Consider the following 288358-nt stretch of genomic DNA (forward strand, 5'->3'; position numbering starts at 1 on the left):
CGTCAATGCTCCTGTACCCAATTCCTCTCATTATGAAGGCCAACATTCCATTTTCCTTCTTTATCACACAACACACTCCAAGGGTTTAAAATAACACAGTCAAATGCAATAAAAATCTGTTCTGCGAAGAAATGAGGGGTCGCAAGGATTGAACTGGTTAATTCCGGCTTTGTTTTCAAATGTTGTTGTTTCTTTTTCAAAACTGTGCAGTTACTGATCTGTATTAAGTTACTGGTCTATAATAATTATCTTCAGTGACTGGTGGACAAGAAAATCTATGTCTCTTTGCGCATTCGCCTTTCTGAGTTTATAACCATTCAGATAATAGTTTAACCTTGTACTTTACTCTCCACTTCTTAATCAATCCCTTTGTCTTCCTTTGCTGAATTCTAAAGTGCTCCCAATCCTTGGGTCTGTTGTTTTTCAGGTCAGTTTGTATGCCTGTTCCCTTGTATCTATTACCATCTTGAATTTCCCTTGTAAGCCTTGGTTTGGCCAACTTTCTTGCCTTACTTTTGTGCCAGATAAACAATTGATACGGTTCACCCATGTGTTCTTTAAATGTTTGCCATTGCTTTTTCACTGGCGTCACTTTAAGCAATGTTTCCCAATCCATCATAGCCAACTCGCTCCCCGTAAAGGGAGACTATTAATCGCTCCCCATATCGCGAGACTATTAATCCAGAGACTCAGCTAATGTTCTGGGCACCAGGGTCGAATGCTGCCATGGCAGATGGTGGAATTTAAATTCAATATAAAGAAAGAGTCTACTGATAACTATAAAATCATTGTCAATTATTGGAAAAAAAAACATCCGGTTCATTTATGTCCTTTAGGGAAGGAAATCGGCATCCTTACTTGTTCTGAACTACATGTGACTCCAGAGCCACAGCAATGTGGTGGACTTTCAACTGCCCTCTGAAATGGCCTAGCAAACCTTTCGGTTTAAACGGCCTCTACGGATAGGCAATAAACGCTGGCCAGCTAGTGATGCCTATGTCCCATGAAGGAATAAAAAAACCATCATAGGTTCCCTTATTAACATTCAGGATTCCCGTCTCAGAATCAACTACATTGCCCTCCATCTGGATAAAAGATTCTATCATGTTATGGTTGCTCATCCCCAAGGGGTCTCGTACAATTAGATTACATTTCTCAATTATTCCTTTCTCATTAGTCAATACCCAGTCTCAAATGACTTGTCCTCTTTTTGGGTCTTCAGTGTATTTGTTCAGAAAGCCATCCCTTTTACACTGAAGGAATTCTTCCTCTACACTATTGTGATTAATTTGATTTGCTCAATTTATATCTAGATTAAAGTCACCCATAATTTGGGTGGCATGGTGGCACAGTGATTAGCACTGCAGCCTTATATCTCCAGAAACCTGGTTCAATTCCCTGCTTGGGTCGCTGTCTGTGTGGAGTTTGCACATTCTCCCCCTATCTGCGTGGGTTTCCTCTGGGTGCTCCGGTTTTCTCCCACAGTCCAAAGATGTGCAGGTTAGGCTGACTGGCCATGCTAAATTACCCCTTAGTGTCCCAGGATGTGTATTTTGGAGGGATTAGCAGGGTAAATATGTGGGATTTCAGGGATAAGGCCCAGGTGGGATTGTTATCGGTGCAGTCTCAATGGGACAAAGGGTCTCCTTTTGCACTGTAGTGTTTCTATGATTCCTATGATGATAATTACAGATGTTCCTTTATTATATGCATCTCTAATTTCCTGTTTAATGCTATTCCCAACATCAATCTGCAGTTTGGGGTCTAGATACAACCCCAGTGTTTCTCCAATCTAACCAATCAAATTCCATATCACCCGAGCTAATATCTTTTTTCACTATTGCGTTAATTTCTTTTTTAACCAGCAATGCAACTCCACACCTTTTCCTTTTTGTTTGTCCTTCCTAAATACAATTCCCATCCCTGGTCACCCTGTAGCCATGACTCCATATTCCCAACTATATCAAACCCATTTACACCTATTTGTGCAATTAATTCATCAACTTTATTGTTGATGAAATAATGCTCTGCGCATTAAGACACAAAGTCTTAAGGCTTGCCTTTTTAACAATACAGGGGTGATTTTGAGCCCACACTCTGCATCTGCGGGAATGATGGCACATGCTCCAAGTCTGGAAAGACACGGAAAACGTGAATCATGTCAGTGAGTTTTTGGGTTCTAATCTTGTAGCCCCTCGCTGGTGAAGTGGTGTGAAACATGCTGCGGGACCCCAGAAAGCTCATTTTAGTATATTTGCAAGCACTCCCTCCGAGACTCTCCCCACCAACATAGCAGTCTTTTCCCCTCTCTTCCCAAGGTTGTTTTTTTGGAATGTAATGTACTCTGCAGTGTCCTTTGCCCATCTCTATCAGCCGGAACTGTTCAGTTCTAAATGAGTGAACATGGATAAAGAGATCTTTGTGTCATTGAGGTTAACACTATTAAAATAGAGCTTCATCTGAGCCCTCAGGTTTGAGGGTGTAACACCTCTGACTGTCAACCAAGCCAGAGCTTTGCATCTCACACTTTCACCATTGCACTTGTGCCAAAAATGGACAGATTTTCAATGGTTGGAATTTTCTCGCCCTTCTAGATGGCAGGATTGTCCAGTCTTGCCAATGGCGACCTCCACTGTGGCATGTTCCCTGCTGGTGGAAGGAGTGGGGCACACAAAATCCTATAGACATCGGCAGGACTGGAAGATCCCGCCACCAGCCATGACAGGCCGCTTCCATTGCCAGAAAAAACAGTGCGAAGGTGTTGGAAAATCCCACCAGTATCTGTTCATTGTACCTTTTATACTTAAAGCTGCAATATCAAAAGAGATAAGTCATTGAAATCATTCAGAAAAGGAGCTGAATAATAGCACCGAGCGTAAAGGAAATAGCTTCAAGCTGGCAATTTTATATCACTCAACAAGATAAGACAATGAAATGCAGCAGATGTGAAAGAATTATCAGTAAGGGAATTATTTTGCAATGAGAGCACATCTTACACATGTACAGCGTACTGCAAAACCACTTCAAATGGAGTTTTATAATGTTTCACTCACAACCTTATCTATATTGTGTCTCAAGCCATCCTCTTGTGTTCTATATCTTCAAGACATTTTTATATGATTATTTCAAGTAATTTTGTAGAGAGCTAACATATCAATAAAGCTTTAAAATACAACTTTGAAGATTAATAAAAATGTAGAATAATTGATGGCAAGTCATCCCTGGCTCTGCAGTTGCACACTTGCTTCTCAGTTTCAAGCCTCACTCTGCAGTTTTCAGCATGGGTTCGCTTCCTGCTTCCACACAGTTACCTCTGGAATTCCCCAAAGATCCATCCTTGGCCCCCATCTCTTTCCCATCTACATACATTATCCAAAAATGCAACATTAGGGTTCACATATTCGCTGATGACACACAGCTCTACCTCACCCCCATTTCTTTTCACAACTCCACTGTTGCTAAATTATCCAACTGCTTATCCAACATCCGGTATTGGATATGCAGAAACTTCCTCAAAATAATGTTCCAAAGTCCAAAGGTGTGCGGGTTAGATGCATTGGCCATGCTAAATTGCCCCTTAGTGTCTCCAGATGAGTAGGTTAGAGGGATGAGCGGGGTAAATATGGAGGGTTATGGGAATAGGGCCTAGGTAGGATTGTTGTCAGTCCAAACTAGCTTTGTTCATTTATATTTTCTTTTATTGGAGTAAAATAAACTGGCTAATTAAACCAAGCCAAACAAAATGAGGGACAATGTATCTATTTATTGCTGAGGCAATGGTTACAACAATGTAATTGCTGAACAATGCAACCTCTGATATATTGACACAGTGCTGTTAGGGCAGAGGTTCCAGGAATGGCCTCCTTCTACACTGTGGGGATTCTATAAACATTAGGAAGACATTGGGTGGGGTTCTCCAATCTTGTCCAAGACCACCCGCGACCAGCAGGAATGGGGGATTTGGTGCTCAGCCAAAACCTCATTCATTGCAGTGGGACGGAGAATCCCAGGCACAGACAAGGTCGGATATTTTTGGTGATTGTTTTCAGTCCCTACTCCAAACTCTGTTCCCTAGCTATTGATTCCATCCACCTCTTCCTGGTAACAGTCTGAGTTTAAACCAATCTGTTCATCATCTTGCGGTTGTATTTGATTCTGAGATAGGTTTATGACCTCATATTAATACCATCACTAAAACTGCCTATTTCCACTTCCAGAACATTGTCAAGCTTCCATCCCCATTCCAGCTTAAATGCTGCTGAAACTCTCATTCATGTCTTTGTTCCTTCTAGGCTCAACTACTGCAATGCATTTCTGGCTGATCTCCCATACATTACTCTCTGTAAACCCAAAGCTCTGCTACCAATGTCAAATTCTGTTCCAAAATGCCCCATGTGCTCGCTGACTTACATCAGTTTCTTGTTAAGCAATGCCTTCACTTTAAAATTTTCATCTTTGTTTTCAAATTCCTCCAGGGACTCACCCCTCCCCACCAGAGTAATCTCATCTAGCCCTTCAATCTTCCAAAATATGTATTAATGTAATCTAGCCCTTTTTGAATTTCCAATCATAATTGCTCCACCATTGATGGCTGAACCTTCCTTTGCCTCGGACCCAAACTTGGAACTTCAACTAGATGATTGGCACTTTTATCGGTCTGCAGTAAAAAGGAGTATTATTTTTAAGTAAGTGGAAAATAATCAACAAATGACTGTTTTTTGATTGTTTTTCACATTCTATTATCACCACAATTTGTAGTAGGTGAAAAGTCTTGGAAGCCTACTGACGTGGAATTTGGCATAGAAGGCATAAGGGGCCATGGAGGGGTCATGGCAGGGCAGGGGGGGAGAGGCATGGGGAACATATGTATCACACGATCCAGTTTAGTTTTGCTTTTGTTTGAAGAGAACACATGTAGACAACTCTGCTGATGTGTCTTCAAGCTTTCTGTGCATGTATAAATGGTCGCATGAGCCTAGTCTTAATAAATGAACACACAATGTGTTTACCCAATCCCTTATAAATGATTGGTTCCTTTATATCATTATAAAAACAGAACAGTTTAAAGTCTCAAAATCTTGTATATAAATATTTTATAAGAGTTGTCATGCTAACTTCTCATAGTCTCATAATTTCATAGCCTACTGACATTGTCTTTTGGCATTATAATAAAATAGTCCTGATTTGTCAGAAATGCTGTTGCAATATATGTGAGTAAATGAATTGCAGCAGAATCAATAACCACAATGATGCTGATTTAGCCTTGTCAATATTTTTTGTAGAGAAAGACACCTTTATTTGATGACATAGGCACCATGTTGAGAATGTTAGAATATTTTCAAGGCTCAGGTTTGTTCCTGATATATTTTTCAGCAGAGATTGAAAGGATCAAATTCCTATAAATGCAATACTTTTGTTACATTACTGCTGCTCGGCTATGCAAGTTTTTCAATTTAAGTCTTATAATGGCTGTTTTTGTGCATTTCCCTCCCCAATCACCTCACTCCACAATGCAGTATTCACTCATTTTTTATTTACACCTCAGAATTTCCCCTGCTAATTCCCTCATAATTTTTAAGCATCTACTTAAAATTTATTTTTTGAAAGATACATTCGGTTAACTTTCCATTACTAATATCTCATCCATTTTCCCCTATTAGAATGTTTCTCTACATTAAAGTTGCAATGTTTCTTGCAGAAATTTAAAAAAGAAATAGATAATGGGAGGCTAGGAGGTCAGGTTGTGCTACTGCATGTTTGCTGTACCAGCAAGTACCTGGCAAGTTGCATCCCCAGACAGCTGCATTTATACCTGGATTTGTCTAAGGAACAGTACATCAGAAAGCTTCACTATAGTAGAAGGCTATGACTCCATTTTACTGCATACGACAAGTAGGTCACCAGCCACACTGCACCAAGGTGCACCATTGGTGGCGAAGATCGCATGATACCTTCAATTTTTGTGCATCAAATTCTTTTCAAGTGTTCATTGTGAACATCATACAGATTTGCCAGAATGCCATCCGAAGCCTATGTGTGGGTCTGGAGAATTTTCACAACAGATGTTCCTGCAGTTGCTGCACAATCCAGGAGGGAATGTATTGCACTGAATGCATTTATCATTCTTGTTGAGATACAGCTTGTGGGCTTTTCCATACTGCCCTTCAGCTGTTCCAGGGTCATGATCAAAACGTACCATTGACTTTAGCACGATGCTCCCTCTCTGCTCAGCAGTTCTTTGTTTGTATAGCAGGCCCTGTGAATGCTGTATGTTTTGGCTTCACAGCTGAAAGACAACTCAAGCTGGCCCTTCAAAAAGCAAATTCTCTTCTGCCTTTCCAACTATGTCTGATCACCTGCTGCTTTTTAGATAACCTTATCATCAATAAAGAAAATCTGGCTGATGGATCTATCTGATCTGTTATTGAGAGTGAATGAGCTAAAGACTGAAAATGGGATGCAGCTTTCCAAGAAGATTATAAATGAAGGTAAAGTTGTAGGTCGCTGCTGATGATAGCATAGCTGCTCTGTGGCCATTTGATTACACACGGTAAGTTTATAAATGATAAAAAGTACGAGTAACCTGAAAAAAATGCGCATTAAGAGAGTGCAGTAGTCTTTGTAATTGCAGTCCTTGTGAGGTCCCTAAATAGTCGTGTTCTTTTGGGGATTTTTCTCCAACTTGACACATTACATTTGCCAGGCGTTTTTACTCTAGTTTGAAGAGGTCTGTGACCTTTTGTTCCAAATATTGCAGCAGTCTTAACACAGATGTGAATGCAACACCTCCCTAGGCTTACATGCAAAATTTTGTGGATTCTTCTTGCTCTTGGCTTGGCATCTGTACACAGAAGTCTTTAAATGTAGCAGAGAAAATTGACAAAATTGTTAGTAAATCATTTGGGATCCTTGGCATAATAAATAGGCAAGGAAAGTTATTTTCTTGAAAGGATGTAAATGGGTGCTCAATAGGAGCAGTACTAATAAAGTACACCGATTGGAAAGCCTGGATTGAATTCACAATCCTGGCTCCTAATTGCTGATTACCATTTGAACTTGTCTGGAAGTGTTGAGCCAGCAATCTGAAAGATTAACACTCCAGTGCTGATTAACCACAACTTTTATTGCGTAGTATATGTGGGTTCTGCATCCATCTTCACTGGCAGTTTGGTGTGTGCTGACAGTCATTCAGCAGCATGCTGTTGGATAGCTCAGGGACTGGGCAAGAGGATGTACTGTTCCTTGCAGGTGATACTGAATGTCCTATTGGAGAAGGTCCAGAGGAAATGGAGTGCCCTGGACTGGGGGGGGGGGGGCTAGAGAAAAAAAATCACACTCTGCCGTCCTTCTATATCTCTTCCAGATCAAGGAGCACCTCAAGCAAGTCGATGACCAATGGTCATAGACTATAAATCCAGAAACTCACTTCATGTTCTGGGAACCCAGATTTGAATCCCGCCACAGCAGATGGATCTCTTGTTGGGGGGGATGGAGATTCTCCCAAGTCCATCCTACCCCCACCCTCCACCAGCCGCCCCCCCCCGCAACCAGGGATCCATCTGAGCCTACACCCCCCCCTCCTCCGGCAGATGCCAGCGGAAGGTCAGGAAGGTGCTGCAGGCTGTCCAACGAGTACAATAAGAAGTCTCACAACACCTGGTTAAACTCCAACAGGACTTTAACCTGGTGTTGTGACACTTCTTACTGTTCTTATCCCAGTCTAACACCGGCATCTCCACATCAACAACTGCAGGTCAGAAGGATGGTAGAAGGAGAGCAGCAATCCAGGTGAGTTGGGAGTGTGCTCTGCTGAGTGGGGGTTTGCCTCCCCGGGGTTGGGGGTGGGGGGAGCCGGGGCAGTGGTCTGCCAGGAGGTCTGGCCTCCCGGGGGGGGGGGGTTTGACCATGATGGAGGGTGTGCTCTGCCGAGGGGGCCTGCCCCCCATGAGGGGTCCGATCGTGGGGGTGCGGGGTGGGGGTGTCTGCCTCCCAGGGGGTTCGGATTGTGGGGGGGCAGGTCTGCCAGGGTGGTTATCGGGGGCTCTGCGAAGAATGTTCAAGGAAGATGGGCTTTGGAGGTTCCCCTGCTGAATAGGAGTCTGCTTTGGATTTTGATTCTGCAGGTTGATAGCAGCGCAGATCTGGACGGTAAAGACGGTAAAATAGGATTTGGTGGTAGAGTTGGGCGCATGGTTCATTAAGTCGATTTAATTGCATGCTAATACATTTAAATCATTGGGCCACCGGACTGGGGTGTGGACCGGATCCATGCCCAAATCGGGTGTCGGTAAAGGCGCGATCTGCTTGGTTTCGGGTGCAGATCGCGTAACAGGCCCAATGCCCAAATTCACCGCGATGTCGCGCCTGTTTTGGTAAAATTGGGTCCAAAGTAAACAACAATTATTTTAATCGTAATTTTTATTCTTTTAAATCTCTGCCTAAAATTAAAATCCAAAAAAAACTAAAAATTTACTGTGGCAAGCGTAAAGTAACAGAAGATTGTTTTGTAATAATTAAATTTTATTATGCCATTAAAATTTCCGTTACACTTAATTTTTTTAAATTTATTTTTGGGAGCTGGGTGTTGCAAGCTAGGCCAGCATTTATTACCCATCCCTAAGTGCCAGAAGGAACAGAGGATATTTAAGGGTTAACCACATTGCTGTGGGGCTGGAGTCACACATTGGCCAGACTGGATAAGGATGGCAGATTTCATTCCCTAAAGCAAGTAGTGAAACAAATGGGTCTTTATGGCAATTGACAATGGACTCATGGTCATCATTAGACATTTAATTCCAGACTTTTAAAAATTCAGTTCAATTCCACCATCTGCCACAGTGGGATTCAAACCGGGGTCCCTTCTGTTTCACCCAGGATCTCCTAAATTACCAACGCAGGGACAATACCACCACGCCAACACTTCCCTTTTAATATATAAACCATAACTTTGCCTGAAATATTTAATGGATGTCCAGTGCTCAAGTTCAGGCCCTTCAACTGTTTGAATGATGAATCTTTCAGCAAGGTGCCAGTGTGCAGGAGCTGGACAGCTCACAGTGCAACTTAGCACATTAAACCACACATGTACAGATGCTGGAAGTTACTGCCCACTTTATTTCTTTGTAACGTTAACAACCTCACTATTATTCCCAACTCAAAATTAACATTGTCATTTCATGTGAAGCAATATGGAGAAATAAAATAATGATTATAATAAATTCCAGTTTTTCAAAGGAAACTTATCTCAGGCAAAAGTTTCGTCTAGTGATTATGAATTACCACAGCACTTTAATATTCTACCAATTTAGTCTATGCATAAATCAACTCTGTTCCATTACAGTTTAGTCAATCTTAAGAAACCTTCACATTTCAATATGTGAGATTTGTAATAATACCTGTATAATATTTCTATGGACGGAATAAATCTGCAATTGTAATAAAAGTATTGCTGGGTAAAACATACTTGATCTCATCCTCACCAAACAGCCTGTCATAGACGCATGTGTTCATGACAGTTTTGGCAGGAGTGATCATCGCGCAGTTCTTACGGAGACAAAGTCCCATCTTTACACTAAGGATACCCTCCATCGTGTTATGTGGCATGCTAAATGGTGAGATTTTGAACAGATCTAGCAACTCAAATTGGATATCCATGAGGCCCTGTGGGTCATCAACAGTAGCAGAATTGTATCTCAACTACAATCGATAGCCTCATGGCCTGGCATATCCTCCACTCTAACAAGTCTAAATAGAAAAGAGCTCAAACAGGGAGTTAGGAGGGCAAGAAGGGATCACGAGATGCCCTTGGCAAACAGGACTAAGGAAAATCCCAAGGCGTTTTATACGTATATTAGGAACAAGAGTGTAGCTAGAGAAAGAGTTGGTCCACTTAAGAACAAAGAGGGGAAATTATGTGTAAAACCAAAGGAAGTGGGTGAGATCCTTAATGAGTACTTTGCATCAGTATTCACAAAGAAGAGGGACACTTCAATTAACGGTGTCTTGAAGGGATGTGTAAATCCTTTAGAACAAGTCATCATTATGAGGAAGGAAATGTCAAGTGAATTAAAAAAACATTAAAGTAGACAAATCCCCAGGGCCAAATGGTATTTATCCCAGATTGCTGAGGGAGACAAGAGATGAAATTGTCGGGTCTAACAGAAACCTTTGCTTCCTTGTTGGTGACTGGTGAAGTACCAGAGGTTAACTAATGTTGTCCCATTATTTAAGAAGGGTAGCAAGGATAACCTGGGTAATTATAGACCAATGAGCTTAATGTTAGTGATAGGGAAACTGTTGGAGAAGATTCTTCGAGATAGGATCTATATACATCTGGAACTGAATGGTCTTGTTAGCGACATGGTTTCGTATGTGGGAGGTCATGTCTCACTAATTTAGTTGAGTTTTTTGAGGCGGTGACCAAAATGATTGATGAGGGAACAGCTGTGGATTTTGTTTACATGGACTTTAGTAAAGCATTCGGCAAGGTACCTCATGGCAGGCTGGTACAAAAGTTTAAACCACACGGGATCAGGAGTGAACTTACCAGATGGATTCAGAACTGACCTGGCCATTGAAGTGGTAGAAGTGTGTTTTTCTGAATGGACGTCTGTAATTGATGGTGTTCCACAGGAATCAGTGCTGGGACCTCTGCTGTTTGTAACACATATATAAATGACTTGGAATGAATGTAGCTGGTCTGATTAACAAGCTTGCACATGATGCTAAGATGGGCAGTGATGAAAATGTCAGATAATACAGCAGGATATAGATAGACTGGAAAATTGGGCGGAGAAATAGCAGATGGAATTTAATCTGGACAAATGTGAGGTGATGCATTTTGGTTGATCCAATTCAGGTGGGGACTATAAAATAAGTGGCAGAACAATCAGGAGCATAGACGCACAGAGAAATCTGGGAGTACAGCTCCACAGATCCTTAAAAATGACAGCAGGCGAAAAAGGTGGTGAAGAAAGCATATGGCGTGTTTGCCTTCATTGGACAGGACATCGAATATAAAAGTTGGCAAATTATGCTACAGTTGCACGTAATGCCGGTTAGACCACATTTGGAATACTGTGTCCAATTCTGGTCATCATACTACCAGAAGGATGTGGAGGCTTTGGAGAAAGTGCAGAAAAGGTTTACCAGGATGTTGCCTGGTATGGAGGGTATCAGCTATGAGGAGAGTTAAATAAACTGAGAATTTTTCTCCCTGGAAAGATGGAGTCTGTGGGATGACCTGATAGAAGTTTATAAAAATATGAGGGTTATACACAGGTTGAACAGTTGGAGGCTTTTCCCCAAGGCAGAAATGACAATTACAAGGGGGCACAAGGTCAAGATAAGGGGGGAAAGGTTCAGTGGAGATGTGCGGGGGAAGTTTTTTTATGACGTGGAGATGTCAGCGCTGGACTGGGGTAAACACAGTAAGAAGTCTCACAACATCAGGCTAAAGTCCAACAAGTTTATTGGATAGTAAACCCACCAGCTTTTGGGGTTTGTCCCCGAAAGCTTGTGGGTTTACTATCAAATAAACTACTTGGACTTTAACCTGATGTTGTGAGACTTCTTATGAAGTTTTTTTTTACTCAGAGGGTGGTGGGGACCTGGAGTGCACTGTCAAGTGAACTGGTTGAGGCAATTACATTAGCCACATTTACGACTTATCTTGACAGGCAAATGAACAAATGGACAATAGAGGGGTATAAGCTGTTGGTTAAATAGGTAAACGTGATTGGTGCAGGCTTGGAGGGGCAAAGGGCATGTTCCTGTGCTGTACTGTTCTATGTTCTTTGTTATTACCACAAAGCCAGGGGATCAATCCTGGTTCAATGAAGAAAGCAGAAGGGCATGCCTGTTGTTGCAACACTAGGCATACCTAAAAATGAGGTATCAACCTTGTGAAGGTACAACACAGGACTATTTGTGTGCAACACAACATAAACAAAAAGCAATAGAGCTAAGTGATTCCACTACCAACAGACCAGATCAAAACTATGTAATCCTGCCGCATTCAGTCATGAACAATTAACCAACTCATTGGAGGAGGAGACTCTACAAATATCAGTGCAAAAGGTAAACATTTGCAACAAATTTCAGCCAGAAGTACCAAATGGATGCTTCATCTTACCTTCTTTCAGAAGCTCCCAGCATCACCAATGCCAATCTTCAGCCAATTTAGTTCACTCTGCATGATATCAAGAAATGCTGGACGCACTGGATACTGCAAAGGCTATGGCCCCTGACAATATTCCAGCAATGTACCAAACACTTGTGCTCCAGAACTTGCCACACTTGCCAAACTGTTCCAGTACAATTCCAGTCCAGTCTACCTGACAATGTGGAAAATTTTCCAGATATGTTATGTGCATAAAAGACAGGACAAATCCAATGCAGCCAATTAGTACCTCACCAGTAAGATGATGGAAGGGGTGATCAATAATGCTATCAAGTGGCACTTGCTTAGCAATAACCTGCTCATTGATGCTCTGTTCTGACAGTATCACAGCTTTTGACCTCACTACAGCCTTGTTCCAAATGTGCACAAAAGAGCTAAACTCCAGAGGTGAGGTGAGAGTGACTGCCATTGACATCAAAGCAACATTTGACTAAATGTGGCATCAAGGAGCCCTCACAAAACTGGAGTCAATGGGAATCAGGGTGAAAACTCTCACTCATTGGACTCAAACCCAGCACAAAGAAAGATGGTTGTGGTTCTTTGAGGTTAATCTCAGTTCTAGAACATCACTGCAGGAGTCCCTCAGGGTAGTGTCTAGGCCCAACCATCTTCAGCTGCTTCATCCATCACCTTTTTACCATCATTAGGTCAGAAGTGTGGGTGTTCACTGATGATTGCACAATGTTCAGCAACTCCTCAAATACTGAGTCCATGTCCAAATGCATCAAGACCAGGACAATATCCAGGCTTGAACTGACAAATAACATTCATACCACACAAGTGTTAGGCAATGGTCATCTCTAACAAGATAGAATCTAAACATCACTCTTTGACATCCAATGGCATTATCATCACTGAATCTCCTACTGTCAACATTCTGAGGGTTACTATTGACCAGAAACTGAAATGGACTCGCCTTGTAAATACTGTGGCTACATAACAGGGCATAGGCTAAGAATTCTTCAGAGGGTAACACATCTCCTGACACCCCAAAACTTGTCCACCAACTGCAAGGCACAAGTCAGGAGTGTGATGGAATATTCCTCTCTCACCTTGGATGAGTTCAGCTTCAACAAAACTCAAGAAGTTTGATACCATTGAGGACAGGAAGAACATTGCTAATGTTTGAAAGAGGGAATTGACAAAGCTGTAGTGTTGTAGGCACTGAATTCTTGTTAATTTTGAACTATCTGATGTCTAAACCCCCATGAAGTACACCTGAAACTCACCTCCAATGTATTGGTCTACTTTCCAAGTGCCTGGAAACCCACGCTGAAGACATTAAATCAAATGAAATTAAATTCATGTGAAAAGCCCCATATGATTATGATTGCATATCGTTATGGGATTATTGCCTTCATTGCCCACCTGCCTGTGCTAATGATTGTGCTGACTCTGGGAAGCAGGTTACCCGCAGACAGCCAGATGGGCTTTAGTCAAATATGGGAGTTGACATGTGGGAACCAGCTTGTGGCTCTGTTTCAATTTTCTCTAAGTATGTGCATGGCCTCAATATCACACAATCCTGCTTGTTAAAACTGCAACCAGTGCCTTCAAGAGATGTCAATGCCACTTTCCAAGAAGATTGACCATGTATTTTTGTGGAAGCTTTTTTCTCTCTCTCTAAAGTAGGAAGGAAAATGGCCTTACATGTGCCTGACAACTTGATCCATCCAAAGTACTCTAAATCCAACCAAGAATATTTGCCACTGAGATATTCACAAACAGGGAAATACAACTCCAACATGCAACCTATATGAAGTTGGACTAACTGTGACAGATCATCTTTGACTTAAGTATGTCAGATCTCCTATCGCCAGAGTTAACTAGAATAAATAGCCACGAATAATTCAACCTGGGACTCTTAGGCAAGTTTGTGAGTAGAATGTTTTGCTATCTTCAATTTGTTGGGAAATACCTTTAAGATATGGGGGTGAATTTTCCCGTTCTGACTGCCATAGGAATCATAGTGGTTAAGGGGCGAAACATGGAAAAATTTGTTGACCTCAGGCGGGATTTTCCAGTCTCAAGGTGAGCATGGCCATAAAATCCCACCCATGAATTCACATCCAAGGTTATTCCAATGGTTCAGTCAAAACATAAGTTGGTGATTGCAAGACAATTTTTCTTGACACTGAACTTCTTCATGGAAGCAGTTTTCTGTCGGGAAATGGGTGGAAAGTGTGTCCTGTATTTTAAAAAGGATGACATTTCATCCCTTTTTTCTATCTTTTACGTTCCCATTGCAGTACAGTCCTCCTCAACTGGGGCTTTGGGCCATTCTTGCTTGTCTGTGAATGCAACTTTGAAAAGGCTAACAAGTGAAATACTGTGGAGAGGGGAGCATGAATCCATTCTCAATTTCTCTGTCTCAAAATGGAATGTTTACCATCCCAAACCAATACGGACTAAGAAATAGCAAAAACTGTCCATAACAGGTTGACCGAAATGAATTCAATTTTAGGCTGCCTTTATCCGAGGGCAGCTTTATGATAGTGATTCTGCATCGTACTCTGCTCCATGGCCCTAAATGAAGTGGATTATTAATAGTAGAAATAACAATCATTGTGACAAAGCAACGTCCCAAAGCAATTTCAAATATTTTCACAGGCCTTTTTCTTCAGTTAAGAACATTTTACAAATACTAAACATAAGAATTGTCATGCTCAGTGGTATGGCATGATGAATATTTTCATTTGCCACCTTGTAACGTGAGTTATTCTGTCAGTTCATTTACCATATAACACAGCTGACCATGAGATAGCCTCTATTCACTAAGCTGCAGAGTTTCACGATTATTACTATGACAATATGATAACTTCATGGTTCAAAGAATTCCATAATTTGGAATTATTCTAATAGCAAGGATGCTGCAGTGTAGGCTATTGTCAGCAACCAGATGACAGTGCATGAGAGAGGAATTCAAGTGGAAACTACAAAATTGCTTGGCTAAATACATTTTCAATAGAACAAGAACATTTAAAACCTTTGCAAAGTTTATTTTAATGCAGGCGTTTAATTTTAATGATAACGCTGTCGAAAAAAGTTCATAATCAGAAAAAAAATTCTTGTACAATATCGAACATTTTTTTGTTTCCTTATCGCTAGCCCACCGATCATCAGATGTGTATGTCCTTAAAATGGACAGTATGGAGTCATTTGCTCTCTGCATTGGAATGCCAGGGGTAAAAGTACACAAGCAGTCAAGCTGAAATGAGTTGAAATTACAATACGGCCAATCCATTAGCTGAACAAATTTCTAGGAGGAAAGACAAACAGAAGTGGGGAGGTGGGTTGAGATTGCTATGACAATATACCACTGAATATACTGCTAAGTGTATTCCATAGGCTATCAGCTAACATATTGACAGACAGATTTGCAAGGGAATTACAGAGAGCTGCAGAAACTAATAAGCAATTATAACAGAGGACTTTAATTAATCTAACATAGATCAGGATAATTATCATTTAAAGGATAGATGGGTGGGAGAGTTCTCAAAGTGTGTCCACGTAGATTTTCTAGATCAGTGTGTTGCTGGCCCAACGAGGAAAGAGACATTACTGGAACTGGTTCTGAGGAATGATATGGGTCAAATGAATCAAATATCAATAAGACAGCATTAGGGGAAGTGATCACAGTGTTATAAGAATTAAGTGTGTATGGAAAAAGACAAGGGGCAATCCAGAATAAAAAATAAATAACTGGAGGAGGGCCAATTTCAGTGTAGTGTGAAACAATCTGCCCCAGGTAAAGTGGAATCAAAGGTTGGCAGGCAAAACTGTAATTGAACAATGGGCTGATATTAAAGAGTAGATGGTTCAGGTATGGTTGAAATACATTCCTGCAAGGAGGAAAAGTATGACAAACAAAGCCAGAACTTTCTGGGTACACAGCAAGATGAAGTGTAGGATGAAGTTGAAAAGGGTGACAGATGTCAGATTGATAATACAAATGAAAACAAATACAGAAATTCCAGAGAAGAAATAAGAAACAGATAAGAGAAGCAAGAGAGTGTACGAGAAAAGACTGACAGCAAACATAATATGAATCCAGAAGTCTTCTATAAGCATATAAATAGTAATCAGATAAAGGCAGAGTTTGACAAATTAGGGACCAAAGTGGGGAATTCACAGAGGCAGTGGACGTTGTTAATGTACTAAATAATTAACCAAAAGAGAAAATACTAGCAAATCCCAACAGATCTGGCAGCATCAGTAAGGAGAGAAATAAGTTGATGTTTAGAGTCCAGATTCTAGTATCCGCAATAATTTGCTTTTACCTTTTTCTAAATAATTAATTTGTCTCTGTCTTTACCAAAGAAGACGGTGCTGCCAAATTCTTCATGAAGGAGGGTGTAATTACAACAGCCGTTAGGCTAAAAGTTGATAGAAGAGGTATTAGAAAGGCTGGCTCTATTTAAAGTTTATAAGTCACCATCATCAAATGCTTCAAAGGATACTGAGGGAAGTAAGGGTTACAGTAGCAACAATCTTCCAATTGTCCTTAGATATGGTGATGGTCCCCATATACATCAGTGAATTGCAATTATTACGCCCTTGTTCCAAAAATGAGGTTAAGCCCAGCAACTATGGGCCAGGAATGGCAGATACATGACATGTGAATTTTACTACAGAGAAATGTGAAGTAATACCTACACAACGGCAATAAAAAATAAAGGACACAATTCTGAAAAAGCTGTGGGAGCAGAGGAACCAGGAAACTAAAGTGCACAAATCATTGAAGATGGCAGGGCATGTTGAGAAAGTAGTAAACAGGACACACGAGACCCTGGGCTTTATAAATCCAACAGTCTGGATTTTCTGGCCTCGTTACAGGAGATTTGATGGACAAGCTTAAAGTCCATGGCCAGGAAATCCTGCCCAGAGAGTACAAAAGCAAGGACATTATGGCAATTTTTATAAAGCAATTTCACATCAGTTGCCATTTAATTGGCCAGCCTGCAGGAAATCATGGCTGGAGGTCAATCGCAGCTGGAAGTGTATATTGTGTCTGATGCCGATTGTGCATACTTGATGACTGCAAGCTTCAGATCCTAGTCATTTTGAGCACTTACATCAAATCTTTGTGAAATTACCTATTACATTGCAGTGAGAAAGGCACAGCTCTGCTGGGGAAGCATGGGCACCGAGAGAAGTGAAGGTATGGATGGGCACTCCCTGAAGGCTGCGACTGCTGCGGAGCTACCTGAGGGAGCTGCAGTACTGGTAAAATGAAATGAGCTCAATAAAATGCTACAAGCTGTAAAAATACTGCAAATTCAAGCACCTGACTGCAGACCAGCTCTCACCTCATCCTTCAAGCACCTTTGTTTGGTTTCTTTGAGCTCGGATATTTTATCCCAACTTGGATGAAGTTTGCAGCAAAAACAAGGCGGCCAACTGGCCTGTCCATCAGCCTTAAAATTGGACAGACCAGGTAAAATTGCTGACATTTGATTTCTTGCTGGGTTTAATTATTGACGGATGCACTTCTAATTTTCATGTGCACCCTCCAGCCGTAATGACAAGGGATGTATGCCAATTTCATACAAGTCCAGATTAGGCACTGCATGCAGGTCCAACATAAAATTTTGACCTATGGATTTAGACAGAGTAGATGGATGGAAATTGTTCCCATTTGGAGAAATATCAAGATGCAGCTAGCTCAAAATTTAGGTGAATGGCTAAAGAACCAAAGGTGACAGATGGAAAATCCTTTTGTTGCAGCGAGTTGTTGGGATTTGGCATGTGTTGCGATGTACCTTTCAGGGATTGCAGCATGGCAGCACTAGATGGAAGTGCATCACGCAATCCAGATTTTGTTTCACTTTTGCTTTCAGCTGAGAAGAGCACAAACTGTGCTGCTGGTGTCTTCAAGCTTTATATCTGTATACATGTATGTTCCCATGTGCCTTGTCTGAATAAGTGAACCCATAATCTGTTTACACAATCCCTGATGAGTGATTGTTGCCTTTATATCATTATAAAACCACAACATGATGTGCAGCAATGGTTCCTTCTGAAAAACAGGAAGCAGGGTAAACTACAGGGACAACATGGCATGGCATGAGACGACCCTGGATGTTTTGGTCACACAGCATTGGAGAGTGTTGAAGTTGCAACATTGTGACTGCAGAGAAGCTTTGAAGACACACCATTGGAAGAGTGCGCTAATGAAGAGCTAATAGATGGACAGATCCCCCATGGTGAGTGGACAATGCATTGAGAAGAACAACACCAGCTTAGCTCAGTCAGAAGGGGTTCGTGACCTGTGTGGGAGCTGGATTAATAATGAGAGAGAGACTGTCAAACAAAAAAACCAACAACAGTCGTAAAAAATTGGCCCTTGGAAGGTTGCAATTATAATGGTGGAGTTTTGGAAAAGCGTACAAAAGCTGTTACACATTTCATTCACAATAGAAAATGTAAAGTCAAAGGGACATTGCCAAAATTTCCACAAAATACCACAAAATTCCCCAGCTTGAATTGGGATGCAATAGCAATGCACATATTTATTTCTTGTAATAATCCACAGACATTATTGTAAAATATTTGATTGTAGCTTCTTCAATACAACTGCTGTCAGTGTGTAAATAATTAAACTATTAAATGCCAACTTGTCAATATTGAAAGATGACACTTATTCTAATCAGGCAAAGATTGTGTGCAGGAGTCTACATTCAAAGTTATTTTGCAGGTAATTAGGAAATGGTTCCAGTGATAAAATGCGTATAATAATATGGTTGCCAGGAATGTTTGCAGGCAGTAATATCCACTAAGTTACCCACAACGTATCTCTTTGGTCCTATTTGTATACAATTCACCTTTTCATGTTGGTATAGTACGCATTAAGCTACCCGAATCTCGCCAAACTGACATATTAAAAAACCTTAGCGTACAAAATTGCTCTAAGCAATGATTAGCAATTTAGTAACAATTAATGTAGCCATCTGGGCAACGCTGTGCTACAGGCTCATTCCCAATGGAATTCACATTGAGACAACCCGAACTGTGGATATGGCTGCCAACAGAAAAAGAAAACTCCCATTTCAGTGATCCAATCTAAGCCCATGAGGTGTCCACAGTGGTACCAAAGTGCCCAAATTTACATACTTCCATCAATTGAAATTCTGCAGCAGATTTTGTAAATGTACACTCATTTATCTACAGCTCACATTGGGAATTCAATGATGGAACTCGCACAATCCCAAGATTTTGCATCCATTGAAATTACCACAATTTCATAAGGTCTACTTTTGTGTTTTAAAATTTCATAATGTTATATATACATCTGTAATCTGTTTCAAATCATGCTGTAACTATACTGTTAACACAGTTAACCCCTAGTTATCATTCCAAGTCTGCATTCCTGGTGGATGACAATTATTATGAGATAATACTTTGGCCCATGACCCTTCTTCTAAATCTCAACTGATCTGGATAATAATCAATTGATTTAGCCAATAGTGTTGTTCAGGGGTGCATTGATGTGGCAACAATGCAGTTAAGATCTCTCAATGTGTTGAAGGAGGATATTGCAATAGCCATTATGCAGTACCCAAAGCATTGATAACACAAACAGAATTTGAATTATTCACAGTAAACTATTAGTGTCCTGCCAAAGATTGTTTCCTGCTGCTGCACATGCCAAATTAACGTCTATTGAGAACAACTTACAACATTGACGTTATGATGTTAGATTTGCTGGCAACTGTGTTATAATCACATAAACACAGAGTGCAGGCATTTATCACAATTAAGAAACAATTTCTCACTTCTTTGTTTGGCACTGGGGAGAAGTAGCACCTCTCACAGGTGGCTCAGCACACGATTTGGACTGGCTCTTCCTGCATTGGTCTCTCCTTCAGCTAGGTTTCACCCATGGCTCCATGTAGATATTATCAACATTTACCACACTTCAATGGACAGGCCAAAACAGGTGGGGGTAACTGTCAACTCTCCTACCCTCGGTGACTCAGGGATTGGACTGTAGAGATATGCAAAGACCAATTCTGGTAGGCTGGGCTGATGATGCCCCCAAATATCTTGGGTCAGCATTGTGTTGTGGAACATGTAGAGCTCGACAAGACACAGAAGACTTCTTGGTCACTGACTATATCTGGATACCTTCAGCAGATTAGATTCATCCTGCCACTTAACCAATATAGGTCAGGATGAGAGAGTGAGGCTGACGCTCACTATAAACCAATTCACATGCAAGTCATGTTCTTTATCTTTTGATTATCTGTCATTCATCATCAACTAACCACAAGTCTGGATGGACCAGTGCTGTAGCAGCAGGTATGTATTCACTGCACACTATCACCGTGAACCTGCATAAGGCAACTCAGGCCATAGGGTCAATTTTCACTGGAATGAAGCAGAAGTGGACCCCAGCTGCTCCTGTGCAACGAAGCTGCCCTTTTCAGGACCAAGCTCCCCACCTCACTTGTTTGAGGAAAAGGCCAGAAGCAGTGTCCTAAGGATTGTCTGCCTCACCTCCCTGATTAGCAGGCCACAGCGCCCATCAACATGGTCATAAGTCAATCTCAACAAAGAGAATAATGCCAATTAACATTGGCATATGGAATGTGTACAGCCTCGTAGACAGCATCATGGCCGACAGACCTAGAGAAGAACTCTTGTCAGTATAGAGCTGGGTAGGTGTAATGTCCAGATTGCCACCCTCAGCAAGCCTTGGCTACCTGAGGATGATCAGCTGAAGGAAATCTGTGCAGGTTATACATTCTTTGGTGTGGCCGTAAGAAAGGAGAATGGAGAGAAGCTGACATAGACATTGCTGGCATATACAATATTATTTATAAGCTAACTTGCCTTCCCAAGGATGTTGGTGACTATCTGATAGTGTATAAGCTCCTCCTCCACAGCACCAGGCAGGCAATTCATGTCAGTGTGCAACAAGACACCTTTGTTGAAACTCCAGTCTCTAAATTGATATCCAATTGACCATGTCATCACTGACTGACTGACAGACCGAATGCACGTGTAGCAGAAACGATGCATAATTCTGACTGCTAGGCTGACCGTTTCATAGCTTTCATCAGGTTTTCAAAGCTAATCATTAATCAAAGCTAATCTATCCCCCTAAACACCCCCGAGGGCATGAAGATCCAGAAGCATCTCAAGCTGTGAAGGAATCACAGAGAAACTGCAGAGTCTCTGTGTACAGTGAAAATGGATAATCACTGCACTGAGGGTGACTGGGCAATGTTCAACATAGCAGTGCATAGTGCTTTACAGACCTTTGGCCTACCTCTCATAAATATCAAGATTGGTTTGATGAAAACAATGAGGTAATTAAGAAGCCACTGGAGAAAAAACATCACCGCCACAGTGTTTACCTCAATGACAAGTCATCACTATCCAAACACGATGCCTGCTGAAACATTTACAGGGCTGTCCAATACAAACTTGAACTGATGCCAAATACTTGACTGAATCAGAAAGCAGGCTAATTTCAATCATATGCAAAACACAAATTATTGCAAGTGATTCTTGATGCTCTGAAATTTGTCTACAGGCTCAGTCTATGGGTTTATATCATCATCCCTTGATGGGTGAACAATGCTCAGAAAAAAAACCTGAATTTTGAAAAGATGGGCAGGGTACTTTAAGTAAGAACAAAGAACAAAGAAAATTACAGCACAGGAACAAGCCCTTTGGACCTCCAAGCCTGCACCAACCATGCTGCCCAACTTAACTAAAACCTCCTACCTTTCTGGGGACCATATCCCTCTATTCCCATCTTATTCATGTACTTGTCAAGATGCCCCTTAAAAGTCACTACCGCATCTGCTTCCATTATCTCCCGCAGCAACGAGTTCTAGGCATCCACTACTCTCTGTGTAAAAAATCTGCCTCGTACATCTCCTTTAAACCTTGCCCCTCGCACCTTAAACATATGCCCCCTAGAAATTGACGCTTCCACCCTGGGAAAAAGCTTCTGACTATCCAATTCCATTCATGCCTCTCGTAATCTTGTAGATTTCTATCAGGTCTCCCCTCAACCTCCAGTGAGAACAAACCAAGTTTCTCCATCCTCTCCTCATAGCTAATGCCCTCCATACCAAGCAACATCCTGATAAATCTTTTCTGAACCCTGTCCACAGCCTCCACATCTTTCTGGTAGTGTAGCAACCAGAATTGAACTATATTCCAAGTGCAGCCTAATTAAGGTGCTATAAAGCTGCAACTACATCCTCAATCAGCCTTGTTCATTAATGAAGAAGAAATCAACAGGCTGCCACAGGCTAAATTCTTTTCCAACTCGATTTTCAAGTTTGCTGATGACATCACTGTAATGGGTCAGATCTCAAACAATGATGAGACAAAGTATAGGAAAGAGAAAGAAATCTGGTAAACTGGTTTGACGACAGTAATCTCTCCCTCAATGTCAGTAAAGCAAAGGAGAAAGTCATCGACTTCAGGAAAGGTAATGGAGGGCATGCCCACGTCTACGTCAATGGTGGTGAAGTGGAAATGGTTGAGAGCTTCAAGTTTCTAGGTGTTGAGATCACCAACAACCTGCCCTGGTCCCTCCACACGACACAATGGTTAAGAAAGCCCACCAACACTTCTACTTTCTCAGGAGGCTAAAGAAATTTGCATGATTGCTTTGACTGCCACCAACCTTTACAGATGCATGATAGAAAGTATTTTTTTCTGGTTGGTGTGGCTTCTGCTCTGTCCAAGGCAGCAAGGCACGATGAACTGTCATGAACAAAGCCCAGTCCATCATGCAAACCAGCCTCCCATCCATTGACTCTGTCTACATGACCCGCTGCCTCGGAAAAGCAGCCAGCATAATCAAGGACCCCACACACCTGGACGTATTCTCTTCCACCTTCTTCCATCGGACAAAAAATACGAATATCTGAGGTCATGTACCAAGCGGCTTAAGAGCACCTTCTTCCCTGCTGCCATCAAACCTTTGAATGGACCCACCTCATACTAAAGCAATCTTTCTCCACACCCTAGCTATGACTGTAACACTGCATTATACACTCTCTTTTCCTTCTCTATGTACAGTATGCTTTGTCTGTATTGCGTGCAAGGAACAATGCTTTTCCCTGCATACTACTGCATGTGACATTAATAAATCAAATCAAAATCAGTTTGTCATCAATTGCTCTCTCGTTCAGCCTCCCACACTGTTAGAGATGACAAGCACAATGAAACTCCTGTCAAACGGCAAACCTCCAGGAGCTGGTGCTACCTCAGTTGAGTTTTACAAGGTTGGAGGTCAATGCCTGGTCAGGAAGTTCACTCAACTCTTTCAGTTTGTGTAGGAACAAGGAACCATCCCACAAAAATCCAAAGATGCCTCCATTGTCCTCCCGTACAAGTACAAAGGAACTCACCAATTCACCAATCTTGTAACAATCACAGAGGAATTTCGATAATCTCTATCATCAGGAAGATCTTCACCTGAACCCTCTGAATTGTTTCTTTCAATATCTTGATCAGGATCTGCTGCCAGGAAGTCAGTGCAATTTCAGAAAATGTTGATATATGGTGTTTGTAGCTAGACAGGTTCAAGAGAAATGCCAAGGACAGAATATGGACTTCAATGGCAGGTTTGCTGATCTGAGTGAGGCCTTTGACATAGTCAGCCATGAGGTCCTCTGGAAGGCAGTGGGGAAGTTTGTTTGCCCTGAGTAATTCATCACCATGGTTCAATAGTTCCATGATGATGTGCTCGCGTTTGCCCTGGAAGAAGGTGAGCCTTCTTCCCCACTTCCAGTCACTAATGGACCTGGCTGTTTGCTAGCTAATTCTCTTCAGCATGTTTTTCTCTATCATGATCTCCAATGCCTTCTATGGTGCTGATCGTATCGGAAGGATGGGAAGACATTTTTTTCTGGTTGTATCACAGCTTGGTATGGCTCCTGCTCTGCCCAACACTGCAAGAATCTACAAAATGTCGTGAATGTAGTCCAATCCATCAATGCAAACCAGCCTCCCACCCACTGACACTGTCTACACTTCCTGCTGCCTCGGCAAAGAAGCCAGCATAATTAAGGACCCCACGCACTTCGGACACACTCTCCTCTACCTTCTTCCATCAGGAAAAAGGTACAAAAGTCTGAGTCACGTACCAACTGACTCAAGAACAACTTCTTCCCTGCTGTCATCAGACTTTTGAATGGGTCTACCCTGAACTAAGTTGACCTTTCTCTACACCCTAGTTATGAATGTAACACTATATTCTGCATTCTCTCTTTTCCTTCTCTATGAACGGTATGCATTGTCCATATAGCATGCAAGAAACAATACTTTTCATTGTGTATTAATATATGTGACAATAATAAATCAAATCAAAAATGAATCTGACATGATTTCAGACAAGGACTGAGACCTCCAAGGACATTTCCTGTTTGCAAATATTTGTGTGATGTAGTATGGACTTCTTCTCCAACATGCAACAATTTTGCCCTTATCATCAGTAAAACCAGAAGCTATCAGTGGATAAGTTCACTGAACTTGGTAGCACGCTGTCTCAAGCTGTCTATATTTTCAACAAGATTCAAACAAAAATTGCTCAAAGAAGTGAGTCTTTGGCAGATATTGAATATCTGTCTGGGAATGAAGAGACATCTGCCTACCAAATGGCCACTCTGTTCTATGCATGCAAAATTTGGACTCTGTACCACATGATGTCAAGAAACTTAATCACTTTCCTTTGAGCTGCCTTCAGAGGTTTCTGAAGATTAGATGGCAGAACAAGTTGGCATGCCAAGCATCCGCATCACACCGAGGCAGTCTCAGTGGAATGGCTGACTCTCGCTTACCAAAGTGAATTTTCAATGGAGAGCTTAGGGTTTGCAAGGAACACTACAAGGACCACACTGAAGGCTTCACTGAGGAGTTTTAATATTGAACTGGAATCCTGGGAATCCCTAGAATCGCTGCACCTGACAAAATGAAATAAAAAAATGGTCGGCCTCATTCAAAAGCCAGCACCTATAAGAGATGGAGAGAAAATGCAAGAAGACGAAATCCTGAGCCACCAACTCATCCACAACTCAGAAGTCTATGGTAAACTGTCCTATTTGCAGCAGAACATTGATTTTGATTTATCATTGTCATATGTATTAGCATACAGCAAAAAGTATTGTTTCTTGTGCGTTATGCAAACCGTACTGTTTATAGAGAAGGAAACATCAGAGTATAGAATGTAGTGTTACAGTCATAGCTAGGGTGTAGAGAAAGATCAACTTAATACGAGGTAGGTCCATTCAAAAGTCTGATGTTAGCAGGGAAGAAGCTGTTCTTGTGTTGGTTAGTACATGACCTCAGAATTCAGTATCTTTTCTCTGACGGAAGTTGGAAGAGTATATAAGGGGTATGGGGAGTCCTGAATTATGCTGGCTGCTTTGCCGAGGCAGCAGGAAGTGTAGACAGAGCCAATGGATGGGAGGCTGTTTGTGTGATGGATTGGGCTACATTCATGACCTTTTGTACCTTCTTGCAATCTTAGGCAAAGCAGGAGCCACACCAAGCTGTGATACAACCAGAAAGAATGTTTCTTATGGTACATCTGTAAAAGTTGGTGGGAGTCATAGCTGACATGCCAAATTTCCTTAGTCTTCTGAGAAAGTAGAGGTGTTGGTGTGCTTTCTTAACTATAGTGTTGACATGAGGGGACCAGGACAGGTTGTTGGTGATCTAGATATCTAAAAACTTGAAGCTCTCAACCCTTTCTACTTTGTCCCTGTTTTTGTAGACAAGGGCATGTTCTCCTCCATGCTTTGTGGAATCAATGACAATCTTCTTCATTTTGTTGACATTGGGGGAGAGATTATTGTCGCCACATCAATTCACCATATTATCAATTTCATTCCTGTACACTGTCTCATTATTGTTTTGAAATCTGATCCACTATGATGGTGTCATCAGCAAACTTGGAAAATCGAGTTGGAGGGGAATTTGGCCACACAGTTCTCAGCATATTTAGGAGTATAGTAGTATTATATTGGAGCACAGTAATACTATATATAGAAGTATAGCAGACGCACTTAACTTTACAGTCATCTGCGTACTAGTGAAACCCTACCAAACATTCCAGATAATGAACATGGTCATCTTCATCTTAAAGAATGAACAAGAAGATACAGCTTTTCAATTATTTGCTATATATGGTGTGCTCTTCATCTTGCTGCTTAACAGTGTGTCAAATAAATCTTCCTGAGCAAACTTTAGTTATAAACAAGAGGCCATTGTGAATGCATGTGCATGAGGCTAAAATACACCCAAGGATTTCATACAGTTTTGGAACAGCAGCATAAATTTTGAAATCTCACACTGGCTTATTTTGGCATTAAAAACCTCGATTATAAGGCATATCAATCTCTCTGTATATTAGCCTAAGCCACTGATTGTCAAATTTCACAGGAAAATGATTGTTACCACAGAATGCAATCCCCGAAAGACCAATAATAACAGAATTTGACTTATTCTGTCACTGTAGGCCATTAAAGACCTGCCAATGACTGCTGTGTGTATGTTGACTGGTTCCTGCTGCTGCAACATACTCGCTAACATTTCTTGAGAATGCTATGCAACACTAGAATTACATTTGGTGGGAAGTGTATGATAATCTCAGAAACACAGATCAGAAGCATTTGCCACATAAATAAGGTACAACACTGATCCTGTTTCCAACTCATGGAGGAAAAGTTTATTGCAAAGTTCCAAATTTGAACAGAAATAAACATTATACAGCTGTAACTGTAGAGATTTATTTGGCTTTTGTCAGATTCATGACATTAATTTATGGGCTGGGCTCAAATATCCCCTGCCTGGAATCGAGAAGCTTTTCTTAGAATTATCTCTCTCACATTCAACCAAATTACTTTGGTTACAGTCATATGTCTTTGTTGATGCTGATCAATCTGCTGCACATGTACAACAATTTCTAGTTTTGTTTCATATTCCTGACATCATATGATGTTCTTTTCTCTATTATTTAGGCACAGATTCCGGTTGAAGCATCCTTTAGCAATATAATGTGGGATGTAAGTAAAATTACAAGGTATGTGAATTAAAATACCATTACAGTCTTATAATCACTGTGCATAAACAAAGAATTTAGAACAAAACCAATACTTAGTGGAGCAACATTAGACCAATGTTTGGAAGAATTACTATTGGCAATGGGCATCTCAGCCCTGGTGGAGCTAGAGGCAGAAATAAATTGATTTTTGGAATGATATAGAAATTCTGTGTGGAGTTTTCCTGTCCCACCCACCACAGGAGTCATAGCAGGCAGCACACAGACCATGCCAAGGTCCATTGATCCCATAGAAAGAATCATAGAAACCCTACAGTGCAGAAAGAGGCCATCTGGCCCATTGAATCTGCACCGACCATAATCCCATCCAGGCCCTACCTTATATCCCTACATACTTACCCACTAATCCCTCTAATTTATGCATCTCAGGACACTAAGGGCAATTTTAGCATGGCCAATCAACCTAATCCACACACCTTTGGACTGTGGGAGGAATTCAGAGCATCCAGAGGAAACCCACACAGACACGAGGAGAATGTGCAAACTCCACACAGACAGACCTCAGGTGGGATTTTCTGGTCTTGGGGCAAGTGCAGCTGAAAGCTCCCGTCCTCTGTGTTTTAAGTATTGCCTACTGAAGTGCTTGTGACCAATATGATATCTGACCATGCAGAAAAATATTGCTAACGTAGCTCTGAAGTTTGTACTTTCATATTTGCGAGTCATAATATTCACAAACAGCGATATCAGAACTGTAAATTTACACACTCATTAACTTAACATTAGTTATTTTTAAATTACTAAAAGGAATCTTTGGAGATGCATTGTATGACCAAAGTCTCTCAACATGGTGACTGAAAGAGGGGAACATGTCTCACCAACCTGTTTGTGCTTTTAAGCAAGTTATTAGATTGGTGAATGTAAGTAGCACAATGGCACTGTATACATGGATTTTGGAAAATATTTTCCTAAATTGTCATAAAATAGGTTACTTAATGTCCTGTGGGAATAGTGGACAGATTTTGGCTTGGATAGGGAAGTGGCGATATTCTTGTCAGTAGAAGTTGTTATTAATTGCAGTAATTTCACACAAGCATTTGTCACTATGGATTCCTACTGGTATTCATGTTAGGGTTGTTGTTCTTCACCATCATTATCAATGACCTGGATTAATGTGCAAGGGCAATTGTCTGCAGGTCAATACACCATACAAAGATTAACGTAGGTGTCAGGATCATAGATGAGAAAAATAGTTGACATACAATCGATGTGCAATGTGGGAATGAGCCTGCATCTCACAGGTGCCATCTAATATAGATACATGTAGTGTTATGCATGTGGGGAGGACTAACACAAGGTAACTGTATACCATGCAGAGTTTCAAACTTAAAGCTCTAGGGTAAGAGAAGAACTTGGGTGATATGGTATCCAAACCTCTCAAGGTTAATTCCATAAGGCTACTGCAAAGTCAAATAGAAAGTCAAAATAAAACCATACAGCCCTTCAAGAACTTGGTTATGCTTCAATTTGAAGAACTCGTCCAATTGTGGCCCTCTGGGTGAGAATAGAAACATTGGAAATAGTTCAGAAGAAGGTCACCAAAGTGATATTTAATTTGAGGCTCCCTAGTTTTCACAACAGATTTAGGGAGCTCTCAGTGAAAACAAAAGACTGCATTGATAAAGTGTCTTTCATGACACCAGAACCTGTTTAGTTGTAGTCACTGTTGTAATGTAAGAAATACAATAGCCAAGTTGTGCACATTAAGTTCTCACAAATCACAATGTGATAGATAGTTTAAAATAACCAATGTTCACAGTTTGACCAATAAACCTTTATAAGGGGAGTTACTTGCTTAACTCTTATGAATTTGTAGTAAAAGTTTGACTGAACATAATGCTCCTGCCTATAGAGTTGGGTGAAAGTAGTTCTTCCATAAATAAAATTGGTGACATGACTCACAAGGCTATTACAAAAGAAACAACACAGTTGTACTCTGGTTATTTTAGTTGGGCGGTGAATGCAATAGCAGAGAACACAGCGACAACATTTTTACGATGAGAAGAATTTTTTTCCCTCCTTGGTAATGAACCTGCAGAATTGATTTCCAATAATGCAATGAAACAAAAAGCAACAGGATACATATCTAATTAAGATTAGGATTGAAGGATTATACAGATAAGTACAGATAGAGACAATCTAACATTCAGTGGAACATAATAGTTCCGCTGGGACAATGGGAATTCATAGCAGAGCAAGCAGCTGGTAAAAGCTGAATAATAGATTTTGTAAGATTGGGTAGAGAGCTTCCTGGAGCCATTTCCAAAATATTCTTTGTGAGGATGGAAATATGTTCACTCGTAAATTTTACGGTTTTGGGTATGAAACTCTTTTTAACTAAAATTACACATTTTGAACATTTAATCTGTAGCAACAGGATCTTGAGTTGTGCTCAACCTAACAAGATATGAGTAGTTGGTATTTATAAATAAAGTAGAATGTATTAATCAAGACGTTACATTTACTTAACAAAAGCAGTGAAGACAACATGGACGTTTCTCAACACTCAAGATCGTAGGATTCCTCAAATGTTGCCAGCACCGGCAATGTATTTCTTCTGTTTCCGTAGATATTGAACTATGCTGTACATTGCATTGTGTCTCTGAAGAATTGTCCCTCAGAAGCCATGGTGGAGCCATGCCAACAAATGCTCTGATTTTCCAACTTTTATCCCTTGTTCCTAATATTCTGGAACCCCTCATTTGGAAATAATCCAATTTCACCTCTTCCATTCATCTCACCTGGTGCCATTCCACCTCTTTAACTAGAGTCAGGTGGACTGAAGATGAATGTCCATCTACTATTCTTTGGGCCCCCAAAACTTACATTCCATCGTGAACAAATGATGCACCATTATGCAGTTACAAACATTGTTACATATTCTCCAATATATTTTAACCCAGATCCTACAGATGCTAAAGCCATTAAAAACAAATGGTATTAACACTTGCCTCAATGATGTTAATAAATAACAGTTTCATCTAAGATAGATGTTCTACCCTAAAATTATCATTAATCATTTAAACCAGTACATGCCAATGCATGGTTTTGTTCAAAGATAAGATGCTGGATTTTCCATGTAACCTTCACCACTGGGGAGCTGGCCTGCCATTGGCTGCTGGCAGGTCACCTGCCATTGTCACCTGGGCTTCCCATTGAATGCATCTCTTGCCACCCGAAAAACTGCAGTGAGGCACGCTGTTGGCAGGATTAGGTGATCCTACTGGCGTAAATGGCCAGAAGTTAAAGCTACTTTTTAGCTATCCGTTAAAAGCTTGCAAAGAGGCTCTTAATTGCCCAAGGTATGATTAAGACAACATTCAACGGTTTGAACCCAGTCCGTAAAGCACCTTTTATGTCATAAAATCAACTAACACCAGTTCTGCGCTATCAACTGCCATTCTGTTCCCAATCTTAAATGTAAAGTGTCCCATTCGTAGAAATTCAAATGAATTGTTTAAAAAGTAGTAAAAATAAATTCCATAGATGTACTTGAGATCAACATAGTGCCCTAAAATTTAACAGTATTATCAAAATCATCTTGAGGAAGAAACTGTACAAACACTGATTCCTTGCTTAACCTACATTTGACTCTATTCATTTAAAATTGAATGTTAACTGGAAGTATTTGATCATTGCATTGGAACTCAAAATTAGCCCTTCATGTTAGCCAACCTAGGACAGTACCAGAAACTTTTCAATCAGTTTGTCTTAAAACCTTTGATTCCAAAATATAGTTCCTCATCAGAAACAATAGCCTGTTGACAACCATTTAGCCAATGTGACAATTGTTTCCCAGATATTTTTTACTTGACATACCTGTACCAAACCCCTAATTACAGAAAATTGATATATGAAAAAGCCCTTTAGTACCTGTCTTTCGCCTTGAAGACAATATCCCCTCTATAATTCTTAGTAACCTTTCTAATCTATTCTAAAACTCAATTTCTATTCATGGTGGCACACTGCTGCCTCACAACACCAGGGACTTGGTTCAATTCGGCCTTGGGTGACTGTGTGGAGTTTGCACATTCTCCTGTCCTCAGGGTGCTCTGTTTTCCTCCTACAGTCCAAAAGACGTGCTGGTTAACTGCATTGACAATGCTAAACATTCCCTCAGTATACCCGAACAGGCACCAGGGTGTGGTGACTAGGGGGTTTTCACAGTAACTTTATTGCAGTGTTAATGTAAGCCAACTTGTGGCAGTAATAAATAAGCATTAAACAGTTTTTCAGACCTTCACTTACTTATATTCATCTTGTGGATATTCACTATTATTTTCCTAACCCTTCAATTGCTTTACACAAATTCATTTTAATTAGTTTTGTTCCCTCTACCCAATTGATGTGAAATTAGTTTCTCTAGAAAATATGTGTCAACACTTTCATAATCCATCTAACCTGCACATCTTTGGACAATGGGAGGAAACCAGAGCACCCAGAGGAAACCCATGCAGACGCAGGGAGATGTGCAAACTCCACACAGACAGTGACCCAAGCCTGGAATAGAACCTGGGTCCCTGACGTTGGAGTCAGCAGTGCCAATCACTGTGCCACCTATGTGCCCTATATAGTTCTATTTACTTTTGTCTTGAATGGTGGCCAAACTATCAAATTAAATTCTCTTAAAAAATCTCATAGACAAAGGCACTAACATAACCAAGAGAAAACTGTAGGACTACTAGCTTAATTCATTTTTTCCTGATATTCACTTTATATTCACTGAAACTTATATGGATACCAGATTACTCCCTTCGGGTGGTACTTGCTGATATTTTTCTAAGTGTTGGTCTCAGTGGCGAGAAAACTGGGGAGATTCCCATCAGCGCTATTGGTGGGAAAGGCAGGTGTATATTCAGCCTCTTTAAGAATTCTTCTTCACACGAGTTTCATGCTGTGCCCATGATGGCCTGCTTCTGACTCACTCTGCTACAACATAATGGCTGCAATCAGTGAGACACACCATTTAAACACCTCCCCAGTACTTGTTCCGAGTCCAACTGGGAGAGATGGCTGCCAGAATGACTGCACAAATTTTCTGAGGACTATCATTCAAGGTTTTGAAGCCATGAAGTAAATAGAACTATGTAGGGCAGCATAGGTGGCACAGTGGTTAGCGCTGCTGCCTCACAGTGCCAGGGATCCAGCAGAGTCAAAAGTCTATCTACCATCAGTCAGCCAAATATCTGTCAGTAAGATCAGCAACCACACCGGGAAACTATGGCCACGATTGTTGGTGCCAGCTCGTCAGAGGACAGGGCTGTGGTGCTGGAAGGAGATGAATGTCCTTCTTCCTGCAGCCAGGTTATGTCTGCCTCCTCATGTCTCGCACAGCATCCCTTAACACACAGTATACACCTCCACAGTGATCTCACTCCCAGTCATCTTGTGGGGTCTCAGCATTGGCTACGCTGCCCTCCCCTCCCCATAATCCTCCCAGTATCTACTCTGATCCTCACACCCCTGCTTCTACTCACACACCGCACCCCTCCTCCTCACCATGTATACCTGAATACTTTGCCATCTGATCTGGCATGATTCTTGCCTACATTATCCCCATCTATCTCATTGCAGGACCAACTCAAGTGCAACTGGTGTGAGCAGGCACAACCAGCCAGAGTGATGCCAAATCTCAAGACCCTTACCCCTTTCAAGGGATGAGCCCTTGAGCTTGCTGACGAGGAGTGGGACCACATCTCTGCAGATCACGGTTGGGGCAGTACGGTGCACAGTGGTTAGCACTGCTGTGACATTGTCAGGGATCCAGGTTCAATTTGGCTTTCGGTGACTGTGTGTATTTTGTGCATTCTCCCTCTGTCTGACTGGGTTTCCTCTGGGTAGTCCAGTTTCCTCCCACAGTCTGAAGATGTGCAGGCTAGATGGATTGGCCATGCAAAATGCATGCACCAGCCAGAAGCAGGCAATACATGCACAGTTCCACATACTTATATTCTTCAGTCCTCAGACAAGTCCCATGTGCCTGTGGATAAAGGAAATAAGAAAGGTATAAGAAAAATCACTTGTCAGGTGAGTAGAGGTGGAGTGCCATAGCCAGCAAGTGTCTCAGGTAAGGGACAAGGGACAGGGACAGGAATAGGTCTCAAACAGAAGAAACAGGATGGAAGAGAACCCATAAAGGAAGGGCCAGATAAGGGGCAAAGTCAGGAACAAAAACAGGCCCCAGTTAAATTCAAAGGAGCAGAGAAACAGGCTACAAATTACAGAAAGGGCTGCAGGGAGCATACTTTAAGTAAAGAGAACTCAGGAGAAACTCTGGTGATTGAAGAGGGCAACTGGGCCAAAGGTACCACTTTGGAGCAGAAATGTTCCACTTGTGGCCTAAGATCTGAAATTGTGCCTGTAACTTGATGTTTGGGTGCCTACTCAGGAATCCAAAGGAACAGAATCTGAGGAGATGAGATTGAAACACTAGAGATGGGCCATTGTTGTTGCCAAGGCGGAGTCTGTCAATTGAAGAGGAATAAAGAGAAACCCTGAAGATCCAAGATGGCAACATAAGTTTGGGACTCCATGCTGTGGACCATTGGAACAATGGTCCTTCTTTGGAGCCGAGATGTTCTGTTTGGCACAGCCAGAGAGTTGAAATTGTGTTTGTGAGTTGCCTTTTTGAGTGTACTTGGGAATCCAAAGGAACAGGATCTCAGAAGGCAACTTTGAAATCCTGCAAGATAGACCACCATTGAGGCCATCTGAGTTGGAACAACCTTTGGAGAGAATTCCATTCACAGGTTTTAAGTCGGTCCACCTCATGTCCAATGAGGGGCATACACGCGATGGGACGTGCTGGGGCTGCTCTTGGTTGTTCAAGATTGGCCTAGTGCTTCATGTCGTTAGTGTGTGCCTAAACTGGACAAGATACTGGGCAAGACAACAGCTCAGTGACTATCGCTGATTGCTGTGCAGACACATGGATTTAGGCCGGTGTCTGTGGGAGTTTGCGCATTCTCTCCGTGCTTGCATGGGTTTTCTCTGGGTGCTCCGGTTTCCTCCCACACCCCAAAGATGTGCTGTTAGGCTGATTGGCAGGAATAAATTGTCTCTAAATCAGTTTCCCTCAATCTGGATGGCCATAAAACATTAGACAGGAGTCGTGGGGGGCGAGGGGGACTGGTGGTATTGAGATGGCGGCGCAGGCTCGTTGGGCCGAAGGGCCTGTTTCCCGGGCTGATTTTGTTCTTTGTTCTTTGAAACCCTTGCAAGAAAGACAAAGGTCAGAATTCTCCCATCATTCGTGCCAACGGTATTTTCCAGTCCTGCTGACAGCATTCCCCAGCCACAGGTTTACCAGCGATGAGGGGTGCATTCAGTGGGAAACCCCATTGATAATGACAGAACCAAAGGATCCTGGAGCTGGCCAACTGGGGCTTCCTCTATCACCATGAAACAGCAGCAGGTTGCACAGAAAATGTTGTCCAAATTTTCAATCACGTTGTTTGACTCACAGTATTATGGATGTCTGGATGAGTTGTTCGGAAATCCATGGAATCTGTTTTGGTCTCGTTTGCCATTTATTGTGCAATGTGATGTGTTCAACTGCAGTTTGCCTGTTGGAGGTCTGACCAACGATCATAACACAAATCAAGTCAACAACACCAGCTAAATGAATTTAAGTATTGCCCTTGAGGTTTGGAGCAATTGAACAACAATGATTAGGAATGGAGGAGGAGGGAAAGGGGAAATGTGACATTGAAGACTGAAGGAAACAGCCTCAGAAAGCAGCAGAAGTTGGCTTAATGATGAGAACGGCAGACTGATGGGAGGAGTGCTAGAGCTGGTGCCAGGTCAGCAAACGGATGCAAATACAAGGCTGAACTGTACCTTTTGCAGATCACAAGAACAGCTGGGGGGGACGGAAAGAGAGCACAAGTGTCACCTGTTAGAAATGGTACTTGGGACTGTAATTAGGAAGAAAACATCATCATACATTTATGATCAAAAATAACGTGAGCACATTGTTTTAAAATCATACATTAAAAAAGCATCTGAAAGAGATGAGCCACTCAGTCATATCATTTACTATTTATTTTCCTTAATTCATGAAGCTAGGAAAGCTTTATGGTGGATTCCATATTACCATGCAACCCCAGATCACAGTCTTTAATTAGTTTCTATGTTTAATTGTTATTACTCACAACGTGATACATGAACCTGCTGATTGCCTTTTTGCAAAGCTCAGTCGGAAGACATTTACTAGGGAATTGTTCCAGTTTGTCAAAGATATCGTGATACATCTAGCTGGATGAATGAGTAGATAGAAGAGATTTTGTAATTCCTACCATCTGATTTACATGGATTCTGGTCATTCCTGTGCTCAGGAGTACTCTCAAAGTAATCTCACGGTGATCAAATGATGTTAAGTAATGATTTTATCTTCTCACATTTAAGAATTGACAAACACTACTGTGAAATTCTCTTCACATTAGCTGAACGATACTATTTATTTTAAAAGCTGAACAAAATATTTTGATGCATTGGCAGTTAATATTCATTTGCTGGGCTCTTTTGATTATAACAAATGATTTCAATAAATATTGAAACTGTTCATTCCAGAAGTTTTCAGACATTGAAAAAAGAAAGTCTACCCACGAAACCAAGATATAACACAACAGGAAAGAATTGCTTTGAGATTAGTTTGAGTAGTCTGAGAGGTAAAGAGGATGTTTTGTGAATGCATATAACTCAGGGAGCAATCTTCTTTTACAATCAATGTTAAACTGGCATATTGTGATTAGGAAAGGAAGAATGAATTTACTTTTTACCTAGTAACTATCACATCCCTAGATGAACATGAGGCTATCCTACACCAAAACAGAAGCACAATCACCACAATGATGTGCTCAGCTTTGTATTTATAGCACACAATTATTGAATTATACTTCATAAAAGCAAACTCTTCACTCATTAATTAAAGACTACCACTTAATCTCATTCTTTTATTCTTCGCCACATCTGTAAAATAATACATTTTTCCTATATTTATGCAATTTGCTTTTAAAACTGATTCAGAACTTTTGCTTCCACCATTATAACTGGCCAAGCACTCATCCTCTGTGTAAAAAGGAATTCATTCTAATCTAGTTTTTTGGTAATGAGTTAAAATGAACACCATCCAGCTAATGATTCACTGACCGCAGAAAATTCCCTACTCCCTATATACCAGGGAGAAAGGGCATATGGTGGCAGGACAGCTCAGAGAAACTACATCTAAGAGGTGGAGAAGATATCTGACAGGCATATTCAAAATTTTAAGCTAGGTTTCAGGCTAAGTCGAGAACTTCATGCAGTCACAACACCCTCCGCTGACCAAAGCATGCACAGAGCAACTGAGCAACAGTTGACCTGATAGTAGAGGTCACCGGCTTGGAAGGTACTGTCAACAGAATGTTGGCAAGTTGCTGAATTCAGTGCATCTTGTAAATGGTCCACACAGCAACAGTGGCAGAGTGAACATTTTAAGGTGGTGGATAGGATGATTTAACTAAAAAGTAAAAATGATTTAATTAATGAAATTATGGGAGTAGAATTGTGCAGTTTTGACAAGTGGAATGTTAATGAGTCATTAATATTAAAGATTAGACTTTGTGCCATTTTCTGTTGCCCATTAAGTTCAATCCAAAATACATGATAAGGCAAAGCGTTCACAAGGTGGTCACTTACTCACTATCACCAAATTGTTTGCAAAAGGTGTCTTTACACAAAGTACAGAAAAGGGCCCTATTCAATCTAATTAAAATTAAATCTCCAATCCAGTTGGGAATTTTACGCTGACGTTTTTTTCTTTTCTTATAATTGAATATTTTGTGTAACTTTCAGATCAGAAAAGATTTGCACTTAACCAGCTTGGAAATCTCACACAGTTCAGACAAATACACATCGTAACACCTGGACATCTAGCTTTGTGATGTATCGAAATCCATTCTGTATATGCTGAATCTTACTTCCAGCCTTCAACTGCGCTTTGTTACTGCAGACACTAAAATAAACAGACAGTCATTTTTCTAATGCATATGGAAACCATTTTGACAGTTGGTGTAAATGGGATTGGTAGAGAGTGAAATGTGGCAGCCAGTCGGTAATCCAGTTTCACATTAAATGTTTGCATTATAGTTCCTGTGAAACTTTTGTTTGCTAGTCTAAATCCCTATGTAAATCCAGCCAGTTGTAAAAGAACCTCAAATTACACCATAACAATAATGTCTTCAATTCATACACTGCTCTGGAGTAACTGCGAACAATGTCATGTAAGTGTTCATGTACACTTCCCTCCTGACAGATGAAAGAAATAATAACATTTACATGTGTCTGCGGAAGAGATGTTAACATTTACATTCTTTAACAGAATCTGAATTTTAATGGAACTGAAATGTCATAAGATCAGTAGCTTCCCAAGATCCACAAAACTTAGTCTTATACAAAAGGCCACCGCTGAAGGGTAAGTCATACCTTGCACCCTTGCTTGTTTAATGATTAGTGCTTTGCTCTTCAAATATTGCTGTATTTCAGCTCATTGTGCTTCAGATGTTTTAAAATTATAATTACCCAAGTGCATCACCAGTATTATTTACATACTTTAAAATAAGAAAGATATCAGTTAAATGACATATTTGAAATTGCTTGCACTGAACAATATTTATATTATATATTGGATGGAATTTGTTCCTACATTTTGCTTTTGATCATTTTGAGTTGTGGTACCACTAAATTAATAGTCTTGGCGATATTCTAAATGTGGCACTCCAAATGTTAATAAGTAATGGCAAGTTGCAATTTTTCATTTTAAAACAATATTTCTAATCCCAAGACTCAAAGTCAAGACTGGATTACACTTAATCAACTGTTCACTCAACATTTAGTTTAGTCTCTGTCATCAATGGCCCGCCATTTATCAATCCTACTGACTCATTCCTTAGCTTATCTGATCCCGCTGTTGTCAGTGGAAGCTGGATTCAACATTTGGATCATAACTACTGCTCACACTTTTTCAGAGAGCAGCTACTGGTAATGATTCTGCTACTACCAATTTGCAGCTAGAGCCACCTTTTGTTTTTGTACATTTCACATTACTACCCTTTTTACCACATGCCTTCATCCATTCAGCTGTAAAACATAGGAATGGAAGCAGGAATAGATCATTCAGCCCTTCGGGCCTGCTCTACCATTCAAAAGACTGATCTGGTTGTGGACACAACTCCACATTCCTATCTGCTCCCTGTAAGTGTTGACTCCCTTCTCTACGAAAAATCTATCTAACTCTGCCTTGAAAAGATTCAATGATCCAGTCAACACTGCTTACTAGGCAAGAAAATTCCATATTCTATTGGCCTTCTAAGAGAAAAAAAATTGTCCCATCTCATCTTATTTTTAAATTGTGTCCCTCGTTCTAGTCTCTCCCAGAAGTGAAAACATCCTTCCTGTATCCACCCTTTCAAGCGCCTCAGAATCATAGATGTTTCAATAAGATTACCTCTTCCTCTAAACTCCAATGTGTAAAGATCCAACCTGTTCAAACTTTTTTCATAAAGTATGCCCTTCATCCAGGAACAAGTTGAGTGAACCTTCTCCGAACTGCTTCTGCTGTAAATATATCCTTTTTTGAGTAAGGAGACCAAATTTACATAGTATTCTGGATGCGGTCTCGCCAAGATCCTGTACAACTGTAGTAAAACTTTCTGACGTTTACATTCCATTCCCCTTGCAAAAAATGCCAATTTGGCATTTTCCTTCATAGGTGTATGTGTAAACAAACATCTTGGAGGGAATTTTCCTGTTCTGCCCACCACGGGAATTGTAGCAGCAGGGGGCGGCCAATGCAAAGGTACATCAACCTCAGGCGAGATTTTCTAGTTTTGGGGCAAGTGTGGCCGGAAAATCCCATCCTATGTGATGCATGTATCAGGACACCCAGATCCCTCTACATCATAGAGTTCTGCAATCTCTCTCCATTTAAATAATATACTGCTTTTCTATTCTTCCTGTCACACTTTCCTATATTGTTCTCTAACTGAAAACCCTGTGCCCATACAATACCTATCCACATAACTAGGCAGGCTCTTTACATCCTCTTGATGGCTTACTTTCCTATCTATTTTGATGTCATCAGCAAATTTAGCCATTATACATTCATTCCCTTCATTCAAGTCATTGATATAAATTGTAAATAGTGGAACAACTGGCATTGATCTCTGTGGTACTTCACTTGTTAGTTTCCCAGTCCAAACCCCCAGTCTCTTCTCCCTCTTACTAACCAAATATCGTGCCCTTACAGTTAAATGTGACCCCCAAATCATCTGCTCTTATAATGTGTTGTAACCTTTCACATGACACTGTATCAAGTACACCATAGCCATGATTTTCTGAGGTCACTTGCTCCCAGCGAGAAGCACAATTACCTAGAGAATCAGACGTCAGCTGAAAAATAGGTTTTGCGCTGGTCGCCAAACCCATTCTGATGCTCCTGATCAGCCAGACTGCCCTGATTGGATTCCTGCCAGAGCATGTGGGAACCTGATAGATATTCAAATGCACTTTTATGATTAGTAGGCTTGAAGTCCGATTCAATTCCTTCCCGCTATTCACCCGTCTCCCCAGCGGGATCTGTACCAGATGGGCTTTGGTACAGGACCTCAGATCGTTGACCTGGTGTGTTGGATTCATGAGGGTGAAGGGAACACCACCAACCCCTCAGCAAAGAGAAGCATTCTCCTCTCCAGCTCTCAAATAATGGACAAACACCCACCCACATCAAGTCATTGTGTCCTGACTTCCCCCCTCAGCTACCCTCCTCCTCAGATACCCAATCTGCCCATCTCTCCCCTCAGACTTGCACTCAGCCCTTCTCAGACACCCACTCAGGATCCCCTTCAGACCATGTGCTTTGCCAGTGCCAACGGTGCATTGCTCCCTGACACGCTGCCATTGATACCCTGGCCTGGCACCTTGAGCCCCAAGGCTGTAGTTGGATGATTCCCCCTAAGAGTCCTGGGGATTATCACGTACTGTCCCCCCCTTCAGCTGATGAATTAGTACTCCTTCATGTTGAACACCACTTGAAGGAAGCACTGAAAGTGGCAGGAGTGCAGAATGTACACTGTGTGTGTGTGTGTGTGTGTGTGTGTGTGTGTGTGTGGGGTGAGGGGAGGGGTACTTCAAGAGTGATTGGGTAGCACCTTTACTGACTGATCTGGCCAAGTCCAAAAGGAAATAGATACTAAACTGCATCTGTGGCAGGTGGTGAGACAACCAATAAGAAATTGATGTTTCATGTGCTTGACCTCATCTTCATCAATCTGCCTTTAGCAGATGCACACATGCATCTGTCCATGATACAGACAATTTGATCTGCTATGAAATCGTGGAACAGCTGATGGCACAAGTTTACTGCAAAGGCTGAGTCCAACAATATTCCAGCTATAGTACTGAAGACTTGTGCTCCAGAACTTACAATACCCCCAGCCAAGCTGTTCCACTGGCATCTACCATGAAATATGGAAATTTATCCAGGTATGTCCTATACACAAGAAACAGGACAAATTTAACTTGACTAATTACTGCCCCATCAGTCTACCCTCAATCATTAGTAAAGTGATGGAAGGGGTCATCAACCGTGCTGTCAAGCGGCAGTTTCTCAGAAATAACCTGCTTGTGAACACTCTGTTTGAGTTCCAGCAGACCCCTCAGCTCCTGAGCTCATTACAGCCTTGGTTCAAATGTGGACAAAAGAGCTGAACTTCAGAGGTGAGGGGAGAGTGACTGCCTTTGACATAGAGGCATTTGCCTGAGTGTGGTATTAAGGACCCCTATGAAACCAGAATCAAGAGGGAAGCTCTCCACTGGTTGAAGTCATACTTGATGCAAAGGAAGACGACTGACATTGTTGGAGGTCAATTAGCTCAACTCCAGGGCACCATTGCTGGAGTTCCTCAGGGTAGAATCTTCTACCCAACCATCTTAAACTGCTTCATCAATGACCTTCCTTTCATGATATGATCAGAATTGAGTATGTTTACTGATGATTGCACAGTGTTTAGCAGCATTCGCCAATCCTCAGGTACTGAAGCAGTCCGTGCAATATGCAGCAAGACCTGGACAACAGACTGGCAAGTGACAAGTAACATTCACATCACACAAGTACCAGGCAATGACCATCTCCAACAAAAGAGAATCTAACCATCACCCCTTGACATTCAATTACATTACCATTGCTTAATCTGCCACTATCAACATCCCGGGTGTTATCATTGACTAGACTGAAATGGACCAGCCCTATTAATACTCTGGCTACAAGAGCAGGTCAGAGTCTAAAGGTCCTGCGGCTCATTTCCTGATTCCCAAGCCTATTCACCATCTACAAGGCACAAGTCAGGAATGTGATGGAACACAGTCTACTTGCCCAGATGAGTGCAGTTCCAACAATACCCAAGAAGGCTAACACTATTGAGGACAAAACGGCCCAGCTGATTGGCAACCCATCCACAAATATCCATTTCCTCCATTACCAATGCACAGTGGCTGCAGTATGCACCATCTACTAGATGCACTACACAAACTTACCAAGGCTCTTTCAGCAGCACCTTCCAAACTCAAACCCACTACCATCTATAAGGACAAAGGCAACAGACAAGTAGAAATAATACCATCTGGAAGTTCCCTTCCAAGTCACTTATCATCCTGATTTGGAAATATATCACCATTCCTTCACTGTCACAGGGTTAAGATCATGGAACCCCCTTCCTAATGCACAGTGGGTGTATCTATACCACATGGACGGCAACAGTTCAAGAAGGCAACTCACCACCACCTCTCCAAAAGCAATTAGGAATGGGCAATAAATACTGGCCTAGCCAGTGATGCCCACATCCCAGTGAAGGTTTGGGCCTTGGACATTACCCTGATGAGCTCCTGCAGTTGTGATGATTGGCCTCTACCAATCACAGCCTTTGTGCTAGGTTTGACTCCAATCATAGACAATAACCCCTCGATTCCTATTGAACAAAACTGGAGTCAGTCTTCTTGATACCACACTCAGTCAAATGCTAAAATTGTCAAGGTCAGGTACTCTCACCTCACTTCTGGAATTCAACCGATTTGTTTGGAGCAGGCTGGAACTCAGTGTCTCTGGTGGAACACAAACTGAGCATCAGGGAGGTCATTGCTATGTCAATTTTGCTTCATAGCATTGTTGCTGATACCTTCCATCCATCCATCACGTTGCTGATGATTGAGGGGAGACTGATGGGGTAATAATTAGTCAGGTTTCATTTGCCTTGTTTTTTGTGAACGTACATACATCAGGTTAGGATGCAATTTAATTTTATATCAAAGGTTTTAGTTGCTTTTATTTGGATTGAGTTTGCCAAATTGTACTATAATTGTAAATACCTAGAGAATGAGTTAAAAGTTGTTAATTCCCAGGGCTCTTCCTGGTTTGATGAGTCAGGGTACAGTTTTAGCTGACATTGCGGGTTCAAGTGTTGATTGAAGCACAGGATGTCAGATTAGTGTTTTGTGAAGCAGCTATTCAAGCAGTTTTGAAATAACGAATGAAACAAATGTTCAGCAGGATTAAAACAAGTAGCATCTGTTGATTTATTTGGAAGAAATGCATCCTTTGTAAGAGGATTGATCACCATGCCATATTCAATTATCAATGAGTGTTTTATAAGGAGCACACTATAAGATCTTAAGTTTCAGAGAAGATCAGAACTGGCAAGAACTAGAAGTGTCTACCCAGGAGAAAAAAAATCATGGTAGTATAATTTTCTTTCTCTGTTATCCTACTGTCTAAAGATATTGCGTGCATTTTGTCTTATTAAAATTAGTGGAGAATGTTGTAAACTATAAGCTGCAGCCAGGAATATAAGCTGGTTAAAGTGGCAGAACTCTGATTGGCAAATGTCTCAGATGGATTACATTTAGGTAGGAAACAGTATAAGAAACTGAATGCATCTGTTTCTCCAATAATTTGAGTAACTGTGAGAACTATCAGGAAATCTCTTCAAAAGAAACCTATAGATACAACTGATAAAGTAATTTTGGTCACCATAAAACAAGTGTGCTATAGTGATGACCCATTTGGTGGGTAAGAAAAAGATTAAATTGAAAATAAAAGAGCATTTGTTCAGATTTGTGGCTCACTTTTACACACCGTGACATGAAAATAGAGTAATTAATTTATTAAAAGGGAAACACAGTGAAGTGCCACAACAATGATTAGGGGATGTATTGGTTACACTGGCTTAGTTACAACTGACGGTTACCACTGCTATAGCGCACGGGTGAGGCAATACAAGAACTGGGTATTTTACAGAGGCCAGCCAAGTGAAACAGGGGATAAAAGAAGCTACAGGAACTTTGCATGTGTTTATGACCCAGCCAATGAAATTGGTGGATTGCATGCAATGTGATTAAACATCTTAAGAACTACAGGGCATGCTGAATAGGTAGGAAGCGTGGTCGCTAGTGAGCCTTAAGAGAGAAATGATAGATATGATAATAATAATGTCAATTGGGATCATTTGAACTGAAAAGCTACAAGCTGCCAAAATCCTAGGTGTGATGAATTTGGGCTTGGGAAAACGCGACTCATGAGCAGAGCAGTCACTATAATTACTCTGGCAATGAACTCTTGTGGGTGCAAACCATTGATGCACTGGTACTTTGCTTATTATTCTCTTGTGAAGTATGCACATCATTGGACAGGCCTGCATACATTAACAGAATCGAACCGTAGTGTCAACGTAAAGATAGAAATTTGTCTTTGGCTTCACCATCAATATAACATAGTCATCAATTTAAAAAGTGAATATTTCATGTATACCTACATTGATATATTTGTGCATATATAACATACATCTGTACCATACAAACATAATACCTTGCATTCTGCCATTAAAGCACTTACTGCAATTTAATAAGTAAAATCAGCAGATTGTATTTATTTTGTTATTTAATAAGTTTATGGCGCTTGGAATAAAAGTCCTCTTGAACAGATTTTTCTTGGCAATAGAGATTCTAAAGCATTGACCCAAAGGAAACCTTTCAAACTGATGATTATAAAGAGTGAGTGTGATCACCGATGACGGCCTGAACTTTCCTCTTAACTGCGTTTTTAAATAGGTTATCAAGTTCTGTCTGATTTTACCTGCAGTGTTGATAATTCTGGCCAGCTTACTTATGTAATTCACACTCAGGTTACTATGTCAGTCTGCAATATTACATGTTAGAATGCTCTATACCAGACCTTTATATACCCTTGCTAAAACATATTTACTTACACCAAATCTTTTCAGTTATCTGATTAAAAACAGACACTGACTAGCCTTTTTAAAAATACAGTCATGTTCTCAGTGAAGCTTATCTTCTGCTGTCTATATTTTCCCAAATATTTGAAACACTCTACAACCTCTACCAGTTAGTCATTAATTATAGTGTAGAAGTGCATATCATTGTACCTGGTAGGACAGGTTGAGAGAGTGGTCACTTTCTTCCTTTAAGGCCTTCTTTAAATCCTAGCTCTTTGGCTAAGCTTTTAGTCACCTGACTTTACATCTCCTTAAGAATCCCATTGTCAAAACTTCCCTGATTACATATCTGTAAGCCCTTGAGATGTTTTATTACATGTATCTCACAAGATATTCCTCTTAAAATGCTAGGATGAAGTCCATCACAACCCAAACTCTTATTATCCCACAGTTCCTACAATTTACTCAGTATCACTTCTCTGGTGACTGTAATTTTGCTTCCATTTCTTGGTTTATAACTGCTTCTGGGATGTTACTTGTATTTTCTTTAGTAAAGACTAATGCAAAATACCTGTCCAATTCATCTGCCATCTCTTTGTATTATATTTACATGTATTACCTTTTATTACAAAGGTGCTATAGAAACACAATTTATTGTTATTGTGCTGAATGGCTGTACATTCCACTCCATGTGTTACTACAGGTGTGTCACCGCACCAAGAAGTGACTGGACAACTAATGCTTACTTCCTGAATATCCTTTGCTACCAGCAGCAAAGCCATTACTGCAGGGAGCAACTGGGACCATATGCTCAATATGACCGTGTATGAGTCACTCATCTGTATGTAACCCAAAAGATTAAGAAACCAAAAAATCAAGTTAAGAAGTACTTCAATGGTAAATTTTAACTTTTTGAATATAATGTCTGGGACACCGTCATGACATCAGACTTTAGGAAAAAGGATAGTGTGGTTTGCACCCAAATGATGAGGTATTTCAATTTCTGGTTAAGGCAAGTCCAACTATATAGCTCCCACTACAGTCCATGGAGAAAATGAAACTATAAAGTAGCAGGTGGCATCACATTAATCAATTAAAAAATTGCATGATTTACAAATTTGAAGGTAACATGGTTATAGCACTACAACTGCTAACTACATGTGCAACATTTGGACTGCATTGTGAAAATTATAATGATGACCAAATCTGAACAAGGTTGAAGGAGTTATTAACCAAACTATGATTGTTCAAGATGGCTCACCATTGTTTCTGGAATGCAGAGTACAACCGTCAGACAACTTGATACTGATGGACTATGGTTAAACATAATGGCCACTTCCCATTGAAAGCTTCAATAAACACTATTAATTTAGATATTAAGAAGGATGAAAAAATGATGTACAGGCATGCTTCCCATTATTATCAGGCCAGGTACTGTTGAACCGCTGTGCCAATTACATTCGCCTTCTGTTCACAAGAGATATAAGGGCAAGTATAAGTGTTTTGCAGCAAAGTGTGGAATCAGACTAGGTATACTCATGATGCTTGACACCTAAGCTGGGAAAGCGAGCCAATATCTGTTCAGGTTTGTCAAGCTTCTCAAATATAAGACACCTACTCCCAGGAAATAACTGTGTTGGAGCCTACTTTACAGAGGAACCCAATTATGGACTTATGGCTCAGGTCACATATCAAGTGGTGTACTCGAATGTGCAATATGAGATTTTACTGGTTGTAATTGATTTAATAAGCATAATTTTACCTCAGGGACTCTGTAATAATCATTATGAAGATTGGGCTCAAGTAGTGCTTAAACAAGAATGTGATTAGTTTCATAAATGTACTGCTGCAAGAAATTGGGAGGCAGGGAGAACATGTCCTCAATATCCGGTATAAATTGGATGGCAGGCGGAGCTGCTGCTGAGGCTGGGCGGAACAGGCTAAATATAGAAAAAATATATAATCAAAGCAAATTAATGGATATGTTGAAAGAATGACTCTTTGGACTGAATGATTAAAAAGAATGGAACTGTTGGATTGTAAGTGAGGAATCAGAACAATTTCTTCACCCTAAAGGTCAGTAGTACATGAAACTCTTGTTGTATATGTATGCATAGATATGTGGATTAGGATTTTGTATAATCTCATATGACTAACTTCTTTGGTTTCTCTTACTTAAGGTTAATTTGTAGATTTGTGATGAAGGTAGAAATGCAGAATGATTTAATTAAACGTTGGTCATTGCCAGGATGCTTTCGGGTTTATGATTCAGGGTACAATTTTAGCTGATACTGTGTGTTCGATTATTTATTGAAACACTGGATCTAACTTTGTGTCTCATGAAAAAGCTAGCTAAGGTTATTTTGAGATTAAGAAATTAAACTTAATATTCAGGAGGATAAAACACGTCATTTTTTTTGTCAGAAATACGTTTCTTCTAGAAGCTTTGATCATAATACCATAACCCAGGAAAAGAAAACATGGCTTCATTGGTTTATTTCTCAATATGTCTATTGACTGGAATCTTCCAGCTGTTCCCACCAGTGGGATCTTCCAGTTCCACTGATAGTGAACCCCGCCACGGGTTTCCCATTAGGAAAAGATGATCCCAACAGCCAGTAGTGGGTTAGCCATTGCTATCACAAAACATGCTGTAGGGCAAGGGTTGGGGGGCAGAAAATCCCACACAGAGTGTGTATTTGAATTTGGTCTCATTGTTGGCTGTCTCGCAATACGAGGATGGAATCCACAAAGGGTCGCGACTTCCTGCCATGCGTCTCCATGTAATTAAACAGGCTAATTCGTGACTCATTAGTCTTTGGGCATATTGACCAGGATGTCCTAATAGGTAATTAGAGCTGGAGTAAGGGGCAGCTTCCTTTCCTTTCTTTCTCTACCCGTCACTCTGCTTCACCACTAAGATATGGCACAAAGTGTGATGCAGCTTAATGGATAAATTGTCACCGTTTTGAACAATTGAGAGCGAACTCCCCCCACTCATTACTGACTGTGCTTCAAGAAGAGCTTCATAGTGTTTTTGAAGTATTTTCATTGTCCTCTCCTGGAATGTTAGTTATTTGAGAGTTGAAAAAGCAGGAGCTGGCAGAGGATATGCTTTGCAGCCATCCAGATATAATGCCAGGTTCCATTGTGGTTGCTTATTTTTGCAGGAGTTTTGCTTGAATGCTTCTGGAGTTGGCTTCAAGATGTAGATTAATATTTGCTCAAAGATCCTCCCAATGATTCTGGAAGATACAGCAGAGGCATTGCTAATGGGATTTCTCTAATACTCTTGTGTGCCATTTACAGTCACTGCAGTACAGGAGTATGACAACAACTCCTCTGTACACTTGGACTGTTAAATTGCCCAGATTTTTTTGTTTAATACTTGCTGCAGTCTTTTGTCGAAGGCTGAGCTGGTGCAACTGATCCGGTTTTAGATCTCCACACCAGTGGTGTCCTTTTCAGAGAGATGACTGCCAAAGTATGAAAATGCTTAACATGTTCCAGAGTCCCTCCTTTAAAATACATGGGGGTGAGATGGGGTGGGTGATGAGGGGTGGTATAATATTTGATACATGAGATTAATTTTGGAAAATTCAAGGATAGACTGAGTTTCTTGTAAGCTGAATTGAAAAGATTGAGGGTGAACTGTTGATTATATATGTCTATGGGGGTCAGTTTAATTTTTGTAAGGAGACAAATGAGGTTAAGGAGCTTTCCATTTAGACAGTATTTAATACTAACACTGGGGGTTCATAATGATTAATAGAGAATGTAAATCATAATCTGGTATCAGGGATTACATTTGTTACTTAGTTCCAGTAGGCATTTGCACATTTTCTCTTTAGAGAAGGAAATAGTTCCCATTTGATTTCTTGTCCAGGGTTTAATTTTCTGTTATATTAGGACTTGCCCCCTACCGAAGGAAACTTTGGTGCAACATCTAAAAGATGCACTTGTATGTCCAATACAAAATTACCAAATAATTCAAGATGAAGGCAGCATTTTGATTCAGTCCACCTTAATTTATCCACTATGAATTGCCACTCTGCTTCTCAAATCATTTCAACACTTTGATTGAACTACTCTACCCAAAAGCTCATCACAAGTGTTAATGAGTTAATGACAAATGTTTAAAAACTATGTTCCTCCAATTCTACCCTCTTGTGTATCCCCAGTTTTCATCTCTTCACCTTTGGCAGTCATGCCTTCAGTTGCCTAGGTCCTAAAGTCAGGAATTTTGTTCCAAAATCTCTCCACCTCTATTTGTTTCTGGGAGTCCAGTTCACTGTGAGTGACCAGTGCAGAGGCAGTTCTGAGCACAAGCTGGAAGTTAGATGATAAGACAAAACTTTTATGTTATTAGTGGTGAGCATGATTGCATTGGTTTGGCTTTTCTGGGTGAGTGCTTTACCATATCCTGCTGCTGGTGTATGGTATGTAGAAGGAGCAATTGTTTTTACACCTTGGTTACTTACTACTCTGTGATTGCAGCAATAAGCAGACAGTGTCACCAATACACAGACAGATTCATACTGTCTTTAGATATATTATGCTTATGGGAAGTTGCTGAGAAAACATACAAATTGCTGAACAAGCTGTAAGGGTTGTACAGTCTTCTCCAGCTTCCATTTCTTATGATCTTATGCTCCTCCTTTAAAAAAATCACCTTAAAAACTACCTCTTTCGTGATGCTTCTTGGTTACCTGTCTTAATTTCTCCTCACATTGCCTCATGCTAAATTTTGTTTGATAATTGCTCCTCCGATCTCTGGGATGTTTATCATGTTAAACTGACAATAGATCAGGTTAAAACTCCACAGACCTTCCTCTTCCTGTCATAAATAGCAGTAGACAATTGAACAACGAACAGGAGAAGGACACTCCATGAATATTTCTGTCCTCAACGATGGGAGACCCTGGCATGTCAGTGCAAAAGATAAAGTTGATGTATTTGTAACCAACTTCAGCCAGAAGTGCCAAGTAGGTGATCCATCTCAGTCTCCTCAAGAGGTCCCCAACATCAGAGTCAGAGTCAGTGACATCAAAAAAATGGCTCAGCACATTGCAGATATCAAAGATCCCTGACAGCATCCTAACTGTAGTGTTGAAGACTTGTGCTTTGAAATTACATCCTGTTGTGTTGTATATTAGTAGCCATATTTCTTGCATTATGACAGCAAATACACCTCAGTAATACTTATTAGCTGTACAACTCTTTGGAGCATCCTGAGTTTGTGAAGGTGAGATAAATTTGATCTTTTTCTTTCCAAAGGAGCTAAACAGATGCATACATCATATATAGCAAGTATAAAGGCTTTATATTACACACAACTGGAAATATAGTCCAGAAGCTATTTATATCCTAATAGCCTTGTCATACTTGTCACCTTTTCACATCACCATGCAACCCATCTCTCACTTCCGTTTCAACACCATTAGTGGATATTCCACTATAATATTGTATGTCTGGAGTTTCACAGATCCAAATGTACAATACTGCACTTACCCAGATTGAAAGATGTCTGTCACAGATTGGATCATTCCTTTAACTTTAACTTCTGATACGAAATTCAATGTCAGAATTTTACAGCACTTGTGCTGGCACTTAGTTTTTTTCAGAAAGTATCTACTCAGTCAGAGAAGCAATGATTTAGAGCACAAAAGGGCATCATTTGGTCCATCATGTCTGTGCCAGCTGAAAAACAATCATGCAGCCTGATCTCATCTTCTCATTGTTGGTCCATTGTCCTGTAGGTTACGTATAGTCTTAGAGATTTGCAGCATGGAAACAGGTCCTTTGGTCCAACTTGTCCATGCTGCCCTTTTTGTTAAAACCCCTAAGCTAAATTATAGCACCTCAAATATGTATTAGTTTTTTGAAAAATGCAATGAGGGTTTTTTTGCCTCTAGCACCCTTTGAAACAGTGTGATCCAAATTCTCACCACTCTGAGAAAAACTGCTTTTCAATTCCCCTCTAATCCTACTAGCAATTACTTCAAATCTATGTCCACTGGCTATACTCTTATCCAACATTTCCCTTTCCAATATCTATCAGAATGTTATATTTTCTCTACTTCCCTTTTCAGAATCACTAGAGATTATGGCTGGCTGCTGTAGTGTAACGGATTAATGTAATAGATATGTAGTGGTTTATATCACTCATTACTGTAACAGTTACCCCAGCAGGCATGTGTAACGGGTTAATGTAATAATTACTGTAACTATTACTGTAACGAGTGATGTAAACCACAGTGTAACAGTTACACCAGCAGGCATGTGTTAGAGACTCTGCACAGCAGATTTGCCTACTTAACATTTCATCATGCACATTGTGCAAATAAACAAATTTGAAGAAACTACCGGAGTCAGGCGACAGCCTGTCTAGATGAAATGCATCACTCCATCAGCAAATTAAATAACTGTGTTTCCGAGTGTTTAATAATCTGACAATTTGCACAAGGCAAGGAATTGGTGGATTCAGGTGGCAAGTGTCCGAGGATCCTCCATAGATGAGTTCTCTTCCCCCCCCCACAGTCCCCCCATCGCATCAATCTTCGCCCTAAGACCTCAGTTCCCTCCCACCACCATCTCCAGACACTTATCTTTTTACCACCACAATCAGTCCCCAATCTCCCCATGATCATGTATGAGTAAATGATCTTCTATCATCCCCAAAGGCCTCTGATCTCCTCCTTCCTCCCAATCTACAGTCCCCTCAGTTCCCTATCTCCACACCAATCACCCTGTTGCTGCTGCAGATTTATTGTTGCCATCAGTGACCAGCTCACCACTGACTGGAGGCCTTGCTCTCAATCAAACTGGAACTCTGGGCAGGTAACAAATCACTGACATCACTAACATATTGTGGATTATCAGGGGAATCCAGAATAGTGGAGTTCACCAGATGTTTTGACCAACTCATTCAGGTCATTGTAGGTCATTGTATTAATTACATAGTGAGTAGTCAACAGGCACACAGAATCAAACACCAAACAATTAAACAACTGAACAGAACGAGGGCGATCTGACCAGCTTGTCCTGCTGGTCAATTGGCGTGGTGTGCTGGTAACATTGCAGAAGAGGTGAAATACCAGCTTTGCATCCGATTTCTTGTCTCTTGCACTACTACTGTGAAGCTGGTGTGATAAGTATTAAAATTGGAATTTAAATATTAATGAGCACAGGATGGAATCGTCCGGGCTCACTTACCTTAACAGTGGAGATCTTCACTGACATGGATTACGTATGGTCCCCCATCAACAGGGACCAGATGTAATGGCCTCAACAGTGGGATGGAGGGACACGGAGACTCCTCAAAGTGCTCAGGGGCATGGGGAGCAGTGCCCCTTGGGCCGTGCCAGCCTGGGATCTTTGCACTGCCCACCAGGCACCAGGCAGTGCTAAGGGGTGATGCTGAAGGTGAGGGGTGGAGGCTGAAGTGGATGAAGCCTAAGGGGGTGGGCTCAAGGGGAGGTGGGCTGTGCACTTTGTAATTCGGGATTAGCCAGTGCGGCTATCAGCCTGGAGGGTGGTATCCAGGCAGCAATTGGCTGTAGGTTGCGAGAATTGGGTGGCAGAGGAGGTCAGCAATGATCTGGGGAGGCCAAGAATTTGGGGGGGGGGGGGGGGGGGGGAAGGCTGCTGATACATGGAGGAGTGGGGGAAGTGACAGATCTCTGTTCTGTGAACATAAAGCTCAGAGATAAGTGCATGTACGATTGTGCACTCCAGCTGTCAGTAGCCAGCTTTCTAGCAAGAATAGACTCCGTTCACTCCCCCAACTGATGTGAATGATACTTTGCCTTTTTTATTGCAATAAGTGGCTTAAGGTCGTGTCTGAGAGCCAATAAAAAAAGGGTGCGATTCTTTCCATTTTCATTTGGCATTTTGAATATTTTTGGCAAGATTGCACCCCCCTCCCATATGTTCCCTTGTGAAACCAAAGGGCCCATTCTAAACTAAACCATCCTAAACACAAACACATAAACCAAGTCATCTCTTGAAGTTCAGTTTGTCCATTTTTTCTATGTTTAGAAATGTTCTTTGAGATATGAAGATCAATAGAAAGTCAATCTCAGGTGCTGCGAACGTGCATTTGTTCTTATTAAGTATAAATTATATTGTGGGAGTCAAGTGAGAACCACTGATAGCGTTCTGCTTCTATGGACTATGGCGTCATTAAATAGGTTGACTGCCCCCCTCAACCCCCGAGAAGTCCAATTAAATGATCTTCTGAAATTCACAGTATCACAGATGAGAAGTGATAATAAGATGCCTACAATCTTGACTGAGAGTTCCTTAAAATGATCTGGTGCTTTAACATTCATGATGGGATACACATGCTGTACTTTAATCTCAGGAATAGACTCCTCCACGTCTTATCTGATTACGTCTTTTTCTTCAACCCATATACCTTTATAAAATGATCCCACTTTAAGGACAACTTTTTCTCTCAAGATGGACAATGCTGTGTATCAATGAGCATTAATTTGGGCAGAGTTTTAAGGGTATATGAACATGAGCGATCATGCATTGCTGTGACTGCTGAAGTCTCTTCAAGGGTACTTGTTGCCTTACCAAATCACACGTTTTCTGAGAGCTGTTCAAATATTCACGGGCACTCTGGTCTGAGACAACTTGAGAAGCATTTTGCGAATCACTACTACATCGACACTATCCATCTCTGTGATGAGCAAGTAGATCTTGGACCCATCAATCCCATGGCATGACTGGATGTCCCAGTGAAAAGAGGAAAGGTACCAATTTAAACTTTGCTTCATCTCATCCTCATCGCCAGTTGTTGTATTTTATATCTCAGGGACATATGCCAGCTTCTAACTGTGTAACAAGAGTCTTACTCAATGATTTTTAAAATATCCGTTCTCTCATGCTTACAAATTTTGCACAGTAAAAAGTCTGACAACACCAGGTTGTCAGACTTCTTACTGTGTTTACCCCAGTCCAACGCCAGCATATCCACATCAATACAACTTTTGCCTCAGTTTAGTTTCTTTTTCTACGACAATACCCCGGCTTAACTAATCCTACACAGTGAGCAATCAGCAGACAGACATAATCAAACACTGAACAATTGATCCTTATTGAATTTTAATTGCACTCTGAATTTTTTCTTATGGTGCTTGGACATGAATTCATAGAGGATGTTCCTCCTTTCTTTTACTGTGGAGCATTGTTCCAAATGAACAGTTAAACCAGTATTATAATTATATAAATATTTGGTTGATGAACAATGGTCTATACAAAGAAAACCAGCTTGCAGAGTTTTGAATCAGTCTGTTAACCTTGTGTACCTCCCGAATAGAAGGTCACCTAGCTTACAGATGTAACCTTTAGCTTTATATAGATCAAGTATATTTGGTGGAAGTGAAAACAATTATTGGCTTAGTTGTGTTGGCTTTTCTGCAAAGAGTTAGACAAATGCAAGCATTATTGATCTTAGGCCAGCATATTGACTTCTGTTAGAACAGCTTGAGGTGTTTTAAAAGTCTATGCATTAGATTTGTTCTAAACCAGGCAGAAAATCATTCACTACCTGAAGAAAATTTCATGGGGCTGGTATGAAAAGCTCGACCAAAGGCCAGAATATACAGCTGCTGGCACTGGAGGAAAAATAACATTTCAGAGATGTGTGCAGTATCCCACAGCTCAGAAAAGTAGACATAGCAAGTGCATTATTCATTATGCAAAGGTAATTTGTTCAGCTCTTGTTTGCTATGGTTCATTTGTTGCTCTTTAAATTATATACAGAAATCTGTCTCCTTTGAACACACAACATTGTACATCATATCAGTTGTTAAAATTGCAGAATGTTTTATCTAGTCTAGTACAACTAGTGCAATGAGTTATTTTTGTGGAAGACACAACTAAAGTTAGAACAGTTGAAAGTGTAACTTAAAAGATCTGTTTTTTGGTTTGTACCTTCCATTGGTTGTCTTTATTGTGGCCATTGCACTTGTCATTTGGCTTTGTCGTCAGGTAATGTATTTTCTTCTGGCTTGATCAATTTCACTTGGTATTTCAGTCATCAACCAATAACTTTGCACAAGTCCTTTCCCTCAATTTCATTTTGCTTGAATCACATTCTATCAAAAAGAGTCAACTCATCTATTCGAATAAAAAGATCAGTTTTAAAACTATCACACGACATGCCCCCAAGATTAACACAAACTTAGTTGAGATTTACCTCCAATTCTCCAAAAGTCACATAGGAGACCAACTTGTGGGCTGCAAATTTCCTGTACCACTTGTTGCAGGAATCGTTAACGGGCAAGACAGAATATTCAGCGGACCATTTAAAGCTCCATGGAGCTCAGACGGGATCTTCTGGCCTTGGCCAGGGGTTGGGGGGGGGGGGGGGGAACAATAATTATATTTATTCTCACTTCTACCCATGACAATGATATTATATAGAACTGTCCTGAAACATTTCTGCAAAACGCTCATATTCTTTTTAAAAAGTTGTACTTTGGCACTGCTATACAAGTTTGCTCTAGGCTCCTCAATGTTTTGGCAGTACTAAAATATTGGTGATTAGATGGTAGTAGCAAAATTAGAAAACATTGGTACCCTGAAACTGATTAAAATATTTCACACCACTGGAGGTACAATTATAACACGTGTGCAATAACACTTCACAGAATACAGTGTGCAAAGCAATCCAGGAAAACTATGCCATGAGAATAATCATGCTAGGCCACATGTGTAACAACTGTTTGGTATTTCAAGGACAACAACAACCAGTTGAAAGATATTGGCATTTCAGACCCTTGAAGGACTGTTTATGCCACTAAAAAATTGTATTGAGTACATAGAAAGTCATGCTCTCATGGTGCTAAAGAAATGCTTTTAATTTAGAGAGACACAACTGCAGTATGTTTGAAGTTCATGGTTGCCTGATTGCCTCTTACCTTCTGGCCTTACTAAAAGCAGTAGCTACAGAAATAAAGCATAATCAAAAAAGCTTGAAGGGCACAGTTAGGGAGATGATACTTGGCAACAATTACAGTGCTAGTGCTGTACATCTTGGAAGAAAACTGACACGCCATCTAACTGAATGTGGCAAATTTCAGCTAGTCATTATGATGTTTGAGGTATGATATTGAAGACTAATAAAGACCACGAGGCCAGTGATAGTTAACTAATGGAAAAATTTATTACAACTATTCCCCCGGCACCATCAGCACAAGACTGCCCCTGCAAGCTCCATCTAAGGTGGGCTTGTCTCAGATCACCTGACCCATTCTCTTAAAAGGGGCATGCCCCAACATACATAACTCTTCCCCTCTTGCTTCAAAACCGCCTGTGTGACATGCATACATTTTTAACACACCTATTGCACAATTCAATTATATACAAAACATGAACATCAATTGTGAATGGCAATATCAACGTCCATTACAAGGTCTACATAGACATAATCAGTCTATCTGGAGGACAACGGTTGCTGGATGACTATCTCGTTGCCTTTGAGGTCTTCTTAGGTGTTCTTCCCTGCATTTCTGGAAGCTCTGGAGCTTCCTCTCTTGTCTGGTTATTGTCATCAATAGCTTCTGCTGATGCTTTTTCTCTGGTCAGAACTCCCTCAGTGTCAGGAACACAAGACTCAGTCGGTTATTCAGGCTCTACTAGAAACATTCCTGTGTCAGGGAGGACTTCCCTATTTTGATGTGGAGCAACCACCAGCTGGGTCTCCTCCAGACCCATTCATCCTGGTCTGAACAATGTATGAAATTGACCCTGTCTAGACCACAACTGTTGCAGGAATCCATTTTTCTCCCATCGTGTAGTTCCTCACAAACATGGTTTATCCCTTCCTAAACTTTTATCTTTCCCTCTCTACAGGCCATTTGCCCTTCTTGGTTCTTTGTTACTGCTCCTTGTGTCTCCTCCATCTGCATCAGATCAAAGACGGTCCTCAATCTGCAGCCAAACCTCAATGATGCTGAGGAATCTTGGATCGTTGTATGAGGTGTATCGTGATATGTGCTTAAGAATCTACTCACTTGCCTTCCAAGAGAACCCTCCCCTTGGGAAACCATAAGGGCCTGTTTTAAGGTCTGGCCAAACCTTTTGGCCTGGCCATTTGTTGCAGGATGGTATAGCGCTTACTTCATCTGCCAGACTCCTTGGTGTTGAGGTCATCCACAAATCCTCCACAAACTGTAGCCTAATTGGATCATGGGTTCCAAATCAAGCAAACAACTCACTGAGTTGATCTATAGTCACCTCTGTGGACTTCCAACTTTATAATTGGCTATTTCAAGTGGATGTCAACCTTCACCAATAGCATCTTTCTCTCCACTGGACCTGTGAAGTCTACATGGATTTTTTGTCAAGGAGCTTCAAGCCATTCCCATGGGTGGAGGAGTGACAATAGCAACATTTTCCACACCACAGCACAAGATCTGCAAGCAGCTGCCTTCTGCTTGAGCTGGAACTCAATGCCTGGCCACCTCTGTCACCTTCATCCAAGTGCCCTTAGAGCCCTTGATCTTTAAGATGAACATAAGATGGCCACTATAAATATCAGGTGGACACTTTGAAATGCTTGAATATAAAACATCCAAACAGAGACCTTCCTCTGCTCTTTCTCAGACAAAATTCAAAATAATTGTGCATGCATTGACAGACATTGATAATTTCAGAGCAGACATAACAAATGGAATATATGATATGGATACATTGAAGAGAGTTAAAAAGCAATCTATCCAAAATATGAGTGATGTACCTTTCACTATTAAAGGTCTGTTGTACAATAGTTAGATCATTATTGGGCATAGAAGCTCCCAAATTCTTAAAATATCACTGTCAAGGGCCATTCACCTTCTGACAATTCCTCTGATTATGACAATTATATGCAAAACATTCATTTTAAATGACATTCAGCCACAATAAGGATTATGAACTCCAGACAGCTGGGCACATTTTCCCTTTCTGCTATTCACAAACAAGTTGCTCTATATTCCAGTCTTGTTACGACACGATTAAAGACTCATCTTGAATTGGAATGTGAACCAATTTTCAGAATTTATGGGATGTCTCGTCATTCTATGCAGCTGCTCTGCATGGAGAAAAGCTAAGTTTATTTTCTCAATTCCAAGCAAATGAAGAAGTCACCAATGATTGGAAAATTGTCAGGAAGAAATTATTGTGCATACATTCTATAGAGGTCCTCCCCTACCAAAAACCCACTATCAAACTTTTCTTTCAAATATTTTATTATACAAAGTCCTAAATTAAATTTTATATTTTAATTTCCAAAAAATTATGATAATAGAGCAATAACGTTTTTCTAACGAGAGCAGTAAAATTGCCACACCATTGATGCAAACGCTATATTCACACTGCCGTTTCTTTTTGAGGAGCCAATCACAAGGCAGCCACAAAAGGCTGGCTTGTTATGCAAATTGAGGTTCCATGATGCACATGAAGCCCTGATTGCCATTTAAGGCAGAACTGTGTGCCACACAAACCCTGGCCCGTTTCATGAAATCTAAGTTTTAAAAGGGTCAGAAAACATTGTCCTTTTATTTGAACTGTTACTATCCAAACTTCTCTTCCCCAACAATCATCGCCCCACCTGATATTTCATTGCCACTGGGGTTGCCAGACATTGAAGTATCTTGAATCTGGTGAACTTCAGGACACCTATTTCAATGAGGTCCATAGTCCTCTGACCTTTCTTGCAGTTGGCATGAATGGGCAGTTGCCCAGAAGATAAATTCAGCTCAGTGCTCAGAGTGATGCCAGGGAGTGCATCAATTTGCATTAGGCCTATACTAGCCTCAATTTTTTACCAGATCCCTAAAATGTAGCCAATTAGAAGTTATTGATGATCAACAAATACGGAGAGATTGGGTGGGGGAGGGAATGAAATAAAAGAATGATATAAAATTCAATTAGCACATTAATCTTAGTCATCAGGTAGAGAAGCGGTGTTAACTTAAACACATTGTCCAATTTATTATAGATCTCTTCACTGGTTAATACCGAAGTATTGTCAAGCATCTAATTGCCTGGAATTGTATATTTTACCTATAAGCAGGCTGGCTGCTCAATCATTCAACTTGAGACTCTGGCGCATGGATTGACGTGTTTTATTTCTCTATAACTGGAAGCATCGTAGAGGAAGAATAAAACAAAACATGTTTTGATCGCAATAAGGACATCAAAATAGAGAGATGGAGCAGATGATGTACTGGTTAATGGAAGTTTCCAGTAACCTACTTATCAAAGTCACTGAAATTGAGGAAAAAAATATAATTTTCAGCAATACAGAGGCTGTTTAGTAATAATGAGAAGTATAATTCAGATAGCTCAGAGATAGTATCTGTTTATCTGAGTTCTCACACACAAGGTGATTTCTTGGAAAGTAAGTCCATTTTTTGACTTGTGATGCCCTGGAATGTTGAGCCTAACTTGCTCTGGTTTACACAGAAATGAATGGGAAGTTTATTTGTCTGAATTGCAATCTGTTCAAAGTGTCATGCTATTGCTGGGTCAATCATAAGTATGATGCGGAGATGCCAGCGTTGGACTGGGGTAAACACAACAAGTCTCACAACATCAGGTTAAAGTCCAACAGGTTTATTTGGGAGCAAAATCCACTCGCTTTGACTGTTGATCCCACTTACCTGACAAAGGAGCAGCACTCCGAAAGCTAGTGGATTTTGCTAACAAATAAGCCTGTTGGACTTTAACCTGGTGTTGACAAGGCCTGCATTCTCCACAAACAAAATGTGAATCTTTCTTGATTCCCCTCCTATGTTTGTGTATGCAGCTTAACATTTATACTTTATAGTCAGTGCAGAACTCGAGTATTGGTGAATAAAAGAGACTTTTTTTGGCAAAGCTTTTTGTCTTGCACCATTCAGGACATTCAGAAGAATAGAATGCAAGGGGAATCACCAAATATGTTCTGAATGAGAAGACAGTGCTGACTGATTAGCAAGTGCTCTGATTGGTAGAGTAACACAATGGAGAATGCCAAGCATTGTTTGAAATTTAAACCAGGCAGCTTAACTCTGATTAGTCAGGGCATTGCCCTGAGGAATGAACCAGCAATTGGTCTTCATCTATGGGGATAAGAAAAATATCAGCCATGATTGAATGGTGGAGCAGACTCAATGGGCTGAGGGGCCTAATTCTGCTTCTATGTCTTATGGTGGTCATTTATTTTTAGTTGAAACAGGCTTAATGTGTGTACATGTCTTTTTTCTGTCTATAAAGAAACAGGATTCTGTGTATTGATGTATTTAGCTTCCAGTACACATAACTGTGCTACAATGCCAACTTTAAGGGCATTCAAATGGTCAGCGGATAGGCATATGGATAACATTGGAATAGTTTAGGTAGAGGGTCATTAGATTGGTTCCACTGGTCGGCACAACATCGAGGGCCAAAGGGCCTGTACTGCGCTGTAATGTTCTATGTTCCAATGTGAGCCCAACTGGTGATTTTGATTTTCAGCATAAATTTTAGCACACTTGAGGATTATTTAGCAAATGTCCACTCATGGAATCACATCTAATGTTGGACACTGTATTTTGTACTTTGCAAGCATGGGCTACTTGCATATGTTATGCACCTTGTCCATTGTGAACAGTGGAAGGGACATGCTGCTTGACGCGAACCATCTGCCAATCTTTGGGATGTACAGCCGTGCATCACTGGCACTGAAATTCATTTGCCACATTAGTCATGTGTGAGATAGGCAGGCCTTTTTGGTTGGACGGTAGTATCCTGTTAATGGTGACTATCACTCATGTTGCTACTGCATAGTAGCAGCGTCAAACAGCTAGCTTCATCTATTCCTCATGTTTTTGAGATACTTACCCTTCCACAGTTACGTGAGGTAGACTGTGTACTTTTCTTGGCCGAAAGTAACAGCCTTAGGCCCATACAGGAATTTGCGTATAGTGTCAAATGATCTGCCTGAGGTAGCCATTTTCCTGCAGGACACCATTCATGTGTCTTATTTCAGTACCAAGCTTGCATGGTGAGCAAATGGTTGGGCCCTATTTACAACATTGCCAATCAGATCAATCTTACAACTAATGGAACTGTAAGAATCCCAATGCATAAACTGATCAGTAAAGATAGGCTTCCGACAGACCATGGTAAAGAGACCTCTGGCATATTTCTCAACGAGTACATCACGGAAGGGGAGATAATTTGACTGCTCCATTTCAAAGCTGAATTTGAGCGCAGTAAGACATGTAAGGAAATTATTACATGCAGCTGCAGATTTAAATAAAGGAAATATATTATTCACATATCAGAAATTTAGGTGCAAGTCCATTGAAGATAGTTGCTCATGAACTCCAACAAAGACGATCCCATGGCAACACCAATTATTTGGGTACACATGGTGTTGTTACAACTGAAGTCAATTTTGCAAGTTTCTCGGTTCATAAGTTCAGCAAATATTGGTTCATACAATAGCGATGGATCTAGATCAACATGATATAGTGTGACAGTGCAAATATCTGTCACTTCCTTAAGTGGAATGTTGATAAATAGGCTAGTAATGTCAAATGAGCACATGGGACACAGCACAGCTACTTATATACAAGCCCAGTATGGTCTTCACAAATATGAAGGAATCCTTCACTGTACATATGGAAAACTTGCTCGAGAATGGTTCTAACAATTCGCCTAACCATTTGGCCAATCCATGTGTGCAAAAAGAGACATCACTTGTGTATGTCTTGGGCAGCCCGTAGATATGTGGAAGCAGTGAGCTGAGAGAACGAGCCCGTCATGTATATCACTCGGCAACTCATCGCTCTTACACAAGTCCAGCAAGCATTTTTTAGCTCACCTTCGAGCAGTTCAGTCATGTTGAGCAGCAGATTCAATGGATATGAATTTGGACCTGGACTTATATCTTGGGTTCAATGGCAAATTGCATTCAGCAGTAATTTCTATGGAGTTTAGATATTCTATCAAGTTATACCTCCAACAGTCATTCTGGCAATAGTTGCCAATGTTACAGTTACAATGCAATGCAATAATAACCACAGACCAAAACAGTGAAACAGCATGTTATATTAAAAGAATTATGTTACAGTACAGAGACCACTAGAGACAGACTAATTGAGGTTACATTTCCAGTGTTTAAGGTCTTTGCTTTAATTAAAACAAAGATAACTATTTTCTTGTACACTTATGAATATCCAGTGCAGTCCTGCAGCATTTTACACTTCTGTCCTACTGTCACCTTTTGTAACAACTGTAGTCACATGTGACTAGTTCCTTTTAAATATCCAGTAAACATACAGGAATGGAAATGCATATTTGTCCATCCATTAGTTATAAAACATAACTACAGATTTTAAGAAACTTTTAAATATAACAATTTTTCTAATGAAGAAAAGGGGATTAAAAAGCTAACATGTTGACCACAGGGCACTTTCAGTAGTACATAATGCATGTGTACAAAGAAACTCATTCCTTAATTAGCCATTTTTTTCTTTTTGCTTGCTTCTGTTATAACAGCAATTTGGTAGCTCTATAAATCTTAGCATTATGGTTGAAAACTGGATAGTAAGGGTGAAAAGCTGTATGCCTCGGAACCACCCCATTAACAGGCACATATCATTTATCTTTTTTCTAAACAGTAGTATAAAGACTATAGGCAGATAAGAATTAATATAATAAATGTTTGCAATTATTCTAAGAGATTTAACTACAACATTAAAAACCATAATTATCAATGTCATGGACAACTTCCTGGAAGTCAGTTGATCCACCATAAAGGCCAAGGAGCCCAACACCCAAATCGGATTCTCACATCTTCTGCATCTAATTGAGAAGCATAGCTGGTTTCCTTTTGGGGTGGGTGGAGGTGGGCAGCGGGGCTGAGAGGGGGGTTGGGGGGGATGGGAAGAGGGGAGGCCTTGACGAGTTTAACATGGAAGAGAGGAAATGAGGAAGGAGAAAAGAAAAAGATAGCCAACACTTAGCAATCATTTAAGTGTACAACAATTTTAATTTCTCTTATAAACCTACTCAATCACCTTCCAGTGCTAGATTTGTGTTACCTTATAGAACTAAGGCCATTATTTACGGTCATTAGGACCACAGGTTTGTCTAATTGTGTGCATAAAAATATAGCAGTCACAGGACTATCACTCACAACATAAATGCACTTCACAGAATAGTTCTTAGTATCATTGCAATGAATACCTCAGGGCGGACAGCACATCCAATGTATAGGTTATAAAATGGCCAACATTCTAGAGTGATGCTCAGCACTGCATCTCACATCTTAACTATTAGTCCGCTTTTCACATAGCCTGTGTGTTTTCGTATTTCCCTTTCAAAATAAACAGCACTATTATAATGTCAAAGTTTGATAATCTTGCAAAAAAAAAGTAATGCTTTGAAGGGCACAAACATCATCACTACCACTGCACATTAACAAGTTAGGTTGTCATTCAATAATGCCCTTATCATTTTTCCATTGGCACGCTGCAGGCTGCAGAGTTTAAACATTTAACTGCTGGCCTCAAGCCAAGTAGTTATTAGTCTAGGATCTAAACTTATGTATCATACAATTATGGAAAACTGTTGGTCACTGCAGTGTCCGTGACTCCATAACTATCTACAGTGGTGGCTATTCTTTTTAATGCTTTGTTCAGACAGCATAACAAAACTAAAACAATGCTCAGCCATGGATTTAGATCCAGTGGTAGACCACAGTATACATCAAGCACTAGTCTTAGCAAAGGCATAGTGCCTGGAATGGATTACAGGATTGACTTCCTCCTTGTGTCAAACAAGTTGGATACAATCTAATGTTAAGAATACAGGGTTATAGAAAGTTTAATCTGTTCACTGCCATGAGAAAAGAGCTCTCCAATGTCATAACCAGCAGAGTTGATTTCCCCACTGGTCTTAGGGTGAATACAAGTCCCACCGTAACTGACTTTTCTTCACTGGAACAAAGAGTTTTATTTTGATAGCCAATCACAAGTTCATTTCTGTGTAAGTTGGCATTTGCAACATCTGGACATTTAAAAACCTGACCTCCTGATTCACTGCCTTCAACCCTAATTAAGGGGTAAAAATAGGAAATCCATTGATGATCTATTGGCAAGTTTTTCCTTCTGTACGAAAAAATATTGATTGCTACCCAGTCTAGTTGTAACTATGATTATATTGTTTACACGAAGTGTTACCTCAAAGTTATGAGCAGTTAGGGCGGAATTTTGCCAGAGCCACTTCAGTGTCAAACACCAGCTGTTGGGACAGAGAGAGTAAAATCGGGCTGAGAGGATTGCATGTAAATAATGGTGCCATTCGGACTTTTCTTCCTTTTAACATAATGGAATAAGAATTGGCCAAGCGCTTCCTTTGCGGACTCCCTCTTCTTCTAGTCCAATTTGCCTGTTTGCACTGTCATGAGCTAATAAAGATGAAAATCTGTGCTGTGCTGTAGAATCCAACAAGAATGTCTATATTAGCAGAGGGGAAACACATCCTGCATTGTTTTATCTTTCTACCCCTTTCCAAAGGCATTTGGAACTTTGTATTTAATTGAACAGAATAATTAAATATTAACATTTAATGAAACTTTTCCAAAAACGGAACTATATAAATATGCACATTGGCCAAAATACACAATGGCTCACATTTGAAAATTCTTCAGCTAAACATGACTGGGTGATCACTAAAAAGTGGATTCTTCTCTTTGCTTCCACTCTCATGATCCTTTTCATGATCAACAGCAAGTTCCTATATGCACACGATATCTTCCACATGAACAAGAAGTTTCAGCTTTCCAAGTACGATGATGTTGAACAAGGAATAGGAAGTGATCAAAACACCCCTAAAAAGCTTTAGTAGAAGTCTTTCGTGAAGCATAGAGGTAGAATAGCAAAGAATTTTAAGGAGGGTTTTCCAGAATTCAAGGATTTAATGGTTGAAAATTGTCATTGGTGGTAGAGCAGAGAGAAGGGAGGTGTACAATTCTAGAATCCTTACAGTGCAGGAGGCTATTCAGCCTACTAAGCCTGCACCAACAACAATCCCACCCATGCCCTATCCCCATAACCCCAGGTATTTATCTGCTATTCTCCTTGACACTAAGGAACAATTTAGCATGGCAAATGGCTAACGCACATCTTTGGCCTGTGGGAGGAAACTGGAGCACCCGGAGGAAACCCATGCAGACACGGGAAGAATGTGCAAACACCACAGAGGCAGTGACCTGAGGCTGGAATTGAACCTGGGTTCCTGGCGCCGTGAGGCAGCAGTACTAACCATTGTGCCACAGAATCTGAACAAAAATTGTGGAAGCCTGGAGGTGGAACTGACACAACCCTTCCATAGACAGAATGGAGCCATTGAATGATTTAAAACCTTCACATATTTGATAAGACCAATGTGTTGGGATGGGTAGATGTGCAAGATTTTGGATATAAACCATTGAATTCTGCACAATTTGGAATTTGCATGGAGTGGCACTAGGAGAAATCAGGCCTTGGAATGATCTCTCACAGATGCTGTCAGACCCGCTAAGATTTTCCAGCATTTTCTATTTTTGTTTCAGATTCCAGCAAACACAGTATTTTGCTTTTATCTTGAAATGAACAAATGTTTCAATGAAAGGAGGGGTCAGGTAGGCACAGAGATAGGTGATAATCTGGAGATGGGTTAGACATGAGGTCAGGTCAAGCAGGATACTAGGATTATACATCATCATTTTCAATTGGATTGAACTGAAGGAGGTACATGCAGTACCATAAAGGCTTGGGTCTGATCCTTGTGATGTTGAATTGAGAAAATCTCTGGCCCAACCAAGTAGATTTTGAGTCTAAAATGTCTGTATATTTGCTCAAATTCATAGAATTACAATACTGAGCATAGAGTTTATATGAATAGCAGCATATACACTTGAACATGCATTTTATTTTTCAAATTCTCCATTGCTGAAGAATGTTGTACCTAAAAATGTAAGGTGAATTCAAGACTTAAGTCCAATTTAGGGAAGTCTTGATATGGAGAATTAAAGTACATTCTGCAAAAGAGTTGAAAACGTGGGGTAGAATTTTCCAAAAAAACGGCAAGGCCAGCTCCACAGAGATTGGGAAAGGACGTCCGATCTGCAAAAAATAATCGGCTTCCTTCCACATCCCTCCAGTAAGTTTTGGGGCGACCCATCCTCCAGAAGTATTAGAGGCTGTCAATCTCCCCCACATAAGTTGCAATTTTTGGATTTTTCAGCAACTACAGGAATGGAGAGAAAGCAACTACAGGAAAGGCTGCTCCCTGGGTCTCTCATTCTTATCTGGAGGTCTGTTGCTGGTTCTGACAGACTGAAGTGAGGTGAACTCTCCCGAGGACAAGGAGAAGTGGACAACCTTTCTGCTTCCTCTCCTTGCAGGAAAAGAGACACGCAATCTTGGGGAGAGGCAGAGATTCAGAGTTGGAGACAGGGTGGAAGTGGCCATTATTCAGCGACAGGTACATTATCAACCACTGGTAAAGTGTGCTTTCCTGCACCATGGGGAAAGAGATCTTATTCCAGAAGGCTGAAGATTAACAATCTGCAGTGAGAGTCTGAGCCTCCTGAGGTACTGGTGCCCAGACACGGTGGGAGAGCTGATCCAATGCTGAGGGTCTCTCACCTCCTTTCAGCTGAAACCTGGTTTCCATCAACTCTGTTCTGTGGATGGGTATACAACATACAAGAATGTAGTTGGTGGTCCAGCTGCCACTGGTGTCATTGGTGGTGGTGCTGCATCTTGTCAGACATGCAAGGTCCAGCTGTATAACATGGTCCCACACTCTGGTGAAGGTACTCAGCAAGAAAGCATGACTCTGAGTGAGTGAAGTGCTGGACAGGTGAAGTAGCTTCCAAGTAGTTATCACCTGCTTAGCAATTAAAGCATTCTCTGAGAAGAAGTGCTCTGAGCAGCAGCCTTTCACCCGGCCATGACTGAAGCTCTTCAGTTTCACTGATCAAAACTTTCCCAGCTAGTCACTTTCACTTAAGAAGCTCAACTTCTTGTATGTTCACCTCAGTGACTCTGACAAGTTAGTGATAGTTTGGAAAACAGGCTCCCTGGCTGGAAAATCCAAAACTAAAGGTTAAAACAGTATCCATTAACCTTTCAAATTACCTACACAACAGATTGAAAGTTTCTTGTCTTCATTTCTACTCGGGTGAGAACTGGAAAGGAGTCTGACTGGTATCCCCAAGCCAATATCACTTTTAGGAGGTTTAACTCCCAATGCACACAAAGCTGCCTCACCTTCCTTGGGAAAACAGAGACTGATGAAGAACTCCATGGGTCAATGCTCTGCAGTGATCCTTTCTTTGGACAATCATAGTTCTCATATTGGCTCTCCACAAAATATTTATATTTTATCTTCGATCAAATCAGCTTGCTGATCCAGGCAAAGATTTAAGGAACAATAACTTCCTTATATGTACAGTCTTTAACAGAATCATTCCCAGAACACTTGATAGTGAAGTATGTGTGATGATCAAAACTTTAATCAAGAAGTGGGTTTGAAGGAGGGCCTTTAAAAAGATGGGGGAGCTGGATAGAAGAAGAGGTTTAGGAAGGATTTCCAGAATTTAGACCCTAAATGGTTGACAAAGTGGCCTCTATAGTCAGGTAAACAGAGCAAAGCATGTACAAAACATAGAGGCAGAAGGATACAAAAATCTTCTTGCAGGAGTGATGAGGCGGTTAAATAGATAGGAAAGATCACAGCAGGAAGGGATTTAAAAATGAAGAGAATTTTAAATTAGAGGAAATAGGGGACCAAAGTGTATATTATATTGTACATTGTTCAGAATAGTATACGAGCAACAGAGAGAGAAAGCAGGGCTTGGAGGAAACACTGTTGATCCTACAGTCCACAAACAGTGCCAGAAAGGCATTTACTTCTGCTATATAGGAGTCCTTGCCTCCTTTTCACTGCTGGGTTTTCTCGAGGTCCAGGAAACTCAGTTGGCCAGGGTTAAACCTGGAAGAAAGACAAACGAGACACATTGCTGTCATCAAAACTGGAAGTGAATGCATTTGAGGCAGACGGGATCCAGGTTTGAGAATTTTAATATATTTACATCTCACCTGACCAAAATTCACTCACTTTGGAGATTAAAATTCCTCTCAATAAAACAGATTTTTATCTCATACACGAGATGGGGTCAAGCAAGTTTGAACTGGAGCCTGATTTATATCCTGCCTGACTGAACAGATAAAATGGGAATCTGATGCAAACCCATCCTGCTCCCTTCTGACAGGTTATGATAAAATCACCATTATTATTTTTTGATTGTTTGCTTGTAATAAGAAACAATCATCAAAACAATGGATCTAAAATTATAGAATGACTTGAAGACCAGGTGCAGTCTGGAATACAGAATATTAAAAAAAAGAAAACTTTAAATTATGTTTTCATTTCCCTGGATGTAGCAAAACACTCCACAATCAGAAAATTACTTTTGAAATATGTGCCGAAATCTTGCTGCCGTTCAGACTAGTGAGATTTTACGGGCTCGTCAACGATGCACCCCCGCCACAGGTTTCACGGCAGCGAAGCGTGCATTCAATGGGAAATCTCATTGGCAACAGTGAGACCATAAAATCCAATGAGCAGTGCATCACCTCAAAGCGGAGAGCAACGAAAATTCCACTGATAGTTACTATTTTGCATGCAAACACAACAGCTAATTTGTATAGTCCCATAGTTAAATGAGAAAATTGATTAGTTCATCTGTTTTCTTCTCTTGGTTGAAGAACAAATACTAATTAAAATGCTTGGAAAACTTTCCTGTTCTTTGAATAGTTCAATGGGATTGTTTATAGCCACTTGACAAGGCAGAGATGGCCTTGGTTTCTGCATGACTGCACTCCAGCAATACAGCATCCACTCATGTCTACTAAGAGGGTACATTTAAACTTTGTATTGTGGATCAGAAATAGCAAGTGGTATATTTCAATAATAGAATACTGTGACAAGGGTTCTCTGTGTAATATCACTATAACTTACCTAGATATTGGGTAAGGAAGGAACATTTGAATTAACAGTGTATGTTACATTCATCACAGAGATAATCACTGAAACTGAACTGAAGTAAATCTGTAATGTAGGTCACAAATATGTATTCCAATTTTGGCAGCACTATGGAGGCCTTGAGACACTGATTTTGCACTGTTGACAGTTTCCTGCACACCCATGCTGTAAGAAAGGTGCACACGGTAGCATGAATCGGAAGGCCTTGAATCAATGATATCACTGAGGGAACACAATCCATAGGCTGATGTGATGCCAAGATCTATAATTTGGACAATGCCTTTCCTTACAACAAATCCACAGATCATTCCACAAACTACAAGCATTCTGCTGAAGGACGTGTTCTAAAGAACCAGGCACCCAAAATGCAGAGAAGGTCATTTTTAAGAACTTTTTCTACTGCAAAGCATCTCGAAGAGTTCATGTGTTCTTAATGGTATTACGATAAATTCTTGAATTAACCACAGTGTGTTTCTGCATTCTCTCAGGATTTGGGGGAGACAGAGTGTCAGAGGAGGGGGTGGAGAGGCAGAGGAGTAGGTGACCTAACCACACAAAGGCTATGAAAGGTATTGGACAGCAATGGAAGTGGCTTTGGGCTTGCAGTATGACAGGAAGTTGGAGCAGAGGCTGTGAAAACAAGGTGGGTGACATGCCCTTTGCCAATTAGAGATTCCTCTGTGCTCCTTAACAGTTGAGCCAGCAAATTTACTGGCTACACTACCTGACTCAGGAGGAAAAATGTGGGTCAATATCATAAACGGTGGTTACAGCAGTATGGGCTACTTGAAAACATGTCAGTGATATTGTCAATGAAAGTGAGGAAATGCTGGAGAGGTCGAATAATTACTTTGCAGGAGTATTTATAGTAGTGGAAGAGGTCAATGTGCTAAAAGCCCCAAGAAAGCTAATATTGAATTGGGGAATGGATTAACCAAAATTGATGGTAGCAAAATAACAGTAATGAAGAAAATAATGCCGTTAAAGAGTGAAAATCCCTTCCATTTCAAGGCATTAAAAGCAGGTGAGAATGTTGTAAACTCCCTGGTCACCTGGTCTCATTCTCTCTCACTGGTTTTCCTCAAGAGTCTAGCAGTTTCTATAGAAATGTGGCATCCTTCTCCTGTCCACCTCCTCCATTCATGCTTCCAAACTGCATTTTTCATCCTAGAACTCCCTTTCTGTCTTGGTTTGCATTTTACCAGGAGTTAAATTGCAACAATCTTCTTCAGTGGAGCTTCTATTTATATGGGACAGCCTGCCTTTAAGAGGAGCATTCTGGCTACACCACATGGTTTGTGAGCAATCCATTTGGACTCCCCAACTTAAAAGCACTGTGAAGACTGCAGTGTGGGATCTACTTGGTCAGGCATTGTTCAACATTCAGAGGAGGCAGGTGTACCAAATTTGCATGTGCCCATCCAGACATGAATGGGCACAGGCAATTTGCGAATGATCAACTCAGGCGCATGAAAATTGAGGTAACTCAATTTCTGGTCCGTAAAACCCACAAATGCAAAAGCACTTACTGCTCAAGTGGTGGTCTCCAAAAGTGTTGACTGCGGGATGAGGGGCCAACTTTTCCAATTTTAGATTAATTGCTGTACCCAGTTCATCTCTGGTCTCCACTCCCCAACTCTCCCTCCTTGATTTTTGGCCATTAGTGTTAGATCAGTACTTGGATGATCATCAAGACCATCAAGATTCACAGATCACAACTGGAACAAGGTTAATGGCTGCAGTCACAGCCTGGAAGAGGATTTCCATATCACTAATTAATAGAGAGACTCCCAGAGGTATAAGATTGAAATGGCTGCCGGAGGTAGTGCATCCATTGTGCTGTGGTAGAATCTGTTTATCATGAGTTAGTAGCAACTAACTAACTTGATGAGGAACTGGAAATCAAACCTAATGTTGCATCTTCAGTAGAGGATTACTTCCTGTTAGATTGATCCCTGGAATCCAGTTATCTCTTTCATTTGGTTTTGTGCTTCCAATTTGCAGGAGTTTGTTGAAAATATCTTGCTACTAAAGTACTGCAGTCAACATTTCTTTCCCATGCAAACATTGACAGATGAAAAAGTTCACAGCATTACAATAGAAGCTGGCATAAGAGAGGTCAGAAAATGTCACCTAAAGTTAGCTGGAAGAATTAGACTGGAAACGTAAACTTTCTTCAATGGAAATAAGGTCCATGTGGGTAGCAAAGAACAATATCAATGTTTAAAATAACAGCGATGGGAAGTCTATTGATGTCTGCTTGATTTTTCTGGATGCAATACTTAAATGAAGTGAAACAGGAATAACCGAAATTCTGATGATAATCTGGGCCAAAGATAAATTTTCAGAGGCTATATAAGAAATGGAATAGTGAGAGGCACATTAGTGAATGAGCCATAAACAATACATGCTCCACAGAGGTAATGATATATCCAAGTGTTATAGTGAGGAGGTACTGTAATTTAGAAGCAGCCGTAAGTCCATTGGAAGCAGTACATTAATCTTAGGTTTCATTCAGCAATGTCTGGACAGTTCATGACAGCCCTTGATTGTAACTCACTTTATTCTTCCATTATTGTGCATGTACATATGACGCACTATATTAGTGTTGGTGCACTGGATGTAAATCCAATTGACATTCAAATCTACGTAAAGGCTGATCATGAACATCAGTCACAAACCCACACACAAAGCCTCCAACTACCACAATAGATAAAGCATCTTCATTAGACTTATTAGACAATCAGTTACAGTTGACTTCCTTCCCCCCTTTATCCTTCACCCAACCTCAACTTGAAATCATGTTAGATTGTTTTGCTAACATAAAAGTCTATTTTTCATAAGTCATTAGCTGACTTCCCATAACAATGCTCATAGGACAGAATGTGGCAAGCAGGGTCAGGGAGGGAGAAACAATGAAGCTGTGAAGTGAAACTGGGACCAATAAGGTCAGAAAGTAAGAAGAGTTTACAGGGACCAGGACTAACTTTCAGGGTGGAAGAGGGCTTAAGTAGATTGAGACAGTCATTCATCAGTTAAGGAGAAGGAAGGCAAGTTAGGGAGCATTTCAAGAGCACTTAAGAAATGATCAGAGAGTGCAAAGAATCTAGGATAGGATTGAGAAGGCAAAACCACGGCCTGGGAAGCAGATGCTGGTTGACAGCATTTTGAGGGTGTATTTTAACTGCCTGAAAGTTAAAGAGTGGGAAGGTAAAGGGCAGTAAGGCATGTGCAGAGACCCAAAGCATATCAATCCCAAAGACTAACTGATGGATCTAAACTATGGATAATGGACAAAAGTGAAACAAACACCCTGAAGGAGAGGATGCTATTGTGTGGGAAATAAAATATGGAATGGATAAGTTGAGTAAATATGTTCAGATTTCATTTTTGCATGTTCCAGTACAAAACTAAAATTTTAGGGATATATGGTGTGGTGAGCAGGCGAGCAAATTTAGCTGCTCTAGAGTTTTTGTTTCAAAAAGAACAGGAATTTGATTGGTCAGTTTTGTAGTAGTTACTTTTCAGGGAATATAAAATTATTTTGTGGAGCTTAATAATTTCTGATTGATTGTTTTTCCAGTTTGTGAAACACCTGCGCCAGTCAGCATGTTTCATATCTGCCCTATTTTTCACAATATCTGGAGTATATTGTGAAATGATATCATTTTTGTTATTTTCAAGCCTGTGGCCTTCTGATAGAACAATATGAATAGATTTTAAACCAGTAAATGATCATTCTAGGACCTATCAAATCTGAAGATTTCTGTTGCCTTAGCTTCACATTATCGGCAGGCTTCACTTTTGGCAATTGTGAAGAATATTATTTTTTAACTTGATAGTCCTATTTAAAATATCTCATCAATTTTGTAATACAGTGGAGAAATAATAAGACACATAATACTAATCAATACTGAAACAAAGTACCACCCTCCATCCCCTTTCCCAAATAGTGTAACTAACCTTTATCACCAAGGCTGGGAGCGCTTCGGTGAAATTAATTATAAAAAGTCTTGAAAAACAAAATAAATAGTTGAAACCTTCTGGTCCTTCATTCAATTAATGGCAAAAGAAGCTTGTCCCATCCATTCAGTAGTTGGATTTAGTGGGTTTTGTACATTAGGTGGTTGTGTCCAGAAATTATGATCAAATACAGCACAGAGCTGAGAAATGATGACAGGGACGTTGAAGTCTTTGTTTTGCAAAGTCAGCCATAAAGATCAAATCTAACAAAAGTGCTATAGTGAAAGGTATCTTTGTGTTCAGGCTCCATTCCTAATAAATAACTTCATAGACTGTAGCCTTCTTGTCCCCAGAGCCAGTGACAATGTATTTATCATCCACTGAGATGTCGCAGCTCAGCACTGAAGAGGACTCCTTGGACTGTAAAGATTTGGAAAAAAAAGCACCAAATCAATGAAAGCGAAAGGAAATAAGTTTTTTCCATCTTATTATGGAGCACTTAGCGCCAATTAGCATTTTGTTACAGATTAGACAAGGACAGATTTCATCAGTATATAGAATTTAGCAAAATCACATTTAACTTAATGTTCCATTGCTGGTAAAACCTCAATTTCAATGGCAGTGCTGTTTGGTCAATGAGGCAACGCTACTGGCCCCACCAAGTAGTTTGTGTTTCTTTCTCTTCCACTATTTCCACTGCCACTGTTTTCCTGGCAGGATGGGCCATATGTTCAACCCATCTGTAAAATGAAGTCAAGAATCCCTACTTACAACAAAATTGTTTGTCGCTGATTCCTAGCTTGCAGTATAGACATAGTGGACTTCATAGAACAATTCACTTTGCCTGTTGTACAAACATTGCTTCCGCAAAATTGTCCAACATAAACTATTGGTTGCAGTTATTTAAAGTACCCCAGTGGAAATTGAAGTTCTGGAATCTAGAATCCAATAGACCTGATGCACAATAAAAACTGCAAGCTAATTGAGCAATTTGGGTATACGGAGTTGGACTGCTTGGAAGCCACAGGAAATGCAAGTGGGAATGCTTGCATGTTCGAAAAGGAACTTATCCAATTTTCTCGTCTGTTAATTTACACTAGCAAAACATTGTGCTGGCTTCCTTAGGGTGTATGATATTCATGAGTCGAAAACGTAAAGTGCTCACATCTTTCCTCATACTTGGGATGATACTTGATATTCTTCACTGCACCCTTTCAAATGCATAAATCTTTTTTGTGGCATGGTGTGGTGGTCAACAACATAGTATGACCAATACACTGTAAAGCTTCATCAGAGCAACTGTTATGTGCTATGAACTAAGCCTCAATGGAAAAGGGATTAAGACTCCCTGAACTCATTTCTTAATCTTTGTAGTTGGCATATGGAGTCAACTTCCATCTCAATAGTCCTGGCTTGTTTTCAATCCAAATTCAAGAAAAGACAGTGTTCTGATGTACCGGGACAACCTCAGCTCAGCTTATAATCGCTAGACAACCCTTCCTTAAATGTCTAAATGCACTTTGATAGGCAGAGTAAAGTAGCATCGTCAGGGAAACAGATTAGCACAAATGAACAAGTGAGGAGGAGAAATCTCTGAAGCTGACTGCTTTCTATAATAATTATAAATGAATTATCCTTACCTGAAATATGCTTGCTCCATAAGGTGTTCTCCAGGCATTCAGCAGATTATCCTTCCCAGTGCTTACAAACCACTTACCTAAAAATTAGTTTTGAACACAACAGTTTACAATTTTAAGAAACTGTTTTTTGGGTTATAATCACTAAACTTTATTTTCTTAAAAGTAAATATTTACACCATTAATTACACCATTTCCTGCAAAAACTTGTATCTCTGGATTCAAATTTGTCAAAACAAACTTTCATTTCCTGATGCATCTACTTCTTTATACATTAAGCTTTGAACCTTCCTCTATCACATGTCTACATGGCTCACTATTGCCAATAGATAGGTATATTTAACTGAATTTGAGAAGCTATTTCTTAATTTTGAAAATTTAGTAGTTTAATGGAACAACAGCAACGTGTCTACAATTGAATTATTAGCATTTAAGTCCTTTATCTTTTGTAGATTTATTCCTAAATAATTCAGGGTGAACCTAAATTATGAAAATTGACCCTTTTCGCTGATAGATCAAACCTACCACATAAGATAATCAAAAGGACATTTTTTCTTTGCTTAGACTCACTTTAAAGAAAAATAAAACCCAGAAAATACCAAAGTAAATTAAAAGGAAGTAATGAAGAGTTACCAAAGGGCTTTCATTATCAATTAGCACTTTTATAAGGTTGGGAAAGGGAGAACGTAGATGGGGAATTGTGCACATGATTATTATGCAAGCAGTCTGTTAAAATTGCCATATTTATGCACACACAGATAGACTTTGAATTGCATAGCTAGATTATTGATGATTTAGAGGAGTGCTTAATTCTGAAAAGGAAAATGTTGGCTTGAGGATGTTTAGAACTGTAATACCAATAGTTCAAAATGTGTTTAAAACTTGCTGTTTGTAAGCTGGCCTCTAAAATTTTGCCTGAGGCCAGGTGCATTAAAAATACTGTTCTGAATCACTTCTCTTATTTTCTGCCCCAAATGTGATTCTATAGTCATCTTAAATATTTTTATGAAGAGGAAAAAGTACTGCCAACTGAATTACTACAATATTCTGCACTGTAAAGATTAGCACTAGAATCCAGAGCAACAGGGGGAGGAAGAAAAGGTTAATTCCCCTTTGGCAGCAAACTGATGTAAGTAATCAAAGTCGGTTCCGCTTTTGACAGTTCTTTCCTTTTGACTATCCATACAGAACCAAATAGAGGACCTCCCTTCTCAGGGAAGAACAATTCTTGATAAGGGAGATTATAATCCTGCCCAGTCTGTACAATTGGACAAGCATTTAACAACTCTTGAGGGACTCATGTGCTGACATCCCACATTGATCACATAGGATTAATTTACTCATGTGAGCAGGTGAGAAGGATGCCTGCTGGAAACCAGCGGATACTCGGACTCTGATGATGTTATCGGAGCCCAACTGCTATTTTAATTATGGGCTTGAGTAGTGAAGTAGTTGTGTCTTTCCCATCAGGGCCAACTAGCGAGAAGGGGATTTGGGGTCAGAAACTACTTAACCAAATGCCAGGGATACTTCCTTCATTCTGCCAGTCAGCTGCCACTGCCTGTAAGCTCCATGTGTAAACATAACTGGGGATGGCAGTTGAAGCCTGGGAGTTAAAATCTCCTTGACATCATGTTAACAGAGGTCAAAATGGATTGTCACTGTTCTAGCCACCGCCCACCAAATTCAAATTTAAACTAATAATTCTTGTCCTTCCCCCTTCTCTGTGCTACAAGACAAGAGGGGAGAAGTCCTTCAGATATTGAAAATCATGAGTTTTTTCCACTTTTAAGAGCAGTTGAATATGCAATATCATCAGCACAAATGATAAGACAATAAGCAGTATTATAAAGAATTACCACAATGAGCAAACTTAAGGGATAGCACACAGCTCTCATGGAGGTGCAATTGGTATTTGTCTGGTTTTGTCACATGCAGGACCTCTACATTGCTGTTTTCCATTCCAACTGCGAGCCACTCTCCAGTGGGACAATATCCCAATGAAAATATCTAGGAGTAGAAAAAAAATAACTAAACAGATCATTTTGTAAATAAAGGACCAATTAAAAGTTCTGTGATTGCCCTAGAATAATTCTGCAATAACCTAGAATAATTCTAATAACCTATTAATGGAGTCCTGTAGTCATCCCAAAGGCAATGCAGCAAAGTTTAGCTCTTGCTTTCAGATAAAGCATGCCATTGTGATAAATAACAAATTCAAAAACATGAATTTTTAATTGAATTAATTCCAAATACTATCCTCAAGATGTCGCTAAGTGTTGGAAACAACAGCTTCCAGTTGAGCCTTCAGTCTCATAAGATGATAGCTTGTGCCATGGTGGTCAACTTGTATTCAAGCATCACCTGATATGGCTCAGGAACCCCACTTGAGCATTGCAGTCTTAGACCCATTTACTGTAGAGGAAGATGGTGGGCTGAAAAGGTGCAGGATTCGTTGAGCTCTGTTTTCCCTGAATCCTCTTCTTAGCCAGCTGAGCTTTTTGTTTCTGCGCACCTCTTCCAAAACCCCTCCAGTCAGCCTTCAGGTTTCACCAGATGCCATCAGCATCTGTCTCCCAGTTGTCAATGTTGGTGTCTGCCACCTTCATATCTTGCTTGCAGGTGGTGTTCTTATAGCAGATATTTGGATCATGACCCAAATGGCAATTCACTGTACAGAATGTTTTTGTGTATATGGCGGTCATCCATTTGAAGAACATGGCTGGGCCAGCACAGATGTCATTGGCTTAGCAATGAGTGCATGCTGATGGAATTACCATGTTCCATCCAGGACTTCAGGCTTGCAACCTTGTCCTGCCAGGAAATGCCAAGGATACATCTGAGACAGTGAAGATGGAAGCTGTTCAGCATTTTCTCCTCCAGTCTCACCACTGTAGAAGAAGCCTGAGTATGCAGGCTTGGTAAACTTGCAGTTTGGTGTTCTTAATCAGGTTGCTATTACTCCACACTCCCTTACTCAGTTTGGATATTTTAGCCGTAGCTCTTGCAATCTGTGTGTTATGACAGCAGCAAATGACAGATTGCTGATGACTGTAGAACCTAGATGGTGAAGCGATTAACATCCTATAGTATCAAATCATCAGTGCTGATAGATAGCAGTATGGCAACACTCTGGACAGTTTCCACCAGTATAATGTGTTTGTTTATGCTAAGAGTAACTGCAACACCTTAGTGCCATTGAACTAAATAAAAGAATGCAGAACACAACTTTGAGTCTTTACAAATATACATGAAGCATATCCGATAACTTTTTCGACCATAAAGCTTCTGTTTTATAGCTGTGCCGGCATCACATTGTTTTCCACCAACATTTATGTGGGTGGTGCTAGCTAAACCAGGCATGGTCTGCTATGGTTCCTAATGATGAAACTTTTTAAACAGAAATAACATAAAGGTGAGCCTTGAAGATTTCAAGTGCTGGGGCTATAATTATTTGGCAGCTTGTTCCATTGTAGGATTGCCCTTAGGAACAAAGATTGCTGATACATTGTCTTGGAAACAAATGGTCTTGGTAGTTGGTGTGGAGGTCTCTCTCTTGTTTTATCATTACTGGAGAGAAGTAACTTGTTTCTGTCAATTTTCACCTGTCCTTTCCATTTTATAGAACATGGCCAGTCAATTTCTCTCCTGCCTTTGCTATAGTGATTCCCATTCCAAATGTAACGTTGGTATATTTCCTAAATCAATTGATGCAGAATCGATAGCACATGTCTGGATTGTTTCAATCTTATTTTGCTGCAATAGTTTATATTTATTTGACATTCAGGAACCACTTCAAGTTTGCATTCTTTGTTTAGTTATCTGAAGCTCTTATTTTACTGTCTTACAATTTATTTTCAAATTCTTCTACTCTCTGCATACACACCTGAGATGTGAAGTCATGCTGCTGTAGCTGCCTTCCTTCACGGAGATCCCAAGATCTCACCGTATTGTCTAAACCTCCTGTCCAAAGTTTTGTGCCATCATTTGAAATGTCAATACAGCTGGCTCCATCGGTGTGACCCTGGAATTGCCTGTTCATATCAAGAAAACAATGGATTTGAGTACATTTCCTCATTGACTGACTTGCCGCATAATACACATGTCAATTTTATACATTAGAAGAAATAGCCACCCTTTAAAAGATTGGTAAGGGACATTATTCAAAGCTTTCCTAAAAGCCCAAGTATGTTACACGGAAACATTGTTGAACTTTCATCATAGAGGCAGGAAGTAGGTCAGGAATTCATATCCAGAGGGAAACTGATTGAAGTTTAGAATTTCGGGTAGGGATGGAGATGGGTTCCCTGTCCATTTACTGTCAGTAAAGGTTGAAACAGAAGTGGGTTTGATTAAATGTGGGACTCTTAGACACCCATGTCAGCCAACACTAAGGCTGCTGATTGCCCTATAGAAGAAATCTGTAGTTTGTACTAAAGCTTTCCACTGCATCAGAAGGATGAAAGATATCACAGGAGAATCAGAGGCCTGGCACATGGGCTATGTTAGCCCAGCATTTCATTCTAGTGCTGCAGGTAGTGACAGAGAAAAGGAGGTCCTCTTCCTAGAGGATGGCAGGAAGGGGGTCACCTCATTTGTAGCGGGGGCACCTCTCCATTCAGTGTGAATTCCCTCTGTCTCCACTTTCACCTCCTGCTCGTTCCCTACTGAGCTGTCATCTTCCAGGGCCTCATTGTCCACACCTCTCTGAAGGATCATGTTATGGAGCACACGGCAGACCACCACAATAACTGGGACCTTTCAACAGTATTAGAGGAAAGCACCCAACTGGTCCAGGCACCATAACTGCATCTTCAGAATGCCATTAGTTGTCAAAAAGAACAAGTGGCTTTGGTCATATCACTTTTGTGCCTCTATATGGAGCCCCACAGAGGGGTAAGTAGCTCTCTTTTCAAGGAGTACCCCTTATCTCTGAGGATCTATCTAGCCATGTACGTTGGGATCAGGGTGAAGATCAGAGGCAGCCTGGGCTGGCAGAGGATGAAAGATTCATGGCAACTGCCAGGAAAACAAACACATAGATAGGACTGAAGGGTGTGTGTGTGTGTGTGTGTGTGTGTGTGTGTGTGTGTGTGTGTGTGTGTGTGTGTTGGCGGGGGGGCAGCAGGTAGCCTTTCCAATGCCTATCTGACTACCTCGACCTGTCTGAAATTTTACAGGGTGTGGGAAAAGTGTCAGGCAGCCCACCAATCATTGAGCCTGTGGAGGTTATTAAATGGTCAATTAATATCACAAAGAATGACAAAGAAGTTGATAAAGAAGGGTAGGATAAACTATGAAGCTGGGCTAGCGCTTAATATAAAAAAGGATAGCAAGAGTTTTTATAAATACATAAAAAGGAAGAGGCTGGCTAGGGTGAACGTTGGACCCTTAGAGGATGAGAAGGGGGACTTAGTGGTAGGGGATGGGGAAATGGCTGAGGCTTGAATAACTTTTTTGTTTCGGTCTTCACGGAGGAGGACGTGAATAATTTGCCAGGTGTTAGTGATGGAAAGATGGTAGGAGTGGAGGGCCTGAATGACATTATTGTTACTAGAGAGGCGGTGCTCGACAGACTGGAGGGACTGATTGTAGACAAGTCCCCAGGACCAGATGGAATGCATCCAAGGGTTCTGAAGGAAACGGCAGAGGTGATAGTGGATGCCTTGGTGATTATTTTCCAAACGTCGCTGGATTCCGGGGAAGTGCCGGAAGATTGGAAAACGGCTAATGTTACGCCGTTGTTTAAGACGGGTGGCAGGCAAAAGGCGGGGAATTATAGGCCGGTTAGTTTAATGTCTGTTGTAGGTAAAATGTTAGAATCCGTGATCAAGGAGAAAATAGCGAGGCATCTTGAGGAGAATTGTTTGGTAGAGCAGACGCAGCACGGTTTCGTTAAGGGGAAGTCGTGTCTGATGAACTTATTGGAGTTCTATGAGGATGTGTCTAGGGCGGTGGATAGAGGAGAGCCGGTGGATGTGGTCTTTCTTGATTTTTAGAAGGCGTTTGACAAGGTGCCTCACAAGAGGTTATTGCAAAAGGTCAGGGGGCATGGAGTTGGGGGTAGGCTGTTTGCGTGGATAGAGGATTGGCTGTCAAATAGGAGGCAGAGAGTGGGGGTCAATGGGTGCTATTCGGATTGGCAGTTGGTGACTAGTGGAGTGCCCCAGGGGTCGGTGCTGGGGCCTCAGCTATTCATCATTTATATAGATGATCTGGAGGAGGGAACAGAGTGTATGGTGTCGAAATTTGCTGATGACACCAAGATTGGTGGAACGGCAAATTGTGCGGAGGGTGTGGAGAGTCTGCAGAAGGATCCAGATAGGCTGGGCGAATGGGCCAGGAACTGGCAAATGGAATTTAATGTTGGCAAATGTGAGGTTGTCCACTTTTGTAGGAATAATGGTAGGAAGGACTATTACTTATGTGGCGAAAAACTGCAGCATGCGACGGTGCAGAGGGACCTCGGGGTCCTTGTGCATGAGTCGCAAAAACCCAGCCTGCAGGTGGTCAGGAAGGCAAATGGGATGCTGGCCTTCATAGCGAGGGGGATTGAATATAAAAGTAGGGAGGTCTTGCTGCAGCTGTACAGGGCACTGGTGAGGCCGCAGCTGCAGTACCGTGTGCAGTTTTGGTCGCCGCACTTACGCAAGGATATTTTGGCCTTGGAGGGAGTGCAGAGGAGGTTTACTAGGCTTATTCCGGAGTTGAGGGGGTTGAACTATGAGGAGAGGCTGAATAAACTAGGCTTGTACTCGTTAGAGTTTAGAAGAACGAGGGGAGATCTCATTGAGACGTATAAGATATTGAATGGGATGGATAGGATAGAGGTGGAGAGGCTCTTCCCTCTCAGAAAGGACTACAGGGCACAGCCTCAGGATAAAGGGGGGGCGGTTTAGAACAGAGTTGAGGAGGAACTTCTTCACTCAAAGGGTGGTGAATCTCTGGAATTCTCTGCTCATTGAAGTGGTGGAGGCTGCCTCGCTCAATATTTTTAAGACACAGGTTAATAGGTTTTTGATAGGCAAGGGGATTAAGGGTTATGGGGAAAGGGCGGGAATGTGGAACTGAGCCACGACAGATCAGCCATGATTTTATTGAATGGCGGGGCAGGCTCGAGGGGCTAGATGGCCTACCCCTGCTCCTATTTCTTATGTTCTTAGGGCTTTAATCCTCTCCCATTGGTATTTTACCTATTGCAAGAGCTGGACCAAGCCAGGCCCAGCAGATTTAATTGTGCAGGCTGGTGTCAAATAAGGGGTGATTGGGATTGGGGTTGGGAGTCGATAGGGGGGATTGCCTTTGTGGGTCCCTGGCCCCCAACAAGGGGTTCTCCCCATTAACCCTGCTCACAACTTCTTGAACTCAGCCTCCCACTCCCTTCACTGAGTTTTCTGATGCCAGACTTACCCTGCATTCCTCGGCATGGTTGGTCTGCTTGTAATCTCAGTTGCCTCTGCTGGACCTATAGAGATACCAGCCATCTAACTGGTCAGTAGATCTCCAATGCAAGACTTCTTCCTGCAAAAGTGGCATCTCACCTTAAAGCAATTAACACTGCTCCCAATGTTAAATTGCTGCAGGGCCATCACTGTGGACAGGTGCTGCACTGACTTATTAACTGGGGGGTTATTGGCCACAGAGCCAGCAAAAACCAGGCCGCGGAGGAAACTCTTGCTGTGGTCACAGAGCACTTAGATAATGATGGAATGGTCGCCCTTCCTGATGAAGAATTTCACTGGCCAGTCATTGGCTGCCCAGTTGGCCACATGGGCACATTATGATGTCTTGTATCGGGGGACATTCAGCAATGGAGACAAAACTCAATGCCCCCTATTAAGATCATTAATAGAATATGGTGGAGAAATAATACAATAGTTTGTCTTTTACTTTCAGCAAGTTTACACCATACAACTCAGCAGAGTTACAAATTCCTCATGATTCACCAAACCCCAATTGTTATGGCTCTGTCCATTTATACTCCTCTGCTGGCTGAGCCAATGATCCATTGCCTGTCTTCAACAATGCAATTAGCTAACAGTGTAATTGTGAAAGCACGCAATTGCTGATACATTAATACCCCCTGTCTCTGTAAGATTGTGCCTGTCTTTAAATGAAAGAGGACATCTGTGACCAGTGGAATGCAGTGGTGTACAAATGGTACCAATATCTGCTGCTGATCCTTGAATTTCTTTGCTTCTGGCTTCTTTCAAGTGCACAGAAACTTTGACAGTGATGGACAGGGCACAGCAACCTACAGGGTATAGTGCTGCAAGTCTTCAGTGATGAGGGCACAGATCTTAATGACCATTTGCCTAAAGAGTCATTGTCCCTTAAGGCACTGGGTCACAGTCACCTACAGATAATTCAGTCTTCAGCAGTGGATCTTCCATTGAGGATCTGGATTCTGCACCATTCTGCCCCTTTTTCAATTTTCATATCCTCCTAATGCCCAAGACTCTTCCTTTCCTGCAGAGCATTCTGACATCTGTTAGTCATTTCCCCATTACCGGCAGGAGGTTTCCTTCTGAGCAGCTGGCTGCCTAATGAACTTGGCAATGTGTTCTTTGCACATCTTCCCACTTGTAGCCTGGTTGGGCATTCTGATCATTCAAATCTCAGATACTGACAGGGATTCTCCCTGTCCCTTCAATAATATATAATGAGGCTTGGTTGAGAGAGTCATTAGAATAATGGAACAACTGTTCCCCAGAAGAAACATTGTTTGATTTGACAGCTCAGGCTCTCTAATCTCTGCTTTCAATTTCATGACTTCTTTTTATACAAGTGGCTTCCAGGGTTTGTGGTTTTTGAAACTTCAAAGGACCTGGATAATTGACACTTACATTAGCTTGTACATCTGACATTTTCCAAACATGGGGAAAAGTTCTTAACAAATGACATTTTTCCCCCAAGGACTTTATTCAAATTACACATCCTACTTTACATTATAAAGTTCACTCATTCGACTACGTGTACAATGGATCAATGGGCACGAAGGTAGGGCCATAAGGAGTCCTTGGGGGTGGGTGGAAGGTCAGAGCTTGGGATAGGGGAATGAGGGATTATGGGAGTGGATAGAAGGGCAGTGTTTGGCATGGACGTGGCATAAGGATATGAGGGTGGTTATAAGAGCAGAGCTGGGTAGAGGGATGTCAGATCATGGGGGCATGTAGGCCCATGAGGCATGGGTGGCAGGACAGAGCTTAGCACTGCAGCATGAGGGACATGGAGGTTGGTGGAAGGGCAGAGCTTGGCTTAGGGAGCATGGGGGAGAATGGTACAACTTGGGAAAGAGGGTATGAAAGGTTCTTCGAACTTACCTTTTAAATGGTCCCTTCATATAAACTAAGGTTTGTGACTCCTCTAAGAGCGTGTCTTTCCATGAAGATTGCGAAGGAATAGGAGATACCTATAATGGAGCTAGTCATGTCTTCAGTGCCCAATGCAAGCTTTTGACAGGAAGCAGCCCACATCTTTAAAAGGCACAGCCCAGGTATCCTGGAATCACACCTGCCATTTTTTAAAAGATCTCCTGAGTCAAACCGATTTGGTGAAAACCCAGACCTATGTACCCTGTATTGGAGCTCGAATCCATGACGTACAAACTCAGAATGGTTATACTAACTGAGCCATACTTAAACTTTTAGCTATGGGTGGCACAGCAGTTAGCACTGTTGCCTAACAGTGCCAGGGATCCGGATTCAATTCCCAGCTTGGGGCACTGCCTGTGTGGAGCTTGCATGTTCTCCCCATGTCTGCATGGGTTTCCTCCAGGTGCTCCTGTTTCCTCCCATTGTCTGAAAAACGTGCTGGTTAGGTACATTGACTGGAAGAGGCGCCAGAGTGTGGTGACTAGGGGGACGTCACAGTAACTTCATTGCAGTGCAAATGTAAGCCTTACTTGTGACTAATCTCTGCCCGTTGAAGTGGTGGAGGCTGCCTCGCTAAATATTTTTAAGATGCGGGTTGATGGGTTTTTGATAAGAGAGGGGATTAAGGGTTATGGGGAGAGGGCGGGAATGTGGAACTGAGCCACGACAGATCAGCCATGATCTTATTGAATGGCGGGGCAGGCTCAAAGAGCCAGATGGCCTACTCCTGCTCCTATTTCTTATGTTCTTAATCAAGAAACTTTAAAAAAAGGTTAAAACTGCATTGTGCATCTGAAGTTTTTAATTTTTATTTTAAACAATTAACCTCCTGCCTGTTTGACTCTTCAAACATGCACAACACAAATTACAAGCAGCAGCATTCAGATTTTCTGGAACATTTTCAATTCCTACCTGACTAAAGTCTGATTGTGCAGGTCCCAGACAGCGATATTACCATCACTACAGCAGGAGAAACAGACCTTGGAGTCAGGGCTGATAGCCAAAGCGTAGCAGGCAGGAGCAGAGGAGGTCAACTCTGCTTTTATACGTGGAGTTGGAGCTGCCAGGTCCCAAATAGATAACGTGCTGGCTTCCCCACCAACAATCAGGGTGCGACCATCAGGAAGCAACTTGCATGATCGGATGTAATTGTCTCTGTTCTATTAAGATAGAAGTCATTAAGCAATTGCTTACATGAAAAAGGCAAATAAAATATGGTCTCCAGAATAAATAAGCGATTTAATCTATGTTAACTATTTCTACGTAATATATTTAAAGATAAAATGAAATGCATTGGGATTTTACTATTAAATAATTTTGAAATTAAATTACACACCCAGTGTAATCAAACGTGTCATCAGAATTATCATCCAAAGTTAGGGGTTTCATATTATGAATGTTTACTCCACTCATCAGAAATTTTGAAAAATAGAGCATCTTTCCTGATAGTTGTATCTCTTTTAAGTGAAACTAATGGATAAACATAGATTTAGTTATATTAATGAGAACTATAATAACCAAATAAATAATCAGCAGATAAAACCCAAGACTAGCATACATAACTGTAATCTATGTGCTATAATTTGAGGAAATGCATCAAAGTGAACAGCCAAATCCCAAGATTAAAAACTAATCTTAAACCTGCTCCTGTTAAACATGGTTTAATATTTTCCAGCTTATAAATACACCAGCACCAAATTGTCATATAGGTGGAGAACTAACATTGCGGCTAAACTCCTTCCATTCCTTAATGCTGTCTCCTAATGGTTTTCTTGCTATAAAGCTGTGGGCTGAATTGGCTGGCAGTTGTCTGAGGTGAGGATTCCTGTCCCTGAGGACAGTTGATGGATGATGATTCAAGATGATGGATTCCCCATGCCCTTGATTAAAATGTCAGGGAACACAGTGCCAATGAGTCATTGAAGGACTGGAGATGGGATTTCTGTCCCTCAGGGACTAAGAGGGTAGCATCTCCCACCAGCAGTTAAATCCTGGTGGTATGTAGCCATTACTTAAGGATATCAAGTGCCCCACTGGCAACTAGGCTGCGCACACCACTCCTACCACTATAAAACTACACTGTGGGGGAGGGTGATGGTGGTGCGGGGGGAAGCAAGCAGGTCCTCCACCTTCAAACCCATTGGTGGACAGCCTAAAATCCAGTACTATATCTAGTACTTCCTTATACAAAGCTCAAGTGATAATGACAGCTGTTTCACTAAATAGCTGATGAGATTTCATAAGCAGATAAGAAGTCAAAGGAGAGATGGGACACATTGAGGCATTGGTGGCTCCCATCTTGAACGTGAAAGAGAGGTAATAGAGGAGGTCATAAATTAATAATTTTCCCGATTTGTTACTGAAGACATGAAAATGCAATTGTAGGACTACCTGATGAGCATTTGGAAAAGCACAACAATGAAACTGTATTAGAAAAAATAATGACACTAAGAAAGTTGCCACATCCAATATAGAATCATAGAATCCCTACAGTGTAGGGGGAGGCCATCAAATCCATCTCAGTACACTGATAAAGGAGTCTGGGGAGGAAATGGCCCTAATCAGAATTTCCCCCCAAAATTTTGAAAACAGAATTGTACAAAAATGGGAGTGTTGGGCGTGGAAAAGAGTACTCTTACTTTTTGTTTAACTGTTAATTATACCGTGATACACAAAAAATTGAGAACATTTCAAATGGCTGACTTAGTATGGTCTTAACTGTTGATAAGAACCAAGATTACTGCTGTTAAAATGAACAGTAACAAGTACTGAAATGAAAACTAAAGTTATAAAACATTTTGTCTTAATTGCTGCAAGAATTTGCAGTCTTAACATGCCTAATCTGGAAGCATTATAAAAAAGGGGAGAATGTAAAAGCAAAACTTCCTCTCGGCGTCTGTCAAAGTAGGCGAGGCATACTGTGACACCAAAGTTTGAAGCACAAATGCTGAGAACTACTATGCGTGAGGGATAGAGATTTGAACCCAAAACAGCTTAGTTAAAAGCAAAATACAATGAATGCTGGAATCTGAAACAAAAATCAATTGCTGGAAAATCTCAGCAGATCTGACAGCGTCTGTGGAGAGGGAATGGAGCCAACGTTCTGAGTCTGCTTAACCCCTCATTACAGCTAAGTTTCTGATATCAGGTTGTCAGCTCCAGGAAGGCACTGGCAGGCCACCTGGCAGCAAGTTAACCACCAATTCAGAAGCAGAGATAATTGGGCCAAGTGGGATATTTTGACAAAGGAAGAAAATAGCTTACTTTTATGTAGCATCTTGTAGCTATTATAGCATTATTAAGCACGGACAATTAAATACTTTGAAATATTGTAAATTATATAATGTGGAAATACACAAAAGCCAATTTGACCACAAACATTAAGATAAATGAACAGATAAATCAATTTTTTTCTCTTGTTGGCCGAAGTACAAATGTATTCAGGGAACCAGGGCACTTGTCCTGAAAATGGTATGTGATTTTAGTTTTTGTTTCCCCATCCAAGTGAAGGGAAGTAAGGGGGAACCTCAATTTAATGACATCCAAGGAACTTCCAACACAGTAGAACTCCCACAGTACTACACTGATACGTAAAACTAGATTAGGTGCTGAGACCTCTGGAGCGGTTTTTGAATCCTCAAACTTTCCAACTCTGATTCTAAGGGTGCTCCGACTGGACCAAAGGTGGTTATAGAGAAAAAAAAAATTCAATGTTGCTAAGTTGACTAAATTTACTGTGAGAACTTAATTTGGAATAATAAAGTATACAAATTAGTAGAACATGTTATTCATATTGGTCAGTTCTCATTATGCCAACGGGATCAGAAATGAAAAATATCCTACTTTAGTTTAATTAATAGCAGCTGTCTGAAGGAGGCAGGACTGATTTCTCTAGCAGGAGAGTTCTTGGCCAATGAGGCAGCCAGTTGAAATTTAGGAACATGGAATCAGAGTATCTTGGGTGCATTATGGCACTAAAAGAGCAAGCATATGGAGATCATCCACCTGAAAAGAATTGTTTAACTAAAGGCGGAGGGTTATTCCATTTTGGAATAACTTCCGGATGCCACACACCAGACAAGTCATTTGTTGCAGCAAACAACTGATAATTGTATACAAGCATTTTCATTGCCAACGGGACTCTATGCAAATTATGATGTCAACATCGCGTTCAAACCACGTGAAGCACGTGGAAAAATCTGTGGTGATTGTCAGGGGATGTTTTGTCATGATAGACATGAGTATCTTTTACACTGCTGATGACCACATCTAATTCAAGTTTTGCAAATCAGTGTAAATAAAAATGTTGTTTTTCACTTTTGTTGATTTTTTTATTCCTGTATTGGGATTTTATTCCACCCTAGTTTCCTTGGTCACCATTCATAACGGAAACACAATCAATTCAGTGCAATAAAAAAATGAACAGTTTTTGCATGCCATTCAATGATTAAGAATTTTATATTCCATTTCAACATGCATCATGCAATGAAAGAAGTGTCAACTTTCAACGTGCAAAAAGCTTTCGTCTCCTGAATGACACATATATTTCTACATAAGTGAGGCACACATTCCAAAATTTCTTCCTCACCCAGCTATCTTATTTTACCATCAATCCTCTTACCAGGCAGTCCAGTTGAGAAACTGGGCTTTTGTTCCCAGGGTGACTAATGTCCCAGACCTTCACACATCCCTTCCCACCAGTGTAGACATGTCTTGTAGGATTGCTGATGGTCACTGCACATACAACCTCACCATGGCTCAGAGAGTTCATCTGTCGAGCATGTCTTGGAATTCCAGGTCCAATCAGAGCATCGGGAGGAAAAGGCACAGGTTGCATCTGTCCATCAGCACTCACATGAAATGAATAAGCACTATGAACAAAGAAAGGAAGTGCTGATTAGGAAACTGCTACATTAGTCAGCACATTTTTTCTGCTGCTCTGTTTTATTGCAAAAATGTTCCAATAAAGCTAATATTCTGTAATACATTAGCATGGTCTGGATTTAAATTTTAATGATAACAATCTATTCAAAATATTGAAGTTAGAATTGAAATATTTTAGCTTTATTTAGTTATATTTTTATTGGTCAGTAAGCTGTTTAATTGGCACAGAAGCCAATGCCTCATCCAAATGTTTACAAGTCAAGCTCTCAAGAAAATTACATTCATATCTAGAGTTTCTATTTGCCAAATGGAATACATCCTCTACTCTATAGAAACACATTCCACTAACTGAAAGCCAAGGCTGAGGGGCCACCAAATATGAACAGGGTATTGCTGGAGTTTAACTGGCTATCAGCACATAATTTGTGAATTCCAAAATCTACTTTCTAATCATTGTTGTCAGGGATCACTCTACCCATTGAAGCATTGTCTTGTAAAGTTATCTGGTGCTGTGCATGAAAAACACTGGCCCCACAATGATAGGTTTGTTCCTACAATATGCATTGGTGAGCCAGGCAAACTGGGTGTGTCATTAATAGTATCTTGTAGTATTGCTTTTGTATAAATATTGAAGGTTCATTTTGGAACTACACTAACTCTACTGATACCTCTCTCACCTGTTGATGAGGTCAGTCACTAGTTGTCCATTTGACAAATGACAAATGGAAGTTTACACCATCATTAGATGGGCACCAAGTATAAGGGAACCTCATGAACAACATGAAGAGGTATACAACTCGCCACAAGGCATACACATGCAGTGCTACCACCCACCTGACATGCATTCTCTACTGAAAAGAATCCACCAGTGAACCCAAGGCATGTTAATGCATGTTCTCATACCCAACCTTCTGTTAATACTTTCAAGTAGCTGTATTCCCAAAGAATCACTTATTGTGCAACTGACATTAGCTTTTAAGTGGAAGGACTGATGAAGGGCAGTTTGGATCATGCCAGCAAGCCAGAGTTTTAAAAGGTCCACATGCCCTTAGCAATCTACTAACTGTGCAAAGACACTTCTATCCCAATGTGCACAACATATAAAAACGTCAGCAGTACTTAGAACAATCAAAATGGTAATTTCAAGTACACTGGATGACAACCATGCAAGATGCCTTGAATAAAGGTCATGCATAGAATTCTAAGTATCGATGATTGTTTATGTTTTGACTTTGGTAACACCTTCAATACTTCCCAAATTGGCAAAGAGCAGCAAGATCCCAAACAAGTGATGGTTTCACTGCACTGCCAGGATAGTAGAATGGCATCAGCTGTTGCTTCTTCTCATTTGAATTTCATAGCAGACAACACTTAAAAGATCAATATCACCATGTGACGTGCAGAACTCAGAAAAGCACACAATTCATCATTCTGTGGCTTTATGCTCTCCATTTGCCTCTTTTCCACTAAAACATCATTTTTTTTCCCTCATGCTTCATTGTTGATAAGCAAAATGATCATTATAGACTTACGGCTTTCCACCGGGAATGCCACTTAGATTTGGTGGAATCCCAGGTACGCGTATATGATGTGGATCAAACCCAACCTAAAAAACACCAGAACTAAATCAGAATTGAATTGGCACATTTTAACAAAAACAGTAAACTTAGTTTTATTTTTTTAACGAAGTGTCTCTGGGGGTCGGATTTAATTAGCCTGATGCGAGTCTCATCCACTGGTCAGAAAACAATGGGGCATGTCTAAATGGTATACGGACACGCAACTGGCCACCACTTGGCCTTTCAGTGCCCCCAACCCCTTCCCGATGCCCAGTCCCTTACCAGGTTTTCTGGGCAGCCTTTTGGAGGCACGGGAAATTACAGAAAGCATTCAAAAAGGTGTCACACAAAAGGCTGCTGCATAAGATAAAGGTGCATGAAATTACAGGTAATGTATTAGCATGAACAGAGGATTGGTTAACTAAGAAAAGGAAAGAGTAGGGATAAATGGACATTTTTCTGGTTGGTGATCAGTGACTAGTGGTGTGCCTCAGGGATCAGTGTCAGAACCACAATTGTTTACAATTTACATAAATGGTTTGGAGTTGGGGACCAAGTGTAGTGTGTCAGAGTTCGCAGATTACACGAAGGTGAGTGGTACAGCAAAGTGTGCAGAGGATGATGAAAGTATGCAAAGGGATACAGATAGTCTAACTGAGTGGGCAAGGGTCTGGCAGATGGAATACAATGTTGGTAAATGTGAGGTCATCCATTTTGGCAGCAATAGCAGCAAAATGGGCTATTATTTAAATGGTTAAAAATTGCAGCATGCAGCTGTGCAGAGGGACCTGGGTGTCCTTGTTCACGAATCACAAAAAGTTGGTTTTCAGGTGCAGCAAGTAATTAAGAAGGCAAATGGAATTTTGTTGCTAGAGTGATGGAGTTTAAAACAGGGAGGTTATGTTGCAGCTGGAATACTGTGTACAGTTTTGGTCTCCTTACTTGAGAAAGGATATATTGGCACTGGAGGGGGTGCAGAGGAGATTCACTAGGCTGATTCCAGAGTTGAGAGGGTTGGCTTATGAGGAGCGACTAAGTAGACTGGGATTATACTCATTGGAATTTAGAAGAATGAGTGGGGAATCTTATAGAAACATATAAGATTATGAAGGGAATAGATACGATAGAAGCAGGGAGGTTGTTTCTACTGGCAGGTGAAACTAGAACTAGGGGCACAGCCTCAAAATAAGAGGGAGCAGACCTAGGATTGAGTTGAGGAGGAATTTCTTCAACAAAGGGTTGTGAATCTGTGGAATTCCCAGCCCAGTGAAGCAGTTGAGGCTACCTCATTAAATGGTTTGAAGACAAAGATAGATAGTTTTTGAACAGTAAAGGAAGTAAGGGTTATGGTGAGAGGACGGGTAAGTGGAGCTGAGTCCACAAAAAAGGTCAGTTCTGATTTTATTGAATGGCTGAGCAGACTCGAGGGGCCAGACAAGTTTCAAGTTAATCCCTGAGCCACCACTAAATTGTGGTGGGCTCAGGAATAATGAATTTTAACTAGACTCACTAATGAGCCCGACTGACATGCTAGCAGTGGTCAGGAGTCCAGCGTCAGCCCCTCCTGCTCTCTGAACTATTTGGAGGAGGTTATGCCACAGTGGCACCTCATCCATGATTAAATGGGCCTTGTTCCTATGGTTCCTGCCATGATGGGCTCCATTCATTCAAACTGGTTCAATAGCCAGATATTACCATTTACGATAGCAGTATCTATAGGCACAAGCTGAACTCTTTTCCTGGCTTAAATTCATTCAAATAAGTAGTCTTCTTATTGACAAAATAAAAATAGCTTAGTCAATTCAAAATTAAAAGCCTGCTCAATTCACTCACCACTGGAGATCGGCCGTAAGCAGCTGCTGCTGCTGCAGCAGCGGCTGCTGCACTCATCTGGGGGGAGATATTATGTAAACCTGCATACGCCCCCGGGCTTGTTAGGTCTCCATTCATGCCAGCATGGGGCACAATTCCAAACGGAGCAGGATAAGGACATGGCACTGCCATAGGAGTCCTCAAGCCTGTAAATTACCAAACATCTGTTGTTAGTGACTATAAGTTCCAAATACTTTTACGTCATCTCAGCTATTGTTCAATCTGAGAGAGCAAGAGGAGGGGAACAAAAATCAAAATGCTTACAATGTTATGTTTGCTTCCTGTAAAGGACCTTTCCACGTAAAGATTGTAACAGGATTTTTGTCACTGTGAATATGTGAAATGGAAAATTGATTCTACAACATTAAAACAGCAACTTATGCCTAAGGCAAGGATAAGATTAGAAGGCACACAAAGACAATTGTTTAAAGGGAACTATTTACCTACCTAATGGATCAATTCCTGGTGGTTTACCAGGGACCGGCCTCAATCCAGGGGTGGAATTACTTCCTGGAGTTGGAGCATCTGATCGTGGAGTTGGAGTATTTGACTTTGACACTGGAGTAGTCGATTTCTCGTTCTGCAAACAAACAGAAAACTGCTTTGTCAATACAGCAACTCCAAAGTTGCACTGCAAAGAATCATTTATTATATCTTAACGTTGTGATGACATAAACCAACAACCAATCTAAAATGTTAATAATAACACCAATAGCTATAATTGAGAAAATGTCAAATTATTTTTGCCAAAAATCAATAGTATTGTTCTTAAAACAAAACTGAGTTCATGTGTTTTTCCATCAAAGCACATCACAGATTTTACATGCCATGCTATAAATAGATAAGATGCAGAGAACTGGGCCAGGATTTTGCTTGTGGGTGTCAGGACCTCATGATCAGGCTTAAATGGGGGTCAGAAGCCTGCATGCACTGTAATCACTTCTCTGTGATTTTTCCCAAAATGGTCAATTAACGGAAAAAGAGTGGGTTCACTGTCCAATTGAGGAGGAAAAATGGGCTCTGAAGCTCAAGGGCCAATACGAGTACAAACTGCTTAAAAGCAGCACCAGGATGCCATGGACATTAACAGAGGAAAACAACTTTCCAAAAGGGAGATGCCCGCTCTCCAAACTTTCTGAATTTGAAATTTAAAAATGGCATCATCAGCTGCCAGGTCCCCACTGGGGAGGGGAGGGAATCCTCTCCACAAGCCAATTGTGGTTGAAACTTGGAAGGTGAGGAAGGCCTCTAGACCTGGCTAAAGGGCAGGCCCTGTGGGAAGTTGTCTGTCAGCAGCTGCTTTGTTCCCCACAGTCTCTGGAGACCTGAAGGCTGCCTTGAAGATCCCAGAAAGATCAGGTGGCTGGGATTTTGCCTGATGAAGGAAGAACATGTTCCAAAAGCTTGGGGTGTTTGCTACAAATAAACTTGTTGGACTTTAAGCTGGTGTTGTGAGATTTCTTTCTGTTTTACCCCAGTCCAATGCCGACATCTCCACATCTTGAAGATCCCAGTCAGTCTCTGAGAATAGGCCTTAATTGAACTTTAATTTGTTAAGCTGGTTACTTGTGGATTGCATTTGGGTAGCCCTGCCCCTCCCAGCCCACCTCCAGGAAAATGGTCTGGGGATGTGGAGCTGGGAAACCAGTACATTGGCTGCAGGTATATAATTCAGTGCCTACTCCAACCGCTGGCTTTTAAATTGTTTGTGATTTTCTCAATGAAGCTTTACATCCAAAGCAGTTTTTTATTTTCAAGGGTACTGAGTCACCTAGGAATCCAGCAGTTTTTTTTCCTCTGGTTCAAATTTGCAGTTTTTAAGCCAGAGATATCTATTTGATTTGCTCTTGAAGCTCACTTCTGCAGAAAGCTTTTGATCACCAAGTTTCACCACTTGGTTCCATGTCATACAGCAGAAACAGGGAGCACCACAGGACAGACATTAGAGCAGCAATGGAGTGGAGTGAAAGATGATAAATTTTACTGAGTTAGAATGAGCCTCTGTTAACATTAATGATTTCTAACTGAAGACTTCATATAGAAATGTAGACACGATGCTTACTAGACCCATTTCTTTGGACTTTGAGGAAGGGGTACTACTGGAGGAAGCAATGGAAGCTGGGCTTATAGGTGCATCCTTTTTTAACAGGCGAGATTTATCTAAGCCATTTTCCCTTGGTGAGTGGGGTGGGCTACCTCGTGGTGAGGTGGGATCCTGAAAAAGGAACACAAAATTTTTAAATGAACAGCATTCCAAAACAGAGGGAAAATAAAACAAAATCTATACTTACAATAGTAAGTTATACTATAACCTGGTCATATTACATTCGAAAAATGTATTCTATTATTCTTCAATAAACATAAATTGATTTAATCAAATTGGCTAAAATCTCTGTGTGGAAATCAAAAATAAATACTCTGGATTAATACAGAACTGGCCTTAATTGCCTGCACAGAAAGCTAATATCAGAAGAAAATAATGCACACATATCACTACAAAAATTATAGTACAAATTAAAACTGGGTATGGGCAGTACTGAAAAGGCCACATAAATTTGGTTTGATTTCTGGTCGAATCATAATATTTTTGTGATATTTTGTTCTTAGAACGGTGTTGGTTAAAGAATTCCAGGATATTAACCCAGCAATAACCCAGAAGTGGCACAGAGGTTAGAACTGCTGCCTCACAGCGCCAGGGGCCCGGGTTCAATTCCCGGTTTGGGCCACTGTCTGTGCAGAGTCTGCACGTTCTCCCCGTTTGAGTGGGTTCCCTCCAGCTGCTCTGGTTTCCCCCCCATCAACTGAAAGATGTGCTGATTAGTTGCACTGGCCACACTAAATTCTTCCTCATTGTACCTGAACAAGTGATGGAATGTGGCGACTAGGAGATTTTCACAGTAACTTCACTGCAGTGTTAATGTAAGTCTACTTGCGACACTAAGAAATAAATAAACCTTAAACTTTAAATAATGTAATAATTGTGGAGGATTTTAATCTTCATGTAGATTGGACAATTCAAATTGGCAAATGGAGCCCAAAATTTGAGTTTTTAAGAACACTTTTGTGGGTGTTTCCTAGACCAATATGTTGTCAAACTTGTCACAATGCGCTGTTTGCTGCCACTGTATGTTATATTATGGTTTTTTTAAATGTTTCAATGGGGAGTCTTGAGAGTTGCCTGTTTAAACATGAATCATTGATTCTTTAACTAGTCACAGATCCAATGTATGGTCATGCATGGTACTTTTTTCATGCTGGTAGGATGCTTACTTGGAGTTCTGATTCTTGACTGTTCACTGAATCTATTACTATGTTACTCCATTCATCATAAGTTTTTGGGGTTTCTCCCTTCGTCAGGTGAATGGAGAGTTCTGGCCTCAGACAGAGCATATAACAGCACAGACAGTTTACAGATTACTGATTAGAATGCGAGTCTTTACAACTAACCTGTTATTCAAGTCTTAAAGATGCCGACAATGTGAGTGGAAAGAGCATTAAGCACAGGTTAAAGAGATGCGTATTGTCTCCAGACTGTACAGTGAGGTTTTGCAAACCCAGGCAAGTCATGGAGGTTACACATAGTGCGACATGAACCCAAGATCCCTGTTGAGACTGTCCTCATGTGTGCGGAACTTGGCTATCAGTCTCTGCTCAGCGACTCTGCACTGTTGTGTGTTGTGAAGGCTGCCTTGGATCAAGATCTTTGATCCGGACCTTCAGAGCACCCTCCATGCGGGGAGTCCACATACTCCCCGTGTTGCAGATCTCTACTGCCTCCCAAAGATACACAAGGCAAATACACCCGGCCGTTCCATCCTATCGGGCAACGGGACCCTGTGCGAGAACCTCTCCAGCTATCCTGAAACCCATTGTATAAAGAATGCCCAGCTTTTGTTGTGACACTACAGACTTCCTACGGAAACTCAGCACACATGGAGCAGTTGAACCAGGGACACTCCTCGTTACAATGGATGTCTTGGCGCTCTACACCAACATCCCCCATGACGATGGCATTGCTGCAACTGCCTCAGTACTCAACGCCGACAACTGCCAGTTTCCAGATGCAATTTTACAACTCATCCGCTTTATCCTGGACCACAATGTCTTCACCTTCAACAACCAGTTTTTCATCCAGACACATGGAACAGCCATGGGGACCAATTTTGCACCTCAATATGCCAACATCTTCATGCACAAGTTCGAACAAGACTTCTTCACCGCTCAGGACCTTCAACCGATGCTACACACTAGATACATCGACGACATCTTCTTCCTTTGGCCTCATGGTGAACAATCACTGAAACAACTATATGATGATATCAACAAGTTCCACCCCATCATCAGACTCACCATGGACTATTCTCCAGAATCAGTTGCACTCTTGGACACACGCATCTCCATCAAGGACGGTCACCTCAGCACCTCACTGTACCGCAAGCCCACAAACAACCTCACAATGCTCCACTTTTCCAGCTTCCACCCTAAACACGTTAAAGAAGCCATCCCCTATGGATAAGCCCTCCATATACACAGGATCTGCTCAGATGAGGAGGATCGTGACAGACACCTCCAGATGAGCAACAGCAACCTCTGCAAGACATGCTGGATCATCGATATGGATGACATCATCCCATGTGAGAACACCATCCACCAGGTACACGGTACATACTCTTGCAACTCGGCTAACATCGTCTACCTAATACGCTGTAGGAAAGGATGTCCCGAAGCATGGTACATTGGGGAGACCATGCAGACGCTATGACGACGAATGAATGAACATCGCTCGACAATCATCAGGCAAGACTGTTCCCTTCTTGTTGGCGAACACTTCAGCAGTCACGGGCAATTGGCCTCTGACCTTCGGGTAAGCATTCTCAACAGGGATCTTGGGTTCATGTCACACTATCTGTAACCCCCATGACTTGCCTGGGTTTGCAAAACCTCACTTACTGTACAGTCTGGAGACAATACACATCTCTTTAACCTGTGTTTAATGCTCTTTCCACTCACATTGTCGGCATCTTTAAGACTTGAATAACAGGTTAGTTGTAAAGACTCGCATTCTAATCAGTAATCTGTAAACTGTCTGTGCTGTTATATGCTCTGTCTGAGGCCAGAACTCTCCATTCACCTGACGAAGGGAGAAACCCCAAAAGTTTGTGAGTTTACTATCAAATAAATCGGTTGGACTTAAACCTGGTTTTGTCAGACTTCTTACTGTGTCTACCCCAGTCCAATGCCAGCATCTCCACATGATGACTCTATTCATCATACCATAGGCAATGCTATTCACCAGTCCTATGTTAATCCTTGCTCTGCTGAGCACCTTTACATTACAACGGCATGCAGGTAACGTAACAACATCGCCCTTTCTTCTCGAAAGAAAACTTTCCTCCCTTCCAATAGAGAATTACAATACATTTTTTACTTGCTATCTTTACTCCCCATCTCAATCTCTAACATTATGAATTGAGATGGTCTTGATGTGTGACAGTTCTTCCATATCTCAATCCTTCAGGATTGCAGCAACGGTAATTGTACTGTTTTTGATACTTTGCTCTCTGTCAACTGGTTCATCAGTTTGTACAAAGTGATGTTAAAGTCATTTCACTTTACTTTGTAAATCTTCCAGAGGAATAAACCTTGACCTAAGGAAATTTTGTTGAGTGTTTGAAGGCCTGTTTACAGGTTTTTCTTCTCTTTGCAAAGCTCAATTGTTTTATCTTGAGCCTTCTTGTAATTTAGTAGGATCATCTTGAGTATCTTCTATTGCTTCAATTCTGCCATTTAAGACAGTTATCATTTCTTCATATTGTTGAATGGTTACACATTCCTTTTGCATTTGATCTTGCAGGACAATCAACTGTTCTTGCAACTTTTTTTTTATTGTCTTTCCTCTGGTGTCTCTTGTCATTCTCTCTCTCTCGCCGCCCTCCCCCCAATCCCTGCTGGATTGTTTGCTGCCTTTGGTGGAGTTTTGATGGTTTCTCTGGCATCTCCTGTTGTTCTCAGAGGAGTTGCCCTTGCTCTTTGGGGTATATTGTTGTTTCCTCTCTGGGATCGCTTCTAATTTTCTGTTCATAGCAGTTTAATTTGTAGTTACCGCTTTAAATTTTGTATGGTGGTAAATAAACAGTGAAAACATTTTAAGAAAGGTTTAAAGATGTTCACTGAAATACATTCCATTAAGAATCAAAAACGCGTGAGAAAGAACAATCCATGGCTTCAGGAGGGGGTGGGGGGTTGGGGTGGTTAAGGGAAGTATTAAGGGCTTGTAGTTATAAGACTACGAAATCAGAAACCCAAAAGGTATATTATGATGTCAGACTAGACCCCAACAATTTGTTACATTGGCACAGCGAGGACAAGACATTTCACTCCAGGCACAATTCCACTAACAAAGAAGGGAGCTTTTGTCAAAACAAATTTTATTTAACAACACATTTACCTATAACAAACAAATTAGCTTACTCTTCAACAACTGAACAATACTTAAACATGACAACATATAATTCTTAACTGTTAACCTATCACTGAGTTCCAATGAAGCAAAAATTTCCCTTGTAGACTTCAACTCTTTTATATTTATTCAGCAAAACACGCTTAGATTAACAGTCTTGGAGCTTTCAGAATACCTCTGAAGAAAGAAAGAGAGAGAGAGAGACACTGCTTTCTTCTGGCAACACAGGCACCAACGTTTTTCTTTTAAAATGAATATGAAACTGGCTTTCCAGCATGCTTAGCTCCTCCCATTAAGCACGAGTCTGCCCCATCAACCAAACTACTCAAAAACTGACATGATTCTGCATGCCTAGTCTAAAGTCCCAGGAGAACCTAAATAAAGGTCCATTAACTCTACGAAGTAACACATTCCCTGCTAAAATCAGCCATTAACCTCAGCATCTGCTGCATGTTTACCAGAAAAATCAACTCTTGTAAAACACTGCCTGTTAAAGCAACCCTACCTCAAGTGTAAAACATATCAAAATAGCAGTATTACACCATCCCCCTTAAAAAATGAACCAATATGAAACAATGGCTTCATTTTTCAAAACCTCTATTTTCCACACTATTAGTACTCTACAAAACATATACATAGATCTTATTACATCTAAGCATGCAAATATAACAGTAGTATATTCCAGTTCAGTCTCTTACTACACTGGATGTTTCCAGTCTTTCATCAAAGTTGTGATAAAACATTTGCAAACACCTTCTCCCTTCCTGCCACATGTATAATTTTTAAACTAATGGTTGTAGTAATAAATTTCATCTAAACAGTCCTGCATTCTTATCTTGAAATTTCTCCAGAAAGTTCAATGAATTATGGCCAGAGTAAATAATAGTTTGATGAATTGCTGGCAACATAAATGTTAAAATGACAACATCAAAATTAATATTTCCTTCTCAACGGCCAAACATTTTCATCAATGACTATTTGATTTTCTAGTAATGTAACCAAATGGTCTTTCTATCTTTTCATCATCTTCTTCTAACACTTCAGCATTAACACCCATATCAATGGCCACCTTGAATATTTTTGCATAATTCAGTGTCATGAACTCCGGTTGGGTGGTTAACAGTTCTTAAGGTTGTCAAATGCCTTGTAAGGTTCAGACATCCACTGAAACTTTCTCTACATTTTCAGCAGTTCAATCAGTGGAACAAACACACTGCTCAAATTTGGCACAAATTTCCTGGAGAAGCCACTCATGCCCAGGGATCTCAGTACTTCCTTATTTGTCTTTGGTATCGGGAACTCTCCGATAACCTTTGTTTTCACAATCCGTGGGACCATCTGCCCATGTCCTAAGACCTTGGGGTATGTATGGCCCAAGACCTTGGGCTTTTGCAAATTCGCATTTAGCCGCACGAAGCCCACTTCCTGAAGTCAAACAATTTCTTTAACTGCTCCAAATGCTCATTCCACATCTGACTGAAAACCACCATATCATCTACATACACTGCACAATTAGCTAGTCTGGAAATGATCTTATTGGTTAGTCTTCAGAACATTCTGGTGCATTCTTCTTTCCAAACGGCAAGACTTTAAACTTTAGTGCAGACCATTTGGTGTCACAAAAGCTGAAATCTCCTTTGTTCTTTCAGATAAAGGTATTTGTCAGTATCCTCCTTGCAAATTACGTTTAGAAATGAAATTTGCTTGTCCCACCTTCTCAATATATTCTTCAATTGAGGAATAGATTATGTACCTGACTTTGTGACTGCATTGACTTTTCTACTGTCAATATACAATTGTTTTGTATCATCTGGTTTGGTATCATCACTATGTGTGAGCTCACTTGCTGCAACTCACTTCAATGATATCATTTTAAAACATGCTTCAACCTCCTTTTGAACCTTAGTGAGTTAAGTCTATAGGATGTTATTTAACTGGAACAGCACTCCTTACATCTACACTCATCTGGTGAAGGGGCAACGCTCTGAAAACTCATGCTACCAAATAAACGTGTTGGGCTTTAACCTGGCGTTGCGAGACTACATACTGTACATCTACATTGTGCACAATTATTTTATTTCTTCCTAGTTTGTTTCCATTTATCGCTTTATACTCTAGTTTAAAGGGGTAAGTTTTAAGGAGCATCTTAAATGAGAAAAGAAGAGTTAGAAAGCTGCGGACGTTTAGGGAATGAATTCCAGGATTAGAGCCTAGGCAATCGAAAGCATAGCCAATGTGGTAGAGTGATTAAAATGTGAGCATAGCTTCATGAAAGGGAAATCATGCCTAACAAATTTATTAGAGTTTGTTGAGGCACTAACGGGCAGGATAGATAAAGAGGAATCAGTAGATGTAATATACTTGTTTTTCCAAACAGCATTCAGTAAGGTGCCGCAACAAAGATTATTTAATTAGGTAAGAGCCTAGAATACTGTGAACAGTTTTGGTCCCTTTATCTAAGGAAAGATATACTGGCATTGGAGACAGTCCTTAAAGATTCAGTAGGTTGATCTCGGGTATGGAGGGGTTTTCTTATGAGGAGAAGTTGAGCCTGTATTCATTAGAGTTTAGAAGGCTGAGAGGTGATCTTATTGAGATGTACAGGATTCTCAGGATGCTTCAGAGGGTAGATGCTGAGAGGTTATTTCCCCTTGCGGTTGAGGGCCAGAGAGCATAATCTCTGAGCAAGGTTTCACGCATTTAAAACAGATGAGAAATTTCTTCTCTGACAGTAATGAATCTGTGAAATTATTTACCACAGAAAACTGTATAGGCTGGATTGCTAAGTATCTTTGGGGCTGAGATGGACAGATTTTTAATCAGTAAGGGAATCAAGAGTTACGGGGATGAGGCAGAAAAGTGGAGCAGATTAATCATCATCTCATTTAATGATGGAGCAGATTCGATGGGCAGAGTGACCTACTTCTTCTCCTACATCTTACGGTCTTATTAAAAAATGCAGGCCACAATTGGAAGAATGCAGAAATCTTGGCAAATCGTAGAGGCTGGAGAAGGTTACTGAGGTAGAGAAGTCAAAGCCATTGAAAGTTATGAAATCAAGGATGAGTATTTTAAATTGAAGACATAGGCATTCACTGTAAATCAGCGAGGACAGGGGTGATGGGCAAATGAGATTTGGTGCAAGCTAGGTTGGAGGCAGCAGAGTTTTAAATGAACATATAGAGGTGGAAGATGGAATATATGGCAACCTCAGTCTCAACCTATATCAATTGCATTCTGAACCATATATTTTACCTAGTTATTTTATGCCCAGCATATTTATTGTCTTGTAATCAATCCTTGGTACGCAGTTTTTCTTTATATTTACAGATAAACGCAAACAATACATCGATATTTTTTGGTTCAGCGTTTTCAAGCGTACATTTAAATTTCCTAAAACATTTCAGATGATCATATTTTCATTTAGAGCCTTCTTCATGTCAGATTTTTACTTTGATAATCATTTAATTAAGTAAATTAGCTTCTTGGAGTTTAAACCAGTACTTGATTGAAAAGACAATGAGCCAAGAAAAATTCTGTGGTACAATATTAATGGAAAGCCCATGCTAAACATCAACACCAAGAAAATTATTGCATTCAATATTCTTGAAACCAACCACTACAAACCTCATTGGAGACATCCACCACCAAGTTGTCATCACTCTTCTCTCCATCACTATCCTAAATATATATATAAATAAATAATACATTTTATATGATGATGAATGCACATTAACTGCAACTGAATTTAGACAGCTGTTCAAATATATTACAGTGATTGAGTTAATAAGAATTGATTGCATAACAGATATATCAGAGCAGTTTAATTAGTGATGCAGCAGTCTCTATAATGCCCGTACTTGACTGATATAATACAAAACAGGAAGTTTATAGAGAGCAAGAAACCAAAAGCACAGGTTAAACGCTAGTCTTTCACTTTGATAGGAATTTTACAAGCAGGATCAAAATTACTCAGCCAGTCTCAAACCAATCCCAGGCTCTTGTGGTTCCACATGACGAAACAGCAAAATGGAAAAAAAATGCTACACTATTTGTAGTTAGGAATGTTCCTCAGAGCTTCAAGTTGAGTCATGATACATTGTTGGAGAAGGAGCTTCATTTTACATTTGAATAAACTGGGCCTACGATCCATGTATCCAAAAGGTGCTTGAAATTGAATATATAGGATTGGACAGAAATCCAGCAAGAGGAGTCTTAAAGTTTAAAGGTGGACAGTGCTAAGCACCACTGCCTCACAGCACCAGGGACCTGTGTTCCATTCCTGGTTTGGGTCACTGTGCTGAATCTGCATGTTCTCCCCATGTGTGCGTAGATTTCTTTCAGGTGCTCTGGAATCCTCACACAGTCCAAAAGACATGCTAGTAAAGGTGCATTGGCCATGCTAAATTCTCCCTCAGTATACCTGATCAGGCACCAGGGCTTGGCGACTGGAGATTTTCACAATAACCTCATTGCAATGTTAATGTAAGCCTATTTGTGACACTAATAAATAAACTTAAACTGATAGAAAGGCACAATTTACTATTAGAAAGACTACTGAAGCAACTCTATGACTAGAGCAAAATAACTTAGCCTTGTTTTGTCCTCTTCCCCACTTAAATGTTTTTAAAAAGCTGAAAAGTGCAGTTCATAAAAAATACTAGGTGGGGGGGCGGTGGAGTTGGGGAGTCTTACAGAACATAATCCACAGACAAATAATTGAGAATCAAGGTTGATCACAATTACATAAAAAATATATAAAGGCATGCCCAATTTGATTGTTACTCACATAACGGTTTGCTAAATCCTTATCATCAGTCTTCTGCTTCTTGCTCTCTGTGGAGTAATCATTTGAATTTCTGTGCTTCTCTGCAGCTCTGAAACTGGCTGATGGTGACACAGAGGAACTCTGAAATGACAAGCAACAGGCTATACTATATTCACTTGGAAGCTTCAATAATAATGGATAAGAGGTTAAAAGTCTGTTAGTGGAAATATCGTAGTGCAGGAAAAAGGCTTTTTTTTAGTTATGATTATCCAAAGGGTTTGCAATGATATAAATGTACAATTGTTGCCTCTGCTGAACAATATCATGTCTACCAAGTGATGTAGATTTAATTAATTCATTAATAACAAATGAAGACCTGCCTTCTCAACCTTGCCCCCCGCTGGAGGTGTGGTGATCATTAGGTTAAATCACCGCCAGTCAGCTCTCCCCCTCAATGGGGAGAGCAATCTATGGTCATCTGGGTCTGTGGTGACTTTACATTTATAGCATATTTGCATTAAGATATGTACTGGGATAGTGAAACTGACAAAAATTCAGTAAGTAGTACTATTTCAAATTGACTAAGAATCTATCAAAGCAGTTATATTTTACACTGTGACACATTAATGAAATGGTACAATTGAACCACCACAATTTGTGTAGATTCATATTTGATATATAATTATGTTGCAAGACATTAAGGGTCTTGTCACTTTATGCCCTATAAGATCATCAAAACCTTTTTTTGTCTGCATCAAGCAAGCTCAGCTAACCCATGACTGTGATTCTTTCTGATCTACATTGGCATCCAGACCCCCAGCATCTCACATTTAAAACTCTCATCCTTCTCTTTAAAATCTTTCCATGGTCTTAAGCAATCCCATTTCTGTAACACAAAAGCGGCAATTCTCTCAGCCTGCTGCGTAGTCGAGTAGCGCTGCAGGCCGGGAGACATCAGTGGGGGAACTGCAATAGGAATCATGACCCATGTCCAGTTGATCACGGGTCTCCCAGGCAATGATTTTCAGCGTAATCAGCACCATGCCAGATATCGCTGCATGGCTGATTACCACATTGAAAACATAATTTCAATATCATTAGCGAGCCTGCAACAAAAGTCTCACTAGTACCTCCCCCCACCCAACGCCCTGCTGGGAGAGGTTCCCAGCAGCAGGGATTAAAGCTGGTCCGCATCAAGGGGGGTCACATGTGATCAACTGAGGCTCCCCTCTGGGACATCGGTGGGGGGGGTGGGCAGCCTAGCACTGCGCCCTGATACCTGGGCAGTGCCAAGGGGTGGGGTCAAAGCCTATTTGTGCGTCAGGCCAGTGGTGCAGGTTGGAGGGTTGGGAGAGAGAATTCACTGTGCATCCCGCAATGAAATTGAAGGGAGAGGGAGGGAGGAGGCAATCAGGGTGAACATGGGGAATGGGGGGAATCAAGGCTGCACATGGGGGAGGGCGGAGGGGCTGGGGGATTGGGGTTGAGGCTGGCCTGAGGAATTGGTTGGGGGGGGCAGGAGGGTGCAGTGTCAGGGAGACCAGTGATCAGCAGGGGAGCCTGGAAAAGAAAAATCGGGAGGCTGATGATTGAGAGATTGGCAATGGTGGAGGGGGAGGAGACACAGAGAGAGAGAGAGAGAGAGAGAGAGAGAGAGAGAGAGAGAGAGAGACACACAGAGAGAGAGAGAAAGAGAGAGAGAGAGAGAGAGAGAGAGAGAGAGAGAGAGAGAGAGAGTGTGTGTCGGGTGGGGGACGATGGCAGGAGCCAGTGTGCATGCCCCGATTTCTCCACTGACAGAATGGTGCAAGTGCGGGGGCCCGCTTAGCATGATGGCCTCTCCAGTGGGATGAGGCATCTCTGCCCCCACCCCTTCCTTTCTGGCATGAATCCCCCTGAGGCACTGTGTAGCACAGAGTGCTGGAAATTCATGAACCAAAAAAATCTTCCATTTTCTTGCCCACTAGGCACTTCATTTTTTTGGGAAGAATCACCCTCATTTGCACAAAGGTGGTAGCTGGAGACTAAGTGCAGTGCCTAAATCCAGGAATGAGGTAAGTGAGGGATTTTAAGATTGATCACTTTTTAAAACTCAGCTTAAGTTTGCCTTTAGACTCAAAAGATATAGAGCACAGAAAAAGCCCCTTCAGCTCATTATGCCTGTGCCTGTCAAAGAAAACCACCCAACTATACTAATCCCATTTTTCAGAACTTGGTCCATAGCTTTGAATGCCTTGGCATCACAATTGCACATCTAAATACTTCTTGAATGTTTGACAGTGTCTGCCTCCACCACCTTTTCACGCACTGAGGTCCAGACTCCCACCACCTTTTAGGTGAAAAAGATCTTTCCTCACATCCCCTCTAAACCTTCTGCCCCTTTCCTTAAGTCTATGCCCTCTATCATTTATCCCTCCACCAAGGGAAGAAGTTTCTGTCTAAACTACCTACCCATCTATGCCCCTCAATTTTATACATCTCAATCAGGTGCCTCCTTGATCTACTCTGCTGCAAGGAAAACAACCCCAGGCTATCCAAATCTCTCTTCATAACTAAAACTCTCCAGACCAGGCAACATCCAGGTTAGTCTCCTTGCACCCTTTCCAGAGGTATCACATCCCTCCTGCAGTGCGCCAGAACTGCACACTATAATCTTGCTGTGGCTTAAATCAAGGTTATAAATAGTTCCAGCACAACCTCCTTGCTCTTAAACTCTATGCTTTGGTTAATAAAGGCAAGTATACATCTGCCTTCATTTTATTCCAGCATTAGGCATTTATTGACTATGTTTCTCATTGTTCCCTCTCTCCTGCACTTCCTGCTTCTCTGAAGCTGATTGTTAAAATTCAAGAGTCCTGTTATCATCATTTTCATTGACTTTATTCAGGATCCCTGCTTTCCACTTCAGGACAGTCAGCAGTGTCTGGCAGTTTTCGAAGCTCTTCATACAAGCATCTTCACTCTCTGCAATAGTTCTATCAAATTCATTTCCGGGTGCCATTTGGCATGCAAGACCCTCGTTGACCTTGTCAAGTTTCTCTGTTAAAATGCAGATATTGTTCTGAAGCTTGTTCTTCTCTTCCTCCTCTTGCAAGATTTGTTGATTCAGTTCTTTTTTTGCACATAGATCTTCAATATATTTAACCAGTTCATTGTTGTAGCTCGGCAGTGCGGCTCACTGCTGGGACATTGCAACTCCCCCATTCTGGGTGCCTGCAGGACAGCCGCCACCCTGTTCAATCTTGCTTTTCCCGCCCCAGGCCCCATCTCTCAGCAACGAAGAAGCCACTCACACTCTCCCTACGTCAAATGCCTTCTTAACTATTTTATAAATTAACTATATCAGTAAATTGTAGATACTTTTCAGTCACGTTCAGTGTTGAATAAGCTCACTGCTGGAGGCAGCTGCAGCTCAGCTACTTAGTTAGAATTGGTTCCCCAGGCAGCAGTGGCTGATTCAGCTCTCTGGAATCTGAACTAGTTAATACAAATATGGACACACAAAGTAAGTTGCACAAAGGTGATAACTGGAGACTAAGTACAATGAGACTAAGTGCTTGAACCTGGGGATTCAGGGTAATGAGGGTGGAGGTGATATCTGCCCTCTTACAGAAACGGAGACAGCGAGATCTGAGAGCTGAACCCTGGAATTATAGTGCTTGTTGGCGATTGGTGAATTTTAAGCTTTTTCACCCCCAAAACTGGGCAGTAGCTTAGTGATTCTGGGGGGATATAAATATTAGATTAATTTTATTGCATAATTAGTTAAAATCCATAATTGATCAGAGATAATGGTTAAGTGATTTCCCACAACCTGAAACTTAATTAATTAATAAAAGTAAAATAAAGATGGCAGGCAGGGGATGTGTTGCGGATGCAGCATGTGGGAACTGGTGGATACCTGGGTGATCCATGGCAACACCGTCCACAGTAACAGCCCAATTTTACCATCATGCTGTGCCTGTTTTCAGGCACAAAGCCTTGATAAAAATCGGGTGTGAGGCGAGCAGTGTGATCCACAACCGCCTCTGCAACCGCTCCCCCTTTACCAGTGGCTGAAAATGGCAGTGATCGGGACCGCACGCAAAACAAGTATGACAGCAATTTAAATGCACTTGAATGCATTTAGATTGCATTAATGGGCTGGGCGCCCAACTTTACCAGCACTTCCCCCTTTAGCATCACGTTTGCCTGTCCAGATTCAGCGCTCGAGCTTCTGAGGAGGTACGTTCAGAACTTCCGGCGGTGCTCTGGCTCAGGCCGGTGGTTGGGTTGAGGGGGGATGTCAGGTGACTCTCTGGTGTCGTGGGGGGGGAGGGAGGCGGGTCAGATGGCTCGCTGGTGGGGGGACAGAGAGAGGCTGGTTAGATGACTCTCTGATGGAGGGAATGAGGCGGGTCTGATGGCTCTGTGGTGGAGAGGGAGGGAGGTGAATCAGGTCACTCTGTTTAGGGGGCATGATCGGTCTGTTTAGTGGGGGGTGGGGAATAAGGGGATCAGTTATGTTGTGGGGATGGGGCAATGTCAGTAGGGCTGAGGGTTGGGGGTAGGCATCATCCAGCCTGGGATCAATGTGACAGGGATTTTTTTTTAAACTGCACATACGCAGTTGAAGGCTCCAATCGGAGCTGCAGTGTTTCGCGCACGATAAGCCCCACCCACAGGCTTGTGCAGTGCAATTCAGAATCGCCAATATTTTTTCAGGCAGAGTACGTATGGGAGCACCAGAGAATGGGTCTAAAAGTCGGATCTGATACGTTCCCAGATTCAAGTCCACCCAGCACTTAGGAACCGATTTTACCATTTTGATTCCAAGTGTCTGCAGCTCAAGGAACTTTGCCTTCTTTATTGCCTGGTGTAGCTACGTGCTTACTTTCAGCAACTGATCCACAAGGACATCAAAGTCTTGCTTAAGTGATCACCTCTCTCAATTTACGCCCATTCAACTGACGCCACATAGTCTGCATCGGTTCAAGAAGGCAGCTCACCTTCTAAGGGGCATCAGGGATGGAGAATGGCCTGTGAAAGAATTTTTCAAAAAGCTTGGATAGTGTGTTGGCTGAAAGAATAGGAAACAAAGTAAAGATAACTGAGACATTTTCAGGTTGGTAAACTAAGTAGTGGAGTGCTATGGCAGAGGTGCTCAGGCCTCCACTATTTACAATCAATATTAATGACTTTGAAGAAAGGACTGAATGTACTGTAGTGAACTTTGTTAATGATACAAGGTAGGTAGGAGAGCAAGTTGTGAAGATGATACAATGAATGTGCAAAGATAGGTAGGTTCAGTGAATGGACAAAAATTTGGCAGGAGTATAACATTACAGCGCAGTATAGGCCTTTCGGCCCTCGATGATGTAGGAAATGAGTGTACAGCAGGATCTGGGTGTTCTTATATATGATTCGTAAATATTGACATGCAAGTACAGCAAGCAATTAGGAAAGTATGTTGAATTTTGGCCTTTACTGCCAGGATGATAAAATATAAAAGAAAGTCTTGCAACACCGAGGGATTGGTAAGACCACACCTAGAAAAAAGAGTGGAGTTTTGATCTCCTTATTTAAGGAGGATCCACCTATATTGAAAAAAGTTCAGAGAAGATTCACTGGGCTGATTCCTGGGATGGAAGAGCTTTTCTTATGAGGAAACATTGAGAATATTGGAGTTTAGAAAAATGAGAGGTGCTTTTATCGAAAGATGCAAGATTCTGAGGGGGCTTAACAAGGTAGACACTGAGGATGTTTCCTGATGTAGGGAAATCTTGAAAAAGTGGGAAGTTTAAAATAAGCTCAGGCAGAGAAGAGGCAGAATTTCTTCTCTCAGAGGATCATCCGCAGAGAGCAATGAACACTATATCATTGAATATATGCAAAGCCAAGTTAAGACAGATTTTCGATCAACAAGGGAGTCATAGGTTATGGGAAGACGAGCAAGTGGGGTTAAGGCATAATTCGATCAGCCATGATCTTATTGCATGGCCTACTCTTATTCCAATTTCTTGTGATCTTATTAAGTTCCTCCAATTCTACAACCTTCACCCCCAAACTTGCTCGGAGTCTGGTTTGTTTTGTAAACCATCACCAATGTCCCATTACTGGCAGCCAAGTTTTCTGCTACAAAAAGTGCACACCCTAGAATTTAATCACAAAAACACTTTCCATCCCTATCTTTTACTTTTAAGAATTGAATTGCAACCTGACCCTCTAACTGTGCTGTTTGTTGGCCACCCTATTAACAGGCATTCCCTTTGGTTCGGGAGTTGTTTTCATGTTAAATTAATACTTCTGAAAATACTTTTTTTAAGCAACATATCAAAGGTGCTTTTTATAAACAAGTTGCTATTATGTGAATAGCAGCAAAATGCAATGCAGATATACATTGAAAAGCCATACCATTCATTCTTCTCATTTTGTCATTCAGGACAGTTGATCTTAGTGTTTATTCAGTTCCATTTCTAATTTAGATTTTTTTAATCAAATTAATTTCCAAGGGAAATGGGACCATGAATTTGGCAAAGTTTTCAAGAATATTTTAATCCTGACAGATGAAACAGAGGCAATCGGCAATAGTTGGGCATTAAGAAGTTATTCACAGCTATAAAATGAAGTTATTGTTTAGAATTTGCATGATATATACCTGAATTATCCTCACTGCAGAAATTGTGAGAAGCCTGACATTAGAATCACTTTGGCTTTATTTTCACGGCAAAGAATAAGCATGCAAATCTCCAACTGTTTATTAACCTTCGACAGCTAATTATTGGCAATACACAGTCGTAGGGAAAGGAAGTGATTGCTCGGTAATACATGCCACTAATCTGTGTTCAGACTAACTTTAGTTCTATCAGGGAACTTGAATTATGCCAATGCTTGTGACATTGTTCATTATAATTCACCAAAAACTCAATTTTATTTTTCTTCAGTCAATATCCAAATTCCTGAGTTAACTGCAGAGGAATGAGAGAGAAATAAAATAATTGCTGGAATGCTCAGGTTGCAAGCAGATAGACCAAATGAGCCAACCCTTCCCTATGTTGAGTCACTTTGTATCTGGAACAACTGTTTTCCACCTACACTTTAGCTGCAGCCTTTGCAGAGACAAAGCTAACTATTAAACATAAACACACCTTGAACAGCTCTACAGGCATGCTTAATAGTTACGTGTTTATGCATTCTTGGTAACACAAAAAGTCGAGCTTATTTTATCTCAAGGTTCTCCCTGTTTTCCTAACCTTGTATTTGTTCTCATTTGTACCTCATAACAACTTCACAAAATAAGGTGTAGAACTGTCTTAAACATGGGTTAATGTATAACACTGAATTCCCACAATTATCCGCCCAGCTGTCGATACATGTTCAGAACGTACTCGTTGGGAACAGTGTCAATAGAAAGCAGAAACCCAATAGCTAGGTAGATCAAAACTGTCAGCATAAATCCTTTTCAACAGGAAATGTTGCATTCTGTGTCAATTGCTTCAATAAACATGCAGGACAATTTAGTCATACAGAGTGTTTGTTTAGTGGTTTGCATTCTTTGAACCATGAAGCAATGCCTTCTTGAAATTTTTCCTATGGGTTGACTGCTTAAACTGAATACTGATGGACCACACAGCATTGGTTTCTTGCTATAAACGAAGAGCTACAGTCAGCACAAGAATAGGCCAATGTCACTGGAAAATGAAATCTGTTTTACATTAGCCAATGAATAAAAAAATGCACAATGTATGTCATCGCTCTGAAATTAATTTTAGCATAAATTTTCATCAGTAGAATTGTAAAATTACGTAATAACGAACTGAAGAATGGAACTCTTTTTAAAAAGGCGAAAAAGTTAAAAGAAAAATAATTCATAAAAGTAACTGATGCACACACACATACATACTATTTAAAGTATTTTAGTGAGCTAGATTTTATAGTTAGCGGCCATGCAACAGCACTCACTGATGACCTCAAAGTTGTTCACAAAGATCTAGTGATCTCTGTGTTGTGTACTTCCCCTTTTTTGACAAAAGCTTAAGTCTAGCGCCAGGTCAAGGGAATCTCTAGGCATGCCACAGCAGTGCTGTTAGCGACAGGGCAAGTGTTCAATTATAATGAGTTACTCTCACAAACAGGAAACAAGGGAGTCCTTTAGACTTCATTCCAAACATAAATTTTCAGATAGCAAAATAAATGATCATGGATTTAGATAAAAGCTAAAATACCAGTGTAAAAAAAATTCAAGAAATGCTATTTTATTTATCTGTTATTTATCACAGTTTTTGACATTCCACAAATGTAAAATTAGCTTTTCAGGGCCAGTGAAGGCGTTTAGTGGTAATTAGGAAATTAGTACAACTATTTAAAAATCCAGTTATCTCACTTAACAAGGTGCAAATTTTTCATAGATTTTCATAGTGAAACTAATAATGTAAAGTTTTGTCAATTTACTGATTGCTTAGAGATTGCATTTTTGAGGGAACATCAAAAATGCACCCTCTAGAGGAGTGTAGAATCACCCTCAGCAATTAGTGGGATAGAATTTTACACACCCTCAGTTTCCTCAGCACCCACCCTCCTCCTGCCCTTCCTGGTGCGTACTATGCTGGATGGACGTTAATTGGCCAGTCAGCATTAAATTGATCTCTGGGCTGAGCATGCCTGGGAACACATTTCGCACTCACCTCCAGGACCAACGAGCATGCATACCCAACAGGTGGAAAATTCAGACCATGGATTTTTGTATAATTCTGTATTAGTACAGACTCCTGAAGCTGCTGTCCGTTTCAATGGAACAATCACAGTGAATACAGTTTTGCTGTAATTGCTTCCACAAAATTTGGACTATTATATCTACATTACCTATTATTTGAATCTGAAAAATTCACAGGATAAAAGGAAGATTTAATAAAAGAAGATAATAAGCCTTGCCAGGTTACACCTCAAAATTGGGAATTGGCCTGAAGGAAGCTTAGTGTGAAGTATTCAAGGAATAGGAAAGATTAAGATTAATTATCTTAATCATTAAATAATAGCACAATACACTTAATGTAGAGCACCAGGTTAGGAAACGTGGAAACACTTTCCTTGAACAAACAGACCCAAGGCAATAACATTTGGAAAAAAACATGGAGATAACGCTGGGTAGATGCCTTACAAGTAAATTATACATTGACTATACTGGTCACTTTATGGGCTAACATAAAAGAACAGTTGATTTTTGTTTTGTTGTACATTTTGTTGTAAAGGGTTTCCAGGCATCCCAAATAAAAAAAATCATCATCAGGTAATTGTGTCCACCAATGTCAGGATTTGCTTTGTTTATGGTGATTAACTCGTTTGCTCGAGAGAGATGATGTTCGATGGCACTTCATGTAGAGATTTAGCTTTGAATGCAAGAACAATTCATGAGCAGGCTCGAAGGGCTAGATGGCCTACTCCTGCTCCTATTTCTTATGTTCTTATGTGGCCTAAACAAATACGATGTTATCATTGTCATAGAAATATTACAGTACAGGAAGCCATTCAGCGTGGCAAATCCATGTCAGTTCTTTGTAGAAGAATATACTCAGTTCCATTCCCTGGTTCTATCCCACTGTCTTGCAATTTTATTTCCCTCTCGTGCCATCCAATTTCTTGTTCAAATGATTAACACTCTCCTCTCCCACCATGCTTATAGGTAGTAAATTCCTGGTCATTAATACTTGCAGTGTAAAATAGTTCTTCCTTACATCACCCCATCATCTCTTGCTCAAAGTCTTAAATCTTTGTTCCCTTCAATTCCAGAGTTTGTTTTCAGACTGAAGTGTTGCAACTAAACTGCACTTCACAAGTCGAATGATACGAGATTCACATCCACTCCTACATGGAATCAGGCTCTTGTGAAAGACAGGTCCTGCATACACTGCAGTTTTTTCTCAATTGGCACTGAAGTTATGACATTGCTTGATATCCCACTGTCAATGATTCCAGCAATGATACCTAGGACAGCCAGTTACCAAGATATACATGGAGCATTTAATGCTTCAAACTGATTGATATCATTGTGAGGTGCTTGGAGAAGAAAAGGTGGGTGGTGAAAATAGATGATACACTGGTAATGTTCATCCACAGGTACTTTGTGGGATTCCCTGATGCGTGTATGAAACCACAATTTTCAAGCTGCCAGGCAGTCATCCTGACAAGCCATTAGGGGACATGAGGTGGAATGATTGTCTCATTTTCTTTCAGATGATAATGTTCCGAACCAGATTTTCCATTCACTCACTGTCAATGGGCAAAAACTATAGTCTTCAATATGCCTGGATTCAGGGAAGGTACTAGTTTGCTGGAACAAAAAGGAAAAAGAACCGTGGATCCAGCTGTAGTGAACCCATGGGCAGAATTTTCCTGTCCCACCCACCTCAGGAATCCTAACGGGCTGGACAGGACCATTGAAATTGGGTGGGACTTTCCAGTCTTGAGGTGAGCGCGGCCAGAAAGTGCTGCCGGACATGTCCAATATTTATGAGGAAACGGATAGGGTGCAGGGAAAACCAAGCACGGTCAGTGGTCCTAGCTAAGTTATTTCTGTTTTCTGCCTAGCATCTAATCAAATTCACAGGCTGGCCATCTGCATGGTGGGAAAAGCAGTGACAGGAGATCACAGTCCTTAGGGATGGTCCTTGGAATTTGTGATGGAATTGCAGATTCAGCATGGGTAGTGAGGAAGAAGAGGGAATGAGGTGACAACGGTGAGGGTAGGGAGCTTGGCTCCTGATCAGGGTTTGGTCATAGGGATGAGGAAGAAAATGGCGAATAGGATGAAGAAAGCTACAGATTGGAATTTGTGGTTGGGGGGCGGAATGTAGGAATTAGTCAGAGATTGCAGCAGTGGGGAGAGAGAGACACTACAACTATAGTCGGGAAGCACTCCAGCATCTCCAAGCCCACTGTAAAAAGCAATTTCTTTTGAAGGCTGACCCATATCCATTTGCTGCCAGGTTTCCTTAGATCTTGCCTGCAATAGTTATATGTAAATTAAGATCCTAGTTGTAGGGCGGAATTTAATCCATGGCCATCCCGTTCCCATGCGGTTCATTTGAGAATTTAAAAGGCTGGGGAAGGTATATGCAATCGCACGGTGGGTTGGGTTTCCATTGGAGGGTCTTGCCATCAGGTAACAGTTCAGCAGATCCAGGTGAGAGCTGCTTGGACAAGCAAGGAGGGCCCTGAGTCAAGGCCCGACATCCTGTCCACTTTTCTTTTTGTCAAAAGTCTGAGACATTTGTTCTGCGTGTCCCATCATTCTTCTCCGGCCCACTCAAACTTCCCCCTTCCCACCTCCCATCGCTCCCCTGCTCTTCATTAATTGTTTTCACCCTGGGACCACCACCCTCACCATCCCAAGACACCCAAACCCTTCCCCATGTCAGAACTCTCAGATTCAACGATGCCTCCATGCAGATTTTCCGATAGGCCATCAGCGAATAGTGGGAGATGCTCCACACCTGTCAAGGCGTCAGGTGCACATTTTCAACATGCCAATAGCCTGTTAGATGGCGGCTGTGGTGTAGGTACCAGCTGTATTGTAGAACTCTTCCACCACGCTCTGGAGATGCCTCATCAACCAGGTCCGGAGTGTACTGTTTTTGTTGCTTAGGCTTCTGTTGTCAATTTGAGCAGGTTCCTCAAAAAATTCAGGAAGCTGTGAATTCCACAAGATATGAGTCATGAGTTTCCCTGGGAAACAAGCACAGATCTTCATAATGCTCCACCTGTGGTCCCAGACCAGTTGGATGTTTAGAGATTGGAATCATTTGTAGCTATATACCACTGTACTGAGGGAGCTCTAACGGCAACATGAACACAATTACCCCTTGTACTCTGTGGAAATGGTCGAAAAGCCCATTGCACTGGCCTTCGTCATCTGTGATGAAGCTGATTAATTCACTGGCATGACGGAGTAGAGAACTGATCACCTTTTTGGTGTGCCTGTCAGTGAAATGTCACACATGTTGCCAGTGGAGCTCAGAAAGCACCAAAATCACTTTATGGGTCACTGCCTTTGGGGGTTGCCGCCAAATCCACATGGCTGTGGATCTTGCTACACAATCTGGCAAATTTCAGTGACCACTTCCCAGGACAGTCTCTGACATTGCCTCTTGGACTTCTGGTGGTTCTTTGCGTCCTGAAGATGTGTTGGTGCACCAGTGACTTTCTTCTTCTATCCTTCCCAGGATGATTATCTCTTGACCAGCTTCACCCTCTGGTGCTGCCTGTTGCTGGCCTTGCGATCTCAGTCTCCATAAGAGCCCTCCTTGATCAATCCTCTCCTCCTGCTCCTGAGATTGTCGGAATATTGGGCGTATGAGACCCATTTATATTCTACTAGACAATGACATGGGCACCTATGTTCAGGGTTTTATCTATAAAACTGCTGACGATTTTCTCTCCTTCATTGTCCACATCCAAAACTCCAGTCACCCTCCATTGGCCTCCTCCTACTTGGATCTGCACCCTGGCAACTATATATTTTTGAGGATGTCTAGTAACACTGAGTGACTCTGGAATTGCAATCCAGGATTCTTCCTCTCCCTTCCACCTTTGACACTGGGAGGATCAAGTGTGATGGGGACAAAGATCACTGCACGTCTTCCCTCTATAACCCTTGAATATCCACACCTCCCCCCCACCCCAAAGATTGACATGTTGGGGACGATTCTTCCTTTCCCACCCACTAATTTTTTAGTGGGTTGTGCTGGGACACGTATGCGTGCGCCAACTCATGGGATTCGCACATTTGTCATCTCATTGCCAGAGAGCAGGCGCGATCATGACCACACTGGAAACTGGCTGAATAACCAGGTAAGTGATTTTAATCTATTTGTAAAGTAATTTAGATGTCATTATCAGGCCCAGGACTGAATTCTCTGGCCCGATAGTATCTCCCATCCCACCAAGAGTATTTCACTCTAGCAGGATTTAGAGTAGCTTTCCACTTTCAGGGAACAAGTGGGAGACCCCACTGGAGTGAAGTGGGGGGCAATCAGGCCCCCACTCCCAAGGAGCTGGGCAGCATAGGGGTGGTACCCCGGCAGTACTAGCATGTGCTCCTGATACTGCCCAAGGGGCATCTTGGACTGCCCACTAGGCATTGGGCAGTGTCAAGGGGGGTGGGTCCAATCGTAGGTGTGGCCTAGGGGCGATCTGTAGGGGTAGGGGTTCCCACTGCATGGGGATTGGTCAGGGCTGGAGGGAGGCCAGCAATTGGGGCAGACAGTGTCTGGAGACTGCGGTGCTCTGGGACAAGAGGGGGGAGTGGGAGGGGCTGACCCAGGAATGCTTCTGCGTGCCGCGATCGGGCCCTTGCGAGGGGCTGGATGGACAGCACTGCGAGGGTCCCCCGGGCTGGCCAGCAAACTGCAGGCTGACAGACCAGGGCCACAGCACATAGCAGAGTTCCATAACTATCAGACTCCAGTGTGAATAGGTCCTGCCCCTGAGTTCTAATGATATTCATGACTGTGACCTCTGCAGTGGACAGAGTGAGGGAGATTTGAGTATGAACTCCCATTGAAAATACAATTGTGAACTGCATCATTTTCCCCACCAATTCAGCACTTTGAACTTTTTTGGGAGAATAGCCCCCTTCATTTCTCCCCACTGAGCCTAAACCTGTTGAGATATCATCTCTGACTACAGACTCTCTCTGCATCATCCTTACGATTGCCATTAAATCCTGTGACCCTGCCCTATGAGGTATTTTTATTAATTTTATCTCAGATTAGACCTGGTCCCTGTACTGATCTCCCCCGTGACTGTCTCTGCCGGCCAGCATCCTATGTTTGGCATACGGACCCAATTTGCACAGTATTAGCACTGCTCTTTCAGCCACTCATTTTGTTTATCTTCAATATCTGGCTCTACTCACCCTGGCCACACCCAAGATGTCAGGCCCTTCCCACCGTGTATTTCTACCACAACCCCGCTGCTGTCTTCCCTCAAAGCCCTCTTCAGGTTCTCCATGCCGCACCTCCGCCACCCCACACAACCCGTCCCCCGTAGAATCTCTCCAGCACCTCACCACCCCCACCCTGACTCATCCTTGCAAGTTCCAACCCTCCATCTAAGCTGCCATTCTCCTGCTTAACCCTCATGGTGCTGCAGCGTTCTTCAAAGACAACTACAGTCCATCTCAGACTTAACTGCACACAACTGACTATTACATGCTGAAGCAGGTGCCACGAGTTTCCCATGTGCCGCTGAAGTAACTTTGAAGGTTTTTTTTCACTAAGCTTTAGGATAATGATAATCTCTGGGATGCAAATGTAGCAGGAACCTAGCATGGAACAGTGCGATGCCCAACCCACCACTGCAATATCAATTGCTTCATTTTTGAGTCTGAACCTGCTGCCGTTATTTTGAAATTTCAGCTCACACATAATTAACATACCCTGCCTGTCACGTTTTCCACTCCCAGACTCATAACTGAATTCATCTGTAATCTGGCAGGCTGATTTAAATATGTCAACAAAGTGTTACACTCCTCTAGGTCAAACATTTGTCTGGCATGCTACTTGCAGATATAAAAACAGCAATGGATGCCGACGTTGGCGAGTTGGGAACACATTTTCTATTTTCTACACTTTGCACCACCTCCAGCCTGTCATGGGGAGTGGGGAAGAGTAATAATCTAGGTCTGTGAATCTGCTGATATGGTGCAAGAAAAGAAATTGCCTTCCTAGAAATGGGAAAATTTAAACAAACAATGTCTCAGAACGAATCTGCTATTATGGTCTGAATTTTAACATGCTGGAGAATGTTAATTTGGGTGTAGGTGAGGAGGAATAAAAACAGAGGAAAGTAGCAGCACACAGCTGCAATAGCCAGCATATTTTAAAGTACCTCACTATTATTTAATTTGCAATCTCAGTATTAGGATCAGTAAACTGTGCGAAGCTATCAGAATAGGTTGCAGCAGAAGTATTCACTTTTATTCGCAACTGTTTTGGGGGAAAATTAAACTAACATTTTATACTGAAGTCCGAGGCACATTATTTATCTCTGATAGCAACAATAGCTTAACAATTGTCAATTAAAAGACAAGCTTAAATGAATAGCAATAATTTACTTACAGAAGGCCAATAAACTGCAATTAGGACATTCTGTCTTAAGCTTCTGACCTTATGCTTCATCTTAAATCAACCTGCCAGATCTCCACTATATACCTCACTGTATACGTGCTCAGAAAATCACCACTTAATTCAATCACGCATCATTTGAATACTGAATTTTGTACCACTGGAAAATATTCTCAGTTGTCAATTAACAACAGTTGGGGTTGATTGGAGATAGCTTGAGGAGGTCATAATGCTGCTGTGATATCACACAGTCCACTTTACTTCATCAACCATTATTTAACTAATTACACAAATTTGGAACTTTCTCATGTTTTCTATTTTGCTTTGTGCCACTGATTTGCAATGTGTTTAAAAATGCAGTTTGGAGGATTATAAGGCAGTATGGGCAGTTGAATAAATGGAATTCACTTCTGAATTCTGAGTCATCCAATAAATTTACACTCTGATGGCCACAGCAACAGGCTAAGAAAGTATAATGATTGGTTATCTGCGTGCTTCACCATGCGTAACAGGCAAGCTTGTTACACGTTCTATTACAGTATCTGAATATTTCAGTGTAAATAATTGGCTTGCAGTATTGTATTCATATACGAGCATCAATTCTGAGACTGGACTACCTGTGAAAATGAATAGGAAATGACCAAACTAGAGAGTAGCAGAGCAAATGCAAGTGATTTTAAAAATGTTAAACGTGCTTGAAACAATATAGGCGGTATAATAAGTACACAAAAAATTGTACACATATGAATGGATTACAAAATTCAAGCTTTGGAAAATGACTTGCGCAAAGAAAATAATTTCACACACTTCAGTTTCAATTACAATCTTAATAAATCACATTTTTACCTGACATCAAATGATTGGAATCAAGAGGAACAGGCTGCACCAAAAGCAATTGGGAGGGCAGGGGACAAGAGCTGTTAAACTGGATCAAACTTCTGATAAATCAGGCACAGTTTCTAAACTGTGGAGGTGAAATACAAATCTGTAATGTATAACTGAATATAAGCAGTACGTACGTACTGTGATGAGAAACTTTTGTGAGAGAGGAATTATTTTTCCGTCCAAATTTTTCCCTTCTTTTGAAGGTATCAACTCTTCCTGGGTTCACGGTGGCGAGAGTAAGAGTAAATCACTAAAGTGTTCATTCTTTCAGTGGACAGTGATGACCAAAGGATTATTTGAGAGTGAAGGGTTAACAGAGACATTCCAACAGTGATCACTGGCAAGTATTCACAGGCAGAAACCCTGCCTCATTGCCCCTCCCCAGCCTAAACATGTTGAAATCAATTGTACATTACACACACACATGGACACACAACACTGAGCGCTGCATCAAATTTGCAATTTAAAAAAAATTCAGATTATAAAAATAAATATCCTATGAAGTTTAAGCTATAGGAACAAAATAAAAATCTGGAAATAAACTAGAAAGCTGTGATTTACTCTAACTACAATACATATATTTTCAAATTGGCTTCAATCCTCATAACGAGGACAATGCAAAACAACTGTCAGAAGTGCTAACATTAAAGACAACAGAACAATAGAAATGATTCTACATGTATTTATGCTTAGAGATTACCATTGGTCAACACAAGCTCCAAAATGTTTAGTTTACCATTTCACTGTTTTTTTGAAAATGGGTATTTGGGTTCCATGGATATACAAGAACACAAGAGACAAAAGCAGGAGTAGGCAACCAGACTCTTCAAGCCTGTCCTGTCATTCAACATGATCATGGCTCTCCATGCCGACCTCAACTCTTTTTCTGTGCCATTTCGTTGAATTGAATTGAATCCCTACTGTGCAGAAGGAGACCATTTGGCCCATCAAGCCTCTTATCCAGCATTATCCCTGTACTGCCACATTTTTATCCTGCTAATCTCCCTAACCTATATATCTTGGGACACAAAGGGACAATTTACCATGACCAATCAAACTCATTTTTATAGCCCTCTATTCCTCAAGCTATCAAATATTTATCCACCTCCACTTTGAATACTTCTAAATGATCTAGCTGTCGTCATCCTTTGGGGCATAGAATTCCAAGAATTCACCACCCTCTATGAGGAGAAATTTCTAAGCACCTAAGTTTTAAATGACCATCTCTTTATCTTACAGTTACGTCCCCTTGTTCGAGATTCTCCCACTAGTGAAAACATCTGACCGAATTTGGACAAATCAAAACAAAGAATCCATTTGAAATTTACTGGTCATTTTGCCTCAATTATATTGTTTAAGTATCACATTGTTAGCCTGATTTTGGATGCAAAGTATTCTTTCTTGTGCATTTACATATTTTGTACAGCTTTGTTTCAACAGAAAATATTTTACTATAAGAACTATCTAATTAAGGATGCTGTTTTAATAATACTCTAAACATACTTCCCAGACAGCCATTTATACTTCATTCATTTTAAACCATAGACACAATAGATATGAATTTCTTCCATAGCATTAGATAAATTTATTCAATATTGCAGTATCTGGACAGAATCCAGAGGGAATGCAGGTGGCACAAAGAAATTTATAATATAAAAACAGTGATTGCTTCAGTTCTCCTGCTTATATTTCTAGACAGACCAATAAACCCTACTAATGCCTAGATTTACTAGAAAATTTCTATTCATTTCCCTGCGTAGCAGAAACTAAGCTAATAAAGTCCCACCGAGAGCACCGTCAGGCTAAATCCCTCAACCACTGAAAATGCTGCCTGGCTAAATCTCACTTCACTTTTCCATTCTGCCAACCACTTAGGGCAGAGCCCAAGGGAACTCTGCAGCTTATCCCTCCTCACGCAATGTCACAGGCAGAAGTCTGAGTGGTCCAATCAGTGCCGAGAAAAGAATAAACTAAAAAGATTAAAACACAGATGTTCATGCATTTTACATACAGCATGCCCTGTGGTCTGTTACTAGGGTAACTGGAGACCACCAATGTGCATTTTATTGGCCGTATAAAATGGATCACATGGTCGGAAAAGTATTGTATGATAATAGTGGAGCTTTTGTTGAATTTGTTTGCTCATCAATATCATAAGTACATTCTATTTCCAACCAAAAAAAAATCAACATCCCAAATACAAATTGTGCATCTTCGTTTTTCTTCATAATTCTAATTCTATCATTGAAACCAAAATGTCCTTTTAAATGCACACACTATGTTGCATTAATTGTAGTCTGAATAGTAAATACTATTTATTTTGTTGAATGTGTGCCCACAATAGTAAACCTGCAAGTACAAATAAATTATTATTCCTGTTCTACTCAATACTTAGTGCCAAGTGAAATATAGCACCAGGAAAGCTGGCTGCAGGACAGAATACAAACACACACATCCTCAACAATATCAATAAACCTTTAATCATCTGGGCAGATATAAAAGCTTCACCTTTCCCGCACCTACAACCTCGGCTTTCTCCTCTAATCCAAACAGGATCTGGCAGGCCCAGGCCAGTCAGGGGAAACATCACAAATCTCAAAGGACTACTGTGGTTCAAGTGTTGATTTACAGAGGGCAGGCAGAACAGATCAATAGGAGAACAGACTACATTCAAATTCACAGGAGAAAGCGAACATGCTGAGACAATAATTTCCTGGGAAAGCTAAAACCTAATGAGAATCAACTCTGTCCGTTTCATTCAGACAACCAACCCCTTTGTAGGCAACGGCTTCCTGACAGACAAGGCCTTTTAATAGGATTTCCATATGATTTCCAACACCTGCCTAAAAAGTTATTTGTTTATATTCAGAGAGAGAGCTTCTTGATTCAGACATCTGAGATATCTTAGGAAGCAATCTAGAAAGCAGTTTTGTTACCATAGTAACGTGGATTTTCATCCTTTTAATGCATAGTAAAGTACAGCATTTCCACCCTTAGCTCTAAAAAGGCAAAATTATACTCATCTCGAGGATTTTGATCAATCTCTTCTTGTTTCCTCTACAAGATTTAATGTGCAAAACAAAACACTGGCTAATTGTTATTGTAATACTTAAAATTATATTACATTAGACTAATACATCTCTGTATGTTGTAACCTGACGTAAGTCAGTAATGTATTCGAATATTCTATCTAAAGATTTAGTCATTCAATTGTCCCATAACAATTAAAGTGGCTGCAGGTTCTGTAGGATGTGCACAGCTAGAGGTGAAATAAATCTATGTGGCATTAGAAGATAATTTAAAATGAACAAAAAAGTCATGTCACCATTATATACTTCATTATGTCAATGAACTAAACATGCCAATATTGACTGGTTGAAGGGCCATTAAAACAATAAAAAAAATTTTCTAGTGACCCATTCACTGAGGATGTAATTCAGGGACTTACAGGTAAAGACCACTAATTGCACAAACCTTAGGACAGAGACTTTGCATAATGTGTGAAAAGCCAGCAGGGACACAACAGGTCAAAACAGCCTCCTTTGTGCTGGAACCATTTTACGATTTTTGGCTGTTGTATAATTAAATAAGATGGTAGGTGCCCAACATATATAATAATCTAAAGAGACAATGTCCAAAACACTTATTAGCTAGCCTATCCATTTAAATTGCAGACTTAAAAGCTGCATTGGACAGCATAACATGACTGAGGGAAAAGCTATTTATAAAAAATACTGAAAGGACAGTTTTTGACGTTGTGGTTTTCGACATTGATGGGAACAAGAAGGGTCAACCTCAAGCTTCCGACATGTCTTTGCAAATATCAACACCAAAATGCCATATTAATTGTAAAGTGTCATAATCCTAATTAATTAATCCTAAATGTTCTTGTCTATCTCAGCAACCCGTGAACCTATTTAATTCCTCAGAGGTGCTGGCAAGCAATAACCCCTGCAAGCTGAACTCCCTCTCCTGAGAGCACTTCTCCATTCACAATGTCACTGGAGTAGCAGCATTTAAATTCAGGATTACTATTGAATTTTAAGACAATTATTGCCATCGTTACAGCTTAGATTACCCTATTATGATAATTGCTCAGTTTGCTTCTTCAACAGCAGGGTGAAAATATCTCTTTAAAAGGATTAAACAAGAGTGTGGGTGGGGTTAAATATATAAATCTTTAATTTTAAAGTAACAGTGTTTTGAAACTATTTTGAGCTGAGCTTTTATGCATTTTTCCTTTTGTCTGATGTATTGTGACATATACTTATATACTCTTATATACTAACCTTAAATATATATTTATAATGATTATCTTTAATAAGTGCTGGCATGGTGGTACGATGGTTAGCACTGCTGCCTCACACCACCAGGGACCCGGGTCTGACTCCCGGCTTGGGTCACTGTCTGTGCAGACTCCGCACAATCTCGCCATGTCTGCACGGGTTTCTTCCAAGTGTGTTCCAGTTTTCTCCCACAGTCCGAAAGACCGAAAAACGTGCTGGTTAGGTGCACTGGCCATGCTAAATTCTCCCTCAGTGTACCTGGGCAGGTGCCAGAGTGTGGCGACTGAGGGATTTTCACAGTAACTTTGTTGCATTGTTAATGTAAGCTACTTGTGACACTAATAAATAAACTTAAAAAAACTAATAGCAAGCCTAAACTATGGCTAATGCAATTGTCTTATTTTTATTCATTCATTTATAAAGCATATGTGAATTCAAAGCCTGAAAACTGTGCAAGCCTTTTTAAGAGTTAAATATCAACACTTTTTAGTTACTGAAAATTTTTGTAAAAATGGTGAAAGGATAATAGGCCAATGCCCTGAAAATATGAACTTTTGACTTTAGTAAAGAGTCTTTTGTGGGCACTGTAAGTCATGTATTGTGTGGGAGGAAGAGAAAAATTATTATGGTCAAATCACCATGATATTTTTTATTTAGGAATTTAATAACATTACATCAAATGTATAATTAGAAAAGATCCATTTTAAATCACATCTAAAGTCATGAATAAAATAACCTAATAATTGGTCAACTTGAACTTTTTGTTTGGAACCCCCCTATCCTCTAGGTGTTGTTCTGATTTGTGTTGTAAGAAAACTTTTTATTATGCAAGGATTTTTTTTTAAACAGTTCATCAGAACATCAATACAACAGAAAACTTTACTTGTTCATATTATATCCTACGCTAATTATTGCCAACATATCCTTTACTTTGCACATTAATGGTTTCAAAAGTGCTATAAAAATTTTCAGGCATCATTAATTTAAATTTGCACTGAAATTTCCCCTTGACAAAAAGCCAAAAATTGATGATTATTTAGAGCACGAGTAATGCCTGTTTGCACATTAGTAGAGGAGAAAAGGGAAAAATTAAATGCAAGAGGAAATTTATGTCATGTTTATTACCTGTTAAATGTTAAAGAGCATTATTCTGCACGAATAAATTATCTTATACAAGGATACAAAGTGCAGCTGTTGGGAATTGTCACATTCTGGCAGTTAGACATCAGTATTAGTCACATGGTGTAAAATCATAAAAAGCCTCTCCTACACAGAACCACTTAAGAGACGACAGATCAATAAAACAAGAGACTAACTGCTACTTTGTGCATAGCTGAAAACATTTAAGGAAATTAGCAAGCTATTGTATCTCAAAATGCTGGCAGCAAGCTTTTCATCCTTAAATAAATCATTCTGATGGGTCTCTGAAGTTCCGATATCAAAAATATTTTCTTTTTAACCACAAAATGAGCTTTGTTTTCTACTTGGAGCTAAATTAATCTGAGCTTTTAGGGTTTTTTTCCCCTCATGGAACTGTAACTGGTGTGATTCAGCTCTTCTGATAGAGGAAGGAAAACAGGCATAAAATTCAGAAGTGCAGCAACACTGGAGGCAGCAATAAGGAATCTGGTCACCATCCTGCGAGTTTGTATTGCATCATCATCAGTTGCTTTCAGTGCACCCTCCATTGCTTAACATGTTGAGAAGAGTACTTGTACAGGCGTCCCCTGTGAGCTCCAAAAGCAGTGGAAATGATCTGATAATATCACACAGCCCCACCAGCTGATTTAAGACTGTTGCCCAATTTTGGACCACACAGATCCATTCAAACAAATTTGCTTGCCAATCAACAAAGAGAGGCCCAGCACTACTGCTACTTAAAACAATCAGGTTATTCTTCTTGTCAAAATAGACAATTTCACATTTTCCCATAGCATATCCTTTTACCACATATTTTCTCACTTACTTAACCTATCCATATCCCTTTGTAGCCTCCTTATGCCCTTTTTCACAACCTATTTTCCAATCTATTTTTGTGCCATCAGCAAATTTAACAACCATACCTTTGGTCCCTTCATTTAAGTAATTTAAATAAATTGTAAAAAGTTGACACCCCAGCACTGATCTCTGTGGCACCCCTCATTACGTCTTGCCAACCAGATAATGATCCATTTATGCCTACTCACTGTTTCCTGTTCAATAGCCAAACTTCTTTCCATGCCAATAAATTGCTCTCACTGCCATGAAATTTATTTTCTGCAATAAACTTTAATGTGGCACCTTAACAAATGCCTCTGGAAATCTAAGTATTTCTGGTTCCCCTTTACCAACAGTATATGTTATCTCTTCAAAGAACTCCAATAAATTGGTTAAACATGATTTCTCCTTTCAAAACTATGTTGATTCTGCCTGGTTACCTTGAATTTATCCAAATGTCCTCACATAATTTCATAATAGCTGCTGACATTTTCCCTTTATGAATAAAAAGTGTTACATTTGCTATTTTCCAATCTAGTGGAATCTTCCTCGAATCTATGAAATTTTGGAAAATTAAAACCAACGTATCAATCTTATTAGCCACTTCTTTTAAGACTCTGGGATGAAGCCCATCAGGCTCCAGAGACTGGTTAGCACACAACCCCCACAATTTGCTAAGTACCAATTTCCAGCGATTAAAATTTTCTTGAGTTCCTCTGTCCTCTTCATTGATAGCTATTCCTGGATCTGGGATGTTATTTGTATCTTCCATAGTGAATACTGATGCAAAATATCTACTCAATTCATTTGCCATCCCTTTAATTCCCATTATTAATTCCCCAGATTCAGTTTCTGTAGTACCAACACTCACTCACTTTGTTATTTTTTGTGTTTTATATTACTAGCTAGTTTTCTTTCCTTCCTTCCATTTTAAGTCTTTGTTGTTTACTGTTTTTCACATTCTGTCCAATCTTCTGACCTGCCACCCATATAAGCTTTGTCTTTAAGTTTAATAAGAACATAAGAAATAGGAGCAGGAGTAGGCCATCTAGCCCTTCGAGCCTGCCCCGCCATTCAATAAGATCATGGCTGATCTATCGTGGCTCAGTTCCACTTTCCCGCCTATAATAATTAAATATTATATTTAACTTTTATAGTTAGCCATGGATGATGGGTCCTCCCCTTGTAATTTTCCTTTCTCATTGGAACATATCTGTTCTGTATATTCTGAAATACCCCTTTAAATGTCTCTTTTTTTTCAGTGGAAGTTCAGAGAAGAATCTCCCACACTGTGCACTGCAGAGGTCATTAGCATGTATATCATATACAATAGTGGGCAGGGCCTGCTCCTCCTGCAGAGGCCAACAGAGCAGTGCTGAGCAGGCCACTGTGCATGCATCAAACTGTCTGTGCCAAGATTGGCGCATGTGCTGTGGCCCATCTGCCAGTCTCCCGATTGCTGGCCAGCCCCGTGATTCCCCGCATTGCTGGCCCTCTGCCCTCCCAACACCACACCCCCCGCCTTTCACTTCAGTGGGGTCGGGCCACTAGTGGGCCTGGAGACTTCTGCCCCACCGGGCTCACTAATGAAACTTTAAGTTATATTTAAATGACCATTTCCAGTGTGGAGCTGATGCCGCCAGAAATCCGGTGCTGGGTGACACTATTGACACAGGAATGCATGAATGAACCCTATGAATCAGCCAATGCAAGAATCTCCCGACCTGCTGCGCTAAAAAATTAGCACCGAGGGATTGGAGAATCACGGCCTTGCTCTTTGCGGCAGAGAATAGGGTCAATTGCACACGCTATTCTGTCTCCTACTTCCATATATTCCTTTCTGCTCCTCCCACTTGAATGGCTTCCTGTATCATGGCCAAAGGGTTCATCCCTGCAGCCACCACTCTCATTCAAACAAACTGAAAGAACCTCAAACCTGTTGTAAGACTACAAAAACTGAGACACCAGCACTCTGGGTCCCCTTATCTGCCTCATCTGCAGTCACACCCTTAGATCCCTGATCACTGGCCAAATGAAAAGACCTTATTCTAAGTGGTGTGACTGCTTTCTGGCAGAAAACGTCCAGGGAACTTTCACCCATCCTGATGCATCACAATATCTGCAAATCAATGATTCTGAACCAAGACTCCTCAAGCAATTGCTGCAGGTGTGCTTGCCCTGGATTGCAATGGCATCCAGATGCTCCCACATATTGCAGCCTTGGCACATCACCTGTCAGCCCATCCTTAATGCTTTTGAAGCACTTGGAGAAGTTCAGTGGTCGTGAAAATGATAGACAAATGCAAGTACCTACTTTCCTTTCAATTTACTATGACAGTGATTGGAGAATGTCCAGCAGACTAGCCTATAGGTCTACAGGCCCATCAGTATTTTCCTTTATTCAATCCCATTGAGGACTTATCCAAATCATCTGTAGTAGAATTTGTGTGCGACTACGCTGGCCAGAGAATTGACAAATGAGTTATTCTTTACTCCTGGCCTGGCTGCAGCTGATAAACCATGTGTTGATCCCAACTCTATACTAAGCTCCACTGTACTTCAATGCCAGTATCTAAATTGATAACTTTGACTATCAGATCAAGTGATGTGCTCATTCATCAGTCCTGTGTTTTTTTTTTCTCTCCCTCTTCTTTCTGGGTGACTGAGCACACAGCAGTTCAAGGGTGACTGAATGCAGAAAGTCAAAAAGGGAAGGTTGGGGTGGATATCAAGACACCTATGGTCACATCACCTGCAACTTGCTCACTGTGCCAAATAACAGTTTGAGTGTGAGCTGGGAATTCAGAAGAGGCATAAGGCAGTCACATGCCATCATCCCAATTCTACAGGTTTCCCATGAAGACCTATCTACTCCATAGATTTCAGGAGATGAATAGATCCTTGACCTGCTCCCAAGTGGCTTGGGACCACTACCTGCAAGTTCCATTCCATCATTATGAATTAGAACAATATCACTGTTCTTTCACTTGTCACTGCATCAAAATTCTGGAACTTCCTTCTTAACAATACTGTGGGTGCACATGTATCAGATGGATGCAATGGTCCAAGAAAGTGGCACACCACCACCACTGCTGAAAAAAATTAATTAATTGGTTTTAAAGCACTTTAAATGCTTCAAAGACAGCGATAGGTTGCTCTATTAATTCAAGTTCTTCCTTTAAATATATTCACACTTTCATTAAGTCACATCTTAATGAAGCAGTCACATTTAGCTACTTTTGATCAAACACCAGCACTTTCCAGCCTCCCATCATGTGTTCCCAGGCAACAGAAAGCCATTTGCTAGCAACGGGATCTTCTCATCCTGCCGTTGTCAATGGGATTTTATATTGTAGCCATCCCATGCCACTGAGAAACCTGTGGCAGGGGTGCATTGCCAGTGGACCAGAGATCAGCCACCAGTGAACAGCCAAGAATTCCAGCCTTAATCTTATGGCAAAATACTTAATTTAAGTACAATTTTAACTAATTGCTGTTCAGTTTGGACATCAATTTTGTCAATTAAAAAGCCACTTTTTGCCAGTTAACCCACACCAGAAACAGAATAAAGCAGTTTTAGTTGTTCTTCTGTGCATCATTGGCAGCAGCTGCTCAATACACTCCCACCACTGGCACATTAAAATCTAACAAAGGTTAAGTATACACCTTCCATAATGTCAAGCTTGCCCAACTCCCAGGATCTAATCACAAAGGCAAGAAGAACAAACATTTATTTCCTACTCACCCACCAACATGGGCCAACAGTGTGGTGGTATACTAAAAAGGAAAGAACTGATTCTATGCGGTCATGGATTTCCCACTAAGGAACCATTGGTTTCTTGATATGAGGCCTCATATATAAAAATGCCTATAGGCGCTGGTCTAAAATTAACGTTTGCAATGCTGCTGACCAAAGCATTCGAGAGGTATGATACTATGGCAATATTAGAAGTTGTAGAAAGATATAACTGAAAAACCAAAATGCAGAAGCAGGAAGTCATCAACAGACCTTATTTTTAATTCCTTTTGGAGAATAAAATACAGTTGAAACAACTTACCTTTACTGAGTCTCTGTCTGTTCCCATCGAAGCCACATCGTTAAAAAATGACACGGTTGCAAGAAGGCACAAATTGAGGAAAAATCGTAGGTTGGGAGGGAGGGGGAGAGGTTGGAAGAGAAAACAAGCCACTGTTATCATCATCATCATTGTCATTTTATGTCAATCACCAGCTACGCTGTTTCATTATGTAAGATAATGATCAGTTTTCACTAATGTGAGCTCAAAACCAACTTCCAGACAGTGCAGTGTAAATAAATATTTGGTCATTTTCTACTGCTAAGTACCTCAGTTAACCCAGCATAGTTCAACACAGAAAGAGAGCTGGGGGTTAAGGAGGGATGATGAAATCTGTAGTCTCTCCCATCCTCTCAGATGCACAGGATAAGATTCAACTCACTCAAAAACTACCAGCTTATTAAAATTGGTCCCACAATGTTTATTTGCAAATACCGTAAGAAGTATAAGTAATGAAATGCTGTAAAACTCATGATAGAGTAGACAGGGCTACTGCAGTATGGCAGCACTGTTTCCTCTAGCTTCATGGATGTGCAATTATGCAGCAATCCTATTCCAACAAAACAAGATACAAACAGGTCATGCATGACACTGGCCCCTTTAAGTCAAATGCATGATAAAGCATGACCTGGTAATCTTAAAGGGATGTGGAGTTCAACAAATGGATGCGCACAGCAAAGCGAAAGTAAAGGGAACAATAGTGAATTTATTTTTTTTTACAACTGCACTAAGTGCCATGGCTCTTGGATTTTTTGCCTATGAATTTACAAAACCTACAAGTGGATATTGTTTTGCTTTTTGTGATTCCACTATATTTGTGGTTTTGAAAGTCAAACAACATAGTAACCACATTTTTAAAAATCATTTGGATCCTACTTACAAGCTTGAACTGGGCATTACATTGCTGACCATGACGAAGCAAGGGAAGCACTTAGTGTAGTGATATGAACTTGCGGTTATTCATTTATCTTATGACTAATTCTCTCAACATAAACTCGTCGCTTAAGTGAAATATACTGCCACTAGAATTACTTAAAAGTCAATCTAAGTACAGTGGTAGTACATTTCACTTAAAGCATTTATTTTCTATGAATCAACAGAATCATTTGATATGCAAGAAATCATACCTTCAATTTAAAATATTGCAGACTGGTACTTTTTTTTCAATTTTACTGAACATTTGTTACTTTTTAAAACCAATCCTTGTATCTCTATCTATTGATTAGCAAAGAAATCAGGTAACTCCACAACCTTACACTCAAGGTTGTTTCCAATAAAATCATTTTTGGTGAGTGAATCAGCTTTCCTTGCTGGTGAATCATTCCCATTACTAATGAGCAGACATAACAATAATGAATCAAACTAAGCAGATGCTTCCAGCACCTCATACTGGCCAGTAATGGCAAATGTGAAAAGCTGCCATACAAGGGGTAAGGTAAGGAGGTGCAACACGTCACCCACTATTAGTAGACTAGATGCAAGTGCCACTTTTGGGATATCACGTAGTTTCATTATTGGCTCTATCAAAGTCCGCTAAAAGTTCTCTCCCAAGAGGATCTTGATGTCTTCCGAAAGCACTAATACAAGGGTATTTACACTATCTTCATCAGAGGCAACCATATGGGGTAAAGGAGTTATGAAATTGCTTTAGCATGGCAAATTTGATGCTTCATTGCTGTAATGGGCAACAAAAGTGCTCTGACTATGAAAAAAACCTATTTTGCACAATAATAAAGAAATATAAATAAAATAGCAAGATAAAGAGATTGATTGGAAAACTGTTCTCAGCATGTATCTCCAAATATTCATCAGAAAAAATAAATATGCTGTAGCTTAGTTAGAATTATAGAACACATACAGTGTAGAAGGAGCCCAGTCGGACCATTGAGCCTGCATTCCACCCAGGCCCGTAACCCCGTGTATTTACTCTGCTAGCCCCCTGACACTAGGAGGAAATTTAGCATGGCCAATCAACCTAACCCACATGCCTTTGGACCATGGGAGGAAATGGAGGACTCGGGGTAAACACACAGACACGTGGAGAATATGCAAACTCCATACGGACAGTGATCCAAGCTGGCATTGAAACTGGGTGCCTGGCGCCGTGAGGCAGCAATGCTAATGACTGTGCCACCATGCCACCCATTTTATAGAATTCTCTCTCAATTTATCCAGAGGAATTGTAGATTGACTAATCTAATTAGTTTGTAGTGTTTTCTTCATGACTAATCCAAACTGCATGAATATACATCAATCCTCCTCTCTGGCATCAAGTAGCTACTGCATTCCCGCTCTTTTGAGATAAGGCTAGCTATGATGTGTGACACTGAATGTAATGCAAATGCTCTCTAGTTGGAATAACATGCAATACAGATACTAAAACTGCATGACTGAAAATAAATTATCCAGTCTCTCCTAGTCCAGAAGCCCACAGTTTGTGTTTTTACCATAGAATTACACAAAACAATAAAGCACACAACAGGCTACTGACCCCAACTGGACCATGCCAAACCTGTATACTTCATTCAAGCTTTTTCCCATCCTACCAACTATCAGCATAACCTTCCATTCTCTTCTCACTGAAATGATTATCTAGCTTCCCCTTAAACACATCTATACTATTCACTTTAAGTACTCCCTGTGGTAGAGTTCCATATTCTCATTACTGTCTGGGTGAAGAAGTTTCTTAGATTATTTGATGACTATTTTATATTGATAATCTCTAGTTTTGCTTTATTTCATAATTACTCAAATGCTTTTTTCAAGGCAACGTTTTATATGTTGGACGCCTTCAATAAACTAACACATTACAACTTCAGAAAGCTAGTTCTTAATCTGAAAAACTGCACTGAAGAAATGTGAGGTGTTGCAAAAATCTGGTTCATAATTCATGTTCTGGAATATAATTTCAGTTTTAGAAATTAAAGTTTCAAATTTAAGGTAAGAAATGGACAAACTGGTTGTGAAACTGACAAACAACCCTCATGCAAAGGCATATCAAAGGTTCAGAATTAATAGTGAAAAAGAACAATGGATGACCTCTGGGTATCTATCATTATGTCCATAAAAAAGCTAAAAGCAAGCAATTCTGGAAAATGGTTCATAAAACTCCATTCTAGATAAGAAAAAACTGTTCAGATGGATATTCAGATGAACCAAAGAGTTGTGTTGAAAATGAAATAATTTGTTTAGATTTCAGTTGGAGACCATCCCAGAGCAAGCCACATTATCACAGATACAGGCTATGAGGGTACAAGATATTTTAAACAAAATAACTTGAGTGTGTTTTTTGACAGAAACAAGGAGTTCAGTTTGGATTTTGCAAGGGAAGAGCAGTTGAAATATTTGCTCTTGCTCACAGCTAATGGAAGAAATCTATAATGATCATCATGGAACCTTGTGGCAGAAAGCTGGGTATCTGCCGGCAACAAGGAGCTGAAGCATCCACGGTCATGAGGTCTAAGGAAAAGGTGAAGGGGTCATGTAGCCAAAAAACTACAGGGAGGATCCCATAGAATCTTACCTCGAAGGACAGCTGAAACACTGAGAAAAGTTAAAGTAAACTCCAGAGGACTATGGCACACATTTTGGGTTAGTCCCTAAGGAAGTGAATGAATTTGTTGCAATATATAAGGGATTTCTTGGGGAAAGAAGTAAAACTGAATTCATTGCATAAGTAATTATAAGCTATCATGTTAAGTTTACAGTGTTTGCTTTGTCAAATTCTTATATACAATAAAGTTTGTTTTTGTTTTTTAAAATGTGTAATTTTGTGGTATAGGTCTGTTGGTTGATTGTGGGGTGTTCAAATTTCTCTTTAAATGTTAACAGTCTCTAACAGGATTATAACAGAAGGGAAAGAATTACACTTTCAACTGAAATATTTTTAAACAAAGTTGATAGATTTTTGTTAGGCAAGGAACTAAGGGAACAGAACCCTATGGCAAATAGACAGATTTACAATCCAGATTGGCCATGATCTAATTCAATGTCAGAGCAGGTCTGAGAGGCTGAATGGTCTACTCCTGATGTTACATTCCTAAAGACAGAAAATATGAACAACCAAGTTCCCATTTCTAAATTACAGATCTTAAATCAATTGCAATTTCAAGCATTGGTTACCTCTTTGGTGGTCTGTGTCATGGTGTTTTTTCTCATCTTTCATAGCACTTGATAACGCCAATAGTCCTGCACTACTTCCAACTGATGGGATTCCTGGGGGTTGGAGTCCAGACGGATGCGGTGTGAGGGGTACTGGAAGTGCATGACCATGGGAGAGATGTTGGGCTTGTAGCTGTTGCTGCTGCTGTGGACAAATGAACTTGTATGAACATAATGCATGAAGAAATTAGGTCAAATACAAGAAACTAGAAAAAGCACATGAAATCACCTGCATAATTATTAAAAATGCATTTGTGCAATTAAAGTAGCAATATTTGTACTGCTGGCTTTTCCACTTTCTTACAGACTTCCGCCTTGATACTTATAGGGTAAGTGTGAGAAAAACTTTGACAAGTTCATGGAATGTGGAAGTTGCACCAAATTTAACAGAAGGACATTTCTTTTTCCCTTTTTCCATCCAGTTGCCAGCAAAATCAATAGACTGGTGTGCTACCATGCAGGAAAAGCAATAGCAAGAGACGTAAGCCAGGAACCCTTGGGAATGTTCCTCAGCAATTGGGAAGGCGGGAGCAGGGCGCAATTGTGGGCACACAGGGGAAGTCAGTCAATAGGGAGTGAGACAGGGATGCAGCAGGAGTAGGAAGGAGGAGGAACAAACGAGGACATTCGGATGGGAGCGAGAAGTTTTGTTGGAAAGCAGGATGGGAGGTGCTGATGGCAGTGGGGTTGGCAAGGATAGGGATAAGCCAAGATCAGCAAAGGCAAGGCCAGAGACTATCTTGGTAAGCCAGGGAAGCTCTCCTGCTTCACAAGATCCAAAAAGAGAGCTGTAAAAGACACTGAAACTCCTAAGCCAACAGCTCCCACCTCTCTTTTACTGCCAAGTTTCCTGAGCCCTGGGAACCCACATTGCAACAATTAAATTTAAATCAGGTTGCCAATTGCATGTTGGAAGCTTTGATTTAAATATGTTAATTAAGTATTCCACAAAAATGGCAAGGCAGGTTAGGAATTTTTTTCCCAGACTTTAAATAATCACCCACATCTTCTCTGCCTGTTATGGGACAGTTTAATAATTAGACCCAAATACCCATTTATAAATATTCATTACATACAGGTATTACATTTTGTTTATGGCAATATAAAAACCTTTACACTGCATTTGCAATTTTGAATCACTTTTTTTCTTTTAAATAATATACAATGAAGCTATACTGCTGTTTCCCTACAGTGATCAACTGAAAGTTGGGGTGTGACAAGTGTCTTTTTATTGGTCCAATACCCATATCCACCAATACATAGTCAACCAACAAATCCAACAGGGACAAACACAAATGTTCAGTAAAGTAAATGAAATGCCAGTTTTGCCAAGAACTTGGAGTTATATTTGTAACTGGTTAAATAAACCTAAAACTTCAAATCTATTGAACATGGTGGCTCTGGATATTCTTTTGTCTCAGCCCTATAAACATTTATAATGATTTCAATTTCCATTTGCTCCAAACTCATGGCTAAACTAGAAGAGAATCACAGGTTGTGGGGGACTGATTTGGATTGTAATTCATGTAAGTAGTTTAAAATTGTCAGACTGTAAGAAACATTGCAGTTTTAAAAGCACCAAAAGACCCAGACTAAAAATGAAAAGACTTGGTACTCGATTTAAAAGATGCCAGCAGCTAGTCATGCAAAGAGTAGCAGATAAACCAAAAATAATGGAAGATTCCTGAATATTATTGAAATGCTATGAAATTCAAAGCACTCCAACTGAAGCAAAAATCACATTACTGGAGGAAGTCTCAAGATACTGACAAAAATAGGCCTCAAACCCCCATCTCCAAAAGCATATGTGTTAAAGAAGTGGGCAGTTATTACAAAAACCTCCATCTCAGCATCCACTGCACAAGAGTTAACGTGTGAGAAAAGTGAATTAAATAACCCAGAAAGGAACCTGACTGCAGCTACTATTTAAAGCCCTCGGAGTGTCCTTAGCAGTACTTCAGCAAATTACTAAAGAAAATCTGATGTAGCAGAGGTTCAGGTCCTTAGGCTTGCTCAATAATGCTGAAATAATTGCGTACTCTGTGCACGTTTAGTGCTGTTCGAATAAAAGCTAGAGGCCTGCCCTTGTACTCTTTGCTACCCGGTGAGTCTATGTTGTGACAGGTTTATTTGAGTGGGACTATGATGCATGCACCAGTAACTGCACTGACAAGAGTTTAAAGTCTGTTTTACCAGTACACTGGCAACACACAGAAAAGCCCTCAAGAGGTTAGTATTTGAGCGCTTGACCTCAGCCAGAACAGCATCAAGCACTGTGGTGTACTAACAATTGGTGGGTAGATAGTTGGCTGATGTTGCTGGGTGAGGAGGAGGGGTAAATCAAATATAATAGAAATTAGTTTTTGCATTACACAATATATAGAAAGGCCTGAATACCAAATATATTAGGATTCCTTTAGTCAACATTAGGATTATAATACACTTGTGCATTTAAGTGAATCTGACTGCATATTAAAAACCAATCTTCAATATTAGCTTTACTACATTAGCTTCAATGAGCTATAGCATAATTTAATTTAGTTGAAAATGCAACTATTTATTTCACTGGAACAAACAGCTATAATTATTTCTTTATTGAAATATTCAAGTTATAAAGGATGTTTATATCTAGAAATATAATTGAAGAGAGTATTGGTCCAGATTTTGGATCAATGATGAAGCAGTGTCCTTAGCAGTGCTTCAGCATTTGTCACTGATTTCAAAGAAAGCTGCCGACAAAGACCCAGCGATCCCTGTGATGTAGACTTTCCCTTTCCCAATAGCAGCTTAAATCTGGCGCTAAGGCAAGAGGATCTCCAAGTGGGCAGTAACAGCAATATGGGTGAGCAGCAGAAGAAACCAATCATAATGAAATGTTCTCACAGGCAACATGGCATTGCCTAGGCATTGGAGACATTATCTGCACACATGGCTATTGGGTCATATCGGCTGTTAAATCATACTTTGGGCAGATTGCTCTGAGTAATTGTGGCTTGTTACAATAGAGACCCTTGTGCACAGGAATATTGAAGTGATATACTTGATACAGCACAAACAATTCCTGACCTAAAATGATCAACAGAACATTTTAGCATAAAATAATGATGAAAAGCTATGGCAATAAGATGAAAATTAGCTCTATATTTGTATTGAAAAGTCAAAGGAGAAACATGTGTCAAGTTGGCACAGCCATAGCAATTTCTCTGCAAATGAAGCCAAATTCAGCATCAGGTTTCACCCGAATGGAAAAAAGCTGTAAACACAAATGGACATTCCCATGGTAGATAGGAGGAAGTTTATCAGCACCAAATCAAATTAGCAAGCAGGCGGGTCCTAGGAGGGAGGGGGGAACAAAACCAAGGGTAACAAGAAGACCACAGTTTTCTCTGGAACCATTACTATTCACTCTAGCTCCACAAAAATATGACATTAAAACAGTGTTGTGGTTTTTTTCTGGAACCCATTTTGTAGCTGTCCTTTTAAGACTAAAAGGCCTGGTGCAACTAGGTGAGTTTTGTGTACTACAAACACCACCCATGTGCTCCTGAATTTTGTAGCAGAATCCTATAACTAACCAGATTTGCACAATGAAGGTCTGTTAATTCAGTTACAGGGCAATTGCTTTCTCACTTGGATATATCAAAGTCCACCTTAATTGATATTTAAAGTTTAATTATTAGTGTCATAAGTAGGCTTACATTAACCCTGCAATGAAGTTACTATGAAAATCCCCCAGTCACCACACTCCTGCACCTGTTATGCCATACAGAAGGAGAATTTAGCATGGCCAATGCACCCTAAGTAGCATGTCTTTCAGACAGCGGGAGGAAACGGAGCATCTGGAGGAAATCCACGCAGATCAAAGAACAAAGAAAATTACAGCACAAGAACAGGCCTTTTGGCCCTCTAAGCCTGCACTGACTATGCTGTCCGACTGAACTAAAACCGCCTACCCTCCTGGGGACCGTATCCCTCCATTCCCATCTTATTCATGTATTTGTCAAGATGCCCCTTAAAAGTCACTATCATATCCACTTGCACTACCTCCCCTGGTGGCGAGTTCCAGGCACCCACCATCCTCTGTGTAAAAAACCTGCCTCGTAACATCTCCTTTAAACTTTGCCCCTTGCCCTTTAACCTATGTCCCCTAGTAATTGACTCTTCTACCCTGAGAAAAAGCTTCTGACTATCCACCCTGTCTCTATTGTAACAAGCCACAATTACTCAGGGCAATCTGTCCAAAGTATGATTTAACAGCCGATGTGACCCAGTAGCCTTGTGTGCAGATAATGTCTCCAATGCCTAGGCAATGCCATGCCTCTCATAATCTTGTAGAATTGTGTCAGGTCACCATTCAACCTCCATTGTTCCAGTGAGAACAAACTAAGTTTCTTCAACCTCCCCTCATAGCTAATGCCCTCCATACCAGACAACATCCTGGTAAATCTTTTCTGTACCCTCTCCAAAGCCTCCACGTCCTTCTAGTAGTGTGGCGACCAGAATTGAACATTATATTCCAACTGCGGCCTAACTAAGGTTCTATAAAGCTGCAACATGACTTGCCAATTTTTAAACTCAATGCCCTGGGCAATGAAGGCAATCATGCCATATACCTTCTTGACTACCTTCTCTACCTGAGTTGCCACTTTCAGTGACCTGTGTACCTGTACACCCAAATCTCTCTGCCTATCAATAAGGGTTCATTGATGTGACTATGGTGTCACATGTAGGCCAGACCAGGTAAGGACAGCAGGTCTCATTTCCTAAAGGACATTAGTGAGCTAGATAGGTTTTACAACAATGACACTATCTTAACATGTCAAATTCTGCTCAACTTCATGCATTGCACGAATTCCTGGCTGATGAAGGGTGGTCCATTTTCAGAAACCAACACCTGCAGGATCCACACAGGGAGAACATGCAGTCAGTGGTTAGCACTGTTGCCTCACAGTGCCAGGGACCCAGGTTCAATTTCCAGCTTAGGTCACTGTCTGTGTGGAGTCTGCACGTTTTCCCCATGTAAGCATGGGTTTCCTCCCAAAAGATGTGTTGGTTAGGTATATTGCATGCTAAATTCTCTTTTAGTGTATCCAAACAGGTGCCAGAGTGTGGTACCTAGGGGATTTTCACAGTAACTTCATTGCATGTTAACGTAAGCCTACTTATGACACTAATAAATGAATTTTCAACTTAAAACAGACTCTGCACAGACAGTGGCCCAAGCCAGGAATCGAACCCAGGTCCCTGGAGCTATGCCACCGTGCTGTGCCTCCTTTCCCCCTGTCCCAATGAAAATGAGGATAAGTCACTCCAGATGTGATTCATTCAACATGAACAGGAAACCTTCCACTTCTAGCACAGTCACTCATCTCTCTCTCCCTATTTCTCTCTGTATCTCTGATTAGCTCACATTTTTCAGCCAAAATAGACCCCTGAGCAGAAGATCTTGCCTAGTCATTTCTTCTCTGCCCCAGAGAGTGGTGAATGCTCAGTTTTTGAATATATTCAAGACAATACCCAAATATCCATCCAACTTTAAGGGAATTAAAAGATATGAGGATAGCGCAGAAAGGAGCAGCTGAGGTCGAACATCAGTCATGATCTTGTGAATATCAGAGTAGTTCAAGGGACCAAATTTCTGCACTTAATTTTTATGTTCACTCAAACATTTGGGCATAGTGACACAAATACAACAGAAACAACAATTAATTAGCCATTTAAAATTTGTTCATCTGAATTCAACAAATTTTGCTGCTGAATATATAGACAGTAACACTGCCAATTGATTGCTGTGATAATACAATTCTGAAATAATATTTATTTACATATTTACATGGCAACTTCACAAAATGTGATGATGGGTTTTAGGAATCAGTGGTAAAGCCAGGGCCAGGCTGGATGTAGAGATACATTAAAAAGGTACTTTGTCAAGTTCAATCAGAATCAGTTGGCATACAGTTATCTATGTTCACAGATTTATTACTCCAATTATTAGATGGTCCGTCAGTCAGCTCCTAGCTTAATCCTTTGAGAACCACAATGCCATTTTTGCAAGACAGAGCATTATACATTATTCTTATCCATTGATAAGTTAATTTTATGTATATATGCAGCGTTTAAGTCTATTCATAAGATGTTACCACCTAAAATATTAGAGTTTTCAAAGAACATTGGAAGCTCAACCAATACAGCAGTGGCTACATTCACCATGTTAACACACACATTCAAAGTGTATGATTAAAAAAATCATGTAGATACTTTTGAGAGGTCTAAAAGAGATTTATATGGCAAAGTCAAGGCAGTGTGTTAAAAGCACTTCCCATTGTTATTTGTCCCTCTGAACCCCTCCTTAAAACCTGTGAAGAAAGACTCCCAACCTTAATATCAAGCACAGTCCATAATAAGTTAACTGCACAATAGCCATATATAGTATACAATATATTTGGTTTATATATTGAATGTATACACCCTCACATTATGTATACATGCATATATATGTATTATATATGTTTAGATATAAGCTGCATTCATGCAGAGGATGGGACAGAGTGGGAGGGTGATGTGCAGAGGAATAATCATTTGAATTTACAAAAAAACTTTAACAAAGAAAAGTACCCTTAATGAAGCAAAAAGACACTCAAGTCAAATAATGGAAATAGCAGCAGGGTTGAATTCACACTCATTGAAAAAGATGAGTTTTAAGCGAGGTGGTAGAAGGGGATAACAACATGGAAAGTCATGGAGGAGTTTAATAGAAGGATGCGGATTTTAAATATGATGTACTTGTCGGACGGGGAAACCAATACAAAAAGCTACCAGCATTGTTTATAACAAATCACCCTTCAAAACGTATGACACTCATCCAAGGGGTGACACTACTATCCAGCTATCTAATGACTTCTCGAATTAGTGCTTAAAAAAATTGACGATTTTCTTTTCTGCAAATTGGGACTATCTGAATTCACATAAGAAAAATCAATCACTTGGGAGTACAGAACTTGAACAATTGTGAGAACAGAGATGTTGTCGAAGCTTTTCATCTTGCATGCATCAGGACAATTGTTTGAAATTTGGCATTCGCGCAATCACAATAATCTACACTACTGGAGATAAAAGCATTGATTGATTGGTAAGTCGATTCTGATTGGCTGAGATGTTGCCATGGAAAGAGCAATGGAGGAATTATAAGCTCCCAAGCTCCCATGTAAGATGGAAAGCTTTAGCAACATGTCTTTCATTTTAGCAATATTCAAGTGAGAAAACATTCTCTTGGCTGCAACCATGTGGCCATAGGGTAATTTAAGCTTTCAGAAATTGAAAGGAATTACAGGGTGCTGCCAAATGTTGCACAATACCATTTCCATTATAAATTCTGGATCATCCCCACAAGGCAGAATATCGAGTGTGTGTTCATATTAATTGTGAGACATGGAGGACTTTTATTAATTGTCTCATTGACACCACCTTCAGTGAACACTACCTAAGTAGTGCTGTAGAATACAGACTTGACATATCAACCACTATGAAACTAAACTACTATGCAATCACTACAGATATTCTTCGAGCCTAATTGGTTCTTTGGATATCAGTGTAGCTCTGATTCCTTTACTCTGACTTGCTCAAAATGGCTCTATCATCTGAAATGCCCAGACCCAATCTAAAGATGATTTTGTTATTCACTGTACCCTTCCCCCAGATTGCATTCAATGTTACTGGAAACATCTCACATCTTGGGATATGGACATCACTGGCAAGACTGGCAATCATCGACAATTTCCAGTGGAAGAGGTGGTACAGTTTGATACAACTGAGTGGCTTGTTTGACCGTTTCAGAGGGCAGTTAAGAATCAATCATGTTGATGAGGGATTGGTGTCACAGACCAGGTAAAAATTTAGGTTTCCTTTCCTAAAGGATATTTTTTATTCTATTTGCTCACTGTCTGACAGCCTCCTTGGCAAGGCCAGCAATTAGTGTCCATCCTTAATTGCTCTTTAGAAGGTCGTAGCATACCACCTTCTTGAAACACTGTTTATGGACTGCTGTTATGAGAATTTGACATCTGTGCAGTCATGATGTGGAGATGCTGGCGTTGAACTGGGGTAAACACAGTAAGAAGTCTCACAACACCAGGTTGAAATCCAACAGGTTAATTTTGTGGAGTCACTCATACTAATGCAATCTTTTCATTCCAGATTTTAAAAAGAACCAAATTCAAATTCTCAGACTGCCATGGTGAGATTTGAATTCATGTTGTCTGGATTATTAGTCCAAGACTCAGGATTACTGGCCCCGTAATGTAACTGTAGCTATGTTACCCCTCTCATGACTTTGTGATGTGATTCCACATTAGATGTTGTGATCAGGAGATGAACATTCACACAGAAGTGCAAGTATAGACAGAAAAAGAAACGCATTGAGTCTGAGTATGTTGCCACGTACTCAACATGGGAGAGGCAGGCTTTCATGATCAAAGTTGGTGCATTGTTTGTACTGAGGATAGATGATTTTCAGAATTTATGAGGCAGAGATAGCGATGCATCACACTAACTCAACTCCAAGAGAGATAACTCTAATATAAAGCCATATTTACAAGGGAGAGTTCTACAGCAATAAAGGAAAATTAATATTTAGACTATGAAATTAATGCACAAATACACTGCTCTTTGGAAATATATGCTCACTGAAATTGTGAAAAGTAATGTTTGCACAACTAAACCTTTTGAAAACACATCCAATAGGTTTTGTCCCATAGATCAACCGTCTGTCATATTTTTTAGCTGGCAATTCCTTTTCATTACTTATTGTCACTCTCCTATAGGATCTAATGACTGTCCATGCTTAACTATCGCTGAAAAAGGAGAGTGATATGGGCTGGAATCTTCCAGCCGTTCATGCCCCACTGCTGCTGCAAGCAAGGAAGGACAATTTGGCGTTTAGCCAAGTCTTCGTTCACTGCAAAGGAACCAGAAAACCCCATCGGCAAAAATTACCAAAAAAATCCCCCTGCGCTGACTAATCTATTCATCTTGCATTCCTCATGACAGATCAAATGAATACATATTGTAAAAGGAACAACAATTCACACTGCATGAGAAGGAAGTGCTGATCAGTTGGCAGGTGGACTTTGATTGGTTGAGGCAATGCCATGGAGAATGCTTGGAACAGTTAACTGCCAAGCTACTGTTCAAATTCAGATCAGATAGGACAACTCTGATTGGTTGTCAAGCAAGACTTGATCGATCAGCACTGCCTTCTAATGCAGTGGAAATTATTATTCCTTTTACTGTTGGTAATCTCACAATCTGGTCTGATGAGAGCAAGATGAAATGATTAGACAGCATGAGTGAATTTTATGAGTTTTTTTTCGAAGTGTCCAGCTAATCTGAAAATGTAGGAATTCCGGATCCATTTCTCGGGTGAGTTTTCACACCCAACCTTAAATGCACTCTCTCTGAAAGGATGGGCTAGTCAGTTTCGAGCCAAAGGGGCTGTGGGTGGGGCTTAACTCACCAGACAGTCTGTTGAGGGGGGTATTGTGCCTGTGTGCACCTCTGATGCAGCACATGGCCATTAACAATAGCTGGGGTCTGGCAGATAGAGAGAGAGCGCTGTCAGGATCTTGTTATTGCAGGCATCTCAACTAACTTTGCTCCCCCCCTCCCTTCCTCAATCATGGGGGCCTGCGGTCCGAGTTGCAGCCAACTCTGCTCTTCCCCACCACACAAACCAATCGCAGCACCCCCTGCCCTCCCCCACCAATCACAGGCAGAGTGGCAATGGGCCTCCCTACCCCATTGACCCCACCTCTGTCACACCCCCCATTGGTCCCACCATGCTGGCATTGCCAAGGTGCCAGGGCCACCCCCACCTTCCACTTCTCCAAGGGGCCTCAATGGCCTCCGGTTCATCCGGTGAGGACAACACGACTGCTCCTTGCCAGTGAGACCATAAAGGCAAGAAAGCCCAGACAATTCAGCACCAAGCTCGCTAAACACATTCAAAACACCATTTTAACAGAACTAAATAAATTAATCAGCCGCTTGCCCATTTCTGGTGAGAGGCTGACTGCGCCAGAAATCCAGGTGTCATAAAATCGTGACAGGCATGAAAACAGGCGCCATTCCCACTAGCCACATTATACCCGATTTTACAACATTTTCCCACCACAAAACGGGCACAAAGAGGTCATAAAATCCCGCCCCATACCTCTTTTTACAACAAAAAGCAAATTCTATGCAACCAAACAATTAACTGCCCATTCCGTAGGAAATCACGATATTTGTTCTGTCTGTCCTCTCACTCTGGATGCAGCTCCTTGGCTGCTTTGCGTTCTCCAGATGAAACTGCAGACATTGGGGCAGATTTTTAGTCCCGTTACACTTAGCATAAATCCCGCCATGCCAGAACTCAACAATAGGTTGGAAATGGGCACAGAACACTCTGCAATCTTCCCTCCTAGCAGACACAATTAGTTTCATGCCCCGCAAAGGTGTAAACTTGATTACCATGGATTTAAACTTATTTAAATATGCAAAATCAGCTTAATACCGAATTGTCGGAGAACGTCACATGCCCGTCACATAAAGGTGGTAGGAATCACTACTGCTTTGGAAACCAGACGTGATGACCATGGCAGGAGGCTCAGAGGCCATTGCAGCCCCCAAGTGGTTGGGAACATGGCACTGCCTGTTGGCACTGCCAAGGAGTGGACCTCAATGCCAGCAATCTATGTAGGGAAGGGCGAGAGGGAGTTCATGCTGTTGATTTATGTCTGGGGTTGGGGGGGCCTTTGAATTCAATTTGAGTTTGGGCACCCTTTAAAAATGGCACCCTGATCTCAGTAAAGCCAGGCTTGTGGCATATTTAGGCCTCTCTCACAATGAAACCGCAAAACGCACCCTCCTTCAAAATAATGGCAAAGTGTGAGAAGGTCTCATCAGGAAACCTGCCCAACACACCAGTTTTCTGACTGAACCTGACATTTGGAATATTTTTGGGAAAATGCTGCCTGCCGTCTGTGCTGCTCATGCAGCTGCAAGTTTTTTTTTAACCATGGCATTACCACTTTCTGTAGTCTTGGACAGCTCCAGTACAACCTGACCCTCCTCCCTCTCCAACAACTACAGTGCTTTCATGGCTTGGTAGTCATACTCCCACCTCAGAGTTTGGAGTTTGTGAGTTGGAATTCACTCCAGCACTTGCATACAGCTGAAAAGTGTTTTGGAAAGTATAAGATATATCATCGGGGAGAGTTTTACCAGGAAGCAGGGTAACAATGACAGCCAGTAGAGTTATACGGGGAGATGCGTCAGATCAGTTAGTCCTAATGTCAGTCTTTCCTGTAAAAGGAAGCAGACAACTTTAAATATTCAAAGGCTGCATTAGGGGCCATTTTACCAAGCTGTCCACATCTTGACAACAATGGATCAACCCCTCTAGCAGCTGAAAGCAAACAGCGTCCCAGAAGTAGCTCAGGCTGGGGGAGGTTTTTTTGTGTGGTGAGAAGGGATCGCGGGTAGAAAGGACAACATCTGTGGTCCCAGTGAATTAGTTAGAGACTTGTTTCTTCTATCAGGGCGCTGTTAAATGTATTTTTTAGAAATGTCTTCAGCCTATCCTCTGTAGGCTCCAGGGTCCCTGCACATGTTAACAGTGGCCACCACTCCTCGCAATTCTGCTGAGGTGCCAGCCATGCTGTAACAGATGGCAAAGCCAGCAGCAGCTCATTCAGTGCTGCCATTGGGAAAACTGAGGGAGCAGTCCCACTGGTCGGCCATGCATGCTCCCAACACCTATTTCCGGCTGCTGTCTGGACCAATTCAATGGTAAAATTTTGCCCAGTCTCTATATAAGTGTAACTCCTCCTTTTCTGAACCCCAGCCCTCACCCCTCCTCTGAAATACCAAACAAATACCAAACCCCACACTTCCGTGGAGTCACCTTCTAATACGGCAGTGCCAGGAAACTCAATGATCCCACTCTCTCTGGAGTTCTCTTAGACCCTAGCTTATCCAAAGTCTTCCGTACACTCTTGCTTCTTTCATAATGTTGCCAGACTATATCACTTCACCTCCCTGCAATATTCCCAAGTTCCAGTTATAATGAGCATTCCCAAATCCCCAATCTCCCAGATCCATCTCTCATGAACACACAAACAGTAAATGACTCCATTTTTCCCAGGGCTAATCATGTCCTGTTTTCAAGCTCTCCAAATTTGTCACATTGGTGTGTGTTCCACTGCTGCTTTTACAACCTGTTCTCCCCTGATCAGCAGCATCACCAACCCATTATCTTGTGTTGTTCTGCTTCCAACAAAAGACAAGTGAGAAGTGAGAAGTGAGAGAAATTAACAACGAGGTAAAGGATCACATTCGTTTCAATATGAAATTGGGTATACACATAAAAAAGGAAAGATTTGCGGAACTGCGAGGAAGAACAGGGGAATGGAATTAATTAGACAGCTTTATCGAAGAGTTGGCATTTCTCTGCATTTCTACCCCTCACCTTCTTATCCTTTCTCACCCCAATGTGGATCTGACACTTTTGTGTGAAACTCTTCTTCAGTATATCTTCTGTTTATTAAGCATTTCCCCTATACTGCTTTTTTTTAAAAGAAGAAAGGGAAAGGAAAGAGAAGATTTCACCACCTTTTCCTTCATTCAACGAAATCATTATTGTTGACCTAAGCCACAAATTTCTGAGAACTCACTCCCATTCTACCAACATAGCTTTGCCCAAAGCACTGAAAAACTCAATTTCTGATACAATTCCAAAAAGAAATGCAACTTCTCTGGGAAAATTATTGGCCACATATCCTCTCTCAATCACTAACCCTGAAAAAAAAATGCTTCTTTATTTAAAAAAATAGAGATGAGTGCAAAAAGTTGGGTTGGGGGGTGGGGGGTGGGATGGTAGGGGAGAAGAGAAAAAGATGGAGAGGAGACAGCGTGCATGCGCAAGAGAAAGGTGGGCAAAAAGAGAGAGACAAAGCATGAAAAGAGAAATCAGGGGAAAGAAATAAAGAGAAAATGTTGACAGCATTGCTTACAGCAATTTTCTCTGCTCAAGCATAAATGATACACCACAGTATGCTAAGTTGAAGAGATCATGGTCAGTTAGTAGATCTTCATGTGGACACTTCTCAGACTCACCAATAGCCAGCATTGAAACCTTCTCTTCTCTGTGTGCTATGGTAGAGATTAAAAAGTTAATGCCAAGCATGATAATATTTTCTTCATACTTGTCTTAAATTCTTGAAAACCATTTAAGAATAAATTTTGGTTTATTTCAACATTTCCTGCACAACTCAAATAAGATGTGTCACTAATGAGTCTTGATAACAACTTGCACTCAAATAGCACCTTTAACATAGTAAATCATCCCAAGGCACTTCACAGGAGTGAGAAAAATTGGATAAAACCTGACACTTAGCCACATAAGGAGATATTAGGATATGTGACCAAACAAAGCCTTGGTCAAAGAGTTATAATCTTAACTAGGGAAACAGGAAGATTTAGGGAAAGAATGGCAGGGTTTAGGTCCTAAATACCTGAAAACATAGCATCACAGAATCTCAGAACTGTTATGGCACAGGAGGAGGACATTTGGCCCATTGTTTCATGTATTGGCTCTCCAAACGAGCATCATGACTTAGCTCCATTCCCCCGTCTTTTCCCATACCCCTGCACATTACTTGAACAGAAACAATCACCTAATGACCTCTTGAAAGCTTCGATTGAACTTCCCTCCACCACAATTCCAAGTCAGTGCATTCCAGACCCAAGCCACCGATTGTGTTAAAGTTTTTTAATAATATCACATTAGCTTCTTCTGCAAATCACCTTAAATCTATGCCCTCTCGATCTTGATTCTTTTACGATGGGTTAAAAGTTTCTCCCCATTTACTCTGTCCAGCCCCCCTCATGATTTTAAACTTCTCTATCAAGTCCTCGCTTTGCCTTTTTCTTTCCTTGAAGTACTGTCCAAACCGCTCCAATCTACCCTCATAACAGAAGTTTCTCATCCCTGGAACCATTCTTGAAAAACTCTTCTGCAGTGAAGGAAATAGGGGAGTGCACAAGAGGCCTGAATTGGAGGAAAACCAAGTTCTAAGAGGATGGAGAGCTAATAAGATTCAAAATAGGGAGACATGAAGCCAAGGAGGGATTTGAACAGGAGGATGAGAATTTTAACTTCAAGGTATTGCTGGACCAGGAGTCAATAGAACACAGGGATGTTGGATAAATGAGATTTGGTGCAAGTTAATGTATAAAAATTTTGTATGAACTTAAGCTTATGCAGTGTGGAAAAGGGGAGACCAGTCAGGTAGGTATTGGAACAGCCTGCTCTACAAAAGCAAGGATGAAAATTTAACTTAAGGCAAAGTAGATGGATGGTATTACAGAGAGGGAAGTAAATGACCTTGCTGATGAAAAGGAAGCTTAACTCAGGGTGAAATAAATGCAAAAGGTTATGTGAAGTCTGGTTCAGTCAGATATACTAATTAATTAGGCAAGAGACACCTGAGATCTTCCAAATCCTTAATGATTTCTAGTATTTCCAGAACAAAACCATGCGTGTTTGTCCTCTATTGGTTCCCTACTGCTTTGCTCTTTTCCCATAACCCTGCTTTTTGTCAGTTTTTAAGAATATATCCAATTCCCTTTTGAAATTGAGTATTGAATCTCCTTCCACTAATCTTTCAGGCAGTGCCATCATAACTCGATGCATGAAAGAAATTCTCCTCATTTTGTCCCCTGCTTCTTTTTGCCAATTAGCATTGAGAATTTTATTGGTAAATTCAATAATTTTTATGTGAATTACTAAACTTTCTATGTTTTCTTGTTTAAATTCTTAAAATTCTAAGCTAAAGAAGTTGCTTCTATTCCACAGTTTTTCAGTAGATGGCTTGACCCTGATTATTAGCATCCAATCCTTCCACACGTGATGTCAAGAACACTACAAACTGAGATTTATAGCAGCTCCAAATTTTTTTCTTTCTATTTCCCGTTTTTGTACTATTCTGTATAATTCTCTGGTCGATGATTGCAGTGTAACTGAGCTGCTTAACAACTGAATTCAGTCACTGGTGGGAGAGATTTCCGTTCCCATACCAACAATTGACAATTGTTTTCATATTGAAGAATAAACATCACACTGATAATGTGCATTCACATTTATGTGTACTGATGACTGGATAGATGTCAGACCATTCTGATCTGGGCATACAAACCAATCTATATAATTGATGAGAATCAATGGTAGAGGACTTGTTTTTTTCTTATTGTCTCCCTACTTGCTTCACATCTTGGAAAGTAAACACATTCTAATGTAGATATGATTCCTGCATTACAGCCTCTAATAGAGAAAAATCCACATCACCACTTTTCAAGTGTAATGCATATGAGAGACCGATGAGAAAGACCTGAGGATCAATTTTGTTCTTGACCACAAATGAAAGTCAAAGCTTTAAGTATTGTGCATTAGACCAGTTCTAACCTATTGGAGCCTCTTTGAAAGTTTGGAAGACGTCGCAGAATGAAAAGTGATAATATGTGGAAAGGCGCCTATAATGTTCACCAATTATGATGGAACATCTTTCCTAAGGTCAAAAACAAATCTCACTACTAAAAGAAAACTGAAGACTGGGGATCAAAAATGGACTTTGTGTTCCATCGGGAACAAGCTTTTCTTGCTTGTGAGTTTACTACAAACATGTCTAGCAATAGCCAAAAAAATCCATATGGGGGTTCTATATTAAATAACATGCTAAAAACAACTCAGAAGCAAAAATAAGCACTCCCCTATATTTCGTCAACTGGACTGTCTGACAGCTATGGTTTATAGCTATAAAGAAGAAAAAAAATAACTATAATTGCAAACCACAGTAAATACTTCTCAACAGGTTATTAACAGGAGTTGTCAATGAATCCAACTTGATCAACAAATTTAAATTTACCAATATGATGAAACAGTTACATTTTGTACATGTTAGTTTGATCATCTTGGCTCAGCTGACAAGGCTTTCACTACAGCATTGGAAAGCCATGGGTTTAAACCCCAGTCCAGGACTTGAATATAAAATTTAATATAACACAGCACTCTTGAGAATGTTGCATTGTCAGGTGTACAGATTATCTTTCAAATGAGACATTGGGTGGAATTTAATGCTTCTGCCTGGAGGCAGGCTGGAAGGTGGAGGCTGGTAGGGGTGATATGCTGAAGGATAATGGAGCTGGATGGAGGTCCTGTCACCCTCGCGTCTTCCCCCATTTGCAAGAAGGGCTGAGATTGTCCTTCCCGTACAGCGGCCAACTGATGCCCATTAGTGGTATTTGCATTTTTATAGCACTTTTCATGACTACTCGATGGCTTAAAGAGCTTTGCAGTCAATGAAGGAATTTTTGAAGTGTAGTCACTGGTGTAATGCAGGAAAACACAGTAAGAAGTCTCACAACATCAGGTTAAAGTCCAACAGGTTTATTTGGTAGCACAAGCTTTTGGAGCACTGCCTCTTCATCAAGTGAGTGGGAGTTCTGTTGAAGGGGCAGTGCTCCAAAAGCTAGTGACTTGTGCTGTTGTGAGACTTCTTACTGTGTTTACCCCCATCCAACGCTGGCATCGCCACGTAACGCAGGAAACACAGAAGCATTGCAAATTCCCAAAAATTACAACGTGTTAGTGGCCAGATAATCTGTTCTTTGTGATGTAGATTGAAGAATAAATATTGGCCAGGACACAGAAACTACTAAAGTAAAAGCAAAACACTATGGATATTGGAAACCTGAAATAAAAACAGAACACGCTCGAGATACTCAGCAGGTCTGGCAGTATCAAAGCTAACATTTTAAGACAACTATCACTCTTCCTCATTTCACTGGGATAACTCGCCTGCGTTTCTTTGGAATAGTATCATGGGAACTTTCACATTCCACCTGTGGAGGCAGATAGGGCTCTGAATTAATGTCTCATTCAAAAGATGGAAGCTCTGAGTGCAGCACTCCCTCAGAGCTGCACTAGCGTGTCAATCTTAATTTTTGTACTCAGACCTTAGCTTGCAGCCTTGTGGAGCAGTCTATCTTTTTCGGGCATCATGTGCTTAACAGAGTGGCAAGGGAGGAATCTGGAGGAAGACAACCTCCTGGCCTTTGCAGCAACCTTTCTCTGTCCCCCTGCCTGCATTTACTATGGCCTCATCACTGTCCCAGCGATCCTTTTCCACTAACCACCAATCCAGAAGGGTGTACTGCAGTACCAGCATGGCTATCGCTCCAATGGCACTGCCAGTACTGGAGAAAACAGGCCTTTGACTGGTCAGCAGCTCAAGTAAGTGGGACATCTGTAAGTGTGGCACGGAATTGCCTCAGCAGAGCCAGTATAATAATTCAGCCAAACGCCAGTTTCCTGTCATCCTTTACTGTGTAGCAAGGAAGAAACCACACCTGCGACTCATACCTACTTTTCAGGACCAACACTGGTCCAGGTGAAGTAACAGATTTAAAAGCCCTTGCTGAATGCTTCCAACTGGGCAGGTCTCTGCCTGCTCAATACTGGAACTCGTACGCAACAAAACCAATGGGTAGATCTATCGATGACCCACGTGGCCTTCATGGCCATCATAATTTCCCTTCTCCATGAGGTGCTAGTCTCTTCCAGCACCCCCATCGCAAGGAAGTCCTTTACATTGTTTAATGAGCGGATATCCCTCGAAATTGGGAGTGGGCTAGGCAGGGTAATCAACAGGGACCTTCACTTCTAGAAGGAGCATGAAAGGGTCATCAAAGTGGGTTCCTCCTTAACCCTGGGGGCTGACTTCTTCAGCCTCCATCTCCAAGACTGTCACTTCACTATCTCCAGCGACTAACAGAGTCAGATTTGAGCTGAAGGATGGCACTGGCAGTAGTGGAGCCTGCTCAGACATGGACTATCTTGGAGCTAGGGAGTCTAAGTGCTTCCTCAAAGACTTTGCCTTTACACAATACTGGTCCTGTTTTGTCCACAATGATTCCAGAGACCCAACTGGGACCATCCCTCATGTTTCTCACATGAACCAGATCATCCATTCAGAAAGTTCTTTATGCTCTTACAGAAACATAATTCCATTTTGGTTTTCTTGTTGGGAATCCACCATCCCCACCAGGTTTGGGAATAGCGGGCTTAATCTGGTATGAGGTCACCTTTCCATTAACAGCTCCGCTGGGGCAACACCTATTGTGTGGTCTGATCCTGTAATCAAATAAACCCTGCCAGTTTGGATTACATGGAAGCTGCCGGTTGCTTCTTCATGCTGTTGTTGAAGGTTTGTACTGCTCACTCCATTTGATGACAGATGAGAAGGAACAGTTCAGATGTGTTGGATACTATTGGAGAGCACTAAGATTTATAAATCATCGCTAGTGAAGGCCGCGCCATTTTTCAAAATCAAGGCTTCCCAGTATCCCGTGTATACTGAAGCTTTGCTGCAAATTTTCAATCGTAGCCTGTGAAGTCATGGAGTCCATGCGCTGTACCTCCCATCACTTAGAGTGCGCATCCAGCACAATTAAAAACATGGAATCCATAAAGAGCCCTGCAAAGTCCATGTGTACATGTACCCAAGGCCTTCCAGGCCACTTCCATGGGTGTATAGAGGCTGAGGGCGGGGATTTTGATTCTCCTGGAATAGGTCACACCACCAAGACTCTACCAAGTCTGTGATGTCTGAGTCAAGGCCACCAGACATAACTCCTAACTAGCATCTTCGTTTTTGATATTTCCGGGTGGCCATTTTGTAGTCCTGTTAATATAGGACGTATCCTGGAAGCAGAACAATTACTCGGGATAACCAAAGAAAAAAACCCATCTTCAACTCTAAGTTTGTCTTTCTTACAGGGTAGGGTTTCATTTTTTTCGAAGGGCTGTCTTTGGAACTCCCTGTGCAGGATCCTATGTGTTATTTTAGATAGGATTTGATCTTTTTGGGTCCAGGTTTTGATCTGCCTTGCTGACACTAGCAAAGTCTCCAAGAAATTCAGGGTCATTACGACCTCTCCAAATGCAGGTAAAGAAGCCAGGCTTGTGGGTAATAGGAGGTGACTCAGTGTATCAGCATTGGCTAATCAAGGTTCCAGGGTGGTGTTCTAGAAGATATTCTTAGGCTACCAATAACAAGGTCCAGAACTGGATCTGAGTGGAGATGATAGGAGGGATTGCTTTGTCCACTTCGAAGAGAGCTAACAAGGATTTGTGGTCAGTATTTTAAAGCAAAGCATCTACTGTAGACGTATTGATGGAAATTTTTTAATACTAAATGCGACAGCCAGCCCTTCTTTTTCAATTTGAGAATACCGCTGTTCCATTTCTGAAAGGATCTTGGAAGCACACACAAAGGACTTTTCTGTACCGTCTTTCCAGCAGTGTGACAGCACTGCTCAACCCCATATGAGGAAGCATCGCAAATTATACAAGATCTTTCTTAGGATTAAAATGGGTCAGTTGATAATAGCTGATGTTCAACTTCAATTTAACATCCAATTGCTTGCAAAGCTTCCCAGGTCCATCTCTGGTATTTTCACACTTGAGCATGCAAGGGGGCCAGAAAATGCCAAGTTCGGAACAAATTTTCTATAATAGTTTACGACTCACAAGGAGGATTTCAACTCTGTGTGTTTCTTATCCTTTCCTAGATGTTAACCCCTTGCCATCTACTCTGTAGCCTAAATATATTACTTGAGCTACTTGAAAAACACATTTCTCTCTTTGCAAGTGAACTCCTGCTCTGGAAAAATCTCTGCAAGATTTCTTCAAAGTTGGCCAGGTGTTCCTGTTCTGAAGCCCCTGTGATCAAGACATCATCTAAATATACTTCAATCTTGAGTAGCCCTTGGAGAATGTTCTCCATAATTCTTTGAAAAATGGCACACACTGACGAGATCCTAAAAGGCAAGTGGGTATACTCATCACATATTTCCAGAAAGACTCATCCAATTCACGCTGAAGATAGGTGTGGCTCATGTCCAACTCAGATAATGTCATGCTGTCTTCTAACTTAGTGTACAAATCTTCAATCCGGGGCATGAGGTACCTATTGAGTTTGGAGACCCGACAGACCATTAGTTTATAATCCTCACAGAGACAAACTGATTTGCCTGGCTTATGAGCACAGAATACAGGGCCAGCTTATTCCACAAATTGCAAGAGCTTTATTATAGTCAGACTTTTAAGCCACTCTAGTTCAGTTTCCACCTTCTCCAGCATGGAGTAAGGAACTGGTCTTGCTCTAAAATACGTAGGAGTAGCGTTGGGGTCAATGTAGACCTTGGCTCCTTTTACTTTTCCAAAGCCTTCTAGGGAAACTCCAGTATATCTATTAATAATTTTGTATAGTTCTCCCACTCCCCCATGCCCAGCTGAAGATTTCCAATCAGTTCAGCCAGATTCAATCACTCCTCACAAGGCTTGGCCCTTAGACTTGTACAACGAGTGGGAGATGAGCTAATCGCTGTCTATAAATCATTGGGAACATTGTGGTGTCTTTTACCTGTAATGGTTCTCCCATGTAGGTGGCTAGTCTGGCCTTCATATCATCCAATCTCAGGCACCGGATGCCAGATTGCAGATGCTTACACATTTGTTCTCCAATAATGGAGACTGCAGCTCCTTTGTCCACGTCCATCTTCAAGCGATAGCCATTCAATAGTAATTTTATTATCAGGGCAACTTTTGTTGTAATGATACGATTCAGTTGTAGTGTCCCTGTCTCTGGAAAAGAGGTTATCTGCATAATATGGGCAGGTACTGGTCTTGACGTTTTCCCTAGGCAGCACATGTTTGCCTATTTCTGAAACTTTGTCTTGGCTCTGTCCATCATCTGGCAATTGCACCTTTCTGGAATATGTTCTCTAATATTCTTAGAGTCATCACTGTCTTTCCTTGACTGACAGCTAGTGATTATGGCTCCTATGTTGAGAAGGGCCCTTTAACATCTGGTTTACACAAGCACTCTCCACTGTTTCCCTCTAATTAGAAGACTTGCTCCTTGTAGTTCCTGAGCCCCTTTTTCTGCATTCTTAAGAGCTAAGACTTTTTTAATGGCTTTCTTTAAATCTAAAATCGGGTTCTGCCAACAGCTTCCTTTTGGGTGCTTAGGTCATTTATGCCAAATTGCAAACTGTCTCAAAATATTTCATTAAGAGGCGGTCCAAATTTGCAATATTCAGCCAGTATCCACAACCTAGCTAAGAACTCAATGACAGGTTCCGCAGGAATTCTCCCAGCCACGTTGAAGCAGTATCTCTGGAGGGTTGTAGAGGTTTGTTACCAGGGTTACCAGCTCATTAGACATTTTTGAGTCAAGGACATCCAGATAGGTCAGACTTTTTAATCACACTGAAAGTCGGGGCCCCTGCATTCATCAACAATATCACCTTTTGTTTATAGCTCCTTCAATGTTGTTACTTGCCCACTGTGTCACAGGGTTCAAGTTTCCTGAAAAGAGACACAATAGCTTTTTCTTAATGGAGAAGATTTTTGACTTACGGAGGTTGTCTGGAGAAGGAAGATGGGTGGAAAAAAAATTTGTCATCACCAATGCTATTTTTCAGCCAAACATCAGTTTCCTATCACAAAGCACACTTTATCATATACCATGAAAGACAGCACTCCCGCAGATCACAGCTAGGTAATGCAACACCTCAGGATCAACAACAGTGGTCAGGTTGAAGTAATAGGTTTAAAAGCCCTCAGTGGATGCTTCCTATTGGGCAAGCCTCAGTTTACTCAATAAGGGAGCTCATATTCCACAAAGCCAATGGAGAGATCTAGCAATGATCTCCCATGGCCTTTGTGGCCATTCTAACAGCCAGAAACCCCAACGGCAGCTAAGGGTCGTCTGATTGATACTTAATCCAAATAGAACTTCCAGAAATGGTTATAGTGGCCACTGTAATCCCCACCCTAGCTGCCCAATAAATGAATTGGTCCACCACCGTAAACATTAAGTTCTGCCCATTAGAACTGGCTAGACATTGATAATGCTGGGGCCCTTCCCAAAACCAAAGAAAATAAGTTAACTAGTCATTCATTTCACAACTATCTGCAAGTCTGCACTACATGTAAAATGTTTACACTGGAGACCAAAATAGCAACAGTTTTTCAAGTGTATATGAAACACGTTGAAAGATACGATAATGTGTTTTTCTTCCCTTTTCAAAGGTTTATAATTGGGGATCCTCAATTAAAGAACATAGGAGTTACCCATCCTATGCTCACCAACCCATTACTCTGGGCCCTATTTAACTGAATAGGAATTTCAGGGAAAGCCTGCAGTCATCATTTAATCTGTAGATCAGAATGTATTACGTACAGGTCACTATGCATTTACAGATTATAATAGCCTTCTCATGCAGTCACCTAATCAATACACATAACTAATCAAATAGCCAAACAGTCTGGTCACTGGGGAGATTAAAACAAGATGCTGTTGATAGAGATGATAGAATAATCAATTTGTGGCCATACTTTTCAGATTTGATTTAGCGGGGAGGGGGACAAGGGGTTGAATGCAAAGTAAACACAGTTTCTACTGGAAGATAGGTAAGGAAGCAACTCATTGATTTTCTAAGTAACACCAAAAGACAAATTGAAAAAAAAATCACTGTAGATTCAGTGGACTCCAGTGTTGCAGTTGCAAGTGCAGCAACAAAATCTGCTCACAGTCCCATTTTGAGATGGGACTTTTTCATTTCTAAATCATTTTTTGGATAACTGTCACTTTTCAGAATTTCTAACTACTCTGCCATGGAAGAGTGTTGGAATAATTTATGTTAAAATTAGAACATTACTATTTTTACCTCTCAGGAGGTTAGATTCTGTAAAAAGAAATGTTGAAGGGTATGCAGCAAAAGCCAGATGAAATAATTTGTGGAATGGTATTTCCTGTGTATCACTCCACCTGAAGACAATGAAAGACATGCTGCTGTTCCTGGACTCACCAGGCTGAATATTTACCTCTGAACTCACTCAGAACTGAGGAGACAACGAGTTGAGAACCCAATTTTGCCATGGAACTTGCCCACGGCATTAGTATTCCTTCTGTGTGTGTGTGTGTGTGTGTGTGTGTGTGTGTGTGTGTGTGTGTGTGTGTGTGTGTGTGTGTGTGTAGAATCTTATACTCTCCTTCCTGGCGATTATGAAAGCACAGTAGCATTCAGATAGCAGGGCCCCACATTTTGCCTCCACTCTGATTTGGTCCATGATAGGCACCTTCCTATGCTGGCATCAGTAGAAGTTCTTATGGGCCTCACCCCACCACCCTGGCAATGACACAGGTGGGGGTCCACCATGCAAGGTGCACACAAGCAAACCTTAATGTGATGTTTTGTCAACTCCCAGAGAGAAGGAGGTAACTTGTTCATACCTACTCACTATATTATAGAGGGACTAGGTATTCGAATCATAGAATCCCTACAATGCAGAAGGAGGCCATTCAACCCATCAGGTCAACGAAGGGGCAAACCCCAAAAGCTTGTACGTTTACTATCAAATAAATTGGTTGGACTTAAACCTGGTGTTGTCAGACTTCTTACTGTGTTTACCCCAGTCCAATGCCTGCATCTCCACACCTTGTCCCATTGGCAGGGTTTGCCCCTGCAGGTGCAGGTGAAAGTCTTTGTTGGGGCTCTCACTGGCCCAAAACCCAGAGAGTGTCGACCACAATAATCTCTGCTATCAGCCTGCTTCTAGCTCTGAAGTTGTGGGAATTGCACCAGGTAAAGTAATAAGCATTTGCAGTTTTACAATGAATTCAGCATTCTTGCGCTATATCATTGGGTTAGCTGAACCATGCCTGCATGAGTCAGTCATGGACACCTTTGGCAGTTAACTGAGCACCTACAGGATCCTAACGATGTCAGTATCCTCCTCCCTAAGGATGCAGACTCGTTATCACCTTCCTCCGCCTGCAGCTCCAGTCCTCTCTATAGCACTATGCCGTATAAGACACAGCAGACCACTAACATTTTGGACACACTACCTACTGCATACAGGTGCCTCCATATCTGTCCAGACATTTGTTCGCGTAATCAGCAATCAATGGCTTGGTCAATAATTGCTTTAGTGCTCATGTGGTTTCAGTTTTACTTTTCCTGTTATAGGGTTTTTCACAGATGTTAATTGCAGCCAGGTCTTTACACAGTAACTTTATTTACAGGGAGTCATCTATTAACTTTGTGGAAGCCGTGACTAGTACAGAATGAAGGTATCATGGCAGCTTCTAGATATTCTTCACATACATGCATAAATGATTTCTGTAATTCATACCAGATGAGCGTTAATGGAGTTGAATCCTTTTCCATTGAATTACGCTTCCAGATGACCTGAGGACACCCTGATTGTCATATGGATACAATGTACAACTCCCTGAACCTATGGAAATCCATTGCAGCAAAGCAGAGAGCCACCCTATTCCAACCAGCCTTGTCAGCAGCACAATGAGTATAAATAGCAGCTCTGGTAAGCATGGCATCAGTTACTTGACAGATGCACATCTGCACAGTAGATTGTGAAATCCTGTAGAAGGAGCTGAAGGCAAGTAAAACCAGAGTAGCTGGAGGAAACTCAAGGCTGGCACTGAACCCAGATCCTCAGCGTTGTGAGGAATGGGGGAGTTGCTGAGATTCTAACCGCCATTGGCAATTTGTGCTCACCTTTCCCGGTGGAAGGATATCTTGTTCCAACATGGGGCAGATATGACTACTGAGATAGCTTGAATCTTTGCTTTTACTTAACCTTGGGACACAAATGTCACTGCTAGGCCAGTATTTATTCCCCTTCTCGAGAAGGTGACAGTGAATCACAGCACTTAGGGAAGGAGTTCCAGGATTTTGAATCAGCGACAGTGAAGGAACAGTGGTATAACTCCAAGTGTTCGGTTTGGCAGCAACTTCAAGTGGCGGTATTCACATCCAACAGCTGCCTTCATTCTTTAGGGCAGTAGAGGTCATGGGTTTGGAAGATGCTGCCAAAAGAAACTTGAGGAGTTCCTGATGTACATCGTGCAGATGGTCCACAATGCTGCCACCGTGCTAGTAGTAAAGTAAATGTAGTAGTAGAGTAAATGTTCAAATTGGTAGGAATATCAATCAACTAGGCTGCTTTTGACTTGGATAGTGATGATTTTGAATGTTGTTACAGCTGCACTCACCCAAACAAATATAGAGTATTCCATAAAATGTTAACTTATACCCTGTAGATGGTGGACAATCAGCGAGTTATTTGCTGCAAAATTCTCAGTCTCTGACCTCTCTTTTAGTCACAGTAGTTATAGAATCATGGCATTTTACAGCATAAAAAGAGGCCCTTGATCCATACTACCTGCACCAGCCATCAGGGACCTATCTATTCTAATCCCATTTTTCAGCATTTGGTCCACAGCCTATGTACTATGGCATTTCTAGAGCTAATCTAAATGCTTCTTAAATATTTGAGGGTTCCTGCCTCTACCACTCTTTCAGGCAGCATATTCCAGATTCCTACCATTCTCTGGGAGAAAATGTATTTCCCTAAGTTTATATGGCTTGTCCTGCTAAGTTTCATGTCAATGATTATCCCAAGATGTTGATAATAGGAGACTCATTGAATGGCATGAGGCAATAGTTAGATTCTCTCTTGTTGAAGACGGTCATTGCTTGGCACTTGTTTGGCACAACTGTTACTTGCCACTTATCAGCCCAAGAATAAATATCATTCCGGTTTTGCTGTAAGCTGGCATGGACTGCTTCAATATCTTAGAATTGCAACTGGCACTGAACAATATGTAATCATCAGCAAGCATCCCAATTTCTAACCTTATGTTGCAGCAAAGGTCATTGATGAAGCAGCTAAAGATGGTTGGACCTACAAATTCCTACCCTGAGGAATCCCTGTAGCATTATCTTGATGATGTGGGTATGCTGGCGTTGGACTGGCGTAAACACAGTAAAAAGTCTGACAACACCAGGTTTTAGTCCAACCGATTTATTTGATAATAGACTCACAAGCTTTCGAGGTTTCCCTCTTCGTCAGGTGAATGGAGAGTTCTGGCCTCTGCCAGTTTCCAGATGCAATTTTACAACTCATCCGCTTTATCCTGGACCACAATGTCTTCACCTTCAACAACCAGTTTTTCATCCAGACACATGGAACAGCCATGGGGACCAAATTTGCACCTCAATATGCCAACATCTTCATGCACAGGTTCGAACAAGACTTCTTCACTGCACAGAATCTTCAACCGATGCTGTACACTAGATACATCGATGACATTTTCTTCCTTTGGCCTCATGGTGAACAATCACTGAAACAACTATATGATGATATCAACAAATTCCACCCCACCATCAGACTCACCATGGACTATTCCCCAGAATCAGTTGCATTCTTGGACACACGCATCTCCATTAAGGACGGTCACCTCAGCACCTCACTGTACTGCAAGCCCACAGACAATCTCATAATGCTCCACTTCTCCAGTTTCCACCCTAAACATGTTAAAGAAGCTATTCCCTATGGACAAGCCCTCCGTATACACAGGATTTGCTCAGATGAGGAGGATCGTGACAGACACCTCCAGACCCTGAAAGATGCCCTCATAAGAACAGGATATGGTGCTCGACTCATAGATCGGCAGTTCCAATGCGCCACAGCGAAAAACCGCACCGATCTCCTCAGAAGGCAAACACGAGACACAGTGGACAGAGTACCCTTCGTCGTCCAGTACTTCCCTGGAGCGGAGAAGCTACGACATCTTCTCCGGAGTCTTCAACATATCATTGATGAAGACGAACATCTCGCCAGGGCTATCCCCACACCCCCTCTTCTTGCCTTCAGACAACCACACAACCTCAAACAGACCATTGTTTGCAGCAAACTACCCAGTCTTCAGGAGAACAGTGACCACAATTCCACACAACCCTGCCACAGCAATCTCTGCAAGACATGCCGGATCATCGACATGGATACCATCATCACACGTGAGAATACCGTCCACCAGGTACATGGTAAATACTCTTGCAACTCGGCCAACATTGTCTACCTGATACGTTGCAAGAAAGGATGTCCCGAAGCATGGTACATTGGGGAGACCATGCAGACGCTACGACAACGGATGAATGAACATCGCTCGACAATCACCAGGCAAGACTGTTCCCTGCCTGTTGGCGAACACTTCAGTGGTCACGGGCATTCAGCCTCTGACCTTCGGGTAAGCATTCTCCAAGGCAGCCTTCACGACATACGACAGCGCAGAGTCGCTGAACAGAGACTGACAGCCAAGTTCCGCACACATGAGGACGGTCTCAACAGGGATCTTGGGTTCATGTCGCACTATCTGTAACCCCCGTGACTTGCCTGGGTTTGCAAAACCTCACTTACTGTACTGTCTGGAGACAATACACATCTCTGTAACCTGTGATCAGTGCTCCTTCCACTCACATTGTCAGCCACTTCAGGTCTTGAACAGCAGGTTAGGTGTAAGGATTCGCATTCTAATCAGTAATCTCTAAACTGTCTGTGCTTTATATGCTCTGTCTGAGGCCAGAACTCTCCATTCACCTGACGAAGAGGGAAACCTCGAAAGCTTGTGAGTCTATTATCAAATAAATCGGTTGGACTAAAACCTGGTGTTGTCAGGCTTTTTACTGCATTATCTTGATGCCATGATGATGAGCTTCAACAATCACAACCATCTTCTTTGTGCTAGGTATGACTCCAACCAGTAGAGAGTTTTACTCCTTATTCCCATAGAGTTCAAATTTGCTCGGATGTGTGGGTTAGGTTGATTGGCCATGCTAAAATTGCCCCTTAGTGTCCTGGGATGTGTAGGTTAGAGGATTAGTGGGTAAATGCTTAGGGGTATGGGGATAGGGCCTGGGTGGTATTGTGGTTGGTGCAGACTCGATGGGCCGAAGGGCCTGTTTCTGCACTGTAGGGTTCTATGTTCTATGATACTACACTTGGTCAAATGCTGTCTTGACGTCAAGGGCAGTCAACCTCACCGCATCTCTGGAATTCAGTTCAAAAATCTACATTTGGGCCAGAGTTGTAATGAGGTCTGGAGCTGAATGGCTCTGATGGAAACCAAAATGAGTATCAGAGAGTAGGTTATTGCTGAGTAAAGCAACTACACAACACTATCAACAATGTCTTCCATCACGTTGTTGTTGAAAAAGAGTAAACCAATAGGGCTATTACTGGCCGGACTGGATCTGTTTGTTTGTGAGCAGGATGTACCTGAATAATTTTTCACATTATCAGTAGATACCAAGTGCTGTAGCTTCTTTGGAACAGCTTGGTTAAAGACACTGTTGCACATTTGTGTAAAGAAAACTGATCTGTTTTATACCCTATGCTGGAGCTTTGTGAACATCCCCTCTGCCCTACGTGGTGGCATGTGGCTAGGGAGAAGGCTGTTGTTCTTGTTACTGCTCTTTTAGTTCCTCATCACAGATCCCAGAGAACTGCATAAGCTGTTTCTATGCTGAAGTGAAGGCTGACACAGGGGAATGCAGATCAAAGTGAAAATAATCCAAGATAGCCAAAATGATTTTTTGGATGAATTTTGGAAAGTACCTCTAAAGCAGTGAAAGCATGCCCTCAGAACAAGTCTTGGGAGCAACAGCCTTTCACTTTGCAAGGAAGCAGCTATCTTGGTTCCATATTTAATGACTTGTCAGTCTGTCAACTTCACAACTTTATCAATCTAGCCTTGCCGATCCTGGCGGCTTTCTGTAAGCAAAGGAAACCCATACACTGGCAGTTAAAGCCAGAATACAGGATTAAATCTTGTTTCAATTAACAGTTGCCATTTTTTAAAATTTCAAATCCAACATCCTGCCCCTCAGTAAAATCCAGAAGTAAGTGACATGATGTTTCATGTGGGTGACTTTAACTTTCCAAATATTGATTGGAACCTTTATAGGTCGAATAGTTCAGATGGGACACTTTTTTTACAGTGTGTGCAGGAGAGTTTCCTGACACAATACGCGGATAAGCCGACAAGAGATGGAGCCACATTGTACTTGGTACTGGGTAATGAACCAGATCAAGTGTTAGATTTGTTAGTGGGACAGCACCTTGGAGATAGTGACCACAATTCAGAGTCCTTCATTATTGCAATGGAGAGGGATGGGGTCACACGACAGGGCACAGTTTATAATTGGGGCAGGGGTAATTATGATGCGATTAGGCAAGAATTAGGGAGCATAAGATGGGAGCAGAAACTGTCAGGTATGGGCACAAACGAAAAGTGGAGCTTTTTCCAGGAACAAATCCTGCGTGTCCTTGATAGGTATGTCCCTGGCAGGCAGGGAGGACATGGCCGAGTGAGGGAACCATGGTTCACAAAGGAGGTTGAATGTCTTAAACGTAGAACATAGAACACTACAGCACAAACAGGCCCTTCGGCCCACAGGTTGCGCCGATCACATCTATATTACCAAGCCATAGAACTATCTGTAACTTCCAATGCCATTAGATCCCATGTATTCATCCAGAAGTCTTTTAAAAGACCCCAGTGAGTTCGCCCCTACCACCACCAACGGCAGCCGATTCTGCTCGCTCACCACCCTCAGTGAAAAACTTTCCCCTAACATCGCCTCTGTACTTGCTTCCCAGCACCTTAAACCTGTGTCCTCTCGTAGCGACCATTTCAGCCCTGGGAAATAGCCTCCGAGAATCCACCCCATCTATTCCTCTCAACATTTTATAAACCTCTATCAGGTCACCTCTCAACCTTCATCTCTCCAGGGAGAAGAGGCCTATCTCCATAAGGCATGCCTCCCAATCCAGGCAACATCCTTGTAAATCTCCTCTGCACCCTCTCAACAGCTTCCACATCCTTCCTGTAGTGAGGCGACCAGGACTGCGCACAGTACTCCAAATGGGGTCTGACAAGGGTCCTATAAAGTTGCAGCATTACCTCCCGACTCCTAAACTCAATCCCTCGATTAATGAAGGCCAGTACACCATACGCCTTCTTGACCACATCCTCCACTTGCGAGGCCGATTTAAGGGTCCTATGGACCCGGACCCCAAGATCCTTCTGCTCTTCAACCCAGCTAAGACTCCTACCCTTGATATTGTACTCCTGCATCCCGTTGGTCCTGCCAAAATGGACCACTACACATTTATCCACGTTGAAGTCCATCTGCCACTTCTCCACCCAGTCTTGCATCCTATCTATGTCATGCTGCAACTTTTGACATCCCTCCAGGCTATCCACAACACCACCAACCTTCGTATCGTCGGCGAACTTACTAACCCATCCCTCCACTTCCTCATCCAGGTCATTTATGAAAATGACAAACAGCAAGGGTCCTAGAACAGATCCCTGGGGCACTCCACTGGTGACCGACATCCATGCAGAAAAAGGCCCATCCACAACCACTCTCTGCCTTCTGCAGGCAAGCCAGTTCTGGATCCACAAGGCCAAAGCCCCTTGGATCCCATGCCCTCTCACCTTCTCAAGAAGTCTTGCATGGGGGACCTTATCAAACGCCTTGCTGAAGTCCATGTAAACCACGTCCACCGCTCTTCCTTCGTCAATGTGTTCAGTCACATTTTCAAAGAACTCAACTAGGCTCGTAAGGCATGACCTGCCCTTGACAAAGCCGTGCTGACTATTCCTGATCATTCTAAACTTCTCTAAATGCTCATAAATTTTGTCCCTCAGAATCTTCTCCATCAACTTACCAACCACTGAGGTCAGACTCACCGGTCGGTAATTTCCCGGGCTATCCCTGTTCCCTTTCTTGAAAATAGGAACGACATCGGCAAGCCTCCAATCCTCCGGAACCTCTCCCGTTTCCATTGTTGATGCAAAGATCATCACCAGGGGCTCTGCAATCACTTCCCTCACCTCCCACAGTAGCCTGGGGTACATCCCATCCGGTCCCAACAACTTACCTATCTTGATAGAATTTTAAAGTTCCAACACATCCTCTTTCTTAATATCCACATACTCAAACTTTTCAGTCTGCCGCAAACCTGTAGTACAACCTCCCAGATCACTTTCCACTGTGAATACCAAGGCAAAGTATTCATTATGCACCTCTGCCATTTCTTCCGGTTCCACATAGACTTTTCCCCCTTCACCTTTTATAGGTCCTATCCCTTCTTTCCTCATCCTTTTACTCTTCACGTATATGTAGAACGGTTTGGGATTCTCCTTAATTTTACCCGCCAAGGCCTTCTCATGTCCCCTTCTGGCTCTCCTAACTTCCTTTTTAAGCTCCTTTCTACAAGCCTTATACTCCTCTAGACCCTTAACATCTCTTAGCTCTCTGAACCTTTTATACGCCTTTCTTTTCTTCCTGACCAGGTTTTTCCACAACCTTCATGCACCACAGCTACCGTGACCTACCAAAACCTCGTCTCATCGGAATGTTGTCGTGCAGAGCTCCAGTCAAACATTCCTTGAAAATCCGCCACCTTCCTTCAGTACTTTTCCCCAAGAACACCTCCTTCCAGTTTACTCGTTCAATTGTCTGCCTGATGTCATCATATTTCCCCTTACTCCAGACAAACACCTTCCTAGCCTGCCTGATCCTATCACTTTCCAATGCTATCGTGAAGGAGATAGAATTATGATCTCCAGCCCCGAGATGCTCTCCCACCAAGAGATCCGTCACCTGTCCTGGTTCATTAGCCAGCACCAGGTCAAGTACAGCCTCTCCTCTCGTAGGCTTATCCACGTGCTATGTCAGGAAACCCTCCTGAACGCACCTAACAAACTCCTCCCCATCCAAACCCCTTACCCTAGGGATATTCCAGTCGATGTTTGGGAAATTAAAGTCTCCCATCTGTTATTACTACATCTCTCTAGGATCTGTTTCCCTATCTGCACCTCAGCTTCCCTGTCACTATTGGGCGGCCTATAGAAAACACCCAGCAAAGTTATTGACCCTTTGCTGTTCCTAACTTCCACCCACAGAGACTCCGTAGACGGTCCCTCCATGGCATCCACCTTCTCTGCAGCCATGACACTGTCCCTGATCAACAGTGCCACTCCGCCACCTCTTTTGCCCCCTCCCTGTTCTTCCTGAAGTCTTGTTAAGAGGAGAAAGGAAGCGTATGTAAGGATGAAAAAACAAGGTCCAGTTGGGTCACTTGAGTGTGACAAGGTAGCTAGGAATGAGTTAAAGAAAGGTTTAGGAGAGCTAGGAGGAGGCATGAGAAGTCCTTGGCGGGTCGGATAAAAGAAAACCCCAAGGCTTTTTACTCTTATGTGAGAAATAAAAGAATGACCAGGTAAGGTTAGGGCCAGTCAAGGATAGTAGTGGGAACTTGTGCATGGAGTCAGAAGAGATAAATGAGGCGTTGAATCAATAATTTCCTTCAGGTGTTCACTAAGGAGGGGCCATGTTTTTGAGGAGAAGTGCATGATACAGGCTGATAAGATGGAGGAGGTAGATGTTCTGAGGGAAGATGTATTAGCAATTTTGAAAAACCTGAGGGTCGATAAGTCCCCTGGGCCAGATGGGATACATCCTAGGATACTTTGGGAGGCAAGGGATGAGACTGCGGAGCACTTAGCTTTTATCTTTGGGTCCTCACTGTCCACAGTGCCACAGGACTGGAGAGTGGCAAATGTTGTTCCTCTTTTCAAGAAAGGAAATAGGAATGACCCTGGTAATTATAGGTCAGTTAGTCTTACTTCAGTGGTCAGTAAGTTAATGGAAAGGGTCCTGAGAGATAGGATTTATGACCATTTGGAAAGATTCAGTTTAATCCAGGATAGTCAGCACAGTTTCGTAAGGGGTAAGTCCTGCCTCACAAATTTGACTGAATTCTTTGAGGAGGTAACTAAGTGTGTGGACAAAGGTAGAGCAGTTGATGTTGTATACATGGATTTTAGTAAGGTGTTTGATAAGGTTCCCCATGGTAGGATCATGAAGAAGACAAGGAGATGTGGGATAGAATGAAATTTAGCCAATTGGATAAGTAACTGGCTATATCATAGAAGACAGAGGGTGGTGGTGGTGGTGGAGGGAAAATTTTCAGACTGGAGGCCAGTTACCAGCAGTGTACCACAGGGGTCAGTGCAGGGTCCTCTGCTTTTTGTGATTTTTATCAATGACTTGGAAGAAGGGGCTGAAGGGTGAGTTAGTAAATTTGCTGACGACACCAAGGTTGGTGGAGTAGTGGATGAGGTGGAGGGTTCTTGCAGGCTGCAAAGAGACATTGATAGGATGCAGAGCTGGGCCGAAAAGTGGCAGATGGAGTTTAACCCTGATAAGTGTGAGGTGATTCATTTTGATAGGACAAACTTGAATGCACATTACAGGGTCAACGGCAGGGTTCTAAGGAATGTGGAGGAAGAGAGAGATCTTGGGGTTCATATCCACAGATCTCTGAAGGTTGCCACTCAAGTGGATAGAGTTGTGAAGAAGGCTTATAGTGTGTTAGCATTTATTAGCAGGGGGTTTGAGTTTAAGAGCCGTGGGGTTATGCTGAAACTATACCGAATGTTGGTGAGACCACATTTGGAATATTGTGTTCAGTTCTGGTCACCTCATTATAAGAAGGATGTGGAAGCATTGGAGGGTGTGCAGAGGAGATTTACCAGGATGCTGGCTGGTTTGGAGGGTAGATCTTATGAGGAAAGGTCGAGGGAGCTGAGGCTTTTCTCTTTGGAGCGGAGGAGGCGACTTAATAGAGGTTTACAAGATGATGAGAGGGATTGATAGAGTGGAAGTGCAGAGACTATTTCCTCGGGTGGATGTAGCTGTTACTAGGGGGCATAACTATAAGGTTCATGGTGGGAGATAATAAGACGGATGTCTAAGGTAGATTCTTTACTTAGAGTGGTTGCGGTGTGGAACAGACTGCCTGCTATGATAGTGGAGTCGGACACTTTAGGAACTTTCAAGCAGTTATTGGATAGGCACATGGAGCAGTCCAGAATTATAGGGAGGGGATAGCTTGATCTTGGGATTGGACATAGCTCGGCACAACATTGAGGGCCAAAGGGCCTGTACTGTGCTGTAATGTTCTATGTTCCTATGTTCCTATGTTGGCTTTCTGACACAATTGGCATTTTAATGATGTTTTACGCTCTGCTCATTCTGGCACCTACCCCCACCCCAGCTCCCCCAACCCCAACCATCACTCAATTGCAGGAGAGAACTCCCTCATCATCAGGAAAGTGATGTTCATTTAGGTAGGAAAAATGCTCCAGCGTCCTCCATCTAGTTAGGGAGTTAAGTCTCAGTTTCATTGGCCAATCTCCATAAGAAAACCTGGGAAAGGGTTAGCTGCTGGCTTCTGGCCCAGCTATAAAACAAAGGCCACTAACACAAGAGCTACAGTTTAGCAGGATCTGTGAAGGAAAGCAAAACTAGTGAGATCAGGTTCTCTCATCTGACTTTGAATGGGAGATAATAACTAACGATAAAAACGATGATTAACCTGTTAAAAGGGACAGTGTGTGTTTTGCTGTTTTCTATATTACAAGAAAGTTGAATCAAGTTGAAGTGTTAGGTATTATGAAAAATAGGTGAGTCTCATTCATGACAACTCTCAGATATGGAATATGTCCAAATAGACTAAATAGGAACATAAGAAATAGGAACAGAAGTAGGCCATATGATCCACTGAACCTCCTTTACCATTCAATAAGGTCACAGCTGATCAAATCTTAGACTTGAATCCACTTTCTTGCCTTTTCCTCCTAACCTTTAATTCCTCTATAGTTCAAAATCTATCTATCTCAGCCTGTATATACTCAATGAAAGCTGCCATACCTCAGTAGGGTATAAAATTCCAAAGATCTCTGGGACAAAATTGCTCCTCATCTCCATTTTCAATGGGTTAGCCCTTATTTTAAAATTGTCCTCCCTGATTCTAGATAGCCCCATCAGGAAGTACCCAGTCAACTCCCTTCAGAAGCTGGAAATTTCAATAAGATCAGATCAATAAGATCACTTGATTTTATGCTGTTTGTGATGATAATACATTATAGCTGTTGTGTTTGCCCAGAAGCATACCAATAGCTAATCTGATCCTGAAAAGAACTGAGGTACTCATCACTAAGTTCAAATCATTTATCAAGCTAGTGAATGTATTTTTCCCAGTAAAGCATCTCATCCTGTGGTGGAAGCATCCAGCAGCATCATGAGAAATTAACACCGATAGGACCTCTAACACAAACCTGCAGGATACATGTCTCTGAAGATAAACAGGTCAAGGCAACCACCCTGAACAAAGCTAACAAATCACAAACGCATGAAAAAAAGTACACTGATCTTAAAGTGGATAATATTTCTACTCTATAGTCACTGAAATTCTGGAGGTTAATATTAAGGTAGATGATTTCCAGCTGAATTATATAAAAATTATGTATTAGAAAGGTAGTTTTGTTTTAGCTGGAATTTCTGTTCACTGATTAGAAACCGTAATCTCCCTGAACTCTTCACCTATTGACTACATCATGTTATGTATTAAATTATAGAGATCAAGAAGGGCCCAGCTGATTCCTTAGGCAGAAATGGAGCACTAGAATTGACATCAAAATCCTTTGGCTGGAGGAGAGTTCTGTTCCAGATCTATAAATCATTGCCAGTTAGGCTTCAAGTGAAGTTAGAATTAGGCTCAGCTGTGATATCTCCCCCTTGGAACAGCATGTTTTATGTAAAGAGACTCAGTTAATGCCATATTTTAGAATTTTCCTTTCATTCAACACTTTCCCCACCTGTTTTTTTCAGCAAATACTTAGATAAAAAATAAAACAAGCCTATAAGGTGAACCACATGAAATATTAATAATTTCTCTTAAGTCAAAAAAAGGTACTCCAAATGTTAATAACTAAGTTACACAACCTTAATATGAAGCTATTTCAACATCCCTCCATGTAGAAATACCTCCTTTGCCAACCACAATACATGGGCACAAATCAAATTAAAGCTTAGCCTCAACCAAACCTCCAGAACCTAATGTGAAATGAATGCATCGTGGAATGCACGTTTCATCTCAGTAAATTCATTTTACAGCATTCTGGAAGCTAAAGCCTTGTGAATTCTGCAGCAGAAAACAGTTCATTACTCACAACAATGTTTACAGAATTAAATCACTTCATTGCATGCTACCTCTAATCAATAGACAGGGAGGTTCAAAGACATTCTAGTTTAATTTTGTACCTTACTTAAGCCACAGGAGAGACACGGTCCAATTGCACTGCTCCATCAGCACCATTGAAGCGTCAATATTTTAATCAGTTTCCTTCCTTAGCTTTCACTAACAGTTCAAGCTGTCAAATGTGTTTGACATTCCCAATCACAAAGCAATCAGACTCATTGCTGTTTCTCTAAAAACCACAATTACTTTCTGTGGGAAATAATTCTCTAAAATGGTGAAATTAAAACTTAAATTTATGAAACTAACAACAAATTCAAAACAGATATTTAGCATTTTAAAATCTTCCTTTGGCAATCAGATCATGGCCAAACTAAAATACAGTTAAGCACTCTGTTAAAAATGATACCATAAAACTGATTGGAAAACATATGTTAATAATGGCTACTAACAATGAAAAATCACAAATGGCAGCATTAAACGAGAGGAGAAGGATAGTTGGCTCACCCCCACAGAAGCAAAGTCGGCATGGAGACAACCCACTCCACAGCCATATTGCACTGCAGCCAGGCTTAAGATGGGAAATGTGGGATGTTGGCCCCTCACTGAGTCCAATTTGCCAGCAGTCCTCTCAATCCTGGCAGAGCCAAGGATGCATTAGTGGCCACTGCTAGGACAGCAAGGAGAGTAACAAGGCTCATAGATGCCTGGAGCCAGTAAGTCCAGGACTTAGACAGGGATGTGGTCAGGAGGTGGGGGCAGGGGAGAGAGAGAGAGACAGAGAAGAGGTTCCACCTTAGAGGGGCTGCTATCTGATTCACAAAGGGTAGCCCCTGAAGATTGAACTTTGCCTTGTGTCCTTTGCAGCTTGGAGTTTATAGAAACAAATCGGGTTGTTCCCTTCCAACCAGCTATACATGGCAAATGTTTTATGGCATGGGCAGTGTATTACTGGCAACAAACCTAATTGACCCTTCATTGTCTACTTAAATATGGCAGGTGGGCTACTGATTTTGGCACCCACCCATTTAATGGGAGTAAGCTCAGGTGTGGGTGGATACCTTCCACAGTTTATATGTTCCCTCACCTCTACCAGAACAAGCCTGGGGCACACATAAAATGCAGCCAATTATTTGGCCATTGTTTCAATGCTGTTCATGGAGGAAATGGTGTGCAAATTGTCTGCTGCATTTTCTATATTATAATGGTGACTTTGGGGTGGGATGCTCTGATTTCATTCACTCTGCCCCCACTGCAAGCGAGAATGGAGAATCTGGCTCTCAGCCAAAACTCTATTAACTGAAACAGCGCCAGTGAATCCCAGCCATGGATGTGGTCAGAAGATTCCAGCGTATTTTTTAAACTCTATTTCCAAATGTAGCAAGATCTGGACAGTATCCAGACTTGGGCTGAAAAGTGGCAAGTAACATTCATGCCACACAAGTATCAGGCAATGACCATCTCCACAAGAGAAAATCTAAGCATCACTGCATGACATTCAACAGTATTACCATCACTGAAACCCCCACTACCATTGACCAGAAACTGAACTGAAATACTATAGCTACAAGGGCAGGTTAGGGACCGAGAATCCTGTAGCGTGTAACTCAGCTCCTGACTCCAAAGCCTGTCCTCAATGCACAAGTCAGGAATATGATGGGATATTCTCTCCTTACCTGTCCAACAACTCTCAAGAAGCTTGACACTATCCAGGACAAAGCAGCCCACTTGATTGACACCTCATTCACAAGCATTCATTCCCTCCGCCACCAATTCATAGTAGCGGCAGTGTGTACTATTACAAGATGCTCTTACCAAGCCTCCTGAGACAGCATCTTCCAAATCCACGACCACTACTATCTAGAAGTACAACTGCAGTGGATACATGGGAACACCACCAACTGGAAGCTCCACTCTAAGTCACTGATCATCCTGACTTGGAACTATATCACTATTCCTTCACAGTCGCTGGGTCAAAATCTTGGAAATCCCTCCCTAACAGCAGTGTGTGTGTGTACCTACACCACATGGACTGCAGCGGTTCAAGAAGGTAGCTACCACCACCTTCAAGAGCAATTCGGGATAAGCAATAAATGCTGAGCTAGCCAGTGATGCCCTCATCTCATGAATTAATAAAAAACAGTTTTGATTATAGTACTGCCCATTATTGAATTTGTTGTCACAGTCGGGCAAGTTTTATTTTGGTGGTGCTTGTAACGACAAGATAGAATGTTGAATAGTGACTGCATTGGTTCTAGAAGACAACATTGGCTTTGACCTATTTATCAATTACATGGTGATTTTTTTCCCATGATCTGTCATGGCAGCAACATAACCATTTATTTAGATATATGCTAATAGTCACTTTTCTGTTTGAAGAAATATGAATCTTGCACTTACCTATGGGAAATTCAGTAATCATAATCACAGTCACATTGAATATAGTGTGATATTTGATCTTTTCCACATGCAATGGCTACTCCACTCCTGGCTCTACTCGAAATCCTATATATTCAGTAATTAGATACAAGTAACTTTTAAAAACTATAAAAAGACAGAAACATGTAATGAATATTTGGAAAAAATCCTACAGACATTATAATGCAAAGTAAAAAACAAATAGTAAGTTATTTGAGAAAAAAATGCAGGCATAAGTTATTGAGGTTCCTCGGGTATGAGGTCCTCAGTAAATGCCAACAAGACGACAGAAAATAGGAAGTTGACCCAAAGATGCAGGGCCTGAGATACAAAATCATGAATAAACAAGACAAGAACAAATCAAGAATAAATGAAACAGGAACAAATTAGTACTAGTCCAATGGCTACAACTTTGGAATTATAAAGGCCCAACGTACAACCAAAACAGAAAGAAAGGCAGGAAAAGGCAAAAGACAGTTCAAACTGAATTGAAACTTGGGGTATCAAAGTCTGGGATAGGGGTAGGAGAACATCTCAAGGGACATTAAACCACCAAGCCGTGAAACCTAACCAATCCCACATTTAGAGAGTTCCTGTTTCTTCCATACCGCACCTGCCCCCAACAAACGAACCCTCCCCCACCTCCAACCTCCTACAGTCTCCCCTCAGTTTCCTACCAACTTGCAGCTATGTTTGGAAGACAATAAGCAACAGACAAGAGCTGCAACACACTTTATTTTTTAGTGTCACAAGTACTCTTACATGAGCAGTGCAATGAAGTTACTATGAAAGTCCCTTAGTCTCCACACTCTGGTGCCTGTTCAGCTATATTGAGGAGAATTTAGCATGGCCAATACACCTAACCAGCACGTATTTTGAACTGCAGGAGTAAACCAGAACATCCAGAGAAAACCCATGCAGACATTGGGAGAATGTGTAGAGTCTGCACAGACAGTCATACAAGCCAGGAATCGAATCTGGATCCCTGGTTTATGAGACTGCAGTGCTAACCATTGTGCCAGCTGCTGCCCAAATTAACAAAGAACATACACCAGGAAGGCACAGGGTATACAGATCCAATATTTCTACCTGACATCGATTGTGAAATTGTCTCTTTGAAATTTTACAAAGTAACAATCTCAAGAGCATTTCATTGAAAGACCTCCATGTCATTCCATGCTGGATTGGGAGCTATAACTGTAAGTTTGACTAGAGAAAAGGGAAATAAGTTAATTTGCTTTTTCTCTGGTCTATCTCTCCCAAAAATCCTTGGCTAATACAACCTTGCCTGATGCCAAAGAATTGTGATGCAGTGATTCTGAACCAATTCAGTTGGATGGCTAGTATTAAAGCCTTGGAAGACTTCTATCAGGAACCTTAGAGCATGTAGGAAAATGTTGGCATCTGTTGTGATAAGCTGCTATACTATTATATTAGAGAATATGTCAACAAAATGAATGACTATGCGCTAGTCTCAAAAGTATTTCCAGCACTTAGCAGGAATCTCAATATGTTAGCCATGGATGCGTGTTGTCATTGTATAGATTTGCTGCAGTATCTCTGATGGTCCCAAGCAATTATAGTTTGAAATTTTTGGCACCATTAACTACGTAGTGCCTGCACTTCGAGCTGAAGTTGTAAAATGAAAGCTGTCTCCTTCCACAGTTGTGAAGTTAAGATAAACTAGCTGGAACAATAGAAACAATGAAACTTAGCTTCTTAACATATGGAAAATATAGTCTCACCCAACTATGTTCGATATTGTAGGGCTTAAACGCTATTGTATGAATAGTAAGTGCCCTATGAATTGTTACTTTCAAGGTTACAAAGCAACGTGAATAAGCGACTTTCTAAGAGGAAGATGAACCTAACAGTCCTTCTTGCAACTTTAACAGACTTCCTGTACGACGAATAGAAGATTGGTTCAGAAGAAACAAGTTTGGTCATGAATGACTGTGGCATCTTCGACTATACATCAGAAATCTAGGTTAATTGTGACATTTGACTGAGTATCATTGATCTTTAGACTGTGTCATCATGTACAGTTTATGGAGAGGGTATGTATTATAAGTCCCTGATTTCAAGCAGAGGAGCATTACCCATGAACAGCCATAAGAACCAAAGAGCAAGTCTGCAAAAATACATTGGACAGAAGTATTCCACGATCCCCTAATATCTAAGACAACTCAACTTATTGAGAATCTTTGCAACACTGAGTAAGCACAATAGTTGGATTAAATTCACAACATGTCTGGTAATTAAGGAACTGTTCCTCTCTCAGATAAAATCCCAGCTGACAGGGATGTACCAGTTTATGGATTGAGTTCTTCTGAGAAGTCTCTCATGATTGAGACACAATGCTATTGGTGATCTTCCTAAATTCAAAGGAAGCTTATAAGCTCAAGTAACTGGGTTGACGATGATAAAGTCTCATCTAAGCTTATACAAAACATATTTCAACTTGTGCCAATAAGTATAAATGTATTGGATAGGCAAACGAAGACAGGATTATATCACAAATGAGTCTTTAGAAATAGTGCATGCTATCAGATGAACCATGTTGATTGGATGGGACAGCAACAGGATATCATCATTTTAATTTTGGGAACTGGAGTTGAATATAATCTTTCTTTGCTGCTTGAAAGATCCATACTTAACATATAGCTAGAATAGATTTAACCAAAATCCAAATGAACAATGAAGCACAGATATGTCCACAGACTGTCCGAAAATGAATGCAAAAATACTTGATTTGGAAAAATTCATTGTAAGGGGATGGAATTTGTTGATTGGGAGCTGAATTAAGGAAGTGTTACTCTGCATCTTGTTTGCATCATAACTTAAGGGAATGTTCAATCATGAAAACACCACTGAAAGAGATGAATAATCTTTTCTTAGGATTGTGTCAATTATTTTTGAACTGACTTCCTGGTCGCATTAAATAACTCGATGCGCTAATATATACCAGTAAGTACATTTTATGTCATTATAACATCTAGGTTCTTGTTCTTATTTCATACCTAAAGATAAAAACTTAAGAAAATATAGAGTTTTAGATATAAAATATTGCAGTTAAACACCAACCAGGATTCTTCAACTTCATCAGCGGCTCTGATTCTCTGGGTCGCACTACCATGAATGGAGATTTGGCTGAGCACCAAATTTTCCTTTCTTGCTGGCAGCTGTAGTGGGGTGTGCAAGACCACAGAATTCCAGCCGTCATAACTGAGACTCATTGTAATAATCGGCTTACATTAAAAACAATGCATATCTCCTGATTTACAAAGATCTTGCTTACAAAACAATACATTCTGTGGATAGAGTTCCATGTATAGTGTGATTCACAACCCTTGAGGTTCCAAGTGCTTTACAGCCACTGAAAATCTTTCAAAAGAAAATTCTAATTTTTTTTTTAAAACAGTCTTTCAAGGGATATATTTCCACATCAAGATGGTGTGTAGCTTGGAGGGGAACATCCAGCTGATGGGTGTTACTATGCATCTGCTGCCCTTGTATTTAGTTGTCATGGGTTTTGACAGTACTGTGCAAGGAGCCTTGGTATCTTCCTACAGTGCATTTTGTAGATGGCAAACACGGCTGCCACTGCGCATTGCAGTGGAAGGAGTGATTGTTGTGGAAAGTGGGTTGCTTTGTCCTGGATAGTGCTTTCCATATTTCTATGTGTCAAGCTTGAGTGTTGTTGGAGCTGTATTCATCATACAATCCATTACAATATGGGCTTGTGCTTTGTAGATGGTGGACAGGGTTTGGGAAGGCCAGAGGTGAATTAGTCGTTGCAGGATTCTGGACCTCAGACCCCCTGCTCTAGTAGCCACAGTACTTATATGGCTAGTCCAGCTCAGTTTTTGTCATAGTTAATCCCATGATATTGATAGCAGGGGATTCAGCGACGGTAATGTCATTGAATTCATTGGACGATGGTTCAATTCTCTCTTGGATGGAGGTGGTCATGGCCTAGCACTTGTGTGGCATAAATATTACTTGCCACTTGTCAGCCCACACCCACATATTGTCCAGGTTTTGCTGCATTTGGACATGGATTGCTTCAGTATCTGAGGATTGTGAATGATTCTGAATATTGTGAAATTAGCAAATATTCCCACTCCCTTATGATGGAAGGAAGGACATTGATAAAGCAGCTGAAAATGACTGGGCCTAGAACAGTACTTTGGGAAACTCCTTCAGTGATGTTCTGGAACTGAGATGTTTAACCTCCAACAACCACAACCATCTTCCTTTGTGTTAGGTATGACTCTAAACAGTGGAGAATTTTCCCCCTTGATTCCAGCTTTGTTAGAGCTCCCTGACTGGGAAAATGGGGCTCTAACTGGGAATAAGTATTCAATTTCTAAGATCACCAGCAGTTAGATGTTTTGTGATAGCTACAATGTTCTCTATATTTAATATAAAGGTTGCTACAACATTACAAACTAAATTATAAAGCCTTATTTTGTTTTCCTGCAATGATTAATTTCAAATTTGCATGCACAAGTCTATAACGTTGACTTATAAAGTCATGTTTGCTATGTAAAATGCCCAATTTCTAAGGGATCATAAAACATAACTGCACAGTTTATTAATCTCCAATGCTAAGAACTGAAGCGTGAAAGACACAGAGCAAACATAATTCACAATTCTTCATGATTGACTTAGATTCATCCCACTTTGTGAAAGGCCATTAGCAGGAAATGAAGGTCACTCTTCTTTTTTATTTGATCTAGTTAACTGCCAATATCTTACATGTGGTCATCCAAGTTCCAAATAGCGCTTAAAGTAGGCCATTAAAAACAACTAACAATCAAGCCACGTCTGAAGCCATTATCAACCCCAGAGGGTTCCAGTTTCCTATTTTATAAAGGCAAAGAAAATGAAGTACTGTCTGCTCTTCAGATTGGTTATTCAGTGACCCTTACCTACGTCTTCACTCAGCAATTTGAATTTTAATCAAACCAAATCAAATAATTAGCATTTCAACGTGTTTTTGATATTCTCAAAAAACAGAAAAAACGAATTCACAGACAACACAAAAGAAAAAAATTGCTATATAGCAAGTTAATTCAAATCAAATTTTATGAAACATAATTGCTAGAACCAGCTGCACAGTTATATGTGAAGGAGATACTGTTGAGATAAAACTATCTCTCAATTTTAATTTTAGCATAGGCTGAATTGCTAGCTCTTTGGTATGACTAGCTTTAATCAATGAGAACACCATACATGTATGGATTAAGAGATGTAGAATTCACAATACAGTTGTGTTGTAGTTGTAGCCATATAATGAATGGGTTTTAGGAGGGGGTAGAAGGAAGGAAGAAAAACAGGCTTATTCATTGCATGTTCTCACTTAAGTGAATCTATGCTTCAGTGGTTAAAACATAACCTGGTCCATGTATTACGTACATCTTTATACCAATATTTATCTTTCAAATATCACTGATATCCCCTTTAAAATAATAATCTTTAGAGATTACCACTCAATAAATTGGACAAAAATTATAATACAATATCAAAAGAAGTGACTGTAACCAAAGCATCAAATCAAAATAAAGACACAGGCTCCTTTGTGTTCTCTCAATTTTGGGGCATAACTATTTTGAGAGACAAGTAAAATCCCAAGTTAAATGGTGTAAAGAATTTCTTAAGTGATTCTGCTGGTCTCCTGTCAAATTGTAGTTGGAGACAGAGAATTTCAGGCCAAAATCCCTTACTTAAAATCCCAAAGGGTTTATTGAGCACGTGCTCAAAAGTGAATATGTAATCAAATGTCAGATTGTGTACACTGAGCTTTAGAACACCACTGAAAGATTAAAACTCAACATCAAAAGCTTCCACTGAATGGTAATCATTTCCTCTCTCCATGCATTATATCATGAAAAAAGAAGAGTTATTTATCAGTCATTTTAGGAACCTTTTCCAAGGAAACGCTAAATTTTAACATATTCTCATCAATCGCTTTAAGAAATCACTACTATCCCGGAACATTTAGTTCCTCTGGAGATTGAAAGATCTTGTAATATTACTGTAAGATATGCAAGTCTGATATAATGATTATGCACTAAGCATTAAAAGGTTAAAAAATGATAAGACATGGACACTTATAGAAATGATACATTTAAGATAGGTTATGCTTTACTATTGAAAGTAATGGTAGACGTTCAAATGCACATTTTACCCGCGGAGAATGACTATTTATGTCACTTGTAGCAACAAGAATGTCTATCAGCATTCCAAAATGAAATTAAATGGTTATGTAAAATAGTTCAATATTTCCAAATACAATTAACACTTTTGATGATTAGATGGACTTCAAAAATCTAATGAGAACATATACATGCTGTATGCATATATGGCTATGATTAAAACCTTACCAGACTTGCACATGTTATACTAGCAGTAGCTACAGATAAGCACTTATTATTCTGTACTTCCATTTTATTCTATTATATTAAAAATTTATGCCAATAAGAATCCAAAGTATTATTTGGCTTTTCGGGAAAAACTAAACTGTCATGAAGCCTCTAACTTGCTTAATTGCTGAAGAATATCATGACGCTTCTAGAGTACCAAACATCTGCTACAACTAAAATAATGGTATTCTAAATATTCAAATGAATTACAGTCAATTTGTTTTTAAAAATATAACTGCACATCTAATCATTCATATTTATTTATTTTTCTCTTCTTAACACGGGTTGGAACTTGAATTTATAACACAACTTTCAAAAATAACTAGATTGAATTGAGCAATAATTTATGCCTGTACCTTTAAATTAAGATTAGAATTATAGATAACGGATCCCTTTACATGTGATCTCCCTCAACTTAAGTGTTAAACTGGCTCCAGCAGTGGTAAGGAGAGTAATAAAATGGGTATACACACTGTAAGGGGCAGACTTTGAAGACCACGTACCCCGATGATGGCGTTTAGCTCAGCCATGGTCACTTGCTTGGCCCGCTCCACTGCCTGCACCACTTGCTGTTGGTGCTGAAAGTGAATTTCAGAAAGCAAATAATGTCAGTTTCATTTGCATTCTGTAGAATTACGTCCTTCTTAAACCTAAGAGTGAAAAACCTCATTGGTCAGTGCGGTATGTAATGTTCACAGAGCATACTCAACTGCTCAATCCAATCCCTTCCCTAAGAGTTTTTTTATATAACAATGTAAAGCCTTAATCAGTTAGACCTTTTCAACTCTAAAGAAGAGAAACTATAAATCAGTCGGTGACATAATTACAAAATTGTAATTGTATGTTTAGGTAAAGAATGGACCCATTAAGAGAAAAACAAACTGTTTACAACTATCTATAAAACTCAGTGAATTAAGCAATGCAATGGAGCTTTATGAAATGACGTTATAAGTAAATGTTTCTATAATTTTGTAAATGTTGTCTCATACCTAACTACATCCTGGAGCCATCATTTTTGAATATAGTAATTATTTTTCACAGAATCTTAATGGATACCTTCTTAATAATGTGTTTTTTGTAAAAGCCACAAAGACTTATACATGGAGGATCCACAAAGACTTACCCTCAAAAGATTTTCAGTAGCGTTTACTATTTTAAAAAAAAACGTAGTATAGCATATGCAGGTATATGAATGTGGAGCTTAAAATATAAACTTCAAGATTTACGTCACTCTGGATGGCAAGTACAGCACAGAAAGGTTTTAAAAAATTAATTCAAAAGATGTGGCTTTGCTGGCTACACTAACATTTACTGTCCATCCCTAATTGCCCTTGAGTAAGTGATGGTGAGCTACTTTTTTAAACCGCTGAAGTCCAATGTGGTGTAGATACACCAAACTGCCGGAGGTACCCACTGAATGTACCTCATCCTCTGCATGTTAATTAAGCTCTAACGGCATCATAAAGAGAAAGAATCAAACCATGAGACGGATGAAGAACCTTTCAAAATGAAAGGACAACTGTCATAATAAGAATATTGATTTACCGTTCAGATTTTATACTTAATTCATTTAGCAACCAATGACCCAATTTTAACTCTGTAACAAATGGGTTTTGATCAAGTTAAAATTGAGCCCCATTTTTCATCATATTCTACATAATAAATCACAACATATAATGTTTTTGTAATTATCTTTGGTACCAGGTGGCCGCTCATTAAGCATCTTCACCCATAGGCTTCCTCACCTAATGCAACAAGCTAACTCAACCCAATTCCTGTTGGAAATTTTTCTACGAATAAAGGCAAGTATTTTAATCTCCAAGTAGTATTTTATAAATGGCCTCCCCATTAGTAGCAAGGGCAAGGTGTGTTCAACTATAATACTATGCAAATAACCTACTGCACCTTTTTGTCCATGTTTACATAATACGGACGGTTCTCAATATCCATAACAGTAAGAGTCACCATCTTCAGGAAAGGAAGGATGAAGAATAGTACGTGCCAGATTACATATCTGCAAGTTGTACACACTTGACATGTTTCATAATAAACGGATCAAACAGTCTCATTTTACTCAAATTATAACAAAAACAACAAACGGTCTAATCCAAAATTATATTTCATATCTATTTAGCTCTAAAAATGACTTAGCATGCATGAGTCTTGGGTCTGGAACATTCAAAGCAGCAGTCTGATATTTTTAAGCTTTATGGTGAAGTAGAAGGAACTGACCTTCATTTGTAACTCTGTTCCTTAAGATTTTATTTTGTGCCCCAGAGCTAAACAATGAAAATGCCTCAAGAAAACAAAATATTCGCAAAGAAAAAGCCAAGTACCATCCACACTACCAGGATCATTAACGTGTAACATTAAGGAGAGCTTACCTCCTGAGACAGGAAAGGAATGACTTGGGCACAAATAGCATTTAGTCTCTTGACAATTTCAGCCTGAAAGACAAAAGAATAACCAGGTCTTAGGTCATTAGTGCAATACTGCTGAAATACATACAGTGGTAACTAGATTTTCTTTTTCAAGCAGACTAACCTACAGTAAGGCAGCTGATTTAACGGCCTACATGACATGTCTGGCAACAACTAACAACGGAAAAGTTTTTCTGAATATAATACGTGGATTAACAAGAAATAAAGAATGATGACCAGTGGGACCAATAAAAATATTTTCAGTGAGTTCATACCTCTTTACATGTAAAATACACAGACACACATGCATATGGTATGCAGAAAATAAGAACTCTTTAATCCTGAATTTATAATTGCTATTAGTTGTTTGGATCTAGACTGCACAATCTATGGGCAGGTACAGTAGGGGTTTTCAAGAAGTAACTGGATAAACATTGAAGGAAAAGAAAATGCAGGGGCTACAGGAAAGGCCAGTGCTGGTGGATTAGCTGAGTTGCTCTTGCAGAGAGTCAGCATGGATACAAAGGCCTCAAATGACCACCTCCTGCACTATAACCATTCTATGATTCTATAAATAAATAAATGTGCACATGTTGGATACATATTAATGAGTGCATTTCACCTGCAAGAATCTGGAAAGATAGGTCAGATCTATTAACTGTGGTATATCATGATGTGTGGTTTGACTGTCAGAAGAAAAACAATGGGAGCAATTTTAACCCTCCCTTCCCAGCCAGGCAGGCAGCTAAAATCACATGTAGGACTCACTTGTCAACAGTCCTACTGATCCTTCAGACTATTTTTTTTTAAACTGTTCTTACAAGAAGGCAAGGGGGCACCTGCTGAAAACCATGGGTGGATCAGCTTAGATAACATCAACAAAGAACAAAAGAACAAAGAAAATTAAAGCACAGGAACAGGCCCTTCTGCCGTTCAAGCCTGTGCTGACCATTGGAACTCTACTGTTACTTTAGCTACTTTAACTAGTTGTGGCTTTCTCATCAAGTTAACCCTATGAAAAGACTCAGGACCAGAAGAGCCTGCTGTCCGCCTAACTCACCCATGGATTAAAGTTCTGGTCATTTATTTTCTAAACTTGGTACCTTCGCACTTATGCAGAGTGAAACAGAAATTCAAAAGTTGCACGGTACATCATTCCCATCACTGGATTAGTGAAGTGCAGGCAATTTTGATAATTTCAGGAGCATGCGATAAGATTCAGGGCGGGGGATGAGGGTGAAGTTACAAAAAGAGCAAAGGAACATTCTACTCATTTGGATGAGCCTGAAATAGTCCATCTAAATTTTGTTTTAAACTACAACAGATGAGAAACATTACCTAAGTATCAGAATGAACTGTTTCAAGTTTCTGGAGAAAACATGTGGAGAAATCCACACTGATAACTGCAAGTGTTCACAGTATGACACCAACACAACTATTAATTCTTCAAAAAGACACCTCAAAGTAGCTCTAAAAAGTGATTAATTGTCAAAGACAAGTGCAAAAGACAGCACAAATGGTACGGCAAGTGGAAAAAAATCAAGTTAACAAATCAGCGATTCAGCATGGTATGGATAAAGTGCAATAACATCACCTCAATTTTCAAATGTCCACCACAAACTAAGGCAGAGGGTACTCTGGAGTGACTGTAAGGCTGTAAATTAATATTAGAGTTCAGGTGCTGTTGTTAACCTAACTCGGAAAGCAAAGTTCAAAGGCTATCAGAATCCCTTGATTATATCACTGCTTTGTAATCACCAAATCATAAATTACAACCTGTGCTGATTCTCCCACAGGAGCTATTTACTCTAATCACATTTTCTCAGCCTTTCCCTGTAATTTCTTTTTATATTCTGTCATTTCAAATAATTATCCAATTTCCTTTTAAATGACATAGTAACATTTGTCTCACATAGCTACTTATGCTTAAAGTATCCCATGTACCAAAAACCTGTCAAATAAAAATATTCTTCTAACTTTGCCATTTCAAGTTAATGGGCTCCAGTTATTTATTTGTCAACACTATTTCACTCTTATCAAATCATTCAAATCTCTTGGGTCCCTTAACCTTCCCTACTTTAAGGGTGACACAGTGGTTAGTACTGCTGCTTTGCAGCGCCAGGGACACAGGTTCAATTCCAGCCTTGGGTCACTGTCTGTGTGGAGTTTGTATGTTCTCCCTGTGTCTGCATGGGTTTCCTTTCAGTGCCTCCAGCAGTCCAAAGATGTGCAGGTTAGGTTGATTAGCTATGCTAAATTGACCTTAGTGTCAGTGGGATTAGCAAGGTAAATATGTGGGGTTATGGAGAAAAGGGCCTGGGTGGGATTGTGGTAGGTGCAGACTCGAATGGCTTCCTTTTGCACTGTAGGAATTCTATGATTTTATTTTAAAAGCCTCAAATTTTTCAAACTTTTCATAATCTCCATAATCCATAACTACTCTGCTACAGACAGCCAACATGGTCACAATGGTCAGAAAAGTAATAGAAGCCATGGTGGGCATTGCTGCCAAGTGGCACTTATCAATGTTCAGTTTGAATTCCTGCAGTGCTACGTAACTTTAAACTTTATTACAACCTTGGTTCAAAAATGGACAAAAGAACCGGATTTCCAAAGATGAGGTGAGAGTAATTATCCTTGCATCAGAACAATATTTGACCAATATTTGGCATAAAGGAACCCGAGTAAATGTAGATCAATGGAAATTGAGGAAATTCTTTTCACAAACTCAAATTATACCTAGCACAAAAGAAAGATAGTTATGGTTCATTAGAGGCCAATCATCTCAGCCCCAGGTCATCACTTACAAGGGTTCCTCAGGGAATAACCTAGACCCAATCATCTTCAAGTGCTTCATCAATGACTAATGCCATCACAAAGTCACAAATGGGAATAAATATTGATGATTGCAGAGTATACAGTGCCAATCACAGCTCCTAGGATAACAAAGTAGTCCATGTTCCCTCTCTATGTCCATGCATCATCCTAGACAACATTCAGGTACGGGTTGATAAGTCGCAAGTAATATTTGCGCTACATAATTGCCAGACAATGACCATCTCCAACAAAAGATGGGTCAACCATCTCCTCTCGACATTCAAAGATATCATCATTGCTAAATTCCTTATTAAGTTCCTGGAGGTCACTATTGAACAGAAACTTAAGTGGGTCTGGCACATAAATACTGTGGCTACAACAGAATGTCACAGACTCCACATTCTGTAGCGAGTAGCTCATGCCCTGACTTCCCAAAGACTCTCCACGATTTTTAGGCCACAAGTGAAAGGTGTAATTAATTCATAGTTTATATAGTTAAACTTGTTCTTTCGTATGACTTTAAGGGTAGAAGCTGTCACCACTGTCTCACTATCGAGTTTCATAGCCAGTCCAATGCCCTCCTGAAGAGCAAGTGTAACTCTAGGATGTCATCATCAAACTTGAGTCAGAGGCAAAATGTTATTATGTGCTCCATGGTTTGGTCAGGGTTTCCGCAATCACAACCAGGCAAGGTTTTGAAGTACCATTTGTACATCAGATGGTCATGACCAGTCTGTCTTTTATTGAGAGTTTCCTACATGCTCTAGGGGAGACTGAAGGTTGGTTGTTAGGATGTTAGGTTGGAAACAATAGGTGGAATTCTCCATTCCAAACAGCAGTGAGAATCTTGCTGAGTGGGAGCACTTAATTTAGTGGGAGACAAAAAAAATCTGTTCCCTGACGGCAGGATAAACTGTTGGAATTTTTGTTAAAGACAGGTTGAGCTTCATAACATCATTTGCGTACATTAGCATCTAATACACATTCATCAAAAAGACCACTTAGCCAGAATTAAGATGCCCCTCCAAATTAAAGTGCACACAGTGACAATTTAGTATATTCAGTTTTATGACTGTATATAAATGGTGTGTGCTTGGCAGGCTTCATTTTTTCCACTGCTTTGAGGTCTGAGGATGTTGCTTTCTCCTTCTTGGGGACCCTGTATAAGTTCACTTGTAGTGAGTGTTGTTAGCGAACTCAACAAAGCTGGACCCTAGAGGCAGGTGAAGGCTGGAAGGAAGGTTTAGCTGGAAGGCCAAAGTGAAGGTTGGGGAGGCTGATGGGGAAAGGGTGACGAGAGCGCCCCAGGGAGGGGCAATGTCAGGGGAAGGTGTAATGGGGAGAATGTCTGAGCAAGGAAGTGGAAGAGGGTGAGAATATCTGGAAAGGGGGGAGTGGTTCTTAGATAGCAGGTAGGGGAGTGGAAGGTGAGAGTCTAGTAGGTGAAGGTCTCATGGTGTTGGTCACAGGGAGACAAGACAGATGGCTAGAATAATCAGAGGGGCCAGGGTCAGGAGCATACAGATAGTAATAAATGTCACCTTCGGAGGGGAGGAAAGGCATGTGGAGGTGGATTGTAGTAGGATACAGGGTAATGAGGGGGTTCAAACATGACAGACAAGAGAGGAATGTTAATATTTGGTGGATCTATGTAATGCGAGGGAAATTGTTAGTTCTCAGAGGGAGTATAAAAGGTAGTGGAATGAGTTTGAATGGTAATGCATACTATTTTTCTAAACTGACCATGACCATGATAGGCAGTCAGCAAGACCCCAGCAAGATGTGGGGCTGCCATTCATCCAGTACCATTTGCCATCAGCTGCAGTCAGGGGCAGGGATGACAGGAGGGAGAGGTGAATGCCTTCAAGTGGCTCGACTGGTGGAGGGCAGCCAACTTGTGACTCGAAACCTCCATCCCCCCAGGTGAATGGTTATGGCTGATCATGTGGTTAGTCTTTAAATGCTACCATGACAATGGTATCTCTATAGAATTTCAAGGATTTTGTAAACAAGCAGAAAAGTGTCCAATAGAGGCTTCTTGCACATAGCTCTCAATACCCTGGTCAAAGAGCGATGTCTCAATACATATTCATGTGTGAATGTGAGGAGTACCTATCTCTAGTCCTCCAGGATGTTGTTTACTTGTAAGGGGGTGGGGATTTCATGTCCAGATGGAGAACAGGTGCTTAGCACTTATCTGCTAGCTTTGAGGTGGGTGGTAATATGCAAAGAGTATTCTCATTTAATGTATCACTTCAATTTGTTCACACATACAATGAAGCATTGATAATGTAGACTGCAGGCAATCCTGCTTGATAATAGCTTTCATCCTAATGAAGAAAGGAGATTCCATATCAGGTTGGCACAGGGCCAGGAGGAGCAAGGGCCTGTGCATCAAGATGCAGCAGGGCCTCTAGAAGGTCAAGAAGCTGACAAACATGGAACATTGCTACAGCAAGACTGGCCCTATATATATGAATTGGTACTCCTGCCTAGAGATGAGTGAAAGGCCATGCCAGAGGTGCCCTTGTATGTTCCAGGATGAGGTTGCTCACATCAGCCAGCTTCTCCAGTACAAGCTGTGGCTACACAGACTCTGTCGTAGTAGTGTGGAGCTCTTGGTCTATAATGAGTGAATGTCCATCCATTTAAATATGGTGCCAGAACCTTCAACCCCATGAGGTAAAGTGGGATAGCCAACTACCTGCCTGTCCTGCCATGAGATTCACCATGCTCCTCACTGATGTAGGATTAATGAGCTAAAAAAAAATGGAAGTTCACATGTGTTCATCCACAACCACCTAATCAAAATTATGCCAATTTTCCCTCCCACCACTCAACTTAGATAACAGAATGGAAAACCCAACCAAATTATTTGTCTTTGGGTGTTTTCTACCCAAGCTTTTCTCCAGGTTTCATCAGTGTTATGGAGTTGAAAATGTTCAATGTGTGTCCAGATGAGTTTCGTAAAGCTATGTGGTGAGTAGGGGAGTGCCGAAGGTCTTTATGGGTGGGGAGGTCCAAGCTGCTACAGATATGAGTTATTTCTCTCTCTGCATGTTGCTGCATCCCATCAAATGCAGGAAGGGACAATATGAGAGGACTGGTAACCACTGGCATAGAGCTGATCTCAGAGTTCCAGAGATCATCATCATTAATGAGTGAAGTTGTGTGTCAATGAGTTTGGTGTGACAACTTGAGGCCCATTCAGGCACAAAGTATGAGGCTGTCAAGGCCAAAGCTGTGGAAGAAGCAAGACGACCAATAATTCTTGCATCCTATGTGTTGCTGGTGAGCTCGTGGATGATGTTCACTCACGTCTCAGTCTTTTAGGCAGTCTTTCAGGGGTGGTAATGATAAGTCAGGGGGCGATCAAGAGTTGGTCCAACATCATGGCACACTTTTTCTCCATTGACAGTGACATTTAGGGTGAAGTGTGCCTTGTAATTTTCAAAATGAAATGCAGAGATGATGGGCTACTTTTAAATAAATCTTAATTATAAACGTGAATAAATAATGAGGTTGGTTTTCATTGCAAGCTCAAGACAGGAGCTACTTCCATAAATCACTCCTCTGCCTACGATACTACGTGGCAACATGTATCGATACCTAAACTGTCTCTACTGCTGCCATGTCTTACTGCTTCCAGTTGCTTTCTGAGCAACAGGGGGTGAAAGTCTACCTACGTGACAAGGTCAACACTCCAACAATAGTCTTCCAAAGAACAGTGTTCTGGCACTGACATTTTAAAATCTACGTAACCCGGGCTCAATTCCAGCCTTGGGTGACTGCGTGTGTGGAGGTTGCATGTACTTCCTGTGTCTGTGTGGGTTCCCTCCGGGTGCTCCAGCTTCCTCCCGCAGTCCAAAGATATGCAGATTAGGTGGATTGGCCATGCTAAATTGCCCCTTAGTGTCCCAAGATATGTGGTTTAGAGGGATTAGTCGGGTAAATACATGGGGTTATAGGAATAGGACCTGGTTAGGATGCTGCCGCTGAAGAGTTGGTGCAGACCCAATGGCCTGCTTCTGCAATATGAGAGCTTTATAATAAGCAATATTCCACTACATCTTCACAAAAATCTATTTACGCTAATGATATTCCCTTGACAAATGCTTCAAAAAAACACAGATAAACATTTGCATTGTTGCAATCCAGACATGCTAGGTGCTATTGTTCTTGGCTAGTCAAGTTTAGCTAAAAGATAATGAGTCACAGTTTGACAGCTTAGGTACAGCTTAGCCATTTGCCAGCAAAGCAAGTCCATTCAAGATGCTTTTATAACCACAATGACAGTTTTTTAATAATTTCAGCTTCAACCACATTTAGTACACTTTTTCTTAAAACTGCTCTCACTACCTCAACGGAGGCTCAATTAAACATTTTGTGTACAGCAAGTATAAAGAACAAAAAAAAAGGCTGGAGCAGGGAAGATGTTGGAAATGCTTAGAAACGCAAGACTGCATCTGTAAATGAAGCAGATTTTCACCCTTGTCAGATGCGCAGAAATAAGGGAATTCTTGCCTCTGCAAACCTGACCTCTAAAAATGGCTGCTTGGACATTGAATGATCAATCTGGGTGGATTAGAAGTTCAGAAGAATTGAGAAGACTATCACGAAAAGACACAGGCAAAGCAGAAGGCCTGCCTCAGAAATCTGGTCCAAAATTTAAAAATAAAGAATAAAACATGAAACTTTCCTCCAGCCCTCAGCAACCAGATCCTGCCACCCCACCCACCCTCCCATGTGCCCCATCCATGCCACTCATCCCACCTCATGATCCCCACAACCCCAAGGTTCCTCATGACCTCATGCCAACCTATACCATTTCATTTATTCCCCTTAACTTTTAGCCCTTTATAGCCCCTATGCCATATATTAAAGTCAACTCATGCCAGGACATCTGATACCCAACACAAAGATCCAAGGATCCATGCAGAGATGAGATAAAGTTCTATAAAATAAAGTTTTACGTGCCTATGGCAAGCTTCACTATATTGATAAAGCACTCCCATTCAAAAAAAATCTAGTTAGAGAATTGTAAATTAAGCCTAACAATAAACACAATCCCTCATAATAGCAAGCATTGGAATTCATAGTCGCTCAAAGTATTTATGACAATTTGTAGTTGTCAGTCAAACTGGCTATTGTGAAATGAGTCATGCAGCAGTAATTTGATTTATTATTACATATTGAGATAAAGTAAAAAATATTGTTTCTTGAGCACTATATTGACAAAACATACCTTTCATAGACTACATAGGGGAGAAGGAAAGAAAAGGGTACAGAATATAGTGTTACAGTCATAGTTGAGATGTAAACAAAGACCAGCATAATATAAGGTAGACCCATTCAAAAGTCTGATGGCAGCGGGACAGAAGCTGTTCTTGAGTCAGTTAGAACATGGTCTCAGATGTTTTTTCTTTTTCCCCCACAGAAGATAGAAGAAAGCATGTGGGGTCCTTGATTATGCTGACTGCTTTTCTGAGGCAGTGAGAGTGTAGATGAAGTCAATGAATGAGAGGCTAGTTTGCACGATGGACTGGGCTACATTCACAAGCCTTTGTAGTTTCTTGCTGTCTTGGTCAGAGCAGGATTCATACAAAGCTCTGCTTATCAAGGATGCTTTCAATGGTGCATCTGTAAAGATTGCAGAGTGTTGCAGCAGACATGCTGAATTTTCTTTAGCCTCCTGAGAAAAGAGATTTTGGTAGACTTTCTTAATTATAGCTTCAGCATGGAGGGACCAGAATAGTTGATGGCTATTTGGATACCCAGAAACTTAAAACTCAATCCAATAATGGAAGTCTTCAGGCTCAAGTCAAAAGAGTGAAATGGCAAACAGGCATTTTATTTTTGAACATTCAAGGCATTCATTTCAAAGATATAAAAGGCAGGATTTTTAAATGTCTTGACAGCCCCCTTATGTAGGTGTCTTTGACAGGTTCCTTTAACAAGTTGCTTTTGTCAATTCTGTTGATAGTTCCAAGAGCTTGACATTAATATGTATCTATGCCTACTTTTAACAATTCCAAAGGGCATCTGACCTTCCCCAATGGGCATCTGATCTCCCTCAAAGGTGCCCTCAGACCAGTGCACCCTAGGTATCCAAACGAATCTACAAAATTCAGATCTGTTCTTACCAGGTCTAATCTGCACATGTCAGATTTCACACTCCAAGGCTACCAAAATTCCACTTCAGGAGGCAGCTGATGATTTAAAAGCCAGTTGCCTCTGTTAAATATGCATGCAGAAAACATGCTTGGGTCCCTTCTCTCACCTGTAAAAATGAGAAATGTGTGTTCAAGAGCAGGGCTTGTGGTTTTCCAACAATTCAGCTATTTAACCATGGCAGTGAAATTCTCGGCCTATATTGATTTGGTTGTGCATGTGTGTGACAGGACAGCAAATAAAACTGACAGGGCATTCAGGATCGCAGGTCATTATTTCACTTGAAATGTAAAAAAAATTAAATTTACTCCCATTTTCACATCCATACATGGAAAACCTAAACAGAGGATGCCTGACATCTACTCTACTCAACTAGTCAAATTTCTTTGAGCAATCCTAAAACAGGTCTCTCAGGAGAATATCAATATGGAAAGAGTTGATCCATTGGTGGTCACTTTCCAAAATTCTTTGGACTAATTCCTACAGATTGGAGGACAGCTAATATGTGAGCCCACTATTCAAAAATGGAAGCAGAGAGAAAACTGGGAACTATGGATCAGTGAGGCTAACATCAGAACTGGGGAAGTTGCTGGAGTCCATTATCAAGGATTTCATAACGCTGCATTTGGAAAGAAGCGGTAAATCAGACAAAGTCAGCATGGATATACAAAGGGGGAATCATGTTTGATGAATCTATTAGAATTCTTGAGGACATAACTAGTAGAGTTGACTGAGGAAAACCAGTGGATGTGGTTTATTTAGACTTTCAGAAGGCAAATGGTATGTTGGCCTTTATAGCAAGAGGGTGTGAATATAGGAATAGGGATAGGGATATTTTACTGCAATTGTGGAGGAGTTGATGAGGCCATACCTGGAGTGTATTGTGTGCAGTTTTGATGTTCTTTTCTGAGGAAAGGTGCCCTTGCTATAGAGGGAATATAGTGAAGATTTACCAGGCTTATTCCAGGGATGGCAACTGTGTCATATGAGGAGAGACTAAGTAGGTTAGGATTATATTCACTGGAGTTTAGAAGAGTGACAGGGAATCTCAGAAACTTGTAAGAGGGTTAGACAGGGTAGATTCAGAAAGAATGTTCCCAATGGTGAGGGAATCCAGACCTAGGGGTCACAGTTTATGGATAAGGGGTAAACCTTTTAAAAAATGTGAGGAGAAATTTCTCCACCCAGAGGGTGGTGAATGTGTGGAATTCATTATCACAGGAAGTAGTTGACGCCAAATCATTGTCTGATTTGAAGAAATTAGCTCTTGAGGCTAAAGAGATCAAGGGATATGGCAGGAAGGATGGATCAGGGTATTGAATTTGATGATCAGCCATGATCAAAATGAATGGTGGAGCAGGCTTGGAGGGCTGAATGGCTTACTCCTGTTTCAAGTTTATATAAAAAGGCCAAGCGCTTATTTGAGGTTGCTACTTAAGCCACCTGAAAAAGATATTAACTCAATTTTGGGCAGCCATTTTTTGAATTGTGCTTGGGGATGCAACACAGTGGTCCTTGAATTCGGGCCTGCCATTCTCAATTATGATGACAGAGTATACACAAAGGTCGAATTTCTAGCAGTGTTTGAAAGATAAAAGTTGTTGAGTGTTACAATTGCACCACTTCCAATTTCAGGTTTCCCAACCCCGGACGCGGCCAATTTCCAGCTCAGACCCAAACCCTTGCAATTTCCAACTCACCCCAACATCCTGAATGCAACACAACGCCCCCCCAATCATTCCCAATCTGATTCCCCTCCTCAAAATCTCTAACCCAACACAACTCCCCAATTATTCCTAATCCAACACACTCCTCTGATCATTCCCAATCTCCGATTCCCCCCAAACATTCCTAATCCAACACAATCACCCCAATCAATCATTCACAATCTGAGACTACTCTGATCATTCCCCATCTCCAACTCCACCCCCATCATACCCAAATTCCGACTCCACCCCCCAAACTCAGTATCCAAGTCCCCCGATCATTCCCTATTTCCAACTCCTCCCAATCATCTACCATCTGACTTAGCCAATCATTCCCAATCTCTGCCTCTCCCTGTTCATTCCCCATCCCCCACCCTCCCTCCCACTAAGTATTCCAGATTTCCAACTCCCCATCCACCCCTGAATAATATCCCTGATATCCTACTTGCCCACACTTCTATGAAAACTCCTGTGCCCTCACTCCAATAACCTCCTGACCCCACTCACCCCCGATCCCCAATAGATCCTCCTGCTCCAGTTGCCCACAGTAGATCGTCCTGTCCCTATGCACCCCCCATCCCCTCCTGCCTCCATTTACCCCATCCCAAAATGCCCCCACTTATTCATCATTCCATCCTGCTCTACCCTCCCCGATCTCTTCCTGTCCCAACTCCATACCCTATCCTCCAACTGCCCTCAGCCTCTGTGTTCTTCTACTGCCCCACCCCCATCCCTGATTTCTTGCAAAGTTCCACTACTCCACCCCTGCCTCGATCTCCTACTTGTTTTGGATCAACTCCTCTGCTGCTTTGCCACCTGACAAACGGCCAGTCTGCCAATCAGCGCAAGAAACTTGCTAAAAGAATTGAAACAGCAGGCATCTGGAAGTGTATAATTCTGGTCTCCAGTCTGAAAATTCTCTACCCTTTCCACAATCATCCACCACTTCCTGAACCTGTCTCTGCAGCCCCGAGTAAATATTTGTGCTCCCACTTCACTTTTGAGCTTTTTTAAATAAATTACTTTTAACTAACAAATCATAAGTTCATACTTCGCAGAAGCAAGTCTCATTAGTCCCACTCATTTGATTTATTTTTGAACATTTAAGTGCTGATAACAAATGGGATAAAGCAGCTTAGAATTACTGAGCCTAACAGTGTGGGTGATCGAAATTAATGCACAATATTAAAACTGCAAAATCATTGAACCAATCTATGTAAATTAACATACTTACTGATGTTAATTCAGCTCTCACAATCTTCTGCTCAGTAAGTCCTACCTTCACCTCAATCAGATGCACATTTTTTTGGTTTAGTTTCTCTCAACCTGATATTTTTTGAACAGAAATTCAATGGTACGACCTCTATTTTAATCAATGAATGATAACATGAGATATACAACCTACAAAGCTAAAAGAGCTTTCATTTTCTGTTTTAATAATGTATAACGTACTGTTGCTGAAGATATTAAAACATAATAGGAAGAGGGCTGTTTCATGTCTTTTATGCTACAGTACACACCGTCTGTGCCTTACACAACCAACAGTAAGACGATCCAAGTTTTCTCAGGCGTCGTAGCGTCCTGTGGGAGCAATGCTATGGCAGCGCCAGTCATCTATATCTATACAACAAAACAGCCAGTGTTTCAACAGTAATGAGTATTTATCTGACTAATTAGCACAATGGAAATGTAAAACAGTGCCATCAAATCAATAGCCACAGCTGAATGTGCAATATAGTCAGAGATATGATATACATATTCAAACAATAGTAAATGTCTCACTCAAAACTGGGCAAAGGAAAACCTTCCTGGTTGCTATCATGATAAACTACCAGCTATTTGATGAAGAATATATGCTACGAGGAAAGCCAATATTTGTGTATTTTGTGCTGTGCCTCTCAATTTTTCATGTTACTTGTGTCACAGCTCACTCTTGTGCTAATTTTACAAGTCTTTAATTGATGAGTTGGAACACATTATCCCCTGGTCAATCCATGTCTTTTACAATTTATAGAATTAAAACAGGATTGATAGTATACTTCCATTTTGACACATCAGATCATAATACATCACGTTTTCCATTCACAAATATACTTGTGTAAACTCAAAGAAAAAGGGCAAATGAAGTGTCGTGATCCCACTTCAATTGGAAACATCTGACAGGTTAGACAAACATATGGATTAGGAGCAGGAGTAGGCCACTCGGCCCCTTGAGCCTGCTCCACCATTTAACAAGATCATAGCTGATTTAATTGTAACCTCAACATCACATTCCCACCTACCCCCCCAAGAACCTTTCACCCCCTTGCTTATCGGTTAAAAATTTTCCTCATCTTGATCTTAAATGTGTGACCCCTTATTTTTAAACAATGACCCCCAGTTCTAAATTCTCACAAGAGGAAACATCCTCTCCACAATCACCCTGCCAAGATCCTTCAGAATCTTCTGTTTTAATCAAGTCGCTTCTTACATTTCTAAACTCCAGTGGATACAAGCTTAGCCTGTTCAACCTTTCCTCATAAGACAACCCTTCCTTTCCAGGTACCAATCTTCTCTGAACTGCTTCCAATGCATTTACATCATTCTTTAATTAAGGAGACCAATGCTCTGTATAGAAATATAAGTAGAGATTCGGTCTTCATAACTTAAAATGAGTCAAACTAAAAAAATCCAATAATTCACCTGTTATCTGAAGTTAGAAGGATGCGAAAGATCCAAGTTTTGTACCTTACTTTCTACTGTATTTACTGAACTCAGTGGGCACACTAAAGCCGGACTCTCTGTGCTATGAACAAAAATGAAAGAACATTGCTGTCCAATAAAAGCACGTGATGACCTCTGGGAAAAACAATTTGGGCTCTACTGTACTATTCTCTGATTGCCCCAGGATGGTAAAATGGTCTACAGTCCGCTGGGGCGTCTCCTGATCTTCTGGGCCTACAAGTAGCAATGCTGTAAATGAACTTACCTCATGGATCTGGCTCTGCTTGTCTCCTTTTACCTACCAGGATTCCTTAGCTCCAGGAAACGCGACCTCTCCAATCTAAAAATTAAAATTCTGTTAGCATGGAGGCATAGAGCCTTAAAAGGTTTTACTGACCAATCCCACCCAGGCAGCCAATTAATCATTCTTCCTCATTAAAGCTGGAAGAGGGTGAATTGGGGCTGGAAGAAAACTGGAGCACCAGGAGGAATCCACGCAGACACGAAGAGAATGTACAAATTCTACACAGTTACCCAAGGCAGGTATTGAATCCAGGTCCTTGGCACTGTGAGGCAGCAGTGCCACTGAGCCACCTGTCATTGGTGATTAAAATCCCCCCTCTATATCGTATAATTTGCTGTCTTGTTTTGAACAAAGCATGGTTCCTTGCTTGGCATAAATCGCAAGATTGATCGTATTCATGAACCATATTCCCAACGAGAATCAGTTCCTTCCAGAAAAGACTGAAAATAAGACAAATACAACTATAATTCAGGAGTGAGTAAGGAAGTTCTGGAAAGGAGACAGTCTCTCATATGTGTCCACTGCAGAAATTGAATCACTAGGAAGATGGAAGCTTAACTTTCATTTTAAAAAGAGAGCAAAAATTAAGCTTTTGTCACAGCACTAATTGTCAAAAGACAAAGACTAGAAAGTTAAGAAAATTAGACAACGCATTCCCTGTTTAAAGAGAAAGTTACCACAGCAACACCAGCACTTCCACGGTCACTGTATAATGTGCCCTCCTTTGTCCTCAGGGAAAGGCAGATAGTGAAGCATCATTTATTTACAGACCCTTTCACAGAGCTTGGGTTATCAGACAATAATACTGTCAAATACACACTCCTAATGGTCTACTTTTGAAATGGAGTCTAACATAATGGCAGAGAGCCCAAAATCCTTTCCAACCCAGCTATTAAAGGATGTAGGTTATTGCTGTTGTCACCATTGATATTTGTCATTGTAATGTAATTAGAGGCCTAAAATGATGCATTACAGCCTGTGGCACGGCTTTTATTAAAACCTTTTCTTCTGTTCACTGAACTGCAACCTGGTGTCTGATGAGTAACAGACAGCTTAAGGGAGAACAGCAGATTCATCAAAGATTTATTTTTCACTTTGAAGTGTAGGCCACATAGGAAAAATGGGAAAGCAAGAGAAAATGCTCCACCACCTGAATTTCATTTGGTCACTTGAAATTCTGACTGCATCCGATGAATGTTGCTTTGGCAACAGATTCCAAGCCTGCAAATCACATGGTTAATCACAGCCCTTAATCTGCCATCCATCAGTGAATCCAACCATGTTACCAGAGCTGTAGCTTCCAATCAGATTTATAGGTCACGTGGGTCACACATCCCTGAACAACAACTACATTCATTGATAGCTTGGGTCATTTGAAAAGCACTGATTTCTTATATGCCGTCTATCATAGGCGGGGGTGGAGGGGGAAGAGAAAAGAGGAAACAAAGGTTATTGAATGCAATAAAGGCACTTGAACTCTTCCAAAAACGTTCCTCCCATGGATGCTTCTTTATCATCTATTCTGTTTCCAAGCAAAACAGAAAAGCCTCATTGACGCATTTTTTCAGCTGAAAAAACACATTCCTTATATTTAAAAATGCATTTCCTGCATCTAATATTGAATTCTAATGCCCTTTTTAATTCATTGAAAGACTCAATTGAAAGTTTTATTACGTTCCAGAAGGATAAACATTGAGTTAAAAGTACATCGAAAGTTTAGAATTACATTCTTTAAACCAACAGAAACCACACACATCAACATATCTGTTTCTTCATCCATTCAGTTTGCTCTCAGAAACTACATGCACTTCTGTAGTCATGTAAAAGTCACTATAGTAACCTTTTCAATAAAAAAACTTTATTGCCAATAAGATGGTGTGAACCTAGATTAGCGCGCATGTACATATTGGTAAGAAATGTTCATGCTGATTTGTTCTAGAAATTAAATCGGTATTAATAAAATGTAAATTCTGCTTAAGAGCTGGCAAGCAACCGTTTGCCAAGTTTAAATTAACATAAGAGAATATTGCACATTACAGATTGAAATGTATGAATCATTTGTGACATTGAAAGCTATTGTATATCATTAAGCAACATTTTTAGGTCATGTCCTGGGCATTTTGATAAGTGAATGGCCTTAAACAAATACCTGACTAGAACAGAAATTAAAATATTTCTACCACTAAATTGGCAAGAATTCAAATCGTATAAAGTACAATCTTAGCAACATTCACAAAATAAAATTCTCTGCTGAACAAACATTTCTGTTTAAACATCAAAAATAATTTGATCTATCCTTCCTTAGGTTTGCCCGCAAAAACAATAGTTTTTGGTGAACTATTTACTGGTTTAGTTGGTCGGATTGTGTGCAACATTCCAGCTTGACATAACAATAAGAAAACAAAATGAAAAGAATAAAGCAGAATACTCTGGATGTTGAAAAAAATAGTAATTTCTAGAAATACTCAGCAAGTGGTTATATCAACTCCAAGATAGGTGATGATGTATGAAACTAGATACTAATATTTTTCTTATAATGACTGTACTTACAGATTGTATTACACACACCTGCTTCCCATCTACCTATCTGAGCCCCAAATTTTCACTGAACAGTTTCACATCTTAGCTGAGGTGGAATTGAAGCCCCGACTCCAGAAGTCTCATATCATGAGGTCTCCATTTACTTGGGGAATTATGGGGGTGGGACACAGATGCGGTTCACGGACTCGGGGGCACATTTAAAAATGCAGCTGCCAGTCAGAAATAACTTCCCTTATGTGGAACACAAATTGTGGGCTCTATGAATTTGAGGAAAAGGTCCAAACTTACAAGAGTTCTTTGGAGAACTCAGCTACCTTTTCAGAAACTTTTAAAGATTTTCACAAAATGTAACAGAACTTCAACAAATTCAAAATACAGGTGTGTGGGGTTGATACCCAGGAGAGTTGGAAGGTAGAGGTTGAGGCCTTGGAAGACCAGGTATTTTTGCCTCTTGTGACTTAGGCAACTAGGTGGGAGAAAGGACAGTGTGCCAGAGAAGGGGACGAATGCACGTCATGGCAAAGAATGTGCAAAATGCAGACGGCACCTTTGCATATTTGCACCACAAATGCATGAGAACAGGAGCAACATGTGACTAGAGGGAGGGGTTAAGAGCTAGGGTTGGAGGCAGCACAGTGCTTACCAAGCAGATATAGAACAATCCAGTTTTACCCTGGAGGTAAGAGACTACCAACTGCAAAAGGTCATTCTGGATATTGCAGAGATCCAATGCAGAAGGTGGCTTTGGTGGAAATTGGCCACTGAGTTGTGCACCATGGTGCAACAAGATCTGGCACCACAGTCTGCAGATTTACGTGCTCTGCCAGTAATACATAAGGTCACAGTGGCTCAAAATCTTTATGCTGCTGGCTCTTTTCAGAGCTCAGTCACAGACCTCTGCAGTATCTCCGAATCAGCTGCACAAGACAGTCACAGATGCCATCTTTGCTCTGGATGTAGCATCGCAGATACTAAAAGCCAGGGGTTTTCCAAATTAGCAGGCTTCCCGCAAATGCAGGGGGCTGTTGTCTGCACCAACATCACAGTAAGGGCACCAAGTCATCAACCTGATACTTTCATGAACAGGAAATCCTTCTACTCCCCTTTTGGCAATGTGAGGCCAGCCGAAGAGTAGGCTCATGTAGCTTTGGCTGATTCTTTGCAGGAGCACCTCATTGCCAGAAACCTGCTAATCCAGGAGTAGATTCTTCTAGACTGTTGAAAGATCCAGTTTCTAATGTGCAGTTTCTACAGAATAAACCATTAACCTCCTCAGAGAAGTATACACTCCCAACAAGAGAGAAAGCCAACAGTAAACAGTCAGGCCCTGCAACATGGCTGAAAATCATAACTATCATAATAACATCTGGCCTCAATATAATGCACAAATGCACCTCGAGAAGTCCAATGCAACCTGGACCATTCACATTTACTTTAGAGGTTGATAATGGGCTCGTGAAAATACCATGTTGTGCCTAATCAAATCATGCCCACTATTGCCAAGAGTGCCAGTAAGAAACAGGACTTTACACCCATGATCTTTAGATATGACTGTATGTGGTAATGGTACTGCAGCTACTGTACATTATGCAGGTTGTGTGTTAGAACAACTCTTTCAGCTACCTTTCCCATTATCCATCCACCACTGCTGCCCAGTGTCAGAAGTGTCCGACATCTGCAACGTGCAATGTTGCCAAACATCTGGGTTCCCGATTAAACCACCTAGAAGACACGCGCTTCAAAGTTTGCGAAGAAACCACAAAATCATGCTTCCCTGAAGCATACATGACATCCTCATATGAGTAAAATCCACTTAAGTGAATATGTAACCTTGATAACCACCATGAGGTCCATGGGGAATCACTGATTGATCTTACTGTGGGGCTCATTGAGTAGGAGTTCCCCTGGAAACAGGCAATGGCCTGCCCAGCTTGAACTCATTACTGGGAGCCTTTTATAAGGCAGATCCAAGACTGGGCCTGCTGAACTGTAATCCCAAACAAGGACATGTGTTCGTACATCACGGTTGTGGCTTTATGTTCAGCAATAATGTTTTTTTCTAGGCAGGTTTCCTGAGTTATTACAGTAACATTCACATATGCATGTGACTTTGACAGTACTCATGTTTGACGCGTACTTGGAACACTGGATTTGATCATTGAGTCTGATCATTGATCCCTCCCTTAAAGGCAATCACTGATGGACAAGAAATGCCATGAGGAGCATCTCAAATCCCAAACTTTGGTGTAGTATCACATTATCAGAAGGTCAAAAGGAGGAAACAGCCTTCCATTGCTAGATATAGATGAGCATCCTCTTTCTCCTGATGGTGTCAAAGAAGGACTTCAGCGTGCAGTTTAATGCCAATGGGAAGAACAATCTTCATTCTGTAAACATTTGCATTGAAGGCACTTGTGTATAAGAACAGAATAAAACATTTTTGGTAATAGTGATTTGTACTTGCAATATGTTTAAATTATGATGTGTATACATGGAACAGGAATTGATATTACAATGAACAAACAGTGATCAGGATGATATGGCACCCAGCATTCGCTAATGCTCCTATAAACTCCGCTGTTTTGCTTGGAGGGGGTGGAGGCAGGGCTGTTCAACTCTCATTTTACATGACACTGATAAGCATGATGGCCAGCCTCATCATACAGGGATCCGCTGGGGAACTACCTCAGACTCCAGCCTCAGTGTTTCTGAAAGAGCAGCCATTGTAATTGGGCAAAGCAGAGCAGAGTTGGTTAAAAAGAAAAAGGAGGCTTATGTTCGGATGAGACGTGAGCACTCGGATAGTGCACTAGAGAGCTTTAGATTGGCTAGGAGGGAGTTGAAGAGCGAGCTAAGAAGGGCTAAAAGAGGACATGAGAAGACTTTGGCTGATAGGGTTAAGGAGAATCCTAAGGCATTCTATAGGTATGTCAAGAACAGAAGGTTGGTTAGGGCAAGGTTAGGGCCAGTTATAGACGGCAGAGGGAAGTTATGTGTGGAACCGGAGGAGATTGGTGAAGCATTGAACCAATATTTCTCTTCAGTGTTCACGCAGGGGGACATGGATATTGCTGAGGAGGACACTGGGTTGCAGGGGAGTAGAATTGACAGTGTTACAGTTGATAAGGAGGATGTGCTGGATATTCTGGAGGGTCTGAAAATAGATAAGTCCCCTGGTCCGGATGGGATTTACCCCAGGATTCTCTGGGAGGCGAGAGAAGTGATTGCAGAGCCTCTGGCTCTGATCTTCAGGTCATCGTTGGCCTCTGGTATAGTACCAGATGATTGGAGGTTAGCGAATGTTGTCCCATTGTTTAAGAAGGGGAACAGAGACTTCCCCGGGAATTATAGACCGGTGAGTCTCACTTCTGTTGTGGGCAAGGTTTTGGAAAAAATTATTAGGGATAGGATTTATAGTTATTTGGAGAGTAATGAGTTGATTGGAGATAGTCAGCATGGTTTTGTGGCGGGTAGGTCGTGCCTTACTAACCTTATTGAGTTTTTTGAGAAAGTGACCAAAGAGGTGGATGGGGGTGAGGCAGTGGACGTGGTGTATATGGATTTTAGTAAGGCGTTTGATAAGGTTCACCATGGTAGGCTTCTGCACAAAATGCAGATGTATGGGATTGGGGGTGATCTAGGGAACTGGATTAGGAATTGGCTAGCGGATAGGAGACAGAGGGTAGTGGTTGACAGTAAATATTCATCATGGAGTTCGGTTACAAGTGGTGTGCCTCAGGGATCTGTGTTGGGGCCACTGCTGTTTGTGATTTTTATTAATGATCTGGATGAGGGTATAGTTGGGTGGATCAGTAAATTTGCTGATGACACCAAAGTCGGAGGTGTGGTAGATAGTGAGGAAGGGTGTCATAGTTTGCAGGAAGACTTAGACAGGTTGCAGAGCTGGGCCGAGAGGTGGCGGATGGAGTTCAATGCAGAGAAATGTGAGGTAATTCACTTTGGTAGGAATAACAGATGTGTGGAGTATAGGGCTAACGGGAAGACTTTGAATAGTGTGGAGGAGCAGAGGGATCTAGGTGTATGTGTACATAGATCCCTGAAAGTTGGGAATCAAGTAGATAAGGTTGTTAAGAAGGCATACAGTGTCTTGGCGTTTATTGGTAGGGGGATTGAATTTAGGAGTCGCAGCGTTATGTTGCAACTGTACACAACTCTGGTGCGGCCGCACTTGGAGTATTGTGTGCAGTTCTGGTCCCCACATTACAGGAAGGATGTGGAGGCTTTGGAGAGGGTGCAGAGGAGGTTTACCAGGATGTTGCCTGGTATGGAGGGGAGATCCTATGAGGAGAGGCTGAGGGATTTGGGGTTGTTTTCGCTGGAAAGAAGGCGGCTAAGAGGGGATCTTATTGAAACATATAAGATGATTAGAGGTTTAGATAGGGTGGATAGTGATAGCCTTTTTCCTCTGATGGAAAAATCTAGCACGAGGGGGCATGGCTTTAAACTAAGGGGGGGTAGTTATAGGACAGATGTCAGGGGTAGGTTCTTTACCCAGAGGGTGGTGAGGGATTGGAATGCCCTGCCTGCTGCGGTTGTAAATGCGCCTAGTTTGGGGGCGTTTAAGAGTTCTGTGGACAGGTTTATGGACGAAAAGGGATTGGTTTAGGTTAGTGGGTCATTGTTGTTTTTGTTTTAAACTGGTCGGCGCAACATCGTGGGCCGAAGGGCCTGTTCTGCACTGTAATGTTCTATGTTCTATGTTCAAGTGAGGGCTCTGGCAGAAGGACCCGGGAATTAGATGTTGTCAAGATGCTTTCAGAACCTTCACCATTCTCATTACCTTCCTCAGCCCTACGTTGACGTTCAGATGTATATTCCATGGATGTCAGCGCCCACAGTCTGAGCAGACTGCTCCGATCTACTTAGTGAGTCTTGTACTTTTTGCATGGATCATACTGCTCTTGCATCCACTCAGTAACATTGCATGTAGAAAGAACAAAGAACAATACAGCACAGGAAACAGGCCCTTCGGCCCTCCAAGCCTGCACCGCTCATTGGTCCAACTAGACCATTCTTTCGTTTCCTTCCATTCCCAGTCTGGTCATGTGACTATCCAGGTAAGTCTTAAAAGATCCCAGCGTGTCCGCCTCCGCCACCCTGCTTGGCAGCGCATTCCAGGCCCCCACCACCCTCTGTGTAAAATACGTCCCTCTGATATCTGAGTTAAACCTCACCCCCCTCACCTTGAGCCTGTGACTCCATGTGTTTGTCACCTCCAACCTGGGAAAAAGCTTCCCACTGTTCACCCTATCTATACCCTTCACAATCTTATACACCTCTATCAGGTCTCCCCTCATTCTCCATCTTTCCAGGGAGAACAACCCCAGTTTACCCAACCTCTCCTCATAGCCAGGACCCTCCATACCAGGCAACATCCTGGTAAACCTTCTCTGCACTCTCTCCAAAGCCTCCACATCCTTCTGGTGGTGCGGCGGCCGGAACTGGACGCAGATCTCCAAATGTGGCCTAACCAATGTTCTATACAGCTGTAACATCAGACGCCTATTTTTATACTCTATATCCCATCCTATAAAGGCAAGCATGCCATATGCCTTCTTCACCACCTTCCCCACCTGTGCTGCCACCTTCAAGGATCTGTGCACGCCCAGGTCCCTCTGATTATTTATACTTTTGATGGTTCTGCCATTTATTGTATAGCTCCCCCCTGCATTAGTTCTACCAAAATACATCACCGCATTTATTTGGATTAAATTCCATCTGCCATTTCTCCACCCAATTTTCCAGCCTATCTACATCCTGCTGTATTCTCCGACAATGTTCATCACTATCTGCAACTCCAGCCATCTTTGTGTTATCTGCAAACTTACTGATCACACCAGTTACACCTTCTTCCAAATCATTTATATATGTCACAAATAGCAGAGGTCCCAGTAAGGAGCCCTGCGGAACACCACTGATCACAGACCTCCAGCCGGAAAGAGACCCTTCCACTGCTACCCTCTGTCTCCTGTGGCCAGGCCAGTTCTCTACCCATCTAGCCACCTCTCCTTTTACCCCATGAGATTGTTAAAAGTCTATTTAGTGTTACAAGTAGGCTTACATTAACACTACAATGAATTTACTGTTAAAATCCCCTGGTTGTCACACTCCAGCATCTGTTCGGGCACACTGAGGGAGAATTTAGCATGGCCAATGCATCAATGCACTTCTTTCAGACTCTGGGAGGAAACTGCAGCACCCAGAGGAAACCCACACAGACAAGGAAAACATGCATACTCCACACAGACAGGCTGGGCATCGAACGCAGGTCCCTGGCGCTGAGACAGCAGTGCAAACCACTGTGCCACTGGCCATTTTCTCATAGTTAGAACTCACTTAGGGAGCAAGCCAAGTTTCTGTATATTTCTGAATTAACCCAAAAGAGAGGTTAATGCAAGTCACAAACAAATGGTTTAGGAAAACAGGCTATTTCAAAAGTTCAAATGTCTCTGCTCACAGACAGATGGAGAGAAAAATAAAAGGAGCTCAGTTTGCCCCTCTCCACTGCCCATAAGACCGGTGTCCCAGCAGTCTCTCTTTATAATATGTTTTGAGACAGAACAATAAATAAATAACAAATAAGTTAAAATGACAGCCCCTTGAAGAGGCACCTTAACAAAATACAATAATATTAGAAGGAAACTTTTACATCAAATTAAGATGTCATCTGGAGAGTCTCTCAAGTGCTCAGAGCATAATTGAACAATGCCCTTCACCTGTGTATCCTAATAATATAATTATAATATATTAACAGAGGTCAGTTTTGATGAAGATTTGAAACATTGGGCTAGATTTTTGTGGAGGTAGAGAGATTCGGTGGACGGGTGTAAATGGTGGCCGGGGCCTCAATTCCAAGATTCCCAACACCAGGTTTCTGATTTGCAGGAGTACTGTTTAAAGGTGCAGACTGGATCAGGTCAGGGGCTCGTGCCCTGGCATTAAGACAGGGTTAGCTGAATCATGGGTATAAGCATGTCGTAGCCCACCATAATTTTCATGGAGCCAGGCCAGCTTTTCAAAGAACTGTGATCCAAGCCACATCAGAGGTGTCGTAAACGATAGTCTGAATGAGGGAATCTTTTGACATGCAATTTGTAAATATCCTATCCATGTTCCCCATGCTAAACAATGCCCACACACTCCTGCATGGTTTCCCCCATACTCTCCATGCCAAGCCACAGCACTTCAATGCCAATTTGACATAAGATAGGAACAAGGAGTAGGAGTCAGCAATTCAGCCACTCAAGCCTCTTCCATCATTTAGTAAGATCATGGCTGATCAGATAGTAGCTTCTAATCTGCATTGTGCCTACCCTCGATAACACATCCCATCACTTACCAAGAATTCACTCAGATCTGCTTTAAAAATATTCAAAACTCTACTTTCACCACCTTTTCAGGAAGAAAGTTCCAAAGACTTAGGACCCACTGAGTGAAAGAAATTTCACTTCATCTCCATTTTAAGTGAGCGGTTCCTTATTATTAAAACTTTTTTTATTTATTCATTTACAGGACGTGAGTGTCACGAGGCATTTATTGCTCATTCCTAGTTGCCCTTGAAAAGGTAGTGCTGAGCTGCCTTCTTGAGCCACTGCAATTCTTGAGGTGTAGGTATACCCAAAATGCTGTTAGAAGGGATTTCCAAGATTCTGGGCCAACAACAGTGAAGGAACGATGATATATATCTGAAGGAGCCCTTCATAGATCATCCACTCAGCACTTCTAGCTCAAGACTTTTGTGAATGCTTCAGCCTTGTCTTTTGCACAGATGTGCTGGGCTCCTCCATCATCGAGGATGGGATATTTGAGGAGCTTCCTCCTCCACTGAGTTGTTTAGTTGTCCATCATCATTCACATCTGGATGTAGCAGTACTGCATGGCTTAGATCTGATTTGTTTGTTGTGGAATTGCTTAACTCTGTCTCTTACTAGCTGCTTAGACTGTTTGGCACTGTGTTGTCAGTTCACCAGCTTGGAGCTTCATTTTTAGTTATGCCTGGTGTAACTCCTGGCACGCCTGCCTACAAGCTTCATTGAACTAGGATTGATCCCCTGGCTTGGTGGTAATGGTAGAGTGGTAGATAAGCCAGGCCATGAGGTTAAAGATTGCTATTGCGTACAGTTTTGCTCTTAATGGCCTACAGCGCCTCATGGATGCCCAGCTTTGAGTCGCTGGATCTGTTTGAACACTATTCAATTTAGCAAGGTAGTAGTGATGGAGCGTTTCCTCAATGTGAAGACAGGACTTCAGCTCCACAAGGGCTGTGCAATGGTCACTGTCACTGATACTATCATGGACAATTGCATCTGTGGCAGGCAGGTTGGTGAGAAGTCAAGCATGTTTCTCCCTCACCACCTGCTGCAGTCCCAGTCTAGAAATTACATCTTTAGGGCCCAGTCAGCTTGCCATGTGGTGGTGCTACGATCCACATATTCATGTCCCTCATCCAGAGTATATTTTGCATCCTTGACATCCTCAGAGCTTCCTCCAGGTGGTGTTCAACATGAATAAGTACTGATTCATCAGCTTTTGGGGGCGGGGGGGGGTGGTGGTGGTGGTGGTGTGGTAGGTAAATGCGTGGTAATCAGCTGGGTATCTCCTTGTCCATGTGTTTTACCTGATGGCATGAGATTTTATGGAGTCCAGAATCAATGTTGATGATTTCTATGCAACTCCCTCCAGACCATACATCACTGATCCGTCCCCTTCACTGGGTCCATTATTGCTTTTACTACAGGCCAATAAAAGTGTCAATCATCCAAGCCCTTTTAAGTGGCAATAGCTGAAATGGCAAGCACTTGAAACATCTATCTTGTGTAAATAAACAGTGTGAAATTGACAGAGGAGATGAGAGCGAGAGCTGAGAATCTAATAATGTTTTCCCACTGTTTCAACAGTCTAATGAATGTATGGAATCTCAGCCATGCCTTATGTGTTTGGACTCCATTGTGTACACGCACTCCCAAAATGAAAATCCTGCCTTTTCAGGCATTTTCATACGATCTGGACATGCCAAGCTAGGAAATTTCCTGACTCTTGCTACTTGTCTTGAAGATGAAAATGCAGCCTGTTAACTCTGTTTCCTTTTCCATAGGTGCTGTCTGACCTGCTGAATATTTCTGCATTTTCTGCTTCTATTTTGGAAATAAAGTACATGTCTTGGTGCCACAAAGAATCAACTTGGCTCAATCATGGCACTCTCATCGAGTCAAGAAGTTGTATATAGTCCCAAGTACTAGGCTAAACTTCAGTACACAAAAATAATCTAGGCAGTCATTTCTGAGTAGTATTCCATGAGTGCTACCTCATTGCTGGGACACTTTTGAATGATATCTGCCTGCCCAGATGGATATAAAGAAATTTCATGGCACTATTTTACATAGAGTAGGTGAATTGTCCCGTAACATGACAAATATATACAATTCCACTAAAAACTACGAAAATACAAAGCCGACTGGTCATCTAGTTCACAGTCGTGTATTACACCATGTTGTTTATATTATTTGTTGCCACTTTTGTCTGAGATTGTACTTCAAAATATTTAATTGAGTAGACGGTAGATGAATGGAATATATGGATATATGAAACACCATAAAATGAACAGGTCTGAATTTCTTAGTTCTGTCCATTTTTTAAATTGCTAGCTAAATTGTACAAAAGGCCATTTGTTAGGTAGAAAGTAGTATTTACATAGCATCTTCCATGACCTTAACATGTCCTGAAGTACTTTATAACCAATTATGTTTTTGTTTGAAATATAATCATGGTTATAGAAAAACAAGACAGACAATTTTCGCACAAGATCCCACAAATACCAATGAGATAAATGAGCAAAAACATGGTTTTGATATTTTACAGAAATCTTTTCTTCAGGTCTTGCCTGGGGATATTTTACATTCACCTGAGAAAAGCAAATGGGACATCACTTTAAGCTCTCATTAAACGCGGCACTTCTTCAGTACTGTACTGAAGAGTCAGCCAATTTATTGTTAAGAAAAGCCTTATCCTTAAATAGTTTAATAATCCCAGTTTTTAGGGGATGTCTCCTCTAATCCGTCACCCTGACTACCAGCAAAGTATTCCAAAGACAAGTGCATTCCTTCGCCAAAACTTGCGTTGCTACAAAGGTTTCGTTGTTATATTAAAGTAGATTTTATTTTGATATCCACTCAGATTCAGTGTTCAAAATTTAATTACCTAGAGGAATGGTGTAGGTATTGCACAATTATCTTTCTCTCCAAGGAAAGTGGTGATAGAAAAAGGGAGTTTCACACTTAGCAACATTTACGTTACAGTACTGAATCCCAAAGCAGAGGTACTGTCCCATGGTAAATGGCTTGATGCTAGTGCCTACAGAGCTATTTAAACACACCTCTTTGCAATATGTCTTTGGATATAAAAGCACTAATCACAAAAGCAACTGCTTATCTGCACTGGTAGAAAATGCTTCTTCTTTCACTTGGAACTTGGCCTGAGAGGCCTTAAAGCAAAAGAACTCAGTGGTGGGGTAGGATGTGGTTCATTGTACTATAGACATAATTTCCTTTCATGACGTCATTGAATTGAAACTGAGGTCGGACAGACCCCGAAGCAGATGTAGGGTCCGTTCATGGGCGAGATCGCGTTTTCAATGCCCTGGAGAGTACAGGGTGTCAGCAGTCGGGGGACTGCTGCACACCAGGACCATGCTGGGTCTGAGACAGATGATGAGCCTCTGGAATCGTCCACTAGCCAGCAGACGCTGGATGTTCAGTTTGATATGTGGGATGATCCAACAGAGGTTCCTGAGGATTTGCATGCTATTGTCTTTATCATGGAGGAGTCAATGTGGCGCATTGACCCTGAGCACCAAATGCATTGCCTCAAAGCGGCAGCTCCAGAAACAGAATCAGAGTTTTTGGGGTTGCACTTGGATCTGCTATCCCTCAAACAGGCCATGGCCTCAGGAGATGGATGAGGCACCTGGTCTCTCTGCTAGGTGCCTGTCCATCAATGGGGAGGACGGAGGTCCGGGCCAACTTCACGCTGTTGGAAGAGTCTCAGCAGGCTTATCTCAGGGTGCTCTGGACAATCGCAACAGCTCTTCCATTCCTCTGCCAGTAACTGTGTCATCTGATGAGGACACGATGACTGAGTGCGCAGCCACGGCTTGACATACCACCACAGGCAGTGGCTAAACAGACTCTGCCAGCCACAGGAAGATTACCAAGATCATCAGGGCTGACCACAATAGCCATGCCTTCAATGCCATTGGCATGGGTGAGGTGGGGTGCAAGATGTAGTACTTGTAACCATAAGTTTAAATCACCACGAACATGAGATTTTTCACAGGTGGTTTTCCATTCTGTTATTATTCATTAAGTTGTTTATCTTGGGTGCCAGAGAGCTGTCATGAGTCACTTTTTCAATGGATAGCCCTCGTCACCTATCAATATCTATCCAACTGAGCTGGAGAGATGAGCAGCCCTGGGAGTGTTGCAGATTATGGGCAGAATATGAGCTGTCACATTCAGACTTGCATGCAGATCTGCATTTTGTAGTTTCAAACTATTTGCACGTTTATAGGGTTGAAGTCCTTCTTGTTCATAAAGGCACCTGGCTCACCCACTGGTGCTTGGATGGCCACATGACTGCTGTTGATGACACGCGGATGCAGGGAAACCTACAATCACACCAAAAAGTCTTTGATTTCCTCAGCCTAGCAGACTTCATCCATATATAGTGTTAACAAAACGTCATGATCAAGAAGCTACCTCAGACATGTTGAGATAGCTAGATCAATGCCTGCACACTCCAGTAGCAGGTCCCTTCTGAACCTCCCTTCCTCCTCAGAGGAGCTCCAAACAATGGAGTAGACAATCCCCATTACCACAGAAACAGAAAGTTATCTTGTAATTGGAAGGGTCCACATAATATAAATGCACTAGGAGCCTTGGAGACACCAATGTGTCTTGAAACGAAGGTTACCAATGCAAAGACTGAAGCTAAAACAGGGATAAAGCTGTCAAGTTTCGCTAAGCAACTAGCCGCAAAATACCCAACCTCTTCACTATTTACAATGGCAATGCTCCAGATCCATTTTATTCTGCCCTTGGATGAAATCATGAAAAAATGGATTACCCGCCTGCCCATTTTGCCCGTGCACCAAGTGCAAAATTGCACAGGTACCCTAAAATTTCACTTAGTTGATGCCTTAATTATCTTAATTGCCTGTTCAACAGTTGGCAGATATGTTGCCAACTCCTGCAAATGTCCATCGACAGTAATATTGAACAAGTACAACACGATGTCATCGTGTACCCGATGTCTGCTCACCCGATTTCACATGAGGTGAGACCGAGGACATGCCAGCATAAAATTCTGGCCATAATTTCAAAAAGAGTTCAACATGATTGTAAAGAATAAGGAGCACAATAATAATATTGATATCTGTCTTTTAAATATTTCAGAATAGATGACAACACAGTTCCCATTCATTTCATTTGGCTAGCACCAACATTAACAGCACTGGATGTAGTCCTAAAAAGAAAATACAGTAACATGCCAATATTGACACCAAAATTTCTCAAGAGATGGATTTCCACTAAGTGTCTCCTTTACTGACTGACAGTAACAGCAGCACCAATATTTACCATTTTTAGCATGACTACCAGCAGGCAGATTATCTACCCAACTGGTATTTTCAGCATAAAAACAGAGAAAGCTGGATAAACTCAGCAGATCCAGCAGCATCTGTGGAGAGAGAAACATAGTTAACATTTCGAATCCACGTGACCCTTCTACGGACTGTTTCTTATTTCAGATTTCCAGCATCCACTGTATTTTGCTTGTTTTCAGCATTGCTGACTTCAACAACCCTCAAACTCAAGGAACGACTTACATCAATTGCTCATGTGTGAAATTCATGTATTGCATAGTTTGCTAAATGTCATAACCATGACTTCAGTACAACTAACCACGAACCGGTGCCAATGTTGTTGACTCCATGCAGCGATAAATAAATGGAAAAATTGTGCAGTAATTGAACATTTTTCCACTGTGGCCATACAAACTTAATAGCCATTCCCTTCTTCCTTTGAATTGTCTTGGGACTTCTTCTTTTACTTTAATGACATTATTTAAATAAAACTAGTAATAAATAATCATTTCAGTTAAAATGAAAAAACTAGGAACAAAATATTTAATACAAGATACTTCTAAATGTCAAATTCCAAGAAATAAAAACAATGGCACTGGACAATGGCAGAGGAGGGGCTGATAAAGGGAGGACTGTCAGGGCAGGCTGATGGTTGGATGGACAGGTTGTATTGCAGAGGTGAGAGGCTGCAGAAGGGCTTGGACAGGTAAGAGAGTGGGCAAAGAAGTGGTAGATGGGAAAGTGCAAGATTATGCACTTTGCCAGGAAGAAGAGAGGTGTAAACTATTTTCTAAATGGGGAGAGAATTTAGAAATTGGGAGTGCAAAGGGACTTGGGAATCTTAGTTCAGGATTCTCTTACAGGGTGAGTTGGTAGTTAGGAAGGCAAATGCATTTTGAGAAAACTAAAATACAAAAGCAGGGATGAACCGCTCTGGAACTAAGGCTCTGGTGAGACCACATTTGGAATACTGTGAGCAGTTTTGGGTCCAGTATTGAAGGAGGGATGTGCTGGCCTTGGAGAGGATCCAGAGGAGGTTCACGAGAATGAACCTGGGAATGAAAAGCTTGACGTACGAGCAGCGTTTGAGGTCACTGGTTCTGTACTCAATAGTGTTTAGAAGGATGAGAGGAGATTTCATTGAAACTTACGGAATACTGAAAGGCCTGGATAGAGTAGACGTGGAGAAGATGTTTCCATCAGTCAGAGAAATTAGGACCTGAGGGCACAGTCTCAGAGTAAAGGCATAACCCTTTAGAACTGAGGTGATGAGTAATTTCTTCAGCCAGTTGGTGGTGAATATATGGAATTCAATGCCACAGGTGGCTGTGGAGGCCAGGTCATTGAGTGTATATAAAACAGTTATAGATAGGTTCTTGATTACTAAGGGGATCAAAGGTTACAGGGAAAAGGCAGGAGAACAGGGTTGAGAAACATATCAGCCATGGTTGAATGGGGAGCAGACTTGATGGGCTGAATGGCCTAAATCTGCTCCAATATCTTATGGCCATATGAAGTTTTCGCTCCAAAGCATGAATTTTTTTTTAAACAAGTGACAATATTTCTTGCAGTCAGATTGTAAGGACTCCAAAGCAGACAGCAATCACAGGTAAGGACCTGCAGCTGTTAGTGAGAGTAGGGAATGAGGTCATCTTTGGTTGCAGTTTGGAGAACTAGGTAAGGGGATATGTTTAAGAGACCGAGAGGATTTCTGCTCTTCTTCAAGTAGTGCTGAAACATTTTCCCAAAGCTGTCCTAATCTTCCTTGAGCTGCTGGGGTTCCCCGAGGCCTGTGAAAACCAGCCAGCCAGGATTAAACCTGTAAAGTAGATTAAATGCCAGTCTCATTATAATATCTAAATAGTCAAATGGCTCCTGGAAGTCGATGCCTGCTTCTTGTCCTGCATTTATTAAACTCAGAAGTGGACCTGTTGGATGTAGGTTTGAGATTTTTAAAGTTTGAGGGTTAAAATTAGCTATTTTGTCTCCTTATCATTAGTACGTTTATAACCTGATGAAAGTATGAATGCTTCAATGGCATAGATATCTGGTGCCTTTGAAAACTGCTCCAAAGTTATTACTGGGCTAACCATATGTGACCACAAGCCAAAAAAGGAAGTGCCTATGAAAGTAGCTTAATTGCTGAATTATGAAAGAAATAGATGGAGTGGGTCATTTTAAAATCACAAAGATTCTCCCAAGCCTTTCATTCTCCTTCCCCACTGATTAAGAAAAACCCCACAAGATAGTTTTTCAACAAAGCTTACATTTGAATGGTGTCTTTAGGCATTTTGCAACAGCACAGTTAGATTAAAAAAAAAACACTGAAACCTAGCCAAAGTAGGCAATATTAGGACAAGCTACTAAAAAACTTGGACAAAGAAGCAGGTTTAGTTCTCAGACGATTGTTGAAGGTTACAGTGATTAGAAGTGAGGCCATGGAGAGATTTGAACAGGATAGTGCAAATTTTGAAATTGTGGTAAATGTAGATGAAAGAGCACAGGAATGGTGATTGGATGGGTTGGAATGTAGCAGAGTTTTGGATGAGCTCAAGTTTATGAAGGGTTGAAAATGAGAGGCTGATCATGGGAACATTGGAAAAGTATGGAAATAAGGAAATGTTTAACAGCACATGAACTGAAGTAAGAGTGAAGAGTACAGTTATGAAGGAGGAAGTGTGCAATCTTGGTGATGGGAGAAAACGTGGTCCAAAACGCTGCTGGGATCGAAATAAGTTGCCAAGATTGTGGACTGTTTAATTCAGCCTCAGATAGCAGTCAGAAAGGGAAATTGTGGTACGGGAACAAAATCTGTTCCCTTCTTCCAAACTGGAGGAGGCTAAGATCAAATGTCAGATCAAGCCCAAGACCAGAAGCAATGCCTTTTCTTGTCAGGTTGTATCTTGTTTGTCTCTCTTGTCAGGACCATAAATCCAATTCAATTTGAATTAGCTTTTGGAGCAAACAAGGAGAGGGATTAAGAGCTCTCCTGGTCTGCACCATACATAGGCTTTGTAACTTTAAGAATGATGTGGAGATGCCAGTGTTGGACTGGGGTAGGCACAGTAAGCAGTTCACAACACCAGGTTAAAGTCCAACAGATTTATTCGGTAGCACGAGCTTGCGGAGCTTATTTAGGTCACTCGCCTGATAAGGGAGCAGCACTCTGAAAGCTCATGCTAACATGTTGGACTTTAACCTGGTGTTGTGAGACTACTTACTATAAGAATGGAGGAACCTGCAGTTCATCCAGGAATGATTGTCAAACTAGCCACCCCACAACACAAAGCCAGTGAAAGTGTCGAGACAGATATGGTAAGGTAGAACTTGGTGTTGTTAGCATGCGAGTGGTACATTAAAGCCAACAGTTAACATTACCAAGGGGCAGCCTACAGCTGAGCAAATCCAGAAATAATGGTATGGGAGTGGTGAACAGAAGCCATTCCAGAAGATTCTCTATCTGCCACTGGATGCAGATGACAATCTAACTCCGCTGGACAATGGTGAAGAGGCATTGGATAAAGCTGGTCTGGTAAACCATGTCAAAGTTACAATTTTTTTTTAAATGAGAAAAGCTTTTTAAAAAAGTTAATTAACTTTTTTTTCCTAAGACAATGGGCAGAATTTTACTGTCCCATCCACCACAGGAAGTTTAGCAGGTGGGACACAGGCCATACAAAGGTCTGTTGATCTTCAGCAAGATTTTCCAGACTTGGGGGGTGGGCGAGCGCAGCTAGAAAATCACTCCCAATGATTCTCAATTCAGAGTTGTTGACTTCACACAATCCTCTGATCTAGATGATCCATATCATCCTTAAATCAGAGAGGTTGAAGATCCCTGACCTTTTCCTTCTAATTTTCAAATAGGAAATTTGTGTGTGTCCTACCATGCAGGAGTAAATTGATATTTTTGATGCAAATCAAAAACACCAGATCACACTTTGCACAATTTTATCAGTGAAATACATTGATTTTTCTGGAAAGAAAAAACAAAAACATGCAATGAGCTCAATTCAGACACATGGGAATCACCAGAGTTCTTTTTTTCCCACATATCTACGTAGAACATGGAACAGTACAGCCCAGTACAGACCCATTTGGCCCTCAATGTTGTGCCGAGCTATGTCCAAACCCAAGATCAAGCTATTCCACTATCTACATCATTGTTTCCGTTTCCTCATGTGAAATGCCACTTTGTTCAGGCTGGAAAAGTATCCTTCATGCCCACGGGTCACATAAGAGATACAACAAGCAACAAACTTTTAGAGTTTCACACAATATGTACAATTGTGTCATATCTCTCTATCTCCCAGAAAGCTAATAGTCTGTACCAGCAACTGCAAGAACAGTCTTTTTACAAAGAATCAGATACATTGTACAATTTTTGTATTAAAAAAATGAAACTAAATTAAAATACGTAACACCGCACCAGAAACTGAGTAGAGGAGTAGTGACAGAGTTCCTGTTCTCAACTATGTCCAAAGAGGAGGCTGAACACTGCTCCATAAAGAGGCATTCTCTCATCCCAAATAACTGGATCCACAGAACACATGACTGAGAACTGAAGGTTAATCATTTGCACAGCTTCCATATCAAGGCAAGTGCACTAGGCATAAGGGAATCCTATATATCAAAGAGAATGTATATATGCAAAACACATAGCTATACAACATCTCAAGCAAAAAGGTTTTCAGGCGCACATATTTTAGTTAATTCAAAAAAGAAAAAAATCACAAATTGCTTTTTTTTAAAAATTCATTCACAAGATGTGGGCGTCAATGGCTAGGCCAGCATTTATTGCCCATCCCTAATTGTCTTCTTGAACCACTACAGGCCATGTCAAGTTGGTACACCCGCAGTGCTGTTAGGAAAGAAGTTTCAGAATTTTGACTCAACAACAGTGAAGGAACGGTGATATAGTTCTAATTGATGATGGAGAGAGACTTGGAGGAGAACTAGCAAGTTGTGGTGCTCCTTTTAGGTAGTAAATATCAAAGATTTGCTGTCAAAACAAAACTTGGCAACTTGCTGCAGTACATCCTGTAAATGGCACACGCAGCTGCCACTATTCATCAGTGTTGGAGAGAGTAATTGTTGAAGGTGGTAGATGAAGTGCCAATCAAGCAGTCTCCTGGATGGTGTTGAGCTTCTTAAGCAAATGGACAGTATTCCATCATACTCCTTACTTGTGATCTTTTGTAGATGGTGGACAGGCTTTGGAGAGTCAGGAGGCGAGTTACTCTTTGCAAAATTCCGAGCCTTTGACCTACCCTTGTTGCTACTGTATTTATGTGGCTGATCCAGTTCAGTTTCTGGTCAATGGCAAACCCCTCAGATATTGATTCAGCAATGGTAATGGCACTGAATGTCAAGAGGAAATGGTTAGCTTCTCTCTTATTGGAGATTGTCCTTGCCTATCACTTGTGCAGTGCGAATATTGCATGCCACTTATCAGCCTAAGCCTGAACATTGTCCAGGTCTTTCTACATATGGACATAGGCTGCTTCACTACCTGCGTAGCCTCAAATTGTGCAATCATCCACAAACAATTCCACTTTGGACCTTTTGACATTGGGAAGGTCATTGATGAAGCATCTGATGATAATCAGGCCTAGGACACAACCATGAGCAACTCCTGCAGTGGATGGCCCAGGATTGAGATAATTAACTTCCGACAATCCTTCATTTTGCTAGGTATGGCTTCAACCAGTGGAAAGTTTTCCTTCTGATTGCTATCAACTTCGGTTTTGCTTGGGCTCCTTGATGACACATTTAATTAAATGCTGCCCTGAAGGCAGTCACTTTTACCTTGGAGTTCAACTCTTTGTTCATGTTTGGATCAAGGCTGTAATGAGGTCAGGAATCGAGTGACAGAACACAAACTGAGCACTGGGAAGCTTGTTATTGCTTAGCAGGTCCCACTCGATAGCGCTGTTGATGACTCCTTCCGTCTCTTTACTGATGATCAAGAGTAGATCGATGGGGCACCAGTTTGGATTTATCCTGCATACGGATATGCCTGGACATACCTGGGCAATTTTCCATATTGCTGGGTAGATACCAGTACTTTAGATGTATTGGGACAACTTGGCAAGGGACACAGGTAGTTCTGGAACATATGTCTTCAGTACTGTTGCCAAAATATTATCACGGCCCATAACCTTTGCAGTACCCAGTGTCTTCAGCCATTTCTTGATATCGTGTGGAATGAATCAAATTGGCTGAAGACTGGCATCTGTGATGCTGGGGACCTCAGGAGATCATGATGAATCATCCACCTGGCACTCCCGGCTGAAGATAGTCGCAAATGTTTCAGCCTCGTCTTTTTTACGTTGATTTTACTCTAACTTGAAATAAATTTTATAAGTCCTGCCAAAATCTACCAGCTGAGAAGTTAAACCCAAATCATCTATTTCCAAAGAAAGGAAGGAAAAATACCAGTGAAAGTAATTGCTCTCTTACCTTAGATTGCTCCTTTAACCCGCCATCCTTCCAACACTACTGCCCCAATGCCACACAAAATATATCCACTTCCCCAGTGAAGGTAGGTCATAGCTCCAACTAGTCTCAGCTAACTATGTGTGATGTGACCAAACTGAAAAATCAATACAACATCAACAGAAATACAACGAGCTACGACAGCACTCTGATACCTGTTGGTGTAAAATATTGTATATGCAAAAACAAAAGTATGTAATGACATGAAAACTTGCTATTAGTGAAGTTGGTTACTGTAAATTAAAAAGCATGCTTTTAAATCTCAGCTCATATCAAAAGCAAACTTGAAATAATTTTTGGAAACTACCATATCTCACCAAGACGATGAAAACAATGAGTCAGAGAAATTAACTTTCAGCTCTCAGTACACATACGATCACCAAATGAAGTGAGCAACCACAAATATCCATACATAAACTCGGGTATCCGTACACAATCCAATTCAGGCTGTGCAGTTCATGAAGGACCCATGTTGTATTTGCGTTTGTATTACTTACTATCTGCTCAAGCTTCATGGGTGTGGATGTTTTCAAATTCTGCTCTGAGCCTTGTTACCCTATTGGTGAATGAATCTTAAACAAAACACCAGCACTATAAAATTGAATAACCACCTAATATGTGTGTGGGGATAGCAATGTGCAATTAACCCACATTCATTGTTTCTAATATAGGCAGCAGGCATGCTTCATTCTATTTATTTAAAGGATTGCTGCACACAGCCAGCTCCGAGTGTGCTGTTGCATGCCTGCCCTCCTGAGCAGGGGGCGTAAAAACACGAGAAAGTAGTAAAAATGTATACTACCATACACAAAAGCAGTCTGGTGGGAGCAGACGCTGGAAGTCATTCTAAAAATGATCTTGACACAGAGAACACTCACTAACAACGCAAGATGGCAGATGGCAAGCTCCAAAATTTTCTAGTGCTATACTCTGAGGGTATTGGTGCAGGTGGTGGGCAACATTAGAGATATCACCTATACACAGGGGGCAAGGAGACCCTTCAGACAAACTCTTAAAAAGCAGTGAAACCAGATAATCTTGGCAGACAACAATGGAGTTAAGCTCCAACAATCTGAATGCAAAAAAGATCAGTGACCTCACACAATTGGCCAAGGTCAGTGAATGCAACTTCAAATGTCATACCCCTCCAACTGCACCACTAACCTCACACACTGCTCAATGCATATCAAGCCCCTATCACTCACTTACAAACAATCTCCATCAGCAATGAATTAAACCTCTCAATTATAGCTTCATAGCACTCTCATTGCTGCATACACTCTCTGCTCACATACACATCTCACAGCTTCCACAAACTACCAACCATGTAACTACGATAGCCATCAAAATGCATTGCACTACACTCATTAACACACTTTCCTCTTTCAGGACTATGTAGCACAACTGCACATCCTTGCCACAGTGGAGGGGTTGGGGCTCGCTATCATTAAATTGGCCATGACAATAAGTAAAACCATTGAAGAAGCCAAAATGTTAAGGCCTATTCCTCCTCTAACTTTGCATCATCATGCCATGACCACAACCCTTTCTCCTTTCAGGTGCCAAAGAACAGCAATTTTATGACTGTTTAATCTCCAAAGAAAGACAGTATGTTTCAGCTTTTGTATTTTGGCAGATTTACAAGTTTAATATGTACATTGTATTATGTGGAACACTGATAAAATGGGCAGTGTTTTCAAGCTGCACAAGATGCAGTATGGAGAAAGATGCATCAAATGAAATGAAGAGTTTTCAGCTGAATGTAAAATGTCCCATGGCAGTATTAAAAGAAATGCAGAATTGCACAAGAACATTTATTCCTCAACCAACAGCACCAAAACAAACCCCAAAATCAATGGTTAATTGTCTTATTTGTAGAACTTTGCTACCAACAAACTACCTGTCACTTTCACCTAAATTACAACAGTAACTTTGCTGTTAAAAACTAATTAATTTGTTTGAACGTGTCTTGGGGCACAGGCTGAAGTCAATGATACAAAAGTCAAATATGTCTTGGCACTATATTTATCTTATTTTTTGGAACTGTTTTTGTGGGACTGATATTTTCTGAACTGTTGAGGTACAGATGTGTTTCTATAGGTGGTAATAATTAGAATATTATTTTGAAATGCATTTGTAAAAAGATGAAATCATCAAGAGGATGGGAGAGGAGGAAACAAATTTTCAAATATTCAATTGCAGAAGACTCAAAACAGAGAATGCAGAAGAGTCAGAGAGGACAATAAAGAATCCATCAGTCACAAAAAAGATGATCATGGGTGCAGCAAAATGCAAGACATAAAGCATTAAAGAGTATCATGCTGCTAAGGAAAGCAATAAAGGGATACTGCCTAGGTTAGGTATTGTGACAGTGAGTGATACAGAGCTAATAAGGTAGAGGGCAGGATATGGGAATGATAACATGCACAAAGGAAATGATGAAGCACTGCATACTGGGAAAGGGGAAGTATAGTGACAAGAGTAACATGTAGGGAATTCAAAGAAATAAAGGTAGAAACAGACAAGAACAAAAGGTAATGAAACAGCATATATAGTGGAGGGAGCATGATGCAGGAACCGTGAAGTAACAGCTGGAAACTTAGGCTCCAGAACACAAAATAGCTACAAGGTAAAGTTACTACCTCTTGTTTGCACCATGACAGTCAGCTCTATATTAATCATTGCCTTGTGTGGGTCAGGAGGCCCACTCTCACATGGCAATATTTGCTACAGACAAAGACAAAGACAACAGGATGTGAAGATGCAGGATTCAGCAGGTTCTGTTTTCTTCTCAGCCAGTTGAGCGTTTTGCTTCTCTTCATCTCTTCCATTACCCTTCCAAGCACTCGGCCTCCAGAAGTCATGGCTGTCAGTGACCTTCTCTCAGTTATCAATGTCAATTTTGCCATTTCCATAGTTCACTTGCAGGTGCCTTTGTAGCAGAGGTATGGATTCTCACGAGCCAGTGACTATATAGATGTGTGTTGCTGGCCATCATCCATCCAGTGAATGTGGTCAAGCCAGCGCAGATGCCGTTTGCTTAGTGATGAATGTATGTTGATGGAATTAGACACTCCAATACCTGTGTTGGTGACCTTGTCCTTTCAAGAAATAGCAAGGGTATATCTGAGGCAATGAAATTGAAAACTGCTCAGCCTTGCATCTATTGCCCAGGTCTCACCAATGCAGGAGTGCACTGAGTTTGTAGATTTAGTAGACTCGCATTTTGTTATTCTGAGCTGGCCATTGCTAATGCCATCTTAGACAATTTTTGACACTACAGCATCAGCTTTTGCAACATGTGTTAATTTTAGCATCAAGTGGCAGATTGCTGGTGACTGTAGAGTCTAGATATATGAAACTATCAACAATCTTCAGTGTCACATTGTCAATGCTGATAGATGGTGATAAAAACAACATTCTGGACCATGAATTTGCCTTCTTGACACTTATGGTCAAATCAAATTCTTTACAATCAAGACAGTTTGTCCATTTGCCGCTGTATGTGTTCCTCAGTATGGAATCTTTGCGCGGCATCATCAAATTGGAACAACTCTGATGAATACTCGATGGACCTTTGCCTTGGATCTTAGATGAGCAGGGCTGAACAGCTTTCCAACAGTTCTGTCATGTTAGTAGACCCCCTTTGTAGATCACCTGAAAGCATAGGACAGCAACAAAGAATAGAATATGCCAAAGAATGTCAATGAAAGAGCACAAACTTGTTTGACCCCTATGACAATCTCAAAGGATTATGCTGCCTTGTCCTTACCCATCTTGCTGTCAAGAAAAGAGGTCATGTTGGGCTGTTTCAGCAAGCAGCCAATTTTCTTCAGCAGCTTAAATAGAGCACTCCTGCTCACATGGTCTTAGTGAAATCATGTTAGGCAATATATAGTAGTCACCTTTGTTCACAGCATTTCTCTTGCAGCTGCCAGATTGAGAAAATAATATCTTAAAAAAGGTGATAAAAGAAATCTTTGAATATTTTTGAGGCAAAGGTAGATACATTCTTGATAAGCAAGGGGGTGAAACGTTATCAGGGATGGGCAGGAATGTGGAGTTGAGGTTACGACAGGTTACCAGGCGGTTTGGTGGCACAGTGGGTAGCATTGCTGCCTCACAGCACCAGGGACCCAACTTCGATTCCCAGCTTGGGTCACTGTCTGTGGAGTCTGCACGTTTTCTCTGTGTCTGTGTGGATTTCCACTGGGTGTTCCAGTTTCCTCCCACCATCTGAAAGACATGCTGGGTAGCTGCATTCGCCATACTAATTTCTCCTTCAGCGTATCCAAATAGGCACCAGAGTATGTTAAAAGGAATTTTCACAGTAACATCATTGCAGTGTTAATGTAAGCCTACTTATGACATGAATAAATAAACTTTAAACAATCGGATCAAATCATGATCTCATTGGAGTAGCAGGCTTGAGGGGCCAAGTGGCCTACTTCTGCCCCTAGTTTGTATTTCAATTGTAGCTATTCCAGCTCCAAAGCCACACATGGAGTTAGGATAGATTTAGCAAGATCTGCAGTGTGACAAGGTCAACATGAGCAAATACTTATTCCATGAAACTCGGGAGGGAGATGCCTCTATAGTTGTTGCAATTGACGTGGTCAATTCTTACCTAGAACACTTATTCTTTCCTAGAACACTGTCCCCTCCCTTTGGCAAAGACAGAGAAGTTCATGAAAATACTACAAGAGTGTCAGTTTCCTATGCTAGCTGAAATCAGGTGATACAGTATCAGCACCAGGAGCTTTGCCCATGGCAAACGTATCAATAGCTTTGTTAAGCTCCTGGACTGGGGCTTGATATCCAGCACTACCATGACAGGCCAGCTTTCTAATGTTGTCAGGTGGTTCCTCCCTGATAGTGTTCTCCCTTCAGTACAACTCAAAGTAGCAATTGGTGATGACTTTCCCTGATTTTGTTTCAAAGGAGGGAGCTGTGTTCTTTGCTGATGGATCTGTTGCCTGTGTGATCCCTTCATTTATGCTCCAACAATTTGTGCCGAAGGACATCTGGATATTCTGGCAAAGCTGTGACAAGTAATCATTGGCGCATAGCCTAGCAGTCTGTTGGACTTTACTTTAAACGGCTCTTTGTGTATTCAGAATATTCTCACTTGGATCTCTCTTGTAATCAATGAGAGCGAACCACTTGGTTCTATTACAATGCTGTAAGCCTTGAGACAGTCAGCATTTTTCCATGCCTGATTCCCACATTGAGTGCAGCACCATAGGTGGTGTCTTGAAGTACATTCCATTTGACTTCTACAGAGAGAGTGTGGGAATGCCTGCTCAATCAAGTTATGGAACTGTTGCCTTTTATCTGGGTAGGAAGGCAATTTGATCCAATGACTGTGAAGGAACGGTGATATAATTTCAAGTCAGGATGGTGTGTGACTTGGAGGAAAACTTGCACATGGTGGTGTTTCCACACATCTACTGTTCTTGTCCTTCTAGATAGTACAGTTGTGTTTGGAAGGTTCTGTCATGGGATTCCTGGTGAGTTAATGCAATGCGTCTTGTGCATAGGTGGTAAAGGAAGTGAACGTTGAAGGTAGTTGATGGAGTGCCAGACAAGTGGGCTGCTTTATCTTGGATGATGTCTAGTCTCTGGAGTGTTATTAGAGCTGCACCCATCCAGGCAAATGGAGAGTAGTCTATCACATTCGTGATAGAAGGTGCTAATGCAAGGAGGGGAATTCTGTTTTCAATGCGAAAGCTTTGGGCATTGGATCCTCAACCTAGTACATATCAGGTGAAATGATGTGTGACATAAAAAAGTACAAGTGGAGAAGTAGAAGGGGTTTGCAAGGGAATTCCACAGCCTTAGCCATTAAAAGCACAAGTGTCTAAGGGAGGCACAAAAGGCCAGAGTGATAGGAATGGAAACTTCAGGCAGGGGCGTAATTGTACAGCTGGAGGTGGTTGCATAGTTAGGACAACATGACTGAGAAATTTAACCACAAGAATACGAATATTAAATTACTGTTGGGGAATCATAATCAACGTAGATCAGCAAGAGGAAGACTAATGGTGAACCAGATTTGTTGTTGCATCAAGTAGAGAATTTTGGTGTGTTAAAGTTTATAGAGGGTAGAAGATGAGAAGACAAGAAGAATATTGGATGAGTGAAGTTTGGATCTGAAAAGTCCATAGATGGGCTGATGTAAAAGATGAAGGTGGAAAATATTAAGATGAAAAATATCGCAAAGTTGGTGAGGTGAGAGAGTGACTGCCCTTAGCATCAAAACAGCATTTGACTGAGTGCGACATCAACTAGGCTACACAAAACTGAATTGCGGGGAAATTCTCCAGTGATTAGTGTCATATCTGGCACAACCAAAAATGGTTGTGGTTGTTGGAGGTCAATCATCTCAGTACTGGGACTTCACTGCAGGAGTTCTTCAGGATAGCATCCTAGGCCCAAAGATCTTCAGCCGCCTCAATGACCTTTTCTGCATCATGAGGTCAGAAGTGGGGATGTTCGCAAATGATTGCAGTCCATAAGCAGATATCCATATGCAGCAACACCTGAACAATGCTCAGGCTTGGGCTGATAAGCAGCAAGTAACAATGAAATCACACCAGGATGACCATCTCCAACATGAGAGATTCTAACCATTGCCTCTTTACATGACCATTGATGAATCCCCCACTAACAACATTCTGGTAGTTACCATTGACCAAAAATTGAACTGAACCAGCCATATAAATACTGTGGCTACAAGAGCAGGTCAGTCTGCAGAGAATAACTCGCCTCCTGACTCCACAAAGCCTGTTTGCCATCTATGAGGCACAAGTCACAAGTGTGATAGAATACTCTCCATTTGTCTGGATGAGTGCAGCTCTAATAACACTCCAGAAGCTAGACATCATCTAAGATAAAGCAGCCCACTTGTTTGGCACTCCATCAACCACCTATGCACAAGACACACTGCATTAACTCACCAAGAATCCTATGACAGGACCTTCCAAACACAAGAACTCTACTACCTACAAGGACAAGAACAGCAGATGCATGAAACACCACAATGCGCAAGTTTTCCTCCAAGTCACACACCACCCCGACTTGAAATTATAATCACCATTCCTTCAAGGTCACTGGATCAAATTGCCTTCCTAATAGCACTGTGGGTGTTCTTACAAAACATCGATGGCAGTGGGTCAAAGAGGCAGCTCACCACCACATTCTCCAAAGCAATTAAGAATGAGCAATAAATGCTGACCTCGCCAATGGCACCAACATCCCATGCACAAACAATACATAAAATAAAATCAGTGCCATTAGTTGAATGCAACTGTAAATAACCACAGTATCCAAACCTCTTTAATGTAACTAATACTAATCAACCATTCTCTTAAAATAAATATATATTCAGATAATACAATTCAAAAAGTTGGTAAGAAATAAGCCCAACGTTAAATAAAAACACCCAGATCTCTACTTCTGTGGGTTGCCGTATATAATTTTATGCCCTAAAATTACAGATACATGATTAGTACATGATGTTTATGGAAATTAGAAACCACAAGTCAGATTAAACTACCACAGCATATAGGACTGAGTAGATTTATTTTCACAACATGTCATCATGGGTCTCAATTCACCCCGAAAAAATGACTACTAGCCCTACAAGTGCTTGTTTGTTTTTTTAAATACACTCCCTCTCTCATTAGGCTTTATGGTTAAACAACATCCTTTTACACAGTTAAAGAAGTTATACCAATACGTCAAGCACCTGATTAGCACCTCCAAACCCTTTCTGTTTCAACATCTAGTCACAGCTGTTCATCAACCATAAATCAGCCTTTTATGCAAACATTCCAGCCTAGTCCATTTTAATATGTTGTCTCTGATATGCTTTCACGAGCTTTCCCTCACAGCAAAGTCAGTAATGAAAATTTATTGGTCCTGACATGCCTTTAAAAAGTTTAGAGGTTTAGAAGTGCATTTGACACATACATTTACTGTACAGTAATGATGGACACATATCAGACATTATTTTCCACTGTTATCTGGTTATGGATTTTTTTTTCCACAACCCTGGAGTCGTAACTATTTTTTAAACTTGCATAATAATAAATTGCACCACAAATTATGTGAAATTATTCTCACTCAGGCAAATAACTGTCATTAACTGTCTTAGGCTTGTGGCACCCATGATTAACGAGTCCTTTGCATTTGCATAAGAATTCCTTTAGAACATATTTCCCCATTCCCAAGCAACACAAAAGTCTTGCTTGCTGCTATCCGAAATGTAAAACACAAAACTGAAAAACACTGAAGTAACAAAGTGCTGAGCCAATAAATCTTATTATAAAATTAAATTTGATACCATGAAATTAACGAATATTTGAAAGTCACACAAAAGGTTGACTGAAATAATGATAGAGGACACTGTGGGGAAAAAAGCATGAGTAAGTGAAAATGAGTCAGAAAAAAAAGTCAGTGCACCAAATACCATCAATTCTAACAATCAAGCAAGACAGATAAACACAGTTTTGTTAGCACTGTTCAGCAAGATTGCTGTTTTGTCTTACTGGGGCAACAGACAGTGGATTTTCAGAACCATAGGTTATCAAAAGAAAAAAGCAAAATATTTATCCTCTAGTCAGCATTTCCACCCATAGTCCTTCAAGCTGTTCCTACAGCCTAAAGGAAGTATTTAACTGACCTATCACTTAGGTACTTGTTTCCAGGGGAGGTGTAATTATTGTCATAATTAGTCAATGAACAATGTAAAATCCATAGCATGCATGTCTGCAGAAGACCAGAATATCTCAATCATAACTAGTTGGATTTATGGAAGCCAGATTATCTAAGCAGATTCTTTACATCTCTACTGTAAAAGCTTCTCAGTTCATCAAATGACTAAAACAAAAATAGAAGACACATGATTAGCAGGGTGTGGTTTGGAGGATTTATCCATCATGTGATGTGACCTGACCCAATAATGTACCAGGATTTCTAGTATATTGTTCCAAGTTGTAACAGACCTTTATATTACAGAAATAAAAACAGAAAATGCAAGGGGGAGAAAACATTAGGTTAGGTAGCATTTGTGTAAAGAGCAAAACAGATCTTTGACCTTTCATCAGTTTTCTTTTCCAGCATTTTCAACTTTTCTTTCGCTTCTCGGCCTTTTGGCTAAGATCAAGTGTAGTATCGACATGCTGTATTTGGTTGAAGTCATTAGGTTACATTTTAGCTTCATTTGAAGCAGTTTTTTTTAAAAAGCGGCATCTCGGTCTTTTGGCTAAGATGCAAATGAGATCAAGCCTTGGGGGAGGAGATAATACCTACTCCAATCAGCTTGGATCATGTAGATCAAGCCCAAGACAGGAGGTAAGAGCCCTGTCTGTCTTGTCAGCTTGGATCAGGAATGTCCCAACTTGTTGGGACTCTGAACTGGATTCGATTGGATTGAATTGGAATAAAGTATTCTGCTTCTTTGATGATTATATTACAGAACTTGGTTCCACTGTAGTTGTGCAGTATCAATACTGAAGATTCATAATGTTGAAATTTGAAGAAATATTGTACTGAAGTGTGCTGAAAAATTAGATGACAGTACTTCACTACAATACCCACAGTTAAAAGAGAAATCTCTGTTCATTTTACATTTGATTCAAGTGAGAATTTACAAAAGTAAATGTATCAACCGCAGCTCACTTTTTAGCAGTCTAGGCTCTGTGTCACAAGATTGTGGATTCAAGTCCCACAGGCCTGAGTGCAGCAATCTAGGCTGATGATTCAAATGCAGAATGGAGTGATCGCTACTCTGTCAGAGGTGCCAGCTTTCAGGGAAGATATTAAACCAAGGCCCTGGGCTCAATTTTCCCTTCCTATTGTTAGGCCAAATGATGTTGGTTGGGCTTTAGAAATGATGAGAGATCTGATTCCAGATTCCCAACACTGGGAAGTTTCATCATCATGGGAAAGGAGATGGGTTGCAAACCTGCATACAACTGTCCCAACATTGTCAGTTCCATTGCAGAAGAGGCCATTTCAGACCAATTTTCAAGCCTGTTTTGGAAGTTAACCAATGGGATTTACTGCCCAACCTGCCACAGGAGGCAGACCATCATTGGCCAGTGATGGGATGTTCTAGAGTTTCCTATTGAATGCACTCCTCACTGCCATGAAACCCATGGTGGGGGTACACCATCAGTGGGACCAGAAGAGCCTGCTAGCGTGAATGGCTGGAAAATTCCAGCCAACATGCTTCACACCAACTCAAGAGTTGTGAACCATGGGGAAATCACAGTTTGGAGTTGGGAATCACAAAAGGAAAATTCAAAAGCTGTTACCAAGTTCACATGACATAAATTTTGTGATTCAGCATTTCATTATGTTTTTAATGCAGTGATTGATAAGGCTTTGTTTTGAAAAAGTATTTGACTGCTACATTGAAGAACATTGTGAAGGTGTAAAGGCGTCTTCAGACGCATTAGAGTACATTGTTCTGCATTGCACGTTAGTGAATTTCAGATTTGATTGTGTGGCAATTCCCTCTTGTTTCCAAGTTTACTGGAGGTTCAGCTCAGCAATCTATCTAGCTGTTTCAAATCTCAAAGAAATGGCTGAGCTTCTGACTATCTTTAACATATTTTGTTAGTGTAATTGCTAATGGAATCTCATTATGAATACTTGGCTAAGTTTCAAACTCACTAATGGGGGCAACTCAGCAGAAGCTGTTTATACAGCTAGTGAAATCTCATTGTGAATGCTTGGCTGATAACCAAACCAAAAAATGAATTCCACTCAACAGGGATTGTTGACATAGATATCGAGGAGAACGTGAGTTTAGTTTTTTCAGAGGTTTACGAACTGTTAAGAGGAATAGGATTTTAATTGGATTTCAAGTACTACTTCATCATACTCTCAGACATGCGAGTTTCTCAATCGCTTCCCAATGCTCGTAAGTTAAGTTTACTGAAGTTACTATTTTAAAGTTTACTTATTAGTGTCACAAGGAGGCTTACATTAACACTACAATGAAGTTACCGTGAAAATCCCACAAATCGCCACACTCCAGTGCCTATTCGGGTACGCCGAGAGAGAATTTAGCATGGCCAATGCACTTAACCAACAAATATTTCAGATTGTGAAACGAAATTGGAGCACCCAGAGGAAACCCACACAGACACAGGAAGAACATGCAGACCCCACACAAACAGCGACCCAAACTGGAAATCGAACCCAAGCTCCTGACACTGTGCTAACCTCTGTGCCACCACGCTGTCCTTGGATGAGTGGGTTGAGGAATATGGGGAAAAGTAGGCGGTTGTGTAAGAGAGAGGTGTGAGGAGGATGTGAGGTTGAGAGATCTCTGGGTAATAGGGAGTCAAGGATGGGAGACCTCACACTCATCTTCAGAACTGGACTAATGACACTGCAAAAGGAGATGGGCCTTTCAACCTGGCCGATCCATCATCTCTGATTCCATCTCCTCCTCAGGCCTGCTGCTAGAGGAGGCAGGCCAAATTCCAGGTAGGCACTGCCTCCCTATGATGAAAGCAAGGGCAGGCACTGCCAGTCAAGAGACAGAGTCGCAACATTAAAAAAAACTCCCAACGCCCAACTTCCACTTACAAAAGTGAAAACCCAATTACCCATTTACTCTCTCAGGTGAACCTAAAATATCCCAGGATGCGATTTTAAAAGACCAGAGAAGATATCCCAGTGTCCTGGACAATATTTTAATCACACAATCAACATTAGAAAAACAGATATTTGGTCATTAGGATATTGCTGTTTGTGGGACATGCTGCAGTCACTAATTCCAAAGAACCTAATTGACTAAAAAAAACTCTGGGATGTCCAGTAGATGTAAAAGGATCTTTAGAAATGCAAGTCTTTATTTTTCTTTTCAAAGCCTGAATTTTACCTTCTTAGCCTATTAATTAACCTCACCACCATTTATCTGCCAAAAAATATACTTCAGCTCAATTCATAGCACATTTTTACTTTTTGAAATATCTATAATGTAAATTAATCAAAGAAATTTGAGTAAATACATTTTTACCAGGCCTTTTGTTTCAATCTTTTTTTAAAGACAAATGATGGGAATGATCTGTCATTATCTAAAATTTTTAAAAAATGTAACATCTCAGGTATAAAAAAGTGAATTCAGAATTTATTGTGTTACTGCTCTAACCTCCCAATGTGCTAGTGTTTTACAGCTACTGATTACACCAAAGACAAACTTATCAGATTTGTTAAACCCAGGAATCGAAAGAGTCAATTTTAAAAATCAGGAGGGGCGATTCTCCCAGCCTGCTGTGCAGTGGGCCGGGAGACATCAGCAGCAGCTGTTTCACGGGATTCACGCAGGGGGCCAAGGCCTCTGCACTTCTCCCAAAGTAAGTTTTTCAGCGTTATCAGCTCCATGCCAGAAATCAGCACAGAGCTAATCATCATCTGGAAACATCATGAAATCTGACATATGATCAGCAGGCCTAGGACAAATTGGCACTGCCCACCAGGTAGCGCCAAGGGGTAGGACGGGGAAAGAGTTAACATAGGGACTTGCCTGGGGAGATCCAGGAGAAGTCTCAGAACACCAAGTTAAGGTCCAACAAGTTTATTTGATAATAAACCCACAAGCTTTTGGAACTCTGTTCGTTCGACAGGTGAGTGGAAAGCTCACCACTTTCCACTCAGAAACTTTCCACTCACCTGACAAAGGAGCAGCATTCCAAAAGCTAGTGGCATTTGCTATCAAATAAACCTGTTGGACTTTAACCTGGTGTTGAGACTTGATACTGACAGATTAGCACACGCGCACTGACTCATTCAGCGTTACGTCGCCAGCATCTCGGGCGCGAATAGGCCCTGCCCCACTTTCCAAAGTGAATTCTGCTATGGCACTCTGCAGTGCTCAGAGTGTCGGAGATTCATTCTGGTAATGACACTAAAACAAAACAATTGGCAGGAATTACTCCCTTTTTTTGCACATTGAAAACTTAGAATATTTTTCCTGGTGCAGGCGTTTCCAGTCATCAACCTTAGAAAATCTGCCAAATGTATCTCACCACTGCCAGCAGCTGCTGAAGAGCCATAGGTTCAACTGGCTACATTAACATGATATTGAATCAGAACTAGTGAAACATTACCCCATTCTTCCTTTACAAATACTAAAAGACCTGCACTGTACTGCTAAACATTTTCTGGTTATATTTGTTTTATATTTTACCTCTCCATGATTCATACAAAATCACACATTCTACCCAGTATTTTTTAGTTAGATCCCTTCTTCATAGAAACTCCCACCCAGAGTTTCAGCATCCTAGAATTTTGCCTCATAGTAAATATTTACTTTCTCTGCAGCTGTGAATTCTCCATCATTACACTTCTGAGAGAATATGCCCCCTGCTAAGAACTGTGTAGTCAAATTCAGTTTACACTCTGGCAGAGTAGATTCAAGGGGCTGAATGGCCTAATCCTGCTTGTGCTATATGCTGATTGGAAGCTGACTTACTCATTAAACCAATGTACAATTTTTCCTCATCATTATTTGAGATAACCACAAAATTTATGTGATGCTAATTTTGTCGGCAAATCAACTTCCAAACACAAAGGTGGAAATTATGTTCAGTTCATTGTTAGGTGAGCAGCTAAGTAGTAGCTAAGTTTCCTTTCCTTTCACATTAAAAGGTCACTTTCAAATCAGAGTTCGAGAATAAATTAAATGGAAGAAATAAATGCTGGTCAATCATAAAAAGAAAGGCAAATGACCAATAACTTTGCTGACACGTTTACTAACACTTTTCCTGTTCGCCATTAAGACGTTAAAGTATGGAACTAATTTCAATTTCTGATCTTACAGTTTAGTTGGTATTTTCTGGTATTTTCTGAGTCGACCCATCTTCAGTGAAAAATATCCTGTTTTCCTACTGCCGATCAAGACTGACTAGACAGGGACTGTGAACCACTCCACCAATATGTGCTGGAGGCCTGAAATTATTTTGGTATATTCCATCTGAAAAGACATCTACAACCTCTACTGGGAAGATTGAAGCTATTTGTTTTGGTCCATTCCCTAGCTGTAGATTCCAACCCTCGTTCTGGCAATAAACTAAGATCAACCATGATGTCATATTCCATCTCAGGTTAAGCTTCTGACCATATATTCATGCCATCATTAAAACCACCTATTTATTCCTCTGTAACTCTGCCCAGCTTTGCTCCGGTCAGCTCACTGAAGATTTCCGCAGCCATTCATATATTGATCTAACGCGATTATTCTCACACATTATCCTGGCTGCTCTCCCACAGTCCACCCTCTGTAAACTTGAAACTATATGTGTAATTCTACTGCCCATATCTAAACTCATAGTAACCTCCATTTCTCATCAGCCCTGCACTCAATGATCTACAATGGCTCCCAAGCAAGGGTTTTAAAATTCTCATCCTGGTTTCAAAGTCCCTCCATAGCTTCTCCCTTGCTAAGTCTGTAATATATTTTAATCCCACAAACCTTCAATATATCTATGCTCTCTCTACCTTTATGGCCACGCCTTCAATTGCCTAGACCCTATGTTCTGGACTGGACTTCCCTCCCTGCACTGTGCTCCCCTCTACCTCACTTTCTCTATTTAAGACACACAGAAAAACCAATCTCTTTTGACCAAGATTTTAGTTATCCGACCTAGCGTAACTCAGTCAGACTGCATTTTATAACGGTCCTCTAAAGCATGGAGATTTTTTAAAGGTTAAAGGTGCCAGTATAAAATTTGTTGTTGTCTTCTGTAAGTTTAACAACCAGAACAATAACAAATGTCTAGAACTTCAATGCTTTAATTACTTCATTTAGTGTGGAGGGTAAAGATTAATTCTAATATTTCATTTCTGTCCTATTCTCCTTCCTGGTGCAACCCAACCATCCCACGTCAAATTACAGAATTCCAGTTAAATATTTCAGCTTCCAGATGACAGAGCACTACTGTAAAGTTTGATCTTTGAAGGCAAAACAAAACCCTTTCACAGAGTCACTACATACACTGGGAGCTTGGATGTCTTGCAATGTTTACAACATAGTAATCTCATCAAAGGCTTCAAATGGCAGCAAACAGTGTGCTTCATAATTACTATCATGTTCTAAAGTAATACTTTACATGGTGGCACATATTAGCTTTTTTATTAAAACCAGAGACATATTTAAAAGTAGGAACCAGAGGCCACTATGCTGAAATCTATGACAAAAATGTTACTTTTTATAAGAATTGTGTTTTGAAGTTGTTCAAACAATGGCAACTCCATAGTAAGTCAACAAGAATACATTTTTAGGGTTGAAAAATGGCTTGCTACTGTGTCATGGACATAGGACAGATTGATTTTGCAGACACAAAGGAAGACATTTAAGGATATCACATTCTGCCTGAAGCTCTACTGATTTGAGAGGAAAGAATAACAATGACTCATGCCCCTAAGATCAATTTGTATCAAATAAGGCAAGATTTGAGCCAGAAACTTACACTCCTCCCATCAATGGTAACCCAGAATTAGTTTCAGGGTGGGGTGAGCAGAGCCACAGACAGAAAGCCCATCCATGCCCCTATTAAAGCCCATACATTACCACTTAATGACCCTTTTCCCACCCAGCTTCAATTTCTAGAATTAGGGATTAGGCTGCCAATCAGAAAAGGTCTTCATCCTCGGGCAGGAAGAGGGCAGGGTGCCTCAATTTGAATACTCTTCAGATTTGGGGCACCCTCCCCTCAGGGACCTGGGAGCTCTGGACCTCTCCTCCTCCCTACCACCAGCCTAGAGTTCACCTGCCACCCTCCCTCATCCCCTATCCTCCCACCCTCTTGGGACCTGGTACTTAATGTGAAGTAGAGTCCAGAGACCTACAATCAGACACAATGCTGTTGTACCTTTTCCATCCACTGCAGTACTTGGAGGGGTTAGAGAGCTATCAGCCAACCAGATTGCCTAGCAGCTCTTCAAGGTGGGACTTCCATCCAAGGACAGATGGAAATATCACTTGCTGCCAAACACTCAGCCGAGCATACAGTGGCAGCAAGGCCAGTCAGTGCAACACCAGGATGCGTTCACTACTTACTATTCTGAAATTCAGGCCTTGCACTTATATAATGCCTTTCACAATCTTAGGACCTCCACAAACCATTAGAACCAATGAATTATGCGCTGTCACTTCTATCATGTAGAAACATCAAGGAGCCTTGAAGAAAATGCACTGTGTCATACACCTCTCCTTTTTGGTTAAATAGCCGACCAGTACATGGTCAGCAGACTTAGGGAAGTATTAAGAAGGATCCCAACTCAGTCAGAATTTATAAATAGGTTGAGGGGACAGAGGTCAAAAACTTATAGATATAACTGAATTTGCTGATATTATTTAAAAATGCAAAAGAACCCAATGCAATATGGTGGGGAACATATAGTTATGATGATCCAGAATATACTGCTAGAAAGAGTTGTGGAAGAAGGTTAAATAATAAATTTTAAACAGAAAATGAGAAAAATTGCTAGCCTTTGGAAAAAGACCAGGGTGATGGGCCAGATGGCCCCTTGCTGGATTGTATCATTTTTCTACCTTCCCTGATGCTTAAATCCCACCATCCTGAACACAAAAATCAGGAAAATATTACGTATTTAAATTTTAATATCCAACACCGACAGAATGGTTACCATGTCTATTTGTCAGAAAACATGCTGGAATACGGGACTGAGAGCCAATTAAAACGTTAAACACAGCCGAGTGCTTTAAATTAGCACAAGTCCCCAATTTGACTATAGAAAAGGCTTCAACATTCATTACAACCATTAGCAGACAGAACACAGTAGTGCAAAGGGTCATTAAAAAATCTCTAGCTACTGATCCTTTAGATTCAGTAGGCTAATTTTAGGATAGTGTTTTTACCATCTAATATCCACTCTTTTAGACAACTGGTTTGTTTGATTCATATTAAATATATTTATAGCAATACTACTATGTTGCCCATTTAGAATTATTTCTACATGGTCAATCTCACAAAAATGCCAATTAATTGTTTAAAAAGCTAATCTAAAACAAACTGTTTATTTGCAAACCATTGTACATTTCAATGCCTGTCTACATTCTCTAAAGCAAATTTAAAGAAAACGTAATGACAATTAGACTAAAATATAGTCTAGCAAAACATTTTCACCCAATTCTGTATAAGATTGATCAGAAATAAAACTGAACCCACTTAGTACTTGGTGCAAGTCAATAAATGCCTTTTTGAGTCCTTAAAAATACATTCCATTAAAAAGTTACTCACTTAAAAGGTGCTCTGAAGCCTTGAATTCACTTATTTGCACATTAACTTCATCCTCTATCCAGCAAATAGTCTATTCTTGCTGCCACATATAGCTTTTTATCTGCTCTGGACAGCATATTCTCGAATAGATGAAGTAGACGCCAATTGATTTGCTGTCGACCATGGCAAATTAATAGCAACAAATTGCTGAGGGCCCCTGTCTCGCTGCTCCACCATGCTTCAGCAGTTTTGCTTTATTTGCTTCATGATGGGCAGCAGTCAAGCCTCTTCAAGTCAATTTCTTCTTAACAACCTGCAATACTTCTCAGTAGTGAAAATAGAGCCGTCGCTTGTAAGCCAGAAATCAATACTCCTATTGCCCTTAGAAAATGCTAAACAAGCAGTATTGACAATCCACTTGGTACTGGAGGGTATCGGATATAATGCAAATCTATACTGCTCTCCTCCTTGTAGTCACTGTACTTCACTAAAAGGTTTCTAATGCTATTTATCATCATTTCCGATCGACTGCTGCAGTTATGATTTTGAGATTCAATCAATGGGCCAAGCCCTTAAATTTGTATTTAATTGTTTTGAACAACAATCACATTTTTATTGCACATTTCTCACACTAGAGATTTACTCTGGCAAAAATCCTTGCAACAGAAAGCTCCTGATTGATATCAAGTGGAAACAATAAAGTGCTACGAAGAAAACAAGCTGGCAGCATCCACGCAATGAGTCTCCTCTATGTCCTCAGCTTTTTGGGAAGTAGTCCACATAAATAGACCCTTCCAAAAAAATTGACCAGTTTATCCAGAAACCACATTCAAAAACAGGGCAATCTTTAATCTCACAGAGTGAACATAATTATCCACAAACATGAAGTAGATGCTCACATCAGCATTTACATCTGCTAGTGATGCAAATTTTCAACATAAATCAGTTATTAGATACATTAAATGAGCAATTGCAAGGTTGAAATCTAATATTGGGGCTCAGGTAACTGTTACAAACCACTTAATCAGCACTCTTGCTGCTTATGATGTCATCTGAACCCTTAGATTAGATTAACCTTAATCATTTTCAGTGTTATTCTCCATGTGCTCTCTCGAACATAAAATATCAAGATGCAAACGGATTAAAAGCTCTAATCTTAACAAAAACTAAAGATTGTTAAAATTCGCTTTATATAATTGATTGATAAAAGTCGTAATTCTAGATGCTTTGAAGTGCAACTGTAAGCAATTCTATTTCAATTCCTGCTGTATAAAGAAAAGTACAGAAATTTATCAGAGAACCAGAGACTAAGAAACTCAGGCTGCTGACAGGTTCAGTGAAATAATTCCCTAGATCAGTTGCATTTTTAATTTTCAGCTCATGTGCTGCAATACTTAACATTAATAATGAAGGTATAATTCATCACAAAGCAACTGAAGTGCAAAAACAAAAATGTGTTGGAAATACATCAACAAATGATTATTTAGAATATCAATGTTAACATATAATTTAAGCACAAGTAAATCTATACTGAAGTGCTAACTCTCTCTGCAAGTTGTCTAAGCAATTACTGTTCAGTTTGAAACCCTAATAATAGCAACAGTATGTCTACATCATCTTTAAAAAAATGAAACTGCATCTCTACTTAAACAATAAATTTAACATCTTGATTACTTAGATTTTACACAAGTTGAGCATATGCAAAAGGTTTAACACAACTTTGATCTCTCACCTCTTTAAATGAGACATAATACAAAGACATTTTAATGACCGTAGCAATTTTTAAAAACTATTTTAACTATGATATACCATTATCAAGAATACTGTTCTCAACTTTGACAATCAACTAAAATACTTAAATTAGGTTCCAGAATTATGTTAATTTAATCAGTATGTTATACCATTGGCCTGGACACGTACAGGACTTTACATCACCACCACAGTCCAACATCTAGATACAATAGTATAATTGGTAGGGAGATTGGTGTTGTCAGTTTACAATAAATGTAATACTTTAAATACAAAACTATATTGCTTTGTAATATACTTGCTATTTTAAAACGTGACTCCAGCTTCCAAATTTGACACTGTATGAATGAAAATTATTTAAAAACATTTTCACAATGTGTTTCCCACAAAGCATTCATTAAATGAACTGCAAAAGCAAATCCTTGAAAAATGTGCGTTAACAACAGGGCAAAATTCAAATAATATTGCACTACTCGCCAGAAGGAATAACAAGTTCTCTTAAATATCTCCCTTCAGTTGTTTCTACAGTAATTGGTGCAATAAGAATGAGAAACAGAATAAAATCAGCATTCGAGTGTGACTGATGCTATAGTACAACCCTTCTGGTATTTGCGAATTCAGTCACAACACCACCATGCTTGGTACCAACAAAATAATTCTTTAAAATTCAGTTCTGACTATAAACAGTCATGAGAAACTGAACCTTTAAAGAGAATGGTGGGGAACAATAGGACTCTGAAGTCACCCTGGAATTCCAGAGATACAAATCTAATAAGTGAATTGGTACTATGCTGATTGCATGAACTAGACACAATAGCACCACAGATCAATGCCGCTGAATAATTGCTCATTTCCCAATTCAGGAGAAGTCATTGAAAATATCTCAAAGATAATACATAATAGTGAGCTGCAAGGCCAAAGCAAAATCAGAAGGGAAGCAATGGATTGTAGGATTTCCACTGTATGTACGTACGTGAAACAATTTTCTGACAGGCTGCTTGTTACAAATGAATACATCTGGTTGGAAGAACCTTTTTAAAAATGTGTTTTGTTCCATTCCCAAAGATCAGTCTTGAAAAAAGACAGCTTTTAAAATAATCAAAGTTGCAGTATTTTGAGGGACTGGAAGCCACCTGTGTTTCTGATCATTATACAATATATAAATGAAAGGACAGTCAAGTATAAATAAATATAAATGAAATATTAACATAATTAGAACTGAACTACAGAACCCACAAATTTTTTTTTTAATAAAGACAAATGCTTTGGAATAGTAAATGTGTGACAGTCCTGCCCTAACCTGTTACTGCATATTTCAGTTAGTTCCCATAATTTGCGATGGACAGGATCACATGAACCACTGAAGGCATTTATTTTAACTTAGATAAGTGGACAATACTGCACTAATTCAGTGACATCATTGTTGTTCAACTGCCTGCAATTCATGTTCAAAGCCATGGCTGTTTGGAAATAGAATGTACACTTTCTAATTTATGTTACTGTGCAAGTATATCTAGGTAATTTGCAAAATCTGGTTCTCTGGATTTACAAGCTTTGTTATAATCTCACCATGCACATTTTTTTAAACTGCAATTGTTTCTTCTTCAACGACAGTTCAAATCCTATCTCAATTAAAACAAAACTGTGCTTCCAGTTACTTAAGACCTGAAACCTCAGTATTATTCCTCCTTCCCCACCCCCAGGTGAAAGGGTACACAATGAAATAAAGATTAAGCCTATGTACTTGACACAGACGTATGAAAAACCAGTAAAAATTTATTTTCTAAAATAACTATTTGAAGTTATTTGTAAAATTAAAATGTGCGCTTATCTCCAAACATGCTTCATTCATCACCATTTTTCTGATAAACTCAGTATACTTATATTTTGCGGAAAAATGAAAGAGCATGTAATCTAATGCATCAGCGTCACAACAACATTTAAATTGGACAGGGAACAGCATGCCCTTGCCACTATGCATCGCAACTATACTTCAAATCAACCTCAAAAGCAATTGTAAAACAAGGCAGCTACGTTCTAATTTAATCATGTACATATGAATAGCAAAAACTGCTTTCAAATATAAATTTCAAAGTTGAAAGTGTTTAAAAATTTTATGTTTTTGAAAAATCAATACGTTACATTTTTTAAAGATACCACTTAGTTCACAACCCCCTCATCCCCACCATGCTTCCATATGAATAAAAGCCCTGTTACCTTCTCCTCCAAGCAATCAAAGCAGATGTTATTTCAGAAATTATACTCCCGGGACTGCAAGGTGGACTTCCCAAAACTCATTTACTTCCCCACATGGGGATTCATAAGCTGTAAACTGCTCAATTTCACCTAAGCTAAAAAGGTGTCTTTTAACCTGAACTAATGACCAGTATGCAAGAAGCACCAATTTGATCCTCATTACTGTCCCTTATCAAGGCTCATTTGCTGTGCGATTTTCAAAACTAAGCGCCAGTGTTTCCTGATTAGACCATATCCAAGTGGTGTCAAGGGACCAGTAGAGGGGGTCTTATTCTAATGATGGCTTCTTCTAGTTGACAGTGCATTGCGAAAAGCTATCAAATTACACTGCTCCTTCGTTGATCTATATTTTCCATTTCCTGCTCACGGTATCTAAAAGAATAAATGCGTGGTCACTCACTAATCTTTCATTTTAAATGAAGTATTAGTTATTAGTTTATGTGATCATCCTCCATAAACCATGTTTAAAAATTGCAAACAGCATATGCCACACAATATTCCAAATTCATTATCACTCAGTTTTGCAGGAAATTATGCTGAAAATTCTGCAAACACATCTCAGAAACATTTATTATTCAGCAAGTTTTGAAGAGAGCAAAAAAAAGCTACTGCAACCATGGAATAGCACATTATTATCCACTTCACTAATTACAAATCAAGGAAAGCGACAATCCTGCAAAACAGATACCACCTTCTTACCACAAAACATATGCATCATTCGAGGGATTCTGAGGCCTTTCCAAAGAGCACAAGCTAATATTTGGTTTCATCTGTAAATGTGTGGTAAGGATGCAGTCACAGAAAAGCATATCTACACCAAGCAGTCTATTTTAAACAATAATCCACAACAACGCTCACAGATGATGGGGAATCATTTTACAAATGGAAAAGATCTGCATATCGTAAGGACGATATCTCGTTAATGTACGAAAACATCTCTAATGGAGTTACTCAACAGGAGCATCACTGCAGCCATACCTTTCTATTTTGCTTGATTTACACACCTGTTCCTGTGACTCAGTGCGAAATTATCAATCATGGTGACAAAGGCAGTACATCAGGGCACTGTCATCATCTTTCACAAGAGTGAAAGATTTACTGCTCAAAATACAGGCAGACAATCAATGAGAGTTTTTAAAATCATGTCAAAGGACATGATCCAGTGACCACCACTTAGATTTTTGTGGGAAAGTTGCGGGGGGGGGGGGGGGGGGGGGGGGGGTGAGGTGGTGGAGTCAATTTCATCTAAGACATTCTATGGCATGGCTGTTCTACTTTGAGTCTTGGATAGTAAATTATCATTGTTGAAATATGGGGAAAATCTCAGCGTTGACAAATTCCATCTATCATGAACAAGAAAGTTTCGATACCAACACAATAACAGAAATTTCTGCTTTAATATTTGTATTTTAAATCCTTTGAATCTCAATGGCAGAGAGGAAATGTTAGTTTATTAATTTTTTAACATTCAAAGTTATCTTCATGTTAAAGGCATGTTTCAAAAGTAATTTTTGTGGCTATTTCAAGCACTCAGCATACAATGTGATAAACTTTTGTTACAAGATCTGTCTGGGCATCTCAATTTTGTTGCAACACTACATGGCTCTATATAATCTGCATCATCCTTAAGGAGTTCAGTAACCCTATAAAATGTCTGCTAGTGTCAGCACAGAATTCCTCCTGTTTCAGATCTCATTATAAAATTCACGTAAATCTACTTCACTGATACATTTTCAAGTAACAAACATTTCTATTAAACATTTATTGAAAATGTAAGACTCTTACCTGTTTGTGCATTTCTATATTCAGACCATAAGACATTTCATAATACTGTGAAGGTAAAGTGATAAAAAGGGATTTAATTACTGGTAAATCTTGTTTTTATTTTAGTATTCAAAACAATCACAGAAACCGATAAAAGATGCAGTGAATTGTCAATATCAGCCATTATAACAAAAACAGTCATTTGAAAAAAAAAACTTACCATGACATAATGGCGTTGCATTTCTGTCTTTTCGCTGGCTAATTTTTCACATTCCAATTTCAAACTGTTTAAAGAAAGAAACATTGTTGAAGGCGCTATATGAACATTATAAGAGCGCGCTGCAGGCAATGCTTTCCTCTGCGTAAATGATCTTACCCGGATCATTACAAGTGTTGTCTTACCAAGGCTAGGTGCACTTAATTAGTACAATACCGCATTTTGTTCCTCTAGAAATGATTTATGACGCCAACTCTGTATATGCCAAAATATGACAGTACGTATTCAAAGATTGATTTTAATAAGTACAAGTAGAATACCAAATCTGACACATGCGAACATGACAAGTGCGTCAACGTTATTTCTTTCAATAGATTGCATTCATTAGAACAGAAAAGGAAACCATTATTTAGTGATTAAAAATGCTAACTCAACTGGCACAAATCTAGACAAAAAACAGGACTCTGAAGAGAGATGATCTTGTTCCATGATGCCAATTTATATATTTTTAAAAGTTTACACTTTTTGTAAAAACAGAACCGAAACAGGACCACTACCTTTAAATATTAGAAAAGGAGAAATTACACTATCGCAAAAAGGATGGAAAGCAAATATACCCATTACGTCAATCTCGACATGCTATTATATAAAGTGTTTTTTTTAAATGAAGCGAAGTTGTTGATCTCCTAAACCGTATATATCAGTGTATTTTAATCCAGTTTTGTGTGGCTTTACGGTAACAAAAGGCATGATTGTTTCACACACTTTGTAGCCGCGATATGTCAGCCGAATGAAGGGCAGGCTCGCAGAGGATATTGCTCCTTCATCGTCACATCACATGAAAGGAGAAATGTAAACGCCAAATGAAAGGAAACAGCGGAAAACGGAGTGCTAAAAATATCAAAGATTGGAGCTTTGAGCGCGTTAAGAGGACATGGATTACCCCGCGACTGGACTCGCTCGGAACTGCTAGAATCACTTTTTAAACCCGGGAGAATGAAGAACACAAAGAAATTCAACATAGAATTGGACAGCTTGCGTTTTTTTTAAAAAGAAACCTCCATAAGGCCAAGGCACTGATGTTAAAAAACCTGTCTTCACTACATCTCCAACACTACAAAGAGTGCGAGCTTTGCACTCGGACACCATCTTCCAGCAAACTGGAGTAACGGAGAGATCATTTTCCATCAGACAATTAAAAGGGAGGAGGTGGGAAAGAGAAGCTCACACGCGATACACCAAGCGTGGACAGCACAGACTATAATAACCCTGTCCCTGCGGAGGGAAGGCGAGGAGAAATAAAGATGCTTTAAATACCACTCCCCATCCGGACAGCTGGACTTGGTTTGTACTTCCAGACACATTCACGGTGCGAGCTTTTGTTTGCATGAGAAGCTAATCTGTCTACCTGTGATACTGCGCCTGTAAAAACTGAAATTCTTCCTTGATGCGATCACACGATTCAGAGATGGTGAATTTAAAGGGCTGTGCGGGTTGGTGAGGCGCCTAGAAATACAAAAAAACAAACCAGCATCAGTACCGAGACAACCCGTCCGCCAATCTCCCCAAATTCTTCACGTTATTGACAAAGCGAAGGGAAACACTGCACCTTGCACGCCTACAAATATTTACTGTAAGACTGTATTTAAAGGCGTGTTGAGAGAAAGCTAAAGCTGGCATGCAGTTGTCCGTGTGTGTAATGTTTAAGAGGGAGGGAGAGAGAAAAATGTACACACACAAAACACACAAACACACTTACGGGATGCCTGGCTTGAGGATACATCTCGCTGGGATTTCTGCTTGCAAAAAAAAAGCCTCCTCGATCGCCTAGCTGAGTATCAGTGTCATTTAAGTTCCTCAATTTAAAAAGTCACCAAGTTGTAGGCGACCCGGAGGAAAGCGGCGAGTCTCTCTCTCTCTCTCTCCCCGACCTTCCAGGAAGCAAATGGTAAAAGAAACCAAGTGGAGAAGCATTGGGGACGAGGATGGCAGATTGTCCGGGAGATTTTCCTCCGATCCGGGATCCCTGCTGTGCTGGGCAGCGGGCTTGGGGAGCGACCTCACAGCATCACTGAGTCCGGGAGAGGAGGGCTGGGCTGCAGTCAGAGTGCCGCCGCCGCCGCAGCTTCTTCCCTGCCCTTCGTCCGACAACACACCAAAGTAATGACTTGTGTTTACCAAATTTAGAAGCGCCGTGTCATTAACATTCTTACATATTCACACCCCGGTCAACTTCACTTGAGCGAGGGAAAGAGGGAGGTGCGGGGGATGCGATACTTCACCCTAGCGGAGGCAGGGACGGGGGACGGACAGCGACCTCCCTCCCCTTAGCCCGTGGCCTCCTGGCTCTTGTAGTCCGCTCACCTCCCCGCCTTCCTCCGCCCCGCCGCCTGTCCTCCAGGCCCCCGACTACAACCCCCACAATGCCGTGCGACACAAAGCCCGGCCGCTGTTGATTGGCAGGGGCCCTTCGACCAATGGGTGAGCGGCGCCTCTCCTTGGTCGGCGCTCCGCCTAAGGACGTCCCGCTTTCGACGCGTCGACCAATTACCGCGCGGCAAGGGGCCGAGCCCCGGCGCAAGTTGCCGCCCACTCTGCCAGATCAGCCAATGGCGAGCGGCCGCGGCCGGCGATCCCACGTGGGGCGGTGACGCTGCGCAAACGAAGGAACCAATCAGCGTTGGCTAAAGAGTGGCAAGCTGACGCCTCGCGGCGCTGGGGCTGCAGGTTTACTTCTCCCTCCTCCAGCACAAGCGAAAAGTTGGGAAAAAAAAGGAGAGGAAACATTTGTTCATCTGTCAATCAAAGTAACGTGGGGCTCTGCCGGCGTTTGGTGAAATGAGAATGTTTTCATCCCATGCTCTATTCCATGCGAACGCTGTCTGCAATGTTGGCTAATTAGGGTCGAATGTCTCTTTGCAAAATACTCGAGCAATCTGTCATTACAGAGAGGGTTGGGGACCCACAGAACTCCAGAAAGGTGAGCAAGGGCTGGATAGTGGGGGGAAACTTCCAGTATTTGACATGTTTTAACTTTAGGCAACAGAACCTAATTCCAAAACAAGCACATCGTACATTATATTTAATCACATTAACACTTTCACTTCTCCCTTCCTACAGCAGTGCCTTCTTCATTGATTTTTATTTTACTCCAGAGTGAATCTGGAAAGAAAATGATTGGCTTTAAACAGATTATTTCAGAGATCTTTCGTTAGCTGATTTCTGTCCAGAACTGCCGCGCGACTGGCAGTGCAAAGTGGAGGGGGAAGCGGAGCCTTTATTTCTACCGATTCGATCTATAATTGCAGCCCAGAAGTCAAAACACACTTAATGAGAACAAATAAGGAATGTTTGACCCATATAACACGACGCCAGCCAAATCGTTGCCCGATATCTAAGTTTTAACTAGAAAGGCGAAAAGATACCGTCAGCGAAACAATATCCTTTAACAGATATTTGAGACTTCCTGCAGTTAGGACTCTGTGGCCCGTCCAAAAATTAATTTTGGTCGGAAGATAGGGAATCGGGGAGTGGGGTCGGTCAGATACTATCTTTTTGTATTGATGTTCTCGTCATTTGCACAATTTTTATTTTAACGCTTTATGTTTTCCTTTCGGCAGAAGATTCCGAAACATGATTGTCTTCCCTTGACAACAAAGTGCTCCTGTATTATGTTGTAAGATATTGCTTCTTTTGTTCTTGCCGTTTTCTGTTTACATTCTTATCATCCGTCTTTTGATTGAATGTTTCTGGGAGGAAGCTGAGTTTTAAAACAAAGTGCCATTGTTGGTGTCAATTTTCGCTTATTTGATTTACACGTTTTCTTGACTTCCTGCCAACATCATAGATGAAATAGATGTCCCCTGTTGCCCGCAAAACATATCTTGCCCATGTTCCATACAAGAAACATGACATACATGGTTGAAGGTCCCTTCTGAATGAATGACATAGAAGCTATACCATCAACAGTTGGCAATTACATTGGTAGCAATAGATACTTAGAACTGACCAAAGCACAATTATCGCATCACATTCAAGATTTTCACTGGTTGAACTGCTTTGGATCTTAAGTCAGCTATAAAAGACGTGAAAATAAATTCTTAGTACTATAATTGTATTCGTCAAAAATATTGAGTATTTCAGTCCCGTGTTTCACTATGTAACTACCAAGGCATTAATGATGTAAGATATTAAGGTTTATAATAAGTTTCATGATAAAATAAATCGCAACTGAAATCCCAATGCCTTCCCTGCCCTTGTCTAATTTAATAATTGCCAAAAGGTGCATATCTCAACAGCAACTTCTATCTATCTCATCTAAACTTGTAATTCCTCATCATAAACTGTGACAAGACTGAAGAGATTTATCACCATCATCTGAAACCCTAATTAAAAATATAGCTTTAAAATAGCTCCGGGCGTTATGCATAATGTGTTCAGAGTTATGTACTGGGGTCTTTTTTTTTCGGAATGTACATCTCTTAATTGTAAACACAAACATCTGAGCTCGTTAGAAATCTATCGTTGGTGCCCGTTTTCCAGGCGGAAAATGGGTCAAAAGTAAACATTTTGCCAGGACTGTGCCAACTGCTTAAGGGTGGTCGAGTACCTCCTCGGATGCGATTGACTAAAACAGGCGTGAAGATCCTTGCATACGAGAAGGCAGGTGCCTGTTTTAATTGACGTCCAACATTCTACCCTGAGACATCGGTAAGGCTATGTTCAGATTTTCCAGGCGCGGCTGAGGCAGCGGACCCGGCCGCGACCAAGAGGTAAGGTCTTGGTCTTTTAATTCACATGGACCCAGAAGGAGCAGGACTGTCCCTTTTTGCGGTGCCTGCTCCAATTCTGGAGTAGAAAACGGGCCCAGGCGTATTTCTACCCAATTGAATATCCTCACTGCATAACCAAGAACAATTTAGGTTGTAAGGTATGGTCCAATTGTGCAGTAAAGCATAGCAAATAAAGATACAATTATCCTTGATATTATGGTATGAGCTAGTTTACAGCACACTCTATCTAATTCTGAATAGCAAGATTGGGAGTAAATACATTTCAAATTCTTCAAATTGGGATAACTGCGGGAGATTGTAGGGGTGAAATTAGTCAATACCAGAAGTGCAAAATGGATTTGTGGTGAATTCGCAGCCAGTTTGACATCCTTGAAATCAATGAGGAAGAGAGTCAGCCATAGGGTGAAAAGGGCAGCCCATCCGTTATCGGACCATTCCGCGCTGCTGTCTCTATAAACAACCGCCTATTTAATGTCTTGCTTCTGGCGGGTGACATCATTATATGGTTTAGCTGGTGAAGCATCTCAACCAGCAACACAACCAACACCATCGCAAAAAAAGAGCCGACCAGTAATACATGTCATCCACAATATCACAAAGGCTCACCTTTCAAATCACTCAGTATGTAGTCTCCATCACGGAGCAGATCATTTACAGCAGTAATATTTCTCGATATGTATTATAGTGTAGCCGCAAACCTCGCCTCTTGAACACTTTCTGAGGCAAGCAAAACCCAACATTTCGCACAAGGTATAATAATTAACCAACTTTCGCACATTCTTCAAAAGAATGTTACTGGGTTGTGCTCCTTCTCATGAAGTATCTGGATTTGCATATAGTCTGGAGAGGTGGGGAAGACATTTCTTTGCTGGTTTTAAGGGTCCTAAAATAAATGTCTTCAGTTTTAACCCTGAGCGCCGGCGCAATGAAGAGTGCAGGCGAGCATGAATGATACCGAAAACCGAGGTGTCGATCCTGCTGAAGTTGCAACACAGTTTTACTTGTGTGCCAAAAAGTACAAGCAGCATGTAATAAAGCTGAGTGATCCCACATCAACCGTCTAGATAAACGCTCTTGAGTCCTGCCACATCCAATCTTGAATGGTGGTGGACAATTAAACAAACTGGAGGAAGAGGCTCCATAAATCCCCGCTCTGGAAAGATGCTGAGCCTAACACATCAATGAAAAAGACAAAGCTGAAGCATTTGTAACAATCTTCAACCTGAAGTGCTGGATAATCTATCTCCGTCTCCTCCTGCAGTCCCCAACATCACAAGTGCCAGTTTTCAGCCAATTTGATTCACTTCATGTGATGTCAAGAAATGGTTGAATGCACTGGATACTGCAAAGGATATGGGCCCTGACAATATTCTGAAAACTTGTGCTCCAGAGCTATCCATGTCCTGAGCAAAGCTGTTCCAATACTACTACAACAGCGGTATCTATCTGGCAATATGGAAAATTGCCCAGGAATGCCCTATCCACGAAAAGCAGGACAATTCTAATCCAACCAATTGCCACCCTGTTTGTCTACTCTCGATCATCAGCATAGAAAGTTCCATCAAGAATGCTATCAAGTGGCACTGATTCAGCACTAACCGACTCATTGACTCTCACTTTGGGTTCCGCCAAGACCCAAGGTGAAAGTGACTGTCCTTTATATCAAGGGAGCATTTGACTAAGTGTGGCATCACAGAGCCCTAGCAAAACTGGAGCCAATGGGAATCAGCAGGAAAATTCTCCACTGGTTAGAATCATACCTAGCACAAATGATGATTGTTGTGATTGTTGAAGGTCAATCATCTCAGTTCTAGGACATCACTGCAGGAGTTCCTCAGAGTGGTGTCCTGATTTAAACATCTTCAGCTGCATCACCAATGACCTTCCTTCCATCCTAAGCTCAGAAATAGGGATATTTGCTGATGTTTGCACAATGTTCAGCACCATGAATGATTCCTCAGATGCTGCAGCAGACCCTGTCCATATGCAGTAAGATCTGGACAATATTTAGTCTTGAGCTGATAAGTTGTAATTGCTCTTTGCACCACACAAATGCCAGAAAATGGCCATCTTCGACAAGCAAAGATCTAAACATATCCCCATGACATTGAATGGCATTACCATTACTGAAACCCCAATCAATATTCTTGGGAGGGCAGGGGGTGCAGAAGTGCCATTAACCAGGAACTTAATTGGGCAAGCCATTTAAAAACATTGGTGACAGGAGTAAGTCAGAAGCTGGGAATTCAAATACTTCACCTCCTGACTTCTCAACCCTGTTCATCATCTGCAAGGCAAAACGCAGGAGAGCAATGGAATGCTCTTCATTTGCCTGAATGAGTACAGCTCCAACAACACTCAAGAAGACTGACATAATCCAGGATAAAGCATTCCCTTTGATTGACACTCCATCCACCACCTTCAAAATTTACTCCCCCCACCATTAATCTGCAGTGACAGTGGTGTTTACTATCTTTAAGATGCACCGTAACTACACACCAAGTTCCTTAGACAGCAATGTCCAATTCCTCTACTACGTGGAAGGATAAAGATAGCAGGTGCATGGGAACACCGCAAGCTGAGAGATCCTTTCCAAACCACACACCATCTTCACTTTGAACAAGATCGCATATCCTTTGCTGGCTTAATTTCCCTTCTATAAAACACTGTGAATGTACTTACACCAAATGACCTGCAGCTGTTCATCACCTTTTCAGGGCAATTAAAGGTGGGCAATAAATGCTGAGCTCACCAGCAATGTCATATCTCATGAATGAATGAATAAATTAAACCCTGCATCTCTGTCCTACAAATCAAAATGTGGAGATGCTGGCGTTGGACTGGGGTAAGCATGGTAAGAAGTCTCACAACACCAGGACTTTAACCTGGTGTTATGAGTCTTCTTACTCAGTAAAAAACCACAGCCAAAGCAAAATATTTATCATATATTGCCATATTGTACCCTTTGATTCAAATCTTGGATCTGGGTTACCAAAACATTGAGTTTAGTATTCCTTTTTATTATTGCTCACTAACTGATGAATAATCTTTCAGAGAATGACAACAGCAGAACAAGAACCTTGGCTTGCCCATCAACATTGCATAGCCAAGACCATGTTCTATCAGGAAATTCATCAACATAAACATTCTTCTTCTTGTGCTAATAAATAAACTTAGTTGAACAGCACAATAACAAAACATTGACAGTAATATTAGAGCTATCAGAAGTAAACTATTGCTTGAGTGTGCAATAATGTAATCAGCCTTCAATTCTGGCTATTGTAAAGCAATCTCAGTTACTTTGGCAACCCTCAACCTATTAGTTTTCTAATTATAGATTATACATATCTCAGATTTGATTAATACTTCAATAAAAGGTTTGTTTTGTACCTATCCATCCACCAATTGTTTATCCAAACAGGTACTTGGAATTAATTCTAAATATCATAAAAACCTTACTAAAACGAGACATCCCATTGACATCACTGTATTTGTTAACAATGCAGAACACCTAGAAAGAAGTTTTCACCAAGAACAATGTTGTGTGACTAATCCTGTGTTTAAAAAAAAGATACAGAAGCATTTTTTTTAATTAATATCTCAGATTTCTGTATAAGAATCATATATAAGACTCTCCTGTGACATAACCTAAAGGGCAAAGACGCTGCCTGATGCAGTACTGAGAAGTATAGATCAGAAAATCCCAGGTTGATTTCCTATTTTGTGAAGAGCTAGTCAGTATTAACAGGGAAGAAGGCACATTTGGGGTAGTATAATTGAAGTCAGTATATCTGTCACAGTTCCAGAAGGCAACACACCACCACCTTCTTAAGGGGGATTAGGGATGAACAATAAATGCTGGTTTAGGCACTGGAGCCCAGCGACATCCCCATGGATGAATTTTAAAAAAACTTTTAGGAGATGAGGAGAAAATTGGTCTACAACAACATCCTACATACTACAAAACCAAAATCTATTCAATCCAAAATTGGGGATGAAAGCACCTGCTGTTTTCATTCAATAACAGTACAGAAGCAGGCCATTCAGCCCAACCAGTCTATGCTGGCATTTATGATCCATTCAAAATTGGAATAATTGGCAATCTAGTGCTACTTGTGATACTAATAAAATAAACTTCAATTTAAATGAGGCCCCTTGGAGATGAAAAATCATAACATGATGGAATTCTTCATCAAGATGGAGTGATGGGGTGGAATTTTATGAGATCTTTTCTAAATATCCGTCTAGTCTGAAAGTGGGAGAGTTCCAGATCTGTTTTTTGAGTGAACTTTCACGCCCAGTCTTATACACTCTGCCTCTAAAAGATGAGCTAGTCAGTTTCTAGCCAGAGGAGCTGTGGGCAGGGCTTAACTCGTCAGACAGCCTGTAGAGGGAGGTATTGTGCATGTGCAGACCCCTGATACTGTACACGTGTATTAACAGTAGCAGGACCTGACAAACAGACAAACAGCTGTCAGGCCCCTGCTACTGCAGGAAGCCTTAAAGAGCAACCACCTCCCCTGAAATAGTGGGGGCCTGCAGCCTGAGATGCAGGCCCCATAACCACCACCCCCACCCCCACCCCCACCCCCCCTCCGCTTCTCAGACCAATCACAGCCCTGCTGCCCAGACCGATCATGAACTTCCTCCCTCCCCATTGATTACGGACCTCCTCCCTCCTCTGCTGATCGCAGCTTTTCCACCCCCCGGATTGCATGCAAAATGGCAGCAGCCCCCCCCCCTCCTTAAGGGGCAACCCTGCCTTGAACTCGGCCTCCCCAGGGGGGCCTTAGGGGCCTCAAGTTCCATTGGCAAGGCCAACAGGATTATTCCCTGTTCATGGGGAGCAAGTATTTCCTCACCTGACAGAACCTCTCCCAGTGAGGCTCACTGAACACATGCAAAACATGATTTTAATACATTTAAATACATTAAATTTAAATACATTAATCAGCCCCTCTCCTATTTCTGGGGAGAGGCTCACTGTGCCAGAATTCCGGGTGTCATAAAATCACGCCAGTCGTGAAAACTGGCACTAATGGTGCTAGTCACTTTAGGCCCAATTTTATGACATTTTCCTCCTGCAAAACAGGTGTAAAGAGGCTGTAAAACTCCACCTATGGTTCCTGAACCTTTATAAAGGAAACTATGATGGTATGAGGCGTGAGCTGGCTTTCATGGATTGGCGAAAGTTATGGAAGAGGATGGTGATGATAGGCAATGACAAACATTCGAAGAGTGTTGCAACAATTGTTTATTTCTACCTGGCACTAAAACAAAATGGGAAAGGCGGCCATACCACAGCTCTTAAAGGAAATGAGAGATAGTATTAGATCCAAGGAAGAGGCATACAAATTTGCCGGAAAAAAATAACATTCCTGAGGATTAGGAGCAGTTTAGAATTTGGCAAAGGAGGACAAAGGAGTTGAACAAGAGGGAAATAAAGTACAAGAATAAGCTTGTAAGAAACATAACAATTGACTGTTAAAGCTTTTGTCTGAATGTGAAGAGAAAAAGTTTGGTAAAGACAGATGTCAGTCCTTTACAGTCCGAAATAGGGGAATTTATAATGGGGAACAAAGACATGGCTGGTCATCTAAATACACATTTAGGGTCTGTCTTCATAAAGGAGGACACAAATAATATACCAGGAATGCCGGGGAACAAAGGGTTTAATGAGAGGGAGGAAATGAAGGAAATCAGTATTAATAGGGAAATGGGATGGGAAATTGATGGGATAAATCCCCAGGGCCTGATAATCTACATCCCAGAGTACTTAACTAATTGACCTCAAAATAATAGGTGCATTAGTGGTCATCTTCCAAGATTCCATAAACTCTGGAATAGTTCCTATGAATTGAAGGGTAGCTAATGTAACCCTACTATGTAAAAAGGGAGGATGAGAGTAAACAGGAATTATAGACTAGTACTGGGGGAAATGCTAGGGTTCATTATAAAAGATTTCATAACCGTGCATTTGGAAAACTGTGACTGGATTGGACAGAGTCAGCATGAATTTATGAAAGGGAAATCATGCTTGAAAAATCTATTGGAATTCGTTGTGGATGTAACTAATTGAGTTGATAAGAAGAAACTTGTAGATGTGGTTTATTTGGACTTTCAGAAGGTTTTCAACAAAGTCCCACATAAGAGACTAATATGTAAAATTAAAGCATGTGGGATTAGGGGTAGTGAATTGAAATTGATAGAAGACTAGTTGGCAGACACAGGAAACAAAGAGTGGAAATAAGTAAGTCTTTTCCCAAGTGGCAGGCAGGGATTAGTGGAATACTACAGAAGACCCCAGTTTTTTGCAATTTATATTAATGATTTAGATGAGAGCACTAAATTTAACATCTCAAAATTTGCAGATGACACGAAGCTGGGTGGGAGGGTGAGCTGTGAGGAGAATGCAGATATACTTCAGTGTGATTTGGACAAACCGAGTAAGTGGACAAATGCATAGCAGATGCAGTATAATGTGGATAAATATGAGGTTATCCACTTTTGTCACAAAAACAGGAAGGCAGATTGGCTACAAATTGAGAGAGGGGAATGTTCACTGAGACCTGGGTGTCCTTGTACACCAATCGTTGAAAGTAAGCATGCAGGTGCAACAGACAATGAAGAAGGCAAATTGAATGTTGGCCTACGTAATGAGAGGATTTGAGTACAGGAGAAGATTTTTTTTTGCTGTTGTATTGGGCCTCAGTGAGACCGCACCTGAAATATTGTGTTCAGTTTTGATTTCCTTATCTGAGGAAGGATGTTCTTGCTATGGAGAGAGTACAGCAAAGGTTTACCAAACTGATTCCTGGGATGGCAGGACTGACGTGTGAGGAGAGATTGAATTAGTCTGAATTCTATTCATTGGTGTCTAAAAGAACAAGGTCGATCTCATAGAAGCTTATAAAATTCTAACAGGACTAGACAGGATAGATGCAGGAAGGATGTTCCTGATGAGTGGGAGTCCAGAACCAGGGGTCACAGTCTAAGGATATGGGATAAACCATTTAGGACTGAGATGAGGAGAAATTTCTTCATCCGCAGAGTGGTGAGCCTATGAAATTCTCTACCACAGAAAGCAGGGAAGACCAAAACATTGTGGGGGGATTTTATGGCCTCAGTCATCCCGCTACGAGAGGACACAGATTTAAGGTGCGGGGAGGAAAGTACAGAAGTGATGTTAGGGGTAAGTTTTTCACTCAGAGGGTGGTGAGTGAATGGAATCGGCTGCCGTCAGTGGTGGTGGAGGCGAACTCGCTGGGGTCTTTTAAAAGACTTCTGGATGAGTATATGGGGTTTAATGGGATTGGGGGTTATAGATAGGTCTATAGATTGGTAGGTGTTGATGTGATCAGCGCAACTCGTGGGCCGAAGGGCCTGTTTGTGCTGTAGTGTTCTATGTTCTATGTTCTTAAACTTCTGAGGCTGTATAAGACTCTGGTCAAACCCCACCTGGAGTATCGTGAGAAGTTTTGTGAGAAGAGCTTGTTGTATGAAGAATAGTTGAGGAATCTGGATCTGTACTCATTGGAGGTAGACGGATGAGAGGGGATCTTATTGAAATTTACAGGACATGGAGGGGATGCTTCCACTAGCAGGAAAAACAAGAACCAGAGGGCACAACCTCAGGCTAAAGAGATGATCCTTTAAAACAGAGATGAAGAGGAATTTCTTCAGCCAGAGAGTGGTGAATCTGTGGAATTCTTTTTCGCAGAAGGTTGTGAAGGCCAGGTCATTGAGTGCCTTTAAGACAGAGATAGACAGGTTCTTGATTAATGAGGGGATCGGGGTTATGGGGAAAAGGCTGGAGAATGGAAAGAGAAAAATATCAGCCAGGATTGAATGACAGAGCAGAGTGATGGGCCAAGTGGCCTAATTCTGCTCCTATGTTTTATGGTCTTATGGTCTAAAACCGTAAAATCCCGCTGAGGTCAACGGACGTTTCCATTGTCCACTCCTTGCCTGCTCTGATTCCTCTGGTGGGCAAAGTGGTAAAATTCCAGTCTGTATGTTTTAAAGAAGCTCTTGGGGCTAAAGGGATTAAAGGAATATGGAGAGAACACCGGAGTAGGTTGCTGATTTGGATGATTAACCATGCTGATAATAAATGGAAAAGCAGCCCCAAATTGTCTACTGCTCCTAATTCCAAAATTTCTATTAAACCCTTCCCATCCTTTCTCTTCTGAATCTACTATTCTAACTATCTACTCCCTTTTACCTCATAAGCTTGTTTAGCTTCCCCTTAAACATACCTATACTATTCACATCAGCCACTCCCTGGGGTAGCCAGTTTCACAATCTTACCACTTTTTGGGTAAAGAAGTTTTGTCTGAATTTCCTATTGGATTTTTTGATGACTATCTTATATTGATGTTCCCTGATTATACTTCTCTGGATTCACTCTATCAAGATCTTTCAGAATGTTAAAGACCACATCCTTTAATATTGCGGCAGCTGGATCGGCATGCACCACTCTAAACATGATCTAACGAATGTTCAATGGCATAATTTTGCTACTTTTCAGTTCTACCCCTCTAGAAATAAATCTTGTTTTTTTTATGGTGTTACATAAGAACATAAGAACATAAGAAATAGGAGCAGGAGTAGGCCATCCAGCCCCTCGAGCCCGCCCCGCCATTCAATAAGATCATGGCTGATCTGTCACTGCACAGTTCCACTTTCCCGCTTTCTCCCCATAACCCTTAATCCCCTCTCTTATCAAAAACCCATCAACCCGCGTCTTAAAAATATTTAGCGAGGCAGCCTCCACCACTTCAACGGGCAGAGAATTCCAGAGATTCACCACCCTTTGAGTGAAGAAGTTCCTCCTCAACTCCATTCTAAACCGCCCCCCTTTTATCTTGAGGCTGTGCCCCCTAGTCCTACTGTCTTTTTTGAGCGGGAAGAGTCTCTCCACCTCTGTCCTATCCATCCCATTCATCATCTTATACGTCTCAATGAGATCTCCCCTCATTCTTCTAAACTCTAACGAGTACAAGCCCAGTTTATTCAGCCTCTCCTCATAGCTCAACCCCCTCAACTCCGGTATCAGCCTAGTAAACCTCCTCTGCACTCCCTCCAAGGCCAAAATATCTTTGCGCAGGTGCGGCGCCCAAAACTGCACACAGTACTCCAGCTGCGGCCTCACCAATGCCCTATACAGCTGCAGCAAGACCTCCCTACTTTTATATTCAATCCCCCTCGCTATGAAGGCCAGCATCCCATTTGCCTTCCTGACCACCTGCTGCACCTGCAAGCTGGGTTTTTGCGACTCATGCACAAGGACCCCGAGGTCCCTCTGCACTGTCGCCTGCTGCAGTTTTTCGCCCCGTAAGTAATAGTCCTTCCTACCATTCTTCCTACCAAAGTGGACCACCTCGCACTTGCCAACATTAAATTCCATTTGCCATTTCCTGGCCCATTCGCCCAGCCTATCTAGATCCTTCTGCAGACTCTCCACACCCTCCGCACAATTTGCCGCTCCCCCAATCTTGGTGTCATCAGCACTCTACACTCGGTTCCCTCCTCCAGATCATCTATATAAATGGTAAAAAGCTGAGGCCCCAGCACCGACCCCTGGGGCACTCCACTAGTCACCATCCGCCAATCCGAATAGCACCCGTTGACCCCCACTCTCTGCCTCCTATTTGACAACCAATCCTCTATCCACGCTAACACCCTACCCCCAACTCCATGTCCCTCGACCTTCTGCAATAACCTCTTGTGAGGTACTTTGTCAAACGCTGTGGCACAAAATTTGATAATGTGTTTATACTCTGGGTTCCCTTCATTCCTCTATCCCAGCTGGATTAGCATGTTCCATGTAATAGGTGACTTTTCTACCTATAAAAATGTACTAACTCACATTTATTTGTGCTGAACTTCATCTGCCAGTTATTGGCCCATTTTGCAACTTCATTAATGTCCTCCTGTAATTTGTTGTAATCCTCCTCAATATTCACTACTCCCCAGTTTGGTGGCATCCACAAATTTAAAATTTGATGTAGTTTTGATTCCAAAGTCCAAATTGTCAATGTAATTTGTGAACAGTAGTCATTCTGGCACTGATCCTTGTGGAACACCACTTTACACCATCTGCCACTCCAATTAATTACCTTTTATTCCGTCTCTCTGTTTTTTGTCTTGAAGCTAACTAGCAATCCATTCTGCCACTTGTCCCTGAATCCACATTCTATGATCTTATTCACCGATCTATTGCGGGGCATCTTTTTTGAAAACTGTTTGAAAATTCAGATAAATTATATTTATAGTATTGTCTACTCTTTGTTACCTCCTCAAAAAAAAATCACTAATATTGGCCAAGAAACATTTTCCTTTTTGAAATCCATGCTGAATTTTCATTATTTTATTTTGCATTTCTGGATGTAGATTCTGTCCTTTTTAGTAAGGATTCCATTATTTTCCTATTGCTGATGTTAATCTTCCAAATCTATAATTCCCTGGACATATTCTGTTCCCGTTTTCAATATTGCAATTATATTAGCCAGTTGTCAGTCCTCTGGCAATCAATCTTTTTTTAAGAGTTATTAAGTATCAGCAGTAATGCATCTGTTATCTCTTTCTTAGATTCTTTTAAAATACCTGGACACAATCCATCTGGATCAGTGGTTTTATCCTCTTTGAGTTTATTTAGTTTATTCAATATCCTTTCTTTAATTTGAAAGCACTTATCTCTTTACTCATAGCATCATTTAATGACATAGGTGGGATTTTCTGTGCAACCTGCCATGTGTTTCATGACAGCGGAGGCAGTCTGCTTTTGACCGGCAACAGGGTCCTCTAGCCCTGCCATTGTCAATTTTGTTTCCCATTGAATGCAGCCCATCCTGTCAGGGGTGCTGCCAGTGTGAATAACTGGAAATTTCTGGCCCATATCTACCTATTCCTAGTAAATACCAATGTAACAGACTGTTTAATATTTCTGCCATCTTTCTACCATTACCTGTGTAATATCCTATTTATGTTCTCATGGTTCTCTTCCCAGCAGTCTTCCATGTTACATTGATCTGTTCCTAAAATATTTTACAATTTTCCTTTGTGTTCCTTGTACATTTAATTTTACAATTCCTCTTTGCCTTTTTGATTGTTTCTTTGACTTCATTCTTAACCTCTTCATACTTTCTCTTGTCATTCCTTTGCACTCATTGTACTTAATGTATGCCTCTTTCTGAGCACTGAATACACACACACGCACACACATGCACACACACACACTTTTGGTGCAAATTGTGCAGATGATATGTTTATGAGAGTGTTATCATATGTGTAGTGAATGTCCACAGGAAGTATACAGAGGAAGCAAAGCATGACATCAATTAATGTGAAACACTGATCCAACACCAGTGGTGCCATTTTGGAGTCTAATTCTTCATTTAATATACTCTCTTAACTTCACACAACCCTACATGTGTTAAACACCAGGAATCACTTGTCTCCACTATTGCTAATGAAATGGATCATCAAATACTTAAATGTTAGTTGCTAGCTAATTTCTGTTGGCTGTTGCTTGAACTCTACTAGTGTTTCATGCTCTGTACAGTTGTTTAAAGTTGTCAAGGTCTGGAGGGAGTGGTGAAGCAGGTGCTGAAGGAGGTTTTTACTGACTTCTGTCTGAGCTTGTATGAAGCAAGCTGACTTTGCATGACTTCAATTTAAGCTTCCACTGCTGCAGTCAGACTCTTAGTGAAAGCTATTCATGCTGAAATGGAAGCTGAGACATCTGCTATCAGATGCTGCAGCATGGTTTGGTCCACAACTGTGCTGGTGGAGTTGGCCACCACTTCCTTGTTGGAAAGTTTTGCTGCAAGTTCTGCCATGAAGCCTTTGCCAAGTTAGCTCATCCATGTTTCTTGATATAGGCCATAGACTTCTGGCAGCAGTGCATTATGCATACCCAACATTCTCCTTCTGTAGGCTGCCCTATTGAAGTGCTCTTATGAATCCTCTGCAGTTGAACTCATGCACATTTTAAGCCATTGGCAGGCTATCATTTCCTGGCTGTGGCCTGCTCATGCCCAGCATCTCATCACACGCTGATACTGTGCTCTAAATTAAGCACAGCAGCAATTTCTGAGTTGTTGGCTGCATGAGTAAAACTAAATTAGAGTACATCTTCATTGTCATTGTCATTTTGTTGTTCCTCCAAAACCTGGAGATGTTGCATCTTTTGAGCATCTGAAAGAAGAAATGCACAAGGGTAAATTTATCATGTGGGGAGAGGATAAAGAAAGGCTTGCATGATCTTCATAAAGTCTGAGATGAAAGATAGATGAGATGTAAGAAGGATTAGGAAGGAGCATACATCAAGTTAGATGGTTTCAGGCCATTAACTGGCCACAATCTCAGTAATGGATGTTCCAGTAATGGCTCACATCATCTCCTTGTGCCATGACATGCAGTTGTGCCTCTTCCCCCCCCCAGTTAGCTCCTGCTGCCTTCAGTTGTGTGGCACTTTGTCCAATATTGTATGTCGATGGATGTTGTATTTTTTTGATGATATAACTATAGTTGGCAGAGTGTCCAACATGGTAGCTGTAGGTCTGAGCTTTGTAGCAGTGCTTAGTATGTTGGGACACAGTGGAGAATATGAATGTCAGGTATGAAACCAGATAGAAAGAAACTATTGGTAGTTGGGTGAATTGAACAATGTATGAGGCTAGTGGTATAGTTGGAGGGATATGGCATTTGAAGATGCCACATTCATTGACTTTAACAATATGTGAGCTTCTTGCAGCATTGCATCTGGGTCCTAGAGCTTGACCTCTGACATTGACTTCCATGGCTATCTGCCTTCTGTGTCTCTGTCTGGAGGACCTCCCAACCTACTGTAAATACAGGACATCTCTCCACTTTCCTAGCTTTTCTACCAAGCCCTTCAGTACAGCTTCCATAGACCTTGGAACTCAATCTCTCCTATCTTGTGCCATTCGTCAATGTTTCTATGGTCACTTCCTGCATAACAGCCAGCATTCGCTGCAGCCACAATAGACCTCCCTTTTAAAAGGTGCAGGCGAGCTTTAATTGGTGCTAGCCAATTCACAGTCTTGGTTCCCTACACAAGCTCTCAGATAATGAGTAACACACTTAGCATGCTGAAATCATTTAAAACAGCAGGTAGCAGAAAGTTGCCTATTATACAGTGAACAGGTATGGCTTAATTGTGAATCACAATCTCAGCATTCATTTCCAGGACTGTTGAAGTAGCCCCAATTACCTTCCTATGTAATACATATATTCTATTTGGCAACTTGTGTAATAGTGAACTATTTGAAAAATCTATTGTAATATCAATTTTTACCTCACGTGATTTCAGGTGTCTGACAACTGTCACAAATTGTTGGTAGGGCAAGGGAAGGATTTTGTGGCCACCTGAAAATATCAACCTTTCCTCAATGGCTTCTTTACCAATGTGGCTCTCATAAAGAAAAGTTTAATATTAATTGATTTCCTGTTCATGATTCTAAATCATGACTCAAGATAGAATCTGCCACCCTATTCCCTGCTCCAGTGTGGTTCACATTCCTGCAACCAGTGAAACTGAAACACTGTTTTCATCTCATTATGTCAGCCAACAATCTGCCAGGTCACATATCCCAAATTTAGGATGAGGGATCTCTCATCTTTGAGAATTCCTAAACATGCCCTCACCCCATTCAGATCAATAGCAACAATTGAATAATTAAACAGCTGAAATGAAATGAAAATGCTTTTGTAGCCTTTAAGGAGATCAATTAGAACCTTAATTCCAAAATCCTCTGTCTCCCTCATGTCACTTTTGTGTTGCTAGATAGCACATCTTATATATTTCCACAATAACAAACATTTTACTGTTTAAACTCCAGAAACATTGATCATACACTACAAAACTTTAGAAGCCCCTGCAACCATACTGCTAAAGCCAACACTCATTGTCTACCTCTGTTTTTGTTTTGAACTCCACGGTCTACCTCAATGTTTCATAAGATTAGGATACCAACCACTGTTTTATTAAACAAGACCACCTGCCATGTGTCACTCTGGACCAGGACCCTCCATGCTATGCTTTTAAATACAAGGAACCTAACTGCAATCTGGTACTTCTTGCCTACGATTTGCTGTGTATTCCCATCATTTATAAATTGTTAAGAATTGGCCAGAATTCTCCTGTGGAACTCGCCCACAGCTGGGATTCTCCGGTCCCGCTGCAGTGAACAGAAATTTCGCTGAGCACCAAATTCTCTATTCAGGCTAGCAATAATAGCAGGGCATACAACACCAGAGAATTCCAGCCATAACGTTTCAAAAGTAACAAATAGTAACCAAGGTAATTTTCACCTTTAGCACTGAGGCAGTAAACTGGCAGAATCAATCATTAACCTGTGATAGAACCTGCCTGATTTGCATTTCACTTAATTATCGCACATCTTCCAAATGTACATGCCTAAGATAACCCCTTTCCCAATGGGGACACAAATTTGGTAAACACAGTAAGAAGTCTCACAACACCGGGTTAAAATCCAACAGGTTTATTTGGTAGCAAACGCCACTAGCTTTCAGAGCGCTGGTCCTTCATCAGGTGAGTGGGAGTTTTGTTCGTAAACAGGACATATAAAGACACAGACTCAATTTACAGAATAATGATTGGAATGCAAGTCTTTACAACTAATCAATTCTTAAAGGTACAGACAATGTGAGTGGAGCAAGTCTGTACAAACAATACTTCTTCACCATACAGGACCTTCAACTAATGCTATACATCAATGACATTTTCTTCCTTTGGACTCATGGTGAACAGTCACTGAAACAACTATATGACGGTATCAACAAGTTCCATCCCACCATCAGGCTTGCCATGGACTACACTCTGGAATCAGTTGCATTCTTGGACACACGCATCTCCATTAAGGACGGTCACATCAGCACCTTACTGTACTGCAAGCCCATGGATAACCTCACAATGCTCCACTTCTCCAGCTTCCACCCTAAACACGTTAAAGAAGCCATCCCCTATGGATGAGCACTCCATATACACAGAATCTGCTCAGATGAGGAGGATTGCAACAGATACCTCTAGACACTGAAGGATGCCCTTATAAGAACAGGATATGGCGCTCAACTCATCGATCGACAGTTCCGACATGCCGCAGCGAAAAACCGCACCAACCTCCTCAGAAGACAAACACGAGACACGATGGACAGGGTACCCTCTGTCGTCCAGTATTTCCCCGGAACTGAGAAGCTATGGCATTTTCTCCGGAGCCTTCAACATATCATTAATGAAGACGAACTTCTCGCCAAGGCCATCCCCACACCCCCACTTCTGCCTTCAAACAACGACACAACCTTAAACAGACCATTGTCCGCAGCAAACTACCCAGCCTTCAGGAGAACAGTGACCACGACACCACACAACTGCCACAGCAACCTCTGCAAGACTTGCCAGATCATCGATACGGACGCCATCTTCTCATGTGAGAACACCATCCACCAGGTACACGGTACATTTTCTTGCAACTCGGCCAACGTTGTCTACTTGATACACTGCAGGAAAGGATGTTCCGAGGAATGGTACATTGGGGAGACCATGCGGACGGTACGACAACAGATGAATGAACACTGCTCGACAATCATCAGGCAAGAATATTCTCTTCCAGTTGGGGAAAACTTCTGTGGTCACGGGCATTTGGCTTCTGATCTTTGGGTAAGCATTTTCCTAGGCGGCCTTCATGACACACAACAGCGCAGAGTCACTGAGCAGAACTGGAGCCATTCCGCACAAATGAGGATGGCCTCAACCAGGATTTTGGGTTCATGTCACACGATCTGTAACCCCCACGATTTACCTGGACTTGCAAAATCTCACTAACTGTCCTGTCTGGAGACAATACACATCTCTTTAACCTGTGTTTTCCATTCACATTGTCTGTACCTTTAAGACTTGATTAGCTGTAAAGACTTGCATTCCAATCATTATTCTGTAAATTGAGTTTGTGTCTTTACATGCCCTATTTGTGAACAGAAGTCCCACTCACCTGATGAAGGAGCAGGTCTCCGAAAGCTAGTGGCGTCTGCTACCAAATAAGCCTGTTGGCCTTTAACCTGGTGTTGTGAGACTTATTACTGTGTTTACCTCAGTCCAACACCGGCATCTCCACATCAGCACAAATTTGGAAATTGTAAACATCTCCCAACACAGAAAGCATGCTGTGATTTCCCTATTTGATGAGGCTGCATCGGTGAGCATTAAATATTTCAGCTGGCATTATCTTCTCCTGATATCTTGACAAATATTCTTCTCACAAAAGCAGCAAAGGTAGATGATCTGATCATTTTGTTTGTAGGATCTTGAGGTGTGTAAATTGGCTGCTATATTTACCCAATAAAACAACAAAGACTGCACTTCAAGCTAATTAATTGCGTGTGAAGTACTTCCTGATTTTTCTGAAACTCATGATTAGGCATTTAAAATATGCTGATTCTTGTGTTATGTGGCCACTCAATCAGTTTTGACGTACTGGGAGCTAAATTTATGCAGTGACTTTAGCATCATGAACAATTCAAAGTTGCTTCTCAAGAATATGATAAACCAAATGTAACCCCGAGCCACACAATGACACTAGGTTAACTTACTAAAAACTTGATCATAGAGGTAGATTTTAAGGTGTGTAGTAAAAGAGGAATGCAAGGTAGAGAGACACAGAAGTGTAGGGTGTGAATTTAAAAGCATATGGATATACACAACTGAAAAGCTTACTACTGGTGGTGGAACAATTAAAATTAGAGATGCAAAAGAGGTCAGAATTAGGTGAGCACAGATATTTCAAAGAATTGTGGGAACTGAAGAAGATTACAAAGATAAGGAGGAGTCAGGCAATTGAGAGATTGAAAATTTTAAAATCAAAGCCTTGCTCAAGTTGGAGATATTGTTGACCAGTGAGTGTATGGGTGGTGCAAGTTAAGACACAGGTAACAAAGTTTTGGATGATCTTAAGTTTGTGGCGAATAGAATGTGGGAGACTAGCCAGGAGTGTTTTGGAATAGCAGTCAAGTCCAGAGGTAACATAAGTATGGATGATAGTTGAATATTGCACCAAATTCAGTTGCAGATGTTTCAGCCTTTAGCAATCTGTCCTCCAAAGGATTACTAAAATTGCTGTGGTGACACCCATGGGGGTAGCAGTGACTTCCTGGAACACAAACCTGCTAAGATCTCACCATTGATGGGGTTATTTGATGACTTCTTTCAAAACCATGGGTGAGCAGTACCTTTCTGTTGCTGAATGTGTATTCAGCTATGTAAAGTTAAAAAAAACTACCTGGGCTGGAGCGTTGAGCTCCAAAATGTTAGGAAATCAACTTTTCATGCTTACTGACATTATAATCTGCCTATTCTTTATACTTCTGTTGGCTGCTTAGAGCACACACATTAACATCCTCACCAATATGTCATGCATCAATCACAACAGATGCTATTTTAGGGCTCTAAAGGCATTGGTAGCATTCAAAAAATGGATACAAACAATCCCAATGCCTCACCCTTTTCTATTTGCATAGAAATATGTAATCTCCAGTCTACTGTGAGCCACAAAACAGAAGATCCACTACTATTTCATATATATCACAACTGAATTAAATAGTTAATTTTAAAATATTTTTTATTATTGCAACATTTTTCTTATCAATGAGAAAGTGTCACATATGTCTAATATGGGTTGCTTTATGTCATGTTTTGTCAATCAGCGCAGGAGGCTTTATGCATTAGTTACTGGTATATTGGCACCCTTGAAGGGTGTTTCAAAGGGAGCTGGAAATAAATAAAGTTCCATCTGACAGTTTCTCATTTATGGGAAAGGAATCAAAACTGTTTGAAACTTCATTTTCAGTCTCATACCCTGAAGATTGTGGTGTGATAATTCTGGATGGAACAGCTTATCTGAGAGGATTAGGTAAAACACGCTCTTTCTATTACTCATGGCTTCAGCTTGTTCAACTGGGTAGACTGTGTCACACAGTATCTCTGCCCCTACATATGTCACTAATCTTATCTATATCATTTCTGTTGCTTCTCTCAGAGCTCCAGCCTCTGCATCTTCACCTTTAATTTTGTGATGATACCTAGTATCGTTCTTCAAGGCATTTGTGTAATGTGCTACTAAATATACCAATGTTATTCCTTATATTTTAAATTTTAATGGAAATCAGCGTAAAACCAAAAAAAAAGTTCTAAAGATTTCTATCCTCTCACATTGATTGTGATTGAATAATTTAATATGGGCCAAATAGTAGTTATACTATCGGAAAAAATGCTCAAAATCCGGACTGAAAAGAATTTAATTGAACATTCAGAGATTTCACAACATAATCAATCTTGGTATTAAATGGAAGTATTAGAAGGCAGAAAAAAATTAGAAACAACCTGTTTTGTCAATCTCCACAATTTGCATTTAAAAGTTGTCATCGATAGATGATCTTCATCAGAAATTTCTCAAACATCAATATATCATATTAAGCAAAAGGAAAATTAATGGAATGATTCAACTGCAATGCTTTAAGTTACTTGCTCTACTTTGTTTCAAAGAACTAAGAACAAAGAAAATTACAACACAGAATAGGCCCTTCGGCCCTCCAAGCCTACACTGACTATGCTGCCTAACTGAACCAAAATCCCCTACCCTTCTGGTAACCATATCCCTATGTTCCTACCCTATTCATGTATTTAGTATTCATTCATAATTCATTAAGGTGAAGAGTAGAAAATTGTGTTTCTGCTGTGAGCTCCTGTAATTTTAGCAACTCCATATGACTGTTCATAGAGTCATAGAGTCATACGGTACAGAAGAGGGCCTTAGGCCCGATGAGTCTGTACTGACAAAATTATTATAAATCTAAACCAATTCCACTTTCAAGCACTTGGCCCATAGCCTTGAATGCTATGACATTTCAAGTACTCATTCACACACTTTTTAAAGGTTATGAAGTTTTCCGCCTCGACTACTCTCCCCGGCAGTGTATTCCAGATTCCCACAACCCTCTGGGTGAAAATATTTTCCCCAAGTTCCCTTTAAACCTCCTGCCCCTCACCTTAAATTATGTCCTTCTTATTGATCCTTCAGCTAAAGGGCACAACTGTTTCCTATCCACTTTGTCCACACCCCTTATAATCTTATACGTCTCAATCAGGTCTGCCGTCAGCCTTCTCTACTCGAAAGAAACCAACCTGAGCCTATGCAAACTCTCTTCATAGCCCAAATCCTCCATCCCTAGCAACATCCTGGGGAATTTCCTCTGCGTCCTCTCCAATGCAATAACATGCTTCTTATAGTGAGAATTGCACACAGCTGTGGCCTAACCAAAGTTTTGTACAGCTCCAGCATAACTTGGGATTCAACATGGCTGAACACACTCAGTCTTGGTTCCTCTATTATAGAATGTTGTGTCCCTTTTGTATGAATGCTCCATTTCCTCTCCCCTTGCTGGACAACTTTAAACGCCTTCCAAAGCATTCCCAAACCCACCTGGTTCTGTTCTGGTTCAGGTTCATACCGTTCCATTTGTGCATATCCCACGTTTCCCAGAAACAGTCCTAGTGATCCAGAAATCTAAAAGCCTTCCTCCTGCACCAACTCCTGAACCACACATTAATCTGCCCTATTCTTCTATTTCTGTATTCACTCTCATGCGGCACCGGAGATAATACAGAGATTACAACCTTTGAGGTCAAGTTTTTAAATCTGCTGCCTATCTCCCTGAGTTATTATGCAAGACCTCATCCTCCATTCTACCTATATCATTGGTACCAACATGTACCACGACTTCTGACTTATCGCCCTCCCCCTCTAGGATGTCCTACAGCCATTTAGTGACGTCCTTGTCCCTGGCCACATGGAGGCAACACACCATCAATGTCATGTCTGCAGCTGCCAGCTAGTTGAATCCCCCATCACTCTTTCTTCCTTCCACCTGCCGTCCTGTAAAATGAGGCCACTTGTGATGCCAGAAGCTTGGCTCTGACTGCACTCCCTTGAGGAAACATCAGCTTCCAAAATGGAAAATCAATCTGAGACTGACCCCAAGGGACTCCTGTATACCTTCTTGCTTCTCCTGGACTACTAAGCAGTCATCCTTCCTCCCTCTAATCCCTTGAGCTGTGTTGTAACCACCTCTTTAAATGTGCTATTCATACATCTCTCAGCCTTGCTGAGGCACCTGTGTTTCCAGCCGCAGCTCGAGCTCCAGAACTCAGAGCTCAAGTTTCTTTAAAAAAATGTTAAAAAAATAGTAGTTTACTGTTCTTTGAGCCAGCATTGGGGCGGCATGGTAGCCCAGAGGTTAGCTCTGCTGCTTCACAGCTCCAGGGTCCTGTGTTCAATTCCTGGCTCGAGTCACTGTCTATGTGGAGTTTGCACATTCTCCTCGTGTCTGCGTGGGTTTCCTCTGGGTACTCTGGTTTCCTCCCACAGTCCAAAGATTGTGCAGGTTAGGTTGATTGGCTATGCTAAGAAATTGCCCCTTAGTGTCCAGGGATGTGTAGTTTAGAGGGGATTAGTGGGTATAATATGCAGGGATATGGGGGTAGGGCCTGGGTGGGATTGTGTTCGGTGCAGGCTCGATGGGCCGAAGGGCCTCTTTCTGCACGGTAGGGTTCTATGATCTATGATCTATTTAATACCTCAGTTAAATTGGAGGTGAAAGTCATAGAATCACAGGGATTTCAGAAATCATTAAATCAGAACAATTGTGCCTGTGGCAGTATTAGCTCTGCATCAGAGAAACCTGTTTGCCTGCTCATTCACCAAACCCTTTAATATTTTTGTTTTCACACATTTACTTAACTCTCTCTCATATGTCATGATAAAATTGACTCAGTAGCTATTCCAGGTTATATAATTCAATTTTCTGATTTCTTTTTGCAAAAAAAGAGTTACTAGCAGCTCCCATTTTATTCTTTTAAAGTGATAATCTTCTGATTTCTGGAGCCTCATTGCACAGGAAAAATTATGTACAGCGCACATCTGAAATTTTGACATGTATTCCTAAGGGACAAGACCCCCACTGGGGACACAGTTCGAAATCACCTTTTTAGTGCTAATGCTAAGTTTAAGTAGCCACTGGTGTGATCATAGCTTGATCCCTTGCATAGCTGATGCTTGCTTCAATACATGACATGATGTGGAATAATGCTTGAAGGTATTTCATTGCGCTCCTTAAGGTAGTGTTGGGAGAAGAAAATCTTTCAGTGAGATAGAATACAGGAATCACAGAAGTGTGGTGGATTACCACACTGTTCTTTTTCATCTAAGATCCAGACTTAAATCCAACCCAGAAGATTTTCTATGTTCGTTAAAGTAGAGGAACATTGTGGCTGCTGAAAATCTGACCATGGAAACGCTGATGAATGGCATAAAAGCAGAGGCAGCACTTTTTCAGAAGCTGCACTGGACATTTTAGTGGAGGAGATGGAAACAAGAAAAGATGTCCTTATCTGCTAGACGGAAGGTAGCCCTTGAGATGAAACAAATGGGAGCAGATAGTCATGGAGTTCAATCCCAGGACACAAGCCATCATTTCAGCAGCCTTGCAATTTGCCCTCCGACAGATTACTAGGATTTCTGAGGCACCACTCAGAGGGAGAATCATTAATGTGCTATTCTTTCTCAGGAAAACTGCATTTCTCCTCCCTCAACTAAATGTCTACCAGTGCCCTCATTATTGCCTGTCAGCCAAACAACCCAGTCTGCTTCTGCCTATGCTGAGATGGTACAGTCCACAGCCAGGCCTTCTCTGTAGCCGGGCAGTATGGTGACACAATGATTAGCACTGCTGCCTCACAGTACCAGGGTCCAGGTTCAATTCTAGCTTCAGGTCACTATGTGTGGAATTTGCACATTCTCCGCATGTCTGCATGGATTTCTCCTAGGTGCTTAGCTCTATCCATACATAAGAACATAAGAAATAGGAGCAGGAGTAGGCCATCTAGCCCCTCGAGCCTGCCCCGCCATTCAATAAGATCATGGCTGATCTGTCGTGTCACAGTTCCGCATTCCCGCCCTCTCCCTATAACCCTTAATCCCCTTACATAAGAAACATAAGAAATAGGAGCAGGAGTAGGCCATCTAGCCCTTCGAGCCTGCCCCGCCATTCAATAAGATCATGGCTGATCTGTCGTGGCTCAGTTCCACATTCCCGCCCTCTCCCATAACCCTTAATCCCCTCTCTTATCCAAAAACCCATCAACCCGCGTCTTAAAAATATTTAGCAAGGTAGCATCCACCACTTCAACGGGCAGAGAATTCCAGAGATTCACCACCCTTTGAGTGAAGAAGTTCCTCCTCAACTCCGTTCTAAACCACCCCCCTTTATCTTGAGTCTGTGCCCCCAGTCCTATTATCCTTTCTGAGCGGGAAGAGTGTCTCCACCTCTATCCTATCCATCCCATTCATCATCTTATACGTCTCAATGAGATCTCCCCTCATTCTTCTAAACTCTAATGAGTACAAGCTTAGTTTATTCAGCCTCTCCTCATAGCTCAACCCCCTCAACTCCGGCATCAGCCTAGTAAACCTCCTCTGCACTCCCTCCAAGGCCAAAATATCCTTGCGTAAGTACGGCACCCAAAACCGCACACAGTACTCCAGCTGCGGCCTCACCAATGCTCTATACAGCCGCAGCAAGACCTCCCTACTTTTATATTCAATCCCCCTCGCTATGAAGGCCAGCATCCCATTCGCCTTCCTGATCACCTGCTGCACCTGCAAGCTGGGTTTTTGCGACTCATGCACAAGGACCCCGAGGTCCCTCTGCACCGTCGCCTGCTGCAGTTTTTCGCCACGTAAGTGATAATCCTTCCTACCATTATTCATACCAAAGTGGACCACCTCGCACTTGCCAACATTAAATTCCATTTGCCATTTCCTGGCCCATTCGCCCAGCCTATCTAGATCCTTCTGCAGACTCTCCACACCCTCCGCACAATTTGCCTTTCCTCCAATCTTGGTGTCATCAGCAAATTTCGACACCCTACACTCGGTTCCCTCCTCCAGATCATCTATATAAATGGTAAATAGCTGAGGCCCCAGCACCGACCCCTGAGGCACTCCACTAGTCACCACCCGCCAATCCGAATAGCACCCATTGACTCCCACTCTCTGCCTCCTATTTGACAACCAATCCTCTATCCACGCTAACACCCTACCCCCAACTCCCTGTCCCCTGACCTTCTGCAATAACCTCCTGTGAGGTACCTTGTCAAACGCCTTCTGAAAATCCAGAAAGACCACATCCACCGGCTCTCCTCTATCCACCGCCCTAGACACATCCTCATAGAACTCCAGTAAATTTGTCAGACACGACTTCCCTTTAACGAAACCGTGCTGCGTCTGCTCTATCAAGCAATTCCTCTCAAGATGCCTCGCTATTTCCTCCTTGATGACGGATTCTAACATTTTACCTACAACAGACGTTAAACTAACCGGCCTATAATTCCCTGCCTTTTGCCTGGCACCCTTCTTAAACAACGGCGTAACATTAGCCGCTTTCCAATCTTCCGGCACTTCCCCGGAATCCAGCGACGTCTGGAAAATAACCACCAAGGCATCCACTATCACCTCCGCCATTTCTTTCAGAACCCTCGGATGCATTCCATCCGGTCCTGGCGACTTGTCCACAATCAGTCCCTCCAGTCTGTCGAGCACCTCCTCTCTAGTAACAGTAATGTCATTAAGACCCTCCAGTCCTACCACCTTTCCATCTCTAACACCCGGCAAATTATTCACGTCCTCCTCCGTGAAGACAGAAACAAAAAAGTTATTCAGGACCTCAGCCATATCCCCATCCCCTACCACTAAGTCCCCCTTCTCATCCTCTAAGGGACCAACGTTCACCCTAGCCAGCCTCTTCCTTTTTATATATTTATAAAAACTCTTGCTATCCTTTTTTACATTAAGCGCAAGCCCAGCTTCATAGATTCTCCTACCCTTCTTTATCATCTTCTTTGTCAATCTTTGTTGACATTTAAACCTCTCCCAATCCTCTTCTTGCCCACTACTCTTTGCTACTCTAAACGCCTCCGCTTTTAATTTAACACTTTCCTTCACCTCCTTCGTTATCCACGGCTTATTACCTCTCCTCCTACTGTCCTTTTTGACCATCGGAATAAATTTCTGCTGAGCACCAAGAAAGATCTCCTTAAAGATCCTCCACTGCTCCTCAGCAGACCTACCTTCCAATGCGCTCCCCCAGTCCACATTCGCCAATTCTTCTCTCATCCTACCGTACTCCCCTCTGTTCAAACAAAGGACGCGCGTCCGGGAACCCACTTTCTCCTCCTCCATCTGCATCAGAAACTCCACCATACAATGATCACTCTTCCCAAGAGGATCCTTTACCACAAGGTCCCTAATTCTACCTGCCTCATTACATAACACCAGATCCAAGATATCTTGCTCCCTCGTCGGCTCCAACACACACTGTTCAAGGAAACTATCCCGGCAGCATTCCAAGAACTCTTCCTCAAGCCCACCGCGTCCAACATGGGTCGACCAATCAATACGTAGATTGAAATCCCCCATAATTATCGCCGTTCCATTCCTGCACGCCACATTTATTTGTGCATTAACAGCCCGCCCCACCTCCAGATCATTATTTGGGGGTCTATAGACGACACCCACCAGCGTCTTCCTCCCTTTAACACCCACCAGCGTCGTCCTCCCTTTGCTGTTCCTAATCTCCACCCACAATGATTCCACTTTCTGCTCTTTGGCTCCTATATCATCCCTTACTACCACCCTGATGCTATCCTTAATCAGCAGAGCTACCCCCTTTTTCCTCCCACCTATCCTTCCTAAACACTTGATACCCCTGTACATTCAGCTCCCAGTCCCTGTCACCTTGCAGCCATGTCTCTGTAATGGCCACCAGATCATACCCATTTGTGCTGATCTGCGCCACCAGCTCATTCACTTTATTTCGAATGCTTCGTGCATTCAGATAAAGTGCCTTCATCCCAGCCTTCACCTGTACCCTATTTGCCAGAACACCACCAACCTTACTCACGCGCCCTACTCCTTTTATTATTGGGACATCCTTGGCACTCCAAAGATGTGCAGGTTAGGGGGATTGGCCATGGTAAATTGACACATTAGTAACAGGGGGATTAGTGGGATAAAGATGTGAAGTTACAGGAATAGGGCCTGGGTGGGATTGTGGCTCAGTGGACCAAATGACTTCTTTCTGTACTGTCAGGATTCTATGATTTTTATGATTCTCAGCCAGGAGTTATTTGAGCTTGACCTGCAAGGCCATCTATGCTTTCCTTCACTGGAAGTTAGCAGCCTTCCAACAAGTATGCAGCCTCTGAGATAAAACTATGCAGGAGCACGAGATCAGGCAAAGGCACTTGGAGAGATGAACTAAGGGAAAGCCCAGGAGAGATTAGTTGATGTTTGCATGGAATATGGTATGATTTAATCTATAAATTCAGTTTGAAATGTTAATTTTCTGTTGGCTTTTATTTAGCATCATGGCCTAGTGGACAATTCCCTAGATTCTGGAATGGTCCCATCAGATTGACGTCCATATTCAATAAGGAAGGAAGACGGAAAGCAAGAAACTACAGACCCCAAACTGCCAGTTTTCAGATGCAATTTTACAACTCATCCGCTTTATCCTGGACCACAATGCCTTCACCTTCAACAACCAGTTTTTCATCCAGACACATGGAACAGCCATGGGGACCAAATTTGCACCTCAATATGCCAACATCTTCATGCACAGGTTCGAACAAGACTTCTTCACTGCACAGAATCTTCAACCGATGCTATACACTAGATACATTGATGAAATCTTCTTCCTTTGGCCTCATGGTGAACAATCACTGAAACAACTATATGATGATATCAACAAATTCCACCCCACCATTAGACTCACTATGGACTATTCCCCAGAATCAGTTGCATTCTTGGACACACGCATCTCCATTAAGGACGGTCACCTCAGCACCTCACTGTACCGCAAGCCCACAGACAATCTCACAATGCTCCACTTCTCCAGTTTCCACCCTAATCATGTTAAAGAAGCCATTCCCTATGGACAAGCCCTCCGTATACACAGGATTTGCTCAGATGAGGAGGATCATGATAGACACCTCCAGACGCTGAAAGATGCCCTCATAAGAACAGGATATGGTGCTCGACTCATAGATCAACAGTTCCGATGCGCCACAGTGGAAAACCGCACCGATCTCCTCAGAAGGCAAACACGGGACACAGTGGACAGAGTACCCTTCATCGTCCAGTACTTCCCCGGAGCGGAGAAGCTACGACATCTTCTCCAGAGTCTTCAACATATCATTGATGAAGACGAACATCTCGCCAGGGCCATCCCCACACCCCCTCTTCTTGCCTTCAGACAACCACGCAACCTCAAACAGACCATTGTTTGCAGCAAACTACCCAGTCTTCAGGAGAACAGTGACCACAATACCACACAACCCTGCCACAGCAATCTCTGCAAGACATGCCGGATCATCGACATGGATACCATCATCACGTGAGAATACCATCCACCAGGTACACGGTAAATACTCTTGCAACTCGGCCAACATTGTCTACCTGATACGTTGCAAGAAAGGATGTCCCGAAGCATGATACATTGGGGAGACCATGCAGACGTTACAACAACAGATGAATGAACATCGCACGACAATCACCAGGCAAGACTGTTCCCTTCTTGTTGGCGAACACTTCAGTGGTCATGGGCATCCAGCCTCTGACCTTCGGGTAAGCATTCTCCAAGGCGGCCTTCACGACACACGACAGCACAGAGTCGCTGAGCAGAGACTGATAGCCAAGTTCCACACACATGAGGACTGTCTCAACTGGGATCTTGGGTTCATGTCGCACTATCTGTAACCCCCGTGACTTGCCTGGGTTTGCAAAACCTCACTTACTGTACTGTCTGGAGACAATACACATCTCTTTAACCTGTGATCAGTGCTCCTTCCACTCACATTGTTAGCCACTTTAAGACTTCAATAGCAGGTTAGGTGTAAGGATTCGCATTCTAATCAGTAATCTGTAAACTGTCTGTGCTTTATACACTCTGTCTGAGGCCAGAACTCTCCATTCACCTGACGGAGGGGCTAACCCGAAAGCTAGTGAGTTTACTATCAAATAAATCGGTTAGACTGAAACCCAGTGTTGTCAGACTTTTTCCTGGGAAACCTATGGCAGAGGTTCACCGTCAATAGGACAAGAAGATCTTGTTGATGGGAACGGTCAGAAAATTCCAGCCTATGTTTTTAAAAAAATTACATTTGTTGTTATTTCTTATTTTTAAACTGGACTCTTTCTTCTGGACAAAGACATTGAAAATGGTTGACCTTCTGCCTGTGAGTTATCGTCAGCAGTCTCCAGTACAAAACAATCCTCTCAGCATCAAGAACTTCAAACACCATTACACCTCAAGGATTACTGACATATAATCTGGTACTGGTCAAACATAGTTCAAAGGGAGCTACAGGAAGATTTTGTGCCATCAACTATCGAACTCATGGAAATAAGAGCCCCCTGGAAAAGCACAGGAAGCAAGCATAGACCATCATTATTCATCTCCTGTGATGCCCACCAGTTCATGGCTGGCTGTTCCCAGTGAATCTTTATGTTCACATGAAAGCAGTCGATGATACCTTGCACTCACCTGGTATGGCATAGAACTTGACTGACCTTGCCACTTGGCTGATTTCATCAATGATGAAGTGATTAAATGCAAACTAGGTTAGATTTCAGAAAAAGTTTAACCCTTAAGTTTAACCATTAATATTCCCTTACTCACAAATTCCCAATTTCACACTCTATGATGAGCTTCTATCTTCGTATTGGCTAACTTGAGGGCTGTTGGCACGGGGTTCCCACCAAATCCACTTGGCTGTATGTTTTAACCATCAATCCAAAATATCTCAGTGACTAGTGTGTGGGACAGCCTTTGGGGCCTGTGGCATCGCCTCGCTGACATCTGGAGATAGTAGGTTCCTGTGCTCTGAATTCATTGACACACCAGTGTCCACCTTAATCAATGCCAATCTTGGATGTCTGCACCAGAACTGGCCTTCTAATTTGTTGCTGCCTAAATTTGGCCTTGAAATCACTGGTGTTGGACAGCAAGAGAACTCGTTCTTCCGAGGCTGCAGGATAATTGGATAATGAATCCCCTGCTCATTGCAGTGATTGCACTTTATGAAAAGAGCAGACTTTCATGCGAGAGCATGTTTGTCCATGGTTCTCATCCATTCAACTGATTGTTAGGGAGTCAGTTTAATTGGTCAGTTGAGTGCATCATGAATTCCTTCTATCCAAAATGATCCTCCTTCTTTTTCAATCCAGATTCCATTCAAAGAAGCTATATTTGACACTAGACCATCAATTGACGGTGTATGTGATTTTTGTGACCTGTTTGTGTATCTTCGATCCTCTTTCTGCCATTCTCACACATGCCCCAATCACCCTTGACTCACTCAACATAATATTTCCACTCCCCTCAGTTACCCTTGAACCTCCCCTGCTGTTACTTTGAACCCAATAGCATTATCCTGGGTATTCCATTTTGTTTTTCTCTGGGCTTACCCTCTATGCCAACCCTGTTGTCTTTTGTCCACTCCAATGCACCACCCACTTGAGTCCTTTCACAGCCCAACTCTGACTTTGGACTTGCTCCCCCCTTCCCCCCCCACCCTGCCAACCAAATACAACTTCCTTCCGACACACTCCCTTGCACATGTACACCAACGTCTGTCTGCCCTGCATTCCCTCTACCGCATCTCCCTGAACTTGAACACTAGCCTTTCACAACCCACTACCTTGTGCCATGGAGTCCAACATGGAAACCTGTATTTATTTTTCATTCATTATATGGGATGTGGGCATTGGTGGCTAGTCCAACATCTTTACTGTCCATCCCTAGTTTTCCTTGAGAAGATGGTGGTGAACTGCCTTCTTGAACTTTTGTCATTATCTTAGTCACAATTGCACAAAGCCATCTTTAAATGATTGTGAATTGAGTATCACAAGATCTGCGTGTGCTGCTAACTTCATCCTGAGGGTAGGATTTTGTTGAAAACTGTTTCACATTACTGAGTATTCATGGCATGCAAATATATTACAAGTATGAACCTATCACAGGCCGGCAGAATGTTTGGCATGCTGCAAATACATTGCTGATTTTATCTCTGCATGTAGATCCACCATCGGGAAATTTAAATTTTGTATCCCACTTAATTAAGTGACCCTGCTAACCATGTTTCCCACTCTTGTGGGCTTCAGAAAATCCCCCATGGAGATCCAGAGTGAGAGGCAGAGAAACAGCTTAGCATCAATCTGGAATGAATCCAGAGTGAGCACCAAAAGCCAGGAACTAATTCCCAGATGGATCCAAGATCTCTGAAACATGCCACAGGCTTACAGTATTGATTACCATCTGCTTCCTGCTTCATGGGAATCCACATTGTCAATCACCATTAATATGGTACAATTCACCCATAATTGAGAATGACACCATTTTGGAACTCTGAGGACAACCTTTGCACCCAAAAAACAGACACCAGCAAACCCAACTTCTCATCCTTTAATCAGTTCAGGCAGTTTCAATTTAGTTCCTAGTTAGAATGGGGGCATAACATAAAATTTTTCAATTAGACAATAATTGATTGACACTAAATTATCTTTCCATAATTTTCTTTTCCCTTCCTCCAATAAAGCTCCTAAAATTGATTTTCCCAACTTAATGCCTATATTCACCAGTTTCCAACATATTAGACAAAAGAAATGTCAGATGTTGCTTGTCATGGATTAACTACATGTGTTGAGATCAATGACGGACAAGAGAAAAGGGAATTGGGAGTTTGAAACTGAATTTAGAATGAGGGAGAGCTTTTTCCACAGCCAGTGGTAATCTAAATAGTGGGGTTAGTGAAAGGTAAAGGATGTAGGCAATGAAGGAAACAAGGCATTGATCACATGTAAACATCTTGGAAGTGGAGAAACCATGAGAGATGGTAAGATCCGGGAAGTGGTTTGCGTGTATGAGTGGGTAGGATTAGGTCTAGGTGTGGAATTGACACACAAACTGAAATTGAGTGATGATAAGAAGGCAAGAAATCAAATAAGAGACAGATGAGGAAGTTTAGATGAGTATTGAAATCACTGAGGATGAATTTGGAGAAGAAAGGAAAAGTATTTTGGTTATTGGAGTTAACATGGAGTTGAAAATGTGATTCATGACAAGAATTTTAATTATTATTTATTTGCTCATGTGATGTGAGCATGGACAGGCTTAGCCAGCATTTACTGCCTATACCTAATTGCCCTTAAGAAGTTGGTGGTAAGCCATGTTCTTGAATTGCTGCAATGCATCTGGTGCAGATACTATCAAAATACAGGTTCTTCATGCTGCAATGGTTGTGTCTCATTGATGAGAGCTTGAGGTTTGTTTGTTTACACATAAACACCTATATTGGTAGTCTTTTAGCTATTTACAGTTCCAAGTATAGTCTTGGATGATGTTGTTCCCACCATGCAGGCTAACTGTTTATGGGGTGTTTTTCTCTACTGTGCGTGTTGCCATTCTCCAGTTACACATTAACCCTTGTTCTGCTGAGCATCTTATATTACAATGTATGCAGCTATATATCATCACATCCCCCTTCCTTTCTCAAAAACTTTCCTCCCTTCTAACGGAGTATACAACACAAATGTTTACTTCCTATCAAAATACAACAAGGTCTTATGTCTTGATAGTTCTTTCACATCTTGGTCTGCCATGTGTAAAGGAATGGTAGTAGTACTTAGTATTTCTGGTACTTAGATTGTGTGATAAAGTTACTTTCTCTGAACAGAATATTATAATCTGCAGTTTCTTTTAACTCATCTTTTAAAGATTTGACTGTATTCTTCATTGCTTTAGTTTGGCAGCAGCCCTTTCTTTTCCTCAGTTAATGGCTTAAGTTCTTGTTTCATAACTGAGATCTCATCCCTGACAGACAACAGTTCAATTTCCAAAAGGCTCTTTTAGATAAGTTGATATTTGGTTCTTTTCCTTTCTGGCATTTCAATTCAACATCTTTTTCATCATATTGCTGCTTGTGCTTTTCCATTAGTGTGGCCGTTTCAGCAATCTTGTTCTGGCATATTATCTGTTTCTTTCTGTGTCTGAATCTCTGTCAATTTCAATATTTTTACCTCTTCAGTTAACTTTTCATTGTCAGCCTTCCTTCTGAAGGCTCTGAATAGTTTCTTAAGATCCCTTGTTGAGAGTTGACTGTTCCAAATTCAATTGTTCTAATTTCAGTTTTATAAAAATTGCACTGCTTAGTTTCTCCTTCAGACTTCTTCTTCAAGCTCTTATTCTCTTAATCCAATTTTTCACTGGACTTATTTTATTTTCTAGTTGCTTTTTCATGGAATTCAGTTTATTCTCTGTTGTCTCATTAATTTCTCCTTAACTTCATTTTGTAAACTTCTGCAACTTTCTCCTTTTTTCTGCAAGTTTGCTGTCAGCCATTCTACTTTGTTGTTGTAATGTTTTCTCTAGAGCTTTGATTTTTTTTGCTGATTCCTCTAGTTTCTTTTGGAGATCTTTTGATGCCTCCTAGGGTCTTCAGTTGCCCATTTGGTGTTAATTGCCCTCCTCCTGGCGGGTTTCATTGCCTTCTCATTTTAGGGTAAAATGTTTTCCTCCTTTTGTCGTCTTTTTCATTCTCTCCTTCTGATGTCTTTCATTGCCTCCTATCTGAGCTATGTCATTGCCCTCCCTCTGGGGTCTCTCATAACCTTTCTCTTAAAGTCTTCATTGCCTCCAGTTTGAGATCTTTGCCGCCTATGGACCATTTTTGGGGGTTGCCCTCTATCTCTAATATTCCTGTCCATAGTTACTTGTTCCTTCTTATTGTTGACATTTTAAGTCTGTTGCCAGTTTAAAGGTATAATTGCTTAAAGGGTATTTCCACTTAATGTTGAATTTATTTATTAGTCATAAGTAGGTTTACATTCACCCTGTAATGTGTGAAAATCCCCTTTAAAACTTTAAAACTGTCATTTTTTTTCAGGAGACTTGACGGGTGCTATTATTTTGCAAGCCACGAGGTTTAAATTCTGCAGATTGTTCCCTTCTTTCTTTGGCCTTTTTTAACAATAATCTCACTGTCTGCATTTTGAACTTTGCAGCATTTTTTAACTTATGATCATTTTATTTAATGTCAAATGTATTGCACTTCATGCTGTTAACTCCACTGTAAGTTAAATATAAGCATTTGACTGCCAACCGATTTTGCGTTTTCTTTTCCTTCTGTCCCAGCTTTTTTAAAAGAAGTTTTCTCCTACTGCCTTTCAGTTTCTTCAGTCTACTGAGCTCTTAGAATTACCACCTATTCAAAAATATAAAGATGGCTACTTTTCTGTATTTTGCTCACCCTTTTTGTGGATTCTGACCCAGGAATCTTGCAATGTTCTTTATGTTGCTCACCCATCTTACCCACGTTCTCTGACTCTAAATTACTCAGGGTCTGGCAATATCTCTTCTTAGGCTTCAATGTTCCATATCTTGGGATACGGTTCTGCATGCCTGCATTTAGTTGCCACCTTTCATATTGTCTTTGATCACCACCGTCAATCAGCGTGGTACTATCACCAAATCCTGTTCCGACACCATGTTAATGCTGCTTTGGTGGTGTCTCATTGATGAGATAACTTCCACGATTGTCCACCCTAATATTTTAGAGTGTTTATGGTGAATTTTCTGCTCTCTGATGAAATGCTATGATATGAAAAAACAAATAGATTCCAAAAACTAATAAAACATTCAAAACCTAAAGAATAAAAAATCCATCAAAGAAAATGCGAAAGCAAAGGCCAAAACACAACAATGTAATTTTCGGATAAACGACCTAGAAACCAGCATAATCCATTTTAAACAAAGAGAATGTCAAAAGTCAGGATGAGCCTTACACCACAGTATCCTCATAGCTACCAGGGCATTAATTCCCAGACAAGTCTCAGGATACCCTGGTGCATCACTTGGAGACTTAAGCGATGGCAATAAAAAAACAGGCTGTGAGCAACCCCCCTCTACCCCCCAACACCCAGAAAATTTACAGTTCTCTTAGTGGCTATTCTGACTCAGATTTTCAACTTGTATTGGATTGCAGGCATATCTCATAAACTCATATTCATGGGGACTGAATCCAGATCAACCCCACACATTTCTTGTATAACTTGTAGTTGTTAGAGAGAAATAGATAATCCCATCAGCCTAGGATAGATTTGAGCCTGTCACCAAGGTAACCAAACAGGGTTCAAATGCAGCATGCCATCCTATCATTTCTCCACTTTTGGCAACATGGCTGCATTTCTCCATCAATTACTTATCATGGATTCAGTTTCCTTTTCTTTTTCAGATATTGGGTTTTGACAGACACTTCAATTACCCTTTGCGAAAATTAAAATATACATTAACATGTGGGTGTGATCTTACAAAAAAAATTCTAAGTGCCAAACAACGAGCAAACAGGCGAGAGTCGCGATGGTTTTTTCAGCGAGTAGCGAGTCACAATCTTATGGCACTTAGTGCAAAAATAGTCTGGACGTGACTCTCACCAGTAGCGTGGGAGGTTCACAGCCTAAGCCCTGGTGTAGCCGGCTGCAGACCGCTTCTTGTGCCATTGTGCAAGCACCCCGATCTCACAATGCACTGGGAGATCTCCTGCCAACCTCCCCATGAACATCGGAATGCCCCCTCAGCCACCGCCACCAACCCCCCCCCCCACCCCCACCACCACCCCACAGACATCAGGATAGCCCCACCAATCATTCTTTGGCTGCAGAGTTTCCCTCCCAATCCCGATCACCGCCCCTGCAGAATCCCCTCCTTCCACACTGATAACTAACTCCCCTTGCAGAGTTCCTCTGTCCCCGATCACCACCCCTGTGCAGCTCCGTACCTGCCTTCCCCTCATAGACCCAACCCCACTCAGGCTCCACCCCCATAGGCCCCTCCCCCTTGGCCCAGTGGGTATTGCCAGTGTTCCTGATGGGCACTGCCAGGGTGCCAGGTGGGCACGCCAGGCTGGCACTGCTCCATTGGCACTGCCCGTCTCTGTTTCTGACCACCCGGGATTCTTCAATGGCTCTGATTGTCCTGGCAAGGCGAAACGTCTGGTCTCTGCTGGTGGAGACCAGCTGTGATTCTCACCAATGGAAAGCTCAACCAGCGAGGCGATTAACACAATAGAGTACAGAACTGACTAATGACATGCAAAGAATATAAGAAATATTTAAATTGGGTGCAAAGCTGAACAGGACTGGTAAGATCAGAGGAGCCAAGAAAACAGGCAAGAACTCAATTTTTCTCCTCTTACCCAATCTTACCTCCGCACCCCACTGAACAACAGGAGGAACGACGTTGGAAAGCCAAGCCCACGGTCTTTCTAATTGTTTCCGATGTTTTATCTCCAGATTTGGGGATTTACTTCAGAGTGGTCGCATTCCTTTAAGAATGTAGCCATCAGTCTTGTAAGTAGATTTTAAAATTTTTCAGGAATTTTCTACTCCCCACTTCACCCCAAGCAACCCATGCCAACCTCACCCCAAGCAACCCATACCAACCTCACCCCAAGCAACCCATACCAACCTCACCCCAAGCAACCCATACCAACCTCACCCCAAGCAACCCATACCAACCTCACCCCAAGCAACCCATACCAACCTCACCCCAAGCAACCCATACCAACCTTACCCCAAGCAACCCATACCAGCCTTACCCTAAGCAACCCATACCAACCTCCACCAGCGAGCTACTAACATAGGAATCAATATTGGGTATTTGACACAGAATTTAAATGAAACTGCAAGTCACGCAGCATTGAGACCCCGCCGTAAATATTTCTCAATCATAATTAGATTGGAAAATTTACACATGCAATGTTTGGATGAAGTTTTAGCTCATTCAAAACCCATCCACTCATACAAAGTCAAAATCTCCCCACAAAATTGTTCCTCCCCTTAAAAAGCATTCCCACCTCACCTCACATACCCCCACAGCCTCCCCACCAATAAAAAGCAACTGACAGTGCAAAACCACCTATAGCCAACTTTTCCAGGTCAGTACCTATCATTGCGATTGAAATGGATCTGAAGGCTCACTAATAGCTCAGTGGGTAAATATACCAGTTGCTTTAGAACTGATCAAAGTGACGAGCTAGATAACTTCAGCTGCAGCAAAGCTGAAATATCCCAGACTACGGAGACAATGGGAATAAATTTAACATGGAGTCTTGTTCTCTAGTGCTCTCCAAGGACTCTTACTAAAAGGTGCACACGTGTGGATATCAGATAAAGACAGGTTTGGGTTTGGTGATACTCCTGCAATAAAATAGGCTGCCAACATTTACCATCTGGATTCACAAATTACAACACCAGGATACAGCACCAGAGGGCAAATTACAAATGGCACCAGTATCATAAATTCTTCACAGTAGGAGAAAATTGGGAAAGAAACGATGGATTTATTTTAGAATATTCGATCTGAATTTTAAAAATATGATTTTGGATTAACCTATTCTTAAACAGTTACTGAGTATTATATAATGCTCTGTATGTCCTTAATAAGGCAGCAGGACCAGATGAACATCCGAGGATACTGAGGAAAGTGAGAGTGGAAATTGTGGAAGCACTGAACATAATTTTCCAGCCTTTCTTAGATTCTTGGATGGTGCCAGAGGATTGGAGAATTGCTAAACTTATACCCTTGTTCCAAAAAACAGGATAATAATAAACCCAGCAACTATAACTACAGATGAATCTTTTAGAAACAATAATTTGGCACAAAATGAAGAGTCACAGCGACAAATGTGAGTTAATTAAGGGAATCCAGCACAGACTTGTTGAGGGAAAATCGTGTTTAACTAACTTGCTTGAATTTTTTGAACAGGTAACAGAGGTTGATGAGAGCAATGTTATTAATGAGCTGCACATGGAAATCAAAAAGAAATTTTATACATGCTGCACAACAGATGTGTGAGCAAAGTTATAGCTCATGGAATAAAAGGGGCAGTAGCAACATAGATGCAAAGTTGGCCGAATGATAGGTAAGAGAGAGTAGTAGTTAATGAAGGTTTTTCAGACAGAGGAAGGCCAATAGTGGAGCTCCATATGGGTTGCTGATGGGACCCTAACTCTTCCTGATGTGATTAAAGAACTATGAGGATAATGTAGAACTTCAAAAGCACACTGACAAGTTGATGGATTGGATGGAAAAAGACAACAAAGTTCAGTTTGGTGAAATGTGAAGTTATTCATTTTCAGGAAAAACATGGCAAAACAATATAAATTGAAGGGTACAACCCTAAAGAGGGTGTAGAAGCAGAGGGATCTGGTTGCATATGTACATAAGTTATTGAAGGACAGATTGAGAGAGCGGTTAATGAAACATTAGGTATCCTAGATTTTATTAATGGGAGCATAGAGCACAAAAGCCTGAAGTTATGTTGAAATTGTATAAGACAATCATTTGACCTCAGCTGGAGTACTGTGTCCAGTTCTGGGGCTCGCATTTTAGGAAAGATGTGAAGGCATTGGAGAGAATGCAGAAAAGATTCAGGAGTATAGCTCCCGGGATGAGGAACTTCAGTTACAAAGATGAATTGGAGAAGTTGCGACAATGTTTCCTGGAGAAAAAAAGACTGAGAGGATTTCATTGAGGTGTTCAAAATTATGAGAGGTCTGCATAGAGTAGATAGGGAGAAACTGTTCCTACTTACTAAAGGATCAAGAATGAAAGAGCACAGATTTTATGTAATTGGCAAAAGTAACAAAGGCAAAATGAGAAAAAAACGTTTTCACCTAGCGAGTGGTTAAAGTCCAAACGGCATTACGTGAGAGTGTGGTGAAGGCAGGCTCAACTGAAGAAAGGAAAGAAACACTGGGCCCTGTTTTACTATTTTGACTCTAAGTGCTGGGCGGATTTGAATCTGGGAGTGTTTCAGATCCGACTTTTAGACCTGTTAGCAAGTGTGAGGTTATCCACTTTGGCAGAAATAATAGTAGGAGGGATTATTATTTAAAAGGCGAAAAGCTGCAACATGCTACGGTGCAGAGGGACCTGGGGGTCCTTGTGCATGAATTGCAAAAACCCAGTCTGCAGGTGCAGCAGGTGATCAAGAAGGTGAATGGAATGTTGGCCTTTATAGCGAGGGGGATAGAATATAAAAGTAGGGAGGTCTTGCTGCAACTGTACAGGGTACTGGTAAGGCCGCAGCTGGAGTACTGTGTGCAGTTTTGGTCGCCGCACTTGCAGAAGGATATATTGGCCTTGGACGGAGTGCAGAGAAGGTTCACTAGGCTGATACCGGAGATGAGGAGGTTGGCCTATGAAGAGAGACTAAATAGACTGGGTCTGTACTCGTTGGAGTTTAGAAGGATGAGGGGGGATCTTATAGAGACATATAAGAAAATGAAGGGGATGGATAGGGTAGAGGTAGAGAGATTCTTCCCGCTTAGAAAGGATAGCAGGACCAGAGGGTACAGCCTCAAGATAAGGGGGGGGGGGGGTGCAGTTTAGATCAGAGTTGAGGAGGAACTTCTTCACTCAAAGGGTGGTGAATCTCTGGAATTCTCTGCCCGTTGAAGTGGTGGAGGCTACCTCACTAAGTATATTTAAGTCACGGGTAGATAGCTTTCTGATAGACAGGGGAATTAAGGGTTATGGGGAGAAAGTGGGAAAGCAGAACTGATCCACTTCAGCTCAGCCATGATCTTATTGAATGGCGGGGCAGGCTCGAAGGGCTAGATGGCCTACTCCTGCTCCTATTTCTTATGTTCTTATTTTCTTAAGTTCTGTTCTCCAGTGCACCCATATCATTCTGCCTGCAAAAATATCAGCAATTCTGAATCAGGCTTAACGTGCCCAAAATCCTGCAGCTCCAATCAACGCTTCCAATGGCACATGAGCTGAAAAAAAAATGATAACATGTTACTCCCCTGCCATATCACTCCCAGGCCAGATAATGCTTCCTCCTGGCTCCCACAGACATTGCCCCACCTCCACAACATTACTGATCCCCTTATCCCCCCCACCCCCTTGTCACCCAGACCAATTGCAAGCTCATCCCTCCACTTCACCCCCACCGATCTCAGGCAAAGTAGCAGCAGACCCTCCCCTTTACCCCCTCACTGATCACAGGCAGAGCAGAGGCAGTCCTCCCTCCCCTTCCTCCCCCCTCACCAATCTCAACAAGGGAACTGTCAGACCCACCTTCCCCCTCCACACCAATCTCAAATAGGGAGCCATTGGATTCTCAGCACTTACCTCTTCACTAATTGGAGCGCTCGAATCGGAGTTTTGTAGAGCATATCTGTTTCACTCCAAATCTGGACAGGTAAACGCAGTGGTAAAGGGGGAAGTGTCGGTAAGGTTGGGCTTGCAGCCCATTAAGTCAATGTAAATGCATGCAAATAAATTTAAATTGTCATTGCACCTGTTTCCTGCATGGTCCCGATCATGGCCATTTTCAGGTCTTGGTAAAGGGGGAACTGGCACAGAGCGGGTGCAGATCTTGCTACTTACCTCATGCCTGACTTTATCAAGTTTTCACACCCGAAAACGGGTGCACCTTGATGGCAAAATCGAGCTCAATGTGCAGGGTTATTGGGAGAAGACAGAGGAATGGCACTAGGCACATTACTCATTCAGAGAACCAGTATGGACATGTTGGGCCAAATGGCCTCCTTTTGCACAGTAACAATTCTGTGATTGCGATAAATTTAATATAACACTACAACTGATTTAATCTACTGCCTCATTTTAATGGAGAAGAGAAAGAATCTGACCAATCACTTAACTATGGTTCTAAGCTTCAGCTCTGGGGTCTTGCAGGCTTCAGCCTCCTCTCTTGGACTACTTCTTTCTGTGAAGGCCAGGATGACTCCTCCCTCACTGCAAGAAATTCCCTCACGCATCTAATTCCTGGATGCAGGCACTTGGTCACACTGCACTCAACCTCCACTCCCAACTTCCTGCAAATTCAGTGATCCTTTCCAGGACTGGAAGATCCTACTGGCATTAAGGACTGGAAAATTCCTTCATTGTCTTTACAAATGAAGGAAAAGATCCAAATCACAGCTATTTACAGATAATAATGGCATGAGAAAAGACCTTCCTTTCAGAAGCTTACATACATTTTGTGAGAATTATTTTGAACTTAATGGAAGTTTGAAGTAAGAAACATGGAAGAGACTATTGCATCTCCTTAAGGCATAATGCTAGCAAACTGGCACACGGCAATAAAAAATATGCTTTAATGTAATTCATAATGCCTAAGGCAATGGGTATCCATGCACAATTAAAACAATTCCTCAAACACAAGCAGAAATACAGATGAATGAACACAAAAAGCACTCTTCTAGTTTTTGTTTTTTCTGATTAGTTTCTGGATTGAGCGATGCTGACAGGCTTTGCTTTAAGCAAATATAAGGAATGTTTTTTACACCAAAGGGATATATTTGAATACTTTTGCCAACAGCTATTTATGTTGCCTGACCATCTATTTCAGTTAAGACCCAGTATTCAATAATGTAGCTGAACACTTATTAGAACTAAAGGTATTTCCTTCTTTCTATCTTCATTAAAGCGAGACAAAAATATTTGCTGAGCAGAATTATGGTATTGTTACTCTTCATTATATTATAAATAGACTGGGATTATAGAGTCCCCACAGTGCTGAGGAAGTCATTTGGCCCATCAAACCTGCACTGACAACAATCCCAACCAGGCCCTATCCCTGTAACCCCACATGTTTACTCTGCTAATCTCCCAACACTAAGGAGCAATTTCTCATGTCCAATCCACCTAACCTGCACATGTTTGGACTGTGGGTAGAAACTGGAGCACCCAGAGGAAACCCATGCAGACACGAGGAGAACATGCAAACTCCACACAGGTGGTCACCCAAGGCCAGAATTGAACCTGGGTCCCTGGCACAGTGAAGCAGCAATGCTAACCACTGTGCCACCGTGTCATCCATGATCTCAGGATGTGGACATTGCGGGCAAGGCTGATAGTTATTGCCCAACCCTCATTGCCCTGATGATGCTGGTAATTTTCTTCTTCACATATTACAATAAAGACGTGATGCAGCTTAATTGCTTACTGAAAGGGAGTTACAAAGCAATCAGGAGTCAGACTGAAATCACACAAAAGCAGAACAAGTGAAGATGGTGGGTTTCCGTCCCTAAAATGGATCATTTGTATTAAGAGTAAAGACTTGTTTTAATATAACCTCATTCACAACCAGCAGACACTTCAAAGCATTTTAAAGGAGTCTCCAGGTGACAAAGATCATAATATGATTGAATTTCATGTTCAGTTTGAAGATGAGAAGTGAGGGTCTAAGACTAGTGTTTTATGCATAATTTAAAGTAATTATTAGGATATGACGGTAGAGTTGCCTAAACTGAACTGGGATTTTAGGTTAAAATACACATCAGGCGAGACACAGTGACATTTTCCTGGCTGTTGTCTTCACCTCCCCCTCGTTATGCCACCTTTATGTGCTTTCATGCAACCATCAGTCAGTGTTGCCTTCTACTGTTCCTTGTGCCCTGAGGTTCTCTTGCCTCCCATTTCTCCTGCAGAACTCCCTATCTTAACTAAAATAGATGGTCAGGCAACATAAATAGCTGTTGGCAAGAGTATTCAAATATATCCCCTTGGTGTCAGAAAACATCCCAGCAAAGATTTATCCCAGTGAGAAAAAGAGACTCTTTGAGAAGAATGTATCATCCGTGGTTAAATAAGGAAGATAATGATAGTATCAAAGTAAAAGGACTATTGCACAAAAGCATGAAGATTAGTCATAGGTCAGAAGATCAGATTTATTTTAAGAACCATAAGAAATGATTAAAAAGAGACATATTGAAGTATGATAGAAAGATGGTTAGAAATATAAAAGCGGAAGAGCTTCCACAGATATTCATCGGGGAAAATACTAACTAAATAAAATGCTGGTATGATATGACTCTGATCATTGAGAGCAAGTGAGCTACCATCAGCCAGACAGAAATCAAATATTCACTGATGCACTGTGCTGATCTATGGAGTGTCCTCATTGCCAGTCATCATCATCCTCCATGAATCTAGCAGCTACGATCAGGTCCCTAACATGTTTGCCACATCTGAACATCACACTGGCTTCATGTTCACCAAGCGTGCCTTTGGGGGGTCTCCTCACCTTTATCCTAGTGATGTCCTCCTCATCAGAGGAGACATGCAGCTCCCTCATCTCCTCCTCCTGCACTGTATTATGGTTGGCCAAAACTCCCCTCACACCACATGTGTGAGTGATGTCAGCTTTGGTTACACAACTGAATCCTGAGCTTTCACCTCAGGCACAGACATTGTCCTAACCTGCACTCCATGTCCTTGTGCTGTGCTTGGACCATAAGGGGCACTTGACAGTGTGAACTTTAACATAAAGCAAGGGATATGGGGCGAGCCCCTCACTCATCGTTCCATGGCCACCTTTCTCATGGGATCATCAAGCTCACCTAATCACCACTGATTCTGCTGTACCACAGCACTCACTGGATTTGGAAGTGTACATGTGAGGGGTTAAATTGCATGCTCAGACATGAATGCTGCTGAGTGAACACAATTACTTGGCAAGCCTGACTCCAAGCATGTCAATTCAGCTCAAGCTAAATGATCTCAGCTCCAATAGAGTGCCCACCTTTGACATGCTTTTTGTATTTTCCTGTTGTCTTCACCTCCCCCTCGTTATGCCACCTTCATGTGCTTGCATGCAAGCTTCGGTCAGTGCTGCCTTGACCCCATCTCCCTCTGCTGTTCCTTGTGCCCTGAGGTTCCCTTGCCTCCCATTTCCCCTGCAGAGCTCCCCATGCCAGGACACCAGAAGGTAACTATGAAGAAGCTGCTGTAGAGAATTGCCTGTGACCTCCTGAATATGCAGAGCTGCTTCCTTGAATTGGGTTGTGTGCACTCACGTCCAGCTTCCCCTCAGAGTTCAGCTCATCATGTGCACACCTTTTGAAGACAGTCATACATCATGCCATTCTGACATGTGATCATCAAGGGGCTTGTGGCCTCTATCACTAGATGCAGTTTTACAACAATGATGTCCCTGATGTTTGACAGAAGAAACATGACCCAACATTGGCAGAGGGAGGGGATGATGGCGTACTGCATGTATGGAAAATGCATCCAGGGCCTTCTGGCAATATTTTCTAGTTGCACTACTGAACATGCCCACTCTGATTAGGCTCAGAAAATCCCAGCCTTAGAAAAATATAAACGTGAAAGGGAAATCATGTTTAACTAATTCATCACAGTTCTTTGAGGCAATAAGAACCAAGGTGAATAAAGGGGAACCTGTAAATATGGTGTACTTGGGTTTCTAAAAGGCATTTGATATGGTGCCACGTCAAAAGTGACTACAGGAAATAAGACCACACGACTTGAGGGAGCATTTTAACATGGATAGAGGATTGGTTAAGCTAACCCAAAGCAAAAAGTCATGAAAAATGGAACTTTCTCATTTGGCCATCTGGAATGTCAAAGAAAGCAGTGCTGGGGCCTCAAGAATTCACAACCTGTATCAATCACTTGGATGAAGAGACTGAATGTATGGCAGCTAAATTTGCTGATGACAACAAAATAGGAAATAAGTTGTCAAGAGGAGGTTAAAATGTCTGCAATGGGATACAGGTAGTCTAAGTGTCTGGACCAAAATTTGGCAAATAGAGTGTACTGTGGGAAAATATGAGCATGTCCATTTTGGCATGAAGAATAGAAAAGCAGAATATTATTTAAATGTAGAGAGATTGCAGTAGCACAGAGGGATCTCAGTGTTTTGGTACACGAATAAAGAAAAAACAGATATAGACAGTCTATGAACTTATAACACATGCATAGTTCCTGAAAACTACATTCTAAATTGTAAGCCGGAACTGATTTTCCCATGGGGACTATGGTACAAGCAGGGAAATGGTTCCTGAATCAAAATCAGAAATCATTCGTGGGGCACATGGCAATGTTAAATGCCCTGTCTCTTCCCCTGTCAAATTCCAATGGCAACTGTTGATGTCCACACATCTTAGCACAAGTTCCTCAGTTAGCGCAGAGGGATGCCATTGTTCACTGTCAGTTACCGGTTTAATTTTGAACTTCAAGCTAAAATACAATGCATTGCAATTGCAACAGTTAACATTTTACAGAAAAAACACTTACTTCCAACCTATTGAAGGTGATTCAACCTAGGCTGTCGTAAAGATGAGCGGTACAGGATATCATACGTATGAACTTGCTGGCATGGTCTCATAAAGTCCAAACCAATGTTGTAAAGTAGAAATGGGCATAGTTTATAGATGTTGCAAGTGCCATTCATCACAACTCCAACATTGTAAAGTCAAGGACTGCCTGTACAGCAGGTGGATTTGGATGGCAAATGGAATATTGGCTTTTATTTCAAGGGGAATGGAGTGGAAGAGTAGCAAATTTTACTTCAGCTATACATGGCCTTGGTGAGACTACATCCAGAGCACTGTGTACAGTTTTGGTCTCCTTATTTGAGAAAAGGTATAATTGTGTTGGAAGCAGTTCAGAGAAGCCTCACTCAACTCATTACCAAAATGAAGGGCTTATCTTCAGAAGGTTGGAGGTTCACTAATTTGGAGTTTGGAAGAATGACAGCTGGTCTTATTGAAACACATATGATCCTGAGGCGACTTGACAGGATGGATACTGGGTAAATATTTTCCCTTGTGAGAGAATCCTAAACTAGGGGACATAGATTAAAAATAAGAGGCCTTCCTCTTGAGACCGAGGTGAGATTTTTTTTTCTCTTAGAGAGTCATTGGTCTGTGAAATTCTTTGTTTCAGAGAGTGCCTTGATTTAACATCTC

The 288358-nt window shown here is 41.1% G+C and overlaps 1 protein-coding gene and 1 pseudogene across 10 annotated transcripts; one reads left to right on the top strand and one right to left on the bottom strand.

Annotated features, from left to right (window-relative positions):
• Positions 1-61592: 61592 nt before the first annotated feature.
• On the bottom strand, positions 61593-241821 carry LOC145343060 (transducin-like enhancer protein 4). 10 transcript variants are annotated; one of them, XR_013886679.1, is made up of 22 exons: positions 241364-241821; positions 241013-241110; positions 239608-239671; positions 239409-239453; positions 180921-180983; positions 179040-179114; positions 146758-146793; positions 133567-133747; positions 129427-129443; positions 103141-103260; positions 101979-102032; positions 93954-94106; positions 92339-92471; positions 91853-92037; positions 89993-90066; positions 88198-88447; positions 84489-84736; positions 78089-78236; positions 76062-76212; positions 74206-74282; positions 72566-72985; positions 61593-62393 (listed from the first exon to the last, which is right to left on the bottom strand). XR_013886679.1 is itself a non-coding variant. In XM_080188860.1 (21 exons), the coding sequence occupies exons 1-21, from the start codon at positions 241385-241387 to the stop codon at positions 72878-72880; spliced, it is 2304 nt and encodes a 767-aa protein (XP_080044986.1). In that variant the 5' UTR covers positions 241388-241821; the 3' UTR covers positions 61593-72877. The 10 variants fall into 10 exon arrangements, 9 of the variants coding, with proteins under 9 accessions (XP_080044986.1, XP_080044995.1, XP_080044992.1 ...); XM_080188860.1 differs by having other exon boundaries at positions 61593-72985; XM_080188869.1 differs by having other exon boundaries at positions 61593-72985; positions 179010-179114.
• On the top strand, positions 225494-225648 carry LOC145343609 (U2 spliceosomal RNA; annotated as a pseudogene).
• Positions 241822-288358: the final 46537 nt, after the last annotated feature.

This window comes from Carcharhinus amblyrhynchos, chromosome 5 (assembly GCF_965287045.1).
Source record: "Carcharhinus amblyrhynchos chromosome 5, sCarAmb.v2.hapA, whole genome shotgun sequence".
Lineage (NCBI taxonomy): Eukaryota > Metazoa > Chordata > Chondrichthyes > Carcharhiniformes > Carcharhinidae > Carcharhinus > Carcharhinus amblyrhynchos.

What these genes read in the sequence shown, in the direction of transcription:
- LOC145343060 (XM_080188869.1), bottom strand. Translation starts at nt 241,387, where the DNA reads ATGTATCCTCAAGCCAGGCATCCC. An exon ending in TTCCTTTCCTGTCTCAGGAG is followed by an intron (nt 179,115 to 180,920) that starts GTAAGCTCTCCT and finishes ATTCACTTTCAG; the next exon opens with CACCAACAGCAAGTGGTGCA. An exon ending in TGGTGGATGTCTCCAATGAG is followed by an intron (nt 94,107 to 101,978) that starts GTTTGTAGTGGT and finishes TTCCTTTTTCAG; the next exon opens with GATCCCACCTCACCACGAGG.